General features: G+C 37.3%; 30 protein-coding genes and 1 non-coding gene across 54 annotated transcripts; 13 read left to right on the top strand and 18 right to left on the bottom strand.

Moving 5' to 3' along the window:
* Nucleotides 1-7363: 7363 nt before the first annotated feature.
* Nucleotides 7364-11318, top strand: LOC117930786 (retinitis pigmentosa 1-like 1 protein). The gene is made up of 2 exons (XM_034851515.1): nucleotides 7364-7621; nucleotides 8703-11318. Exons 1-2 carry the CDS (start codon nucleotides 7577-7579, stop codon nucleotides 10968-10970), a joined length of 2313 nt encoding a protein of 770 aa, XP_034707406.1. The 5' UTR covers nucleotides 7364-7576; the 3' UTR covers nucleotides 10971-11318.
* A 996-nt stretch (nucleotides 11319-12314) lies between these two features.
* On the bottom strand, nucleotides 12315-17778 carry LOC117930702 (transcription factor PIF3-like). 4 transcript variants are annotated; one of them, XM_034851350.1, is made up of 9 exons: nucleotides 16893-17778; nucleotides 16698-16753; nucleotides 15523-16448; nucleotides 15319-15423; nucleotides 15131-15196; nucleotides 14513-14578; nucleotides 13875-14384; nucleotides 12821-12933; nucleotides 12315-12716 (listed from the first exon to the last, which is right to left on the bottom strand). In XM_034851350.1, the coding sequence occupies exons 1-8, from the start codon at nucleotides 16970-16972 to the stop codon at nucleotides 12862-12864; spliced, it is 1881 nt and encodes a 626-aa protein (XP_034707241.1). In that variant the 5' UTR covers nucleotides 16973-17778; the 3' UTR covers nucleotides 12315-12716; nucleotides 12821-12861. The 4 variants fall into 4 exon arrangements, with proteins under 4 accessions (XP_034707241.1, XP_034707242.1, XP_034707239.1 ...); XM_034851351.1 differs by having other exon boundaries at nucleotides 17487-17777; XM_034851348.1 differs by having other exon boundaries at nucleotides 15523-16753.
* A 2386-nt stretch (nucleotides 17779-20164) lies between these two features.
* LOC117929497 (pentatricopeptide repeat-containing protein At2g22070-like) lies at nucleotides 20165-26354 on the bottom strand. Of its 2 annotated transcripts, XM_034849801.1 has the most exons (4): nucleotides 22619-26354; nucleotides 22171-22478; nucleotides 21682-22084; nucleotides 20165-21449 (listed from the first exon to the last, which is right to left on the bottom strand). In XM_034849801.1, exon 1 carries the CDS (start codon nucleotides 25534-25536, stop codon nucleotides 23422-23424), a length of 2115 nt encoding a protein of 704 aa, XP_034705692.1. In that variant the 5' UTR covers nucleotides 25537-26354; the 3' UTR covers nucleotides 20165-21449; nucleotides 21682-22084; nucleotides 22171-22478; nucleotides 22619-23421. The 2 variants fall into 2 exon arrangements, with proteins under 2 accessions (XP_034705692.1, XP_034705693.1); XM_034849802.1 differs by lacking the exons at nucleotides 20165-21449; nucleotides 21682-22084; nucleotides 22171-22478 and having other exon boundaries at nucleotides 22882-24706; nucleotides 24853-26352.
* A 307-nt stretch (nucleotides 26355-26661) lies between these two features.
* LOC117931138 (hydrophobic protein LTI6A) lies at nucleotides 26662-27801 on the top strand. The gene is made up of 3 exons (XM_034852043.1): nucleotides 26662-26849; nucleotides 27004-27101; nucleotides 27497-27801. The coding sequence occupies exons 1-2, from the start codon at nucleotides 26772-26774 to the stop codon at nucleotides 27085-27087; spliced, it is 162 nt and encodes a 53-aa protein (XP_034707934.1). The 5' UTR covers nucleotides 26662-26771; the 3' UTR covers nucleotides 27088-27101; nucleotides 27497-27801.
* Nucleotides 27802-28893: 1092 nt separating this feature from the next.
* Nucleotides 28894-30774, bottom strand: LOC117930649 (anaphase-promoting complex subunit 11). The gene is made up of 3 exons (XM_034851282.1): nucleotides 30605-30774; nucleotides 30338-30456; nucleotides 28894-29233 (listed from the first exon to the last, which is right to left on the bottom strand). Exons 1-3 carry the CDS (start codon nucleotides 30772-30774, stop codon nucleotides 29118-29120), a joined length of 405 nt encoding a protein of 134 aa, XP_034707173.1. The 3' UTR covers nucleotides 28894-29117.
* A 12432-nt stretch (nucleotides 30775-43206) lies between these two features.
* LOC117929474 (agamous-like MADS-box protein AGL80) lies at nucleotides 43207-43968 on the top strand. Its single transcript, XM_034849769.1, has one exon. It carries the CDS (start codon nucleotides 43207-43209, stop codon nucleotides 43915-43917), a length of 711 nt encoding a protein of 236 aa, XP_034705660.1. The 3' UTR covers nucleotides 43918-43968.
* An 8425-nt stretch (nucleotides 43969-52393) lies between these two features.
* Nucleotides 52394-58980, top strand: LOC117929639 (G patch domain-containing protein 8). Of its 2 annotated transcripts, none has more exons than XM_034849992.1 (8): nucleotides 52394-52497; nucleotides 53369-53450; nucleotides 54318-54513; nucleotides 56284-56438; nucleotides 56687-56830; nucleotides 56935-57038; nucleotides 57581-57731; nucleotides 58659-58980. In XM_034849992.1, exons 2-8 carry the CDS (start codon nucleotides 53379-53381, stop codon nucleotides 58734-58736), a joined length of 900 nt encoding a protein of 299 aa, XP_034705883.1. In that variant the 5' UTR covers nucleotides 52394-52497; nucleotides 53369-53378; the 3' UTR covers nucleotides 58737-58980. The 2 variants fall into 2 exon arrangements, with proteins under 2 accessions (XP_034705883.1, XP_034705882.1); XM_034849991.1 differs by having other exon boundaries at nucleotides 58650-58980.
* A 336-nt stretch (nucleotides 58981-59316) lies between these two features.
* On the bottom strand, nucleotides 59317-63751 carry LOC117929638 (aspartic proteinase oryzasin-1-like). Of its 2 annotated transcripts, none has more exons than XM_034849989.1 (14): nucleotides 63634-63751; nucleotides 62257-62624; nucleotides 62114-62174; nucleotides 61886-61980; nucleotides 61685-61797; nucleotides 61377-61545; nucleotides 61235-61274; nucleotides 60864-60928; nucleotides 60621-60734; nucleotides 60474-60520; nucleotides 60129-60288; nucleotides 59925-60044; nucleotides 59714-59802; nucleotides 59317-59636 (listed from the first exon to the last, which is right to left on the bottom strand). In XM_034849989.1, the coding sequence occupies exons 2-14, from the start codon at nucleotides 62605-62607 to the stop codon at nucleotides 59552-59554; spliced, it is 1509 nt and encodes a 502-aa protein (XP_034705880.1). In that variant the 5' UTR covers nucleotides 62608-62624; nucleotides 63634-63751; the 3' UTR covers nucleotides 59317-59551. The 2 variants fall into 2 exon arrangements, with proteins under 2 accessions (XP_034705880.1, XP_034705881.1); XM_034849990.1 differs by lacking the exon at nucleotides 63634-63751 and adding an exon at nucleotides 63496-63559.
* Nucleotides 63752-65043: 1292 nt separating this feature from the next.
* On the top strand, nucleotides 65044-67072 carry LOC117929641. The gene is made up of 3 exons (XM_034849993.1): nucleotides 65044-65263; nucleotides 65575-65765; nucleotides 66702-67072. The coding sequence occupies exons 2-3, from the start codon at nucleotides 65618-65620 to the stop codon at nucleotides 66842-66844; spliced, it is 291 nt and encodes a 96-aa protein (XP_034705884.1). The 5' UTR covers nucleotides 65044-65263; nucleotides 65575-65617; the 3' UTR covers nucleotides 66845-67072.
* A 2129-nt stretch (nucleotides 67073-69201) lies between these two features.
* LOC117929637 (cyprosin-like) lies at nucleotides 69202-72659 on the bottom strand. Of its 2 annotated transcripts, none has more exons than XM_034849988.1 (14): nucleotides 72589-72659; nucleotides 71945-72312; nucleotides 71796-71856; nucleotides 71600-71694; nucleotides 71399-71511; nucleotides 71140-71308; nucleotides 70991-71030; nucleotides 70728-70792; nucleotides 70543-70656; nucleotides 70377-70441; nucleotides 69951-70107; nucleotides 69739-69858; nucleotides 69560-69648; nucleotides 69202-69476 (listed from the first exon to the last, which is right to left on the bottom strand). In XM_034849988.1, the coding sequence occupies exons 2-14, from the start codon at nucleotides 72299-72301 to the stop codon at nucleotides 69389-69391; spliced, it is 1533 nt and encodes a 510-aa protein (XP_034705879.1). In that variant the 5' UTR covers nucleotides 72302-72312; nucleotides 72589-72659; the 3' UTR covers nucleotides 69202-69388. The 2 variants fall into 2 exon arrangements, with proteins under 2 accessions (XP_034705879.1, XP_034705878.1); XM_034849987.1 differs by lacking the exon at nucleotides 72589-72659 and adding an exon at nucleotides 72506-72533.
* Nucleotides 72660-80749: 8090 nt separating this feature from the next.
* On the top strand, nucleotides 80750-87448 carry LOC117930146 (probable L-cysteine desulfhydrase, chloroplastic). 5 transcript variants are annotated; one of them, XR_004653857.1, is made up of 3 exons: nucleotides 80750-82358; nucleotides 86527-86697; nucleotides 87189-87448. XR_004653857.1 is itself a non-coding variant. In XM_034850628.1 (2 exons), exon 1 carries the CDS (start codon nucleotides 80798-80800, stop codon nucleotides 82331-82333), a length of 1536 nt encoding a protein of 511 aa, XP_034706519.1. In that variant the 5' UTR covers nucleotides 80750-80797; the 3' UTR covers nucleotides 82334-82337; nucleotides 86527-86963. The 5 variants fall into 5 exon arrangements, 2 of the variants coding, with proteins under 2 accessions (XP_034706519.1, XP_034706518.1); XR_004653855.1 differs by having other exon boundaries at nucleotides 86857-87448; XR_004653856.1 differs by having other exon boundaries at nucleotides 86854-87448.
* A 940-nt stretch (nucleotides 87449-88388) lies between these two features.
* On the top strand, nucleotides 88389-93964 carry LOC117930390. Of its 3 annotated transcripts, none has more exons than XM_034851028.1 (4): nucleotides 88389-88521; nucleotides 89441-89790; nucleotides 89875-91847; nucleotides 93528-93964. In XM_034851028.1, the coding sequence occupies exons 2-3, from the start codon at nucleotides 89444-89446 to the stop codon at nucleotides 91832-91834; spliced, it is 2307 nt and encodes a 768-aa protein (XP_034706919.1). In that variant the 5' UTR covers nucleotides 88389-88521; nucleotides 89441-89443; the 3' UTR covers nucleotides 91835-91847; nucleotides 93528-93964. The 3 variants fall into 3 exon arrangements, with proteins under 3 accessions (XP_034706919.1, XP_034706918.1, XP_034706920.1); XM_034851027.1 differs by having other exon boundaries at nucleotides 88654-89790; XM_034851029.1 differs by lacking the exon at nucleotides 88389-88521 and having other exon boundaries at nucleotides 89501-89587; nucleotides 89727-89790.
* A 501-nt stretch (nucleotides 93965-94465) lies between these two features.
* On the top strand, nucleotides 94466-96168 carry LOC117930393. Its single transcript, XM_034851033.1, has 2 exons — nucleotides 94466-95709; nucleotides 95821-96168. The coding sequence occupies exon 1, from the start codon at nucleotides 94732-94734 to the stop codon at nucleotides 95674-95676; it is 945 nt and encodes a 314-aa protein (XP_034706924.1). The 5' UTR covers nucleotides 94466-94731; the 3' UTR covers nucleotides 95677-95709; nucleotides 95821-96168.
* A 777-nt stretch (nucleotides 96169-96945) lies between these two features.
* Nucleotides 96946-106653, bottom strand: LOC117930391 (putative pectinesterase/pectinesterase inhibitor 28). Of its 5 annotated transcripts, none has more exons than XM_034851030.1 (4): nucleotides 104036-104247; nucleotides 97859-102757; nucleotides 97454-97720; nucleotides 96946-97421 (listed from the first exon to the last, which is right to left on the bottom strand). In XM_034851030.1, the coding sequence occupies exons 2-3, from the start codon at nucleotides 98847-98849 to the stop codon at nucleotides 97455-97457; spliced, it is 1257 nt and encodes a 418-aa protein (XP_034706921.1). In that variant the 5' UTR covers nucleotides 98850-102757; nucleotides 104036-104247; the 3' UTR covers nucleotides 96946-97421; nucleotide 97454. The 5 variants fall into 5 exon arrangements, 3 of the variants coding, with proteins under 3 accessions (XP_034706921.1, XP_034706922.1, XP_034706923.1); XM_034851031.1 differs by having other exon boundaries at nucleotides 97859-98830; XM_034851032.1 differs by having other exon boundaries at nucleotides 97859-98800.
* Nucleotides 106654-107642: 989 nt separating this feature from the next.
* Nucleotides 107643-112345, bottom strand: LOC117929783. Of its 2 annotated transcripts, none has more exons than XM_034850189.1 (3): nucleotides 111933-112345; nucleotides 109508-110912; nucleotides 107643-109069 (listed from the first exon to the last, which is right to left on the bottom strand). In XM_034850189.1, exons 1-3 carry the CDS (start codon nucleotides 112255-112257, stop codon nucleotides 108883-108885), a joined length of 1917 nt encoding a protein of 638 aa, XP_034706080.1. In that variant the 5' UTR covers nucleotides 112258-112345; the 3' UTR covers nucleotides 107643-108882. The 2 variants fall into 2 exon arrangements, with proteins under 2 accessions (XP_034706080.1, XP_034706081.1); XM_034850190.1 differs by lacking the exon at nucleotides 111933-112345 and adding an exon at nucleotides 111733-111881.
* Nucleotides 112346-114079: 1734 nt separating this feature from the next.
* LOC117929784 (pyruvate dehydrogenase (acetyl-transferring) kinase, mitochondrial-like) lies at nucleotides 114080-118759 on the bottom strand. Its single transcript, XM_034850191.1, has 7 exons — nucleotides 118725-118759; nucleotides 118398-118648; nucleotides 116860-117112; nucleotides 116516-116696; nucleotides 115524-115671; nucleotides 114841-115054; nucleotides 114080-114222 (listed from the first exon to the last, which is right to left on the bottom strand). The coding sequence occupies exons 1-7, from the start codon at nucleotides 118726-118728 to the stop codon at nucleotides 114164-114166; spliced, it is 1110 nt and encodes a 369-aa protein (XP_034706082.1). The 5' UTR covers nucleotides 118729-118759; the 3' UTR covers nucleotides 114080-114163.
* An 18095-nt stretch (nucleotides 118760-136854) lies between these two features.
* LOC117930142 (nuclear envelope-associated protein 2-like) lies at nucleotides 136855-141535 on the top strand. 2 transcript variants are annotated; one of them, XM_034850615.1, is made up of 6 exons: nucleotides 136855-137029; nucleotides 137359-137681; nucleotides 138075-138182; nucleotides 139594-140055; nucleotides 140176-140277; nucleotides 141138-141535. In XM_034850615.1, the coding sequence occupies exons 2-6, from the start codon at nucleotides 137445-137447 to the stop codon at nucleotides 141303-141305; spliced, it is 1077 nt and encodes a 358-aa protein (XP_034706506.1). In that variant the 5' UTR covers nucleotides 136855-137029; nucleotides 137359-137444; the 3' UTR covers nucleotides 141306-141535. The 2 variants fall into 2 exon arrangements, with proteins under 2 accessions (XP_034706506.1, XP_034706507.1); XM_034850616.1 differs by lacking the exon at nucleotides 136855-137029 and having other exon boundaries at nucleotides 137343-137681.
* A 370-nt stretch (nucleotides 141536-141905) lies between these two features.
* Nucleotides 141906-144830, bottom strand: LOC117930141 (integumentary mucin C.1). The gene is made up of 5 exons (XM_034850614.1): nucleotides 144808-144830; nucleotides 144514-144656; nucleotides 142855-144315; nucleotides 142641-142764; nucleotides 141906-142533 (listed from the first exon to the last, which is right to left on the bottom strand). Exons 1-5 carry the CDS (start codon nucleotides 144813-144815, stop codon nucleotides 142344-142346), a joined length of 1926 nt encoding a protein of 641 aa, XP_034706505.1. The 5' UTR covers nucleotides 144816-144830; the 3' UTR covers nucleotides 141906-142343.
* Nucleotides 144831-147086: 2256 nt separating this feature from the next.
* On the bottom strand, nucleotides 147087-154731 carry LOC117929685 (serine/threonine-protein kinase haspin homolog). The gene is made up of 15 exons (XM_034850061.1): nucleotides 154658-154731; nucleotides 154427-154556; nucleotides 154238-154324; nucleotides 153924-154014; nucleotides 152760-153358; nucleotides 152004-152127; nucleotides 151212-151321; nucleotides 150128-150239; nucleotides 149754-149846; nucleotides 149613-149674; nucleotides 149400-149530; nucleotides 149236-149306; nucleotides 149075-149127; nucleotides 147720-147786; nucleotides 147087-147467 (listed from the first exon to the last, which is right to left on the bottom strand). The coding sequence occupies exons 1-15, from the start codon at nucleotides 154671-154673 to the stop codon at nucleotides 147342-147344; spliced, it is 1872 nt and encodes a 623-aa protein (XP_034705952.1). The 5' UTR covers nucleotides 154674-154731; the 3' UTR covers nucleotides 147087-147341.
* A 6507-nt stretch (nucleotides 154732-161238) lies between these two features.
* On the top strand, nucleotides 161239-166722 carry LOC117930978 (probable receptor-like protein kinase At2g42960). Its single transcript, XM_034851807.1, has 8 exons — nucleotides 161239-161826; nucleotides 162389-163076; nucleotides 163183-163287; nucleotides 163448-163570; nucleotides 163638-163808; nucleotides 163998-164127; nucleotides 164877-165089; nucleotides 166232-166722. The coding sequence occupies exons 2-8, from the start codon at nucleotides 162409-162411 to the stop codon at nucleotides 166355-166357; spliced, it is 1536 nt and encodes a 511-aa protein (XP_034707698.1). The 5' UTR covers nucleotides 161239-161826; nucleotides 162389-162408; the 3' UTR covers nucleotides 166358-166722.
* A 1602-nt stretch (nucleotides 166723-168324) lies between these two features.
* Nucleotides 168325-177466, top strand: LOC117930127 (pleiotropic drug resistance protein 3-like). The gene is made up of 23 exons (XM_034850599.1): nucleotides 168325-168701; nucleotides 169915-170038; nucleotides 170269-170354; nucleotides 170432-170516; nucleotides 170672-170831; nucleotides 170946-171022; nucleotides 171373-171426; nucleotides 171525-171917; nucleotides 171996-172277; nucleotides 172367-172680; nucleotides 172788-172948; nucleotides 173032-173135; nucleotides 173264-173417; nucleotides 173508-173645; nucleotides 173732-173805; nucleotides 173902-174234; nucleotides 174331-174621; nucleotides 174906-174989; nucleotides 175122-175255; nucleotides 175797-176024; nucleotides 176363-176534; nucleotides 176658-176912; nucleotides 177040-177466. The coding sequence occupies exons 1-23, from the start codon at nucleotides 168325-168327 to the stop codon at nucleotides 177304-177306; spliced, it is 4347 nt and encodes a 1448-aa protein (XP_034706490.1). The 3' UTR covers nucleotides 177307-177466.
* An 829-nt stretch (nucleotides 177467-178295) lies between these two features.
* Nucleotides 178296-181160, bottom strand: LOC117930128 (S-adenosylmethionine synthase 4). Its single transcript, XM_034850600.1, has 2 exons — nucleotides 181054-181160; nucleotides 178296-179849 (listed from the first exon to the last, which is right to left on the bottom strand). The coding sequence occupies exon 2, from the start codon at nucleotides 179838-179840 to the stop codon at nucleotides 178659-178661; it is 1182 nt and encodes a 393-aa protein (XP_034706491.1). The 5' UTR covers nucleotides 179841-179849; nucleotides 181054-181160; the 3' UTR covers nucleotides 178296-178658.
* A 3508-nt stretch (nucleotides 181161-184668) lies between these two features.
* Nucleotides 184669-184741, bottom strand: TRNAF-GAA. The gene has a single exon. It is a non-coding gene; the product is annotated as a tRNA-Phe (tRNA).
* Nucleotides 184742-185842: 1101 nt separating this feature from the next.
* On the bottom strand, nucleotides 185843-188292 carry LOC117930648 (glycine-rich protein DOT1-like). The gene is made up of 2 exons (XM_034851280.1): nucleotides 187668-188292; nucleotides 185843-186078 (listed from the first exon to the last, which is right to left on the bottom strand). The coding sequence occupies exons 1-2, from the start codon at nucleotides 188290-188292 to the stop codon at nucleotides 185843-185845; spliced, it is 861 nt and encodes a 286-aa protein (XP_034707171.1).
* Nucleotides 188293-190801: 2509 nt separating this feature from the next.
* LOC117931237 (peroxidase 5-like) lies at nucleotides 190802-192163 on the bottom strand. The gene is made up of 2 exons (XM_034852160.1): nucleotides 191861-192163; nucleotides 190802-191694 (listed from the first exon to the last, which is right to left on the bottom strand). The coding sequence occupies exons 1-2, from the start codon at nucleotides 192086-192088 to the stop codon at nucleotides 190924-190926; spliced, it is 999 nt and encodes a 332-aa protein (XP_034708051.1). The 5' UTR covers nucleotides 192089-192163; the 3' UTR covers nucleotides 190802-190923.
* Nucleotides 192164-193499: 1336 nt separating this feature from the next.
* LOC117931110 (peroxidase 5-like) lies at nucleotides 193500-194883 on the bottom strand. The gene is made up of 2 exons (XM_034851984.1): nucleotides 194584-194883; nucleotides 193500-194464 (listed from the first exon to the last, which is right to left on the bottom strand). Exons 1-2 carry the CDS (start codon nucleotides 194812-194814, stop codon nucleotides 193694-193696), a joined length of 1002 nt encoding a protein of 333 aa, XP_034707875.1. The 5' UTR covers nucleotides 194815-194883; the 3' UTR covers nucleotides 193500-193693.
* Nucleotides 194884-197320: 2437 nt separating this feature from the next.
* LOC117930822 (peroxidase 5-like) lies at nucleotides 197321-198757 on the bottom strand. The gene is made up of 2 exons (XM_034851572.1): nucleotides 198352-198757; nucleotides 197321-198232 (listed from the first exon to the last, which is right to left on the bottom strand). The coding sequence occupies exons 1-2, from the start codon at nucleotides 198577-198579 to the stop codon at nucleotides 197462-197464; spliced, it is 999 nt and encodes a 332-aa protein (XP_034707463.1). The 5' UTR covers nucleotides 198580-198757; the 3' UTR covers nucleotides 197321-197461.
* Nucleotides 198758-201022: 2265 nt separating this feature from the next.
* LOC117930821 (ATP-citrate synthase alpha chain protein 2) lies at nucleotides 201023-205981 on the bottom strand. The gene is made up of 13 exons (XM_034851571.1): nucleotides 205967-205981; nucleotides 205762-205883; nucleotides 205097-205273; nucleotides 204852-205013; nucleotides 204681-204761; nucleotides 204215-204266; nucleotides 203781-203895; nucleotides 203604-203685; nucleotides 202622-202717; nucleotides 202367-202468; nucleotides 202145-202261; nucleotides 201920-202036; nucleotides 201023-201329 (listed from the first exon to the last, which is right to left on the bottom strand). The coding sequence occupies exons 2-13, from the start codon at nucleotides 205858-205860 to the stop codon at nucleotides 201258-201260; spliced, it is 1272 nt and encodes a 423-aa protein (XP_034707462.1). The 5' UTR covers nucleotides 205861-205883; nucleotides 205967-205981; the 3' UTR covers nucleotides 201023-201257.
* A 7917-nt stretch (nucleotides 205982-213898) lies between these two features.
* Nucleotides 213899-219031, top strand: LOC117931022 (FACT complex subunit SPT16-like). 4 transcript variants are annotated; one of them, XM_034851866.1, is made up of 3 exons: nucleotides 213899-214239; nucleotides 214721-214793; nucleotides 215423-219031. In XM_034851866.1, exon 3 carries the CDS (start codon nucleotides 215450-215452, stop codon nucleotides 218699-218701), a length of 3252 nt encoding a protein of 1083 aa, XP_034707757.1. In that variant the 5' UTR covers nucleotides 213899-214239; nucleotides 214721-214793; nucleotides 215423-215449; the 3' UTR covers nucleotides 218702-219031. The 4 variants fall into 4 exon arrangements, with proteins under 4 accessions (XP_034707757.1, XP_034707756.1, XP_034707755.1 ...); XM_034851865.1 differs by having other exon boundaries at nucleotides 215420-219031; XM_034851864.1 differs by lacking the exon at nucleotides 214721-214793.
* Nucleotides 219032-227589: 8558 nt separating this feature from the next.
* On the bottom strand, nucleotides 227590-232459 carry LOC117930020 (FACT complex subunit SPT16-like). The gene is given in 4 exon segments (XM_034850467.1): nucleotides 227590-230366; nucleotides 230369-231117; nucleotides 231968-232044; nucleotides 232147-232459. Coding segments are annotated over 2 exon segments (3213 nt in total). The 5' UTR covers nucleotides 231063-231117; nucleotides 231968-232044; nucleotides 232147-232459; the 3' UTR covers nucleotides 227590-227847.
* Nucleotides 232460-232642: 183 nt separating this feature from the next.
* Nucleotides 232643-238017, top strand: LOC117930868 (putative RNA polymerase II subunit B1 CTD phosphatase RPAP2 homolog). Of its 2 annotated transcripts, XM_034851629.1 has the most exons (7): nucleotides 232643-232745; nucleotides 233270-233868; nucleotides 234282-234947; nucleotides 235060-235253; nucleotides 235343-235606; nucleotides 236173-236331; nucleotides 237545-238017. In XM_034851629.1, the coding sequence occupies exons 2-7, from the start codon at nucleotides 233280-233282 to the stop codon at nucleotides 237647-237649; spliced, it is 1977 nt and encodes a 658-aa protein (XP_034707520.1). In that variant the 5' UTR covers nucleotides 232643-232745; nucleotides 233270-233279; the 3' UTR covers nucleotides 237650-238017. The 2 variants fall into 2 exon arrangements, with proteins under 2 accessions (XP_034707520.1, XP_034707519.1); XM_034851628.1 differs by lacking the exon at nucleotides 232643-232745 and having other exon boundaries at nucleotides 233179-233868.
* Nucleotides 238018-254353: the final 16336 nt, after the last annotated feature.

Raw genomic sequence — 254353 nt, 5'->3', positions numbered from 1 at the left:
CTTATTTTCAGACATCTCATTGTATAAAGAACATTAAATTAGACCCCATGAAAAGATACTTGTAATCACCATACCTCATCATGCACTCGTGAGCTTATCTTATAGGGCATATGAGCTGTTCTTCAAGTCAACCATCGTTACATGTTTATTCCCCTTGTTCTTTTCCTACCCATGTTAATAATATTCAGACTTTTCTGTTATTGAGCATCTCATCAAACTGAAATTACTCTGCTGTATAACCTTTAGCTTTTGCAATTTGTTCTGTTCTCAGACACAGCCTCTGCTAAATGTTTAGTTGTTGATATGGAGTCCTGGACTCCTAGGCAAGGCGAGAGTCACAGACTCACAGCAGTGTCCAACTCTGACTTGTGTCAATCTGGGCTTCTGGAGCATATAGAAGGGGGTGCTTAGTATTGTTACAGTGGTAAGTTCACCTGACACTATGTCGGTGACGGTCACCAAGGCCAACAGGTACAGTGAGGGGTCTAAGACACATTATGGTTACAGGCAGACCATGGCTGGGGCGATCTAATCCAGAATCAATAGTAGGTTTTGGTTTGTATTTGTCGAGGAAGCTGCTGAGCTGGGATTCTTTTACATGGCTTGAATATTATTACCCCAAGACCTAACAGCATTAGAATTGGCGGGTCCCTGAGTTCATCTGTAGCAGGAAAGGAAAAAACATTAAATAGGAAAGAAAAGGTTTGTGGGGCTTTACTGATAAGAAAATGTCATCACTCTACATAAGTCCTTGCCCTTAAATCACATTAGCTACTATTTAGATCCAAAGAGCAATGACAGAAAGAAGAACCATTTGAGTAGAGAAGCACCCTTTTCAGAATGTGCTGAATTAGTATTAGTGATTGCTCTGATGCCACAAAGTTGTCTTACTCTTTGAAGCATTGCTGCTCAGACTGGCCGGATATTCTTTGGCAAGTAGTAGTGATGCCATTCAAATTAGAAAGCTAGTAGGCAATTAATAAATTACAAATCTTTTAGGGATAACAACCGTCTGCCTGCAGTAGCTTTATCTAATTGATTAGGCCCTGGTCTTCCAATTCCTATGGCAAAAGCTGTAGCTTCGAGGAATAGATTCAACAAGGGACACTGAGGCAAGCCAAAGTCCTACATATTGGAACAGTTTTAATGAAGACATGACATGATTAAATACCTTATGAATGATCATAGGTAAAACACACAGGCTGTTCTTTGGCTCCCAGATGGACATGGTGGCTCCAAGACAGTACATTTTCACCTGCAGTCTACTCAATTAGCAACTGGATAGCCCTACACTAGTGCTGATCCAGCTCTCAATTACGAATGTCCAAAAGGGTGGTCAGTAAAAGGCTCCTTTTAGTACTGCAACTCACCATGAGAGACTATAAACCCCATATCATTATGAAAGGTGGAATGAATGTAGAAGGCCCTTCTAATTATTTACCTGCAGCTGAAAGATCTGGTGGCCTCTTTCCACCGTCTAATTCAGCATGTAAACTGAGAAGCATGCCACGAGGAGAGCTCATAGCAGTGCAGCCTTAGCCTCTCTGTTCCATAGATGCAAGCTTTCATTTCATTCCCTGTGTACTCAAACCATGTTGAATTAACTTTTTCAAAAATTCCTTTACTTTAGTACCCCCTTAAAGGCCTTGCCTGAGTATTGCAGTGGTGGGAGATTGAGGACTAGTAGAATTCATGAAGATTGAGTTTTGGGGCACTATAATGAAATTGTCATTTGAAATGGAGGGAGACATAATCCATGTGTCCTTGAACGAGTGGAAGTGCCTCTTTTCATTATTCTCAAAGCCATCTTTTCCTAAGTTCTCTTTTAAATTCCCAACAAGGAAAACTAAGTGACAAGAAAGAGCAACTATCACTCCAGCTATTGGCACTATACTTTATGCTTAATCATTTTCCATCTCAATTATATTTTAGAGGTGGGCTTAAAACACTTGTGCTACCACATTAATGTAAATCGGGATGTAGAGAAACAGTTGCAGCCACCATGGAAATCAAACCAAACATTTAGCAAAATAGACCTTTCCCTCAATCTGATACCTAAGTTACTGTCTTATTTTTGGCTTAGAGGATTGCAGTGTCCACTTTTTGCCTAAAAGTCTTTGCATCATCAGTTCTTTTAGAAATTATTCAAACTTTTATCAGTGAGGAGGAACTGTGATTCATAAACTTTGTTGGAAACATGCCACGTTACCTTGCTTGGATTACTGAAATTGATAGCTCAAGTTCAAGAAGGGTCCATTATAGATGACCCTTAATGTATCCTACTTAATAGGCCCATTAGCACTAGTAGGAGACATTATCACATGGATATATCATAATTGTTAGTTAAATCACAACTAAATTCATTCATCTTTTGTCTTGTCAAGTAATAAGCTATGATGATGGAAACATGAGCCTCACCACTTAATTACATCGCTTACCATATATAGAAACTTAAATATCTAAATAACAATCATTAGCATTTAAATGCTACAGTTCATTCACCATTAATCTCCTTGATTAGTTAGTGTAATAGTGGGTTTGTCAACATGCATTAGCATTAGCATCTGATTCATTGAAGCTGAAAAGAAACCAAGGCCCCAAATTATACTGGGAATTGACTTTAGCAAGAAGGCAACATTATAAGAAAGTTTTAATGCCTTTTAACCCCATCAATTATCGACAAGCTTTTGAGGCCTTTAACCCATCAGTTTAGCAAAAGCTGTCAGGTTGAAATGTTCTCTTTGTCCCCCGACCTTGAATAATTACGTTCATGCTTTTGCATTATAGTGGGAAATGAGGATAGACTTTCTTCTCACATTTACATCATTACCTTCAGTTTTTGGGAGAGAGCTTATGCCCCTAAGTGAACTACTTGAGATTCTAGTAGGGTTCTTGAGTTGAGTCTTTTCAGTCACTGTGCTTCTAGAATTCCAAGCTCTCATTGGAGCAGACTTAACAGTTTGTTTATTAAAGGTGTCTGATCAAGTTCGTAACCGAAAATTCATGGAAACTTGCACACAAACCTCAATTTGAGTCACTTCTACAATTCTAACCAAAACACCCTAAAATGTTTTGATTGCTGGAGTGCCCCACATGTGCTATTGTTCCTTCATGGCATCATCTCCTAATTTGAACTGGAGACTGGCTTGTTGACTTGACTTCAATTAGAAGGCCTACAAGGTCACTGGATTTACAAGGCATTTAGCCAATTTGGAGCTAGCAACTTCCAGAGTTATCAATGAAATTAGAAAAGAGAAGATAGAAATTATGACATGGTATTGACCCTTGTGCCTGACTATAAGAGGATAAACTCAATTAGTAATTATGATGTCAAACTGGAGCTGATCATTGCCCCAGTGAACCAAACCCATTTCAATCTCACTGAATAATCCCAAAGGGAGAGTACAGTTCAGCTGAGTTGTAGACCAAAAATTAAACCGAAAATTGGGACTTCCATCCAAACCCCACCTCTCAATCACCATGGTGAAATTCAAAATTTATGGGTACAGAGATATAATCAGAATACTCACCTTATGCACACACCAGACTCATCTTACACCTGACATGCACCCTAGCACTTCCCAGGGACTCTCACAGTCTCACATGAGTACCAAACCCCCTAATGGGGGGGGGGCCCAAGACCATGAAACGACAAAGGCTCTCATCTGAGCTCTGTGCATTCTTAGTTAGAACAGAGAGATTCTCCACATTGAATGCATCTGAGAATGAGTAAAGCAAACATCTGTTGTAGTAAAGAAAACAAGAGCCAGATTTTATTCTCAACACTATTTCTGCCCAACTACTCAATCAACTTGGCATGCTCAAGGCTGGATCTCCCTACTCCTTGCTGAATCCTTGTTCATGGATAAAAGTGGAACTATTAACACACTGTTGACATATCTTAAATGCCTTATTCTTGGGTAAAAAAAAGAAAAAAAATCAGCTTTTCAGCTAAGCATATATGATTGGTTGGTAGAGCAGAGTGGCTCCATATAGTCAACTGATGGTGCTAATTTGTTCATACATCATCCATTGTGTTTTCTCGAGTTTCTCAGAGTTTCCTTTGTGGATTCAAACTATGCCCCTCAGTTTCTTGTGTTGCATCATGAGATTGTCCTTGGGTTATCATTGAGCACATGCCCCCTAGTTGACTGGGTGTTATTTGATCACAGGCACATCCAGCAAATTGATAGGGAATATTCTTCATAAATTGTATCAGACTACTTTTAAGTTCTGCTTTTGTGGCTTTTACATGAACCAGCTGACTGGTCCAGTTTCATAATTGATGTAAAGTTGTGTCATTGTTTTGTAGATTATACTTCCCAGTAACTTCACCTACATGGTTGAATCAAGCATGCACAAACATTTGTATTGGTCTCGACTGGTCTAGAAATACCATGCTGTATTTCAACAGGAAATTTAATGCATACTTAATTCTAATATGGCTCCAAATTCCACTTCTCATCCCACCTAATATAAGAGATGGAAAAGCCTCTACGGAGCTCACCAACTAGTAGCAATCTACCTAGGTTAAGTAGGTTTGCTTTCGCAGTGGGAAACACAATCTAATTCTTTGATTGTGAATATGTCCAGACATGGGACTTGTTAATACAGGCAATGATCACAAGCGATGGCTAAAATTTGACATTGGTGACTCTGAACACAAATTTTCGTGCATTCTTATAGTGCAAATAGAAGATTTGGAGTTTCAATAGGAGACATGCTCCGGGTGAATAAAGGAGGTTCTAGAACTGGATTGTTTAGCAAATACCATAGCACATAGTACTCGGAGCCTTGAAAGCAAGCCAATCTTCCATAGATAGTATTCCTTTCAATTTCAGGTTAGTACCTGCCTCAGACAGGAGCCAAACATTTGTCTTCTTTTCCAATGAAGTAACATAATCTTTTTAAGTTGACATTTCTGTTTGGCCATGGAAGTAACAATGAAAAACCTCCTTTTGTCTGACAGTGCCTTAGGAGATCCATTCACACATGCCTTGCCTGCATTAATCTCCTTTGCTTGATCATGTTCAATACAATCATGGATTCTATACGAGGAGAAATATGAGATACATTCTTTTAATGTGGATTTCTACAACCCAATATAGAGCTCATGAAGAAAGCCAAGGCGAGAAAGAGTGAAGAGCTGTCTCCAAGTTATCTTTGCCCCCAAACTTAACTAACAAGACCCATAAATATTTATTATTAATTTTTCATGTCATATGATTGCAGAAAACCAGAGATCTTAATCCTAATAGAAAAATCTCCCTGAAAAAAGCAACCCATTGGAGGAATTGGAAAATCCATTTGCTTGGGAGGACAGAACTTTGCACAAAATTTCTTAATCTCATTTTTGTCTTCTTACACATATCCCTCAGTCAGCCAAAAAGGAATAGTTCCCTATGTTGGTCCAGCAAATCCTGCTGGAAGATAAAGGCATTGCTAGCTAAGTGCATTCAGAAAAATACAGGATTGAGTTTTAGGCCTTCCATTGCCTGCACTACTTCAGCAGACGAAGCTGCATCCTGCTGGCAGTCTGCCAAGGATGTCAATTACAATGATCATCCGAAATAAGTATGCATGGCCTATTTGGATTAATGGGCCTGTTAGCTGTTTAGAAGCAAGGGAGGATCATTATGACTACAACAGAACTACATAACTTACTGTTAGTTCAATAAATCTGACTAGCTCCAGTGCATTACATGTGAACCAAGCCCATCCAACAAAAAGTTATGGCATAAGAGAAATCTGATCCACCCTCTTGAACCAAAAATCAACACTTACCTTCACCACATAGCTGAAATATAAGTTGAATGAAAGAGTCACTAAAGTATTAACATGTTCTTGAAAAAGAAACTTCAACAAGGCCACCGCCATAGCTCTTGACTATGTACTTCATATTCACAACATCCTACCAGAATTCTCTCTTGTTGAGGCATCTGGTTCAAATCAAATCCCCATGCTCTTGACTAGACCAATCTGTGCAGATTATTGAAATCTATCTCAGGAATGCAATTTCTCCTCTAGTTTGTGGAGCTTGTTTGCCAACTTCTTCAGATCAGGTTTGTGGAATACAGATATCAAGTAGCGAGACACTCCCACATTGCTGTTTTTTCCAAAACTACCAAGCTTATTCAGCATTGACATCTGAGACACTTGCATTTTTCCTTTCTTTTCCTGTTTGTCCATCTTAGCACAGTCATGTTGTAGAAACTACTCATTGAAGATAATAGAGAGGAGAGAATGCAAATCTTCCCCATTTTGTTAATGATATATAAAGATTCTAAGCATATTGTCAATGAGACTCCTCAATATGCTAGATGGGTTGCCAAGGATGAACAACCCTTATCCCTGTCCTGGCTCACATACCTACCCCAATTTGAGGCATCATTCAATTTCTGACCCAAACAAGGTGTAGGACTTGGCATCCAGTCGGTGTAATCCCATCCATGACCCAAAATATAGAACTGGATATCAAATTCCTTCACTATCCCAAAATTCATTTTCTCGAAAATAGTCATCCCATTTGCTACAGATGTTACAGTACCAAACTGGCCTGTGTGCACACTGATTTACCTATATTGTAGCCTGCTTTTATGTGCATAGTTTGTCCATAGTTTGTCCATAAAATCTAAAATATCACCATGTCAAAAATAATACATCCACCTCATCTGGCTTCTTCAAGACTTTTCTGTAGAAATATTAGTATATCACACTAACGTAGTTAGCAAATAGGGGTCTAAGAAGAAGGAGAAGCAGGAATGCATCAATGGAAATTCAGGTAGTCTTCTTTCTAGGATGTCAAGAGGAATCCATTCAAAAAGCAGGATTGATACATCCATGGAAAAACCAATCAATCTAGTTCAAGAAATGCAGAAAAACATAACAGGGCACTACAAAAGAGACCAGACGTAGTCAGCAATAGCACTTTCAGGAAAGGAGCCAGAAGTGTTATATTCACTGGTTGTGGAATATCTTAAGATTTGAATGAATCAACTAGAATTAGTTAGTCACAACATTCCAGAATGTCATCATCATCCATAATTTGATATTCAAATAAAATCAAATATAGAAGTCATCAATTGTTCCATTAAGGAGCCTAGCAAGGTGAATGTGAGTGTAACAGTGGCAATGGGAACCCAGTCCACACCAACTAATGTGATGGGCCAGATGAGTAGTGCCTAAAAAAATGAGAAATAGGTAATGTCCAATACCGGATACCAACTCAAAAATAAGTGGGTCCAAAATAAAACTCGACCGTTGCTGTAAGGTGAAAACGATGGTCCCCATTTGGAAGTTGTCTTTTTGCCATGCCAATTTGGTGTCTGTGATGTATATCCTTTTTTCTTTCTTTCTTTTTTTCATTTTAATTCTAAAGAATCCAATTCATTCAAACCAGATCATGTGATAGTGTGTTACCTTTTTTGCTTTTTCTTGGGGTTCTTCTTCTTCTTCCTTTAATCGTTTGGGCTTTTAGATTGTTATCAACTATATCATTCCTTTCTTTCCCTCTTTCTTTCTTTCTTTTAATCCAATCTTTAGCAACTGAGAAGGATCACACTGTTCTTGAGTCCCCATGGCTACTGAGACTGTTATATCAGATCATACTGCTATTAATGAGGTAAGCTCTTGGTTTTTTATCCTCTTTTTTCATATTCAATTAACCATAAATTCAGATGTGAAGTAGTTCTTGGGTTATGGAATTCAAAATGATTAGAACTTTGTGGGTTTCTTCTTCCTTTTTTTTTAAAATCCTTTTTGAGCAAAGACCCAGTTGTGACTTAGGTTTGTATTGTTGGAATTAGATGATCGAAGTCATAATTATGCCCATATTTAAAGTTGTTTATATTGTGAAATCTACTTGAGTATCTGGTTTGAAGGCATCTTAAAAGCCATCTGGCTGTGTGGAATTGGCAAACCTTTGAGCTTTTATGAGAAGTCGATAGTTTCCCTTCACAGTTTTTCATAGTTCTGGGTTTAGTCCTATATCAAGTTGAAGTTTGATCTTTGAAGTCCTGGTACCAAATGTTATGCAAATATACTTTTTAGGGGAAAATTCAGGATTTGCAGTGTGAAATAGTAAGTAGTATGTCTACTATTAGATGGTGATTTCTATGTTGTGAACTGAAGGGAGTTTCAAAGTATATCAGATAGTCAGTAAAATGACATCTATCTAATCTCATTCTTTGGGAGAAGCAAATAGTGGTTATAATATGGATTTTCCTGTAAATCCATCAGGTGTTTATGAATTGAACTCTAAAGGAAACACGCATTCTTCACATGAAAGTTTCCCTTAAGTATCTAGTCAATTCATCTTGTTTTCTTATTCTTTTAAGCTGTCCCATGAAGTATCGGAACCTACCACTCCTTTCTGAGATTTCAATCAGAGAATTGATGATTGATGAAGTTAAGAGGCTTAAGAGTTAAAATTAATTATGGTTACACTTTCTTGCAGTCAGTGGCACCCCTTTATCGCTATGTTCAATATTCTCAATTTTCATTTTTGGATCATCATAGTTCTTATATTTGTTCATCTAGTCTTTTCTCTCTGACTTTCCATATTTAACTTCAATGGGAAGACCGAACAATTTTCTCTTCCACCCACTGTTTCTTTCTGTTGTTCTTATTGTATTTTTTGAAGTGTCATTCTTGTTCTTGAATCCTTTTAGTTGAAGCTGATCATTTTTCATTTACCGCATCAGGTAGAGAAGAAGGTGAATGAGGAAGTAAAAACAGTTCCACCAGAGCTAGTTTCTCCATCCAATGAAACTGAAGAAGAAAAACCCAAAGCTGAGGCATCTCCGAGTCCAGAAGCTCCATCTAAATCAGAAGAAAAGGAGGAGGTTGAGCCTTCTTCTATAATCAGAGAGATTGAGAAGACTGGTGAAAGTCCTGTTGTGGATGAAGAAGTAAAACCGGTTGAACAAGAGACACTTTCTTCAGTGAAGGAAATTGAAGAAGAAAAATCTATGGTTGAGGAAGAAAAGGCACTTGAACAGGAGACAATTTCTCCATCCAAGGAAACTGAAGAAGAAAAACCAAAGGCTGCAGAATCACAAAGTCTAGAAGTTACTTTGCCTGAAGCAGAAGAAAAGATGGAGGATAAGCGGATTGAGCCTTCTCCAGTAATCAAAGAGGTTGAGAAGTCTGGTGATGCTCAGGTTTCAGATGAAGAAGTAAAACCAGTTGAACAAGAGACAATTTATCCATCCAAAGAACCAAAGGCTGGGGAATTGAGAAGTCCTGAAGCTCCTTCATCTAAATCGGAAGAAAAAATGGTGGATGAGCAGACTGAGCCTTCTCTAGAAATCAAAGAAGTTGAGAAGATCGGTGATGCTCTTTCAGGAGAAGACATAAAAACTGTAGAACAAGAGACACTTTCTCCATCCAAGGAAACTGAAGAAGAAAAATTGAAGGCTGAGGAAGTAAAAAAAGTTGAACAGGAGAAAATTTCACCATCCCAGGAAACTGAAGAAGAAAAACCAAAGGATGCAGAATCGCAAAGTCCAGAAGCTCCTTCATCTAAACCAGAAGAAAAGATGGTGGATGTGCAGACTGAGACTTCTTCCATAATCAAAGAGGTTGAGAAGACTGATGACACTCCTGTTTTGGATGTTCCAGTTGAAGATAATTCCACAGAAGCAAAAGAATCCTTTCCTGATGCTCCAGAGCCAGTAGTCCAACCAGCAGTTGAGTCAGTTGAAGAACAACCACCAGAGAAACCAGCAGTGGAATCTATTGAGAAACAGCCAGATGAGAAAAGAAAGATTGTTGACAGTGCTGAATCATCAATTGAAGCCATTAAGGAAACAGAGGAGCCAGTGGAAGTTTTTCCTGTCAAAGAATCAGAAGCAGTAGTCAAAGAAAGAGAGGATTCAGAGAGTGGGTCCATAAAAGTAGAAAAACAAGAACCGGCAGTTCCTGAAGTGGAGGAAAAGCCACAAGAAGAACCTGAAGCTACTGAAAAAGTCAACACAGAATCTGATATTGAGCATAAAGAAAGCGCTGAAATTGAAATAGTCAAAGATAAAGAGACTTTGGCTGATAAGGTTGAGGATACCATAGTCTTGAAAGAGGAGGAAACCAAGAAAGATCAGGAGCCTTTTCCATCTGCAACTGCAGACCAACTTGTTCTAATTAATCAGGAAGCTCAAGCTGATCCAAAAGGAGATGGATGGGAAACCTCTCTTCCTCGTGTTTCAGAAAAGGAAGTCAAGGAGTTGGAAAAGATTAAAGAGGATGAAGCAAACTATGTGAAAACTGAAAATGAGAATGAAGAGCATGTGAGTACCAAGGAGTTGACCCAGCCAGAAATACTGAAAGTTGAGGAAGTGAGCAATTCCATTTCTAACGCTGAGGTTACTGAAAAATTGTTGGAAGGGAAGAACGCGAACACTGAAGAAGATAACAAAGATAATGTGATTATATCAACCCAGCCAGAATCAAAGACAATCGAGGATGCTAGTAGTTCCCTTGCTGCTACTGAGGTTACTGAAAAATTGTTTGAGGGAGAGAATACTAGCAGAGATGTTGAGCTGTTTTCTGAAAACAAGAAAGAAGAGCTGACATCAGTGGAAACTGACAAAGATGGGGAGTTGGAAGGAAAACTGGATGAAGTCACTACTGCTGATATTGTTAAGCCAACTACAGAGCCCCCAGAGACTGAATTGGAAGTGAAAGGAGAGTCCCGGGAGACTGAATTAGAACTGAAAGAAGAGGAAACTGCAAAAGCCAGTAAAGAAGTTAATGAGGCTGCAAAATCCGATGTTCCACTGGAGTCTGCCAAGGATGGGGTCGATGAAAAAACTACCCAGGACCTGCCAAAGCAAGAAGTTTCAGCCAAGCGAGCTCAAAAGCAATCAAATAACATAATATCAAAGGTGAAACAGTCTCTTGTGAAGGCGAAGAAAGCTATAACTGGAAAATCTTCAAGATCAACCCAGCGTGATATCAAAATCAGTAGCGTTTGAAGTCATAAACTTTGCAGAGATTTATATGGACGCATTGTTCCTTCCATCATTTTCATGAAAAATATAGCATAATAGTGGTTTGCATCAGGGTTGCTGTTTTCTGTTAGTCTTTGGCTTGTCGGTGTGATGATAGCAAAGGTGTGTACATAGTTGAACAACACGCTCTGCTCCATCTTGTAAAAACTACATACTTCTTCGCTTTCACTTTATTCTTTTTAGTTGTATGCATTGTTTGCTTGTTGGTGATTGATTGCTGTCAATAATGGTCGTTGGATCAAACGTTTCAATTTTTAAGATGATGTATAGATTTGTGTTCTGGTTGTGATTAATGTTTATCAGCACTGTCAATACTATTCTTCTGCATTTCACTTGATAAGATAATTTTGATTCTTCCAATTAGATTTTGCTTCAAGGCAAATCAAGTGTACTGTACTAAATTTGCTAGTGCTTAACTCAACAAGCCTTATTTCAACTACATAGAATCAGCTAGATGAATCCATTTTCTCAAAATTTGTCCTTTTTCTTAAATCAGCTAGATCATCATGTCTCTTCTCAGAGATCGAACTTCATTGTTTTTTAACCTTTCATTTCTCTTTGTAGTCCCTTCAACTTGAACCAATTACTTTCATACCAGTATAATCATTAAATTTGGGCAACATATTGATTGTTAGGAAAAAAAAATGAAGTCAGTGACTGAAGCAGAGTTCATTTCCTAATTATTCCAAATATGAAAATTTTATGTTATAGAACTCAATGGTTTGTAGAATATGATTACTGTTAACATCAATCTGGGTTTTGCAGGAAAAAAAAAATCCTATACAATACTAACAAGCTTCATACCCCACTAAAACGACACAATGGGTCAAGAAATCCATGATTAAGCAAGTAGAAAGCAGCCTTAAAGTTGTATTTTTCTTTTGAAAAGGTGTGGGTACAGGGTACCTCAATGATGGAAGGGAGGCCAGTGATTCATGGGTGGAGGAGGATTAGGACGTTTAAAACCATTATTGCCCACACGTGGACTCATGGAAGAGGAGTCATGATGGATTGATTGGATACCCAGAAGGAATTAAGATGAAATTTCATGGCTGTAATGCTGTCACCAGGAGCTAAACAGAGAATACAACCTAAATCAAGCACTTGATGTGAACGGTACTTCACCAAATCCTATATCTAACTTCAGAGCAAACTATTCTTACCTAGTTTGTCCATATCATAAACACATCCACAAATATTAAGAACCACTAAACACCATCAAATGCATAAGTTATAGGAATAGATGAAGCTGTTCTAATACCCACAACATGGAGAGAGAGAGAGAGAGAGAGAGAGAGAGAGAGATGATTTGCTTGCCAAAACTATGATTTCATTAATTTAAAGAATTATTAACACAGGTCTTAAACACATTTGAATACATGTTCTAAGAAGTTCAACTCTTTTGACATTGGAATAACTGGGTGGGCACGGAAGTGAATGTACAAATGCAAGAGAAAGGTTCAACTCTGAAACTCTTCATCGTACCAAAATCTGTGCAGTTTTTAGTCTTTAGTGTCCTGAAACTAATATTCTGATCGTCATTGTCAGGGTTCCACCTCACTCTGCAACTCCAAGGAACGTTTTTCTCAATAATTGAATGAGATGTGCCCAGATCTCTGACAAACAATTATAAGATTCAATCTCCATAGGCTGCAAAACTGATTCCTCTCTTCTCCATTCAGGTCGTCTATCATGTCTGTTAATGACAACGTGCATATACAAGTGGGTGTTAATATTTTCTTCATTGAATCAGCATTTAATGCTAATCACATGAATGGAAAATCAAGAATATGGACTCGCTAAAATCAACTCACAGGCTGCTCCACTAGGTACAATGTCATTTGTGCTGGCAGAGTCAAACACCTTCACCGTGACTAACATCTGGGGCTTGATCATTTTTTTGCACCAAAGCAGACTGCTCCTGACACTGACATTACAAACAACACAAGTTTATTGGATTGAGATTACGTAAGGCTAGACTGCAACTCATTTTAAAGGAACAATAGAAAGTTACAGACAATGTAGGGGAAAAGTTCTGGATGGTTGGTAGAATCTAGTAATCTGCCTTTATATACAAGGAACAAGTACAAATTTGTTATTATCTCTACTTCATTCCATTTCATTCCTGATGGGGGAGATTTCTGCATCCATAAACTAGGAAAAGAAGCTCTCTGCAAAGGCATTCCTGAAACTTTTACTAGGTACAAAACATAACAAGTAGTTATAGGAGTAGTAGTGATGGTCATACTATAAGAAACTGAGCATACAGTACCGAAGTATTTTTTGTCCAAATTCATTTTCCTCTTATAAATGAATTAGCATCTTAGTTGGCACTCCTATGGTTATGACACTTCAGTTAAGGCAATCTATGAAATGGCAAACACGGAGAAAGAACCTTCCTCCCACAAAGAAACTAGTGTTTTTGTCAGCATTCCTCCAGCTATGAGAGTTTAATTGAGGCAATAATGAGAGAGAGAGAGAGAGAGAGAGAGAGAGAGAGAGAGAGAGAGAGAGAGAGCAGAAAGAAAGAATCCTATATGCATGTGTGTGGATGAGACAGAGAGTAAAAATCCTATATCTAGCACATTTATGTTCCCCAACCCACACCCTAACCTGAATAAAAAAAATGAAGGTTAAAACACATTTTCATTTTATGTGAGGAAAGTTTTTGTATTAAACTAATTAAATTGATCATGTTTCTCCTGGAGTCTTCTTTTATAGCAGTTGTCAAAATTTTCCTAAATACCAAGTTCATCCATAAAAATATATGTTGCATCTACATTTTATGTAAAATGTACCCCACTTAGCTGACAGCAGTGATTTCAATTTTTTCTTTCAGAAATGCAACTCCATAGAGAATGGACAAACCTGACTTGATGCCATTGAGCTATTGGCATCATTGTTTTGCATCACTTGTGAGTTCACATTTTGTATCAGATCTTTTGAACTTGAGGCTGGAGCAGAATCAGGAACTTCCATAGAGCCTGCTGCCCCAGAGTCATTCAGTGCCATGGAAGACTTCATAAGGGGACTCCCAGACATAGGAATTAATGGTGCATGAGGCATCGACAAGGGAATTCCTTGACCAGGAAGCCCAAATACTTGAAGATTGGATCCCACCATCCCATGCAAATTAGGAGGGACCGAAATAGGTCGACCAGGGAAATGTGTTCCTTGCATTGGAGGTGCCTGAATAAAGGGGCAACTGGGAGAACCACCATTCATATCAAGCATGCCCATCCCATAACCCATCCCCATTCCCATGCCCATTCCAACACCCATGGGTGGAAAGTGACCCATATGAGCTGCATGTATGTGCTGCATTCCAGTCGGTAACATCATGGGAGGCATGCACAATCCGGTTCCCATTGACATAATCTGCGCAGCAATATGCCATGACACCAATGCAGTTACTTTGATCATCAAAATCCAGAAAAGAAAATAGAAAAATAAGTGAAAAAAAAAAGGAAAAAAAAAAAGAGAAAAGGTAAGAAAAGAAAGTTCACCTGTACTTGAAGTTGAAGGGTTTTCAAGTACTCAATGGCTTCATCAAGCATTGATGCTTTGTCCACCTTATCATACAAAATGCATGGTTAGGAGAATCAAACTATCAAGTATTAATTGGTTGTTTAATTCATTGTTTTAACCACATCTGCATGTTTCCATAGAATTTCAGAAATTAGTTACTTTCTGAAGCAACAAAAATCAGCTCAAAGTGGTCAAAACATTTTCTTTATGCAGTATCACAAGTAAAGTGCTGAGGGAAGTTGAACCCTAGGCATGTGAACTATACAAGGAGCTCCAGGAGAGAAAAGCGAAGAAAAAAAAAATATTAGGGCCAAAAGCTAAAGGCCAAAAACCAAAGACCTTAGACCATCCCCCAATGTATCAATGAAATCAAGAAAGAACAAGCATACCAGACTAAAAGTTTAAAACCTTGTCTGGGGTCAGCTTTTACTTTCAAATTTCCATGATTCTTGAAAAACTACCACAAATTAATTCTACATCCTCAAGACCAAAGTAAAACTGAATGTTAGAATCTAAACGCACAGTGAGATAACAGTCATTACAAAACTTATAGATGTCGTCAAGCCATTAGTTTGAATTGTAGATAACATATCAACCTTATTGCAGTTGGGTATGAGTTCTTGTAATGCACGCATCTTCTCGTTGATCCTGTCCCTTCTCCTCTGTTCCAAAAGGGCCAAAATAAGCACCAGAAAGGATCTTAAATTCCAGAACCAACACAGATGAAATAAAATCAAAGTTAAAATAAATAAAACAAGGCAGACAATGTCTTTTTATTACTAACCCTTTCGGATAAATTATGCACTTCTGCTGCTCGACTTCTCTTAGAACCTGTACCTCCCTTAGCAGGAGCTGATTTTCTCACACCCACTGATTCTTCTTCAACATCCTGCAAATAATTGATTTGTTGGTAACAGTGAAGAATGAGGCAAAGAAAGGAAAGATCTAGAAACAAGGAAAACAATGTAAATTGAACATCTTCACTCACTTCACTCGGGCATTCAGACTCCTCTGTGTCACGGCATTTTCTCTTTAAATTATGTTTTGGGTCATTTGAAGCTCTCTCCACGCTATTGCCTGAGCAAACAGAAGAACAAGCAACTGCTGGCTCTATACTCTTTTCACCATCTGGAATCCCTTTAGCAGTTCTTGCACCAAGAACTTGGTTGGAGGATTTTTCATTCTTGCAGGCACCTTCTTGGCAAATGACTGGGGATTGCTCAGCAGGAAGTGGTTCCTCCATAGTTTTAGCCACCACCGGTTTTAAATCAACACTTGCAGGCACCATAACAGGTTCACTATGAGAATCCACATCCTTCTGTAAACCACAACTGGAATCAACATGTCTGGATTCAGCAGGATTTCTACTGCTGGCAGCAGGCTGCTTATCCTTACTTCCAATCCTATCTTTGCTTGATGAACTAGGACCAGCAATAGCACCAATGTTCTGAAGATTAGCTTTGACAAGAGCCGCAGGTCGTGAGAAATGGGAGAAGTTCATCAACCCAGAGTTATTTCTAGTCTGTCCTGGATCTTGCTTCTGGGTCTTTGTGCTCGAAAAACCACTTGTGGAAGCTGGAAACCGAATGGAGTTGCCAGAAACTGTATGGTGCATAGCATTGCTTGTGTTATTACTAATGGGATCTGAAACTTTTGATCTCATAGATGGAAATAGCGTTTGACACTGCTGGGATGATGGGGGATATAACTGGCTACTTCTCGGCCTACTAGGCTCAACACCTGCTGCAGAAGCTTTAGATGCATTCCCTTGTTCTAGACTCACACCATTATGTGCAGAAATGGTATTGGAATCTTTAATTGTCTGATTATTACTATTCCTCTTCTCCCCGGATGCAAAATTGCAATGAGTGGATAACTCGTTTACAGTGACACCGGATAATTCTTGCAAGAAATCTGAACAATAATCATGTTGTAAAGATTCATCGATGGGATAATTCAACCAAGGTACCATATCATCGTCTTGACTCAACCCCATTTCAGCAGATGGCACGGACAATGGAAAATCATTCAAGATAAAATCCATTGACCCGAACTTTCCCATCTTTGAATTGGTGCCATGTCCAGTATCTTTATCACGAGGCTTAGGGGTGTGAGATGGAAAACTGTTAGATAAGGGACTCTTTCTAGCTCTACTGGACTGACCTTGCATCATAATCTGACCACCTTCCCATACTAGCTCAACAAAATCGTTTTCAGGTCTGCATTTAAAGCCCAGAATATGAAGCAAATAAATCAAAAGGGAAAGCCAGGAAATATCGGGAGTACTCAGTCATGCAATCAAGGACTAAGCTTGTAAATATGGTAAAATAAGTCAAATGAAAGAAATTGAACACTTACCCAAAAGAGAGATCATTTGTTTTCTGTTGCACTGATTCGGGTTTCCCCTTAGCCATTCGATAAAGCTCAGAGAAAGGCATGATGAGGATTTGAATTACTATTTTCTAATTGCTATCACAATTACTTTGCCATTGGTGCACTCTTATGATTCTATAAATCAACTCTCCCTCTCAACAACCCAAAAACTAGCATGGCCATCAGCGGAAGCCTAGTTAAAGACAATCCCGGTTGAAGTAACAGGAGCAAAAAGGAAAAGCCTTCTACTCCTTTTACAGTTACATAATTTCCAGAACAAAATCTTGCTTTTAATACCAATGTCCTAATCACTAAATTACATATAAATTAAAAATGATTTTATCAGTCAAACCAATTCTTTAATGACTCAGAAAGATCCGAAAACCCTCTAAATTAAGCTGCTTTGAGTTAAAAAACTCCATCCTTTCCGCTTTTTCAATCTTCAAATAATAAATTAAAAAAACCCCGGATAAACCCACAACAGATTTGCTAAATTATTCAATAAAATCTCAATAATCTCCACTAAAAACCAAGTACATAAAGAAACCCAAATCTCAGAACCAAGTAAGTAAGCTTCACCTCCAATTATATCACTCCAAGTCACAACCCAGTGAGCAAATTGCCATGGAACTCAATGAAAAGGAAACAAAAAACTTTTGGAAAATTGAAGCCTCCTCGAACCAAACAAAAAAAGACGCCAATCCAGATGCATGAAGATGTGGAAAAAACTGAAACTTGAGACTCAGAAGCTGAAGTTATCGAGAGAGGTGAGATGGGTGGTAGTAGAAGACGGCGAAAGGTTTGGGAACAATGGGAAGTCTTTGATTTGTTGCAGTGGCAGGGGGCTAACCCAACAACTGCCCTCTCACCTTTAACCACAGTCAAGTTCCTTTTTAACCAATCATACTTCATTTTCAAGTTTGCACTGCTTTTCTAGTTTTTTGAGTTTTTAAAATTTTTTTCGTCCATTTGTATGTGTAAGTGTGGGCCCATTGTCTCTATTCTCATCCAACGGTTCTTGTGAATTGTGTCACTCTCTCATTATTGAAATTGCACTATATTTAATTATTTTATATACACCCTGTGCCCCACACCACACACCACACAGTGCACACACCACCACACTCACCCTTTGGCCTCTTGGCCTCTTTGTTGTGAAGAGTAAATGATAGGGTGGTTCTAATCAGATAAGGGAGGTGCAGTGTCTCTGTTCCATGTATTCGAATTCAACAATATTATTCTATTCCATTCTATATGTTTTTAAATGTTATCCCAAAATGTAGTTATACTTGTGGGGTTTATATGTATTCATTCCCCTTTCCCTAATATAAAAAAACAACTCAAGATTGGGTGCCTTGCCCTTTTTCCTACTTCTAGCATTATCCATGGGTTTGAAAGTTTTGGGTTCTCAAGGATTCATAAAGTAATTGCCTTGTCCATCATGGGTTTCTCATTTATTCTACTCTGCTTTCATTGTCACCTAGACTTAGACTCTACATTTGTTATTATTTGTAAATGTAAAATCAAATTCTTTTATTTTACTTGAAGAATTTAAAGTATTTTGATTCTCAGTTAAAAAGCTGAAAATGTGAGATCAGATTACCACCTCCCCAATAGTTTATAATAGAAGGAATTGTTTGTCGCCCTCACAAGTGCCCTTTGTTGAAAAGAGCATGATAGGGTTCATTAGGGGACACCCAAATCACTGCCTTTATCCAGTAAGATAGAGAGGAAGGACCCACTGGATTAAAATATGAATTTGATTAGATTTTGGGTTGATGAGATTAGGGGATGTCTCTGTCTTCTATGCACAAGATCAATAGTTGTTTATTTGCTTTCTACTCAGTAAACGTCTATTAAATTCGGTTAGTTTTGATTGAGAGAGAGGTGGGCAATGCCCATAGACGGAACCAAACAGTGGGGGAAAAAGGAAAATAGATTTTCCAGGTGGACCCTTTTGTGATCCAGTAAGGGATTTGGCACTATCCAATGTGGACCCCCTCTCCTCATTTCTAGCATCTTTCCCCTTTCTTTTACCTTCCCCTTTGGTGCATGCATGTTCCTTCTTCAGTGATTTTGATTGTGACCCAGAAAATTTTTTTGAGCTTGTGGAAGCTGGGTGTCGAATGGGATGGTGTGCAATTCACGTGACACTGTGCTCATCCTTTTGTGGCCATGGACATGGACTTGATATTGGCAGCTCCTGACCGAGACACAGTGTTTCCCCCCCTCCTGCAATTGACCCAACCCCAACCACGTGTCCCCTATGCAAGACAATGGCTTTGCCACTGCCCAGTGCCCACTATTCTGTAAAGTTTTTTGAGTTTGGTTTGTCTTTGATGAAAAGGACATGACTGAATCATCTTCAAGTCTAGGGGAATTCAATCAATCAACTTCGTTACAGCAGGCACACTAGGGGTCTTCCCTATTGGTAAACTGCAGCAATTTCCCCCCCAAATTCTAATTTTGCTCTTATAAAAAGTTTTGTTCCACCTTGTTCTGAGGCAGCTTCTTTCCAGCACCCCTGCATTAAAATATACAACCACTTTTAAAAGGAAACCTAACCCTGACGTGATCACAGGAGAAAAGCATGGACTCACCTAACAATAACGTGTACTTTCTTTTCTTAAAGCAAAATACAAATACCAGTTGCAAAAGTGAAAAGACTTAACCCACATCGGTTTTTCAAACAAAAGTATCTTCCTTCGCAAAAATAACAATGGTATAGGCAAATCAGATCACATATGAATCATCTTCCTAGAAATTACAGCAATTCTTCAAAGTCCATATGAATAGACTGACAGATAAGGTGACCCAGAAGCCAGAAAAGGCAGCATTAGACAAACACCAACTCAGCAGACGTGTTAGTTGCATTTGGGGCTACCCCACACAGCATATTTGCAGCCAAACCATGTCAAACATTCCAATACTAATGATAGGACTAACTTCTTCCATTTTAGGACTAAGTATCATGTGTCTTATTTTTAAACTGCAATCTTCTAGGTTATCCACCGCACTAAATTCCTGAACCGACTATGATTCAATAGATGAGCATATTTTGTCTGATCTTGTAACCCGAGGTCCTGCAACAGCAACCAAAATCTTCTTGTTTGCCTCTGATGACTTCATTTTTTTAGTTCTAAATTGTCCACAAAGCCTAAACAGAACAACAACCTTAAAACAATACAGAATGGAGCCTATTATTAATCCAAAACAGCATGTAAGGCAAATATAGATAAACAATGTACTACTGTGCCTAAAAGAAACAAAAGAAATAATTTTCCTGAGAAAGTTGGCATTGACCTGATGATCCCATGTAAAATATATCAGACACAGAAGGGATACTAGATTAAAAAAGGGAAATATACAGTGTCTCATACAGAGATGTGGGAAGAAGAGAGGATATTGTAAATTAATGGAGGTGAGCCCCTATGGGATAATGGAGGTAGGACTCACCTCACTTAAATTAGTGCTCGTCTTGGCCGCGGAGCCTTTTTATTGGACCAAGCATGAATCATGCTTTCTCAGTACTAACAATTTCTGCAGACCATTGTCTCTGCTCCCCTGCAATCTGCACATGACTGATAGACCCATCTAACATGGACAGACATTTTTTAGGCTAGAAAACTTAAATTGCTCTGTAAGTGGAGCAGAAGCACAGGGGCCAGGGTGCTGTTATCTACCACCAACCTGTCTTCATCTTTTCTCTTGTCTTTAGGTGCTACCAACAATATCTAGTATTCAATACAATTTCTTGTGTCCCTGAAAATCATGTTCAATCTGTAATAATTCAAATAATAGCACTGTTTTTTAATAACATAATGATTGGTACGCCCTTGCTCCAAACCATGTACATATGTTCAGCTACCTCCACTCCTTTTATGTTTACATCCCACAGGACTTGAACAGGAGTGCAAACATCAAAACATGGAGCACTGATAGGAAAAAAATAATTTCCATTTTGCAAGTTCATTAATGGGCCTCAAATGATTCAATTGATTATAATATTACTTCTGCCCATGATTTTATGAAATTCAGGTTTAAAGATTTTACTAAACTCAGAATGACAGAGATCAGGGCAGCATAACTTTTGAAATAAACATGCGTGTGGCAGGTAATAGAGTCACATGGGCGTTATTTCAACAGTAGAGAGGACTCATGTTCTTCAAATGGATATTTTCATAAATTTGTGATATGGGAACTCAAGGGGTGTTAGTGGTGGTGGTTCTGGGGAGGTTTGCCCATACAAAGTCTACACGACACATTAAAGTAAAGCCTGAGACCTGCCCAAGCTTGTGATGAGATAGCTCAACTGTGTTGCATCAACCTTAGAGAAATCTGGCTTTAATGAGACCATGTCGGCATCATTATTGCAATGTCATCGAATGAAAAAAAGAGTAATTACTTTTCTCACCAGAGAGGTTTATGAGTTGCACTTCTGTGGACAGGCAATAAATAGGTTGTTTCCTTTATGAAAGCAACTTAAGAAGGAACAGCTGCCATATTGTAACAGTGATTCCCCTTGATAAAATTCACCAATTACTGTACAAAAAAACCACTTTGGTTCACTATAATAGGACTCCTAAGAGATTATTGTTTGAAGAGTTAAAAAATAAAAAATAAAATAAAATAAAATAAAAATAAAAAGAGGAAGAAAGAAACTAGTCTTGTGGTGCAACTGCAAGATATGACCACATCATGTTATATATCATGCAAGAAACAGATCAAAGAGCATCAAATTAGGAAGTAGTCTCAATTTTCTAATGCAACTTACTTTCAGAACAGAATCCTCTTACGCATTGAGCACTACATGCATGCATGCAATCTATGTTTCTGAAAGGATATACAGGGATAGAAAGTTTCTGCAGAGACAGCTTCACCAGTTCACCCTCATCAGATAATAATAGCAACCGTCCTTCCAAGGCAGCATACTCTCATCAGATAGTAGTAGCAATGTCCAAGTTCATGCACCTTTGTCTTCAATAATAGGCCATGGTTATCAGATGGATGACTCCACAGCCCCTAGCTACACCCAGGAGAATCAAAAGGGACAGACAAAAGGCAAAAAGGAAATTCCAAAAGACAGCTTTGCAGAGATTCCAAAACAATCATTACTGGGCACTGCAACTTAATTAAGGATATAGAGAATTCTGCTTGCACGTCCCATCCACAAGAACCTGGGTTTAAAATAACACAGTTATGTTATAGACCTAAACTAAACCTTATCTTTTTAAGTTTTAACAGGTCAGGAAAGGAAGCATACTGTTCTATTGGGTTTTTTAAAACTGTTTCCTCCTTTTGGTTATGATGAGCTCGGGGATGACCTAATGATCACTTCATTCCACATACAGGAACTTGGGACCCATTTTGTGATAGAAAGATGCTGCTTGGAGAAAAATCTCCTCAGTGGCCTGCGGTAAGAACATTAAACTTCTGAAATCTCTTTGCTCATAGTCAATTTTTGTTACTTCTAACCTTCTGTCCTAATTCTATTTGAAGTACTGTTGCACAGCATCCACAGTTTTCCTGGTTCTGGGGTTTCTTAGCAACTAGCTGCCAATAAGTTAGGATCTGCAGAATTAAAAATCAACTATAAAAATCTCAAATCAACGTAATATTTGATCATAAAATTTCATAATTATGATGATAATACATAAAGTTTTAGCTCCAAACAAAAATCAACAAGGAGAGACCAAAACCATCAAAAGTACCTGATGGAAGCAATTTGAGGAGATGCATTCTTAATTTATTGCAGAATGCTTTCATAGGCTTCAACATTTATCAAGTAATCTCTTGTGCATGCCTTTGGAACTCCACTGGATTAGCAAAGTAATTATCATGAATATGCACTCAAATCTTTGATGAGAATTCCTCATATCCTCCTGGCTTTAGTATAGAGTTCATCAAACAGTTCATAACAATTTTATCACAATTTCACAGCTCAGATACTAATGGTCAATGATAGAATATCTCATAGACCAATTAGCATATGATGCATTTTGGATCCCCTTATTAAAAATTCAAAAACAAAGAACAGTGATCAGAGGACATAAAACTTCTTGGTCAAGCCAAAAAGACTGTCAACAGGATGCTCCTACCCCACCATGCCTGGCCCTTTATCTTACTTACCTTAAGAAGAAAGAGTGGGGTTATGAAGAGTGGGAAACAGTGCAAGAGGTATAATAAATATACAAATAAGATGCCTATTGGCAACAATGACAATGTAAAAGACAAGTAAATTCAAAGGTTTGCAAACAGGAAAATTGGATGTGCTAGTCTAAGTGTGCTAGTCTAAGCCAGAACTCTAGCTTCCTTTAAAGAAGATTTCTCAAGATTTGATAATAATGTTACAGAAGAAATTCGGTTAGGCAGCTCAAAAAATACAAAACTGCTAAGGGTGACATTATTTTGACATTTTTTTTTAAAATAATGTTAACTTCGATTAAAAAGGAAAATGAAAAAAGAGAGGCTTCCAAAATGGTGTTTGGGACTCATCAAATTATGCTGAGTCTAGTCACCAGTAATCTCCACAGGAACAAAAACCATCTGCAAACCGGTGGAACCGATTGATATCCCTGACAATAATCTCTCTGTCAAAAATCTTTGAAGCAAGTTTCATAACTGTATGACAATGACCACAAGTCCTCAGGTTCTTCTTTATTCTAATTGGAGAATCGATAGGAAGGGTTAGTAGTCCAAATGCAAGGGCTAGTTTCTCACTGTGATACCACAAGCCCTGCTCCTCCTCGTTCTCTTCCAGATGGTTAGTGACAAATTCAGTTTCAGCCACATACCCTTTCTTCTTCACCAATTTCTCCAATTTCTCCAACTTCTCTAGCATCTTATAGATCTCATCCGAACTTGAATGTGATCTATCATGTGCAGTGAACACAAATGTCATGTTCTTAACATCAATCCAGCTACAGCCAGGTTCCTTTCTTACCCCATTGACACCCATCAATCTCCTCACCTCATTAGCTTCTTCCAGCCTTCCACTGCGTGTGCACATGTTAGCAAGCAGCACGTAGTTTCCCGGATTATATGGCTCCATCTCAAAAAGTCTCTCTGCAGCTTCTCTTCCCATTTTCAGATTGCCGTATTTCCTGCAAGCCCCAAGCAGAGCTCCCCAGACGGATGGGGTGGGCTTCATTGGCATTGATTCTATAAACCTCTTAGCTTCATCCAACCAACCAGCACGACCAAGCAAGTCAACCATGCAGGCGTAGTGTTCGGGCCCAGGGTTCATATCATGAATTTTCTTCATGGAATTGAAGTGAGCAAGTCCCTCTTCAACACGCCCAGTATGGCTACAAGCTGATAGAACACAGACAAAAGTAACATGACTCGGTTCAATCCCCTCACTTAGCATATGCTCAAACAATTCAATCACTTGGTTTGCACAGCCATGCAGCTGGTAAGCTGAGATCATGGCTGTCCAACTGATCACATTGTGATCCTCAATCCCTTCAAAGACTTGATAAGCATCAACCAGGCTCCCACATTTTGCATACATTGTAATTAAAGATCCCAAAACGCACATATTCTTCACATACCCTAATTTTATTATCTGATCATGGATTGCAGTGCCTTGATGTAATGCAGCCAGACTAGCGGAAGAATGAAGAACAGTAGAGAATGAGGCCTCATCAGGTAAAATCCCTTCCCTCCTCATGACCCAAAAATAATTGCACGCTTCTTCAAATTTTTCATTTTGGACAAACCCCATAACCAGTACATTCCATGTTACAACATCTCTATCCCCCACACACTGAAACAGCTTGACACCTTCATCAAAGAACCTACATTTAAAGTACATATCCATCAGCGAATTCATCACATAAGTTAAAGGAACCAAACCATACTTAACGACAACCCCGTGAACCTGTCTCCCAAAATTCAAGCCCCCCATGTTGGCACAAGCACTCAACACACTAGAAACACTTACTTCATTGGGAATGACCGTTTTCTCCCTAAGAACGTCCTTGAAAAGCCCAACTGCCCTATCATACAAGTTGTTATGAAAGAACCCGACAATCATAGAATTCCAGGAAACAAGGTTTCTCTCAGGCATTTGATCAAACACTCTCACTGCGGAGTGCATGTCAGCACACTTGGCATACATGTCAACCAAAGCGGTGCCAACAAAGATATTCGCGTCAAACCCATGTTTATGGATCAAAGAATGCAGCTGTTGACCATGCAGAACCATCATGGTGGCGGCAGAAGCGGATAGAATTGAAGAGAAGGTGAATTGATTGGGGTAGGGACCAGAGCACCTCATTTGGTTGAAAAGGGATAAGGCTTGGAGGTGCATGTTGAAATGAGATAAGTGGGTGATAAGAGATGTCCAAGTGACAATAGTCTTGAAATGGTGATGGGTGATTGAGAAGAGAAGGAGGGCTTGATTGAGACACCCACATTTCGCATATAAGTTGATGAGGTTGTTGAAAAGAAAAGGCAGGGATGTATAGTTGTTTATGATGATTTGAGTATGAATTTGGGTAGCATGCTTGAGGCTTCTGGTTTGAATGGCTGTGTTCAGTAGATAGTTGAGATGAGTAGGACTGGAACTGGGAGGAGTTGGAGATAACCCTTTGTGGAAGAATTTTAATGGGGATGGACCTCTCATCGCATCGCATCTCTATCAAATAAAAAAATTCCCAGTTATAAGCAAAATCTTCAGTATCTTTCCCAGTATTTTATTGAGGAGTATCGCAAGTGGGGTCAAGCTCTCCCATCGACTCTATATATACCATTTGTCACCATTTATATACAACTTCTCCTTGATTCCAACCATGTGGGATATCATAAAAACAAACCAAGGAAGAAGCTGTACAAACCCACTTTCAGCGCATGAATTTAGGGTTGGATCATAACTTCAATGTTTGCAGGAGAAACAAAAGACCCGAAAATGAAGGGAAGCCCACAAATGGTGGAGAGAGAACTAAGAAAAGGGCACATGGCAGTTTGTGATACGGTGGTAGAGGGTGGCGGCAGGGGTGTCGGTAATGGATACTGTTCACGCGAATACAATCTCAAAACATCTTGTCCTTATCCTCTGTCTTTGTGCTAAAGTCTTCTGAAACTCACAAACGGGAAGCTTCCTCAAATCCTCACAGATACATATCAGAAGCCAATACCCATCACCCACAGAATTGGAATGATTGGCCGGAGGTGCCACGCTGCTCCAAACTACATTGTCAAACCTTTAATTTAGAAACACACAAACGAATCTCTTAATTACCCATCGACATATATGTGTCTGCAAGGAAGTTCAAAGAACCAGCTCTTTTTTTCCCCCCCTTTTCATGCTTATCTCTAAAGTGTAGGACACTGAAAAATGCACAGATGCTTTACACATGGACGATGGTGATGTGGGGTTTGGACTTTTGGACCAAGCTTACACCACATGCACGGTGGAACCCATATCACAACTTCCATGATCGCCACCGTCCTTGCAACCCACCAGCCTCTAGATTATCATACCAACCCGTCTCTTGCAACTGCAAGTCTCCCACAATGAGAGTTACTCGCAAACTTAAGAGTTAAGACTTTGGGGGTGGGCCTTCCACATGTGAAGCTACCACGTGCCACGTTCCTCAATTCATTGGCCGATGCTGTGTGAGCTGTATCTTTATTTTATGTGTCTGTAAAGCCATATCCCAAATGCCTTTAGAAAACGGGCACACAATATCTAAACCCAATGGGACAACCCCACGTATTAGTTAGGTCTATAAATGGGCAACCACCTACTGATGCAGTTACTCACCTTTAGAAACTACTCCTCTCCCAACTTCTCCATCATCTCTCCCTCTCAACCCTTTAATATTCTGTGTCTTTCTGTGACCAAAACCCGTGAAGAAAATGGCAGCCACCTGCATAGACATTCTCTTGGCCATCATCTTGCCCCCCCTTGGTGTCTTCCTCAAGTTTGGATGCCAGGTACTCGATTTCCAGCTCTCTAAACTAATCATGGTTTGTGTTAACTGAATGATTGAATTCAGAATCACTTTCTGGATTCAAATTGACTTCATTTACAGTTTTCATCTTTGTAATACCCCTTGTCCAATTGCTGAATGGTGACATGATGATGCAGGCGGAGTTCTGGATCTGTTTGGTGCTGACTTTTTTCGGCTACCTTCCTGGAATTGTCTATGCTGTCTATGTCATCACCAAGTGATAATCCACTCTCTGGTAAATATCATCTCTCTTGCATATTTTTGCATATTACACCCACAATTCAATTTTTGTACATGTGCCACGTACATCCTGCCGACTAACTCGTTGAATTATTTACAGAAACGTGTACAATTGTTTTACTTTGAACTTTTTTTTTTTAATACAAAAAATGATATACAAAAGAAGAGTCCTACTTGATTTGACCTTCACCATCCAATGCTTATATTCAAATTTTTGAATCAGATCTAATAATTGAGGGGTTCGGACCATTACAAACAGTGGCATCTGATGGCCATATATAAAGATAGAAGATTGAATAATTTTATTTTAAAATGGGTTATGGCTCTTTTCTTTGTCTGTCACATTTTATTAAGATATGGCGATGATTACCGGTATTAACTTTGTGGCAGGTGGTGGGGGAATGTGGAGGGCCCATGGAGTTAGCTTGATTGTTACTTCTGGATGGACAGTACTGATTTGGAGTATTACCTAATGGATGATTCCACATTCATCGTGTGCCAGCGGTTTTTGTTCTTTTCCTTCATTTTGTTTCAATTAGGAGAAAAACTTGTTGGTGGGTGATTACAATGGTGGTGGTCATTTTAGTGTTTTGCTAGAATATCAAATTTGTTTCCATGTTTCCATGTCTTTGTACTATTGTATTGTCACAATTATTATTATCTATTAAAAGTATGAAGTGATATTTTCTTGTACCTATTTTTCCTTCTATGTTGTATAACGGTTGGTGGTGGCCCTTGTGGGGTTATATTCCCATCCAGAGATAGGAGGATGGTGGTGGGGTATTTGATGGAGTATATCACCACCATAAAAAGCAGACAGACCATAAAAAAAGAGATTCAGATTATTTTCTAGGCCACCTTTTTTCTTCCTTATAATTCTTAGGATGCTGTTCTTTGAAAAAAGCATTTTATCCACCTTTTTTCCCACCCAAAATGTTAATGGGATTCGATTCTCATCCAACAAAAAGGCCCCCCAAGTTTTGGACTTACCTAACCACGTAATAGCTACAATTAATATTCCTTTTTCCTTATAATTTAAGCAATCAAATAGTAGAGGGAAGTTCAATAAGCAGTTAACCACCATGCAAAAGGAAGCATTCCTGTGTAAAACAAAACACTTGTGCATCACATGAAGAGTTTGGCTTTATACAAGAAACAAGATGACCATGTACCCATCAAGCATGAAAACTTCTGTATCGACTACAGAATATGGATAAAAACTAAAATATGATACATGGAAGCGCATTTTTTTACACTACGATTGAAATGAACACCATCAGGCCAGATTGTAGAACCATTCATTTACCTAAAGAAAAGAGGGCAGCCAAAGGTGAGCCATGGAACCCAGAACTCGTCAACTTGGAGCAAAATTCCATAGCAAGCATATGTTCCAGCACACTAGCATATTTGCAAGCAGGAGCATTGGACTTTTCTTCTTTTTTTTTTTTATTTACCTAGATATGAAAATGAAGTTGAGCCTAACACACATGCCACGCATTAGCATATCCACTTCATAAGACATGCATCAGTGAAGTTAGAAAATTCTTTATGTCGTTTCACTTTCTTTAGAACTGTGCTTATGCATTTGCCTATCCCACTGACAGTGGTGGGTGCTCTAAATGAAATAGCTGTTTTGAGTGTTATAAAGGAAACAGCTGTTATCATCTCATATTAGGTTTCTTTTTGTACAGGAACCCCACATTTCCTTTTAACTTCTTTAAGGGCCTAATCTTTTCTCCACACTAGTGTTTTCCTTTTTCAAAAGATGGTTCAAAAAAGCAAGTACATAAAATGCCAATGTATGATCACCAAACATCATTATTATCTGGTAAAGGATTATAATAGTTAACGGGTTTCAAATTAGTAAAGGGGGTTTTTGTGCCATAAACAAAGCTAAATATATGACTGAAACCTTTAACTTTCCAGGTAAAGTGTTGCCCATCTAATATCAACTAATACCCTTCTGAGACATATAGAGATATAGACAAAGAATTCATACAACTTGCATATTTCATCCTTTGAACTGCCATTCCCTACGGCACATGGGGCAATGCGCTTGAGGAGTCTGCGAATTCACCCATTTCAAGATGCAATGGAGATGGAATGCATGGTTGCAAGCACCCCAAACTGCAGGACAAAACAATGGTTAATAGAATCATTAGTTGGATTGATACCAATTCCTAAAAAAAACTTAAAAGTTTCTTTAATCTTTTTTTTATATATATATAAATATTTGTCAATCAAAAGAACCCCATAAAATGAAATATTCCATCCAAACAACCCACTTCCCAGATCCCCATGAACTTCTCTTTAAGGAAGATTAACTCATGCAGATCTTAGGATCATAATCATGCTGGCCAAACAACAAACATGCCACATGCATACTTTTTTTAATGATTAATTTCCACATATGCCCAAGCAAGAACAAAACGTTAGGCTGGGACGCTTGGGGCAGGAATGTTCCCAATCCATGTCCAGAAACCATCATAGAGAAAAAAAAAAAAATGAGATGATAAATGATGCATGCACAATGGTGAAGAGGCCACAAGAAACTTAATGATCCATCCATAATGGAGAAAAAGCAATAGAGAAGATAAATGACACACAGGAGATTTCATGTCCGACAAGAAACTATATTATATTACATGCCAATATTCACAAGCCACTAGGAAAATTCTAGATTTAAAAATATAATTTCAAGATATATCCAGGAGAATGAAATACGAGGCCAAAAAATTAAAAGTGAAAATGAAAGATGTAAGCTTTTCAAGAAACAACACTTTCAATTTCTAAAATTGAACCTGAAAGCTTTCTTTTCTATGCCTCATAAACCATCCAAAAAAATGCCATTCATGATGCACTCTTAACAGTCAACACATAGAAATGCAGGGAGGGAAGGTTAGGAGAGGGCATGATGTAATTGTAGCCTACGGCAAGAACTATTTTAAATCCACCATTGGTCAAAGACCAACACATAGGAACTTAATGGAGAAGCTGCTAAAATCTGTACATTGAACTAAAAATATGGGAAAGTAGTTCAGAGAAGGTGGCAAAGTTGATAGGAGAAGTTATTTTAAATCCACCAATTTTCAGTGGCTAATATATGGAAACTTATGCAGGAGCTCCTACAATAAGCATATTTCAACTACAAAAATAAGAAATTATTCAGAATCTGGGCAAACTTGAATACACAACAGCAAGACAATAAAGTAACCAAAGTCAGCCACTTACTTAGTGGGCAATCATCTCCAGGGAGTTTACAATCAGGACAACAACCATCAAATGCCATCCTACAAATCCCACAGGTTTCATCTTGGGCATCCCATGTCCATGATGCGACAGCATGCCACCTACAATTTTTACAGAGTACAACAATTATGGCTTCTTACTATATAAAAAATGAAACATCTAAATATGCAGGTCAACAACCAAGAAGGTTGTGAGTATTTTTCTTCATAGAAAAAAGGAAATCTAGTTAAAGATATAATTATTGAGTACCAGATATAAAAATCTGTACCAAATATTCTGTATTTGGAGTTCAAATAAGATCTAATATATAAGGGATTAAGAGAACATACTCTGTTTGAAAGCCAGGCAGCATTCACAAGTGAATAGGTTAAGGGAAAACAGTTTCTACAAAAAGCACAAAATAAGTCATGTTGTACCATCCTTACGATCAACATGCAATTCTACGATTACTGCTCAATGCATTCATTGAAGTGCAATTCATGTTCAGATTAAAATGATACATGCAGAAACCAGAGAATGAAACTGAGATTATTTGAACCTTGGAATAAATTATTGAAGGATGAATCTCATGCAAGTCAACTAATAATTCTAAAGGGCATAGGCTCTCCTACAACCTATCATAAATTAGGAGATTCAAAATTTTAGCATAACTCGTATACCACTAGTTATGGTCCAAAATTCATTGCATTTACCTATAAAAAAAAATGGTCCAAAATTCAGTCTAAATAACAAAGAGATCAAGATTCCAAGCATTTTAAAAAAGTATCCAACAAAAACTAAACCAATTATATAAAATTTTAAAATAAAGTAAAAAAAATAAAAAATAAAAGTAAAAAAATGAAAAAGAAATAAAATAGATGAAGAGCTAAAGCTAGGGAGTCATTGTGTCATAGGCCTAGGCGCCCTTTAAAAAACTATGGTCCCATAAGAGGAGTAATAAAAAGTATCAGAATATGGATCAAAGTTCATTATAAAAACTTTATTTAACAGTCTCATGATATAAAGATGGTAAAAGAATTCAAGTGGTGCATCTTTTGTCCAAAATTACCTTAAGTTGAGCAATTCAAAACATTATGATTTCAAATTCTGAATAAACAACTAAAATTTGTAACTAGTTTGCACGCTACAAAATGACTTTTCTAATAGGCTAATTATAAATCTTATAAATAGATAGCCTAGAAAAAAAAAGGGGTGTATATCCCCAGTACAGAGGTATAAAAGGAGTATGAATGCTTATGTGAGCCAAATTTATGCATAAACATCTCTCTAAAATAGAGAACCTTGGTTCAGTAAATTCTTTTATCTTTTGAGACATGAGATGACACATATAAGAGTGTAATGACATGACTTATGAAGTTTTAAGAGTTTGATGGTTTAAAATATTGAAAGAACATGAAGGAGCATATCCAAGCAAAAAACAAAAACATAATTAAAAAGGATACGCAAGATCTTGACTTTCATCCTCTTTGAGCTGCAACGAAAAAAAAAACAGCACAAAAACCAACATAGTTAGTCAGATGATCCATATGCTGAGAGTTTTGAATTCTCTTCAAATTTTGTTTCTGAAATTTTTCTTCTTTGGTTGGGGTTGAATACTGACTAATATCAATGCATCCAACTGCCCAGGAGTTTTTGCTATGCAATTTTTATGCGTAACAATTGACAATAGTAACATTGATATTGACCTTACCAAAATTAATCTATTTGATAGTAAAATCAACTTTTGGATAATTAATCAATTAGAATCTTCTGATTCAATAACTTATAGAAAAGGGTAACATTTTTCATTCAATGATCATTTGGGTAACATGTTTAGAAAAAATAAAAAATAAAAATCATTGTCAATTGTTACAAATCAAACTTGTATTGAAGTTGTTTGAACCTATTATGACATTAAGGTACCAAAGCAAACTTTCTTTACATCAAATAAATTGGTTCATTATGCTAAAAGTTGCCACTGTGGGTTAAAAAAAGGCCTGCTTCTCATGAAAGTTTCTCAATGGTAAACCTTTTTTATGTGATTATAAGCAACTGAATCCAAATCCCACAAAACATGAGAATTATGAATAACAAAGAACAAACAAAACCAATGTACACATTCCTCAATATGACAGAAAGCCTCATGTTCCTCAGAATGATAGAAAAGGCACACACTGTCTCACACATGACTAAGGGAAGGTATACTGCAAGAAGATCCAAATACAACATGGTCATACCCACCAAAACCATGACTCCGGGTCCCAAGCTTCAAGTTACATCACCAACACATGAAACTGGTGAGGCTAATAATACACATGAAGAAACCAGAAAAAAATCCAACTCAAATAACCAAATCTGACATCTTATATAGATTATCTTCCACATTAACAAAGATGGAAATCCTGCTGCATGAATGCTACGAATGGAGTTGAAAAAATCAAAGCAGAACATGGATGGTTGGCTACATGAATGCCATCAGTAGAAAAGAAAAAGATGAAAATAGAACATGTATCGTTTCTCATTTTACAAGAAGGCGATAGCAACCAACAACATTGCAATCAGAAAAAATAACAAAAACTTAAAGAGATTATAAAACACTATTTAGTTAAGAAGACCCAAATTAATCCTGTACCAAATATATATATATCCCTCCTTGATCAATGTCAATCCTGCCAATAGAATTTCCCGTAATTCCTAAAGAGAGTCAATACAAATAACATATTCCCATATTAATACCACAAATTTTTTTTCTCTTCCAAAGATGAATTTTGCATTTTGTGTGAGATTGAAAAGACGATTGTGTGAAAAAACCTATTGACTGTATTCAAACCCCTCAATGACCATTAGAAATTTCTGTTACATTAACACTCTGGGGAAAACAAGTTAGCAGACATGAAAACTGTCTGGGTTCACTCAGGTTTGCTGTTCTTTCATTTTATTTGAAACCAGCAGAATCCTCCTTTATTTTCCTTTTTTTTTTCTTGAACAATACCCCAAATCCCATAGAGAAAACCATCCAACTTCCGTCCAGATTTCCTACCCTTTTCAAGCAAAAACTGCTTGAAGAACCCACAAATCCACATCAGAGTGGCCAAAAGCTAAAAGTTTAGAAAACCCAAAAAAATAAAAAAGATAAAAACTTAACCAAATAATGGAGATGAAATGTAACAAAGAATTCAATAGAAAATGAAAACCCAAAATTTTCATCATTTTCTGGGTGAAAAATTAACAAAATAAGCCCTAAAATTTGCCTAAAAAATAATCTAAAATTAGCATTACGGGAGGCGAATCAGAAGCTTACATAAGGGGATCAGAGAAAGAAAGAACTCGCAGCAGCAGGTGTTGAGAGTGGGAGTGGATTTGCTCATATGAGAGAGAGCGCTCTGAATCTAGGCTTCGTTCTTCAAAGATTCAAGCAAATTCAAATCTTAGTGGAGGGTAACGTTAGTAATGTTACAATATTTATTTAATTTGAAATTTTAATAAAATATTTAAAATATATATATTCAGGATCTAGAGAATTTTAAAAATCGTCCGTTATTAGTAAAATATAATTATTTTTAAAATTGATGAGTTTCATATAAAAGAAATTGACAAATCCACATTCATGCACAATTTGATAATAAATTTTCTAATCTTTTAATTACATAATATCAATGCTTGTTTGATATAAGAGAGATTAATAAATTAATAATAAGTTTATATTTATAAATATATATGTTTGATAATGAATAAATTTATATTCCTTATATGATATTAATACTGATTAATGGAAAATATAAGGATGTTTTAGGTATATAATATTTTATTAAGATTGTGTTTGTTTTCAGTTAAAAAGTAATATGTTGACATCATCCGATATAATTAAAATGAACTTATTATCAATAGGTTCAATTTAGTTATGTATGATATCAACAAATTACTTTGTTGAATAGAAAAATCAGATATTTTGATTTTTTCTATTCAACCAAAAAACAAACATCACCTAAATGCTTTCGCTTTTTAATTATTTTTTTTATAGTTAATATCATTTACAAGCATATTATATTATAGGTCATATATTTATTTTTTTTAAGCATCTAAACTTTTTGTTTTTCACAAATCTAAAAAGTTAGAATTTCAGTTTTTTTTTAGTTTAGAAATTCATTATGGAAGCTCTAGAAATCAAATATGTCGAATATTAATAATTTAATATTTTAAAATTAATTTTAATTTTTTAATTAGTAATGTATATTCATTTTGATATTTGATTTTTATTTGTTATTAATAACAATTGCATTGAGGGATGGAGCTCACTGAGTTGGAGGAGAAAATGTTTTGAAAATAAATGCACAAAAGTTGTGTGAATTTTTTTTGCTTGGTAATATAATTTAAATTAAATTTCATAGTTTATATATATATACTTATTTTAAAAAGGTTTTTATGCAATTCTTTTATTTTATTTTATTTTGTTAAAATCAATGTGAGCATTGGTGGTAGTCAAGGATTGAAATGTCGAATCCGAAATATCGCTTATCGGCCGGCTCCGATACGATATTCGTCACCGATTATCGGTCGACGGAAATTTCGGTAATATTTCAAAAATATCTCCAATATTTCGGTATTTATCGGTATTTTTACCCATTTTTTGGGAAATTTCCCGATATTTCTTACCAGTCCAGCCCGCGCACAGGATACAAAATCTGTCCAATTTTTTTTTAAAAAAAAACAGAAGATGTTATTTGGTAATCTGATCATGATTTGCAGGCCAAGGTTGTGTTTTTCAGCCTGGCGCAAAAATCGTGGATTTAGGGTTCGTGAAATTTAAATCCAATGGCACAAAAGCAAAGCGACCCTTAGAACAGATCCAGAAAACACAGGGAGAAAAAAAAACAATTTTTTGGTTTTCTTTGGGGGTTTTGCATGGATTTTCTCGGAAATCAAACGAGGATGAATTTTCCCGGAAATCGAATGGGGGATGGATTTTCTTGGGAATCAAACGGGGGTTGAAAAAAAAAATAACATGATTAGATTAGTACCTGCGAGGATTGAAAGTGGCAGAGGAAAATAGGGCCTTTTTAGGGATTCTGTCGTCTGGAGGGCAACTTCAGAAAAGGGCTTCTTGATGCCCGAGGCCCCGAGTGAGAGAGAGAAGTGGTGGCGGCCCTTTTTATTTTTTTTAGATTTGGTAGAGATAAAATAAGTAAAAAATAAAAAGGAAAGTAGGAAACAAATCATAGAACAATTTTCTCTCTCTATATATAAATAATTATTAATTATCCATATTTATGGACGATATTTTATGAATTAAAATTAATATGATAAGATAAATTATTAATAATTTTAATTATTTAAATAAATTAATGTTAATAGAAAAAGTTGTTACCATATATTTTTAATAAAATTTTAGAAATTAAATCTCAAATAAAATATTTTATATAAATTAATTTAATTTTTCATTTAAAATATAATAAAACATGTTTTAATAAAAGTATTTTAAACATTTTAAAATAAATATTATCTTCAACAAGATGAACTTTCTTTATCTAAAAATATGATGGAATCACATCGATCTCCATTTTGATATAAAAAACTATTGTAATGTCATATGTACTATATTTATGTATAAATTGTTTTTATTCAATAAATCAAATATTTTTTAATTCAATTTTAACTTTATATACTTCCAAAATTCAGATATTGAATCTACCAATATATCTCTATCTGTCAATGTTTTTCTTCCTGATCACATCTATATCAATTACACTTGCGAAATAACTTTAAAATGTGTATTCTTGTTTATTTTATTGTTTTTTGGAATTTTTCCAAGCATTCTTATGAATTTTAAATAATTTTTGTTCCACCGATTATTCGATATATTTGTAAAATCGAAATATATGTAATTATCGATATTTAATTGTAATAATATCATAGGCAAACATTCAATGATTGGAAATAAATAAAGCAATAACAATAGAAATTGAATGAGAGCATCGACAGAAGGAATGAAAGAGGCTATATTCACGAGGTAAGTCTTCATGCATGTAATCATGATATGGATAGGCACCACACTTCTTAACAACCACTCAATTCTCATGTAGACCTACATCATGCTACTACAAGGCTTCACTCCCCCTTAACTTACTCCACCACCACATTTCTATTCTAAATATTTCAAGCAATGGGAAATCATGGTCCCAATAAGAAAGAATTACTCTTCATGGCTCACTCCATCATGGTGTCAATTCAAGCAAAACAAAGTTAATCCTTAGCTTAGGAAGACTAGAGTCAACTAGATAAGAAAAATAAAAAAATAGAGTCCTAAACTCACATCAACCATGAACATGGAACTGTAAATTCTCATCTTCAGCTAAGTAATTGATTGAAATTTAAATAAAAATGATGCAACATGAATTGAAACTAAGCATTAAACTAAAAGTTAAGAATTTTGAACCTAGAAGTAGAACAAACTCAAAAGATAAAAATGACTTGGAAAGCCTAGGACAATGGACTAACAAATGCTACCATAACTAAAATCCACAAGCCATCAAAGCTTTTTGAACTGTTTAAAGACTTGATTGTTGTTGCTGAAACTTGAAAGATATAGGTATTTATGAGTGAAGAGGCTCCTCTGGCTTGCTTACTCCTGTCTTTTTATAAAAGCCAACCTCTATTATCATTGGTTGCATTACTTGTATGAGGTACAACTTGGTTGGTAGATCTTGATCTTGGTCTTGCTCATCATGAGTTGCAAAATGTCAAGCTTCCGATAAAGATGAGACATCCTCTCCCCCTGCTCAGTCATGGAAGGAAGAGTTGCAAATGGAAAATTTAGTGAGATGAAAAAGATAAGTTGTGAAGTTTGAATTTTCTCATGTTTATTGTTTAGTTTTTCATTATTGAAACAGAAGGCAATAGGTTATAATGGTTCCAAATTTATAATATTTATATATATATATATATATGGATGATACTCATTTGTGAAACATGAATGAGAATCCAAGTATTAATTAAAAGGCAAGTTACACAAACTGACATGAAATATGAGATGAAAAATAATAAGTTCTATATTTTAGATTGACTATACACACAGTTTATATAAGAGATTACACGATAAGAAATATGAAACAAGAGACATAATAGGAAACTAATTTATTCCTAAATCAGAAAACTATCTAACTGAATCCCTCAATTTAAGGGGTTTTAAAATAATTCTCCTATTCTATTTACAACTCAATTACAACCTATTTACAACTCGACACTCTCCCTCAAGCTGAGGAATAGATGTTTTCCATTCCTAACCTGAATACAAGATCATGAAACATTGAAGTGTTTAACCTTTTTGTTAGGATATCAGCTAATTGACAGCAATGGGAAGGTCTAGGTCTAGGTTGTTTGTTGAGTCAGTGGAAGTTCACCAGGTTGTGTATGTAAAGGTGAGTATGATCTTACCGTGATTTCATTCTCAGTGTCTGAGTTGGATTCTTGGACCTGCTTTTGTTCTAGAATGACCTTTTCCCTTGAATACACCTTAGGAAACTGTGGAAAATTGCAAGTGACACTAGATGGAACATGGGATGACACGGGTTCAGTGGTAAAATTGGGTGACTCAGGTGTGATTGGCTCGGATGACTCAGATTTTTCATCACCATGGGTTAAGACATGAGGAATGTCAAGAGGTTCAAAAGACTCACAAAGACTATCTTCCATCATTGAAATCTCTCCCTGAAGAGAGGACTTGGGGAAAAAATGTTTATTTTCTATGAAGGTGACATCTATAGAGATGTAAAATTTTCTACATAAGGGATTGTAACACTTGTATCCTTTTTGAGTGGATGAGTGACCAAGGAAGACACATTTTATGGCTCGGGGGTCTAGCTTGTCTCTATGTTGGCTATAGACATGAACAAATGCAGTGCACCCAAATACTCCAAGAGTGAACCCATTTGAGGTTCTGAAGTGTGAATAGAAACTCTTAAGTATCTCTACGGGGCTTTTGTTGTCTAACACTCGTGAGGGAATTCTATTTGTCATGTATGTGGCAGTAAGAACAGTTTCCTCCCAATAGGACTTAGGAACATTCCCTTGAAAGAGTAAGACTCAGGTTGTGTTGAGTAAATGCCTATTTTTCATCTCGACTACCCCATTTTGTTGGGGTGTGTTAACACATGATGAGTCATGGAAAATGCCCCGTGATTGAAAATAGGGTGACAAAATCTGGTTGAAGTAATCTCTAACATTGTTTGTCCTAAAGCTTTTTATTTTAACCCCAAATTAGTTTTGAACCATTAAGTGGAAATTAGGTATAACAATGCTAACATCAGAATTTTTTTTAAGAAGAAAGATCCATGTAACCCGAGTGCAATCATTAATTAAGGATACAAACCAACGAGGCCCAAAAACACTAGGTATAGTCGAAGGACCCCATATGTCACTATGAATCAAATGAAAAAGAATGAGAACTTCTTATATTGTTGATAGGAAAAGATACACGAGTATGTTTTGCCAATTCACAAGTTTTGTAATGAAACTCAGAAATATCTAATCCTTGGAACAAATAAGGAAACATGACCTTTAAAACCCTAAAAGATGGATCACCTAGATGTAGGTGATACAACCAAATGGTCTCTTTATTTGAGGAACTAAGATAAGACAACGACAAATTATTACTAGTTTTCTGAGATGATTCAAGGTGGTTAAAACCACCCATTTCCTTAGTAAGTCCAATCTTCTTCCCCGAGCCTTGTTCTGGAAAAACACAATAAGAAGGGAAAAAATAGCATAACATTTAAGATCATGGGTAAGTTTTTGAATGGAAACAAGGTTGGCCGACAATTTTGGTACATGGAGGACATTTTTAATAATAAGGGTAGGTGTGATGTATATGTCTCCGAAACCTGCAACGGTAGCTAAAGAGCCATTGGCCACTGCAATTTTCTTGTTACTTGGGCTTGGGGTATAGGTATGGAAAAGTTGAGATTTGGAGGTCATATGGTCTATGACACCGGAGTCTATTATCCAAGAGTCATCATAAACCCTGTGTGAGGCATTTATGCAAAAAGAGAATGAAGGTGTACCTGAAAGAGCCAAAGAACAAGTTCCAGTAGGTTTGTCAAGGGATCCCAACAAGTTTCTTAGCTTCTCTATTTCTTCACTATTGAACCCGCCTGTTGCTGAATTTTCCTCAGTTTTGGGCTGCTTTGCCATGTGTGCTTGAGGCCTTTACTGTCTTCCACGGTTTCCCCATTCACGACTTGGTGGCTTACCATTCCGCTTCCAACACTTCTCTTTTGTGTGCCTTGGTTTCTTACCATAGGTGCAATCTTGTTCTCCTTCCACTGATTGTCTCTACCTAAGTGTTTAGGCAGATCATTCTTTCCTTGCTTTGAATATTCTGTTTTTGCAACTAGGGTTGATTCATCCAAGGTTTGTGGTTCAAGCATAACACTCATTCGGCTTTCTTCGCCTCGAATCAGTTCTACCACCTCATTAAAGCACAGAACCTCCTGTTTGCCAAGAATTTGGATTCTCACTTGATCAAATTTTGGGTTAAGCCCAACAAGAAAATCATAGACTCTATCTTGTTGAATGAAATCCTTTAGAACAACGACATCGTCAGGACATTTGGTTTTTATCACCTTATAATGATCATCTTGCCACAAAGCTTTCAATTGATTGGCATATTCAGTAACTGTTTTACTTCCCTATTTTGCAACAATCGTCTTCACCTTAACCTCATATACTTGAACCGCATCTCTAGCTTTTGAATATGTCTGTTAGATTATGTCCCAAATATCCTTAGTTGTAGCTAAGAACATACATGTGTCACTAATCTCAAGAGTCATAGAATTCCACAGTCACGTCATAATCATATAATCTTCTTCATCCCATGCTTCAAAACGGGGATCTCTTGGTTTCGGCCCTGTACCCATAAGATGGTTGATCTTCTCTTTCCCTTTCAGCGTAGTGCGAACAAGTTGAGACCATTTAAGGTAATTTTTTCCATCTAGCCTATACGCAGCCTGAATGTTTTGCAAATCCCCAAGTTGTTGAAATCGAACAATCTCATCTGATTGTGTTGTAGTAGTTGTCTCTGCAACCTCTGACGTCTTCCACGAAAAACCTGATCTCTTGGGAATTAAGGCAGATTGCGAAACAAAAAACCAATAGCAATGAAGGCTGGTAAAAGAACACGTGAAATACTATGTTTTGCCTTCAGAAAGTAAAACAAAGCAGAGAAAGAAAACGTGAATAAAATAATATAAAAAAAAATCCAACTATAAAGGCCAGAAAAAATGGCGATGAAGGCCAAAATGATGTCCAAATTTTAAAAACCTACTGCTCTGATACCATGACACGAAATATGGGATGAAAAATAATAAGTTCTATATTTTATATTGACTATACACACAGTTTAAATAGGAGATTACAAGAGAAGAAATAGGAAACAAAAGACATAATAGGAAACTAACTTATTCCTAAATTAAAAAACTATCTAACTCAATCCCTAAATTTAAAGGATTTTAAAATAATTTTCCTATTCTATTTACAACTCAATTACAATCTATTTACGGCTCGACACAAACAACTAATTAAGCAAACATGAATGAGACTCGTTTTTTTTTGTTTTTTTTATTTAAAAATAGTAACTTTTATATAATGTACAAAAAAATAATAATAATTTTATGTAAAAGAGAAATAATAGAATGCATGTATTTTTCTATTATTTTTAAAAATTGATGAAACAACTTTTACTTATTTTTTAAAAGTTGTTTTCTATTTCACTATGTTTTTAAAAACGAAAAACAAAAAATAATAATCAAACAATGTTATGAATTTTTAAAAAGAGGAAACTGTTTTTAAAAACTCCGTCAAACAAACTCTTAGTTTTCATTTAGATACACTTCGCTTTTTCTATTTTTAAAATAAAAAAAAATAATAGTAACTTTTATATAAGATACAAGAAAGAAATTAAAAAATAACATTAACTTTAAATGTTTTTAGAAAGTTTAGTTTTCATTTGGATATATTTTGTCTTTTCTATTTTTAAAATCAGAAAATAATAGTGACTTTTATATAAAATATAAAAACTTCTCTATTAAATGTATGGGTCTAGTTTTCGTTATTTTTCTAATAAAATTTTATTTCAAAAACTCAATTATGGAAATTAGTTTTTGGGTTTTATTCTATAGATAGATATAGGATAAAAGTTGTCAAAATATTCTTTACATTTTTAATTATTTTTAGAAAGTTATCTAATAAGCTACAAATGTATGATAAGGACTGTAACGGCTACCAATTTTGAAAATTCCTAATCTGAAATGACTATAATAACCATTAGTTTGTCTTCTAATAAAAATGTCCAACACCCTATAATTAATTTTTATACTTACCATAAAGGATTATAACATGATAGAAAAATACTCAAATATTTTTTCTCATAACTTGTAAGAGCTTAATTTTTTATTTTTTATTTTTCATTTTTTACAATATTAATAATAAATTTTTAAAAGCTACATCTTGAATAAAAATGTTACACAATTTGATTATTTATTTAAAATTAAATCAAAAGCAATCTTATTGAAATTATTTTACATTTAATTAATACAAAAGTTACAACCTTTATGAGTTTTCAAAATTTTAAAATTGACACACTAAAATATAAAAAATATTTAAAATAATAATAAATATAACTAAATGTAATCTATGTTTTGTAAAAAAAATATTAACAATTTTTCAATGCAATTAGGCTTTTTATAAGAGAACTATGTGATACAAATATGTTAAAAGGATGAGGCAAATAGATTAAAAATATGATACTATATGAATTAGCATTCTTAAAGCATAAGGGTTTTTTTTTGTAAAAATCATATGTGACATTCAATATTAGTATTTAATAATAATAATAATCCTAAAATGGCAAAATTAAGGGGGGCAATAGGGTAAAGTGATGAAAAGAAGAAAAAAAGAAAAAAGAAAAGGACATGATTGAAATTGTAGTGTGGTCAATTTTTCAAAATTCCTTCTAAGGATTTTGGATATGGAATCTGAAGGAATTAGCAAACTTAATGACCCTTTTACCACAACTAATTAACCTTTTGGATAATTTTTCTAAACAATATTTGAGAGCACCTCAAAATTATTCTTACAAAATGACATTTCAAAACAAAATTTATTAAATATGTTTTTGAAGTTAAAAAAACAAGAAACCGATCTCAAAAACAGTTTCCAAATTTGCTGATTCATCCTACAAAGAGCAACTCATAACAAAACAGAATATGTAAGATGATGACATGTACTTAGAGAGAAATTATTTCTTAGGGTAGAGAATTGGAAGCATTTGCTTCATTATTTCCCCCCTGTAATCCTCAGGTTAAAAAAACCCCTTAAATATGCATTAAACCTCTTACCAAAAAATTGAAAATAATATTTTGATTGGAAAAATATTATGTTGAAATCACAATGGGATGTCAAAAATGGAAGAAAATCTCAACCAACTCACCCTATTAAATTGATTGAACATTCTAAAAATCTCCTGCCCAAGATTTGACCTGACAAATATGCACAGATAAAAGATGCCATTCATTTGGCCATTCCATTTTCTTCTTGAAAGCTTTATGTCCAAAGTTTCAAAGATGGTAAACCTTGTTAGCCCACAATTGGAAGGAAAAAAAAAAGGGAAGAAACGAAACATAAGGTGCCCAAAATTTAATGACCTTATAATCCAAATCTTATAAGCCATCAATATTCCAACTAGGATATGCAAATTCATAATCTTCTGATATCAAGATTGGAATCTCTTCAACTCTATATATAACAATGGTTTTTTGAGGCAAGAGAAGCCAACTTCATTCCATATTCTTTTCTCCTCTCTAACTCTTTTTGCCTGCATCATGACTAGAAAGAAGGTGAAGCTTGCATACATCACTAATGATTCTGCAAGAAAAGCAACATTCAAGAAAAGGAAGAAGGGTCTGATGAAGAAGGTGAGTGAGTTGAGCACTCTCTGTGGGATTGATGCCTGTGCCATCCTTTATAGCCCATATGACTCTCAGCCTGAAGTCTGGCCTTCCCCTTTGGGAGTCCAACGTGTGCTTGCCCATTTCAAGAAGATGCCTGAGATGGAGCAAAGCAAGAAGATGGTCAACCAGGAGAGCTTCCTCAGGCAAAGGATAGCAAAAGGCAATGAGCAGCTCAAGAAACAGCGCAAGGACAACCGCGAAAAGGAGATTACTCAAGTCATGTACCAGAGCTTGACTGGTAAGGGCCTGCAGAATCTCAATATAGTTGATTTGAATGATCTTGGGTGGATGATTGACCAGAACTTGAAGGAAATTCACAAGAGGATTGAGTCTCTCAACAAAGAGGCTCAGTCCCAGGCAGCAGCAGCTGCCGCAGCAGCAGCAGGACAACTGATAAAGACTGGAGGGAAAGCACAGGAGGAGAAACCAGCCTTTGACAGCATGGATGCCATTCAGAGGCAGCAGTGGTTCGTTGACTTGGTGAACCCCAATGAGCAGATGGGCTTTGCTGGAGATGACATGATGCTGCCATTTGGGGACAACAACCACAATGCTCTCTGGCCTAATGGCTTTTTCCCTTGATTGCAGCAGCAATGGGGTTCTTGATCATTTCTAGCACATGTTTTTAGTGTTTTAGCCTAAGATGATCAGGGTTGTTTTCAGTTTCTGTTTTCTGTCCATGGTAGCAGGATTATCTCCACAGTCTTTAGCTATCTATGATTAGTTTTCTGATCTCTCACGTGTTTATCTCTTTATGACCCCAAATTCTGTATCATCATGGCATCAAAGACAGCACGATGGCAATCACAGGCAGGCAAATAATGTCTAAGAACTAAGGTCTTAATTTGAATGTCTCTATATTAATGGTCACAATGACAAATTTCTTAAGAATTGAGTTTCCATTTATTGAAATTTCCCTTCTCCATCTCTTTTAAATGATAAAGACCATTGTTGTTGAAATGCTTAAGCATTAAGGAAGACAAGTCAGGTCCATTATGTTTTTTATGCCATTTGACAGAGAATCCAACCCCTCACCAAAATGACAACACTTGAATGGTAGAAAATTGAACACTTTGTCATAAAAACCGACGCGTCCAAATGCCCCATTAATGAATTATCATCGACGTATTTGTATTTACTTCGCACCATGAGTTGTACCTTGGCATGCCAAACTATGTACTTGATCATCATATATATGATGTTGGCTGTCAATGTGGCCATGAAAATTTCATCCTTTCTGTCATATGCAGAAGGAGAGGCCTTTTCTGCATTCACAAGGACTCAATTCCTCTGTGTTGTTTCTCATTCAGAACACATGATGAACGTGGAAAACTCAATACAGAATGCCCTTGTGGTTGGAAGTTTAAGCATGTTTTAAGAAAAGGTGAAAAATCTTATCAAGTACAGCATAATGGATATTCCCCACCATCAGATTTTGTTGTTTATTCGACATATCCGCAGGATTTCATTTCAAAAAATTCCCATAAATAAGATGTCTGACCAAATAGTCACCTTATCATGGAGCAAATCAATTAATTAATTCCTGCATGTGATACGCATGGTAGTTACCATATGTTCTTGAACCCAACAAAATGACCATGTTTGCTGTCATCCATCTCATTGCAATCATAGAGATATTTCCCATGAATGGCTGTGGGCTTGATGATGATCTAGTGAGATAGAATTCAAACAATAAATTGCAAAAAATCTGGGGTTTTCCATAAAAGCAATGTACAAATCAAACACCATTTAAGACCATTTTTACGATATGGAGTTTCTCCCTTTGTTACACATAGAAGGCATCTAAATTAATAGCAAAGAAAAAGGACAGACACTGACCTTGACCATAGGGTTTGGTACTTCCAAGTTCCAACTACTTCGAAGGACTAATGCTCATCTTTTGCTCTCTGATAGCCGCTGCAAGTTTCTTTGTACATATCGATCAAAATTCTATAGGTGAGTTATCGTCCAACTTCTATAGCGGATCCTCCTTTGCTTCTCCTAAAAGGCTGGATATAGAGTGTACTGTAGATTCGATACCAAGAATCATTTGGTAGTGATTTTAAATAGCGCTTGTAATCTTTCTTATACTTGAAAATTTTTATTTTTCAAGTATTAGAAATATTAGAAACAATTTTTAAAAATATTTATTAGAATCACAGACACTTTGAATTTAAGATGGTAAGAAAAGAAAAATCTTCAAGTGTAATTTTACAAGCTGTACACCAATTTTCTCTTGCTAACTCTTCTAGAAGGCTAATTCTTTTTTACTTGACCATTGGATTTCCACATGTATAGGATAAGGGCATTCACCATATTTGGTTTTATTTATAACAAGTCTTTATAACCATCATTGGATGATAATAAAGGGGGAAAGCTTGATTAAATGTTTAAAAAAATTATAAATTAATTATTAATATTATTATTGTAGTAAAACATATTTCACCATAAATTTTATTTCATGGGAAAAGATTGATCTTTCATAATTTTCTTTTATGGTAAAAAAGTTACATATTGCTAAATACTTATTTTATGGTGAAGAAAAACATGTTGTCGCAAATTTCATTTTGCCAACTTATAACAACAAACTCAGCCACAAATAATTTTTTTGTGACAAAAATTCTTCTATCACAAAATACTCTCTTTTAATCACAAATTAATTTATGGTAAAACCCTATATTTGATGTATTGTTTGCAGGCTCCTCAATATTGATTGTGTTTAGAGGCTAAGTTAATTCTTCTTTTCCCCCTCAAAATTGACAACTTTCTGAGTCCCAACTCCAACACAATCAAAGTCATCTTCACAGCCATATGCGCAAAAATCAACACGCCGAGTGATATACTGTTCATGGAACTAGGACCATGGAAATATCACGGTACTGTTCTAGTTGCTACTAACATAACTGTCTATCACAAATAAGGATGCATGTTTGGTCTCATTTGAAATGCCCATATTTGAATTCATACAAGAATCTCCCCTTTATAATTGTGCATTGACCCGATTCTCCTTGATCACGGTAGACCCGTAAAAGGTGGGGAATCCAATTTTAGCGCATGCCCATCACTAGCTTTGCTTGCATTACTTCAATGGTAAACAATGAATCTTTTACTTGGACAACAAGGATGCACATATGAATGGACCAAGAATCACAAAATATAGAGAAAGCTTGGAGAAATTTCGATCTAGTTGGGGCCATTCAAAATTTTGCTTTCAAGGAGGCTTAGTCTAAGTCCATTGATCAATAGTTGCTAGGGAATTTCAATTCCTTAAGTTTGAAGATTCTAAAATAAGGTCAAGGCTTCGCGGGTAGGCTACATAGTTATTTTATTGACTGGTCTAGAAAGGTGTAACATTTCTTAGAATTGTATTAGGTAAAAGATTGACTAGATTCGTTCAGCTGAAGAACAAGAAAACTGTAACATATCGCCTTAGCTTCCAAAAAAGTGTCTGATAATGTTTGCATAATAAACTAGTAGAAACTGGAGGATCTTGAAGATTTTAAGTCTCTTAAGCGACAAGCAAGTGAGATATCATATCTTTTTCTAATGAAAGAAGTCATTACAAATTCAGGTGCAAGAATCCGATCTTCCTGTACTGTTTGCTAAAGGAGTTCTGGTGGGACCAATGTTTTGGGAAAGAACATATTTGAATATGACACGTATCTTAATTTATATGCAAATGTTGTCGAAGTCATTGGACCTATCTTCATGCATTGCTACTAAATTCCAAAAACTTCAAAGGTGAAGGCAAGAGAACATTGTAAAACTGAAGAAAAGCTAAGGGAGGCTTTAGTCATTAGTGGAGTAGAAAGGAGAATTTAGGAGGCTTAAAACCATCAGTTGTGCAAATCCAATCACATGGTAGAGCCACCCAAAAAGGAACTTAGAAAAGGGATCTAAGGAAAAGGGAACTTCATGCATGAACTTACTCAGATGGCTCTCCTTCCATTCATCTAAATGAAAAAGCCTACATAAGCCAGTGTACTTTAGCCTGGCACGGCTAGTAACTTCCTCAACACTTTGTTTCATTACTGTTCGAAAGAGAAGGAACCAGTTAGAGATGAGAATCCTCCAACCATGGCTAAAACTAGGGTATAGGGTGTGTACTGTCTTCTAATAATTCAGCTTTCACCTTCTTAGGATTGACACTTACAGTGTTTGATTAACATGGTCTAGTTGAAACTAGCAAAAAAGGCCAAATCCACAAGAAAATTAGACTTGAATGGCAGGACAGGAGTCGCAAAAGCTACTCCATTTGTTATGCTTAAAACACAACAAATGAGACTCAAGCTAAGGACTCTGTATGTTATCCACTAAAAATTAAATACAATCCATCACATTATAGAGAGAATATTGACAATAATAGCATGATTCATTTTGAGCTCAAACACAAGGATAGGGACTGATTGATAAGTTCAAGCTTTTTAGATTCAAAGATCAATCACATGCCTAGAAGTCTAGGATGCCGAATGCCAAATATTTCTAATTTGTCAACATTATTCTTGATTCACTGCTACCACGGCCTACTTTTCTTGGGGTTGTTCTAATGTTTATTGTCAGTGTCTTAAAGCCAACTTTTCAAAAATAATTGGGGTTTTTAACGAGTCTAGAACAGGGTTCTAGTTTTTTCACATGCTCTTGTTGATTCTTCACTGCTACCACGGTCTACTTTTCTTGGGGTTGTTCATAATGTTTATTGTCAGTGTCTCAAAGCCAACTTTTCAAAATAATTGGGGTTTTTAACGAGTCTGGAACTGGGTTCTAGTTTTTTCACATGCTCTTGTTGATTCTTCACTGCTACCACGGCCTACTTTTCTTGGGGTTGTCCTAATGTTTATTGTCAGTGTCTCAATGCCAACTTTTCAAAATAATTGGGGTTTTTAACGAGTCTAGAACAGGGTTCTAGTTTTTTCACATTCTCTTGTTGATTCTTCACTGCTACCACGGCCTACTTTTCTTGGGGTTGTTCGTAATGTTTATTGTCAGTGTCTCAAAGCCAACTTTTCAAAATAATTGGGGTTTTTAACGAGTCTAGAACAGGGTTCTAGTTTTTTCACATGCTCTTGTCTGTAGGCTCATTAGTTTTGTTCTCCTATTTTTCATTCCTTTTTCTATTGGCACCGTTTGTTATTGAAACTCTTCACTCATCTTTGAAAAATGATTATACTTGTGAAGCATGGATTAGCAAAGAACTGAACGAAAATAAGTACCGTGTATAGAAGGAATATAAGCTAAAAGAAAGGAGAAAAAGGGGGTGGGTTGTTACAGACTCTAGCCCAGAAAAAGTTAAAAGGCTGAGAAGAAAGATATGTGGAATGTCCAATAATTTCTCTGGGAGAAACCACAACCCCTCTTCTTGGGAATGTCCTAGATTCCAAAAATCAGAGGCACTGTAAGGTTCTTTAGCCAGTATCTTACTCTGGGAAACAAAAAACTTAAGAAGTAACTTGGTAAAATATACCCAACACTGGAGTACCATAGTTGTAAGTAACTTGATCCCATGACAGTTCTTGTACTCCTCTCAAAAATGCATTCAAGAACCTTTCTTACTGCCCAAAACCTGTGATAATAGCATAAACTTAAAAACTCTGTTCTTTGTGGTCCTAAGTTTTATTGGTGGATGTTGATCACCCCATTGTAGACTCTGTTGATAGTTTAGGGTTGTGATGAGCCTTCTGGTTTGTTGAAGCTAATAAGAAGAATGAGGCCATTGGAACTGTCCCAAGTTGTTAGAATCCTTGTTAACATTGACGCAATAAAAAACCACAGTAAGGATGAACCCCAAAGAGACCATATAAACACACTCTTATCTCTGCAAAGAAGCAAAAAGCTTGCAACAAATCTTTGTATTATGGTTCACAAATTAGAAATACTGCTTAATTTCAAGTAGTTTCATTGCAATATGAGGGATAGTAGCACAACGACCAGACTGCTATGCCTTAAATCCAGTTATTTTCAGTCATTAATGTTTTAAGAGCAGTAGCTTGGGCCTGTATATTAAGAAGTTTCTTGATATCTGCAGGCTTTCCTGGATTATGCCTTCAACAGAATTATGCACTTGAGCTATAGCACCATCACCCTTGCAAGGATAGAGCCATGCCCATAACAAGAATGCCAAGTCATTTAGAAATCCTATTACAAAGCTAAAAACTATTGGCAGAAACCGAAACGGCAATAAAGATAAACTCAATTTGATATATAACAGTACTGATTTGATATATACAGAGGAGGAGGGGAGGAGAGCTTGAATATAAAACAACACCTCTTACATATTATTGTCCACAAACTAGAAACAACAAACTCAATTTGAATAATAAGTAAGACAAAACAAATGAAGACGCAGAGGCTCCTGGCATTCAGTTTGCAGCTGCAACACGACTACGTTTCTCGTGGAACCTGTCGATGAAAGCCGAAGCTTCCTTGTCAATAGAAGGCTCAGTTATCCAGCGTACCCCGCCACTAGGCCATACCTTTTGCATGTTTGGTGATTCATCATTGGTGTACTTCACTTTCTGAGACCCCTTGGATTTGAAGAGGCTGAAAACAGAGAAAGAAGAAGAAGACTTCTTCTGCCTGTTGTTGCCTCCCATGCTTCTTCCCCTCTTCCTTTTTTGCTGAAATGCAAACTCAAGTAAGAAGGAAGTTGCAGTGCTGTGTCTTGGTTTTCCAATGCCAAGAAGCTCACCTGTATTTATAGGTGGTGATCACAGGGTGGAGAATCTGGGGAGTTCAAGTCCAGAACGATAGATATCGATGGTCCAAATTGAATGAAATGACAAGCCAAGAAAGCAAAGAAATGAAACAATGTTGGTAAAACTTGGGCAAAGCACGTGTGCTACGGTCCTCCACTTTCATATTTATGGCAAGCAGCCTGCTGGGATGTTGAATTACTACGTCTGTGGTCCCTCCTTTCACCGTGAAAGAAAAAAATTAATCGGCGCTACTTTTCCTTTTGTACCTCTTTCGTTCTTTCTTTCTTGCTTTTTCTTTTTTGTTTTGTTTTTTCCGTCTTCCCCTGTGAATGCTAATGAAGGGAACATCCGGATCGCCAGACTGTAAGGCATAACCAACAGTAAGTTGATGTAACAAGATATTTTGTCCCATCAGTTTTAAGAAAATCAATGGGTTTCTACTTTCTATTCATTTCTATACGTAGATACCCAACTTTATTTCTCTTCTTGTTCACTCTTTTATTTAAGGTAACCACTAGCCCATGTCATCATGATATGACCAAGTTGCTTACAGTGCTCGGTAGGAAAGTTGAATAGTCGATGGCTCAAAAGGACTGCTTGAATTGAATAGTTAGGCGTCGCCATTCGCATTTTGTCGTTGGTGGTCTTTCTCCGAGTCGTGTCCAAGTTGAGACATTCCACTAAATGGGCCAAATAAATTAAAAATATAAATTTAAATACTATTTAATTATTAATACATGTAAATTATTTTAACATATTATATAAATTTAAATACTATCTAATTATTAATTGGATATTATATTGTACTTATAACTTATTTTAACTCATTTAAATCAGATCATTTTATTTAATAATCAAATTAAATTAAGTTTTGTGTAAGTTATATGATTAATGTCTTAATCAAACGTGTTTATGACTCAATTAACTTAATTATATATTAAGAAAGTTTTTAAATAAGTTAACAATGAGTAAAAAATTGTAAAAATTATAATTAAATTAATTAATATAATTATTAAATAAGTCTATTTGAATTCAATCTATATCATACAAATTGACAAAAAACTATTTATTTATTGAACGGGTTATTCTGATGGACATGAATATACAAATTCATGAAAAACATATTAGATTTGAGTGTTGATGAATTGTATCAAACTTTAGTACCTTTACAATTGAATGTAGGCTAAGAAGAAGCAAGCACCCCCAACACGGTACTCATGGTATATGGGTTTACCCTTTTCTGGAGGCATCTAACTCTCTAGATATGATAACACTGACAGCAACACACGTTTAAGTAAAACTAAGCATGCCATCCACCATCCTTTAAAAAATGAAGGCAAAGATGAACATCAAAGTCTAAGGAACCCTAGAGTGCTCTTATTTTAATGCTTGGGTGAAAGCATGGGCTGGCAAGGATCAAGACCTGTTGAACAAAGGCTGGGACCACTTCCCCCTTCCCCCCTTCTAGTTAGGCTGCTCTCTAGCCATGGAGTCTGCAATTGCCAACCATTGGCCAGGCATGGTATCCAAATCCAAGCTATCTAGCTTTTTCAACATCCCCTTTTTATTTTTGAATAGTCTTTTGGCATTTTTTTACACCCAAATCAGAACCAGAAATTGGCATGCTCACCTTGTACTTGAAGGCACGGATCATTATTCCATCTTGCACTAATTTAACTTTCTTAAACCATTAAAAAAAATGGTTCCTTGCTCTAATCACTTTGATGATCAAATTGTCATTATTGGAGAAGAATCTGAACCATTTACAGTTCAAAATCATTAAAATATTGAACCAAGCCTAGATATTTTACAGGCATTTGTTCACTGCCCCTTGTGGATTAGTATTAAAATGGAAAAAAAAAAATATTCCAACTCCTCAACGTATTTGGGCAATTCAATGGTGTCTTAAGGGTTGAATGCATATGAAGTGGGTGCAGAGTTGAATGATCAAATTTTTTTGACCAGGATATGGAAAAAATGGTCCTGATCCAGCCTTAAATGTATGTTACATAGGAGAATTATTCTCATCGTAGTCAATTCGTAATTCATTGGCTTTGGCTTGACTGAACCTACAAGTGAAGACCACCCATATTAAGATTGCAATTTAAATCAATTTCTTTCTATTTACATATATATAAGGGGTGATAAAAAGGGAAAGCCTGAATTTACTTTAATAAAACAAAATTAACACTTATAGCCTTGGGATCAATGTGTGGTGCGGGTACCAACATAACCGTAATTTAATTTCTTAAATATCATAGTAATTTAGGGTTTATGTAAAATTTTGGGCCCTAATATTGATTAGGAAAGAATAGTGGGGAATTTTTTGTTATTTTAGAAATAGTAGGGGAGGCATTCGTAATTTTTCATTTCTTTTTCTATCTTATGCTTATGGGTGTAGATCTGCGCGAGCGAGACAGTGAGCGGAAGCAAATTGGTTGGTTTTCTCAGAAGCCAAACACTCTTTCTGGTAATCTTTATTTCCTGAATTTCTACTTAACTATTTCCTTTTCTCTCATAGACTTGGTGTCAATTTAGTAATAGTCCTTCTAGGGTTTCTGATTTGATTCTATATCTCTTTCATTGATCTACATATTGATTCTTTGATTAGCATATTGTTAGGATTGGATTTTTTTTATTTTTTTTATTTTCTGAGTATTTGCTGCATATGCTTGATCACTATCAAAAAGTCTTTTTTGCCCGGGCGCTGAAAAATCGTGCCTGATTGCTGCGTTTGGTTACCTAAAAAACTGAGGGAAACGGAATAAAAGTTGGAAGCTTGTTTGCGTTTTGGTTTTAGGGGGACAAAAATTGAAAAGCGCAGCAGCTCAGTTGAGGTTTTTTTTTTTTTCGTCTATGGTCCAAAACAAGGAAAAACTTCGATTTGTTTTTATTTTAATTGGGCATATATGCAATTTCTTGAAATGAAAGGACTGCTTTTCAATGATTCTCCTTTTTGCCGATTTTGCTAAGTATTTGTAAAGCAACAGTTTGTTTTAGATTCAAGTTTGTTATCTATCTTGTAGCCGTAACAGTTTATCGCATGAGTTTAAACTTCAGAAAACCTTGTAAAATTGTGTTTCATGCTACAAGATTTTAATCTATTTGTTTTTGAATCTAAGTGTAATGTTTTGTTCTATTTGTTGCTAAGTTTTGGTAAAAAGGTTTCTTTTTAGATTCATATTTGTTCTAGCATGTTGAATTGATAATGGTTTTCCACATATGTTTAAGCTAGAAAAGATTTCTCAAAATTGTGTTTCATTCTACAAAATTTGAAACTACTTTGTTAGTATATCTAAGTGAAGCTTTTTCTTCTATTTGTTGTTTTATTTATTGTTCAGGGGTTAGAAAATGGATAGAAGATGGTACAGTGGTAGACAGGAAACAAGCTCTCGTGATAATAGGCAACGTGAAAGGGAGGAGGTAAGAAATATGTTGCTAAAATCCTAATACATACATACATACATACATATATATATTCATATATTCATAATGGATTTGTTGCATCACCTATTTAATGAGTTCCTCTGTACACATGGTTTTCATTTGAAAAATTGCCCATTTGGGAAGCTATCAAACTATAAATTTTACCTATCAAATTAATTTTTGCCAAAGTTTGTTTTTTTTTTTTTTTTTTTGATAGGCAAACACACAAAAAGCATATATTAGAAAAGGGCACCTTGAGGCTGACCCAAAAGCATACAGGGAGTATACAAGAGGCGCCAAAGGGCACAAAAAGAAGAGGAAATACAAAACCACCCCTCAACTAGTTTTGCCAAAGTTTGTTGTGAGGAACCACTGTTGTGTTTCAGTGTCCTAGGCTCTTGGCCTTGCCATCTGTGTTTCCCTTTTATCCACACTTCCCCTTTTGGATACTGTTATTTGTAATTACCTTTATGTCCTCAATGATCTGCTTCAGTTATTAAATTATTTCTACCAGATCTATTGTTTCAATTTTCTAACTGACTCATTAAAATATGCTTTCAGTTTTAAATTACTAATATTTCTGAAATGATATGACTAAAGTTGGGGAAATCATGTCCAGGGGCCTTCAAATAGAAAACCATCAAGGTCTTACTAGTAAAATAGAGCCTCAATTTATCTTTTCAATGTGTACTCTGTTATTTATTTTTTCAATTAAAAACCACTCTTCATAGCACACTAAAATGCTCCAGTCTCATTGCATTAATATTCCTGTTTAACTCTTCACTAAAACATCATGGATGTATATAGAATTATGTTATGTCAAATAAGTTGAGATGTTTCTCTTTTACCTGTTTTTTGGCGTAGGCATATAAGGATTCACTTGTTGAGGATTTGGCGGAGGATTTTCGTTTGCCTATCAATCATAAGCCAACAGAAAATGTTGATCTGGATAATGTGGAGCAAGCATCATTGGACACACAATTGACATCATCTAATATTGGGTTTAGGCTTCTTCAAAAAATGGGTTGGAAAGGAAAGGGTCTTGGGAAGGATGAGCAAGGTATGATGTTTATTTATAGAATACTATTATTTTAATAACATTTACATTCTGTATAATGTAGCTATTTTCTTAATATGGAGTTCTTTTCATTTCTACTGACCAAATAGATTCATCAGCTTTGTACTTGTGATATGGCAATTATGATTATTAAGTTTTACTTTCATTTTGACTCTTAAGTCTTATAAAATCTCTGTTTTGCCTTAATAAATGGCTTTCAAACTACTCTATCAAAAAAGAGAAAGCGAAATGAAAATAAGCTTTCAAGGCACAGTCTTTTTACTCTGTTTAGACTTGGTGGTATTGTTACTGATAGGCTGCAACTTGGGTTCCTTATTGTTGATTTAAGGGAGGAAAAAGCCTAGGATTACTCTTTTTTCCTTTTTTTCTTGAGTTGAAGGGGACAGTTTCAAGGTATGGATTGGATTAAGAATAGGAGGGGGAGGTATGTGTAGCTATTCCAAGTTGTTGGTATAGACAGTTGATCACTCCAAAGCTTGATTGGTCCCTTTCTTAGATCCTTACATAAGTCAACTTAGTGCAGATTCCCTTGCAAAAGGGCTGCCCCAACTTGGTAATAGTTTGCAGCATGCAATCTGTAAATTTTTTGTAGTATTTCTGGGTATGGTGTGTGTTTTGCCTATTGGGCTTTCTAGGCCTATTTCTGGACTGCATGCCTAATCTTTGATTGTCCTTTTCCTTTTCTTTTCTGCTCTTTTTTCTCTCTCCTCCATGTATATCATCTTTTTATTTATTTATTTATTTATTTTTTTAAGCTTGGCCTGGTGTACTTTCCCTGAATTATTTTCTTGAAGTTATGAAAATATCTTTTTGACTTTTTTTTTAATATCTTTAGTGTCTCAAATGGTTACATAGAACTATATTATAGTTCTATAATATGTCTGCTAGTGACTCTATGCTGGCTGTAAAGTAGAAAGTTTTGCTCTTACAATGAATTGTGTTGCATGTTTTGAAAAAACCTTTTCCTTTGACAGTGTTTGAACATTTTCCTTTTTTGATCTTAAAATATTGATTCTTCTTTTGATAGATAAATAAAAATGGTATTGAAAAGCCCCAAAAAGGGGTGCACCAATGCACACGTGATTTATACAACGACCACCAAAAAGCACCAAAAAAAGGAGGGAAAACAAAAAACTACTCCCTCCCTCAAACCAAAGCCAACCAATCAATGAAATCAAATAAGGACATCGAGCTTTCTCCTATAAACAGTTTGGTCTAGGAAAACAAGTTACACAAAAACTAGGCTTTCAGTCTTTGATCAGAGAGCTCTGCATTCTCAAACAATTTTCTATTTCTCTTATTCCAAATTATCCACAAAAGGCATAAAGGAGCTGCTCCCCAAACCTTTTTCTACTTCCTATTGATAAAAGAACCATGCCAACCTTTTAGAGTCTGTCTAATTGAGGAGGGAACCACCCATGAAACACCAAAAAGAGAGAACAGAAGCTGCCACAGCACCCTTGCATTGCTACAATGCAAAAGGATGCCGTCAGTTGACTCCTCATGAGTGGTCTTGGTTTCTTTTCTGGTATCTGGTTCAGGCTACTGATAGTAACTTAAAAGTGATTTTGGTATCTCATGTTTTTCCGTTAGAGATGCTTATATCTTGGATATGTTCTTTCTCCAGCTTGTTTGGTTCAAAATAGCCTTACATTGACTACATTTATTTCCAATGAGTTTTGGAATGTCCTCCTACACTCTGTTTATTTTTGCTGGGTTGTTCATGCACTATCTTTCTGGGTTTATATGCAGGAATTATTGAGCCAATAAAGTCTGGAATTAGAGATCCAAGATTAGGGGTTGGAAAACAAGAGGAAGATGATTTTTTCACTGCAGAGGAAAATATTCAGCGAAAAAAGCTTGATGTCGAGCTAGAGGAGACAGAGGAACATGCAAAGAAGCGGGAGGTATGCCTTCAAAGTTGTAGTTTTTAGTTGTAAAAAATTCCATTACTGGATAATTTGAGGTTGATGCTTTACTTTTTCTGAAACGCACATCTAATAGCAGAAGGCAGCATATAGCATATATGTATGTCTTTTGACGGGAATGGTATTTCATAAGGGAACATCAACTTTGGAAGGTGTTGAGAATTTCGTGCAGTTTTTATTACCTGGTGGCTTCTACTGCCTGCTTCGTGCACATTATGACAATCCAGGTGGTAGCAGAACGTGAGCAGAAAATTCAGACAGAGGTGAAAGAAATACGAAAGGTGTTCTATTGTGAGCTCTGCAACAAGCAATACAAACTGGCTATGGAATTTGAAGTTCACTTGAGCTCATATGATCACAACCACAGAAAGGTGAATGCTTTTTGTACTCTGAAAAATTTTGTTGGTCAGGAAAATTATTTTTGAAGTTCAGGCTTTCTCTAAATCTAAAGTTTGCTTGGTATGGGCCTTTGCAGAGGTTTAAGGAAATGAGAGAAATGCACGGTACTAGCAGTCGTGATGATCGGCAAAAACGAGAACAACAACGTCAAGAGCGGGAGATGGCTAAGTTTGCTCTGATGTATCCTTCATTTTTTTCACTTGGCTAATTTTGGTCATCTTCTTGGAAAATTAGATGCTAGAAATGATATTTAATACAAGAAAAGAAAAGAAAAGAAAACCTCATATTTTCTTTTTGTACGCCAATCTTGTGTCTTGTTGTTGTTGATGATAATGTTAATGATGATGGTGATGATTTTTTATTCCTTGAATATATGGTAAGGAGCTCCCTTTTTTGTTCAGATGCCATTTTCTTTTTCTTTTTGGTGGCTTTTTTTTTTTGAATGTGTTTACCTCAAATTAAACCTGGATGTAGCAGCTTCATTAAGCTCATATCATCTACCTTTTTTTAAACATCACATGGTAATTTGACAATGTCATTGACCAACACCCTCTTTCATCTGCATTAAAACATTGCTTTTCCTCATTTCTTCTACTACAGCAGTTGAGCCTTATACCATGACCCTATTTTCCTTGGCACTTTGTTTTCTTCCAAAGTTTAGAGGTCTACAGTGATGTCTACAGTATCACTTTGTTTCTGGTTTTCTACTTAATGCCAATTAGGGCGGATGCTCGAAAGCAGCAGCAGCAGCAGGAAGAGGAATCTGGAAACACTGCAGTTTCCACCACACTGAGAAGTGCTACCCCACTTGCTGATCAAGAGCAGCGGAAAGCATTAAAGTTTGGGTTTTCCTCCAAAGGTGGCATGTCCAAGGTATATATCCAAGTGGCATCTAGGGTACATAATAAACTTTTTACGATCAATCTTTAACTTAAATAGTCCTTTTGTCTTTGTAGCTTTTCCAATATGGTTAGGATAAGATGCTTGCCATCAAGAATGTTCTTTTTATATGCAAAAGCATCAAATAGTATCCTGGGAATAATTTTTTATTTCTTTTACAAGAAATAATAATGTCTTATTTGGTATGACTCATGGACGAGTACTCCTTTAAATTAAAAAGCATGAAATTACTGTTATTGAAAGCAAGAGACTACTTATGAAAGAAAAATTCTTTAATTTTTTTTTAAAGCAGAAAAATTCTTGCTAGTATGGGTAAGACATTACTTGTTTAAGCAAATAATTTCCCCCTTGTTCTACTACTACTACTGCATTATGAAACACTTCTATTATCATAATTACAGGTTCTACAAATTAATGCAAAAACCATCCTCTCCCTCACCAGCTTTAATACAGCCTCTTACACCATGACCATTGCCACCACTTGTAGTGTGATCTCATCTGCCACTCAATCATCATCAGTGTGGCCTGTCATCCTACAACCTTTCCCATCATTTCCACAACTTTTATCACTGCCATTCCCACTGTATGCTTAGTCATGCTTTCGTCTTCAATTAAATATTATACTACTTTTCTATAGCATTTTATATAAAAAAAAATGCTATCATGTATTTGGAACTTTGCCCCTGATTCTGGACATTAATTTGCACGTTGCAATTGATAGGGATGAAGGAAATTGACACATATACAAGTCTGTTAATAGCTCTACCCGTCTGAAAACCCAGGTCTAGGGAAAAGTAACTGAAACAGCATGTCATTTGATTTACTGTTATTGATGAATGCTATGTGAAAATTATGGCTTCCTACTAATTTATCATTCTCCTTTTTCCTCGTGCCAAACAGAATTCATCAGGCAGTGCAGCAAAGAAGCCAAAAGTTTCTGTTGCTTCAGTTTTCAGCAACGATAGTGATGAAGAATAGTGATATATGACTGGACATCAGTGCTTAAATTATGGTTGAGAACTATCATATCTTTATCGACTCAGACACTGGATTCAGGTCCATCTTGTGTAATTTATAAAATATATCACCTGTGCCCTTAGTGTTCACTCATTTGTTTTGGTTGTGACCATATGGATCCTCCGTGGTATCATAAACTTGTACCAGAAACAAATTTTATGAGTTAAAGTTAGTGAGAATAAATTATTGCTTAATTTTCCTTTCAGAAAATTGCATTTCCTATATTGAATCAAGAATTCAGATGCCCAGGCTTAGGCCTGCAAATGCATTAATAGCAAGTATACCACACATCTGTCTAGTGTCCTTGAAAATAAGTCCTTATAATTTGGATACGCACTGGGTGTTTGTCCTCAGCTTGATGCAGTCACAGGTTTAAATTTTCTGGGTTCGTCATTTGTGCCCCGTACTGCATTACAACTCGGCTTCTGATCTTTCTTGAAACTTAGCTGTAGTGTATTTGGCTGTCTATGGCATTCGCATCATAGCTGTAACTGTGGCTAACCGATCTTTATTTGGACCTTTTCTGAGAACGAGGAACATCTAAAATTAAAGCAGTGGACTATATGTATTTCAAATTCAAAACCCAGGAGGCGCGCATGCGCTTGCACACATATACATTCATTTTTATGAACTTCCAAATATCAATACTCGCTATTATGCATAACCCATCACCAATCACCAACAAGCTCGTTCCATCATTCGATTGCTTCACAACTACATTAGAAAAAAAAAATACAAAAAAAAAAAAGAAGCAAGCGGTTGCAGATTCTAAGTTGCTAAGCAGCTTCAGCAAAACCAATTCTTAGATCCCCAAAATCAAATACAGTGTGATAAACCCCCATGAATATCTCTCCAAGTATCCTGCATGCATGTAATCTCAGCGTAAGGCATCATCGTTACTGAGTTAATGAGTAGTAATCGAGTCAGAGATAACTCACCAGAGAGGACCCTTGGGAGGAGGCACATCCAAAGCAGTAAATCCACTGAGACAGACGGTGGCCGAGCCATCTCCAGTTCTTAGAATATACTGAAAGTTAATCAAGCAATGTCAGAAGGAGGAAGATCAGAGATTTCCAAACTATACTTCTGTTGAATAGTTGAACAGTAAGAGACTGAGACTGGAGGAGACATGTTAGAATAAAATTAGACCTGGTCTGGAGTGAGGTCGAAAGCTTTATCGCCAATGATGAATGTAATATTTGGCATGTTTGCAACTGAAGTACAGTCAATCACCGATTCTCCCATTGGACTTGGTAGACTCCCACACAGCTGGAAAAACATGAAAGTTTCAGTACTTCAACACGACAACCAAACAGAATTACCAACTGAGGAGATCTTTTAAGAGCAAATCACCTCAGTCACATAGCGGAGCACTTTATCCTTTGTTTTCATTTGTTTCAGCTGGCTCTGGATCCAGACAGCAATCATCTCACAAGCATTGCAGAAAACAACATCCCCAACTTCCTCAACAGACTCCATCTTCTCTTTTTCAACCACTGTCCTGATACCAGGGCTGCACCAGAGAACACTCAGTTTCAAGTTATGGTAGTTTTTGGACTATGCCACCCTTTTATCACCCAAGAAATAATCAGAAGGGCATTGGAGAAAAAGCCATCCCAAAAGATGTGGCTACAAACACATTGAGTTTATGAAAACATTGAGAATGAAATGACCATGAAACAGTGTGAACTTTCTTACCTGGCCATGCATAAACCAATCTGCGAACATACTTTGCTGGGTAGTACCTGCTTAAATGAAAATTAAACATAAAAATGAGCTTTGAAGCTAAAAATAAAGTATGTGTATGGTAGATGGGAAGTGGTGAAAAAGAATAAACAAACCCACCCCTGATACTAAAAGATCCCACATCATGTTTCCATACTGAGAAACGACTTCTTTGCATTCCATGCTCACAATCCCTTCTGCTCCAATGGCATGGTTGATTTGAGTCACAACAAGCTGTGATCGATCAGCTAATTAGAAAAACTTGAGCTAGAAACTATTGTAAGGAAAACAAGGGAAAAATGATCGGCAAAGCCGGAGATCCTTCTAGTAATACCAGTTGCCAAAAAGAAAGGAAGGAAATACCGTTGGACCAGCAATTAAGGATGTTCCTGAATCTACAATTGCTGAACAACCTCCCTCACAAACACCTGAAAAGGACCAAAAAAAAAAAAAATTCCATGAAAGTGAAAATTTGGTAGGTTTATTAGGGTTCTCACAGTGGTTTTCTTGAATTTTGATAATATATAATGTATTTGGATGCAGTCTTATTTTTCTAAACAAGATGGATATTGGGAAAACTCACTGGTGTGTAAAACTTCAAGGTCAAACTAAACAAGAACTTGAGCATGCAATATATTACATGTCAGTTGCCCGCATTTTCCCAGAGAAATGAATAATGATCAAACAAAGATAAATAAGAGATCCCAGCTATGTTTCAGATTCTATAAGATCACCTGTTGTTTGGTTTGAAATAAGGAAATCGCCCATTCGGAACTGTCAAAATGAAAAGATATGAAATATATCAATTACTTTTAATCAATAAATAGAAATATGATTGATTTGGCCTTGAATTTTCAACTAATTAAATTCACTCACCTGCCAGTAACCCGCTTGAGTGACTGGAACAAAAGTATGCTTCCCCCTAAAGTGTCTTTTATCAACACCACCAAAAACAATCTCACCTCCCTCATTGGCATTTGGATTCCGATTGAGCCAGAAAGAGAAGAGCTCTTCATGCAAAAGGCCTTGCTGAAGCATAGTGGACCTGTAGTCTTACCATGAGTCATTGCATTCAAAACACCAGAAGCAAAGAAATAGAAGAGAATAAAATGCATCTCCTTTTTATTCCAGTGAAACAGGAATGCAAATCGCAGTTCAAAAACTGAATTCAGACAAATCTATACCAAACTGGGGTAGCATTCCCAACAGAAATTCCCTGAAAACCGAGCCCCATAATCCCATCGAACTTTGCCAGTGCAAATGTGAGACTTCCCTCTCGTGTTGCCTCAATGAAAACCTGGAAACCGGTACATTCATAACCATCAATGCAGCTAAAATCCAGAAAATCACCTCAAAGTAAAACCAAAATCTAAACAAGAACCCACTTGATCTTTAACAACAAGGCTCCCAACTTCAACATTATCTTGACTGAAGAAACCAGAAATTGATCCAGATCCATAATGTATTTCACCAGGTCTTCCTGAATCACAAATTGGAAAGAAAGAATTGAGTGCAGGTCCCATGAACAGAAAACCCACAAACAGTCCTATATTCAAGATAAAGCACCTATCAACAGCAGGAAACTCTAAAAGACACAGGACTGACAGCATTACCAATCTTAGTATATGTACTCGACAGCCTTGCCTTGTATTTGTTATGGAAAAAGCAAGCAATCTGCACGTGTGTGATGAATGGGTTAATTCTGTATTTAAGGAAGTATAAAGAGGTTATAGAACTGAAATAAAGCAGAACTTACAGAAAAATAACATTTGGACGAGGGGACCCAGAGGTTGGAGCTGCCAGTATCAAATACAACAGTGAAGTTCTGGGGTGGTGTTCCAATACCAATCTCCCCAAAGTATTGAGCATCCAAATAGTTCTTCAGTGACACAAACTCTCCATCTGGATCATCAAAACCATGATACTTGCTCATTACACCACCACCAATTTTTCCTTGCATTTGTGCTATTCTGGCAGTTCTCATATTATTGAAGTCCAGGGGCCGCTTCTTCAGACCAATTCTCACCAAGCCATGGGAGTAAACAGGAAGAAGAGGACATATCAAAGCCCACAAACAAAAAGCTGCCCAAACAACTCCTTGCCTCATGTTTAGAGCCAGAAATGCTGTTGCAGAGAATGAAAAAAAGGAAAAAAGGTAAGCAGGTCTGGTATTTAAATTGTAGTCACCAAAAGCTGAGTGTTTGGGAAATCAGGAAGAAACAATATGCCTATTATGTATGTGGTAAACCCACATGAAAAACAAGATGCTCACTGAGAATGACTTTGACAAAACTTGAATACAAGATCTTAGATATAAAGTACAGATGTATTTCAAAAAGAATTTATTTAGTTTATCCACATGAAAAACAAGATGCTCACTGACGATCACTTTGACAAAGTTTGAATACAAGATCTTCGATATAAAGTACAGATCTATTGCAAAAAGAATTTATTTTTATACTGTTTTTAAGAAACCTAATATTGTCTTTGAAATGGCCTAAAGCAGAGAAAAGTTTACCATGACAGCTTATATCACTACTACATTCATTTCCATTACTTTCGGGTATGATTTTAAGGAGAAAAATAGGGAAGGTGTCATATTTAGAGACAAAGTTAGTTGTAGAGATGAAGGCCAACAATGAAATGAACCCAAAATCTAGCAATTAGGAGCCATAGGAAAAGGCTGAACAACCCCATCCAGAAAATCTTTTTCTTTTTTAAATACTGAGAGCACATCAACATGGTGGAACAAGAGAAGATGGTCACAACCTGGTGTATTGTTCTTATATTACAGAGAAACTGAGAACTCAAATCTTTTTTTTTTTTTTTTTAATGATCACACCAGAAAGTAAGAAACCCACGAGAAAAAAGTGCTAATTAACTCATAGAAAATGATCTAACAAAGTATACTCAAAAGTTCACACACACAAAAGAAGAAAACTATCAAGTCCACATCTTAGAATGAAACCATACAGCATTAAGTTAGAAGGAGAACCTGGATACTTGGGTACATATACAAACAACTGGTGATATATCCCACTAAACCCCTCAAATGCATGAAATCAAAAATGAAAGAACACTAAAACACCCACGCATGCATTAACAACAAAGAGTAGCAAGTCTTAGCACTGACCTTAATTGGAGCTGAGTTAAAAGAAAATGCAGTTCAGGCTGAGATATTTAAGTGAGGAGAAGTGGGTGTGAATCCAGTTTGTCTGTAACCAAAGAAATGTTATGTGACCCCACTTCTACCTGGTGGAGAGAAAGGAAAGCCATACGCACCATTGCTGCAGTACAGATGGGGGACTCCATTGAGGGTTACTGGAAACTGCTGAGAAATTTCCATTACAAACAAGGGAATAAAAAGGACACAGTAAGGAAAGCACCTGTATTTTAGATGATCAAAACTGCCTATAAAAAGCTATCATTTTGAAGAGCAAACCTTTTATGAAAACGCTATATGGGGGCCCCATTTGGCCTAGAATTTTTCATTTTTCATTTTTTTTCCTTGAAAACCTTTTTTGATTATTAGAAACTTTGCTGGAAATATATCCAATATATTTCTTAGATGTTTTCACCAGGCCCAAATTTGGAGCGGCACCCAAATATGCATTCTCCCGCAAATGCTTTTGAGTGTGATGAATTCTCTCTCCCATTTAATTTAAACAAATGAAGACATTATTTGGATCATTGAGTCTATCAAATTATACAGGGGTAATGAATAACAATATTATGTAATGCTAGTTGTACCATCAATTATGCTAACCATTTGTTGTAAAAATCTTTATTTTCAATTTTATTCCTAAATGAATTTTCTTGTCTATTCTTAGTACATTTTTCTTTAATAAACAAACATGCAGGACTAATTTTATTTTATTTTTTTAAAAAAAGGACACCACAATACACATATATATACAAAATACTTATAGCCAATAAAAACAGGAAAGAACCTTCCCACCCTTTATTTAATATATGATTATCAATCACTGTATGATAAATATTGATACCAAACCTTTTATTTCAAAGGAAAAGGATACACAAAAATCAACAGCTCTATGGAACTCTTCTAGATAACCTTTTTTTCTTAACTCAAAAATAGGTTTGAAAAAAAAAATTAATTGAAAGATTTTTTTTTAAATTTATTCTGTTTTTTTTCAAATAATAATAATAATAAATATAAGTTATATTTTGTAGAGTATTTTAAGAAATAATTAAAAATATAAAGAATATTTTGAAAACTTTTGCATTATAGGAAGTGATTAGTAGGTTCATAGAAAATAAATTGAAAAAATCATTATTTACATTTTTATTTTCAACGAAATTTTATTATTGTTAAAATAATAAAAGAATTATTCTCAAAAACTATTTTTAAAAATCATTATCTAAAATGTTACCAAACAAAACCTAAACCTAATTTCTTGATACCTTGACTGGTTACACATTTTTCACATAAATGCCAAAAAAAGTTATTAGCATTCCCTCTTACAAGTTACAATCACTCGTCAAGACTCAAAATTTAAGAAAAAAACATGAAGCCAATGGGCTGGCTCAAAGGCGGTCACAAAGAAGTGATTGATTGAGCCATTGATAGATGACCGCCGGGTTTTATCAGACTGGGCTCACAAATGGGCTGGCTTATTGGGGCAGAACCGGTCGAGCTTTAAAGCAAACCGTCAAATTCATAGTGACAGTCACAGACAACAAACAGGAAAACCCTAAGGGACATTGAAGAGTGGAAACCCATTTGCCCAAAGACCTACCAGGTAAAAACGCCTCTGTATCGTATTAGCCCTTCAAATGTTCGAGAAAATGACGGAGTCAGAAATTGTTTCATAGAAACCAGAACTTGATTTTGTTTTGTCTTTTGTAGCATTAAAATTGTTGTTAATATGTTCAGAAATTGAAGATGGATAATGGGTCATCGCTAATTATCTGCTTTGATTGTTACTTTTGATTGCATGGACTTGCCTGTGTTGCGTTTCTTCGATTTGGATTGGGTTCATTTTGCTCCATTTCTTGTTGGGAAGCTCATTTTTTATGTAAGCACTATCTAAAGTGTGAAGCCATGGTGCAGGGTTTTCTACAGAAAGCTTTGAATTATATCATTGAGGGGTCAAATGGCTTTGAGGCGTCTCTTTGGGTTTTCTGATGGGGAGCTTATGAGGTCAGATGCAAAACCTTGTTCTAGATTAATGAAACAGACCGCTGGACTTTTTACTGTTGGTGGGGGATTCGCATTCTGGATTCTTTGTCGATTGCATTACGGTATGGTCCTCGTTGTTATTTTATCTTCAATGCTCTGTATGATTGGATTTTTATTAGAGCCCCAACTTTGGTAGCATGCTGGTTTGATTAAGGTGATGAAAGACTGGAGCCATGCTCTTGATTTATCCTCAATCTTTACTCAAGTGATTGTTAGTGTAGATTCACTTTTGGTTTCTCTTGTTATGGCTTTCTGATAGTTGTCAGAACCTTCTTAGTTAGAAAAGTCAGCTGTAGTGTTTTTATAGTTTTGATATCCAAAAAAACTATTCTGCCTGCAATGCATTTTCTTGCTATCATAAATGTTTATATGTTTTACAGAAGGGCCTATCCATGATCTGATGCTTTGAGATTGGAATATTGTGTCACAAAAGTTGTTTATGCATTGTCCAGATGTTGGGGATGTTTGTTTTCTTCTTCAAAAGATTATTCATTACTAAATCTTCAAAATAAAGCTAACGAAATTTGAACTGATGTTCTGCTGTTTAAGTTACATTGATTGACATCTTACACTAGTTATTTAAAATGTTCCAAAAGGACTTTCATGATTGAAGGCATGCAAAACCTTATTTTGTTGAAATACATCCATGTGATGAAAGGCAACCCACCAACCTACCATACTCGAAAACCACTTTTTCCAACACCATGGAGAGTTAAAATAAACATTGTCAGGATTACACAACTTGGCTCCTTGGTGAGTGAAAATGGAAAAGAGAAGAGGAAGTCAGAAAAACTCTACCCATATAGGACAAAATTTAGACCTTAAACTTCTTTTGGGTGGGTGGAGTGGACTGTGTTTAATCTTTAAACTGAATTACTTTTACTTTAGCTCTTTATATTTTGACATCTTCACTAGTAATTATACCAAAATTCCACTCACCCAATTCTATTTTGCTAGAATCACATTATATATATATATACTTTTTAATGCTTATGCAGGTCCTAGAATTACAGTGCCCAGAAGTCTTCGGTGGGCAGCTTGTGGAGCAGTATCTGTGAGCTCGAGCAGTGCTTTGCTAGTCCGCCTCTTTAGTCCTGCATGTGAGCCGCAGAATATAGCAGCTTATGACAACAAAAAATAATGCTAGATTACTAAGAGGTATTCAAACTGGAACGTGAATGAGTACTCTTTTATTTGTCTCGTGTGGGAAAATGATTTTATTTTGTATTTCCTCCACGGAATACCAGGACTAATTTCATGTAACTACTACTGGTGCTCAGTGTGCGGGCTAGTATCTGTTAACTGAAAATAAATTTCCTGTTAGTTTACATTGTGATTATGCTAATGGAAATGTAGTGTTTGAGATGTTTTTGCTTTTTTCTTTTAGGGGAATGAAGGATTCGGCATTTAGGATAATTTTATCTGTTCAGTTTTAGGAAAATTCTGGTGGACATTTCATGAAGAGATCATTTTCAGGAGTACTGTTTGGTTGAAAACAAGCGTAACCCTTGATTTTTAGTGGGACTCGTGTGAGTTTTCACCTGGATGCATCCTAACAGATCTTTACTGAAAGGGAAACATGTTAGATAAAACGAAAAAGAAAATTCTTAGGAAAAGAATCGAGATCACGATGCACACTATAGAATTGCTGTTTTATCCAGTAGCAGTGCATAAGATCTTGGGGAGCCAGTGGCATGGAAGTTGTTTTCTTTTTTGACCTAACATTTCATGCAGCTCATACCAAACCAAAATAGCAAATAGTTATCATGTTTTCTGAATATGATCACTATGTGGCAGTGGCTAATCACTACCTATTCCAAATGTTCTCCAACTGTTTCACTCCTAAGATGAGGAGCACTGATGTTTCCATGGCCAGCTTGAAAGAAACCTCTGTTCCAAATGGGTTATTACCTTTTTTCTTTTGTCATATTGAATATTTGGATGTGGCTGATCCTGTGATTCCCATGGAACCAATTTCATTTCCTCCATTGAATAGAAAGTTTATAAATCTGTCTTGTAGCCTCTAGACACCCCTGTAAAGGTCCTAACAGCATCAGTGCAGAGGATTACCACTTTGTGTCAAATTCTACTAGTTTAAGCCTTTATGACGCCCTTTGGTGAGAGGTCATATATTTAAGCCTCATCACATATTTATTTCCCTAATTTATTAAGGAGCTTGATTGTTGTTTTGAATAGGTTCTAACTTTTAACTAAACACTTGACTGATTGCTCAGAGATGCCCCCCTTCGTGATGTTCCAAAGACCAAAAAGCGGGGAAAAGGATACCCAACTGTTTTTGTATACTACTCACAAGTGGGTTTTCTATGATTTTTCATTGTCACAAATTATAATTGCAATAAACACCAAAATGAGCTCTTTTACTTCAAAGGAGAAAAATTACTGAAGTGTGTTTTTATATGACTGCTCATTGAAGATCTGATTGAAAATGTAACTGGAAGTAGCAGCACTCATAATTAGATGGTTTAGTTGTAGTAGATGGATATTCCAATCATATACAACCCTCCATGCTACAATTGCCTATATTGACTAGACATGAAAAAAAAGCACTAACTAAATATAGAGATGTGGGGAACTGAGTGGAGAGTGAGCAAGTCCCAAATTAAGCTAGGATTTAGTGGTTCAAAAAGATCAGAATTGGCATTGACGTATCTGCTGCAATCGAGCCTTTTGTGACAAAACCCAGCATACTGCATAACGTCCCATATCAATATATGATTATTTTAAAGAACAGGAGCAGTAAAGCTGAGAAGGAGGTCACTTGACATAATGTACTCTGGCATTCAAATGAATGAGGCGGCTCTCTAGTAGTATATATTTTTAATATGGACTAGTTTTCATTTCTACAAGGAGTGGATATGCCTGCCTTGTGTAAACTAGCCATTTCGACTACTAAATTTTACTTCTACTTTAACCATCTTTTTAGCCTTTTCAGACTTCCCCATCAAAAGAAAAAGATGGTTTCAAAGCATAATCCCTTTATTCTGAGATTTTGGTGTTGGTTTCCTTCTCCTTGTTTTGAGGCAGAAAAGATTAGGATTACCTTTGTCTTTTGGGGTTGAAAGGGACAATCATGAGGTAATTGATTGGTTTAAACGTGGCAGGGGAGGCATGTGGAGCCATCCCAATTTCTTGACACAGACAACTGATCTCTCCAAATCTTGATTCATCATTTTCTTAGATCCTTACATCACTTAACTTGCTGCAGATTCCCTTTCAAAAGGGCTGCTCAACTTTGGAGCAGTTGGTAATATATGAATCTCCCAGAATTTTGTGAAAGATTCCAAAGCCTGCAGAACTTAAGCCGAAAATTGAAACAGATTTTTTTTCTTTTTTCTGGTCCTGTTTTGACATGCCTGGTCGATTTTGAATGTGATATCAGAATATCTATTTAGAATCGACCTTGTTTAAGGCCAGCTTCGACCTGCAATGTAGTTTATATGTATTGAGTTGGATTAAGAAGAGGAATGGTTCCCTATGTGAAGTTAAAACATTGAATGACCTGTATTTTCTCGCAAATATATGAACATTACATTTATGCACACACATTATTAATAACCTATGACAACTGGGATCACAATCTGCATAATAAATGCCCTATAAGCTTTACTCAGAAGCAACAGATGATCAGTAAATAAATGTAAGGAGACTGTTGGAGATTGGAGAGTCACTGCATAGCTTCAGCAAAACCCACTTGGAGATTACCATAGTCAAATACAGTGTGATAAACCCCCATGAATATATCTCCAAGAATCCTGCAAAATACAGCATACACATTGGGTAAAGAAAAAAAGGCTCATAACTCCTAATCTTGGATGCTGACTGTACTATGACTTACCACAGAGGACCCCTAGGAGGAGGCACATCCAAAGCAATAAATCCACTGAGGCAGACGGTTGTAATGCCTTCACCAGTTTTTAGAACATACTGAAAAGTAAATTGGTTTTTATGAAGTAATGGCAGTATGAATACAGAGACATTGAGACTGGAAGAGACAACCTGAGAATGAAATCTAACCTCTTTTGGGGTCAGGGTGAAATGCTTATCTGCAATGGTGAATGTAACATCTGGCATGTAGGGAACTCTACCGCAGTCAACTACTGATTCTCCCATTGGACTTGGCAGACTCTGGCAGAGCTGAAAAACATACAAATTTCAATACTTGACACTCAAATGAAAACTGCTAGGGAAGGCTTCCCAACTGAGGATATCTTTTCACAGTAAATCACCTCAGTTACATAGCTGAATATTATCTCCTTTGTTTTTCTTTGTTTTAGCTGGTTCTGGATCCAAATCACTGTCATCTCGCAAGCAGTGCACCAAACTTCATTCCCAACTTTTGTTCCTCTCGCGTCTTCTTCCTCAACCACTGTCTTGATTCGTGGGCTGCAAGAGATTCCGTTTAGCTTTCAAGTTAAGGTATTGTTTTTTGGAAAATATGTAACTGCATCAGAAGTGAACTGGGGGGAAGCCCTTCAACAAAATCTATTAGCTGAAGCATGGGGGAACTGTTTTGAATAAAATCTGCAGGAAGTTCTAACAGAAAACAACCATTTCCTGAAAAGTGCTCCTGTGAGAGCCCTCTGAGAACAGATGGATTTTATAATGTGAACTTTGAGAATGAACTGACCATGAGACAGTATGAACTTCCTGACCTCTCAATCTGAGACCCATTGAAGTTACATAAACCAATCTGTGAACATACTGCATCAGGTTGTACCTGTTTACATGAAAGTTAAGTTTTAACATTTTCCCTTGGAAGCTAAATATTACAGTAATGTATGGTGAATGGGAAGTGGCAAAGATGATAAACTCATTCACCCTTGATATTAGAAGATCCCATATCATGTTTCCGTATTGGGAAACTACTTCTTTACATTCCTGGCTCACGATTCCTTCTGCTCCAATTGCATGGTTGATTTCAGTCACGATCGCCTGAAATGGATAGGCCAATCAGAAAAACTGAAGCTAAAAAACCATTGTCTGAAAAAGAACAAAGGACATACCGTTGGGCCAGCAATTAAGGATGTTCCTGAATCTACAATAGCTGCACAACCTGCCTCACAAAAGCCTGAAATGGAAAAAAAATTCACAAAATTGAAAGATTCCCAGATTTGTTAGATTGTCAGAGTACTAATGGAAATGTAGTGAACTGGTTTTCTTCAGCTTCAATAATGTAATATGGAAAAAAGATCGGTATCTGGGAAATTAAACAAAAACTTGGGCCTGCAGCATATTAACAAGATGAATTCAGATTCTATAGGGTCACCTGTTGATTGGTATCCAATAAGAAACTCTCCCATTTCAAACTGCGAGAACAAAAAAAAAAAAAAAAGAAATGAAATCAGTTGGTTTTAGGGAATGAATGAAAATGGGACCAATTTGGCCTGGAACTTTTACTAAATTAAGTTCACTCACCTGCCAGTAACCCTTTTGAGTGATTGACGCATAAGTGTGCTGCCCCTTGAAGTGTCTCTTGTCGACACCACCAAAAACAATCTCACCTCCATCGGTGGCTTGTGGATCCCGGTTTAGCCAGAAAGAGAAGATGTCTTCTTGCACAAGACCTTGCCGAAGCAAATTGTACCTGTTCTCTTAACATGAATCATTGCATTCAAAAAAACCCCACAACAATTGAAATCACAGTTCCAAAGCTCAATTTCAGAGAAAACTATACCAAACTGGTGTGGCATTCCCAACAACAATTTCCTCGAAACCGAGCCCAAGAATCCCATCAAACTTTCCCAATACGAATACAAGGCTTGCCTCTCGTGTAGCCTCAATAAAAACCTGAAAAATAGTACATTATGACCATCAATGCAGCCAACAGGCAGAGTATCAGTTCAAAATGAAACCCAAACACAGAATAAGAACCCACTTGATTTTTGATAGCCATACTCCCAACTTGAACGTTATCTTGACTGAAGACACCAGAAATTGATCCAGACCCATAATGTATTTCACCTTCTTTTCCTGGATCACAAATTGGAATGAAAGACTTGAGCATAAGTCTTCTACAGACCAAGCACCTATACAGCAGGAAAAACTGAAGGACACTGGACTGATAAAATTACCCAGATCAATGTATGTTGTGGACAGCCTTGAGTTGTACTTGGAATGGAAAAGGCAGGCAATCTGTACAAAGTTGAATGAATTAATCAATTCTGTATTAAGGAAAGTATAAACAGGTAACATTTAGAATTGAAATTTCAGCAGAACTCACTGAGAAATGGCATTTGGTAGAGGGGACCCAAAGATTGGCACTGCCAGTATCAAATACAACGGTGAAGTTCTGGGGTGGTGTTCCAATGCCAATCTCTCCATAGTATTGGGCATCCATGTAGTTCCTTAGGAGCACTGACTCTCCATCTGAATCACCTAAACCTTGATACATGCTCTTTACAACACCCCCAATTGATTTTGCCCTTCTTGCCATTCTGGCAGCTCTAATCCTATTATAATCTAAGCGCCACTTCTTCAATCCAATTCTCACCAAGCCATCGGAGGAAGCTTGAAGAAGAGGAAATGTCAAAGCCCACAAACAGAAAGCCGCCCAAAGATACCCTTGCCTCATTTTCATAGCTAGAAATGCTGTTGCAAAGAATGAACAAATGGTAAAGATGATCAGATGGGAATTCATTCTGTTTCATCCATGACCCAGAAGACTATCAAACCCATATCTCAAAATGAAGCCATACAGAATATAGAACACAACCAAGTCAGAAGGAGAAGCTAGATTCTGAATTATACAAACAACACAGGTGATAAATCCCACTGAACCCACCAAATATATGCATTCAAAAGAGGGAAAAGAACACCAGAAGAAAAGACTCATGCATGCGTTAATATAAAGTGGCAAGTGCTGACCTTGATTGGAGCAGGAGTTAAAAAAAAATAGAGTTGAGGGTGAGATATTTAAGTAAAGGAGAGGCCGTGAGCTTAATGAATAGAATAGGAACACAGCTGGGACTTTGTAGGCTTACATACTAGTGATAATGGTGGAAGTTCTTCAGGTTGGTAGTGGAAACTGCCTAGAAATTTCCATGAGAAAAATTGGATTATAGACAAGCAAGGAAAGGAAAGTACGTGTGATGTTGAGATTTGAGTCCGCACCAACACTCCCATCTTGAAAGAGACGTTTTCAATCTCTCATCATTACAAATCTAGAATGACAAAGAAAGTAGAAAGTTAAAAGCTGAAGTTATCATTCTACAGGCTGATCAGGACAACAGTAAAAGACATCACCTTGAAGTGTTTTTCCGTTCGCTCTCTTCTTCATTTTCTGGACCCTTTTGGCCTAACATTTTGATTCTTCCTAGAACTCCTGTTTGACTATTATCAGGGAGGAATGGGCCAAGAAAAGTTTGGTCATCGAGGATAATTCCCACAGGGACAACCCCTCTATATATCTTCTCTCACCAATGATTGCACCCCTGCATTCACAGAGAGAAATCACAATCACAATCACAAAAGCCCTGTTAAATAATTGGAAACCCTTTTGCCCAAACGCCTGCCAGGTATGTCTGAACGATGAATCCCCCTCTGCATCTTTGTATTTAGTGTCTGTCCCAGGGTTCGCCTTCTAAACGGTCGAGAAAATGTTGGAGTCAGAAAGATGTTTCATAAAAATCGAAACTTAGATTTTGTTTTCAGCATTAGCATTGTTATTAAAATACTTAGATATTGAAGATAAATGGGTCATCTCTTATTATCTGCCGTGAGTGTGATTATTTTTTATATTAAATAGAATAATGCGTTATTAAATGCATAGTCAAAGAAGTTAGATGTATTTTAATTGCATTGATCAATTGCTAGCGTAGTGTTCTTCAATTTGGCTCGTATGCATTTTTCCCCATTGGCAACCTGCTACTTTGTAAGTACTAACTGGCTAAAAGATGAAGCCATGGTCGATGGGTTTTGCAAAGAAAGCTTTGAGTTGTATCAGTGAGGTGTTAAATGGCTTTGAGGATGAAAAGCTTCTGAATTCAGATGCAAAATCCTGTTCTAGATTAACAGGAGGATTGAGATTCTGGCTTCTTTGCAGATTGCAGTATGGAATGTTCTACTTCATTGTTTTTCTAGAAATCAAAATCAAATGAGCTTTTACTCCTTTGTTCCATACGAAATTTCTATTCTCGTCGAACTCATCTTAGGACACCTTTGTTATCATTCAACAGATGTGCTATACCCCAACCAAACTCCCCAGCTAATAATGTCTTTCGCCCGATCAGCATGCAAGGGCATACCTTGGGTCTAAAAGGACAGGATCCTCTCCGCGTCCGAATCTTGAATCTTTATAACACTCACAACTATGGTAGCCATATTGGGTCGTCTAAGGTGATGAAATACTAAAGCCATGTTCTTGAAAAAGTTTCAGACGAAGGATTGTTAAGTCATTGGATTGTTCATGTAGATTTGCTTTGTGTTTGGTCATGCATAACCTTTTGTGAACCCACATTTTATTTTATTTTTACGTATGTCTCGACTTAATAATGAGACTTACTTTTTATTGTGAAAAATTAATTTTAAAAAAAGTTGGAATCATCCTTTATTTTTATTTATTTTTAATGAGAAAATTAAAAAATAAAACCTTAAAAATGACTTATTATTTGGAAAAGCATGTTCTTAAAAACTCAAGTCTAAGTCTAGAGTTTATGTTAATTTTCGGGAAGGTATCATAACAGAGCACTAGGTTTTTACTAATTAAATTCAGGTAATTATAACAATTTATTGGTATACTAGTGGATACCAAGAACATATGAGGTTTGTTCCGATCTAATCCGATGAAATGAGTTTGTTCAAGGCTAGACCACCAACTAACTGCCTAAACCGGCGAGTCGGATAAATCGACCAGTTTCATAAGAGTCGATCAACCCATATTTGACCCAAAACTTTAGTGGGTCATTCAAGTTACAAGCCCAACCTTTTTCTATTCCAGGCCCATCATCTTAATTTCACTATATGGAGATGTACAAGATATTTACTCTGAACTTTTGATTTGTGGTTTTCCGATGTGAGATGCATTTCGCTTGTAATAAAAGGGAAATTTGCAATTTGCATGATGGAAACTTGAACATGGGCTTATGGAAACAAGTTTAGAGCCAACTAAGCTACACAACCATTTTAACATTTAATTTGCTAAATCTATTATACTTCTTATAAATATTTATCATATCAAACATTTAAATAAATATAAATATTTATATCAATGTTTATTTTTGTAATAATTATCAATAATAAGTATGAAGTTGATATAATAATTTTTAAAATAACAAAATACATAAATATGTAATTAAATTAAATGTTGTAATTTTTTTTATCTTAAATATATCTTCGTATTTAAATATTATACATATTCTATTTTATAAAGTTTAATATATTAACATATTTATATTTATCTTTATCATTTAGTTTTACATATTAAATATAAAAAATGAAATATTATTAAATTTTTTAATTATATATATTTAAAATTCTTATACTTATTTTTAATTTTAATAAAATATAAATTATATATTTATAACATCATTAATTCAACCATTGGTCTGACCAGTGAATCATGAACCGATAACTTTTCTGGTTCAATATTCGTTCCAATTTTGAAAACATCGATAACAAATAAGAACATAATAATAGAATACTCACGCATATCAAATGAAATAAAATAAAATAAGAAATAAAAGTATGTACCTTAAAAACAAGTCTAGTGTTTTCATAAAATAATAAAAGTTAATTCAACAATTAACAACAATATAAACAATCTAGTTAAAAATCCCACATCATACATAACATGAATTAACTCTAATAAAAAATCAAAACTAATAACAATACATAGGCCATAATGAATTTAGCATACATAAATTCACAAAGCATACTTAATAAGACATATAAAGAATGATAATGATGTAAAGAGATATATACCTGAAATGTGCGACATGCCCTCAATATAGATCAAAATTAAAAGAAATCACTATTATGCATAAGAAAAAAATAATTATTTAAAATGAACAAAATACTCAATAGGGCAAAAATGAAATATTCATTAAAAAAAAATATGAATAAAATATTCAGAGATGGTATCTAATCAAAATAAACATTAGACATCATCCTTCAGAATATTCAACAACATAATAGAATAGGGGAGCATACAAGATCAATCTGAAAAAAAAAAATATGTAAATATAGAATTTCATCATGAAAAATAAAAAATGAACACTATCTCCTATGTGTCTAGATTACAACCCAAATGCCAAAACATTAAACTATGTATCAATCAATACTAGATTAATTCATATTAGGAACACTTTACAGAATAATCAATATTGGTCAAAACAGATACGTTTGCAAAATAAATCCTAAAAGAATATCTAAAGATAGGAATTGCATCATGAAAAAAAATGGACAACATCTACCATGTGTCTAGGATATAACCCAAAAGGTCAATCATTAAATTATGTACAAGTTAATAACAAATTTAATCACAAATACATTAGTAAAACATGGCAGATCAAAACAAATTTATTTGACTAATTTAAAAGTATAATAAAATAAAATAAAAAATTTACAACACCTATGTCTACTTTATAGGAAAAATAACAACTTAATTTAATCACATAAGGAGAATTTTTAAATAAAACCAAACAACTCCTAACTACAAAACGGGTCGATGTAGCAAGTGTAGGAAAAGAGATTTTTTTTTTTCCCACTCGGGAAATCTAGTTTCAACAAAGCATGATCCTAAAATTAATTTAAATTAATTTCAAGAAGTTTATATTAAAGGAAAAATATCAAATAAAATTAAGAAAATTAAAATTTTATTTATTTTTTCAAAATTAGTCCAGGTGTCCAAAACAAGAATGGGACCTATGCAAAAACCAATTTAGATCTTTCAATTTAAAAAACATTTTAAGCTCAATTAAAAGAAAATCCTAAGCTCAAATAAAATTTGATTGATAAGTTTAAAAGGTTAGAAATATCATATAAACATCAAAATATTTTTTAAAAAACCCCTAAGCCACTCAATTCTAGTTTTTCAATTCAATGGTCAGTAATGCAACAAATAGTGACAGTAGGAATGAAACACAAACATCAATTTACCTAAAGAGAGAAGCCAAGATAAGAATGGACCTAACTAAAATTAGATTCATGCAAAACTGATTATCATGATTTTTCCAATGGCTTGAATTAAATGATAATGATTTCTAAAAGAAAATAATCATAACCTCAATTCTAATAAATACCGATCAACATAAGATCAATCAACCATTCATCAATAATATCCAATTAACAACAATCAAGGTGGCCTTCATTTTCCACCCCAAAGCATATATAATTTCAATATTCAAGCATGAGAGAAAGAGAATGGAAAAATGGAAAGATGATCATGATTAAGATATCAAATTTAATTAAAGAAAGCATGCCTTTCTCCTAAAAAGGATGGAACTTGCTTCTCTTCTCATTTCTCTACATCGAGTCTCACATTTTTTATCTTTAAGACTTTGACTTCTCTTTTCTTTAAAATTAATTGGTGATAGTCCTAAGTCCCTATCTGGCCAAGTCATGGATGTCTCTTTCTCAAAACTCCCCCTTTTCTCCTATGTGTGTGAGTCTCCAAAAATATGATATAAAACCCCTTTACGGTGTGATCCCTCTTCCCCAAGTCTCCAATGACAATCCACCTCTCCAAAAAATCTCTCTCAATGGTTACTCATTTCATAATGATTGATTTAGGAAAAATCTCTCTAATAACTTCAAGAATCAACTTCTGAAAATTATGTTGAGAATATTGAAGCCTATTCAGCATATGATAATTACAAAATTTGCTTTTTCTTGGTAACGAATAAATTATAACTCATTCTATTATCTTTCTGTTTCAAAATTAATCCGTGAATCAAAGGAGTCCTACTCCCCTAAATCTCTTTCCTGTCTAAAATTCCTCAAGGTTGTGGACTCCCCTCAATCTGAAATTCCAGTCGTGTCTCCTCTCCTCGTCCCCCTCAAAAGCTATCCAAAGTCGTCTTAAACTCCTATGGCAAGTGACCTCTCAAAATCTTCTTATTCCTCCTAAAAAACCAAAGGCAGTGGTGTACATCCCAAATTTCCTTCTCAAAAGTTTTCCATATTAAAAAATTTCCATGTATGTGTATTTCAAGTGATAGCCATGTGTGCCTCCCTAAGAGTCCTCCTCCTGTCTTTCTTAGAATCCTAGTGGCAGTCACACCCTTTTCCTAAAACCCCTCTCAAAAGCCTCCTCATGTCGTCAATAAATGCAAAGAGAGTCTAACTCTCTTCCAAAAATCCCCATGCGTGAACCTAAAAATCCTACCTTTGCCCAAAACTCCATATGGCGGCGGCGTGAAAAAGAATAATAATCAAAATCGCGTGTACCAAGGAATCCTCTTTAATTTAAAACTCCCCATCTCAATAATATGGTGGGAGTGTCAAAGGGTATCCTCACCTTTCCAAAAAAAACAATCTCCACTCTCCACGCCATGTACACCTTAGAAAATTCTCCTCATTCCCCAATTTCGATTTCCCAAACAACTCCATGTCATGCAACGTAATATGAAATACTATATTAAAATACAATTAAAATAATAAAAAAAATCCTAAAATGCATCTAAATAAACTATCCTAAAATGCACTTAGATAAACTAATTTAAAGTGTACAACAAAAACACATATAGAGGAACTCTCTCAAAATGCACCTAAGATGGAATGAACTAAAGTGTTGTTAAATTAATTATCCTGCAATTATGAAATTTCTTAAAATGCAATCAAATGAGCTAAATCTAAAATGTAACTAAGTGGATTAAATTAAAATATATCTAAATAAATTAAATGAAAGTGCATCTAAGTGAGTTAAATTGAAGTGTTAAGTGAGCTAAGTTAAGGTGCTACTAAGTGAGCTAAGTTAAAGTACATTTAAGTAAATTAAACTAAATTACAATTAAATAAGTTAAACTAAAGTGCCACTAAGGTCACATTTGGGATCCATAAAAATTCATCAACAATGAATCTCCAAATGTAGCTCAAAAATAGTACAAAATGAGTGACAACTGACCATTGTGAGACGGTTATAAGGCAACAAGAAAAGAAAAAGAACACAGAATAACATGTGCTTGTAAGATAAAATGGAGGATTTACACCTTCCTATGTAGAAATGTTACATAAATCATAAGAGGTTTTGATCTCTAAACAAAATTGTGTGCCATGAAATGCATTACCTTGCTAACACAAATCTTATCCATGACCCGATGCTTTGAAATTGGAAATTAATTTTGAGTAATTGATGATGTTAATGCATGATTTTTATTTTTTATTTTTGTTGTAGATGTTTGTTTATTAATCAAGGGAAATTCATGATCAAATCATCAAAGTAGTACTGCTGTTGAGTTTGAAATTAATGGTTCATTGATTGCTATTTTACGAGACAAATTTAATTCGTTTCAAGAGGATTTGCATGATCAAAGGCATGTAAGTCCTAGAATTACAGTTCCTAGGAGTCTTCAGTGGGCAGCTTATGGGGCTGTATCTATGATTGAGCTCAACCATCTGTGTAAGTTGGCTGCACCCCTTTATTAATGTTAGGGGCTTCTATACACGCTTTCCTTTATCTTTTCTGTCAGCTACTGCTTTGCCTTGCTGGTTCACATCTTTAGTCCCAAATGTGAGCCCAATATATAGTTGCCTAAGACAGAGATAAATAACTTAGGTTAATAATGGGGGATAGAAGATAATTTGGAAAGGCAAAAAAATTAATCTTGGTCTGTTTGTCTCTCAAGGAAAAATGGAGTCATTTTGCAGCTCCTAGATGGACCATGAAGACAAATTGGATTTGTAATGAAAACAAGTGCTTAATGTATTGGGCAGGGTTCTTTTGTCTGGGAATAAGTTTACTGCTAGTTTACACTATGATTCCCCACATTGGAGTGTGGAATTTGAATTATTTTTTATCATCCTATAGGAGAATGACGGATGGACCATTTTGTCATGAAATCCTGCTATCTTCTGGAGTACTGTTTGGTTGAGAAGAAGCATATTCTGAGTCCAGTTTGTCTGTCAGTAATCCTTGACTTTGCTGACCTGCAGGTCCACTAGATGCTCATGCTGAAAGAGGTGGACCATGGAGGGTATGCTGTGATGCCTGGCTTCATAGGAATAGTGTCTGTAGGGAGGCTTGGCCCTTGAGTCTGTAAAAGAAGATAAAAACAGGGGCCCAATTAGCCGATTAGGCTATCATCTGGGAATTGAGGGAGGGAAGGGAGGAAAGGGGAAAGGAAGCCAACAAGGAAACATGTTGGGTAAAAAACAAAGCACTACTAAGACTGATTACATTCTAGTTCTTGTCCAAGACACAGTTCTTCAATGCCACGGCTCAAAACCCAAAAGCCTGCAATTTGGCATATTTACACTTGCCTTCTCATGGACATGCAAGTTGAGTGGAAGTTATCTGTTTGATTGTTTGATTTTCAAGAGACCCAGTAGATGGTTGAATGTGTCTGCCATCACCCACAACTGAGCTAGGTCCACCCAATAGTTTATAAGTGCCCAGTGACTGTAATCCAATGGGTTGATTGCTGAGTGAGAGAGAGAGGGACTTTCTACCATAAATAATCAAGATCTTCAGTTGAAGGAGCCCATCATTGAATGCCCCCCTCCTTGATGTTTCCAAGACCAAACTGATCCCTAGTATAAATTATTGGCATTGATATCATGGCACAAAGCCTAGCATTCTGTCTTTTCTGCCTCGAGAATAATTAATAGCTCCCAAGTGGGCTTTAAATAATTTTGCATTGTCACAGACAGCGACTGAAATAAACATAAAACAATACATATGAGACACCCAATAAGTGAGAACCCTAATGGTGCTTCTTTTTTTCCTTTAATGATTCAGATTATATGTTAAAATAGAACGGGTGATACTACCACAAGGCTACAATTGCCTATACATGAAACAGTGAGTGAATTGATGAAAACCAAGCCTTTCTGCATAGTGGGCAACGCCTCGTGGCCAATTTAAAGAAGCAGGGTCAGAAGAGAAGATCAAGTGAGACTGAGAGGAAATGGGGAGAGGATGTCACGTGCCATGTGTATGACATGGCGCCATTCCAGCCGTTTATTCAGTTGTTGCCCACTTCCCTTCACATCTCCATTACTCTTGGCTCCTTCTCACTTTCACTATATCATTTCCGACATCATTGTAAGTCACCATCATTCTCATCTTCTCTCTTCTTTCACCCAAAACCCTAGCTCTCAATCCTCAATCATGGAGTCTTCACCTCCCCATCATCAGCAAAATGAAAGCAACGGCACCCATAACATCTCCAAGAAATCAAAGCCCATGTTGATATCTGAGTCAGATCTTCGATTTGAATTCTCTCACCACGACCCCAGTATCGCCAGAATCAATAACGGGTCTTTCGGCAGCTGCCCGGCCTCCGTTACTGCCGCTCAACACCATTGGCAGCTCCTATTTCTCCGCCAGCCCGACCACTTCTACTTCAACCGTCTCCAGCCAGCCATTCTCCGTTCAAGAACCCTGATCAAGGACCTCGTCAACGCCGACCACGTCGATGAAATCTCCCTTGTCGACAACGCCACCACCGCCGCCGCAATCGTCCTCCAGCAAATCGCTTGGGCCTTCACAGAAGGCCGATTCCAGAGGGGCGACGCCGTCGTCATGCTCCACTACGCCTACGGCGCCGTCAAGAAGTCCATCCACGCCTACGTCTGTCGCGCCGGCGGCCAAGTCATCGAAGTTCCGTTGCCGTTTCCGGTGAATTCGAACGAAGAGATTGTGGATGAGTTTAGGCGGGCTTTGATGAGAGGGAAGGCCAACAGTGGAAGGGTGAGGTTGGCTGTGATCGATCACATTACGTCGATGCCGTCGGTGCTGATTCCGGTAAAAGAGTTGGTCAAGATTTGCAGGGAAGAGGGGGTTGACCAAGTTTTCGTGGATGCAGCTCATGGTATTGGGTGTACTGATGTTGATATGAAAGAAATTGGTGCTGATTTTTACACCAGTAATTTGCATAAATGGTTCTTTTGCCCGCCATCCGTTGCATTTTTGTACTGCCGGAAAACACCTGAGACTTGTCCGGAGTTGCACCATCCGGTGGTGTCTCATGAATACGGTAATGGGTTAGCCATAGAAAGTGGTTGGATAGGGACTAGAGATTACAGTGCCCAATTGGTGGTCTCGGATGCAATTGAATTCACGAACCGGTTTGAAGGTGGTATAGAGGGAATCAAGAAAAGAAATCATGATGGTGTTGTTGAGATGGGGAAGATGTTGGCCAGTGCATGGGGGACAAATCTTGGGACTCCACAAGAAATGTGTGCAAGCTTGATAATGGTTGGGTTGCCCGTTTCTTTGGGGATTTCTAGTGATTCAGATGCTATGAAGTTAAGAAAGCATTTGAGGGAAAATTTTGGTGTTGAAGTGCCAATATACTATCGGCACCCAAAAGATGGGGAGGTTAATCCAATAACAGGGTATGCTCGAATTTCTTATCAAGTTTACAACACAATCGATGATTATTACAAGTTCAGAGATGCGGTTAATCAACTTGTTAGTGATGGTTTTACTTGTGCTCTTTTCCCTAAGTGAAAAGGTATGCTCTCTAAGTGAAAAGGTATGCCCTGGTCTCTTCTATATTAATGATTCATGAGCTATTTATGCCACATGGTAAAGTTTCCTTGCTTGTTAGATTGCAACTTTGAAATTGTAGTATACTGTGAACTGGTGCACAATGTTAGCACAGGAACTTATGATTCTGGTGCATCATCTTACCGACACTGTAGTTTGTAAATGTACTCTTGAGCCTCAAGAGATTTTCTATTTCTCAAATGAACCATATTTGCACAATGCATCAAATGAACCTTATTTGTGCAATTTATTCTTTTTTTTTTCTTTCTAAAATCTATATATATAGGCAAATAAAAGATAATATTAAAAATTAAAAGAGCTCAAAAAAGCACTAAACAAAAGAATCTGCGCATCCTATCTAAATCCTAAGCCCTCTATGAAGTCTACCAAGGAGAAATCAAACCAACAGACCTTAACCCATTCAAAATTTAATTTCAAGAATAAATCCTTCAACATATGATTTGTGTGTTCCTCATCCTTGAGGTTCTGCTATTTCTTTTCTTTCAAATGCTTCAAAATACACAAAAGCCAGCACAATGTCACACCAAAATACACAAAAGTGAGCATAATGTCACAGACTTGGGTGTTTCTAAAGCACCTCAAAAACTTGAGATAAATAAACAAAGGAAGTAAGACTTAGAGAGTTTGGAAGAAAGGAGAATTTGATTACTCACATTTTACAATGCTAGGAATGCTAGTTTTTGGTGCCTTAGCGACCACCACCTATTTATAGGCACCAAGAAAACTCTTTGAAACCTCAAAGTTCTCCACTGCTTTAAAATTCTCTAGAAAATACTATAAGTTATTTACATGAGTTTTCAAGAGTTCTCAACTAGAATTCTCCACACTATTCTCTTGTCTTCTATTCACTTGTGAAGATGTGTGGATGTTACCAGGCTTTTCTAAAAGCTTTTTGCTTACTTATTAAAAGCTTAAGTGAGGGATTATTTTGGGATGTGACAACAAGGTCCCAAAGTATACGGGCTTTGACACAATGACAACATCTATCAGCCAACTGCCAGTGACTAATTAATAGGGAAAAAAAAGGTAAAATAAAACAAATATAAAAGAAATAAAAAGAAAAAGGTACAGGAGGAATGAGTGATATAGGCAAATAGAAAGGGATTCAGATTTTAAAAAATCTGGAATGAATCAGGATTGAGGATAATAGTGTACGTTACTTTTGTAAAATGCCCTTTTAAAATACTTTTTGAGAGTGTCAAAATAAGAAGAGGTGAGGAGTGAGGTGGATGTTATGGGTGGTGAATGGTGAATGGTGATGGTGGGGTTGGTGGTACCATGAGAAAATCTGCTGCTTACCTGCTTCTTCTTGAATCTCTCTATCTCACTCTCACACTCCCACAGAGAGATAGAGAGAGGGAGAAAATGACTGAAAATGAGAGAAAAGTGAGGAAAAGTAGAGAGTGAATGTAAGATAATGTGGAATAGTTCTTGCAGCTGCTGATCTTGAGATGACACCCCTGAGAGGAACCAGATTGCTGCTCCCATTTTTAAATTTGAGGTCATTTTTCCTCTTCTGGGTGGCTCTCTATTCTCAACATCATGTCCTTTCTCTTACAAGTTTAGAATCAGTGGCTTCTGATTTCAGAATTCAATTTTTTAGGGGGGATTTGTTTCATTTGTTGTTTTATTATTATTATTATTGGTTTGTTTGGGTAAATTATGGTTCCAACTTTGTAATTTGATGTGGGTCTTGGCATCTTTGTGTTGTGGTGGTCTCAAGTTTGTTTCTTTTTTCAATAGTTCTGATTTAGTGAGTGTTGGTTGGTTTGTTGAATTGGTTTGATTTGGGCTGAATCAGGCTTGATTTTGTAGTTGATATTGATTTTCGGTAATTTTAAGCTGACCCATTACGAGGGTTGAGGATTTTGACTGCTCTCCTTGTGATTCATTCAATCTCCTTGTGTTGTGATCTTTATTCTGGGTTTCTCTTGTCCTATTGGGAGTTTCTCTTTTGGATCTTGAGAAAATACCAAGAATTAATTAAGAATTCTGTTTTCAAAATAACTTTCAGTATTTTCTTTTCTCTCTCAATTATTTTCAAGATCCAAACAGGGCCTTATTTGATTCAGTTGAATTTTTTTATGGAGAGATTGATGGTATTTTTGTGTCGATTTTTGTTTCAAATTTTTGGATGACAAGCTCATTACATTGTGAATTACTGTTTCTGTCATGGATCTCCAATTTGGTTCCCGTAGTTTAGAGTTGCATTTTTGTGTCATTTTCAAGTCTTAAGACACGTCCTTATCTAACCCTTGTTCCTGTATTTTTGGAGGTATAAGTTTGTCACATAGGCCAGCTACACAAGGTTTTGAAAAATAGCATTTTGAAATACTAGATATGTCTGGGAAGTGTGTGATTGTTCTGCATTTTTAGAAGCGATTGGTCTATGCAACGTATGATTTAGTAGTTCATTGTGTATATGAAAATAGAGGTAGTTTCCTCTAACATAGGATAATGAATTACTCTTATTAGTAAGAAAATACGAGGGCCAATAACTATGATTTTCCTTGGAGCAATATGTTGCTCTCTCCATGGATGGACATTTCGTGTCATGCAATGAGGAAGCTTTTATTGGTTCTGAATTTGACTTTCCAAGTTAATTCTTTAGCCTGTGACTATAGAAAAGTATTTCTAGCACATGGTTTTCTGTTTATTTCTCGTAGGATGACAAATTGAATGTATCTTTTTGGGTGGATTATTGCTATATTCTTGGCCTGATGTTTTGGGACCATGGTAGTCCACAGACCAACTGCATGACTGTATCGGCAGAAAAAGATGTCTTCTTAGCTTTGATAATCTATAAAACATCTGAAAAACAATATATTTAAATCCATTAATGCAGACAAGAGGCAGAAAATCACTTCAAAAATAAGCCCAAAACAAAACAAGAACGCAATTCATCTGAATTACAAGATCCCAACTTCAATATTGTTTTGATTGAAGAATCAGCCAGAAGGATTAGAGCGTTAATTCCCATAGACAGAAAACACCATAAGTTCAAGAATTTACATCTTGCTACAATCCCAGACTGGGCAAGCACCTATCAACACCAGGAAAATCTTAAGATGCTAGACTGACAGCGTTTCTGATCTTGCTATTTGTACTGGATTGGCTTGCCTTGTATTTAAAATGGAGATAACAGGCAATCTGTATGTAATAATGAGGAATTAGTTAACTCTGTATGTGAGAAAGCATAAATGGTTACAGAACTGAATTAAGCAGAACTGGCAGAAAAACAACATCTGGACAAGGGAACCTGAAGATTGGAACTGCCAGTATCAAATATAAAAGTGGAGTTCTGGGTTGGGTATCGAGCATCCTAATTATTCTTTGGAGGTACTATAGCTCCATCTGAATCACCAAAACCATGATGCTTGCCATTTACACCATCTGCACCTCTTCCCTTCATCATGCAATTCTAGCAGCCTAGTACAATTTTTATCTTGGTGCTGCTTCTTTAAACCAACTCTCACCAAGCTTTCAGAGGAAGCAGGAAGAAGGCATGTCAAAGCTAAAAAACAAAGAGATAGCCAAGAATATCCTTGCCTCATTTATAGTGCTAGATAACTGCATTTCATATATGCAACCTTGAGCATCCAAAGATAAGTCATCTTCTCAAGTGAACAATCTTGGGGCCTTTTATATGAATTCAGTCTCTTTTCATTCAATATTATTGGTAAGTTTTAACAGATCATTTGCACTTCCTAAAACCTTTACCTGTCCTCAAAAAGCTTGATCATGTGGATTGGAAATGCAGGGTTTCCACTCCAATCATTGTCCTTATTCACTGTATGCGTGTGTGAAAATAGACTAGTTCTCTAACATTTTATTTCTTTAACATAAAAGCATATCAAACTCTCATCAGTGATAGAAAATAAGGGCCAGTAACTAGAACTTGCCTTGGAGGGGTATGTTCCTTGTTCTGTGGATGTTCATTTGTGTCATGCAATGAGGAAGCCTTCTTTATTATTGTTATTTACTGAGCAGAATAATAGAACTATTTTTGGATTTGCTTCGACAGTTTGTAGATTTTTATAACTGGTGGAAGTTTATGTACTAATTTCCTGATTTGACTTGCTACTCACAACTGCAAGTCATTTTTTAACCTATGGTTTTCTGTTTGCTTGCAGTTCAATGGCACGTTGAACACATTGTAGAAATCTTCTGGAGTGGTGAATAACATCCATTTTCTTGGCTTTGATTGTCATGTCTTTGAGACCATAGCACTTTGCAATGGTAGTCGATAAACCAAATGCATGCATGTATCAGCAGAAAAAGGGTCTTCTCTTAGTGTCTATGATGTATGTACCACTGGGAGATATCAACTCGTCTGTGGTGTTCCTTTCTTTCTTTTCTTCAATGTCCTTTCTGGGAATAAGTAACAGATTTTTTTATAGTTTCTACCTGAACTCTTGTAAATTTTGCGCACTTAACACTAGTATGCTTTTACACTTTAGCAGCTTTCAGGTAATGCAAGGCTGGCACGCAATAAGGCATTATTAACCATGATTTTGTTCATCCCCTCTGTAGAGGTTCCATCTGGTTTGAAGTATTTGTTGTTTTTTAATGGACTATGATTGCATGATGATTTTGATGGATGGTTTGAGTCAATTGATGGGGTATTTCGCAGCAACGTGTTTGGATTCTTGGATCTACAGAGTCGGGCCATTGACTCACGTAAAGGGTTAACAAATTTTGTCAAATCCATATTTTGAACAGCCTCTCCCTCTGTTGTGACGTGGAACTGCAACATAGTATGTTGTCATCTCATCTTTCTCATTTTCCTGTACAGTGAAACGAAACTGTGAGAAATAGCAGCCTTCAAGGACCCGGCAACCTTGCTAGGACACCGTCTCAAACACCTCCTGGAGGAGGAAGAAGATTGAAGCTCAATTGGCTGGCTAAATTCCTGCTTCATTTTCCGAAGCTGGTTTTCCATTTGTACACAAATGTAAAGCCAAAAGAATGTAATGCTTCTTTCTTCTAGAACAGCTACTCCCACCCTTTGTATCTTGGCTAATGTTTGTGGAATTGCTGTTAAAACTTTGTTGAGACAATATACAGGTGATTGTGGGCTCTGGGGTTGCCAGATATTTGACAAACTTTGATCCAAAGAATGTATAAAGAGCTTTATACCAAACTCAAAAAGTGATGAAGAACTTTATGTGGCTGCCAAACAAAAGAAATATGTACAAAGAGATGATTGATTCTCTGGTTCTCCCTTGTGTGTGACAGATGAGACCCTCATTTTGAGAGAAACCAATATGCCAAGACCGTGCATTATTCTTCCCAATTATGAGATGGAATTATTGAGGTGGATGCTATTGGGGTAGGGGTTCCAATCATTACAAAAAGGTAGCAGTAGCACAGAAATCACATCCAACAATGGGTGGTGGTGGCGGCGGTGGCGATGGTGGTGGTGGAGAGGTTTATTTTATTTTGAGAGGTGGGTCATGGGAGTATCATGTATGAGATGGAGAAGTTTCCAAATCCAAATCATAATTCCTTTCTTGCACGCACTCTTCTAAGTTTTTATATACATTTAGAGAGAGAGAGAGAGAGAGAGAGAGTCCTCATCATTCACATTAAAGATAAACACTCGTTCAATCATTAAACTCTTTCATTTCAAACCCTTTTTCAATTTACCACATTGGAGAACATTTTTTTTTATTATTTATAAAAAATAATAATAATTTAAGATATTGAAAAGCTATTTTGAATTTCCCAAGTATGCCTCCAAGCTTTATGTTGAAAAGACAAATTTAAAAATAATATTTTTAAATAAATTAAATTTCTTTCAAAATACCTTAAACACAATACTTAACAAAATTGATGAACAAAAATATAAAGAAATAGGCTAATACACAAAGAATAAAACATAAGTAGAGACCGAAACAACTGAGGTTCTTTTATTTGTCTTTTTTTCTTTTTTCTGGCTTAAAATTAGAATTAAAAATAAAATTTAAAATAAAAACATATATATTTTTTTTAGTGTGGTCTGTCTCGAGCGAAGAACGTGTAAGCATTCATCAATCCAACCCAAGCTCCATGAACTTTTCATTCCCATTTCCTCGGCGCCATCTCAACTATCCCTTTTCAATTCTTCTCTGATTTCCTCTTCCCAGGTAACGCTTTCTTTCCTCTCCTTTTTTTTAAAAAAAATCTTCACGTTAGGGTTTCATTTTTTGTTTTGTCTTCAATTATCACCTCTGCTCTCTCATTCATTGGTTTTTATTTGTTTTCATCTTAATCCCTAGGGTTGCTGCACCGGTATTTGTGTAATTCTTGCTTGATTGTGGCTTGGTTTGCTGTCTATCAATTCGTTAGATTCGGCCTCTATGCAGATTTTTGGCGTTTGTTATTTTTATGTTTTTGATAATTCTTTTTGGGGTTTCGAATGGAGATCAATTCACTCCGTTTGGTTGCTGGGAAACAGGGGGGGAAAGGGAAGAAAAAGGAGTTAGAATTTTTTCCAAGTTGTTTTGGATTCTGGGAATGGAAGATTTGCCCCCGCTCAGCAATGTGCTTGGTTTAGGGTTAATTTAATGAAGTTTTTGTTTTCTCCTTGCCGAACCATGATAAATGTGTGATTCAAAATTTTAGATTTTCTCAAACCACATAAGAGTCTTATCTGTTGATTGGTTGCGGAGGAAACTGAGGCGAAGCGTCCAGACTCGAGGAAGAATATTTTTTAATCTTACCCTTCACTTGGTTCCTGGAAATAATGGGAGGAAAGAAAAGAAAAGAAAAGGAAAATTCTTGTCAGATGAAGCCATATTTGAGCGTTATCCTTTCCTACCCTTCCCTCCTTTTTTGTGATCTAAATAAGGCCTTATGCTGCTTTAGTTTCTTAAAGGAAATAAAATTCATAAAACTACCTAGAGTACTGAACCAAAATGTTGATGAATAGGCATTGTAAAGTTTATACCTTTCTGTTGCAGAATACCTGCAATCAGAAGTGTATAGAATCTGAAACTATTGGTTAATCTGCATTTTCCTATTGTATGATTTTGAAGCAAATTTATATTTTCCTCATTGAGATAGGTTATGGCGGGGAAGAAAATTATTGCCATATGCCAGTCAGGTGGCGAATTTGAGGCTGATAAAGATGGTTCGTTGTCATACCGAGGGGGAGATGCTCATGCCATAGATATTGATGATCAAATGAAGTTCAATGAATTCAAGGTGGAGGTAGCTGAAATGTTTAATTGTAGCATTAGTACCATGTCTATCAAATACTTCCTTCCCAAAAACAAGAAGACTCTCATTACAATCTCTAATGACAAGGACCTTAAACGTATGATAAAGTTCCACGTGGATTCTGTCACAGTTGATATATATGTTATGACTGAAGAAGTTGTTGCCCTCGATGTCTCGAACATGCCTGCCAGTAGGTAGTTTTCTTTCTGTGCAACCTATGAACTATTTGTTAATCTTGGCTTGTAAGGGTGAAAGTTTGGGAATTCTTCATTTTGTAGGTCAAGCAGAACAACTTTGTCAGAAGCAGTGGTTCCAGTTGATGCCCCTCTTGATATGAAGGATGATATGGTGGATGACACAACATATCCTGATGTCTCCCTTGGTTTACCACTTGATGTTGTAGATGATACTACCCACGTTGATGTTGATGCCCAAATTACTATGCCAAATGAAATTTCTCCTGTTCTTCCTCTTTCTATTTCCAATGAGGAGAAGCATGTGAAAGCTGCACAGCAATGGCAAAACACTATTACAGGTGTTGGCCAAAGATTCAGTGGTGTTCATGAATTCCGTGAAGCATTGCGTAAATATGCCATTGCGCATCAGTTTGCTTTTAGGTACAAGAAAAATGATAGTCATCGTGTAACTGTTAAGTGCAAAGCAGAAGGTTGTCCGTGGAGAATCCATGCATCAAGGTTGTCAACAACTCAATTAATTTGTATTAAGAAAATGAATGCAACACATACATGTGAAGGGGCTGTTGTAACAACAGGATATCAGGCAACAAGGAGTTGGGTGGCAAGTATAATCATGGATAAGTTGAAAGTTTTCCCAAATTACAAGCCCAAAGATATCGTCAATGATATCAAACAGGAATATGGGATTCAACTTAATTACTTTCAGGCATGGCGGGGAAAGGAGATAGCCAAGGAGCAGCTCCAAGGATCCTATAAAGAGGCATACAGTCAATTGCCCTTTTTCTGTGAGAAGATAATGGAGACAAATCCAGGTAGTTTTGCTACTTTCACCACTAAGGAAGACTCAAGCTTTCATCGTCTCTTTGTCTCATTTCACGCATCACTGTATGGTTTCCAACAAGGTTGCCGACCTCTCCTTTTCCTTGATAGCATATCCTTAAAGTCAAAGTACCAGGGCACATTGTTGGCTGCAACAGCTGCAGATGGGGATGATGGTGTTTTTCCTGTTGCTTTTTCTGTAGTAGATGCAGAAACTGATGATAACTGGCATTGGTTTTTACTACAACTGAAATCTGCATTGCCAACATCTCGACCTATTACATTTGTGGCAGATAGAGAGAAGGGGTTAAGGGAGTCAATTGCTGAGATATTTCAGGGTTCATTCCATGGCTACTGCTTACGCTACCTTACTGAACAACTTTTGAAGGACTTGAAGGGGCAGTTTTCTCATGAGGTGAAGCGTCTCATGGTTGAGGATTTTTATGCTGCTGCTTATGCGGCCAGGCCTGAAAGCTTCCAAAGGAGCCTTGAAACCATCAAAAGTATTTCACTGGAAGCTCACAATTGGCTCATACAAAGTGAGCCCATGAACTGGGCAAATGCATTCTTTCAGGGTGCAAGATATAAGCATATGGCATCAAACTTCGGAGAGCTGTTCTACAGTTGGGCTTCAGAGGCACATGAATTACCAATAACACAGATGGTTGATGTGATACGGGGTAAGATTATGGAGTTGTTTTTTACCCGGCGAACAGATTCCAACCAATGGATGACAAGGCTAACTCCATCTATGGAGGAAAAGTTAGAAAAAGAAACCGTGAAAGTTCGTCCCCTGCAAGTGTTACTCTCAGGGGGTAACACTTTTGAGGTTCGTGGTGACACCATTGAAGTTGTTGATATTGACCACTGGGATTGTAGTTGCAAAGGGTGGCAACTTACTGGTTTACCATGCTGCCATGCAATCGCTGTTATTAGTTGCATTGGCCAGAGCCCATATGAGTATTGTTCCAGATACTTTACTACTGAGAGCTACAGATTAACATATTCAGAGTCAGTACATCCTATTCCAAATGTAGACAGGCCTATGGAGAAAGATTCTTCTCTGGTTGCTGTAACTGTAACCCCACCTCCCACCCGTCGTCCTCCTGGTCGGCCCACTACTAAGCGTTTTGGGTCACAGGAGGTAGTCAAACGTCAACTCCAGTGCAGTAGATGCAAGGGTGTAGGACACAACAAATCGACTTGCAAAGAATTACTGTAGATTATTAAACACTGTGAGTATACACATTCACTATTCTATGATGTTATTCCTGCTATATTGGCCTGCATCATGTTATTGGATGATGGTGAGTTAACTTGCAATGTACATCATGGCTGTATATTTTGTGCATGATCCCATTAGTCTTGTGAGAGAACTCTTTTCTCCATAGTAAATAAGCATGGAGAAAAGATTACTTGAGTGGCTTCTTCTCTGGAATTTGCAGTGGTTTAGGGTCTAATTGAAGTTGTGAGGGTATCCAGGAGAGTGATAAAATGATAGGTATTTTTCAGGTCCTGACTCTGCCTCCTGCTGCCTGCTGACCACAGGCACCTCCAAAGTGTGTTTAGTGTGCTCCAATTGTCAAGTGTGGGAGTCGTTTCCTATAAAAAAAAAAAAAAAAATTGTCAAGTGTGGGATGATTTATTACCATTTATTAAATAAGCATGGTGGTTGTATATTATCTTGTCAGCCTAATTTTCTGTGTCTACTCATCACCCATTCTATTAATTTCTTTCTGGTTAAAAGAGTTTAAAGAACAAAAACAAATTTGTATGGGATTTACTCCAACAGGGAATGTTGGAATAGGAAATTTATACCATTTCCTGTTCATTATTGTATTTGAATTACTTTTTAGAATTGGAATAGGAATAAGAAATTCATTCTCATAGAAACCAAAATTCACTCTTGTTGGGATTTTGATTTTTTTTTTCCCACATGGGATTGTGATTCACTTTCATTGTCATTTCTATTCTTATTCCTATTTTGCATACCAAGCACATCCTCAATTGATCCTCTGTGTTATGCCAAAATGACCCATAGGTTTGATTAAACATATGATATGCGACCTTATAGCTTTATAACTTATTTTCATGCCAAACACCCACCAATCTTTTCTTATAAAAAAAAATTCATAATGGATGCCTTAGAGCATCTTAAAGAACCAACTGGTATTGATACCTAAAGGAGTGCCAAGTCCTCCATTTTCCGTAACTCAACTTGCAATTATATGTTAGTTCTGCAAAGACCATGGATCAAGCAGAGAGAATGAGGACATGACAATGTTTCGCCGCAAAAGTTGTTTATTAAAATAGTGACAGCAAGAGCTAATCAGGTTGTTAGCTTCAGATTTGACAAAAGGAGACAGTAGCTTATTAGCTTGAACCACAGTGGAGATAATTTAAGTGATGCCTAGGTGGTTTCGGTGGAGATAGAGACTCTAGCTTGTGTTTTCTTTTGTTGGGGTTTAAGTGTTTGTTATGATTTGATCACTGAGGCAAATACGAGCTCTCTCAGGTCAGGTATCATATATAACCCGTCAGAATCTTAATTCTTGCATCTTCATGAGCTTCTATTAAACATGCTGTAGTGCATTTCTGTTGGTTTCTATATTCAGTGTCAAACACATAGGATTATTCTTTTGGTTTCTATGTTCTTTTGTTTAATTATCTTTCACACGTTTGAAAGTGGGAATGTGGATTTTTCTCCCTTCTAAACCATTTCTTGAGCTGCTAATGGGAGTTGCAGATGGTTTACACATGGTTTAAATGTTCAAACATGCTGTTGCTTCATATTAAACCCAATATTTTGTTGGGAAGACTGCTTCCTCCCTGGTGTTGTTGCTTGCTTGAGCTTTGTTTTGTATCACTTCCCATTCTAAGTAATACCCTTTTTTTTTTTCCTATTCTGTCAACAGGATAAGGAGAATCAGCTTTTGTACATCTAACAAATCGGAAGGAAGGAAGTGAGTGACACTAGTAAAACTGCATTTCAGTGTTAAAATAATCAAAAAGCCATGGGTACCCCCTGCTGCCGCATGTAGTGGAAGTTCTTTTTGCTGTATTTATGATTCTTTTTTTCTTCCTAACTTGGAATTCTTGGTAGCTACGACTATGGACAATAATTATAAGAAAGGTTTGTGTTAGGTTTCTCATGACACACAGCTTCTTTTAAGCCTGAGGGCTGAGAGAGAGGCGGAGTGGGGCTTCCAGATGATGTAAACATCCAAGTTTTTTGTTCGTGTAAAGCTCATGAAGATGTATCCAAGGAAGACGCCTTTCTCCCAGATGGGCCCAAGGGTGTATCTCTATTCTCTTAAATATAAAATTAATATCTATCCCAGATGGGTTTATGGTATATTCTAGAAAGGAAATATATAAATAAACTTTTAAATATGATTAATATTAATTAAAATTAAGATTAAGTAATTAAAATCTTTTTTATTTATTTTTCTTTATCATAAACTTTATGTCCTTTCCTACAACCATAAAAACATTTATTTTTATCTCTTTATCATCTTATATTATTTAAATATAAAACTAATATCTTTATCATATATTATTTAAATGCAAAATTAGTTAAATATAAAATTATATTCTATAATATATAGGAGTCTCATTTATTTATTTATATGAAATCGAGTTTTAATTTATTTTTATTTTTTTCCCTTTTTTGTTTCCATTGTAAAGCTTTTGAGGGTGTATGGAAGTCTATGAAAATAATAGGTAGCAAAAATTTGTTATGGTATATTAAATTTACTAAAACGATTGCTATTAAAAAAATATATATAGAGAGAGATAGAGAGAGAGAGAAAAAAAATGATGAAATGATTCAAATACCAATGATGATGGTGGCATGAGAAAAAACGATGCCGTTTAATTGAAAATTGAAACGGTGCGTTTGGTTGAAAAGGACAAAGTGTCTTCTTCCCCTTCTTTCTCCTCCTCTCTCCTCTATGGGTGCGTTTCCTTCTGCAACTCCAACCGAAACCCTAGCCCTGCTATTTTCAGTTCTTCACGGAAATTTTTGAATTTCTGCAATCCCCAACTCCTCTTCTCCTTTAGTGTTGGCTTCTTCCCTCACATTCAAACTCAAATTCATCCAAATCAGATGCAAATCCGATGAAGCTATCCATCACAACCCCCGAGTGCGGCGGCTGCAGTCTCACGGACCGCTGGTTACTCCACCACGTCCGCCACCGCGGCATCTACAGGCGCCTCTGCACCTCCTGCGTCCTCAAACTCCATCCGGGCTTATTCTGCCCCATCTGCTTCGAATTCTACGACCCTCCTCCCTCTCCCCACCTCCGCTCCCTTTGCCAGAAATGCCCTTCCATCTCTCACCAGCATTGCGTCGCCTCCCATTCTGATTCCATCGTCTGTCCTCCATGCCTAAACCCTACTTTCTCCTTCTTCGATCCCGCCCGCACACCCAAAGATGCCCAAAACCCCCAATCCGATCGCCGCTACATCGATCTAAACTCCGCCAAGGTCGTTGCTTGCGCTGCTAGGATTTCGTTTCTGACCATGAGGAAGGCGGCGGTTGCCTCCAGGGGTGAATCGGAGAGGAGAGTGAAAGAAGCGGCCTTCGCCAAGAAGAGAGCGAGGGAGTCTCTGCAACACGTTGAGTCTAATGCAGCCAAGGAGAAGGCGAGGTCCGTTGTTGTAGACGCCAAGGACAAGATTGGTAAAGGAAATTGCATTGTGGGTGGCGTGGGAGTGATCTTGGCTGAGCGTGATCGTTATCCCAATGACGATAGAGACGATGGGCTGGATAATTCTTGTGAGGTTTCTGCTAATTTGGAAGACAAAGAGAGAATGACAGGATTTAGGGCACAAAGCATATCGAATGGTGTTTCTATGAGCACTGACGACAAGGAGAGGGGAAGAGTGATTGCTGGCTCGGGCATGGGACGGCCATCTCTGCAAAACAGTGCTAGTGTGAATGAGAAAGAGAGATCAGGGGCTTTAGCTCATTACAACGGATTGGAGGATAAGGCAAACAAGACAGTTCCTTTTGTGGAAGGGCATTTCCACCATTTGCAAGGCAGAAATAGTTCACAATGATCAATCATTTCTTCCACAGATTATGCCACCATGGTGAGAAATTAAATTGTGCCAGTGTCTTTTAATGTGTTGTCTATGATCTTAGTTTGTCTGAGAGAACAAATTTATGACCCCGACCTTTACTTGTGAATGATTGAATTGCAGATGGGATGATATTCCAGGATTACATTCTGGAGATTGTGAGCAAATGCCAGATATCTTGTGAGAAAAATGCCAGATATTTTGTGTGCATTGTTCCTTCCGGATCAAGGGAAATTTTCCTAATATATATCATTTTCCAATTCAGCTTGGTGCCTGGTCTCATGTGGGGTTCAGTAACATCATATGAATGTGTATTCTAATTGTCTCAAGCTTAGTCAAATTGGATGATCTGTGCTCAGTTGTACCTTTAACTTTACTATAAGAATTTCTTTCTTCTTTTCTCCTTTTTTGTTGCTTATGAACACTGATATCATTCTTTCTTAAATGAAGAAGCATTGGCACTTATTCAAACCCAGTAGTCTGCATGCTACTTGACGTGGGCATTTGCTGCAAAAATCTCAGTGGATGAGTTTGGGTATGTTATTGTCTTCTATTCCTTCTTGTTACATGGTGTGAGTATGTTTAAACTCTGAAATAGTTAGAGCCTGTTTGGGAGAGATTTTGAGATGGTTAAAAATGGTTTATAATATTTGGGGACGGCTCCCTGTAAAATCACTAGAACCAAGGGGGGTAATTCTTTCAAGAATCACTTTTGAAAAGTGCTACAAATTGGAACGTTTTAATCTAAATCGCCCTCAAACAAGCTGAAGATGAATGTCGGATACAATGGTCGGTCGAAGAGAGAAGGATTTGGCCCAAGAGGGCTTCAATTGTTAGACGTTTCTTCCTTCCATTAAGAACTCTGATTATTAAAGCATGTAGGGATATATTGCTGAAATATTCTAAATGGTTTGTGGGGTATCAGGTATGCTCGTAAAGATATTAAATGGATTTTTTTTCTAAAGGGGGCATTGACTTAAACCCCTTTGACGAGGGACTTCAATTGTTTTGTCATTGAAGTTGTGTGGGTGTAACGCAGAAGTTGCTTGATTAGAAAGGAGGTAAGTACGGACTACTCGAAGCTATGATTTATGTCGATTAATCCTGTTGGGTCATGTAAGAGGAATGGTTTGATCAAGATTTGGTCTTCTTGTTGCCGTTTTTATTACTATTTACTATTGTTATTATTATATCTACTGCTACTAGTACCGTTGTCATCATTCCCCATTTACTATTTCTTCATGCAAGTAGATGAAATGAAGATCATGAATTTTAATTCAATGTGGATCTTTCTCACCAAAACTGCAAAGGTGGTTGAAACATGTTTCAAAGTTTGAGGCCAAGGAGGAAGGGGCATCCCACTCCTTTTCAACCACTGGTCTCCTTGAATAAAAGGAGCAACTGTATAGGCTAGTGCTTCTGTTCTGTTGGTGATGACCTCGTGACCCTTCCAGTCGACTCTCCCGCTGGTATCAGCTCCAGGCCCCTTGTTGGCATACTCAGCATAGAGTAGTGTGTCAACTGCAAATGTGCCATTCCTTGCCAACCATCCTTTAGGATGGATCAAATCGCCCAGTGTTGATTCCATAACAACTGTTCTTGAATATCGCTTCCATGGTCTGCCTAAGTACGTTGCTGTACTGAACTTCACAGGGAAGAGTTCCTGTCCTCGAACTATTCGACAGTTCTGGATCACAAAACCAGTGGTTTGCCGATCATCAGCTCTACCACTGGCTGTTATGATGTTCTGCTGGTTGTCAAGTGGCTTCTTGACCATGATCACGGAGTTTTGGATTACTGTGCTGGAATCGCCAAAGATGAAGTCTACCGTGCCTGAAATAACAGTCTCTATAGAATTGGCGACGGGCTAGTGCATGCAGAGTGCCCTCGTACCCATCTATCCTGCAGTTAAAGAAGGCTGACATATCAGCCTGAACTTGGAGAGCCACGGCTTGGCCACCTTCTGGCCCAGCTGTGTTCCGGAATGCCATTGACCTGGCAATGAATCCTTTTCCACGAACAGCTGCAGTTTGACAAGGAAATGCCATTTAAGATGTCATTGTTTAAGTGGAATTAGTACTCATTCCAATAGAAAGCGGTTTTCAGTTCAGCAAGAAGGAACAAAAGAAATGGAGAGACTGAAATAATTGCATGAACTCACAGAAGGTGGCTGTCCGCAGGGCCGTAAATTGGTCATGGCAATTCTTTCGGCCAGTGATGATCGTCTTTCTAGGTCCATCACCATACATGGATACTGTACCCCAGCGGAGTTTGAGGGTGATGTTCTCCTCATACATTCCAGACTTCACATAGATGACATATGTCCCCCTGTGGTTCCTGTTTTCAGAGTATGCAACAACAGCTTCAGATATTGTTCTGTACTGCCCACTGCCATCTTTAGCTACAACTACATTGGGCTTCAGAGGCCCCTTGCCATGTAACTCCGAGAGCCCACGGTCAGTTGCTGAGAACCAAGTAGGGTATCCACCATCTCTAGCCTCCGCCAGTCCAAGAAGTTTTCGAGGATTACCAGCATCTGGGGCACCCAAGATATTGTTGATGTCCGGAATCTGAGTGATCAATGCTAAAGCATCGCTTGTGAGCTCAGTGACAGTCTGAAGCCTGAGCCTAATTGCTGCTCTGATTGATGGGCGTTTAATTCCATCCTTGCATGTTTGTTGATATGAGATAACTGCACTCAACTGGCTCTTGAGACTGTCTTCATGATCAATCAAAGACTGCAATCCAGCAGACACCATACGAAGAGAGGAAGCAAGATTGTCATCGGCAGATTTTAACAAGTCTTGACAGTCTTGAAGGGCTGCTATTTGGCTTGGGACCAAAACAACCTTAGCAAAAGTGTCTTTGATGGCAGCCACACTTTGCACCTCTTGTCTTAATCGAGAAATGATGATTTTGATGTAGTCAATTGGGGTAGCCTTGCTATATTCAGCTTCCTGGCTAAGAGTATCGACGCAAGTCTTCTTGTGATCGGTCACAGCACACAAGGAATCAATCATTTCTGAGAATCTCAAAACTGAATTTGTAACATCACCTGACTTTTCTCCACTGGTTACTCCAACCACCACAGCCACAGTAACAGCTGCAACAATTAATAAGGAGACCCCAATTACTGTAAAATTTGTTTTCATTTTGGTCCCCTTGTCACAATCAGCTCAAGGAAGAAGATGAGAGGGAGAGGGAGAGGGAGAGGGAGAGGCAGCTCTTTCTACACCAGAAGCTAAAGATGAATTGAAGAGTCTCTAATAAAAAGCATATGCATGAATCCTAAATTAGGGTGACTAGCCCTATGGTAAGTTGGTAAAAATGGTTATAAAAACACTCTCCAGGACAAGTTTAGACCTTACAAGGTAGTTACAAACAATATGTAGTTCAGTAATTATCTAATATTGTAATAAGTTCTACAAACTAGTCATCTTAACTGCTCTGACTGACTTGTTTCACAGAAAATACTTGTAATCACCTAAAGAACTTGATTCATCCATTGCCCTTCTTGTTGGATCATCAACCTATCCAATATTTGGTGCTTAGTGACTCAAAAATCTGACAAGCAATATACCCATTGAGGTTTGGGGAACATATCAATGAAAACCTTCTGAATTGGGACACTCCTGTGTCAAGGAAGAAGGAACAACTTTCATAAGATGGCATGGTATGGGCCACAGATAATACCCTTTGTGGCAGCAAAGGGGCAAGCACCAAGAAGGATCAATTATGTTACAAATCCATAAGGCTAGTCACTATATTACTTGCTCTGAAAGAGGGGGATAGAAACACAAGGTTTTTTCATTAGATGGCTAATGCTCATAGAAGAAGGAATCAGATGAATAGAGTCAAAGTGAATGAGAGATGGTACAATGAGGAAAAGGAGATCAAAGACGAGGTTTGCAGGGTGTATCAGGGGTTGCTGGCAGATCCGGGGGGATGGAAGCCCAAGATAGATGCCATGATTTTTGAGAGGCTGGAAGAGGGGGATGTGGAGGGGCTGGAGAAGCCATTCTCGGATGAGGAGGCTTTTGGGGCACTGACACAGGTTGTTGCAGCGAGAAAGCGTCAGGCCCTGACGGTTTTTCAATGGCTTTTTGGCAATTTTCGTGGGAATTTGTTAAAGAGGAGGTAATGAACTTTTCAGGCAGTTCCATGAGACTGGGAGCTTTGTAAGAAGTTTGAATGCAACTTTTCTAGTGATGATTCCTAAGAAAGGGGAGGCAGAGGATTTGAAGGATTTTAGGCCAATTAGCTTGGTGGGAGGGTTGTATAAGTGGTTAGCTAAGGTATTGGCTAATAGAATGAAGGGCGTGTTAGCTAAGGTCATCTCAACGTCCCAAAATGCTTTTGTGAAGGGGCGGCAAATCATGGACGCAGTGTTGGTTGCTAATGAAGCAATTGACTCCATTGTGAAAAGCAATAGAGGGGCGATTCTCTGCAAATTAGACACTGAGAAAGCCTATGATCATGTGGATTGGGCGTTTCTTTTAGCGGTGTTGGAGAAGATGGGGTTTGGGGAAAGATGGTGCAGGTGGATAAAGAGGTGCTTATTCACTGTTAGGTATTCAGTTATGGTGAATGGAAGCCCTACGGGTTTTTTCCAAAGCTCAAGAGGGTTAAGGCAAGGTAACCTCCTGTCGCCTTACTTATTTGTAGTTGTGATGGAGGCCTTTAGTTGTTTGCTAAAGAGAGTAGTGGCTGGGGGTTTTTTGTTGCCTTATTTGATTCGGGGAAGAAAAGGCAAAGGGATCCAGATATCACATTTGTTGTTTGCTAATGATACGTTGATATTTTGTGAAGCAAAGGAGGATCAGTTGTTGTACTTGTGTTCGCTGTTAATGTGGTTTGAGGCAATTTCAGGGTTAAGAGCAAATCTGGAGAAAAGTGAGTTGATTCCGGTTGGTAGAGTCGAGAATGTGGATGAGTTGGCTGATGAGTTCAATTACAAGGTGGGAAAATTGCCTTCCACTTACCTAGGAATGCCGTTGGGTGCTTCGTTTAAATGTGTTGTAGCGTGGGATGGAATAGAAGAAAGATTCAGAAAGAAATTGGCTATGTGGAAACGTCAGTACATTTCAAAAGGGGGGAGGATTACTTTAGTGCGAAGTACCTTGTCCAATCTGGCGATTTATTTTGTGTCTATTTTCCAGATGCCTATGATGGTTAGAATCAGATTGGAGAAGATCCAAAAGGACTTTTCGTGGGGTGGTGGGCCTCTTGAGCAAAAACCGCACTTAGTAAGATGGCCAATTGTGTGTTTAGACAAAAGAAGCGGAGGGTTGGGGGTTAAGAGTCTTGGGGCTTTCAATAGGGCTCTCCTTGGCAAATGGGTTTGGCGCTTTGCAAATGAAAGAAAGGCACTTTAGAACCAAGTGATTAGAGGAAAATACAGGGAGGAAAGAGGAGGGTGGAGATCTTGTGAGACTAGGGAGGCCTATGGAGTTGGGTTGTGGAAGCCAATAAGTAAAATGGGACATCTAGTAACCCCTTCTTTTGGCTTTGTGGTGGGTGATGGTGAGAAGGTGAGGTTTTGGAAAGACAAGTGATGTGAAACCATCCCTTAGTGCAAGGCTTTTCCTTCTTTATATGCTTTAACTTTGAACAAAGAGGCTTGGGTAAATGAAGTATGGACAGCCGAGGGGGAAGGGGGGGAAGTTGGAACCCTTGTTTCAATAGACCTTTCAACAATTGGAAGTTGGAAGAAGTGGAAAGGTTGTTTTGTTGCTTGGAGAGGAAGAAGGTTAAGGTGGATGAGGAGGATAGGGTGAAGTGGATGAAATCAAAGGATGGGGTTTTCTCGGTAAAATCTTTGTATAGGACTATGCAGTCGGGGTCTCTTGCTTCTTTCCCTTCGAAGATTATTTGGAACTCTTGTGTGCAGCCCAAACTGAGCTTTTTTGCGTGGGAGGCTTCTTGGGGGAGAGTTCTAACCTTGGATCGTCTGCAAAAGAGAGGTTGGGTTATGAAAAATATATGTTTTTTATGACATACGTGCGAAGAGTCAATTGACCACCTTCTCATTCATTGTGAAAAAACAAGGGAAGTGTGGATGTTGTTCCTTTCTTTTTTTGGAGTTTCGTGGGTTTTTCCTCTTTCGGTCAAAGAAACCCTTTTAGGATGTAGGGGCTATTTTGTGGGAAAGAAGATGAAGGTGGTGTGGCAATTGGGACCGTTATGCTTGTTTTGGGTTATATGGAAGGCTAGAAATTCAATTGCTTTTGAGGATTGCGGGCTGTCCATTCAAAGGTTGAAAGTATCTTTTGTGTATTTATTGTGGTCGGAAACCAAATTGTGGATAAAAGATGGTCCTTCCACCTTAATAGATTTTATAGAGTGGGTGTGTATGCGTTAAGGGAGAGGATTTTTTTGTTTTTTCCCTTGTTGTATGGGCCCTTTTGTAAGGGGGTAAGTTCCTTTATACTGTAATTCGGTGGGTTACTATTTTAGCGCCTCTTTGCAATACAATCATATACTTATTGATCAAAAAAAAAATATTACTTGCTCTGAGATCAACTGAACCAGCAGATATTGGCATCCCTACCAGTTCTGATTAGAAGCAGTAGCAACATTTCCAGACTCTTTGCCTTTTAGAACTCTATTCAAGACCCTCATATGCTTTAAAAAGGAAAAAGGAAAAACATGAAGAAAAGAGAAAATAGAACATGTTATTCTAGAAAAACAGGGTAAACTTATGGTCAGTGTTTGTCTACTTTGAAAAATTTAAGGAGTTCAAATTCAAAAAGCACTCAAACATTAATTTAAGCCCATGGCACCAAACATGACTATATCTCATGTAAGCTATGAAGTCTACTGTGTCAAAAAAATTTCTATATGTAACTAGGCACACACCTACTATTGAGCTTCTTAATACCTTTTGCATATGTGTGATTATAATCACATTCAATTCAGTACACAAAATTTGGCATCAGAGCCTTTGCAAGTACCTTAACATCATCCTGCTGATTCATGATTGGTTTACCTATTTAACCTTTAGATAGTCATTTTTTTTTTTTTTTTGGAGGATCATGGCGCAAGACATCTCTCCATATACCTATCAACAAAAAAAAAAAAAAAAACCAACATCTCCCCATATAGTCATCAAGTAGGATGATAGACAAACAAAAACTTCCATGAAAACAATGGAATTAGGATATTAAAAAAGAGCATTAACAGCTGGGAAGATAAAACAAATGCAATTTCAATGACAGCAGGATTGGTGGATTAGAGCAGGAAACAAGAGGGCAATGAGGCTTTAGAGTGTTGTTTAATATGCAATTCTTTGATATTATGTTTGGTTAGATAGATAGGATAGGATACGTTTATCCTAAGATATCATACCCACTAGATAGGATATGTATATCACTTCCACCGGATATTATATCCAAGAGAATATGTTATATCATGCTCATATTTGGTTTGTAAAATAACAAAAAATAGAATGTTCACTAACAAGAAAAAAGGAATGGAAAACATATTGTATTTCAATGTTTATTGAAAATAAAAATTACATTGCATCCCAATATTTGCCATTAAAAAAAAATATATTAAATCTCTTATATGTTTTAGTATTATTTGGAAATCATTCTATAATATATAATTAGTAAATAATTGTTTACATCTTTATTAATAATATTCATGATTAAAATATTTAAAAGTTCATAAATAAAAAAAATATTATATTATGTTGTTAAATATACAAAAACAATTTGTATATATTAAATATTGCATTAAATAATACACATATTAGTATTATTTCATGACATATTTTATACATATTTGTTAGGTTTTTTAAAACTATTAATTTAATTTTTTTAATCACAAACTTTTGTTTTGCAAGATATGTAATATAAAAAAAAAAATTAAAATGAAGGAATAAGATGAGCAAATTAGATTTATCCATGGGATACATATCTCATATCCCAACTTGGAATCATAATTCATGTAGAAGGAATAGAAAAAAGACATTTGATAACATATCTCATCACTTATTGTATCTCATGTTTGGTCAAATATGAGATATGATAAATGATGGAATAATTTAACATATCCTATTGTCAACCAAACCTGGGATAAGATACATTACCTCATCTCTCATCCTATCACATGCTATATCCATCTAACCAAACATGCCTAGAAAGTTTTAAAAAGATGATGAAATAACATAAACCTTGAGTATATGAAGTTCCATATGTGGAAATGGCACTATACTAAGAGATTTATTCTTGCAGGGAATTGTTTTGGGAAGCAACATTGTGTGTCTCTGTGCATGTGTGTTCACGCTTGAGTGTGTATTTTACAAACTATAAGATAGCAGAAAAGATTAACTAACCTGCCATGTCAACAATTGCCTGCTGTCAACTAATTGACTTTTCATCGGATGCCTACTGCAGCCTCCAAAATTAGGTTCTGGAGCAGGTTCAATCCCTTATTGGACTGATGAATAAAGACAATAATTTCAATCTTAAAGTCATGACAAAGGGCAGTGTCCAACAAGAGAATCAAACGGCTTTCTGATCATCATGCTACCATTGGAAAGCAGGTTTGTCATGTTTCTCTCAAGCCCTCAGCAAGTATGTTGCCAATTTTATCTTGCATGCAAGAATTTTCATATTCCACTGCTTCCTTATGGGGTACCTCACTAACAACTGACCCAATCAACAACCCATGAGTTGAAGCATCTGGCACCCAACCTTTTTCCAACATTAAATCCAGCAATCGACATGCTTCGCTTTTATAGCCCTCTTTCAATAAGCCAATAATAAGTAGGTTGTACATGGATGAATTAAGAATTTCACCATCAGAAGCAAGTTTACCAATAGCAGTCAAAATTGTATGAAGCTGAGAATGCTTGGTTAAACACGACAGCAGATTAGCTACTGTTTCTGAGTCAGGTACTAAACCCTCACTAACCATCAAATTGAAGAACCGGGCAATATCTTCTGTTCGACTCAGTGCACACATGCTTTGTACGAGGATGCAATATGCTTCCACATCAAGGGTGCAACCTTCTACCAGCATCTTTGAGAGCACTACTAAGATATCACTATCCTTGCCTAATTTAGATAGTCCAAGCATAATAGCTTTGTAACTGGCATTAGTACATGAAGTACCAGAATAATATGCAAGCACAAGCAGCCTGATTGCTTCATCAACCTTTCCTGTTACACAAATACCCTTCATCAACATATCAAAAGAAGAAGATTTAAGTGCGCATCTGTTACTCGACATGTAGCAAAACACTTCTGCAGCCTCTTGAATCCTTTCCATCTGGCAAAGGGTTTCAACTAGCTCAGCATAAGAGGCAGAATCCAAGACCCAATTTTTAGAACAAACCTGATGAAATAGCTCTAAACCATCCTTACACTTGCTCAATTTACAGTTTCCAATAACGAGAGCAGAGTAAGTAGCAGAGTCGGGGGTAAATGAAGAAACAATCATTCTACTGAGAAGTTCAAAAGCTTTGCTGGTCCAAGCATTCTCACAAAGCCATCTGACTAGGATATTCCAAGAAAAGTTGTCAATTATATTCCAATCAAATATTTTCTCAAGAAAAACTTTTGCACCATGGAAGTCACCAGCAGTACAATAACCTTCTAGCAATGCATTATGAGGATCAGTCCCAAAAACACATTTATCTTTCAAAAAGAATTCAGCTTCGTTAAATTTTCCTAATTTACAAAACCCCTTAACAATATACACAAACACATCATCTTCTGGTGTTAAACCGCATCCTATCATTTCTTCAAGAAGATTTATCGCATCATCCAACCAAAGGCTCTCAGACAAACACTGAATCAAGACCCTATAAATTAAGAAATCTGGCACAAGTTTAGAAGCTCTCATCCTCCAAAACAACATCATCCCCTCCTCTACCTGATGCACACTACAAAATAGAGGTATTACACTAGTATAAAAACTCAAATCCGCTTCACACTCAAGTTCAATCATCTCACCCAAAACAACAACCGATTTTTCCACTAGGTTTCTTGCAATAAGGCCACTAATGAGTATATCAAAGGTCTTACTATTAGGACTACACCCTTTCTTGCTCATTCTCCTATATTGATCCAAAGCCAAGTCAATCCAATTTAACTCAAATAAAGCCTCTATCAGATAATTCAAAGTATCAACATTAGGTACAGTTCCTGCTTTCACAATTTCCTTATAAACCAGAAGAATTTCTCGAAAATCTCTCCTCTCCCTCACCAGAGCACCCAACAAACCATTAAATTCAATTATTGAGAACTTATAACCATTTGAAGTCATGATCACCAGAACCCTAATAGCTTCACTAAGCCTACGATGCTTAACAAACGAACTGATCAATGCAATAAGAGTTTCCTCTCCACCCGGGCATTTCTCTCTCACCATTTCAGAACAAAAGGCCTCCATATCCTCAATCTTACCGCCCATACCCAGCTTCAAAATAACCCTAAAATACGTATCCGCCGTGTGGCGAAATCGTTTTTGTCGGGAAGCCCATTTGAATACCTTGATTGCAGAATTCAAATCATGGGTTGTATCCAAAACCCGGATTAAGTCATCCGGCATCAGCCTGTTCCTCAAAAACTGGAACTTTGGTTCAAATTCGTTGTCGTTCGGTGGGGTTTTGGTTTGATCAATTTCCGGGACAGCCTGGATACGATTCGCGCATGAAATCGAAGACATGGAAGCAATTAAAGGGACCCATTTGGGGATTCTGCTGGAAAGCGTTAACGATGAGAGCTTCACAGCCATTAGAGGAGTTCATGAGCAGTAACAGCTATTTTCTCGAGAAAAGAAAATGGAGGAAAAGGGAAAATTAGAGAGAGACTCATTCCTGACCTGAGGTTGGAGACTCATGCAGCAAGAAACCCTAGATTGTAGGAATGAAGATCTCCTCTGCACTTGTTCTGTGTGCAGTGTGTACTGGCAACGGAATCGCCCATGAAGCGGCTGGTGTTGGATTTGATTGGTTAAATATCTCAATTTAACTGGCAACTCATTTTCATTTTTTACTAAATTATTTTGAAAATTTAATACCCATTTATATAAATATATATATTTAATGAATTAATTAGAATTAATTTTTAGGAATGGTACATGAAGTACTTTCATTTTAATTTTTAAAAATTAAATGAATACAAATTTACTTTTCGTGATATTTTCAAAATGTCGTATGGAAAGTGTGAAAATATTAGTTTTGTCGTCTTGATTTAATACTTTTAAAAGTTATATTTAACCTTTAAGGTTATGTTTGACTCCGAAAAATACAAAGGAAAAAAAATATTAAGAAAAAGGATTTTCTTATATTTGATTGTCTTATTAAATATTTCAAAAAAAATTAAATATAATTAAAATTAATTAAAAACTTATACATTTTAAAATTATTTAATTTTTATATTGATAAGTTAAAATAAATTTGAAATAAAAATAATTTATCATCTTTAACTCAATCTTTTATTTTCCTTCACTTTTTCTTTTCTTTTACTTTTCCTTTTTATTTTCTTTTCTTTACATTTTCCCTCAAATTTTCCGATAACCAAACATTGCCTAAATACTTTAATTTCATCATTTGGAAAAATATTTAACCTTTAAACATAGCATTGTGAAAACATTCTCTTTAAATTTCAAAATGCTGTTCCTTACACCAATTTGATGGAAGAGTCCCAGAAAAGCAAGGAAAATAGTGAAATACTCCTCATGGCCATTTTGGGGCTTCAAACCAAAGACTGAAAGACCAAACGCAGGCTCCAAATGCAAACTCTGCCACAGCAAGCAATACATTACGGAAAGTTCAACCAGAAAAGACCCATCCAATGGTAAGCCAACATAAGGATTCAACATCTAATCAAATTAAGACCAGACCATGCATGTTTTCTATGCTGAAGCCAAGCAAGTGTAACCATCACAGACGAGAGATACAGACATCCCATCAGGTTCAAGAGACAATAATATTGCAGCCTGAAAACCTTCTAGTTTCTTACATTATGCAACCACTTACACAGAATAAGCACACAGATACAAGGTTCATTTTAACAGCATTATGCTCTTTATGAGAAATACATATATATATGGATATATAGTCTTTCCACAAGAAATATATACATGCATGTACACTGAAGATTGAACAGAAGGTGCAACAAGAGATAACAGTCTTCCAAGATAAAATTAAACCGTACTTTGAAATCAATTCTTCGAGCATCCAACCACCATATCGTCTTCATGGCTTTTCGTAGTGTCAGCAATCACCATATCTTCGTAGTTTTGTAGATGGCAAGCACCATACCATAGTAGCAAAAATATGATGGCATACATTGTCATTTAGTGTCTCATTCTCAACTAATACAACAGTATGCTGGCTTATAGGAGATTGGTCAGATCCCACCAAAAACCCTTTTAAGGATGAGTTAATCCCATACAACTGCATTTTCTTCTCTCTCTGACATGCCGGTATTTCCCTTCATCTTCAGTATAATTGGGGTCCTAAATTTCTGTGTCTCGGTAAGTGAACTTCCAGCCCCATCTTGAAGAAATGCCAACATCAGAAACTAATACTCCAGAAATTTGTACCCCAGTTGCTAATTCCATGAACTATTTGAGATGACCGATGGATACAAACCAATCCTTGCAATAAGATAAACAGACTTGTCCCGTTTCCCTTAAGATAACTTGCTTCAATGGTTATATGCTGAAACAAAAGAATGCAGGATCTCCCCTTACAATATTTCTCCAAAAGCATTCAAGGCACCAACGGTTCATTCATGCAACTAATGGAAAGGCCTAAAAGATTGAGTGAAAATGGACAAAAGTCCAACTCCTACAAGCAGTACCTAACCCTAATGAAGAGGTGAACATATACTGCAAAAGCAGGCCATTGCAGCAACTAGCACCTCTGCAACTTAGAGAATAGTATCTCATTATATATGATCTAACCCTGTCCAGTAACTGCTTTCGTTTCCAGAAAACTAAACTTAAGAACTTCACAAGAAATAAAAAATAAAATAAAATGATGAGAAATCCCAATATGCTTATTCCACCACCTTAAGTCAAATTTCGCCATCTCCACCAACTCTGGTTCTTGAGAAAGAGAACCTCCTTTTCCTTGTCCTCTGAGTAACAAACACCCACCATTATATTATGTACCTCTTAACTGTTTAAAGGCCCCTTTCCCCTACCATAACTAGTATTCGGACCTTATGTGGCAGCTATGGCCCCTGAATCAGTGTTAGACTCAGGAAGAGAAATGTTAACCGGTTGCCATCCTGATTGAAGATGTGTGATCCATTTCTTTGCACTGATAATCATGTTCAAAATCTGAAGTGCATCTCCCAAAGCAAGGTCTTTCAAGCACATATTCTTTAAAATAATAGCTGCTTCATACCTACCCAGCAGACAGGAAGGAAAATAAGAAAACTTTATAAAGTCAGAGGAAAATTTTAGGTGCTGCAGGATTACATGCACTCCCAAAAGCTAAAGCTAATGGGAGGTAGAGGTAACCCCACATATAAGGCCCAACCAACGGTAGTAATCAGCCAATGTGGGATATTGGACTTTCGTCCATCCGTCCTACGTCAGGCACCCCCACTCAACTGCTGAGGGACATGTCAACAAGCATGGGGTGAGCTAGGCCAAACCTTGCTCTAATACCAAATAATGCAGGACCTCATACGCTCCCAAAAGCTTAAGTTAATGGGGGATAAAGGTAGTCCCACATATAAGGCCCAACCAACATTAATAATCAGCCAATGTGAGACATTGGATTTTCATCCGTCCTATGTTATTAGGGCAAAAAATAAGTTTAGGCAAAGAAAGGACTTACTTGCATTGAGAAGCCATTATCGCAGATCGTCCAGCAGGGGATATTAGAAAATTCTGGATTCCATCCCAAGTTGCTTTAGAGTACTGTTTAGGATTACCACCCATAAGGTTCACGCACTTCCATAGTCTGTCATTTTTTCCAACATATAACTGAACAGCACCTAATTTTTGCTTAATTACCATCTGCTGCTCAATAGCACTTTCCAGGGCCTTCTTAACATCAGTATTTTGGTGCTTGGGGTCTCCATATCGAATACAATCAGCTATATTTGCTTCAGTAGGCAAAATCTTTTCATTTTTTAGGGTGTTCAGGGCAAGTAAGATAACCCCTATGAGGCCTTGGACATACTCAGAAGGTTTTTGGCATCCATGAGATCCCCATATACCATTACTGGGAACATTCGTGGTACCCATAGCTGAGGATGATGAGGGTGGAAGTTCTGGTCCACGAGAGTACCTATTGTTCTGAGGATCATGGTAAAATGAAGGTGTATCATGCAAAATATGTCCTTTCTGCTGTCCGCTTAAGCTTCCAGGGTTTGGAGACTCAATATTCGAATTTCTTTTCAGCTCTCCATCTCGTTGTTGAAAACTTGGAGGATTGTGAACATTGCTGGGGTACTCGGAAATGTTTAACACACCAACATCAGGCACATTTGGGGGACCATTGGTGAAACCAGGTCCATCAGGCCTGGGAGGCATTATGTGAGAAGCAGGGGTATGAGGATTTGGTGGAAACGAATTAGACGGTCCAAATGTGGGTTGCAAAGGGAAGTTTGGCCTTAATGGTTGTGAATAATGATTTTGGTAATTGCTCTGGAGGTTATGGCCATTGCTTCGTGAAGGAACAGGACTTCCAGAAAAGAAATTTGGAGCATGTCCATTAAGGGAGGCATTGGGATTATATGCACCAGACAACTGTTGTGGTGCACTTGCTGTTCTTGGTATATTTGGTTGATTCAAGTTTCGGCGATTTTGTTTCCCTTTATACTTAATATCAGCACTTCTCCCCATATTTGGGAGCTTCTGATTTCCTAAGTAGGAATTTTCAGAAAAGGAATCCACCGATTGATTTGTCTGAATGGGATCAGAAACTGGAATCGGTAATGTGTCAGAACTGGAATAGCTATTATTACCAAGTTGTTGTGATTCACCATTTGTTAGTGGCTGTCCTCCTGCCAGAAGACTCGTCCAGAGCCACACGCTCTTTGCTGCTGCAATGAGCGGTGCAGAAGCCTTTTGGGGTTGTGCAAGAAGAATGTTGTATCTTCTCATGCGCAACTGATGGAGTGCATTCGAGAAGTCTCGATCACCAGAAATGAGCAAATAATTAGCAGGTGCAGGATTGTCCACAGCCCAGAACAGCATGTCAACAAGAATCTTTTTGTCGCTTGCATCTTTAACGCCTGTTTACAATCAAAACGTCAATACAGAGCAACCCATAATTGAACTACTTAACACTCCAATTTAGACAAATGAATATTAAACTGTACAAATCAAAAAGGGTATACTTACAGAAAGTTGGAGATTCCATGTGGCAAGACATGAGGAATTTTTTCTTTCCCCTTTTTTTTTATTTTATTTTATTTTTTGAAAATCGATATTACACATCATTTTGGAAATGCTTCCTTCAGGCAAAACTAAATCACATCTACATTTACTGGTGGTTGGATACAACTAAAATGAATTAACAGCATCTCTTGCAAATAATACCTCCTTTTTGCTTGAGAGAAAGAGAAGCCTATTTGGCAGTGAACTCTAAATTCCACTAGTATTATGTTAATCATGAAAGAAAATAATAATATATATTTAAGAAAACTGGCAAGAAATTGTAGCAGTCCGACATCGTATGAAAAAAATCATAAATGTCCATTAATTTTCATGAGAAGGTTTCTCAGGTATGCACTCCACCATAAGTGTAAGCAGAGGTTCAACTGCAACAAAACTAGTATTATAAACCAAAGCCCCTAGTCTAAATGAAGGAGAGCTCTTATCTTCGGATCAAACACAATTCTACCAGCCAAAAGTCAAGATCTGAACTTCTAATTCAGCAGAAAATATAATAATCTCGGCAGATCCACTCACGGCAGATCCACTCACCAACACAGAAAAGGAGTAAGAAAGATTCGACTACGACTCAGTAAAACAAAGTCCGTTGAATTGAAGACTGATCGTAGCAAAACGTCATAATTAAACAAGTCAAGTCAGCGATCAGAGAAAAAAAACCTTAGGAAAGCACCATGAATTAGAAGAGGCACAAGAAATGGAGGTCATGAAACCACAACAAAGACACTCGAATCGAACATCGATCGAAACAAAACCACCATAATCAAACAATTCAGCAATGATTCCAAGAATCGCGGTCGGAGATCAGAGCGAATTACGAAATAGGAAAAGAAGAATCGGAGAAATGAAAGCGTACGGACCAGCGGGGACGTGGTTGAGGGCGATGCCGGTGCTGGAGAGGGCTTGCTGAACGGGAGGAGGAATCCGATGGGTGTCGCCGTAGGCGGAGATGGAGACGGGACCTTTGTAGTTCATCTTGAACAGAGCTGAGCTTATGTTCTGGGCGATGGAGTGGGGTTCGCAGCCCTTGGGGACCTGGCAATTCTCTATGTCCCACCATACAGACGTCTTCGCCCCCGCGTACTGAGCCTCTGCAACACCCGATCCGCCGCCACCGGAGCCATCGCCTGCAGCCATAAAGGACATCGTTTGACCGCTGCCTCCGCCACCTCCCATATTCACCATTCCAATAATTTTAGCCTTCTGGCGAAGATGTAGAGGCCGCTATAATTTATAAATCTAATCTAATGTCAATCTAAAAGAAAAAGAAAAAGAAAAAGAAAAAGAAAAAGAAAAAGAAGATGGAGAGAGTTGCGATGGGAAGGTGAGATTACGGTGGAGCCCCTGGACTGGCAGTCGCTAGACTTGGGGCCCTTTATGCCCTCATCCACTTCTTTACGCCAGCATTATATTCAAATACTCGTATTTCTCCTACTATCTCATTTATAAAATGGAAATATAATTAATTAAAGTTTAACAAAAGTTTAAGCTTTAATAAGATTCCTCTAGCACTCATTTTAGAAAATATTTTTAATCTTAAAAAACGTTTTTAAAAATCACTGTTATCATTGATGATTTTCCTAAAAACACTTTTTAATACTTTAAATATAAATATTTATCAACCCTGGTTGGTAAATGTAAATAATTATTTTAAAAAATTAATAATTTACAAGTAAGAATAAAAAATTATTCTCAAAAATAATTATATCTTAATAAATATTTATTTGGTATCTATATAATAATATTATCAATTAAATGTTGTCATGTCTGACGATTAATCATCCAATCTCGTTTATTTGTATTGTTATACTTATACATTGATCTTATTCTTTTATTCGATATCAAGTCACGAGGAATGAAGAAGTCGAAGGAAAGAGAATGATGACTGATGGTGGGTGGAGGGTTATTGAATTGACGGTAAAAACACCCGAGTGGCGTGGGGAGAGGAGCGGAGACTGCAGATGAGAGTCAAAATCAAAGTCACCCAAGGTCCCACACTTGTAGCCTCCAGAGAAGAGACTCAGTCTCACCGCCCCCCTCTCTCTCCTTTATTTAATCTTTTATAGTTGGAAAGAGGAGCAGATGAAGTGTGGAGAGAGGTCAGTGTCATCCTCCGCCCATGTGTTGCTTCTCCAACGTGTAAGACTTTCTTTTTAGCCAAACAAAAAGACAAAGAGGAAAGGAGAAAGAAGGGAATAAAGGCCCCCTTTCTATATTCAAATCCCTAATCTATCCTTGTATCCATAATCTAATGTCATCAAGTTGCTTAAGAAATAAGAACGGTGGCTTCCTCCCTACCCACCCTTCCCATGTCCTCATCCCCAACCCATTTTTTATGTTTCTTTTCACTTTCATTCTTCATCATCCTAAAAACATAATTACATCCTATTACAATTATCGAACCCTAATTTGTTTATGCCTAGACGTCCAAATTCTATCATATCCTAATTAAGATTTCAATAAATTCCACATTATAGATTTTTCCAAATCAATTTGTATCATTCCACAAATTCGTTCCTAAGAATTAATAATCAATGACCCCATCCTTCGAAGTTAAGAATCTAAGAGCAATATTGTTGTACCAAGACATACCAAATAGATTTAGTAAAGCAACGAGCCAGTCTATATTATTTTCAACCTCAAATTTAATAAACACTACCACCACCGCCACCAAAACAAACAAAAGAAGCAAACAAACAAATAAGGTTACAGGTCCGGATATGCATGAGCTAGGCTTTTGGGTGAAGAATATTCAATCTTGGTTCTCTTGGAGACCATGAAATAGCCTGGATTGTTCATGTCATGACCTCAGCCCTTAGGCCCTTACTATATACTGAAAGAAACTGAACATGTAAAGTGACTAGAAGGAAATATTACTTCAAAACTGTGCTCTTTGCACAAATGGGCAAGGTTTGATATCATTTACCCGTCACCATATGACAAAGAAAATTGATGAGAAAGACTGTCAAAGTGAAGGGTTATGAGAATTTGAGTGTCATACATTTTCTCTATTCAGAATGTACAAGTCTTGGCATCATATTTCTTGACTCCTAGTATATGCTGTCTGAGGAACAGACTTGGGGCACCCCAACTATGGCAGGGGCTCCTCTGAGTCTCCCAGGCGTGACAAATGAAGGTAAGCATCAGTCCCTGTATATGCAGATCATGAGTTCAGATGTTAGGCACAAATTTGGTTGGTAAAGCTCAGTCAGATGGAGTTGGGAGTTGTCACTAGGAACCGTGTATATCAGCAAAACTTGAAATGATGCGGTTTCTTGAAAGCATAAAAGTATCCTCTATCCAACACAAAAACAAAATAAACTTTCTGAAAATGCTATTTAAAATAAAATAAACCCAGAATCAGGTGTTTCACAAGTGTTCTTGTTGGGACACATGCTTTAATCCTTGCAACAAACAACTCTGACCCATGAACCACCCGATTTCCTCCTTGCCCTTTTTTCAATAAACCAGCAAAGAACTTTAAGTGAAGCAAGAAGGTTTAGTTACAAGTGTTAACAGCTCAAATAGTTGAACGATTGAGAGAATAAATGATAAGTTGACTTGGTAATGTGGTTGAAACAATAGGGAAGAAAAAATGATTCAGGTAGCAAGTAAATGTATTAACCAGTGCATTTGTTCAGAAATTCAGGTTATAGGAGGAGAATGAGTTTAATTTTAATCCAGAAATGAATCTAGAAGTTTTTTTATTTTATCAGCAGGGAGAAAGTTTGTTGGATTTACTCTTAACAGATAAGATGTTGAACTCACCATATCCTTCCATGGAAATAATTTGCAGATCTCCTCCAAAATACCGAGCATATAGACGGCTTATTGGAAGCCCACATCCATATCCAGCCATTGTCACTCTATCAGCTGATGCAAGGTCTAAGTTCTCATCTAATGGATTTCTTGCAGTACTGTAAAGATACGTAAAAATTTTGGGAAGGCCACTTCTTGGGATGCCACCCCCTTCATCTGAGATCTAGAGTTTCGAAAACACACACACACACAATCGATTGGTTAACCAAGCGGCAAACGCATTTACCAGATGTAGTAGACGAATCAAGAAGAAGTTCAGCAACCACATGAGACAGAATCATCCTAATTTTTTTTCCTTAACACTTACTTAAATAGGGCCACTTCAGGATTCCAAGAAATTACTTCCATTTCATTTGTAATGTACACTGATCATTCACTTTTACATTTTCCAATATAGAACATATGCTATGAAATCAAAATTGTCCAATCTCAATTCCAAGCACTTGGGTAAAGAAGATAGCTAGCATTTATAATATGCACATGGGTGTCGGGATACTTAGGTTGATAGCCAACATCAAACCATTGGTCAGATGATGACGAAGAATGATCATACACAACACACCACTCAAGAACATTATGAATGCTTCACAAGACTAAAGAATTTGTCCACTCGATGACAGTGAAGCACATACCTTAATTGTAACATCCTCTAGTCCATCTGCAACAATGATTCGAACTGGAGGTGCAATGTCGTCTGAGTCCATGAACCGCTCTTGGACAGCACGCAAGGAATTCTTAACCAGCTCAAATACCATCTGGTGCAAGTGTGTTGGAACATAACTGTAATAAAGTAAAACAAGAGACCATGAAACAAAAACTGAAAATGTTACTTCCCTTGTGAAATCAAACAAAATCATGACTTCGATGAAGATTAAATGGATGTTCACAATCAAACACAAAGAGAAAACTATATTTACATAGTCCATCATCCTGCAAGATTGAACAGCCAGGATCCAACAAACCCAATCCACAACAAAGGGTGGTATAAAGACTGAGGGCTTTGCTCTAGACTATAATGTGATGTCATGGGAGTTGGGTCAGATTTTGGCAGAAGTTAGAGATGATTTCTGGTTAAATTCTAAGCTAGGCTTTTTTTAGCTTTATGTCTTGACTGCTACAGGTTCAAACACTGTTCAAGGCAGCCCGATCACTGCATCAAGAAGCAGACACAAGTTGGTCCAAATCAAAGTACCAAAAATGGGGAGACAGACTGATAACGAACTGGATGAAATTAATAAGAGAAGATGCCATCAAGCTCAGTGGGAAAGTCTGGTTTTGGTAGTACTTTACACCAGAATGTTCTAACATGCTGCTGCTTTAGCCAAACATCAATAATAACGGATGAATTTATTTTCTCAATTCTTTGTTGACAAGATCTCATTTGGTAAAAGCTACTCAACTTTCTATATCAATGGATGTTTTCCTACGTTAAGCAGTGAAGGCACAATGATTAGAAAGCTCCTACGTTTCCAGTAGCAGAGCTTTAGCAATGGATAGATTGAATCTAGAACTAGTAAACTTGGGAGGTAAGCCATGAGATTGATCTGAAGAACTGGAATAAGAAGATGAATTGGAGAGGTAAAAAGGTTGCCCATGAAATGAAAATGAAAGACATAGAGCTTACGGGAAAGTAAAACATTGGTCCCCATATATGTTAACATCAGGAGCACTCCCATACTCTCGTAAACAAATAGCACGGGCATCCTCACTGGCATTCCGTGCAACATCCATAGGGGACACCTTAGTATGTATACAGCCTACACAATCAGGTTGTGGATTGTGATCATGCAGCGCCACATGCTGCCCTGAGTTCCACCCAAGAATGAAACATTGGATCAATGCAGGTGGAACAAAAATTTTCCCAAAACTTTACCAGTAGCATAAAGAGAAGGGAATAAGTATAGACTTGCATATTGAAACTGGATTAAGGGGAGAAAATAAGATGGTGAAAGTAAATGAAAAACTAACCAATAAGCATACGAATTCCAATTCTTGACATGTAAAACCTATCCAGAAACTGATGGATCTCATCAAGCTTTCGGGCTTTTGGATTAATATCGCTCTTCAGCTGTTGAACACCCAAAGCCATCATAGGGACCACATTGTTATGCCTCACTTTAATCATCTTGATCATGTTCGTAAAACCCAACTCATCACTAGTATCCTTGACCTCAGGAAAGGATCGGATGTCATGGAATGACTCCAAATACCAGTCTCGAACCTAACAATCGAGAAAAAGAATGGCACACTTGTATTTACAACCTCAAACTTTGCAGCAAACTCACAGCATAAAAAAATAGTGATCAAATTGACCAAGTTACAACAAATTTAGCAGCAAAACAACTCTTTGGTTAACGTCAACAAAACATTTCTGAGAAAATATCAGGTGCCTTAGAACAGGAAAATGCAATATGGCCTTATTTGTATATGTAGAATGTGATGTCCCACATCGGATAGGGGAGGAAGTTCCTGGCGCTATATATGTAGAGGCTCCTCTTAACCAAGTAGACGCGTTTTAAAGCCGTGAGGGCCCCCTTGGGCCCAAAGCGGACAATATCTACATGGTTGGGTGCGGGTCGTTACAAATGGTATCAGAGCCGATCCCTGACCCCGGTGTGGGGGTTTGTTTGGCTTTGTCTGTTTGGCCCCGCAATCCCATGGGACACAACGAGGACGTTGTGTCTGCATACATCGGATAGGGAGGAAGTTCCTGGCGCTATATATGTAGAGGCTCCTCTTAACCAAGTAGACGCGTTTTAAAGCCGTGAGGGCCCCCTTGGGCCCAAAGCGGACAATATCTACATGGTTGGGTGCGGGTCGTTACATAGAATCTTTAAGAGTATGCAGTAACAGTTGAGAATAACGATGATTGAACCAGCTATAAGCAAAGATCAACACTACGGCTCCAAACAAGTCAGACTGATCATTCTCAATCTATATATATCTGCCGATTAAACCGCCTATAAAGGAAATGGATTGCTTCTATAAACGAAATCGGTACAGATTCTAGATAAGGTTTTCACATAAATAAAAATAAAAAGGACAATGCACCCAAATCAAACAAATAAAATAGCATTTTAGTCAAATCCCACAAGCATGAAACAAGGTAAATGTTGAATTCCGAACGCAAAAATCCCAAGGCCAAGACGGCACGACTCTAATGAATCAAAACCCAAATAAAACTCTACAAAATAATTCCACATCTGTATCTGCTATAACAATCCAATGAAAGTAATTAAACACTGTATAACCAAATTCGGTAGTTGTTTGATGTTTCTGGTTGTTTTGATGAATTTTATAGACTGCAGAAATTAAAACAAACCCACCCCAAAAATCAGACAGGAAACTAAACCCATTTGCCAAATCACCAAGAAACCACAAGAACTCCAGGACCCCATTTCAGGAACCCAGAATAGACAAAAAAAAAAAACCCCCACGAAATTTGATTAACGATTACCCATTAAGAGACGGTTGAAGAAAATGAGATCAACAAAAGTGGGGAGTACCTTGAGGACAGCAGGCTTCTGGGACAAGCCAAAGGGCAAGCTCTGGAGCTCAAGGGTTCTCCTGGCAATCCTAATTGGAAGTTCCTTGTGGAGGAATTGAGCAGAAAAGACCAAGTTTCTGCTTGTAGGTTGAGACCCAAACTTGGTCATGTACCTCAAGCTCACACCAGTCTGCTTCCTCCCACCCCATTTCTCCACTTCATCAAGCAAAACTTTGGGGAATGACGCCAACGCTTTCTTAGCTGCCATGGCTACAGAATAGAAATAGAATGAGATCAGTACAGCGAAAAACGTGCAATTATATCGGGATTAGGGAGACGCACTGACACATAAAGCTTGGAGCTTGGGCCACCCTGTTGCTAAACGAGGAAATACTGAGATGATGTGTATATGCCACATCGGCAATTTCAATTTCTTAATGAGAAAATGTACTGCTTAGTTTTTCTTTCTTATTTTATACTCTTTTAAATTTATTTTTCTATTCTATTTTTTGTTCCATCTATTTATTTATTTTTATTTTTTTTAACTTTTTATTCTATCACCTGTTTTTTTATTCTGTTATTTTCAAAATAAAAAATCTGTATATTCATTATTCACAGACAGTGACTTTTTTTAAAATATGCAAAAAATTATAATAATAACATGGAAAAGGTGAGAAAATTAAGAATATAAAGGTGGTTTGGAAGATAAAAATATTAAATTCTATAAAATTCTTTGTAAATAACCAAAATTTGTCTACCCTCCCCGCTCTTTTCCTTCGCATTAATTTCTTACCACTGTAGTATCAAACGTTCACTATGCCCACATCGTTTCTTTCTCTCCCTCTTCCAGCGTCACTCTCTCTCTCTCTTTCTCCCTGTGACATGACACCCTCTGCTCTCTCGTCCTTTCTCTTTCTCCCATTCCTTCTTTGTTTTTATTTTCCTCTTTTTTCAGTTAGTGCTTTATCATCCGTCTCTCTCTTTATTTTCCCTTTCTGTACCCTTTTCTCTTTTTCTTCCAAAAACACACCCAGACGGATTATATCATACCCACAACCAGAACCAGAGCGTCTCTCTCCTTTGCTCTGAAACCCCAATAACCACTCCCTCCCTTCTTCTATCTGCAACCCCACGCAAGGAACCAAGACAATGCCGCCTCCCCCCTCTCTCTTCCTTCTCGTCTTCTTCTTCCTTGGCTATTTTTTCCCTCTCCCCCAAACCCACAACAGTCACCACCTGGTCTCCCATAAGCAGCTTCTTCTTCATAGACACCGCACAGTGAAGTTCACTGCTTTTTAATTAAAAAAATTTAAAATAAATTATTGTGAAAAATAATCAATATCTTCATGGAGGGAAATTTTTTAATAAATTGATAATATTTAATTATCAAAAATCAATTTCGGTTTTAATGAATCTATTGATTGAATTTCCGATTGGTAGAGTCACCTAATATTTTATTTTCAGAACTTTGATAGTTATTAATCATATTATTTTATATTTATTTATATATTTTAATCTCATTTGTTTTCATATTAATTTCATATATTTATATTATGTGGTAGTGAGGTTGACAATTTTGAACAAAATTTTTAAGTGTCTCTGTAGACCCCTTTCCGGGCTACTCAGGAGTTGGCTGAACATTTCATTTAGAGTGGGGGATGGCTTCCAGAGAGGCTGCATGGGACGTGTGGAAAAAAGGGCACCACCACCTTGCCATGGTGATGTTAGGATTGAGTTTTATGGGCTTACCATGGTTGGTGCTTAACATCTCCGAAAGGAAGGCTAGAGACTCAGAACCGTAGCCCCTCAATCACACTAATTATTTATTTATCCCTTTAAAGGTACCATGATTAACATTTAGGTGAACCTTAATGGTTAAGGGTTTCGTCTTAAGTTCACTTCTTGGGAACGCCTTTTTTATGGGAACAAATAAACAATTGATGGATTGAGGGGCTACGGTCTTGAGCCTCTGGCCTTCCCTTTGGAAGTGTTAAGTGCTGTCACACCCTCGATTTTAGCCAAAATTTTTCACCTTGGATGTGCGGTGCTAAGGACCTTCCTTAGCCAACCTTCCTTCCCAGCACACTTTGAAAGCCAAAGCAAGCAAATAAGGAACCAGGCAACATGTAAAGAAACCAAAACCAGGAACAACAGATATACGGGAACCTTCCCAACTTGTATTAATTCTCAACTACAAGAATACAAAATTGTTCTCCCTGAGTCAGAGAGCAAGCTTACACCCCTAAGCTTTCAGAGAACCCAACTCACAATTCTCTCCTTCCCTCTCTCTCTGCTCGTCTCAAGGATGCAGATGCCCTTTTAAAAGAGACACTGCTGCAGTTACAATTCGAATTTCAAAAATTCAAGCATGGAGCCAATTTGGGTGGTTATGCAACTGGCTGGAACCGCCCTGAACCGCCTTGCACAACCACCCACCCTCCAGGTCGTGGCCTGCTCGTGGACCACCTCCATGCATCAAGCCTTCAGCACCTCAGCCAACTGCTGCTAGTTGACCTGGTCCCCTGCTGCTCCAGCTAGCTGCCACTGACTAGCTGACCAGCTACCTTGTCTTGAGCCCATCTCCTCAGCTGCTGGTGTGTCCTCCTAACAAGCTGCTGCCTTCCCCCAAAGGTGCCGCTTGTGACCGAGTGCTTCACCAACGTGCCTTGATCAAGGCTCTTTGAACTAGGCAGCATGCACGGACCAGCTTGACCAGGTCTGGTGCTTCAATGCAACGAGCCATGGCATTGCGCCCATGGCTGATCCCTTCTTGGTGCACAGGGCATTGCGCCCCTGTGCTGTGAGTTGGCATGTCGTGATGCGAGTCAGCTGCTGCCCCCACTAGACCATGGCGTTGCGCCCATGGCTTGCTCAGCTGGCTCACCGCACAAGGATTAGGCGCCCTCGTGCCTGCGCGGGGAGGAGGTAGGCTGCACTTGGCCCCGTGCCGTTGCGGCCACGGGGTGCACCCTCACATGTCGTTGAGCCCATGTGGGTGTGCGCTCGAGTGCCTTCCGTGTGTCCTAGGCACGCCCAAGGCCGTGCCATGGTGCCCCCTTGGTGCGCTCAAGATCCCCCTCGGCGCCCCTTGAGTCACCTACCCCCCCCTTAAAGAGCAATACGGGCCGTTTTCAAAGTTTCTCCAGGAGACATCAAAATGTCTGAGGAGACATAATGGAATTATTTAATAAATAAAATAATTTCCAATATTAACCCTCGACCCCCATCTGCACCCACTTCGTAGCCCACAAGTGTCTGGTGCGCGCCTGGTTTGCCCTTGGCGCGCGCGCGGTGCGCGTCTGGCTCGCCATTGGTGCGCGCGCGGTGCGTGTCTGGCTCGCCCGCGGTGCGCGCGCGGTGCGTGTTTGGCTCGCCCGTGGTGCGCGCGCGGTGCTTGTCAGACTTGACTTCTGCCTTCTCACTTATCATCTAGGGTTTGAACCACCAACCCTCTAGACCCTCCTTGCTTCACTGTCTAGGTCCTCATGGGTGCAAGGCCTACCCATGATCCTTTTCCTCCCTATTCGGGTCAAGTGGCTAAGGGGCTGACAAACCCACCCCCGCCTGCTGAAGTCGACGCCCTCGTCGACTTAGACTGCCAATAGGTCTGGACCTCCTTCTCAAACTGCCATAAAGTAACGTCTCTTTCCCATGTAGCATCTGCTTCTGAAGTGCCCTTCCACTGAACCAAGAAATCGGTTCGCCGATTCTTTCTGCTATGTCCCATGGTTCTATGATCCAGGATTGTCTCTATCTCACGATCAAATTGCTTCATGACCAAGGGAGGTGCCCGTCTGGTCTGCACTCTCTCAGCATCCAAGTCTTCATGGTAAGGCTTCAGAAAACTCACATGGAATGTTGGGTGAAGCTTTAGCCTCTCAGGTAGCTGCAACATGTAGGCCACCTGCCCAACTCGTTTGATCACTTCGAATGGTCCATCATACTTAGGAATCAAACCCCTCTGTCTTGTCTTGCTACTGATCTTCTTCCAGATCTGAGGAGTCAATTTCAGGAGGACCTTGTCCCCAACCTGAAATTCTAAGGGTCTCCGATTCCGATCTGCATACTTCTTCATGCGTCTAGCTGCCTTCTCTAGACTGTCCCGGGCTTCATCAAACATCTCCTGCCGGGATTGAGCCATCTTGTAAGCTGCAGGATTATTACCTCCAGTCCTCTGCTTAGCCACCTCCAAAGGCATCCGTGGCTATACCCCAATAGCCAGCTCAAAGGGACTCATCCCTGTTGCTGAGCTCCTCTGCAAGTTGTAGCACAACTGGGCAGTGTCCATCAAATCCACCCAATTCTTTTGAGTCGCTGTCACATAATGCCTTAGGTACTCTTCCAGCAAAGCATTGATCCTCTCAGTCTGCCCATCAGTCTGAGGGTGGTTGGCTATGGAAAACTTCAACTCCGAACCCAAGAGTCTGAACAGCTCAACCCAAAATCTACCTGTGAATCTTGCGTCTCGATCATTGACTATGTCTTTAGGTAGTCCAAAATGTTTGACAACGTTGCTGAAGAACAACTTAGCCGCCTCCTCCGCAGGGCAAGCATCAGGAGCAGGTATAAAAACAGCATACTTGGAAAATCTATCTACAACAACAAAGATAGATTTAAAATCACGAACCTTTGGAAATCCAGTGATGAAGTCCATAGAAATATTCTCCCAAGGTTTCTCTAGAACAGGGAGGGGCTGCAGCAACCCAGCAGCCTTTCTTCTTTCAGTCTTGTCCATCTGACAGACTAAGCAAGACTTCACATATGCTTCCACATCTTCACCCATCTTAGGCCAATAGTAGGATCTAGCTAGCAATGCTAGAGTCCTCTCTTCACCGGGATGGCCTGCCCACCTTGCATCATGGGTTTCCCGAAGTAGTTCCTTCCTTAAGTGGCCCACAGGAACATACCATCTTCCTCCTTTAGCCACAAGGAGGTCTCCCTCTAGCCAATACCTTCTGATCACGCCTTCCTTGACTTGCTGTTTCAGCTTATCATAAGCAGGATCATGCTCTGCAGCCTGCTTGATTTTCTCATTGAAGTCAGAGATGACTTCTGAGAGGGCAGTGATGTAGGCTATTACCTCCTTCCTACTCAAGGCATCAGCCACTGTGTTATGCCTTCCTGGTTGATGCAGCCACTCAAACTTGAAGTCGGCCAGGAACTCTTGCCATCGTGCTTGTCTGGGGCTTAACTTCTTCTGGGTCTTGAAGAAGGTGTTGGCCACATTGTCAGTGACCACTGTGAAGATGCTTCCCAACAAATAATGTCTCCACTGCTGCAGGCAGTGAACCACAGCCGTCATCTCCTTCTCATGGGTGGAGTACCTCTGCTCGACATTGTTCAGCTTCCGGCTTTCAAATGCAACAGGGTGCCCTTCCTGCACCAAGACTCCTCCCAAAGCCCTATCCGAGGCATCTGTCTGGACTTCAAAAGGTAAGTCCAAGTCAGGCAAACGCAGCACAGGCTCAGTGGAGATGGCCTTCTTCAAGCCTTCAAAGGCTGTTTGACACTGAAGGCTCCAATTCCACTGGTTGTCCTTCTTCAGCAGGTCAGTAAGGGGAGACACCACCTTTGAATACCCCTTGATGAACCTTCTGTAATAGTTGGCCAAGCCAAGGAAGGACCGCAGCTCAGTCACTTTGGTAGGGGCTGACCACTCCATTATAGCCTGCACCTTGCCCTTGTCCATCTTGATCAGGCCTGCACTGATCTTGTGCCCAAGAAAGGTAATCTCCTCCTGAGCGAACTCGCACTTTTCTGGCTTTACATAAAGCCTGTTCTCCCTCAATCTCTGAAACACCAATCTCAAGTGCTTCTCATGTTCTATTAGAGACTTACTGTAAACCACTATGTCATCTAGATACACTACCACAAATGCATCTAAGTAGTCAAATAGAACATCATTCATTAGGTTACAGAATGTAGCAGGGGCATTAGTTAATCCAAAGGGCATTACCAAAAACTCGTATGATCCATACCGAGTTACACAAGTGGTCTTTGCCTCGTCTCCTGCTGCAATTCGAACCTGCCAGTAGCCCGATCTCAGATCCAGCTTGGTGAAGTAGGAGGCTTTTGACAGTCTGTCAAACAGCTCAGCAGCCAAGGGGATCGGGTACTTGTTCTTGATGGTCACCTTATTGAGGGCTCTGTAGTCCACACACATGCGGAGTGAGCCATCGTGCTTCTTATGGAACAGCACAGGTGCACCATAGGGAGCCCTTGAAGGTTGGATCAGACCTGCATCCAACAACTCCTTCAACTGTTTTCGCAACTCCAGCAACTCTGCAGGAGGCATCCGATAAGGGGCTTGAGCAGGGGCCTTTGTTCCAGGCAGCAACTCGATCTTGTGGTCAATAGGTCGCCGGGGAGGCAACTCCTTGGGGAGTTCTGCAGGCATCACGTCTTTGAACTCCTTGAGGATTTTGACCACTGAGTCAGGGACTTCCACTGACTGTCCCTCCTTGATCTCAATCAGGGTTGCAACATAGGTCTCTTGGCCCCTCTTTAGTCCCTTTTTCAACTGGATGGCAGACAGCATCTCGGGTTGGCTCTTGCCACCATCTTTTGCCTTCAAAGCCTGCACAAAGCAGGGCTGTCTCTCTTCCAACACCATCAGTCCCCCAAGATGAGGAATCAGGGCCACCTTAGCCCTCAAAAGAAAGTCCACACCAAGGATCAAATCAAAGTCATCCAAGGGTACACAAAGTAGGCTGCACATACCTTTCCAGTCACCAATTTGCATTGGGACATTCCTTGCTACCCCTTGGATCTTCTGAGCTTTGCTATTTACTGCTTTGATCCGACCGGTGTCTTCCTCCAGCTTCAGTCCCAACCTTACCGCTTCTTTGGTAGCCACAAAATTGTGAGTGGCACCACTGTCCACTAAGGCTTTCACCTGCACCCCATTCACAATTGCATGAATATGCATAAGGGACTTCTGGACTGGGGTCTCACCATGAATCACGTTCAGGAGCTGCAACGGATTGACTCTAGGAGGTGTCTCTGGGTCAGTATCTCCCTTGTCGTCTGCAGTCACAAGAGCAGAGAGTTTTTCTCTCTTGGGACAATCCTTGGCTCGGTGAGGGCCATTGCAGATGAAGCATCCCATCATTCGGGTGGTCTGCTGCACAACCTTGGTGGTCTTCTCCACTGGTTTTCCCCATGCAGCAGGTTTCTTGCCTTGTTTCTTCCAATCAGACTTCTTAGAAGTCTTGCCCTCAGCCTTAGCCTTCTTGCTTCCCTCAGACTTGGGTCTTTGCATGGTGGGGATGGTGCCACTCATCTTGTAGTCCACCAGGCAATCTGCTGCAGCCATGGCAGCAGGGAGATCACGAACACCTTGCCTCCTTAGTTCCGTCTGCGCCCATCCTTGCAAGCCTGACATGAAATTAAAGAGCTTGTCCTCCTCTGACATGTTCTTTATGTCCAGCATCAAGGAACTGAACTCCTTGACGTACTCCCTCACAGATCCGGTGTGTCTAAGCCGTTTTAAGGCTTCTCGGGCCACCCAAGCAGTGTTGGTGGGGAGGAACTGATCTTTCAGTTCCTTCTTCAGAGTCTCCCAAGTGGTGATTTGGGGCCTTCCAAACTCTGCATCATCCTCCATCCTGGTCCGCCACCATAACTTGGCATCACCAGCCAAATACATGCTGGTGATGGACACCTTCTCGCCATCAGGAACACGAGCAGCTTTGAAGAACTGCTCCATGTCCCACAGGAAGTTCTCCAACTCCTTTGCGTTTCTGTTGCCGTTGAAGCCCTTAGGCTCTGGAACACGAACCTTGGAAGAAGGGGCTTCAGGGCTTGAAGAGGATCCCTGCAACACAGCCTTTTTAAGGACGACCATGTCTTCTCCGTATGACTGCAGGGTTTCCTTGAAACCATCCATTAGGGACTGCATCTCGGCCTTCAACCCACCAAGTTTCTCTTCAAAGAAACCATCATGGGATTCCAGCATATTCCTCTGCACATGAATTTCCCCCATGGCGTTTTCTGCCCACGAAGCCACAGAGCCTTCCTCACCTGGCCATTCTCCCAAAATTTCTTCAATCCGAGCCATTCTTTCCCGCAGGGCCTCCATTGCACTACCACCAGCCATCTCTGGTGCGGGCTCTGATACCAATTGTCACACCCTCGACTTTAGCCAAAAATTTTCACCTTGGATGTGCGGTGCTAAGGACCTTCCTTAGCCAACCTTCCTTCCCAGCACACTTCGAAAGCCAAAGCAAGCAAATAAGGAACCAGGCAACATGTAAAGAAACCAAAACCAGGAACAACAGATATACGGGAACCTTCCCAACTTGTATTAATTCTCAACTACAAGAATACAAAATTGTTCTCCCTGAGTCAGAGAGCAAACTTACACCCCTAAGCTTTCAGAGAACCCAACTCACAATTCTCTCCTTCCCTCTCTCTCTGCTCGTCTCAAGGATGCAGATGCCCTTTTAAAAGAGACACTGCTGCAGTTACAATTCGAATTTCAAAAATTCAAGCATGGAGCCAATTTGGGTGGTTATGCAACTGGCTGGAACCGCCCTGAACCGCCTTGCACAACCACCCACCCTCCAGGTCGTGGCCTGCTCGTGGACCACCTCCATGCATCAAGCCTTCAGCACCTCAGCCAACTGCTGCTAGTTGACCTGGTCCCCTGCTGCTCCAGCTAGCTGCCACTGACTAGCTGACCAGCTACCTTGTCTTGAGCCCATCTCCTCAGCTGCTGGTGTGTCCTCCTAACAAGCTGCTGCCTTCCCCCAAAGGTGCCGCTTGTGACCGAGTGCTTCACCAACGTGCCTTGATCAAGGCTCTTTGAACTAGGCAGCATGCACGGACCAGCTTGACCAGGTCTGGTGCTTCAATGCAACGAGCCATGGCATTGCGCCCATGGCTGATCCCTTCTTGGTGCACAGGACATTGCGCCCCTGTGCTGTGAGTTGGCATGTCGTGATGCGAGTCAGCTGCTGCCCCCACTAGACCATGGCGTTGCGCCCATGGCTTGCTCAACTGGCTCACCGCACAAGGATTAGGCGCCCTCGTGCCTGCGCGGGGAGGAGGTAGGCTGCACTTGGCCCCGTGCCGTTGCGGCCACGGGGTGCACCCTCACATGTCGTTGAGCCCATGTGGGTGTGCGCTCGAGTGCCTTCCGTGTGTCCTAGGCACGCCCAAGGCCGTGCCATGGTGCCCTCTTGGTGCGCTCAAGATCCCCCTCGGCGCCCCCTTGAGTCACCTACCCCCCCTTAAAGAGCAATACGGGCCGTTTTCAAAGTTTCTCCAGGAGACATCAAAATGTCTGAGGAGACATAATGGAATTATTTAATAAATAAAATAATTTCCAATATTAACCCTCGACCCCCATCTGCACCCACTTCGTAGCCCACAAGTGTCTGGTGCGCGCCTGGCTTGCCCTTGGTGCGCGTCTGGCTCACCATTGGTGCGCGCGCGGTGCGCGTCTGGCTCGCCCGCGGTGCGCGTCTGGCTCGCCCGCGGTGCGCGTCTGGCTCGCCCGTGGTGCGCGCGCGGTGCGTGTCTGGCTCGCCCGCGGTGCGCGCGCGGTGCGTGTTTGGCTCGCCCGTGGTGCGCGCGCGGTGCTTGTCAGACTTGACTTCTGCCTTCTCACTTATCATCTAGGGTTTGAACCACCAACCCTCTAGACCCTCCTTGCTTCACTGTCTAGGTCCTCATGGGTGCAAGGCCTACCCATGATCCTTTTCCTCCCTATTCGGGTCAAGTGGCTAAGGGGCTGACAGTGGGCCTATAAGGCTCAATTCCAATGGTGGTTGAGATGGTGACTTTTTTGCTGAACCAGGAGCAGTGGAGTTGGTAGCAGCTTGTGAGAGAAGAAAGGTTGGACGGAAAAGACATGGGTGAGTTTTCCGGAGAGGAGGAGCTGTAAGAAACAAAGACGGTTTGGGAGAGAAAGGAAAAACAAACAGAGATGGGAGATTTTTTTTAGAGAAAAATCTGGAAAGTTGGGTTTAGAAGAAAGAAACCAGCAGGGGGGTGAGGGGAGGAATAGAAGGAAGAAAAACAAAGCGCGAGGACCTTTATGTACGTTTGTTGTTTTTTTCCTTGCTTGTTTGCACTTCTTGCTTCGTTTTTCATCTTCTCATGTGGTTCCTGAACATTGTTGGTTTGTTTGGTGGTGAATGTGTGTTAATGCTTTGTTTTTCTCATATTTTCTTTTGATTCCCATACAAAGAAAATACCCATCCGGGTATTGCAGATTTTGATTTCTCTGGGAAAATTGGGGATTGGGTATTCGAGGTTTTTGGCTTCTCAAGGAAAACACGGAAGTGGGTTGTCAAGATTTGATTCCTGCCGGAAGTTTTTGAGTCTGTGATGTCGCCATTTCATCTGGGTATTGCATATTTTTGTTTTTGATGCAAAATTTAGTATTCGATTTTACAAATATAGATGGTGAATGAGACTTTGTTTTTTCTCTTTTGTTTCGTTTTCCCTGTTTGTTTGGGTGTCTCAAAGTTAATAATAACTAATAGACCAACAGTCACATCCAGATTGGATTTTCTATAGGTAGTTCCACAGTTGGCTATTGCCAGCCCCTTAGCCACTTGACCCGAATAGGGAGGAAAAGGCTCATGGGTAGGCCTTGCACCCATGAGAACCTAGACAAGGGAAGCAAGGAGGGTCTGGAGGTTTGGTGGTTCAAACCCCAGAAGATAAGTGAGAAGGCAGAAGTCAAGTCTGACAAGCACCGCGCGCGCACCACGGGCGAGCCAGACGCGCACCGCGGGCGAGCCAGACGCGCACCAAGGGCGAGCCAAGCGCGCACCGCGAGCGAGCCAGGCGCGCACCAGACACTTGTGGGCTACGAAGTGGGTGCAGATGGGGCCGAGGGTTAATATTGGAAATTATTTTATTTATTAAATAATTCCATTATGTCTCCTCAGACATTTTGATGTCTCCTGGAGAAACTTTGGAAACGGCCCGTATTGCTCTTTAAGGGGGGGGTAGGTGACTCAAGGGGGCGCCGAGGGGGATCTTGAGCGCACCAAGGGGGCACCATGGCATGGCCTTGGGCGTGCCTAGGACACACGGAAGGCACTCGAGCGCACACCCACATGGGCTCAACGACATGTGAGGGTGCACCCCGTGGCCGCAACGGCACGGGGCCAGGTGCAGCCTACCTCCTCCCCGCGCAGGCACGAGGGCGCCTAATCCTTGTGCGGTGAGCCAGCTGAGCAAGCCATGGGCGCAACGCCATGGTCTAGTGGGGCAGCAGCTGACTCGCATCATGATGACATGCCTACTCACAGCACAGGGGCGCAATGCCCTGTGCACCAAGAAGGGATCAGCCATGGGCGCAATGCCATGGTTCGTTGCTATGGAGCTAGCCAGACAGTGGGCTCAGCCATCAGTGTGGGAAAGGCACACTGAAGCACCAGACCTGGTCAAGCTGGTTCGCGCATGCTGCCTAGTCCAAAGAGCCTTGATCAAGGCACGTTGGTGAAGCACTCGGTCACAAGCGGCACCTTTGGGGAAAGGCAGCAGCTTGTTAGGAGGACTCACCAGCAGCTGAGGAGATGGGCTCGAGACAAGGTAGATGGTCAGCTAGTCAGTGGCAGCTAGCTGGAGCAGCAGGGGACCAGGTCAACAAGCAGCAGTTGGCTGAGGTGCTGAAGGCTTGATGCATGGAGGTGGTCCACGAGCAGGCCACGACCTGGAGGGTGGGTGGTTGTGCAAGGCGGTTCAGGGCGGTTCCAGCCAGTTGCATAACCACCCAAAATGGCTCCAAGCTTGAATTTTTGAAATTCGAATTGTAACTGCAGCAGTGTCTCTTTTAAAAGGGCACCTGCATCCTTGAGACGGGCAGAGAGGGGGAGATAATTGTGAGTTAGGATTCTCTGAAAGCTTAGGGGTGTAAGCTTGCTCTCTGACTCAGGGAGAACAATTTTGTAATCTTGTAGTTGAGAGTTAATACAAGTTGGGAAGGTTCCCGTATCTCTGTTGTCCCTGTTTTGGTTTCTTTGCTGTTGCCTAGTTCCTTATTTGTTTGCTTGGGGTTGCTTTGGTTTTCAAAGTGTGCTGGGAAGGAAGGTTGGCTAAGGAACGGTCCTTAGCATCGCACATCCAAGGTGAAAAATTTAGGCCAAAATCGAGGGTGTGACAATCCTTCATAAGGGTTTTTTTGGTGCAAATCCTTGAAGCATCCTGTTTATTTTAGGGCAGTGCCAGAATTCATTATGGGGTGTTATTAGTTTGGAAGAAAAATAAGGAATTTTGTGTACAGAGAACCATTACTTATTTCTTTCTTCCAATTTCTTTATATGATTTCTTCAAATCCTTTAAGAATCAAGGATTATAAGTCCTTTAATACATGAGTATATTGTATTGCATTCTTGGTAAAGATTAAGCGTTGTGAAGCAAGGAAACAATACAATTTTTTGTTTTATTTGGGGGTGTAAATTTGGAGGACCCACTTGCTGAAGATTTCACTTATGGGTTTTTCTCAAAACTTTAAATTTTAAATAATTTTCGAAACTCTAATTTTCAAAACTTTAATCTTCAAATAATTTTTTAAAATTCCAATTTCTAAATTTAATTTTTTAAAAACTTTCATTTTCAAATAATTCTTTAAAATTCCGTTTTTTTCAAATTTAATTTTCAAAACTCCGATTTCTTTCAAAATTAATTTTCAAAACTTCAATTCTTAAAAATAACTTTTCAAAATCCCAATTTTTTAAATTTAATTTTCAAAGTTTAATTTTCCAAAATTCCAATTTTTAAATCTAATTTCCAAAGTTCCCATTCTCGAATTATTTTCCAAAATTCCAATTTTCAATTTAATTTCCAAAACTCCAATTCTTAAATTTAATTTTCAAAACCCCAATTTTCAAATAATTTTAGAAAATAAATTTCCAAAATCCAATTTTTAATTTAATTTTTCAAAACTCTAGTTTTTAAGTTTAATTTTCAAAACTCCAATTTTTAAGTTTAATTTTCAAAACTTTAACTTTCCGAACTTTAATTATTTTCAAATTTAATTCTCAGAATTCCCATTTCCAAATATTTTTCTTAAAATTCCAATTTTTTAAATTTAATTTTCGAGACTTCAATTTTCAAATAAATTTCAAAACTCCAATTTTCTTTCAAATAGTTTTAATTCCACTCAATTTTTCAAATATTTTCAATTCACAAATTTTCTTTGACTTTCAAATAATCTTTTGTTTTCCTTGATTTTATTTAATAAGCATGAAGACAATTTTCATAATTTCAAAACAGTGGAATTTGTGAGATTAATTCATGCAAAATCAATTGGACTTTGGTGAGAGCTTTACATATAAGTTTTTTCTTCTGATTGTCAACTACTATAATTAATGAATATTGTTTGATCTTTGTCATGATATTTGACATGCATGCAATAATTTTATACTTAAGCTAACCTTGTTTTCATGATAGCGCACTATTATTTGCTGTTAAGGTACAATCTCATTCTCACTTTGCTTATTTTTATGCATGATTCGCTTTATTATTTTATTATTTCATTGGTATCCATTGATTTCATTATCAATTGTCACATTTATCTCGCCTTATTTAGTAGAGACTTTATTATAGGGCTTAGAGGGGTGTTACGGCTCACCACCGTACCTTCCTAATAGGTAACCTGACCCCCAGACCTGATTTTGGTTTTCCACAAACTGTTTTTTTCAAATAAGGAGTCACACTTAAGGTTTTTTTTTTTTTTTCCCTTTAAAAATAAAACAAAAATAAGTGCGCGACTCCAAGTCTTTTTCTAAAAAAATCATTTTTTCACAAATAAATAAAATAGAGAGTCACACCATCGAGTGAGAACGCATCATGCGAAAATGCAAGGTCCACGGTCTCCTAATTTGGTTTTTCAAATCCTTCTTCGAATTACTTACCTAATGAAAATCAAGTAGTTGAATTTGTCAATAGATCAACATTCGTAGTTGAGATTGGAGTTTGATTGAATTGAATTAACTAGATTATGTAAATATTGTTTTTCTTGAATTTTTTTTTAAAGAAGTTATGAAGACTTGGAAAGCATTTTTTACTAAGCATTCAAATGTTATGTTCCAAGATCAATCCAAATTTAAGTTGGACCAATCCAAGTTGCATTTTGCTGATGATATTTCATCGGTTGGATCAAGGGCTTTTTTCATTTAAAAACCCTAAAATTGCTTCCTGTTTTGTAAAGAGAATATCAAAGTCGCAATAGTCATCATTTTTTAGTTCTTTTTCCTTTCCTAAATTTGAGGTGTTTGGTTATAAAGAAAATCAAACTTTCTTATTGTTTTCCAAACCATTTTTAATAGAATTTTTTAGAAAAAAAATGTGTTGATTCCTTTCTTCATTCATCTCTTAATTTTGAAACTATTGGGTTTGGATAAAAATTCAATTTCTTCTTGTGTAAATTCAAGAAGTCGAGATCGAGTTTGGTGTAAACTCCAAGTGTACTTCAGAAGAAAAAGTTGTATAGTTGAAAGTGAAAGGTACTAGTCAAGTGGTACAAGAGAATTGGCAGGTTTGAGTAAGGTAAAATCTTGTATTCAATGTTTATTCTTTATAATGCACATTTTCAATCTATTGTAGGCCTTTAGTTTTATTTATTTAATGCTCATGATTTTAAGTTAAATAAAAGAACAATGGGATGATATATATATATATATATATATATATATATATATATATATATATATATGTTTTTTTGTTAAGTTATTTTAGAATTTTTTTGTACTTATTATTGGTAGAGATATTTTGTAGAAATGGAAATTTGAGTTTATTGAAAAAAATACCTGCACCCGCTTTGGGCCAAAGGGGGACATACGGCTTTAAATTACGTCTACTTGGTGAAGAGGAACCTCTACATATATAGTGTCAGAAACATTCTTCCCTATCCGATGTGGGACATCACAAAAAAGAAGAGAAAATTGTGAACAAGTCTAAAATTAGATAAGTATGCATTGGAATTGTTTTTAAAATTGTTCAAACAACACCAATTTACCTTCTCTGGGTGTAGAGATTCACCTTTCGCAATCCTTTAACAGCTTAAATTTCATCATCATATATTTTAAATAGCCTAAATTAAAAGTTGGATAGGCACCGAATGGAGCCTATCAGTTGGATTTGTGGTTGTTTGAGTGATTGATGCCTTTTGACGAAGGTGAAATTTGGACTGAGGAAATACATGTGATTGATTCATCTGTCATCCTTCTCCTAGAAGTCAAATGTTACAACCTAATCTCTTAAGTCTTATCCTCTCTATTCAGTGGTTGCTTAAGTCGCCTTCTTTTCTTCCCAGCAAATTAATAAAATATTAGAAAAATGAAAAAAAAACCATCATTCTAAGTGAGTTATCTTCTTGTCTTCTTGTGGAGGTTCTCTCTTTTGCCAGGTGACAGCTGTTGTTTCATTATTACTAAATTAAATAATATTTTTTATATAACTTGATGGCTTAACAACGTATAAAAATGTTATTCCATCTTTTGCTTCATCATTTATTTATATTCATTATTCTCAATTTATTGAAGGAAAATTAGAAAAATGTGTTCTAACTATATTTTCTTATTTATTGACCTCCTACCCAATGTTTAAAGAGGATTATCAATCAAATAAGTATTTGTTATTTAAGGTTACATACATTTTATCCCTTCAACATTTGGCATGTTTTATACTTTATCAACTCATATTCAAAATTCAATGTTTTGATTCTTAAATTTATTAAAATGTAATATTTTACCTTCTAAATTTATTAAAAAGCTAATAAATAGTTTATTAAGTAAATAAAATATTAAAATACAAAGGAAAACATATATTACCTAAGTTCGAAGTTGTTACACTTCGTAGCTGCATACAAAAATAACAAATAATCATGCAAACAATTTTTTAAAATAAAAAATTGAAACAGATAATTACTATATTTTAAAGGTATTTAAAAAAAATTTATTTCAAAACTGTTAATTGAAAGTTGGTATTTTTCAATTTCATATTTAGTGTTCAAACCAAAATACTAAAAAGATTAATCTCTTTTATAATTTTATAAAGGAATTATAATTGAGGACAAAATGTTGATATTGATAAGTTTAAGGGGTAAAATATCGGGCTTTGAATGTGATGGAGCAAAGTGTAAACCCCGTCAAAAATTGAGGGGGTTTTTACTTTTTTTTTTTTTTTAAAAAAAAAAAAGCTTGAGTAAGAACGTGATACCATACCCAAAATGTTTGAAATATAATTGAACCATGGTAGCATAAAAAATAGTATTATGGTGCAAAAATAAAAAATAAGAAAATAAAATTGAAGATATAAATAAATAAAATTTAAGTAGAAACAAATAGTACTCATATCAATATACACATAAATAATATCATTTTTATGCATATGATACATAGAGTTCATGGTTGCGGGGATCAATTTTTTTGAAAATGTTACGAAAACTTTAATTCTAAAGATTATATCGAATCATGTTTTAATAGATTATTCTTTAACAGAGTATTTAGATACATGTATGATATTTAAAAATAAAATAAAAATGGTGAGTAAGACTACGTACATTATACATACGAGAGCTGGAAATATTTTGGTCAAATATGATGAGTCATGGCCTTCCCTCTCCACCTCTCTGAGGCTGTTTCTCTTCTTTCACTATCATGGACATTTTGTGGTGGTAATCGTGCCAGTGGATATGGAATCATATAATACAGAGATGGAAGGTCCACTGGGTGATGAAAATGAAGTTGATGGAGATGGCCGTGGTGGTGGAGGGAAAAACGGTTGATAGAGGATGCAAGGATTCTTTTTCTTATAATCTGACATCATAAAAAAATAATATCCTTGTTGTATTTCATGATATTGATGAATCAAACATACAAATATCCTTTACAAGATTAAACAAACTTTTTCTTACCACCTGATGCGGCAATTACCCTCAAACTATAACTTTATCGTAAGGGAGGAGCATGACTCTTTTTAATTCCATAAAAAACGTTTTTAGTTTGTTCTTCTTTTGAATGACAAGTTTTGAAGAGTTTGATAATTTAAGAATAAAAATGTTTGAATTATGTAAAAAAGGAATAATGAATATATTATTTCTTAAAATTAAGAAATAAAATATTATTAATATTTGAATCTTCTTAATTTATGGAAATATTAATTTTAGCAATTTCCTCTCCATTATGGGCATGAACACACACATCCTTGATTATTTTCATCATTTGGATTAGCATTTTATAAAAAATTAATTAGTATTCCTTGACTAAGCATTTTTGGTGATATGATAAGATTTTTGAATATCCAAAAATCATTAAATGTGCATTTGAATACACTAATTCTTTTGTGTGCCTGGAAACAAATAATAATAGTAATAATTATAATAATAATAATATAAAAACAAGTAAAAAGTTTAAAATAAGGAAATAAGTTTAAAGTAATATATAAAAATAATTTATTGATCATAAATCTTTTTTTTTTTTTTTCCATTTCATCTGTCTTCCTCTCCATTTTCTTTTATTTATATTTTCTCTCAAATTCTTTGAACCAAACATAGCTTTATTAAATTTTAAAAAAGTTTGAACCTCCCAATAGCAAGCATAAAGAATAACTTAATATAGAAATAATGACAAAATTGAATTTTGTAAAAAATTGGTGAATCATAGTAAGATTTTAAAATGATAATTTTTGCTTTAAATTCAACCATCAATTGAAGTGAAAAACAAGAAACTATTTAGGTTGATGTCTAATTTTACATATTTCAAAAAAATCTTCAATATCGATGTTGGTAACATTTGAAATGACATAATAAAAGCTAAATAAAAATAAAAGATGAATTATAATATCATATACAAATTAAATCAAAATCCTCATAAGAATAAGAGTAAATGAATTCAGTTGTTATAGAAAGTAATTCAAATATAGTAATAAATGAAAAATATAATGAATTACTTGACATTATTGCTTAAAAAGCTTCTTATCAAAGTATTATAGAAATATTAAGTATTTTTAATATAAGAAAAATAAGTGAATTATGGTGGACGTACCAAATATATGAGTTTAATATAAACTTGAAAAACATTATTGATGTATTGATTGAGAACCATATTATAAGAACCTAGCATTCCCACTTCATGTCAACGTCTTTAATTATTCTAAATATTTAATGTACCAAACCATATCATATGACGATATAATTTTTCATGTGAACGTACCAATACTTTAATTTTTATCTATAAGCACGAGCCTCGAGGCCGATCCAGACCACACATCACGTTGGTGGACCCCAGTCCCTATCAACGGTCGGAACATGCGTCCACGTGGGTGATTCTGAGCGCAGCCAGATGAAAATTTTGGATTTGGCGCGCTCAGGTTAAGGTCAAACCAAACTGTAGGTTCGGGATTTGGCATTTATTGAACCCGAGGCTCGGAGACCCCGAACCTCAATTCCATTTAGGCTTCAGACATGTCGCTTGATTACCGGAAAAATCCCAATAAATTAAAAAGAAAAGAAAATGGAAAAATTAATCCTCTGAATCGGCTGCGGGCGAGCCCAGGGTAGGAATCTGGCTTCAGGAGTTGAGCCGTTTAAGAGGCTGAAATAGCCACGTGACGAGAGCCACGAGCTCGTTTCTTCTGAATGCGAATCGACTGTGACTCCCAGAGTTTTTTCTCTCTGAAGAGACGGTGGTAATCTTCTTCTTGAACTCTCTCTCGCTCTATTTCTGTTGGTTCTGATTAATTAATTAATTTATTTTTATGAGATTTTTTGAGGCGTGTGGGGTTGGAGTGTTGTTTGCCAGAAAAAATAGGGGGATTTTCTTGGGAAATTATTATTTTTTTCCATAGAAAATACGATGGGGAGTCACTTAACTTGGATTTACATCAACTTCAAGTTTGAAGTTTCCGATTTTGAAAATTGTCAAACCTTTACAGTAGAAAAAAAGTTACCGTTTTTTGCTTTTTTCGTGCATCTAGATGATTCAAATTAAATGCGCAGCTACCGTTTTCACATGCAGGCGTGCCGACCTCTGAGGCTCTGGGCTTGATTCAGTGTATTCGCATAGTTGTTAAGATTTTTTATGACTATATTCTCGTGAGTGAGATGTCGGTTTCGGAGAAATCATCAGCGGCGTCGTCGTCGTCGTCGTCTTCGGCGTTAACGTCGTTGTCGTCGTCGTCGTCTTCGGTTCGGGATATCGATCCGTTGTTGAAGGATCTGAATGAGAAGAAGCAGAGCTTTAGGAAAAACGTGGTGTCGTTGGCGGCGGAGTTGAAGGAGGTGCGAGGCCGTCTCGCTTCGCAAGAACAGTCCTTTGCTAAAGAAACCCTAAATAGAAAGGCATGTGATTTTGTAATTCGGTGCCTTTTGTTTTGTTTTGTTTTGTTTTGAAACGTTTGTGTTCAGTTGAATCTTGGAACCATTCATTGTTCTTTTTGGTCTTGTTCGATAATTGAGTCCTTTTTTGTGTGGGACCTCCTCAGGTGCTTGGTAGCTGAGAAAACATAAGAAAAGTAAAGAATTTGAAATTTTTATTTTTTGTTTTTCATTTTTGTCTAATTTCTTAGGACCTCAAGGAATCGACAAGGATAACCATTTTGCACAGTGGAAGGGAGATTTTCGTTTCCTGAAAAGCATGAGATCGAAAAATTAATTATTTTCCTCTACTTTCTGCAGTTTTCTTACGACCTTCGGGTTGATTATTAGAATTTAATCAATTTTGGGTTCCCACAGGTAGCGGAGACGAAGGCCAAGAGCATGGAAGAGGAAATAGGCAGATTGCAGAAAAGCTTAGAAGAAAGAAATGGACAATTGCAGGCATCTGCTATGACTACTGAGAAGGTCCCACGAATCCCAACTCCTTGATCCTATGGTTTCTTGATCTTCTATATTACTTCTGGTAGATAGCTTGAAGTTAATTGAATGTGATTTGAATGGGCGCTAACATTTAATTCAATAACTAGGGTTGGTAACAATTTTGCTTGAGTTCATCTAGTTCTTTAATGGGTTTTTAAACCCACTATTTACTGATTTGATAGTCATTCTTTTGGCTACTTTTGTCCCTTTCTTTTGTATTTCTTCAATGTGGGGAGTTGAAAAATATCCAAGTGTTTTGGTGTGTTGTTTGAATGTTTCAACAAGCATTTTGTCTGTATGCATGAAACATAGTTGAAGTCCTTGAGGAAGTGATTAAAATGCCATATATTCATAGATCAAACCATTTGGATCTGTATGTAGAGTTTTTAACCCAGTCAAACTATTGTTGTTTCATTTGTTTTCTTAAAATAATTTTTTTGCCCTTCTTTGTTGCACAATAAATTATTCCATAGAAAGAAAAAGGTAAAAAAAAATGGGGGTTGTGGAAATGGTTTCAACCCATATCCTTAGGAATAATTTACTAGATTAACAGAGGGAATAACTTCAATTCATGTTGTATATATGTCATGCTTAATAAAAGAAAGCTTTGTGGCTTGTACAAGTGGGCTTTTATAAGGCAAAAGATTGAATGAAAATTAATTGGTATAAAAAGTTTTTAGGTATGTGTGCATATAAACACACATTATGTTTGTTTGTTTATTGTATTTGTTTATGTGCAGTGCATTCTAAATCTAACAATACAGATTTGATTTTAGAATATTGCTAGTGAGTAAATATTTGAGAATGTTGACTATGCAATCAAGTTTCTTCTAGAAAAGTAGTGGATGATAGGAGTTGAAATCTGTATTATTTATCAATACTTAGCAGGCCATATCATTCAAGGGATGATTATTTGCAACAAGGACTCCCTATATATACCATCAAGCTTTCATCGTCCAAGCCGTTGTGTTATTTTTTATCCCTAGGTGGAATATGCAGTAGCTTCAAGAGAAAGTACCACATGATTTGGCATTTTATTGTGGAATGAAAAAACATGTTGATTTGTGGATAACCCATGTTCTTTTATCATAATCAAAATCAGAAAATCGCTTCCTATAAAAAAAAGTGGCAACAACTTGAAGAAAGGTACACCAGTTAAACAGCTTGTACTTACAAGTCTTAGCTATAGCTGCCAATTGGATGGTTTAGTTTCAGAGGATGGATCTGAAGTATTTCAATTATTTATGATTTACTTTTATATTTGCTATTGCTTTGCTAGATAACCATCTTTAGATTATAGTTGTTCCCCACATAAATCTAGCTGGATCAAGCTGTGTCCTTTCTCATTGTGTTGCCACTTCTGTTATTCTGATTCTTAGTTTTTAATGGGACACAGTACCTCCAGGAGTTGGATGGTCTTAGATCACAGCTTTCATTCACTCAAGCTACTGCTGATGCAAGTGCTGCATCAGCTCAATCAGCACAGCTTCACTGTTTGGCACTGATAAAGGAACTAGATGAGAAGAATATTTCATTAAAAGAGCACGGGGATCGTGTAAATAGGCTGGGAGAGCAATTAGATCACCTGCAGAAGGATCTTCAAGCTAGGGAATATTCTCAAAAACAATTGAAAGATGAAGTTTTGAGAATTGAGCATGACATTATGCAAGCTGTTGCCAAAGCTGGAGCAAACAGGGATTGTGAACTGAGGAAAGTATTAGATGAGGTTTCTCCAAAGAATTTTGAGAAGATTAATAAGCTTTTAATTGCTAAAGATGACGAAATAGCCAAACTGAAAGATGAAATCAGGATTATGTCTGCTCAATGGAAGCTCAAAACTAAGGAAATGGAATCACAGGTACATTTGTCATCAGTTGCTTCCATATTTTACTTTTATTCACCTTCCAGTGCTGCATTTCTTCAATTAAGGTGTGCCATTATTCGTGTATTTATGAACTGTAATCTGTCTGTGGAACAGTTAGAGAAGCATCGTAGAGCTGATCAGGAACTAAAAAAGAGAGTACTAAAATTGGAGTTCTGTCTCCAGGAAGCTCGTGCTCAAACACGAAAGCTCCAGAGGGTAATGTTATATTTCTTTACTCCTTTATATATACTAGCTTGTGACTAATTTCTGCAAGGAGAATTTTCACTTCTGTGCAGGTTCATTCTTCTCATTTTGTATTAGAATTGTAATCTTTTGTATGGAAATTGGTTAGATGCCTGTCTGTGCAACATTTAATTTCCATCAAGTAGATGGTCCACACCCATATTGTAAAGAAATGGTCCCATTGTGTTCTATACTTCTATTCATCCAAAATCGTCATGGCTGAAAACTAGTTCAGGTCCTGATCAGCTTAATGGTCCACACCGCTATTGCATGCAAGTAGCTCCTGATCATGAAAACTGCAATATTTCTCTCTTGAAATAATTGCAACCATAAATGCTATTAATTAGGTCTATTTAGTGCAACACTTTCCCTTGAAATAATTGCAACCACAAATATTCTTAGTTAGATCTATTTAATTACTTTTTAGTTTGAAGAACTTAAACTTCACACTTTCAGAAACTTGACTGTTAAAGCTAAAAGCTTAAACTGTTAGGATCTGTCACTTGTAGCCCCATATCCTCACCTGGAGAGATAACTCGACAGTAGTTATAGATTACAGATAGGTAGATGGGGGAATAATCAGTAGGAGAGACTTGAATTCAAGACTTCTAGTCAACTATAACTTTGATACCAGGTTAAACTACTAATTTACTTGAAAGCTTAAACTATTAGGATACAAGTGCACCATGTACAACAGGCTAATATTTACAAATTATTTCCAAATTAAAATATAGATCAAATTCTTTACTTCTGTCATTCCACCATCATTCTTTACTTGATTTAACTCTATTCACCTGCTTTATACTTAGCTTCATTTAATTTATTGTGAATAGATGGGAGAGCGAAGGGATAAAGCCCTGAAAGAACTCAGAGATCAATTCGTAACAAAGCAACAGGGTGAAGCAGCAGGTATCGAGAAGCAGAATTTCTGGGAGAGCTCAGGTTTCAAGATTGTAGTTTCTATGTCCATGTTGATCTTGGTGGTATTCTCTAAGCGGTAAAATTATTAGGTTATTTAGTTGTTATTGTATAAAAGGAACTGGACATCTTAAATTTTTATCCGAGCAATACAGGCCATTTTGTAAAGATGTTAGCTCAAGAGGTTCTCTTCTTTTCTGTAGCATCAGAGAGGGGAAGCACTTTGTTCCCATAATCACAATTGCATTTCTGAGAGATGTCATGAACCTAAAATACAGAGCGAAACAATTAAAGAACGCAATTTGTTACATCATGTTTGTTCATTCTTCATACACTTCTCTGTTTGTGTTAGGTGTTTTAACACTTTGACTATCCACAGGAAGGGCATATTATTACTAGTGGAATCCCTTAATATCGGATCATAAACTTTGCAGATGTTCCGAATGATAGCCTGTCTCCCCTTCTAACGTCAATAGGCTACTGATGCAATTAGCATCCAATGCACAAGGGTCTACCTTTTGGTTGGTATTTGTCATATCCTAGGGTAGACCTTTTTGACTATTTAGAATATTAATCATGTGCGGTAGACTTACACTATCTCTCGATTATTTAGCTTATCTGAAAATCAAATTATTAGCATTTTGACAAACAAATGCAAACTGGAGTCATTGAAGTGATCAGCATTAGAAAATTAGTCTTTCAATGATGACTTGAATTATGATTTATGAAACTACTACCCTATATGCTGATTGTTCGATTAGGGGAAGATATTGCACCCAGAACTACAAATTGGTACAACCTCTAAAAGAGATGGAATCAGAAAATCCTCTTGTATCTGTCTGAAGTTGTAGTTTTCTAAGGTAGCTCATCGTGAAATGCAGAAAACGAATTCATGTAGATATTGTACTAGAAATTATCTTTACATCTCGGGCAAGTGCAGGACAGTGAATATTTGAGCAGGATATTGGTGTTATAATCAAGCCTTGAGGAACTCACCACTAGCTGCTCCTTTTCCTGCAAAGGTGGACTATCTGTACACAGCTCAAAAAGCTGGAACTCTCCCCTCAGTAGCCGAAACCTGAGCGTATGACCCGTTCATGTGCCTGGGTTTAGTTATTGACCTATATGTCCAGGGTGATTTTTGCGGTGATGAAGGATGTCACCAGAATGATGTTGCCAATGAAGGGTTGCAAGTGAGCAGCTGATGCAGATACTGAAGAGCTAGCACCTTGAGGGCTTCCAGATCCATAACCGGTTGTGGTAGCTGAAGCAGGGTTGCTTGTGTTTAGCACTGTTGGTGGAGTACCAGAGCTGCAAACAAAGGCAGCAAAAACGAAAGAAGGAAAACAGACAAATATGAGGGTCATTTTCTCCGAAGTTATCTGGGTATAAGAAAGTGAGAACAGGCATTTATTTACCCTGATATTGGTGGCCATGATGATGATGATGTTGTTGTTGGTGATGTTATTGTTGGCAATGAAGGTGTTGGTGATGATGATGATGAGGATGATGATGATGATAGGAAAACGCAAGATCCTGTACCTGTTGAAAACTTAGTTCAGGAAGGTCTGCTCATATTACTAGTCACATGCAAAACAAAGAAGAAACAATAGATGCATCCTCTGTTCTTACTTGGATTGATGTTAACTATCATGGCAGTTCCACCAAAGTCACAGCTGGATGCTGTTGGATTCTTCTGATAGTAGCTGTTGAATGCATATGAGGCATGGCTTTGAAGGGTATTTGGATTGTAACAGCTTGCACCCTGCTGAATCGTCGAGCAGTCTGCGCCTCCAATCCCACACGCATAATCCAATGCTGCCTGGAGTGCAGACTCCATTGCTCCAGTCTTTGCCACACACCAGCTCTGTCCCACAGCTGCAGGAGAGTTTGGCGTTGCTGGAGGCATCACAGGGCTTGTGAAGGGTGTTGTGGTAGGAATATTTCCTGATGGGGCTGGATAAGTAGTTACTGGGTTGGTTATTGGTTGAGCCCCAGGCACTGTGATGGGTGTTGTAACTGGACTGGTGACTGGTACTGGCGAATTCAACGGATTTGTGGGGGGAATGGTGATAGGCGTGGTGGAGGGAACAGTAACAGGAGTGGCATCAGGACTAGCTGGTGTTATTGTAACAGGGCTAGTGGATGGGACGGTGACGATCGTCGGTGTGGGATTATCAAGCGGAATGGTGACTGGGTTTGTGGGAAAGGTTGTTGGGGGGTCGAACGCATCATGTAAAGTTGTTTTCAGGTGGAAGTTGTTCAGCAGTTCTCTTCTGGAGGAAGGAAACAGTTGCTCTTCTTCCCTTTTCAGCTCTTTCTGATTGAATTCTTCCATATCAGACACTTCTGCGTATAACCCGGATATCTTACCTATAATCTCTGTGTTGTTCTCTAAAGATTTTGAGATCTTATCGGTGAATGCAGCTACTTCAATCCCGCTAGGAGCAGCAGGGCTCTTGACTGTCAACATCATGGGCACATCATTGCAAGGAAGAACAGCATTGGCATGGGTGGCTCTCTTGATCATTGCCTGAACAAACCGATCTCCCATGCTCAATTCTCCATCAACACTGGCTTCTACAATGACAAAAGACCTAGTTTTCTTGATAAAATGAAAAATCCTGCGCAGGTCTCTTTCATGTTTTCCATCAAGGTTCTCCAAGAATTTCAGGGAGAATGCTACTGATACCTTCACTTCACTGCTGAGGTGAAAACTACTGAGGATTGAATGGGTTGATATCAAGGTGGATAGAACTCTGGGCAACTCATTTTTTCCTGGTAATTCACTCCTAACACTACTTGCTATGACACTCTGGATGTTTACGTGCGGGAGAAAGGTCAGTAGATGGGTTTTGAGCCATGAAATAGATGAAGGTGTGGAATCTCTCAGACTCTCAACTCTTGTTTCATTTAAGTAAAGATCAACAGATACACCTGTGTTGAAAAGACTATTTAAAACCTTGTGATCTGCAACAAAAACCCGAATCTGAGATGCTAAGACCTTGTTTTGCTTCAGGAATGACACTGTTTTAGTAGCTGATGAAGCTCCCCTACTTCTCCTTGCATCATAGGAGAAACCCACCAGAGTTGCTGCATGGAACAAAATGAAAATAATGATTTAAGCTCTTCAATGTCCATAAAATTCAATCCATCAATAGGGAAAACATCAGAAGAAAACTAAATGTATATGCAGCGTTACTCAAAATCCCAGTTAGATCAAGCTATTTTCAGATGAAAACAAACCAAACCATAAAACAGAACATTAAAACATTAGTGTCAGTTACTTACCTGAAGAGTAGAAGGCAAGAACAGAGAGCAGTAGCAAGAAGAGGAGACACTTCGAAGCTTCTCCTGCCATTAAAACGAGAAGGTTTTGTGGGTTTAGGAAGAGACCCAACTGGATTTTTAATGTGATACATCCAAGGGAGGTCCTTAAAAGGCATTGCACACACAGAATTAGAATAAAACATCTTAAGAGAGATGGGGGGAGAGGGAAAAGTGTTGAAGATAAAGTGAGAAGAGATAAAGGGGAAAAAGTAAAAGACAGATAAATATGTTCTAATGATAAAGAAAAGAGGTTACTTTGTCATGAAGGATGGGGCTGGATCATGGGTGTTGTGTCTCTCAACAGTTGGAAAGAATCAACCATGCTTTTCTGCTTCTTTCTCTTTTCAAAATAAATAAGCTAGTGGGTTGTCCACCTCACATGTATTAATACTGACCATAAATTGGCAGACATAAACAGAATACGAATATCATGATAAACTGCAGATTTTCAGGGCCATTTACTTGGGGAGTGTACAACATCTAGTGAGGTGAGCAAGAATAAAACTCTGCATGCTCCTTCACATCTGCATTAATTTTTTGGCATGTTTGTCTCGAGTCAATCAATAATACCCCATTGGACTAAGAAAAGTAATTCTTCTTTAGTTGGTAGGGGCTGTTTGTTTTTATTTGAGTGATGATTCAGAAAGTTTTAAGCCAGCACCCATTTCATTCAGCTGGGCACCCACCTGAGGCAAGGATCCAAGGCTACATGAATCATAGGTACCATAAAGCAGCAAACCCTCATGAGTCATGATGCACCCGATTTGCCTCGAAGCACATACCTAAGTATCATCAAATTCATTTCCCAAAACACCCTAAATTATAAATTGGAATTGAGAGGACCCCAAACAGATTGTCTGGGAATCACCAAGCCCATTTACCAAGACACCTCAAATTCTGAGTTAGGCTAATCTGTTTGAATTAGGGTTGAAATTTATAGAGTTTTCTGGTTTTTTCTCTCTAGGCCTAGTCAATAAACAAAGAGTACATGCACTCATACTCAAACAGCACAGAACTCGATGCCATAACACAATGTCACAAGGCAGGAGGCATCTTCTGCTTTAGTTCAGCTGGTCTGCAAGTGTTCACATACAAGCTTTGACAGATTGTCTTGCAGATAGGGGGAATACATACTGAGTATATATATATATATATATACAGAGAGAGAGAGAGAGCAATTGTAGAAGTGGACATATCATGTGCAGTTGCATTTGTACGTGTAAAACAGTAACAAGGAAAGGCTTTATCACCATTTCTGATGGCTTTTGTTTAAACCTTTTTCAACTGATATCATCAGCACCGCCTTCTTTCTCTGTACAAGTTGATAAAATATACAAATGGAGGACCCATCCCATGTGGCGCAATCAAAAGCACATTGTCTGACTGGGCCTCAGCCGAAAGCAAGGGAGGGAGAGATAGGGAGAAGGGGTATAACAAAATCTAAAAAGGGGTCTTGGTAGATGACACTGAAAAAACAATAAAAAGGATAAAAAAGCAGTAATGAAAATATAGGCACATTCAACCTATCGTTCTAATGTCCTCCTAATGCTGAATCTTAAATTAAAGGTTTCATTCGTAGAGTTGGAAATTCTCCAGAAAAGTGAAAACAACATCAGAGTGAGGTGTGAATCCACCTCTTTAGGAACACATCATGCATACTTCTGGCTAGAGGATAGAAAGTAGTGGAGCTGATTCTTACTGGATTCTGGCGAATTAAGGCCCGTTCATAACTTTGGGTGGCAAGTGGTTCATGCATTTTAGGTGCTAAAGGAAAAAATGTGGTGTAGTGCCATATCATGTCAAGAGTAGCAAATTTGGACTCTCCCTGAGAAAATTTGGCAAAAAGCATGACAAAAGTATACAAAAAAGGAATGGATTCTATAACTACCATCGAAAAATCTTGGCAGCTAAAAGATACTTTGTATGTCTGATTGAATCAGGTTTTGGATGAAGATAAAATTTGTTAGTGGCATCCATGAGAGCCTAGTCATCATGTCGCGCCATACTTTAAGTTCTATTCATCATCCAAACTCTGAGCATGACCTTCTTTTTTGCTCATCTCTAGCTTTTGCGTCAGATAAGATTTCCGACTGGCTCATGAAGGCCAACTTAGCAAACGTCAAGTACTTTTGAGTTATGCAATTGTGGCATTAATTACTCAAGAAACACTCAAGTTCATGACACTAGACAGAAAATCAGGTGATCCATGAACAATCAAATTTATTCTCCCCTAAGACCTTGTCAGGCATGCATACCAGACTGTATGCCAAAAGGCTATTGTGGAGAGCTCATAATTGCCTTCTCTGGCAGCCTTTATTCAACACTTGGTTGATTTACACAATGCCAACTTGCAAACTCTTAACAAATTTTAGCAACCAAAGTATGAAATAAATGTCATTGCTTAGTTACACATTGCGGTTCACTAATCTACAAAGCCAAAGCAACTTTATACCTGGCATTGTTGTAGATCTGTTTCAACAACTGAGAAAAATACTTGGATTACAGAAGTCTGAAAATTAAAGTATCACTCAATCTCACAATGCAAAGGCACAATTAGTTAAAATTCACTGTACACTTAATTTAAACCATTTCCACCATATCCACTTTTCGTTACATTGAAAATCTAGACAAAATTCAAAAAAGGAGAGTCATCTACTCAGAACAGGATTTTCTGCCTCCAGTGCAATAAACAATAAACACTGCAGAAACTGAGTTTGTTTCTAGAAAACTAAAGGTCATTACAAATACTACCACCTATTTTCCTTGCCTGCCCTTATATCGGGTTTCTCTCAAATGGCATGATCAACAAACATATCAGTGAAGAAAGGATCAGAGGTTGCTTCTTTTGCTGAGCCATAGTTGTCCATACGCTTCTTCAGTGAACGTAACTCTCTCTCATCCTTTGAGGTTCGTTTCTGCAACAAAATTAATTAGTTGAAAATAAAATGATATGTTCACCTATCAGCTAGAAAGAAAGAGACTGAAATATCAAAATTTCCAAAATGTAAAGCAGTTCCATATTGTGACTTATCAGTGAAACATTCTTAGGGACAATGGTGAGTTTGCAAGCAAAAAGAGGCATGAATGGTGATAGACTACTAAAATTCACAGAATAAAAAACTGAACAAACAGCACTGGTTTGATCAATTTACAAGGGAAATACTTACAAAAGATTTCTTCAATAGCAAAATGTCCACCAAATACTGCAACCACAGCACGTTTGTTTTGGGGAAACTGTATAATTATCAAAAGCAACAGAAAATGAGCAACTGTAAAATCTTAATAATAAAAAGAGAAGTTGAGTCCATGTTTAGAAAAACAAGGATCATATATGCTCTTTCCCTCTCATAAATCAAAATAATGCAAACCTTAAAGAACTAACAGCCCCCCGGCCCGCCCACCCAAAGTAGTAACAAACCCTGAAGTTGAAAAAAGCATCAAATGCTCTTTGTCCAGCTGCATTATTAATCCTTTCCTATAGTATGAAACAGAAAGTTCAAAAGTGGTCCTTCATGTAGTGGCCTAGTAGGCACAACATTGCTACGTAGACATCTCAGTGGCAGCATTTAGATTTGATGCAGGCTTTAGGTCATCCTTGTCATTTACTGTTTGTTTCACATATTAGTGTCTAGTAGGTTCTGCTTTCCTTTTGGAGGTAATCCTTGTCATTCAAGGCTTTGTTGTATTTGTATAAATTGATGAGAAAGTTGTGAAGCACATAAAAGGAAGGGTGATATAATGAGGAAACATTTGGACTATTTTCCTTTGAATGATGGATTAGGATTTACTCCCATCATTTTTCTTCTCTTTTTTTCCCCCTAATTAAACCCATTTGTGCAGTTCCTATGGTTATTTCCACCTCTCACTAGTGCATGATTTGCTTCCTAATGAAAGTCAAACCTAATTATGTAATCTGTTGTTTCAAGCATACGGCAACTCCAATAATTGAGCCATTTTATTTTAGAAAAATGCACTTGAAACCGAAGAAAGAACTAGAAGGACAACATGTGAGACGAGAGAATGTGGGTTGAGATTATGAGAAGAAAAAATGTCAGAGTATGATTTAACAGAATTTGCAACCTATAAATAACAAGGAACTAAAAAGGCCAAAATAAAAAAATAAAAGAGGAAGAAGAAGAAGAAGCAAGCAAGAAAATATTTCTGCAGTCATCCCCAAAATGTTGGGGTTGCTTAGTTGGGTTTCAGTGGAGTTGAGCTAAAAAATTTGACTCTTGCCTCAACATACTTATCCTGTTTTCTTTTCTTTCTTCCCACAAAGGTTTTCATGAGACAACCTTTTCAAGTGAAAAATTGAAGTTTGTTCTTTCAAACAGAAATCCAGAACTCAATACAGAATTTATAGCCATATTACTAGTGTAGAAGAAAAGTAATTTAACATAGAAAAATAAAGGTTAATTGATTCCTAGCCAAATTTGGAAATCCCAATAGATACCAAACATGCCACAAATCTTTTCCTGATATGCATTTTATAACAAAGATATGGAGAGATCAACTGTTATACCTTCCCTCCCAGAAATCTTCAGTTATCTCCTTCATCTTCCTGTATGTATTTGACTGCACATGATATTTAAGGTCAGTTGGGGGCAAGTATGAAACAAGAAACAATTTAAAATTAGGCAGGAAATAGAAACTACTTAAAAAACTTCTCTTCATTTCTCTTACCTGTTTGTCTCCTTTTGGACCCTTAAAGAGTTCTGGGTCTGAAGATAGGTCTAGAAAAAGTATAGCTTCGCCTGTGCATAAATAATGCTAGTTTACTATGCTGAATCAGCAATTGATTTGACCTCAAATGTGCCAAAAGACAGTGATAAGAGTGTAGATTTCACCAGTATTGATTCTGGAAAGAGTAAAATCAATTATGGATATGGACAATCCAAATGTTCTGACAAACATATTCTTTCCCTCAAGAGTGAACTGCAACATTTCAGAATCTTTCCGACTTAGAAGTATGTTACCCCTGTGACACATGATCAATATTTCTAAATCAGCAGTCGAGCAAAGGGAACACCAAAACAGCCATAGAATGAATGATACAAAACCAGTGTAGATCACGATGTTCAAATTCATATGCAGCTTCTGCCACAGCCAAGGCAAATGTAACCTGCAAAATGGAACAACAGTTACATAAACGATCAGGGCTTCAGAAACTGGTCAGACATATATAAAACCCAGCAACTTACCTGAACCAATAAACTCCGTACTTCATCAAAGTTCAAAAGCACAAAGCTTTCAAGATCCTTACCACCATGTTCTAGAACAAACACAACATAGCACTGCAGGCATTATTATAAGATTATTAAGTGCAACAATTTAAGGAAATAGAGCACAAAGTACTAACTCAACTCATAAAATGTGTTATACTGAGAACCATAAAATTTGATGTCTAAAATGCATATGGAAGTTTTCTTTATTAACAACAACTGTAATATGAAACAAGACACTAATTTCTGTAAGATCAGAGCAGTTATGGAAAAAAAATATGGCAATTTTGCATGATTAGGTAATGGAGTTCGCGCATATGCAAAAACAGTAACTACAAAAAAGAACAGATAACCTGTTTTTCTGGAAATTCTCTAGGATGATCATTTTCTGAACCATGCTTTTCATCCCAATCTTCCCATGCTCGTATCAGGGCTGCATCATAAGGGCCTTGGCATACCCTTAAACTGCAAGATTAGGAAATGATGTTGTATAGGTCATATTCAAATTAGTAGAGATTTGACTTTCTTTTTTTGATAGACAACAAGAACATGCATTAATAAGCTCCAAAAAAGGAGGGGGCTCAAAAAAGGTTTTTGAGACTTAAAAACCTTAACCTTGCCTCAAGGCAAAGCGGAAGGAGTGGTCCTGGGACATAAGTTACTCCCTTAAGACACCTAAGAATGACACCTCAAAATGGGAGGTACTCAGGAGCGCTTGAAAAACCAGAGATGAACACACAACCTGCACAAATAAATAAGTTTTGTTGACCCATTAAGTCAAACTTCAACTCAATTGTGAACAGGTTGACCTTTAGTTACTACACAATCAGACCAAAGCACAACATTTATAAATATTTTGATTTGAACACTGTTTTTCAAAATAATTTGAACTTTATTCAACATAAAATTGAGTTGGCACGTGGATTTTATGTAGTCCACATAATGGAAATTTTGCATTCTTATTAAAGTTTTCAGCCACCTCATGCATGTTACATTAAAGGGATGGTGATGGAACTTTTCCACCACAACTCTATTGATGAGTAGGGTTGCACATTGACCTAGATATGACAAGTTAAAACTTGAATCTTGCCCTGCCTAGCAGTTGATGCATCTTAACATAACAAAAAGAAGAAAAAAAGAAAAAGAAAACCTGGGCTTGATGGTTATGACATCCACAATTAAACAAGTAGTATGGATTCTCCTGTTTTATCAATAAAACAAGAATAGCAACCATAAACCTGGAGATTTTCCAAAGGTTAAAGCTCTCTGAATACTAATATTTTGCCCAATCAGCAGCCAGCTAAGCCTGGCTGAAAGCTATTGGTCCTGTTGGCCACACAAGCATAAGTACAGAACAGGCTGGTCCACCATCAAAGATCCTAAACTGACTCTAGGCAGTTATAAATTGATAGAAACCAAATCACAAGGGAAACATACTCTAGCGTTTCTATGAAGCTGGTACAGGAATTGTTAACATGACCCCCATCCCCTCGTAAATGATTAAGAGTTCGGGAAAGTATGGCCTCCTCAAGCAATTCACCTGATCTCTGCAGTAAAGAAAATCACATGCTTAGAAACTAAACAAGGTTTGCCAGATAACAAAACCAACCCCATAATCCATAACACCCATCCCCCTCTCCAACCAAACCCTGAAATAAATAAATAAAAGGGTAGCTCTGCAAAAAGTATCTTCCAAAATACAAAATACACACAAGAAGAAAAGAAATTCAAAGTCAATTTCGATTCCCATTTTGCTTATCAACTTTACATTCTGTAATGAAACATATTGCATAAACACAAAGGATGTGAACTGAAAAAGATCCACTCTTTTAGTATACATCTCATATTTTTCTTTGTAGAACCAGTTATCATCCAATATACTATACAAAGTAACTAACAAGCCAAAGCTGATCAAGGCAGGTGCCTGGGAGATAGGAGTTTCTTCAAAACTAGGCACCAAGGTACCCAAAGCATGATTGACTGTCCATGTGTTAACACTCCTGAATGGAAGTTAACATGTACCATGCAACCCAATAAGTGTCCTGATGAATGGAAGCTAGTTCAACATCACTTAACTGCTTAGGCACACATAAAACTACAAACTATATTGAGAAAACAATTGTGGCAGAGAAACTTTACGAGCCTTCCTCCCCCAGATCTAAATAACTTCTCACACTAGAAAACAACAGGAAAAAAAAAAGATGCAACTAAGGTAAAATAATTAAATACCTTTTGTACTTCTCCATTCACTAGTAAGTCTCCATCAATTGGAACTATTTTGCAGACAGTTTTACCAGCCCTGAAAGCTTCACCATACGTACCTTCACCGATTTTGACAATGCTTTCTGGATCACTGCATTCAAGAGAGATTCATTTTCCATTATGTCAATGATGCAAGGTCCATGTATAGATGAAATCAGTGCATGAAAAGAAAGATTAAAAAAAATAAAAAAATCAAAGCAAGATAAAAAAATATGGCAACTATAGGCATGATGATTTGTACTCCTGAAAATCCTGAAGTAGCCAGTTGTCCAAAAGCCAAAAGGCCTGGAACAAGAATAACTATGCATGTCATGTTTACTGACAAATAGAAATGATAGGAAATCAAAGCAGACAGAAATAACTTTTAATGACCAGGTTTTCCACCACACAATTTTCAAACATGCATCTACACACAGGGAAGAAATCCAAGTGATGAAAAAGAATGGATCCTTTTCCTTGCTTAAGAAAGTTAATAGTTCACTAATATAATAGAAGAAATGGTCATAAAACAGAATATTGGGGCCAATTGTGATATATGACAGAAGCAGAAAGATAAAGATGAACAGAAACAGGGCAGAGATGCACAGAAGGACCTCGAGAAGGTGCACATGCAAGTATAGTTTTCACTGATGTTTCTTTTGCTAAAAAATAAACAATGATGTATACATTTTTTTTATGTAAATAAAAGAAAATACCACAAGTGAAAGAAAATCAGTAACGAACCAATACTTCGAGAATACATCTAACAAAGTCGATGGAGCAGACTGTTCACAAACTGTTAGCAGTGCTGAAAATGAATCCCAGTGGTCCCCACCCAATGATGCAGACCTTGATGTCAATGAGAGTTTCTTAATCGCCACATCTATATCTTCACACCCCTCGTCACCTGTGGTCAAGGACACTTCATTGCTCTTTTGTGATCCTGTTTGCCTTTCAACAACATCTTTATTCATGAAATTTGAATTAAATCTGTCCTGAACAGAATGCAAACCCAAACAGACTTGGGGAGAAGCTTTCTCAGGGGTTTTCACAGTTGAAGCATCAAAACCATCACCACAAATAGGTTCCATAGGCATTGCTGGAGTTTCTAGTATCTTAGATAGGGAGCCAGATGGTCCATAACTGTAATTTAGCTTCTTGGCAATTAACCATTTGTTTAATACTGAGGACAAATGTGGTAAAACAATGTCATCATTTTGGACACCCATGGCCCATGTACCAAACCTCTTGGGAGAGGGGCTTTCCTCCAACAATTCATATGCATCAACCTCTTGAAAGTATGCCCGCTCCTGTTCAAAGCTTTGAGGCTGTACAAATTTTCCCTGCCAACAGCAAAGAGTGACATTAAGATGGTAGAAACACATAGATGTCAAAATGTAGGACCTCATTTCAAAATTTCAAATAACATGGCATCAGTATCAATAAAAATCATTGTCTCCCATGTTATCATTTGGGTGCAGTTTTTTTTCCCTTTTGTAGGTTTTCCAGAGAGACTGTAAGGTATTACTTCATTAAGTTTTCCCCTTTTCAGGTTAGCGCTTTACATTGTCTTTTCCAAGTTTAGAGGTAAGGCTGTTGCATCCCTTTCTGTCATGTATTGCAGGTTTTTCTATCTAATTAGGCAGTTGGGATCCTTGCTGAAATCCCTTGCCATTTCAAGGTAGTTTAAAACACACACAACATAATAAAAAAAAAATAAGTTGACCATTCTTGGGCTCATGTTTATCCTTCTTGAATTTAGAGAGACCAACATGCCTAGTGTACTGAATCTACTGATCACTACACCACTCAAGGTAGAGAATGCGTGAATGTAATCACCGAGAAGCAGTACGTATATTAATAAAATCATGAAATTTGAGCAACAGGAGTAACAACAAAGAGCCATACTCTGGGAAGAGGTGGTTTTGCTTTCCTTCTGGGCTTCCTTTGTTGAGGTTGGTACTCCACACATGCAAATACCGCAATGCTCGTCCTCCCTCTGTCAACCCACAAAGTCAGATCTCAAATAACCAATTCATGATCCTATTTCACCATTTCATCTCCTCAGACTACAACATCCCAAATCAGAGCAAACCTAATCTATTCTCGAAGTCACAAAACATCTCAATTCAAATTTTATTTTCCTTTCCCACATTTTCTCACCAACCAAACAGATAACGAAATCCATCCACAGTTGGGGAAAAATCGCAATTAGAGCAAACCTGATGGAAAGAGAACGATTCCAACTAACTCTCTTAACTGGAGCAGCCAAACTCAGCCGATTCCCATTATTCAAACTGGGCTGGTTTCTGAAAAAGGGAAAACAAAATCAAATATATTTTTCCAAAAAAAAAAAAAGATTGAATTTAAAATAATAATAATAATAATAATAATAATAATCGTAATCGTACGTGTCTACATCTTTGAGAGTGTTCTCGGTCCTTCTTCTTCTTCTGTAAATAACAGCAATCTGTTGTTCCCTGTTTCCCTCCCCTTCCTCTGTGGCTGCGATTTCAGACCAGAGATCAACACTATCTTGACCTGGAACATAATGAATAAAATCCCTTAGAAATGTGAAGAAGAAGAAGAAGAAGAAGAAGAAGAAGAAGAAGAAAAGAGTCTAGGGTTTTTCTCTCTCTTGCCTGCTTTGGAACTCATACTACAGTAGAGAGAGAAGGAAAGGGGGGGTTTGAATGCGATGAGTTTAGGCGGGACGTTGAAGCGAACCGTACGGATCAGTCATCGGAGAGAGACGACGTAGCGTGCCATAAAACGGCATCGTTTCATAATGGGCCAAGCGGTTCAATGTATTGGCCCAAGTGAAGCCCGGTCCAATGGACCTGGCCCATTTCCAATGCAAATGTCCACAGCCCATGTCATCAGTATTGTCCAAATATATTTTTCCAAGTTTTGGAAATATGAGCTGAAAATTAAGAAAATTAGGGTCTCTTGAGATTATTTGGATTTTAGAGAAATTATTCTAAAAATAAATTATTCTTTCAAACAATTCGAGGTATTTTGAATTATTATTTTAAATTTGTTTCAGAAATAATTAAAAACATGAAGATTACTTTATGAAATTTTATATCATATGAAATGACACAATATCATAGAAAATAACTTACAAAATTTTATTTTTGAAAATTAATTTTTAACAAAAAAAAAATCTAAAAATATTTATTTATTTATGAATATAAAGTATATATACAATAGGATAAATGTTCATCTTGTGATGTCACAACATGGATGCATGACCCAAAAAAGGGTCATTGGATTGAAAATTTAGGTAGATAAAAATGAAATGAAATGACCCAATGTGAGCATAATCAAAACCCTAATAACTAACATGCATGATGAATCATGAAAATCTAATAATTAAAGAAAGAGAGAGGTGATAAATTGTTTCAAAGAGATGCCAGTGTCTGCTTCAATCAACATCTAATCCTTCTTTATTGCATAATTTTAGGGACCAAATTATAATAATTTGAATAGGGAATCCAGACATGGAGATGTAACCACCCACCCTATGGGATATGTGGAAATGGGATAATGTATTTTTAACCACTAATGCATTTGGTTAGGGGCACATCCCATGCCCCATGGATGTTGACATCTTTCATGGAGTTTTCCCCAGAAACTTCATCCATCTCAGTCGACATCAAATTTGGGCTTTTTTAACGATTTAGTGGAATCTGAGTTTGAGTTTGTGGATGACTACATCACTACCATTTAGTGGATGAAGAGTTTGATGTATGATTTATCCAAAGAATTTGTTCGCTCTTTTATTTTCCCTTTTTATCATTTTTTTTTTATCTCTTCTGTGATCATTGTTCTTCTACTATAAAAAGTTTTTCAGATATGATATAATTTTTCTTAAAAGGGAGGATTTAAGATTTTAAATTTATTTATTTATTTATTTGGCTTTTAGGAGCTTGAAGGGATAAAAGCGCGTGCCCTAACTTGACATGGCTTTGCTATTCATTGCATCATGTTCGATTATATAGGATTTATGTTTGAAAATTTTATTCGAATAGATTTTGTGGGGTCAATGTTGAAAATTTAACTAGTACTTTCTATAAATCTTTCAAATAAAGATTGATAGACACAATTCCATTTTTTTATTATTAATTTTGTCAAATATATGTTCAAGAATTTTATTCAAATATCTTAGAATACCTTGTGAATACGATAAAAATACGATGTATTTCAAATTCTCTAATAATTTTGTCAATAACTTAAACTTTACACTAACAAATACCGACAAAACCACACCATGAATGAATATTTGCATTTTGTTAGGTCAAAAAGTGACCCTAAATATCCTCCGATAAATTGAGATAAATCACATAAAATATTAGATAAAGAAGATCATCCTTGTTAATTTCATACTAGCAAACAAAGTTTCATAATGTTATGGTGACCATGTAAAAAGTTCCCAACATTTTAATATCAAAGTTAATTGGGGTTTTGACCATTTGGCGGCTACATTTCTCTAGGAACAAAGAACAAAACAATGTGGGGCATGTTTTAAAAAGTGTCACGAATTTTTTCAGATAACAATAATAACATTCATCCTTCATCTAGAAAAAAAAGTATGTTTTCACATACTAATAAGAAAAAAAAAAATCATAAAATAAGAACTTATTAAAAAGAATTTTAATTTCATGTACTTATTGATAAAAAATAGTATTTGAGATGATAAAAAATAATAGTAGTACTTCAATAGTAAAAAATCGTACATTTGGTCGAAAAATATACAAAATCTTATATATATATATATATATATATATATATATATATAAAGTTTGAGTTTTATAAACTTAGATTTTCCTGACATTAACACGAGAAGTTTAACTTAATCATGAACTAAACATCTCATATTTTTACGAAACAGCAGGAAAACAAGGTTACTATTCAACATCTTGGTCACGAGCCGCCGAAAACCGAAAAGAGTTGAGAAGCATGTGAATGACTTTGCATGCTCGTGAAGGATTTTTGTTACCATTTTCTTTATTGTTAGTTAAAGTAGGTGAAAAGGAAGGCATAGAATATGGCATAGAAATCATAGATGCCTAAACAACTGTGGAACAAGTTGGGAGTCATACATATATAAATGTCATTCATGGGACTAGACGAGTAGTGAGGTCAACAACAATAATGCCGTTCCTGTTCAGGTGTCCCAAGTTAGATGTATCATTTGCCTATTTGATTTAGAGTCATGGAATCTAGGGAATTATATATGGCCCTAAGTGAAGACTTGAGGCATTACCCCTGGACGAGGTGGTCGATGATGATAATACAGTGTTTGTTTTTTAACTGAATAAAAAAAATTAATTCAATTAAAAGTATATTATTGATATTAATCAATATAATTAAAACGAACCTGTTATCAATAAGTTTAGTTTAATTATGTTAGTTGATGTCAATGAATTATTTTTAATTGAATAGAAAAAGCTAAATATTTTACGTTGGCTTATGTTAATTTTTTCTATTCAATAAAAAAACAAACACCACCTAAGTTATATAACAAAAATAATAAAGCTAGATACGTAGGTCACCATACTCCTGCTAGAAGTTGCAATAATGATGCCCATTTTCTCACATGTTCCTTATTTTTCCCAAACCATAGACCCCTTTCTTAATTAAATTGTACTCCACATTTATCACGGGTGGCTGCAAGGAAGAAGCTATCTAGCTTTCAAATTTGTGAAAGAAAATGTTTGTTTTACACCCATTTGCTTGCAGGGACGATAGGTGTTTTTTGTTTTTAAACCTTTACGAGCAAAGTTGATGCCAGACTTGCCAATTAGGTTCCTGTCAAAACTTCACGTGTAGAAGCAATCCATGCCAGCAGGAGGTGCTGCCCAACTTTTTTTTTTTTTGGTAATTGTCCCTATCTTGTTGGAACAATTGCCATTGTTGATCTTTGAAGTTTGCTTCCATGTGCTTCATTTCCGATCCGTGGGTACAATGTTGAATACCATAGAAAATTTAGATTTTATTTGAAAAACGTTTTTAAAATTGAAAATTATTTTATAATATTTTAGAGAACAAAAAAATCTGTTTGAAAATATGAAATATTCTTAACATATTTTATATATTTTTAACTTTTACATATAATACTTTATTTTTAATCGGTCTTCATATTTGTAAAATTATTTTTTAAAAATATTTTTCATAAAATAATTGAAAATAACTTAATAATATTATTTAAAAATATTATATTTGTTATTTTTTGGTTATCAAATGTTTTTTTTTTTTGTTTTTTGTTTTAAAAATCAGAAAATCATTTTTAAAAATAGTTATCAAATAAAGTCTTAAATTTTGTCTAATAATGTTTTTTAAAACAATTTTAAGTGTTGAATTACTTTTAAAAATAAAATGAGGTTTAGAACTTAAGTATGAAAAATAAGTTTTTGATTTATTCTTCACAAAAGCACTCTGAAATTTATGAAATATGTTTTAAATTTACAAAAAGTTTTCTATTTTAAAGAAAAGAAAATTCTTTAAAGAATAATTTTAGATAAGATGGTCAAACCAAAATCATGGTAATGATTCTATAATATAAAATGGGAAGAAGAAAAAAAAAAAAAAAAAAAAAGGAAGGGAGAGAATGGAAAACATAGAAGAAGGGGGTGTTGATGGGTCAGCTCCTAGGTAGGTGGAAGAGGATTAAATTATCCACCATTTTTCAACCACAAACAACACTGTTTAATAAATTTAGGGCACAACCAAGACCACATTTTCTATGGGACACATAGATGGCCACCAACCCATAACTTGGACTCACTGCACTTCCTTGTAACCCTTTAATGTCCTTAGGTTAGGGACACAAAGTAATGAATGACAAAGGACCCCAAATATTTCTGCTTCTGATCACAACCCTAGCTTCCAACATTAAGATCTCAATGATTGGACTTATCAAGATTTTGTTACTAACTTTACTCAAAAAATAATACTAAATCAACCACAATGGCCCATTACAAAGAATGATATGTAAATTGTGGATTCAAATTTTAACAGCTTAATTTTTTTTAAAAAAATTAATTGTCCAATACAACTTATAAATTTAAAAAAAATATTTCCCGATATTTTGGTCCTAATTTTCTTGGAATACAAGGGGATTACTTGGGTTCAGTAGGGTTTCTTTGCCTAGTAACACAAGCTACATGGACTAGCCAACAATTTGATGATCACAAACATTTGTTTTGTAAGTAATTGACAAAGAAGTCTGAGAACTAAGTGTCAACAAATGCTGCCCCGATTCTCCTGCAGTGAGTTCTATGTTCTAATCCCAACGGCAATAAAGAAACAAACTTCAAACACCAACAATCTCTTTTGCCTTTTCACTTAAAAAAAACAAAGGCTTCTTGAAGGAAATGAAGGATAAAATTGATGTCCAACAAGCAACATCCATGCAGTTGCTGAAGAATTTCCACCGTTGTGTATTTTGGATGGTAGCCCACATTAGTACACGCTAGTCTTAAGAATCTAGACCTTGGGACGCAAGTAGATGTGGGGACTTTTTTTTTTCCCATCATGCTGGTCCCAATGGCCTTCCCATTCTTCATTTCCAAGATCAGCATTGTGGACAGTCAAGGGTGTAATTTGTATTTTTGTGAGTTTATCCCCCCTGATCCCTCGTCATGCCTGTAATTTAGGGTTCAAATTGAGATTAACCCGGGCAGATAAAACCCGAAAACTGGATTGATGATCAAAGTTTTGAATTATTGCTCCATACATGGTTAAGTGTTTCAACATTGTTCTTTCCAAAATGTGGTAAAGATCAGTAATGAACAATAGTGACAATAACGACATTGTTAGTAACCATAATGTTGATATATTAATCAGATAACCAGGTTAGATGCAGCTAAGTCTATGATGCTAACATAATAGAAGGCTATAGACATAGGCCACTATGAATTAGCAGCTATGATTAATAAATTAAACTGTTGCTTTACCAAAAAACCAGCATATTGATTCTGATATCCATTCACTAGCCCACAGTTAGAAAAGTTGATTAGGGAAGTGGGGCATTAGGAACAGTTCATCCCTGCTCACATGGGATAGCCTGCAGCAGTGAATCGAGTTCATTCTTATCTCTCATGGGTTCATCATTCTGGCCATCTTAAGCAAATCCCAAGTGATAAAGGTCGGTAATTCGATCCCACCATTTATATATAGATAAAATTTGAGCTTGAGACTTGATTCATTGTTAGAAGTCACTACTTCTGATCTGTATTTGAATGGCAAGTAGTAATCACAAAACATAGTGACCATCCCATATTGAATGTAGATCTCTCTAAATAATAAATCAGTACATAACTTAACAGATCTCAAGAGGCCCCATCCCATCAAGCCTCATCTCTTATAAAATGCATCTGCCCAAACATTTCATTTCACCCATTAAGGGGAGGAACAAATGACACTCCAAAAGAATACTTTGAAAACATCCCATTTCACTTCCAAAAAAAAAAAATAATAAAAAATAAAACAATTAATATATTTTTGATTTAGTGTCATGTCAAAATTTATTTTTGAATCTTAATCTGTAGTATTAATAAAAGTATAAAGAAATACAGATAAAAGAGATGGGTCTGAAAGAGATGAAATCATTGTAAAGTATAAAGTGTAAAGAAATGCAACTTTTGTTTTTGGTAGAAATAGAATGGAAAAACCCCAACTTGCAACACACCCATTTTTTTTTGGAAGAAATTTGTAATAATAAGTTTTTGATAAAAAGGTGAGAAAGTTTTTTCAATCTTTTAACTGTAGAGTCCAAGATGCTCCCTCTATTTTTATTTTTAATTTTTTTAATTTTTATTTTTTTACCCATGATAAAAACAGATTTTCAGAAGATTACTTTTTTATTACAGTAGTGCACTGTGTAGCTGTTGTAAATTGTGATGATTCCGCAAAAGACGTTAAAAGGTTGGGGAATCCTGGTAAAGCATTGAGATTTGAGAGTTGAGTTGATTTGACCAGTGCTGAGCAACAGTTTATAAGCAGATTTATATCCATTACTGCTGAATCACATTAATTGCTTAGTTGTTTGGCCCTTCACCTTCACCATCATAATCATCTTCTTGGGGTTCTTCACTGAGATGTTTGACCATCATTATTAATATTAAAAATTTACAGTTACAAACAAAGATCAAAACAAAACTGAAAACCCAACAAAAGTTACAGAATTTTTAATGGGTTTTTGGTTTTTGATTTGATTCCACTTAACCCCACAAAAGGGAAAAATAGATAAACAAATAGATAAATGGGAAAGACGATTTAATTGTCTGATAATCAGTCTCAGTCACCTTCGTTAGAAATCAAGAAAATCCCAAGAAATACCTTACAAATTCATGCTTCTAATTTACTGTATTGTAAGGGCATCTCTCTCCTCATCACCTACCACTGATAACTCCATCCCTTCTTATTATCCCAACCACTCAGAATTCCATGTCCTTGCACTTCTCTCTGCAAACACAGGAGTTCTGTTGTCCATTTTGGGTTGAGTTTTTGAAGAAGAAGGTTCAAGTGTGGTGTCAGAAAGCTCCTTCACAGCTTAGATTTAGACTCGCATTTGCTCCACGAACAAGGAAATCTCTGCAAATTGGCTATATAATTGGTGTTCTTGAGTATTGGGTTGATTTGCCATTCTTTTGATTGGGTCCTTATAACATGTGTTTTTGGGTTTCTTTGGTCAGAGATCTAGGGTTGGTGTTTTGTTCTTTGTCCAACAGGAGGCTATGGTGAAGGGGTTTCAGAGATCTGGTCTCTAGAGCTTTACTTTTGTAAATCCTACCATTATTCAAAGGTAAGAAAATCAAAAGCTTCTAAATTTATGAAAATTTTCTTTGCTTTCATGTTTTCAGTATTTTATTTATTTATTTACTTATCATTACAATGTTTCCCATGAAAACTTTATGTTGATGATGATGTAATGGCCATAATAAAATAGAAAATTGGTACTTTTTGTTTCTGGGATCTTCTGTTTCCATCCTGTTTCTGATCTGTGCATTGGATGATTGGCATGCAGTATTCTGGGGTTCTTATTTTGATATTTATGCTTCTTGCAACCTTTGGTGTGTGTAGATTTTACATGTGTGTTTATGCTCATTCTCTTGGATCTTGTTAGCTTTGTGTAGAAGTGGGGAGTTCTTTTATTCACTTATCAATGACATAATTGAAATTCCGGGCTTGTGTCATTTGTATTTGGGACAATTGAAATTCCGGGCTTGTGTCTTTTGTATTTGGGACCTTAGGAGGAGTTAAGGATGAGAAGTTTGTTGCATGGAACAATATTAACATTAATTGTATATACTTGATTTTGCATAAGCAAATTTGTGATTTTGATGTTTCTTGTACCAACTTTGTAGGTATATCAACACTAGAAAGCATGACAACTGATCTTAATGCTGAACTATCCAAGAAAACTGATGTCTTGGGTCTCAAGGTTTGGGAATTGATTGGGATTGTTGTCGCATTATTCATCGTAATTATCCTGTGTGTGTTATCATTGTGTCTCACTTCAAGGAAGAAATCAAGAAGTTCTAGAGATAGGCTTCCTGTTAATCAAATCCCAACTGTTTCAAAGGAAATCAAGGAAGTAAGGGTGGAGCAAGTATCGACAAATGAATTTGTTCCACGTGATGGGATTCTTCTTACCATTCATGACAAATCCAGTGACAAAGAATCAGATAAGGTTCTGGTCCATTTGGGTATGGGGAAGACAAAGAATGGAGATAATAGCAGTCAATCTGGTTCATTTCATCATTTAGAGAAAGATGGATGTGGGTCTCAATCAGGGGAAGAAGGGAGCTCTGGCACAGTTACCATGTACAAGCCTTCTTCATCATATCCAATAACTGCTCCTTCTCCTCTTGTTGGTTTGCCTGAATTCTCTCATTTGGGTTGGGGTCACTGGTTCACATTAAGGGATCTTGAACTTGCGACAAATCGGTTTTCAAAGGAAAATGTGCTTGGTGAAGGTGGATATGGAGTGGTTTACAGAGGACAGTTGATCAATGGGACGCCAGTGGCAGTTAAAAAGATCCTCAACAACCTGTGAGTTTAAACATCGCTCCGTTGTGTTTCCGACTTTGTTATGATTTCTTATTTATTCCTCTGGTGAGTTCTTCTAGAGTTTAACTTCTAAACTTATTTTCTTTAGGGGTCAAGCAGAGAAAGAATTTAGAGTTGAAGTTGAAGCTATTGGGCATGTGCGCCACAAGAATTTGGTTCGGCTTCTTGGATATTGCATTGAAGGGACCCATAGGTACTCTTTTTGTTTTACAGTAATCCAGTTAAATAGTTTTTCTTTTTTTCTCCCTTGTTTACCTTAAATATTGTACAGGTAGCATCAGCACCCAAATTCTAGGATCTAGTTTACTGATATGAGAAAAAAAGCCCTGGTCTGATTTTTATTAAAATTTCAGGATGTTGGTCTATGAATATGTCAGCAATGGGAATTTGGAGCAATGGCTTCATGGAGCTATGCGCCAGCATGGATTTCTTACTTGGGATGCCCGCATGAAGATTCTTCTCGGGACAGCTAAGGCGTAAGTCAATTACTTTATGTCCTTGCCAGCATTTCTTTCCTCATTTAATGTGATATACTGGTTGCAGTCTTGCCTACTTGCATGAGGCCATTGAACCAAAAGTGGTGCACCGGGACATTAAATCAAGTAACATTTTGATTGATGATGATTTCAATGCCAAGGTTTCTGATTTCGGTCTGGCCAAGTTGTTGGGTGCTGGGAAAAGTCATATCACAACTCGAGTTATGGGAACCTTTGGGTAAGTATTATTTCTAGTGCATGATATTACCTAGATGTCTCAATGTTTTGTTTTCTTATTCTAGATATTAGTTTATTAAGTTATTATTTTTTACACTGATTGTGGAGGGTTACGTAATCATATCTGATTTCTCATATTCACTTCTCTTAAGCTCCTCAACCTCCTCCCTATCTCTTCTAAATGTTACAGATATGTGGCTCCTGAATATGCAAATACTGGCCTTTTGAATGAAAAAAGTGATGTTTATAGCTTTGGGGTTGTGCTTTTGGAAGCAATTACTGGAAGAGATCCTGTGGACTATGGTCGCCCTGCCCAAGAGGTATGCAATAGTTATACTCTAGTAAAAGTTTATCAAACTGCCAAAAGACCGTGCTGAATAATTATCTAGGCAATGCAATTTTGCTTCACTGTTGTAGTTACTGAATACTAAGTAATTATCAGTTGGCCATTTGTGATTTGAATTCTCTCATTAGTATCCACTAGTGATGCAATTTGTTCTGGGTTGGCTTAGAGTGGAATTAATCTGATCCCCTAGGCTGCTTTTATTGTTCTGAGTAATATGAGAAATGACAAAGATCAGTTTGGTTTGTCAGTTGATAGGTTGGGTAAGATCTATTCACTGATTCAATCAATATCCCCACTTATCAAAGTTTAATTTTGAAACTTTTTGTGCTTAGCAAAAGGTACCATCATGATTTAATGGAATCATGTAGGAAATGCAGTTTTGCATTATTATTTTTCCCGAACAGAAATTAAAAAAAAAAAAAAAAAGAAGAGAAAAGAAAAAAAATGCTTGACACTCAGCAGCTTCATTTCTTTCATTATACAGTATCCTTGCAAACCCTCTTTTTCAGCTTAGTCAAAGTTTTGTTCTGAAGCTTTTTGAGGTCTAGTGAAATGTACATTTACTATTTCATGGAATCATGTAGGAAAATGCAGTTTTGCATTTACTATGCCTCCTAACAAATTAAGAAGAAAAAAGATGTTTCTTCATCACCACATGATCTGGATCTTTCTCAGTCACAATGTTGGAGTTATAATTGGACATGAATTTGTAATGTTTTGCAGGTTAATCTGGTTGATTGGCTTAAAATGATGGTTGGAAGCAGGAGGTCAGAAGAAGTTGTAGACCCAAACATTGAGGTCAGACCATCTACAAGAGCCTTAAAACGAGCTCTTTTGACTGCTCTGAGATGTGTTGATCCAGATTCTGAGAAGAGACCCAAAATGGGCCAAGTTGTACGTATGCTCGAGTCTGAGGAATATCCCATACCAAGAGAGGTTAGTTTCTGATTTTATATCTGCAACACAAACTTTTGCAATTTTAGAAATATCCGATTTAACTGCTTCCTGAATTACACTATTGAAATCATCCCCAATCCCACCACTCCTCAATGGTGCAACTTTTTCCTTTTTGTCGTAGTTGCACATTACCAAGATCTCATTCTCAAGATTTTTTTCTCTACTTGTGTATTATTTTATTTTTTTGATATTGCCATTTATCCATATATCATCCATATTTTTAGGTATTTTATGCAAATGGTGTCAATTGCATGTCTACCATCTAGAGCATGGTTGCTCTTATACTTGTCTTATAAAGTGTTACTTCAAAATTTACTAGGTATATGCCAATCAAACTCTCTAGTAGCCTTTTCCATTATATCCATCTCACTTGAATTATACCGGTGGCTGCCTTTTCCATCTCTCTTCCTGCCCTCCTCCCCCATATCAAAGCCAATAATAGAAATGGTTGCTATTAGGTATCTGTTTATTTTCGTTCTCCTTTTGCTTTTGGCCTTTCACCAGGGGTAGGGAGTGCCATTGTCCAGACAATACATTATGAAACACAAAAGTGGGTGAAGAAGCTTCCGTTGACTGTTCTCTAATGTAGTTTTTCTTCTTGGAGATGCAGATTGGCATAGAAGCACAATTATGGTTGTTTTTTCCAATAGTGTTCCTTCTTGTCATGTATTTTAGTTTCCCAGCTCCCTTCCCTAAATTCTTTTCACTCATCACACATTTAATATTCCATAGCTCACATTTGTTGCACTGACTGCAATATTGGTTTGAGGGTAGGCCACAGGACGAGCTCCCTTATGAATTTTGTATTTGGATTGTGTCATTGAATAAAGACTGCAGCCTTTTTGTCTTTTAGCTATTCAGGTCTCATTGGGACAGTCCAAGATTCTCCTTGTTTACATGGGTTATGCACCCTATGGAGGTTCTTAATTTTGTTTGTCAGGAAAAAAAAGACTGAAACTTATGAACTAGGAAGGTTTTGCTTGACTGGCCAGCAGTCAGCCCTTTCAATTGAAAGGGATTCGAAAAAGGGTGAATTCCTAGTTTTGAATCCTTGTGAAGTATAAGAATTAATGTAGCTTTTAAGTTCTGAGTGTCAACTAAAACTTCTTTGAAATTTTCAGGATCGAAGGCACCGAAGAACTCAAGCAGGTAGCATGGAGATTGAGTCTCAGAAGGAGAATTCTGACACTGATCAGAGTGAAAATATGGGTTCAAGGTCAGAGAGTAGAGGCTACCACAGGACATAACCAAACAAGAGATTCATTTAGAGGATCTGAGGGGTATACAAACTGGGGAATTTCTTACAATTTTTTCAGCCTTTCAAATTCTTGGGTTTGCCTATCTAAGCTGATATCTAGGTCATGAAGGATGGGTTAATTCAGGAGGGAGAGTATCTTTTTCCTTTTTCCTTTTCCTTCTTGTTTTTATTTGTAGATGGAGAGATGATTGTTTGTGTAAGAAAGTGGTGGGTATTGTGAAGAACCCAAGATATTGGGGGTGTGTACAGCTCTGGTAGCTCTTTGGAATTGTTTGATTAATTGCTCGTCTTTCTGTTAAAGAAAAAACCACTGTTCTTATGATTGCATCAAGAAGACTACTTTCATTTCATCTGGGCTCTGCTTCTGCCTTTGGATAATGAATTTGACCTTTCCTTCTCTTTTCTTCTCTTAAAAATTAAACTGCAAAAAGGGGTCTCCCGTTATGGCTGGTTTAGTGCTATTAGGTTCATAAACAGTTGATACAGGCATCAAATCAATAGTAGTGCAACACCCACTTGGGGTTTGATTTTTTTTTTTTTAAATGACATTTGACATCACACCCATTCCAGATTATTTCCGGAGTCATTGTTTAGGTAGAGCGACATTGTATGACCCAACGAATTTCATTAGTCATTGTTGATGAATTTTAAAGCCTGAGAGAGACAGTTCAATGGACAACATATAAAAATCAATAATGAGATACTGAGTTAAACTCGGGTGGTTTGCTCTATGATTGTATTTCTAATTGTTATTTTTCCATTTCCAAATACAAAATGATTTTTCTCAAGATATCCAATCTAAAAAAAAGGGAAAAGAAAAATTGTTACATAAGATGTGACATTCACTTGACTGATAGATGCCAACTGTAGAGGAGTTGATCCCTCCTGGATCAGGTGCCTGTTCACCTGCTGGAGTCACTTTCAGCCCCTAGAACACTGCTAGCTAAATGAGAACTATGATTATTATAAATTTATAATTACCCTGCCAACCAAGAACAAGCTAAGTTATCAGAATGGGTCCCATATCTTAGAGATTGATTAAGCTGATTATGTTGATGGTGGGTCCAAATCTGCTGAAGTTTTTGTATTATAGAGTCTGCCTGCTGATCAATATTCTAATACTATATGCCTTGAGATACTTCCCTAATTAGAATGAATTTGATGATTTCTATAACCACAATGATGAATAGCCACCCCACATGCTCTATGGCTGCTATACTGCCTCACATGTTTTCCTTCCATGCCTTATTTTCTGTCATTTATACATGGTGGAACTCACATTCTTTCTGCTCTGATGATCTGAAGCATGCCCAAATATTGAATTGTTTGATTCTTTGTTCTATTTGCAGATATGTTGAGTCTTCTTTTGTGGTGCTGCATGATAGCAGAAAACATGCTTGTTAACATGTTGTACAGGGAGATGATGTCAGCAATTAGAAAATTTAGGTTAAGGAAAAGTATAAAAAGAAAACTTGGGTCATGCTACAAGCCTTCATCAATGATATATTATAAGGATAACTGGATATTGAAGAAAGGCCTTGAACCATGATCCATGCCTCAAAAGTTTGAGTGACTACAATCAGCTGTTTCTTCTGATGGGAGGATAGAGCCTTCGTAGAAAAGTCAAAAGCATCTTTCGTGCAATGAAAGAAGCTTGAATTAACAACATAATATGATAATAAGACTAAGTTAATAACAATCTGAATGGGATCTTTCACATAATATGATAATAAGACTAAGTTAATAACAATCTGAATGGGATCTTTCCGTTCTCTCTGGTTATTTTTGTGTTGCCAAAGTCATAGTCATCTCAAATCTGACAATAAGAACAAGATGATGCATTGCCTTACTACATCAATTTTTATGGAGAAAATTGTGTGCCTATATATAGACCAGTCTCCCAAGTCTTTCTTCTCCTTACAAATTTGGACCTTGAACCTATCCTGGTTATCAACCATGGCTCAGTTGGTTGGAACAGATGAAATAGAGTCATTTAGGATTGAGTTAACAGAGATAGGAAGAAGCCTAAGATCATCATTTAGGCGTCACACCTCTAGTTTCAGAAGCAGTTCAGCATCTTTAAAGGATGATGCAGTTGAAGAGGATGATTTACAGTGGACTGAAATTGAGAGGCTACCAACATTTGAACGGTTGCGGTCATCTTTGTTTGATGAGTACGATGATGGAAGTAGAGTTGATGGTGAAGGAAAACGGGTGGTTGATGTTACCAAGATTGGAGCTCCAGAAAGGCGGATGTTCATAGAGAAGCTCATCAAACATATAGAGAATGATAACCTTCGGTTGTTGCAGAAAATCAGAAAGAGAACAGACAAGTAAGGCTTTGTCCATTATATGCATGCATAGAACACCAACACCTATACACACCCCTGCCCCACAAAGACACATCCTACTTATGAAACCTCTGATACCACTTCTTGTGTAGGCGGAAGTTTTAATATGTATAAGAACACAAAAGGTGTACGGGATTTTGACGTGGTTCAACTAATTATTGCCTATATCTGCGAATGAAGGAAAATCATTTCACGGTTGAGTCATAAAACTTCCCATGTTTCCCCAATTTTGCATCTATACCTTGAACCATAGGCCCTCGCTCCGCCAAGTATCTCCTATTCTTCTTCACATTTATACCTACTAAGTAAACATCTCTATCTTCAACTTTTTGAATTTTAGACACTTTCCAACAATTTTACCTTAAATCAAATTCCATCAAGTCAATCATCTCTCTCTATGATACACACTTTTTGCATCTCATTTTGACGAGAGAACAATTGACTTCACCTTCAATTGGAATTCCTTTTGTAATCCTCTTGTGTGTTTTGTTCTCTTTGATTTTTTCAGAAATCTCAACTTGGTCTCTAATACTAGTCGTGCTTGCAGAGCTTTGATCCCACTTGTTATACAAGTGGAAGCTTTGATTCTAACATATTAGTACAAAAACACAAAGATAAAACAATCTATACACGAAGATGCATAAGGTTTTAATGCAGTTGGACTCACCATGCCTATATCCATGGATGGGAGAAAATCATTCTACTAATCAACCCTAAAACTTTCCATGTTTCTCTACTCCTTATATCTACACCATGAATCACAAGTCCTCGCTCCACCGGATGTCTCATACTCTTCCTCACGATGCTACCTACCTGGTATAGACTTTAGATCTCTATCTACTCAATATAGAATTCACCTCTCCATCTCTGTTTCATGAACCAATTTAAAATTTGAGACACTTTAGAATGATATACATATCATACTTATATATCATTTTAATTGGTATTGTGCTTCAAGGGTCTATCCAAAGCCAAAACATCAATTTCCCTGTACTGAGTTTTAAATCTTTATGATATCATTTTGCTGTTAATTGCTACTAGTACCACTTAATGTTGCAATCTTCAGCTCTGCTGATGTTCTTTTGAGTTTTCATACACAATCGAAGGTACACTGTATGCATACTTGAATCACTTTGTATATTCATGCATGTCTCTGAAAATTGGTAGTAGGCTAAACCTGAACTGGTGTTTGCAGAGTTGGAGTAAAACTGCCCACTGTGGAGGTGAGATATAAGAATCTGCGTGTGGAAGCAGAGTGCGAGGTAGTTCATGGAAAGCCCCTTCCAACTCTATGGAATTCTCTTAAAAGCATCCCTTCTGTAAGTATCTGCATTATCCCAAAGTGGATTCAGAGCTTAGCCATTGACAATGTATTGAACTTTTGAGGCTTCCAAGACTTTTCTTCTTACAAAAATTTCCTTTTAAGTTCATTCAACTTGTTCTGAATATCATGTTGTGATATAAAACTATGTTCTAATAACTAGGAAGTATTTGATTGGAAGACTCAGAAGTTTTCTAAATTTGGCTGATTGGAAATTTCTGCTTGTAGGATTTTACTAAGTTGCTAGGTTTGGGGTCCCATGAAGCCCATATAAGCATCATTAATGGTGTCAGTGGTGTTATAAAGCCTGGAAGGTAATATCGATAAAAGCTTGATAGATGTAAACATAGTTCAAGTTTGCTTCACCCCAGTTGGTTTATCCATGCTGCAGGATGACTCTGCTGCTTGGGCCCCCAGGATGTGGGAAGACTTCCTTGTTATTAGCACTCTCAGGGAATCTAGACAAGTCTCTCAAGGTTCTCTACATTCTTTACAAAAAGAATTTCAAATTTACAAGAGAAGAAAACTCAATGAACTTTTGAGTTCATCCTTGGCTTGAAACTGCTTTGTCATGTACACCTGCATTCCTACTAGCTGTAGTTTTCATCTGTGCTTTTCTTTTCTCCAATAGGTTACAGGGGAAGTCTCTTACAATGGGTACAAAATGGAAGAGTTTGTGCCCCAAAAAACTTCTGCCTATATTAGCCAATATGATCTGCACATTCCTGAGATGACTGTGAGAGAAACAATTGATTTTTCGGCCCGTTGTCAAGGTGTTGGAAGCAGAGCAGGTAGCTTTTTTTTTTTTTTTTTTTAACACACTGTGCATGTGAACAAAGATTTAGTTCTGGACAACCCACCAATGTGTAGAAATGATTAAAGTTGTTTGTTTTCTGCTTGTCAAGAGACTATGTTGGAGGTAAGCAGAAGGGAGAAGCAAGCAGGAATAGTTCCAGATCCAGATATAGATACTTATATGAAGGTAACTTTAGCATCTCCTATCTGCTTTCCTTGTTTATTGGAGTTCTCTATATTTTTTCAGACGTGAGGGATTATGATGAGTCCAAAATATTGAGAAATCATGACTACTTTTGCATAAAATCCACTGGTTTTATAGTAAAGATGGCTCACATAATTACTTTATATCTTGGACAGTATAGCCCAAGGGTGATTCTCTGCTAAGAAACAATACCTTGGTACCAATGGAGCCATAGACAAAAACTTTAAATTGCTAATGCTGTTGATAACGTAATGGTTTTTGTTAAATATTCAATGAGAAGAACCACATGAGCTTGTGCTCACAGAGTTGGTAACCATGGTTTGTTTGAACAGGCAATTTCTGTTGAAGGACTAAAGAGAACCCTTCAGACAGACTACATTCTAAAGGTAATTCCCTTTAACAGAGATGAATCTTGCTTTGTTTAATTTGTATGCATACAAAATACATACTAATTCTTTCCTTCCTCATTCTTATGGCTTCTCAGATTCTTGGACTGGATATCTGTGCTGACACAATGGTTGGAGATGCCATGAGAAGAGGCATCTCTGGTGGTCAAAAGAAAAGAGTGACTACAGGGGAGATGATTGTAGGGCCTACAAGAGCTCTCTTTATGGATGAAATATCAAATGGTCTGGACAGTTCCACAACATTTCAGATAGTTGCTTATCTTCGGCAGCTGGTGCATATCATAGATGCTACCATACTGGTTTCACTTCTTCAGCCAGCTCCCGAAACCTTTGATCTCTTTGATGACATAATATTGATGGCAGAAGGGATAATTGTGTATCATGGACCCTGTAGTCATATTCTAGAATTTTTCGAGGACTGTGGGTTCAGGTGTCCTGAGAGGAAAGGGGTGGCTGACTTCCTCCAGGAGGTGAGTGCATCATTGTCTACTCTTATTTCTTCAAGGAGATAGAAATTTAATAAATTAAATTTTTTTTTGCCAATGCAGGTCATCTCTAGAAGAGATCAAGCACAGTACTGGTACCACACTGAACAAGCTCACGGTTATGTCTCTGTGCATACATTCTCAAGGAAATTCAAGGAGTCTCCTTTTGGGAAGAAGCTAGAAGAGAAGCTCTCTAAGCCATTTGACAAGTCCCACAGCCATAAGAATGCTCTATCTTTTAGCAAGTATTCTCTTTCCAAATGGGAACTCTTCAGAGCCTGCATGTCAAGGGAATTTCTTCTTATGAAGAGAAATTCTTTTATATATGTATTCAAATCAACTCAGGTAATGCTCTGTCAATTTTAGCTGATTAATCCACTATGCTTAAAGCCACTAAGGAATTCAACCTATTATTGTATCCTTTTTCTTGGCAGCTTGTCATCATCGCTGCCATCACCATGACAGTTTTCTTGCGTACTCGGATGGATGTTGATATCATTCATGCAAACTACTATCTTGGCTCCTTGTTCTATGCGCTTGTTATACTTCTAGTTGATGGGTTCCCTGAGTTGTCCATGACTGTTTCAAGACTTCCAGTCTTCTACAAACAGAGGGACTTGTGCTTTTATCCAGCTTGGGCTTACACAATCCCAGCTACTATTCTAAAAATTCCTCTTTCCTTTGTGGAATCTCTGGTTTGGACATCTCTTACTTACTATGTCATTGGGTACAGTCCTGAGTTCGGGCGGTGAGTTCCACATAAAATGGCTTACTTTTCTTCATGCATTCATTCATTCCTGTGAGAGGCACATAGGATATGTGTTCTTTAACTCTTACATTTGCCGTCTTTCACAGGTTCCTCCGTCAGTTTATTCTATTTTTTGCTGTGCACTTGTCATCAGTATCCATGTTCCGTTTCTTCGCTTCAGTCTCCAGGACTATGGTTGCTTCTGCAACAGCTGGTAGTTTTGCAATATTATTAGTCCTATTATTTGGTGGCTTCATTATCCCACAGCGTAAGGCTACTCCATAGCTCTTCTCCTATATAAATTTAGGATTATCATCTGAAGTATGAACTTTGCCATTTTTTTGGTTGCAGCCTCTATGCCAGATTGGTTGAAGTGGGCATTTTGGATATCCCCAATGACATATGGAGAGATAGGCCTTGCAGTAAACGAATTTCTAGCTCCGCGATGGCAAAAGGTAAGAGTACCTAACCAGCTTGAGTTGTTATTTTTCCATTCATTTACACAAGCTTTGCTTAAACACCCAAAATAAGATAGATATAATACGCTGCTCAGTCATTCTCTGGCTTTTAATCTTACTTGTAGACACTGTCCACAAACACAACACTAGGGCGTGAGACACTTGAAAATCGGGGGCTGAACTTTGATGGATACCTTTTCTGGATATCACTTGCTGCATTATTTGGAGTTACAATAATTTTCAACATCGGATTCACCTTGGCCTTGAGTTTTTTACAGGGTAGGTATATCTTCTTCCTATAGCATATGTCATCTTATGAGAAAGAAGAATGATGTATGCTTAATTTCCTACCTTTTGTCATGCATCCAGCTCCTGGAAAGTCTCGTGCTATTATATCACATGAAAAGCTATCCCAACTTCAAGGAAGGGATCAATCCACCAATGGTGCATATGAGGAAGAAGAGTCAAAAAATCCTCCTCCTAAAACTACCAAGGAGGCTGATATAGGTTGGATTAACTTTCTTGCTTTTTTTGTCATTGCTTAGACCTCAAATTCTCTCTTTATATCATTGCCCTTTTGCCTTATCTTACAGGAAGGATGGTTTTGCCTTTTCAACCCCTGACAGTATCATTCCAGGATGTGCAATACTATGTAGACACACCTGTGGTAATCATATATATATCGTTGTCTTGTATATCCATAGCCACCAGGATTTTTAGTTTAGATTAGATGCTTAGATGTCTCTTTGTTGTTGTGCCTCAGGAAATGAGACAAAAGGGTTTCGCTCAGAAAAAACTCCATCTTCTTCATGATGTTACTGGGTCATTGAGGCCTGGTGTCCTCACAGCATTGATGGGAGTTAGTGGAGCTGGAAAAACAACTCTTATGGATGTTCTTGCTGGAAGAAAAACTAGTGGCACCATTGAAGGAGAGATTAGAATTGGAGGGTATCCTAAGGTTCAAGAAACATTTGCTAGGATTTCAGGCTACTGTGAGCAAACTGACATACATTCTCCACAAATTACTATAGAAGAATCAGTGATTTTTTCTGCTTGGCTTCGTCTGTCTCCTCAGATTGATTCAAAAACTAAAGCTGTATGCCTGATATCTACCGCATTCTGAATTTACTATTTGTTTTGCATTTATTCTTGAGATGATTTTGAATTAAAGCTGCTGTGGATGTCTTCACAGGAATTTGTGAATGAAGTGCTTGAGACCATTGAGCTTGATGGAATCAAAGATGCTTTAGTAGGTCTGCCTGGTGTTGGTGGTTTATCAACTGAGCAACGAAAGCGTCTGACAATAGCAGTGGAGCTTGTGTCCAACCCCTCCATTATCTTCATGGATGAACCTACATCAGGTTTGGATGCAAGAGCAGCTGCAGTAGTCATGCGAGCGGTGAAGAATGTGGTTGATACTGGCAGAACAATTGTTTGCACTATCCACCAACCGAGTATCGATATATTTGAAGCATTTGATGAGGTAGAAAGACAATTTATTCATGCGTTTTAACAGAAAAGTTCAAAAAGGCTCCATATATGATGCTCCAAAGATGGGGGTCTCCTCTTGTTTCAATTTTGGAGCTGACTTACCATCAAGATTTTTCTGATCAATCCCCATCTTGGGCAAATAACAGCAAGATATTCTGAATTTTAGATAAGAATTTAGCTTCTAGAGAACGTGGATTCTAAGAAAATTTCTTTTGTCCAATTCAGAAACTGTGACATGAAGATCTTCTGCTAATGTACCTTTCACTATCACTGCAGTTGATTCTATTGAAAACTGGTGGACATCTGATCTACTGTGGACCACTGGGTCAGCATTCAAGTAGGGTTATCGAGTATTTTGAGGTTAGAATGCTATAACTATTCTTGCAGATGTCAGATGTTTTTCCTCCCCTTTATTCCTTTTTTTTAAAGTACTAGAATGATTGCATCTAGCAAACCAATGTTTGATAATCTTCATTCACTGTTTGTTAACAGGGTATTCCTGGGGTTCCAAAGATCAGAAATAACTACAATCCAGCAACATGGATGCTAGAGGTGACCTCTACATCTGCAGAAGCTGAACTTGGCGTAGATTTTGCTCAAATTTACAAGGATTCTGCTCTATATGAGTGAGTTACACTATGATGCTGTTGTCTATTACCATTCTAAATCTAACTGCATCACAGAACTTACTCATGCTTACTTTGAATCAGCATCAGTGGAAGGCGTGAACCATCCTCTTTGTCCCATCCACCCATAATATGCCTTCCAAATTTTCGGATCATCCTTTGGTGCTAAAGGGTCTGCATATCTGCAAGAGAACCATACCAAATTAATCATAGTACCAATAGCCCATTGATCTAAATATTGCTCCCTTTTGATAAGCAGAAAACTTTTGAATTAAGGGACTTGCAGGGTCTAAGAAGCACAATGATGTCTTAATCAGCAGTACCCTGTACAAGAAATTTTTTTTTTTTTTTTCTTTTGTTCATTAGTAGTTAAGCAAAGCTTAGATTGTAAGTGAAAATGAACCAAATCTAGCTGAAATTTTTGTGGAAGGTGTAGAAAAAAATTCAAGAGTTTATTATTTGGCTAACTGCATATGCCAATGATTGGGCATCTTTCGAGGCGACTTCGCTGATGACTCCTTTTCTGTTGCTGGTTTTTCAGGAACAACAAAGAGCTTGTAAAGCAATTGAGCATTCCACCTCATGGTTCAGAAGACCTGCATTTCCCAACCCGCTTTGCACGAAATGGTTGGAGTCAATTCAAATCTTGCTTATGGAAGCAGCACTTGTCTTATTGGAGAAGTCCCTCATACAATATAACACGTACCATGCATATGCTTGTCGCATCTTTGCTCTTTGGGATACTGTTTTGGAAGCAAGGAAAAGAACTGTAAGTCAATTGACTTGAAACAAAACCAGACTGCATGATAAGCCCAAACAGAGTATAGTTTAAGTATACATGTGTCAGATATTATAACAGCAATCCCATTTGGCTGAATGAATCTGCTACAATTGATGTTGCTCCAACAAAGACAGAGCATTCTAAAACTACTTTCAAGTAGCCTGCCTCTTCCCATCTCCTTCACACGACCCCTCAAGCACACAATTCAGATACCATAGCATCATCACTTTCCTTGAAATATTAGGATGAATCTGACCAAAAAGCTGTAAATTACTTTTGCAGATATTTAATGTAAGTCTATATATTTTTTTCTCTTAATTTGGCAGGAATAACCAGCAGGGTGTGTTCAATGTACTTGGTTCAATGTACGTTGCTGTGATCTTCTTGGGCATAAATAACTGTTCGACGGTATTACCACATGTCACAAACGAGCGAACTGTTCTTTACCGTGAAAAATTTGCAGGGATGTACTCTTCATGGGCTTACTCACTTGCTCAGGTGAATGCTAAAAATTAAAATAGTCCTTTGTAGAGAACTTATCCAGAAAAGATCTTCTAGGGGCATTTAGTTTAGTAGCTGTCCCACCAATTATTCAAGTATGTGTACTGATTTGATTTGCAGGTGACAATTGAAATTCCCTACCTATTTATCCAGACACTTATATATGTGATCATCACATATCCAATGATAGGATACTACTCGTCGGTTTATAAGATTTTCTGGTACTTCTATGCCATGTTCTGCACATTGCTGTACTTCAATTATCTGGGAATGCTGCTTGTGGCAATGACACCAAGCTTTCCTGTAGCTTCAATCCTATCCTCTGCCTTCTACACAATTTTCAATCTGTTTGCGGGGTTTCTGATTCCTCAACCGGTAAGCTACTAATCTCCACTTGGAAAGCCTGCAAAAATGAAAAACCCTTTAAGTCTGTTCTTTCTAATTTCATTTAGTAATGTGAATCTGCAACTGACCTGGCCATGCTGTTCTTTCCTTCTTGCAGCAAGTTCCTAAATGGTGGCTTTGGTTGTTTTATCTGACTCCTACATCTTGGTCAATAACCGGTATGCTTACTTCACAGTATGGAGACATCCACAAGGACATTCTGGTATTTGGAGAGACTAAAACAGTGGCTACCTTCTTGGAAGACTACTACGGATTTCACCATGATCGCTTGGCTGTTGTGGCTGTTATTCTTATCGCCTTTCCCCTCGCTTTTGCTTTTCTTTTTACATACTGTATACAAAGACTGAACTTCCAGAGGAGGTAATCATTGGCAATGCTGGAAAGCCAATGCGGGTATTTGAAAAACAACAATGATTGTATTAATGGATTCATATAGGCGACGATATATTATTGAATGTAAATCATTGTACAAGATAACCAAATCAAGTCTAATGGCACAACATTGATGATATCAGCCTTTCTAATTCTATGCTCTTGATATTTCACAAGCTTACCTTGATGTTTTGATCCAAACACATTGGACGATCATGCATCTGTAGCCATCTATCCTTGCTACAAGGCACATGGAGCCACCAGGCCATGGCGCCCTTCCAATATTGGGGCGCTCAGAGTCATTGATCCCTGTAAGCTTTCATTACTACTCTTTCATTCATCTTCCCCTTTTCTCTCTGACTTATGTTGATTGGGTTAAGGGACCATTCTTGTGGCAGCCACTGGCAGCTGCATCTACCTATGAAGGCTGGTTCACTGGAGGGGATGCAACGTATTTACGTGTTAACAATGAATAAGCGCTCAAAGGTTGGCATTCCTAGTGCAAATCGATGCAATTAAAAACGATTTAATAGCTGATTTAACTTTTAAAATAAAATAAAATAAACTAATTTATAATTTATACAAATTTGAAGTCTTGAATGAATTAAATAAGTGAACGTGATATTAAGGAAATCATAGTCACATTCAAAGAATATAAATCATGTTAGTTTTTGTGTTAATTGATCATGTAATAAATGGGTCATGGCATAGTGAAATTGGCATAGGTCATAAATCCAGAAGACTTGTGGTTGTGTCTACTATTCCTAAGAAGGGGGTTTTCAGAGCTCCCCTGTGGCTCAGCCACGATACTTGATGGTATCTTTTAGCAAATGCTTTAAAACAAACCACTATAAAATCGCTCCTTCACATGTCACTTGGAAGTTGTTGAAATGCTTGGCATCATCATCCTCACTTTTTGTGGACTGAATAGCATATTTTTCCCATCATCAATTACCAAGGCATGCCAAAAGAAAGGTAGGATGAAGAAGAATAAAGAAATTGAAATAATCGTATAGTTTCATAGAAATCAAACAACTGCATTGGTACAATACTGCTGCTCTGCAGCTGGCTCCTCTATTGCATGGTTCTCCTCTCTCTCACTCCAGCAATCTGTGTGTGTAATATATATATATATATATATATCGAGGCAGCCACTTTGTATGCGTTGTCATCTGCTAAGACAACACTCCCATATATCTTCTTATATGGCCAAGACAAACAAAAGAAAAATAAAGATAACACAATACCAGGCAAAACAAATGGGCAGGTTCTTCTGTTAACAAGCAGATGCAGAGGCAAAGACTGTGCGAATTAATTATTAATCCACCTGCGATTGCAAACTTTTTACTCTTGGGCCTTCTCTGCCTTGAGAGGCTTCACAACTTCCCATGTGAAGTCGGGGTCATCTCTTCCAAAGTGTCCGTATGCAGCTGTCTTCAAGAACCTGCCATGGCCACCCCTCTTGAGATCCAGGTTAATGGCAATCATTCCAGGTCTGAAGTCAAAGCTCTCTTTCACAATCTTGAGAATCTCCTTGTCTGGAATCTTTCCAGTGGCATACGTGTCAACAAATACGGATAATGGTTCAGGCACACCAATGGCATATGAGACCTGCACAATGCACCTGCGGGCAAGCCCACTGGCGACAATACTCTTGGCAGCCTGCCTAACAATGTATGCTCCACTCCTGTCCACCTTGGTGGGGTCCTTCCCAGAGAAGGCACCACCACCATGGGCTCCCCAACCTCCATAAGTATCAATGATGATTTTGCGACCGGTAAGGCCTGCATCACCATGAGGTCCACCAATAACAAAACGGCCAGATGGGTTGAGGTGGAAGATGGTTTTCTCATCCAGGAACTTCTCAGGGATGATGGGTTTGATGACATGCTCCTTGAGATCAGCAGCAATCTCATCATTAGTAACAGTTTCATCATGCTGGGTGGAAATGAGAACAGTGTGGACACGGATTGGAACCATTGCACCATGGTCGTTGAAATATTCTACAGTCACTTGGGTCTTGCCATCGGGTCTCAACCAGGGGCAGGTACCATTCTTGCGAACTTCAGTCAAGCGGGCACCAAGCTTGGTTGCAAGAACATGGCTAAGGGGCATTAGCTCAGGGGTTTCATCAGTAGCATAGCCAAACATATGACCCTGGTCACCAGCACCAATCTCTTCAGGGCGCTTGGTGAGGTGGCCATGAACACCTTGGGCAATGTCAGGGCTCTGCTGTTCTATGTTGACCAGAACTTTGCAGTTGTCGGCATCAAGGCCCACATCTTCAGAAACAAAGCCAACTGCACGACATGTGTCACGCACAATCTTCTCATAGTCTAGAATGGCTTTGGTGGTGATTTCTCCAAAGATCATGACCAAGTTGGTCTTGGTGCAAGTTTCACAGGCAACTTTGCTGTCAGGATCTTGTTCAAGGCAAGCATCAAGCACTGCATCAGATATCTGATCACAGAGCTTGTCTGGGTGGCCTTCGTTCACAGACTCGGAGGTGAATAGGAAAGTATCCATTTTCCAAAGCTGCAAAACACAAAATTACCTTTGAATATTGTTGTAGGTACACGAAACACTAAACATAAACAAATCAGATGATATAAAATTCAAATAGTCCATCTGTTGCTACACAATAAAGCATCATACAGATGCTTTAGATTGAGATAGTTTGTCAAGTCATGAAAACATTGTTCAGGAAGAATCTCATTGCGGTGTGGCAATTACCAAAAGCTCCATATTCCCAAAAGTAAAAACGAATAAAGAGGTAACCACAGAGATTTAGTTATACAACCAACATGGGTTAAAGCTGTTGTGAACTGTTGTTGATGCTTTTTTAACACATGAAAACCGTGTTGAAAAGGAGTATTTTGGTATAGCATCTTAAGATTCCTGACTCTCCAATATTCTTAAAGGTTATTACAGACCAGTACAGAGGCTTTATAATTTTTGAACGAATCAAGTAGACACTTATTGAGGAGGGAGAAAATATTTTCTGATTTAAGTGAGCGAATATACTTGCGTGAAGCTGGAGGGTTGTTGTACCTAGATGATAACAAGCTTCGGCATCAAGCAATCTAATACTAACAGTGCATGCGTAAGATCTGTCAGGGGTTGTTGTCACTTAAGACGATTTGAGTGAGTAAAGCTAGCGCGTGGAATGACCAATTGGATATATACCAAACACGCCAAAAATAAAATATAAAAATGAAAATTTCAAACTAGATCCAGTTTGAAAACAAAGAAACAAACAATTAGGCATGATTTATATGTAAAAGAGAGAACTCCGAAAAGGAAAAGAAAAATCTAGAGAGACTTGAGCTCAATTTGGATCTGGGGAGTGAAGGAAAATTCTCAAAACTACATGAAATCAGCATTTTCCTCCCCCTTCCCTTGTTCCTCCCAATTTTCTCAGGTGTCCGAAATCCGAGGCTCCCAAGTAAAATTATACACTGGGGACAAGCACCAACACCAAGAATGATGGTGGATTCTAGTAACGGCAACAGTAAAGCATAAAATCCGCCATTTCAATTCCATTGAACAAACTGAAAATCACTTGAATCAAACATATAATCTAGATCTACAGCCTCTGAGCAACAAAAGCAAGACAGAAAAGACAAAGAAATAAAAATACAAACTTCATCCATAAAATATCTAATGATTGAAAATTTAGAAGAGAACATATATTCCTGGGAAACAAACAGATGGAAGAAGGAAATGCAGAGAAAGCTACCTGAGAGATTAACCCTCGAGCAAGCGTCGAAGCAGAGGACGGAAGATAGAGAGAAGGAGGAGAAAGGAAGAGACTGGTTCGAGTCTTCGTGGAAACTAAGGGGTAGTATTTATAGACGGTGGAAATCTAATTTCCTGAATTGTGGGTCCGGAATAAAATGAGAGTGAATCACGGACGTCGGACGGATTCCAATCGTGCGGCTAGTATTGGTTGGAGTCGGTGGCGGAAAATTACAGAGCTACCGAATGATGCGGTGTCACGCGTATGAAGGGTTACCGGTAGAGTCGGTTACCACGGACGTCACCAAACCCGATGCCGTCGTCGGCCTGGTGGCTTCACGATGACACACTCCCAGATGGGCCATTTAAATATATAGGAAATTGGAATATCTGGAATTTTTCATTTTCCAAAATAAATTAATTTTCCCTGAATAAAATTTATATACATATTTTAATATTATTTCCGGATTTCTCCTGGATTAAAATTAGATTAATTTTTTAATTTCTCTACATTAATTAATTAATTTTTTTTTATAAAAAGGGGCTAGCCATGATGATTGTAAGGGTCCAGTGAGGACTGACCCCTAGCCCTTTAACACAACTCCAGGTTCAAATTCAATACAAGTTTGACCAGATGACTGGACCATGCCCAAAAACAGCCCCAAAAAAAGGTCCATCATGGCCTAATCATGACTCTTTTTTTTTTTTTTGTTTTGACTTTATTAAAGTATTAGAGATTGAACCGCCCATTTCCATTTTCTCTTGATTCCATAATTATAGGAAATTGTTAAATTAATTACTTTTTTTATTTAATAAATGGTTTTTCTTATTTCGTGGCACCCTATTTTAAGGGGTATTTGACAATTCTCAATGTATTGATATTTGACCATTCTCGATACATTGACATTTGACCATCCTCCGTACATCTATATTTGACTATCCTCTTTCAAAAATGTCCAATAATATAAAAACATATAAATAATTTTAATTCATAATTAATAAAATTTAAAAAAGATAATTATATTTGACCATACGAACTTAATTTTAATCACATCAATTTTTTATTTTTTCTTCTTTTAATACAAGGTTACAAAATCTCATACCAACAATACTAAAGATTTTTTTATCTTAAAATATACATATATTCGATTCTAATGTTATAGAATGGGGAATTTGACAACCCCTATCAACCTAATGATTCAAACAGAAAGTATAGATCCCACCACCACTGAAAAGGAGAAATGGGTCCAAATCTTTGTGGAGGAAAGATCAACTATTTGTTTAGCCCTGCCGACACTGGAAGGTCGAATCATGTGCCTTTCAGGGAGCACAAGATTTGAGCATTTTGAGATGTTTTTGCACATGAAATTGTTCATTCTTTGCCTTCTTCAGTCCAACCAGTGGTGGCCCATGTCTTAAATTTTGCCACTTGATTTTGTACATATGTCAATTTTTATTTTTTTTTGGAAAAATACACTTCAACATTAATAACCCATTAATGGTTGCCCCACACCAGGCCCATGCCTCCCAAGCCTCTAATGATTTGACTTGATTTCCACATGGCAACTCTACCAAAGTCGATCAGGATTTTTTTTTAAAAGGTTTTTGTTTTTTATTTTTAAATGGGGATTAATCCAAGTTTTTCATTTTTTTTAATAATCATATCTTGATTCCATATATGAAAAGAAGTATAAATATCCCTACCTATTTCCTAATGAATATTCATTTTCTAAAATTATGAATTTCTTGTAATTAATTTTTTTTCTAGAAAGTGAATTTTTTATTATCCGCATAATCTTCTAAAATTTTTGGTAAAAAAAGTATTATGAAATTTTAAGCTAATAAAAATTAGGCATATTTATCCCAAATTTTGAGTAGATAAAATGATTTTTTTAGCTTCGATTATTATTTTTTAAATCAGATTCATACTTTTTAAATAAATTTTGTATATTTTAAATTTATAAACATTATCTACTTTTATTCTCTAGTTTAAACTTTTCTTATGTAGAGAATAAGAATTAGGAATTTTAATAGCTAAACGTCATGTATTCATTTATAATTATAAAAAGATTGATGATGAAAAGATATTAAAGGATACTCCAAATTGCAAAAGATACTAAAAGATAGGAGTCCACGTAGTTTACACATCAAGATTGGTCCATAAACCCTTAAAAAGATAATTAATATAAATTAATTAACAACCCAATAAAGAATGGGGGATTTATCATTGAATCTAAGCATTATGTCTCCAAATAATTGTCCTAATGCGAATGGCATCTTAGCACATCCAAGCACCTTGGACACCTTTTCCATTGTGCCCTCTTTTCTATTCTTTTGCTTTCATGATTTGGGTCATTTTCCATGCCCTTGGGAAGGAGTGGAGCTTACTTTTTGGTGTTTTGGGCAATTAAATAATATAATATGCATTATCTTATGAAATGACAAGGTATCGGGTGGAAATTAGGTACAACCATACCATTGATGTATGATCAATAGTTTGTATTGGTTTAATATTACTTTGATTTGATTTTTGATTGTCTTTTTTAGCTTTATTTGACTCTTTTAAGTGTGGTATGCTCTAAAAAAATCTTCTATTATTTAACTCAAAAAATTATGTACACTTTCTAGAAAATGAATTCATACTTGTTTTTTACTTACTTTATGGTGTTATAGTTTAGTAATCTTTCTTCTTCCCACTTTTTTTTTTATATCTTCGGTTGAAATTAAAGTTGGTAACTTCGAAAAACATCAAAATGAAGATTTAAAAAAATGATAGAAGAAAAATGAATTGTTGTTATCTCTTAACTTTATTCGATTTCATCAAGAATCAAACTTTTATAAACTTTTACATAAAAATTTATGTCTTGGATACTTCGGCAGTAGAAGCTTCCAAATGAAATTAAAATTAACAACTCTTTTAAGTGATTTAAAAGGAATAGAAAAAAACATATTCTATTTGATTTCATGTAGCACTTCTTCCAAAACTTTTGGTAAAGCCAAAGAAAATGGCGATTAAAAAATGATTCAACACCTTATGGAGATCAAGCTTTTCTCTCCCATTGATGTTCGGGTTTAACCCATTACAGAACATGCTCAAATAGAGGTGTTGAGGCAATGAAATCTTTTTTTATGTGTCGTAAACTATTTCAAATAAGTTAGTACAAAAGTAATATATACAAATAAGGGAATGATAGACTAAACATATTATAAAGTCATTACCCATGCAAATAATCGACACAAAGGTACATACATTTAAATTATAAATTTATGTCGTGGTAGAAACTTTGAAATAAAACTAAAATTGATAATTAACTCAAACTTTTAGCAAGTTTGAAGAAAGGGGAGGTTAAAAAACATTTCAAAACCTCATGGACATAAAGCCTTCGTCTCCTATTATTGTTCCAACTTGACCCATTAAAAGATGTACACAATTAGAGCTATTTAGACAACAAGATCCTTTCTTATTTCTCATGAAAAACCGCACACCCATTGAAGGATTTACCAAAATAAATCTATGTAGACAATAAAATCCTTTCTTATGTGTCATAAACTGCACTAAATAAATTAGTAGAAAAAAGAATGTATATAAATAAGGAAAAAATAGACTAAATAAAAATGCGGTGAGCGTGGATCGAACACGCGACCTTCAGATCTTCAGTCTGACGCTCTCCCAACTGAGCTATCCCCGCAATGTTCTCTGTTGCCCAATATGTAACACTTTTTCATTGACAGAGGTCAGGTGTTGCAGCCAGACAAGAGTGAGAGACAGTGGGTGTGAGAGGTTGCAACATTTTATTTATGTGTAGCTCACAGTTGCTCCTTCACGATTCAACATGCCCAACAACACCCCACCACCATCCACAACAACATTCACATGACAAGCAGCATTTTTGGACCCCAATATGAGCCAATCCGTACACCACTGCCCACAATATTCTCTGATAAATTAATTTTGGGCCCTCTCTTGGTCTTCAGTCCTACGAGTTTCTCCTACAACCCAAAACCCCTTTTGCTTTTAATTTCCTCCTCTAGTCCATCCCCACATTTTTTTTTCTTAAAAAAAGCTTTGGAAATTAAGATGTTTTAGGACCCAGCCTCCTTGCATGCATGCTAGTATTTTCCTGCATGCGGAGAGCACACAAAACTTTAGCAGAGGATATCTTAATTAAGCTACCTACTAACAATTTTACAATTTATTTATTTAAGAAAGTTCAAATTGTTAAGGGAGTGTATCATGTCAAACTTATTAAAAAACAATTTTTTGAATATTCGATAAATATACGGTGAAGTTTGAATTCATGACCTCTTTTAAACAAAGGTTTTAATATCACGCTAAACTATTAATTAATCTAAAAGTTAGGAATTTGTCCGGTAATTGTTCTTAAAAACCATGTTTATCAAACTTCACGGAGTTGGGAAACTTTAGCTTGATGAATAGTTGGAAAACCTTTTGTATTGTACATAAATGTAGAATGTAGAATAGCTCTAAGGAGAATATTATGAATGTCATCATCATATCTAACAAGTAACAACAAAGGGTAAAGAATCTCCAATGCAAAAAACTACTGTTCAACCAAGAAACAAGAAGCACAAACAGAATAGATCATTTCTCAAGAAGACAGAGTTACATAAAATCATGGCAAACAACGACAGTTACCATTTCCCCACAAACATCCAAGAGCCTAAAACCTCATAAGGAGACAAAACACACAAACTGGATAGAATCTAAGCAAGCAAAACCACAAAACAGATGCCTGCTAATCTTAGAAGCCTTGAAACCCCTCAAACTATCATGGAATGGGTAAGCCACCACCAACAGATCCACCAGGGTTGGTGGGTTGGACGCGGACACATCCGATCCCTGGGAAGGAGCAGAACCCTGATGGGCCAAACCCAACGCCTGCAGCCAAGCCTGGAGTTGGGAAGGTGCCAAACCCTGCAAAGAAGTTTTGAGGGTGGGCAACCTGATCATCACCCTTGCTCTTGAGAATCCTCCCTCCTTCAACTTTAACTTCCAATGCAAAAACTACAAGGAAGATGGTGAAGATCAGCAACAACCTAGTAACTCTCTCCATGTTAGCTCCTCTCTCTGTCTCTATATCTGTGTGTGTGTGTCCCCTTTCTTTCTCTTGTTACAGTGAAGTGAAGAAGCCTTTGCATGACTACCTTCTTATATTAAGAACCTTTCCAGTTTGGGAGGGTTGCTATAATTAATGTCCCTCTAAGTAGCATAGAGTTCCCATATTTGTTAGAAAAATGTTCTCAATGGTTGCACAACACAAGCCATACCCTATATGGCTCCTTTCAAATTTCAAATTACTTTGCTAGGGTTGTTTTATTTATGAAGAAAATGATAGTTGGGCCATATATATATGCACAAGACTTAGTTTAACTCTTAACAAGATCACATCATTTTCACAAGCAACAATAGTTACCTAGGTTGCTAAGTATTTTATGTACAGCTCCATTTCTCAAAATTAACAATGGTGCATATATAGATCACCACCAAAGGAGTATGGGGGGTTTAAGATGGTTTTATGGCATTGGTTTTGAATTTATGATAAATCTACCTACCAAGAGGGATGGGATGTGGAATGCCATTAAAACTCTGAACATTTCCATAATGTGTTCTTTCAAGACACTTCCATTTTCTTGTACTGTTTCTTACTAATTCATATCTACCCACTGATACCATCCTATAAAAGGATCTGGCTGGAAGAAGTGTACGATCAAGCTAGAATTAAATTCATTTTGATGTTGCAGATTTTTCAATTTGAGTGAACAACTAACAAATATGAATTAGGGTTTTCATGCTGTAGTTTTTATCATACTTATTCTGCAACTAAGCTCCATAACATGAACTATCCAGCTATGACACTTTTCTGGGTAAGCCTTTTATGTAGAGGGAAGTGCAAATATGAGATCATATTATAGCACAAACATGATCATATTACAATTTTTTTTTTCTTGTTAAACCCTAGATGGTGATGGATGTATATAGATTGTGCTCTAATTTTGTTTCAGCACTCACTTCAAATGGTACAAAGCAGCAAGGCAGTTCAAAGGGGAAAGGTCTTAGCTAGTCCCATTCATTTGGACTGCAGATATAGGGCTTATTTTAGATTTTGTGAATGACCTCAACAAATGAAAGGATGTGACACAACTGGTCAGTATGGAGTTATATGAACATTATGTTTGATATTTATGATCAGTTCCGTCCTCATTATTGCTTTTGCAGCATACATAATGGATAGGTTGTGCCCTAATTTTTTTATTGAAGGGTTCCTACTTTTGTGAACTTGTTTTTTCACTTGGCTAGCTGGGTCCTGTTTGATTCCCAAGAAAAAGTACATATTTTGAGCCAAAGTCATAACCAAACCATGGAAAGATCAAAAGAAATCATAGTTGATTCTTCTGAGAATATTATACAATGGAGCTCATATAGACACCTAAACATAGAAACCCAAGAGCATACGATATTTATATAGAGACAACTACACCCATAAAAGCTAAAATCTCATAGAAACAGCTAAATGGGTAGTAGCTTGCAGAACCCAGAATGTCCTTAAACCAAGAAGGAAATGACTCAAGGTGGAACATATCCACCCCCATTACCTCTGCCATGTGAGTTCCCTCTCCCTCCATAACCCGGCCCATACCCGCCTCCATCGTAACCCGGGTCATCTCCACCGTTAAACCCATCACCAGGCCCACCATAGCCCGGCGAACCATAGCCGGGTTCATAATCTGATCCGCCAGGGCTACCATAATCAGGATCATAGTCATATCCACCTGGCCCTCCACCCCCGTACCCGGATCCAGGCCCAGTACCAGGACGGCCACCGCCCGGTCCAGACCCAATTCCACCGCCATACCTAGGCCCATTTCCCCCACCATACCGGCGCCCAAATCTGCCAAGTCCAGGCCCTGTTACACCACCATTCCCGGGTCTAGTTCTACCCCCAAGTCCTGCCCCGGTTCCACCACCATAGCCAGGCCCAATTCCACCTCCACCGGGTGGTCTCCTGCTAAAGGGTGGTAGGCTTCCACCACCAATGCCTGGCTGTATAACAACACCCATGCCTGGCCCTGTGCTGCCTCCACCTGGAAAAAGAGACCCAATTGTTTGCACTTGCTTTACATCTTCTGTTTTCTTTTCATTGAGCCCATGGTCAGCTCCATCTGTCATGGCACCTCCCTCATTTTCACCATGCACCACTGCAGCCATCACTAGCACCATGGTCACCCAACACCTAAGCTTTAAACAACCCATCTTCTAGGTGTTCAATACCAATCTAGACGAGCATTTTCCCATTATTTATAGGCCTTTATTCAAGGGCAATACTGAAAATTTTCCTTCTTTATATATATATACTTTGCATGGCGTTACTTGTTATCAAATAGCACATATTTGAGAGTGAAACTCAAGGGTAACTAATATTCAAGCAAGCTCAAAGAAATAAGTGGTAGATGGCTAAGATCTGCCAGCATTTTCCTCAAAATAAATGTGTGAATTTATTTCACCCTCTGTTTCCCAATTAACTGCCGCTGAGACACTTTTAAATTCCATTTACTTCATCACCATAACTCCCTCTGTCCTTCATGGCAGAGAGTCATGCTAGGAAGGATAACTCTATGGCCATATTTCACGACACGTGGCCCTGCTGCGATTTCAAGTTTGTTTCATAGCATGCTTTTCCTTGTGACATTAAAAAATGGCATGTGTGGATTTGTTTGTTGAATTTGAAAAAGTTTTTCTAACCCTTCCGGATTGAGTTTACATTAATTAACTCTCCACACCTTAGTTGATACTTGATCACATTGATGATCAGAACCAAGATACATACTTGCAGTTCACTACTCATAAGGATTGCAAAAACTTTCAGTTCATCTTACCTCATCTTAGACATTAGACTTGGAGCTAAGTTCAGAAACGAAAACTATAGTAAATAACCCATTTGATCCATGTTCCCTTTCTGCACGGTATAATGTTGGATGTTTTGATCATGGTCTTGAATCCAAATTTTGATTCTGCTAGAGCTTATTGACCGCACTCATCAAGTTCAAGCTTAGGTAGCTTCAACGTTAACATAAGTATGGAAAAGTTTTTTGATAGGATGATGAATTTTTTTTGTGAATGTTTATGCAGAATGGTATTTCTTAAGTGCTAACTCTGTTCCCAGCCTGCTCCTCTTTCACCCTAAGATCAGTCTGCGGTTGGGAGTTGGCTTGGGAGTAAGGTAGATGAGTGCCTGTATAGGTAGCAACCCTCCCAACAAGGGCCCATGTCATTTCTTCTTCTCTTAATTGTGAATAATTTGTTGTTAACAAAACATGAATGATCACAAGCAATTTCATCGGTAAGTTGTAATAAAGAGTGGCATATCCATCTGAATCACTCAACATTTGTGATTTATGTAGCACCGAAGAACGACGAGAGGGTCAGACAACACCAATTAAGACAGCGTCAAACTGCATTCCTGCAGATGAAGCAAAAGAAAAACATAACTCTTCTGTCCCCCCTTTGTGCCTTCTGCATTTTGAGATACTTCCCTGATCAGCAAAACTCCATAACCTAGAGGTTCTTAAGAATCTATTTGCTTATACATCTGTGTGAAAATCCCATCAACCTCCCATGAAAATCATGACTGGTTGCACTTTTTCCAAAACCTGCAAACACACGAACCTCCACATTCTGTTATTATTGCAGTGATTAGAATTTTGAACTGAATCCACTGTTCCATCAGTTCTCCACTTCATGATGGTCCTTGCGAAATACTTACAACAGGACTTTGTGGAGGGGCAGGAAACTTCAAGCTTCGACCTGATTGAGATGGCTGGGTTTAGCATATTTACATTAGGGAGAAGAGGCTGACTTGGCATTGAAATCTCACAATCTTTAAGAAATATTACAGAAAAAGCATGTAATATTTTGGTGCCCGGAAGGTCTGAGAGCCAGCAATTTGGCTCTGTAACCAGATAAGGAAAAAGAACAGGTGCAAAGAGAAGGTGGGAATCAACACAAATGTGCTGATGGCTCAGCTTCTCAGGGCATTTAGAACTTACAGAATTGTTCTATCATATCATATTATGCACCTCTGCATTGAATCTTGAAGCTGATCCAGTTCTTCTCTGCTTCTTCAGGGCTCAAACAACAGTATATAAGCCTACTTCAGTGGCCTCTTCCACTGTTGTATTTCTGATAATTTAACATCATATCTGTACGCTATTAAACTATGCTGGTAAAGATAATTTGGTTATGGAAAAATTCCCATTTTTTTGGTAGATATTTGGTCATGGGCTTGCTTGGGTAACCTGATCAAGTTATCAATTTTGGTCTGCTTTTCACATTCATGTAAACCTTCTTTGTCAGTTTCATCTCATCAAAGCAGAACTTACCAACTTGTTTCAATACAATGAAGCGAATTTATGCAGCTGAGGTTCTACCTCTAGCAGTCCTAATTCAAAATTTTCTTATTGAGGTTGCGAAAGAACTAGTGTCTTGTTCACGAAATTTTGTATCCTTTTTCTGTTTTGCCTCTCAGATTTTGCTAAAAAAATGTGTAGGTACTAAATTCTGTTTTTCTGTTCTTCCTTTTTTCTTATTGGATATCTTCTTGATTATTTGCTGCAATATTCAAATGTTAAGAGTGAAACAACCTGTAAAAGACGAAGTCCAAAATGATCAGCATAGTGATGCTGTAGAACATGAAATCCTTCTACTGGTTTTCCAAATTTATTTCCTCTAGACATGATCAAACACATATGAATGGGAATAGGAGATTTACAATTGAATCAACAGTGAAATAATGTAAGAAATCAAAGAATACAAACAATTCCAACTTCTCCATGTTTATGAACTTTGTGTTATCTAGTTCACAACTCTACAATTCTTCCTGATCTCACCTTGGGTCCCTGTGAGAACATCAATGGCGCCCATTCGAACCATTGCTGCTGCAAACTTATTACCCCAGTTTGCACCATACCTTGCATTATTCTTCACCATCCTCACCGTTGAAGGGCTATCAAAAAGAGTCTGATCTGATGTCAATAAGCCCCTGCGGCTCTTCAAATCTTTATAGTACTTGTTGTCCAGCCTATTGGGTGTCTGAACCTCAAGCGGCACTGTTGGATCACTGCCAGTATTTGATGGTGGGGGACACTTGGTTTTTAGGTGCCTAGCAAATTCAGGCTCTATAGAAGGATCTTGAGGGTGAGTGGCATTGAAAGAGTAGAGGCGGTTTGAGAAGGAAGAACAATGTGACACTCCAATAGAATGTGCCCCAGAGAGTGTCACCATTTCATCAAGAGTAAGGCCTTTTCGGGCAAAATTTTCCTCAAGCTGTTTGGCATTGAAGAAAGGAGGAGGCAGGTGTAGGGAAGGCTCATCTTTCAGTGATATTCTTCCATCACGGCGTCCTGATGGCACAGCATAGTTGATTCCTCCAACCTTGTAGGCGCTGTCTCGGGCAGCAAATGCAAGGACATCTGCACAAGACACAGTTTGTGGGCATTGAGCTTCAATTTCAGCCTTTGCCTCATCAATCACCTCAAAACCCCGCAAGCTTGGATCATTTACTGGACTTTCTTTTTCTGATGGATTGCCAGGCGTTGAATCAAGTAGGACCGAGCCATCACAACCCTGAAACATTGTGACATATACATGTAATAACAACATTAGTACCACCACCAAATTTATAGTATATATCATCTGGGATATTGACAAATTCATTCTAAAAAGCTAGGAAACATAAATTGTATATACCAAACACACTTGTCTCAAGTGTTGAAGGATGAAAGCAACATACCCTAACAAAGCAGTCATGGAAATGCATTCTAATGAGGCCAGCAGCCATGCCGGGATTCTTTGACACAGCTTTGTTTACTGCTTTTCTCACAATTGTCTCAGCAGAAGGGCAACTAGATTTGTAGAACCCCACTTCAAGGGATGCTGATGAGACTGATGCAGTGAGAAACAACATGATGCAAAAGAAAAAGGTTGGCATTTTCTCACTACCACCCAGAGAACCCATCATTGTATATGAGTGTGAGAGAGAAGAGATTACTAATGAGAATGAGTTGGGTATTAGTTGTCGAGGGAAGAGATAGAGAAGTAGTGTGTTATAGTTGGAGATGGAGAGAATAAGTGGTATGAACAAAGTTTATATAGATGGAGGAAGTTGAAGATGGTGTGATGTTTGGTTTTACTTCTAAAACTCAAAAACGTGTATAGCTGAATTCAGCTGCAGCTTGAAGCTGTCTTAGTTGAAAATTTCTAAGGTAATAGTCTCCTCTTTCCTCCTCCTTCACTGGAGTACTCAATCTCATTCGTTTGTCTGTATATAATATCCGAACCTTCTGTGGGCTTTCTCAAATAAAGATGACAACATTAATTATATATAAAAGATAAAGTGTCAAAGCACCCAATTTAGCTGAAACCTCAGCAGCTTGAATCTGTCCTGGTTTGAATTGTTCTACAGTCTGCTTCAATGGACTCAAATCTTTTTCAAATTTTTTTTGGCCTGTATAATATCCCAACTCTCTGTGGGCTTTCTCGACTGGAGTTGAAGATGATAAAATTCAATATATAAATCAAATATAGAATGTCAAAACACCCACTAGAATTAATGGAATCATATAATATTTTTCAGAAATTAACCCCTTTGACCAAGTCTCATATCAATATGTCAAACCAGTGAACGATGGAAACTAAAGAAGATCATGGCTTTTATGAGTAGTTCCAAAAATGGGTTTTGTAAGGGTACCTTCCTAAGTAGGGCATTCATAATATTTCTTCAAATAGTTCAAATAAAATAGAACTAGCTAGTATCAGATAAGCTAATAAGAAGAGGTATATCATATGCATGTGCTGAACTTCGCTTAAAATGCAGCTGGAAAGCAATCTTTCAAGTGTAGATTTTTCGTGTCCATGACTCCATCTTAATAAAACGACGTTTCAAGTACCAATAACATTAATATAGAAAATATTCTATACAATTTTCTTTGCGTTTATCTGAATATTTCTTAGGAATGACCTGTCAACCGAGTGAACCATATGTGAAATGAAGTTGAAAAAAAATAATGCGAGTGTGACAAATCACAGCTATATCAATCATTTGGCCCAGTTAGAAACTATTGCATGTATGATTTCTAATGTTGGTGAACCATCCAGAAAAGCAAGTGTGACCAGTCACAGCTCATGGTAAGCAGCTTCTTGGATAAGTGGCATTTCTATGTGGGACAACTGGGAACACTGATACCTAATGATAAAAGTCATATCTTTGTTTTTATGCCTATAGCTATCTCCATTGTCAACTCGTGCCAGAAACTGTAAAGTGGCTAATTGACAAAAGAATGTCACACACTTTATGAGTTAGCATGCATCCAGACCATTTACAGCAAGAAAACATTCACTGGTAAAAAATTAAGAAGAGATACTAAGCAAGCTGTCTCAACAAATATGTAATTATTCCACTTTTTGTTTTCCAAATATATTCCATCAAAAGATGATCAAATACAAGAGCTTATACTTAAAAGGAGATTTACACTCGAGTCATGAGCAAAAAAAATAATGTCTGCAATTAAAGAACACAAACAAATTCCAATTTTTCCACGAATGCTAATGAACTTCGTATTAATATCTAGTTCACAACCCTGCAGTTCTTCCTGATCTCGCCTTGGGTCCCTGTGAGAACATCAATGGCGCCCATTCGAACCATTGCTGCTGCAAACTTATTACCCCAATTTGCACCATACCTTGCATTATTCTTCACCATCCTCGCTGTTGAAGGGCTGTCAAAAAGAGTCTGATCTGATGCCAATAAGCCCCTGTGGTTCTTCAAATCTTTATAGTACTTATTGTCCAGCTTATTTGGTGTCTGAATCTCAAGTGGCACTGTTGGATCACTGCCTGTGTTTGATGGTGGGGGACACTTGGTTTTCAAGTGTCTAGCAAACTCGGGGTCCATTGAAGGATCTTGAGGGTGAGTGGCATTGAAAGAATAGAGGCGGTTTGAGAAGGAAGAACAATGGGACACCCCTATAGAATGTGCCCCAGAGAGTGTCACCATTTCATCAAGAGTGAGGCCCTTCCGTGCAAAATTATCCTCAAGCTGTTTGGCATTGAAGAAAGGAGGGGGCAGGTGTAGGGAAGGCTCATCTTTCAGTGATACTCTTCCATCGCGACGTCCTGATGGCACGGCATAGTTGATTCCTCCAACCTTGTAGGCACTGTCACGTGCGGCAAATGCAAGGACATCTGCACAAGACACAGTTTGTGGGCATTGAGCTTCAATTTCAGCCTTTGCAGCATCAATCACCTCAAAACCTCTCAAGCTTGGATTATTTGCTGGATTTTCCTTTTCCGATGGATTTCCAGGCGTTGAATCAAGTAGGACCGAGCCATCACAACCCTGAAAATTTGTGACATATACATGTAACAATGTAAGTACCAGCACCAACTTTATATTAAATATCATATAGGATACCAAACACACTTGTCTCAAGTATTAAAGGGAAGAAAGTAACATACCCTAACAAAGCAGTCATGGAAATGCATCCTAATGACGCCAGCAGCCATGCCAGGATTCCGCGACACAGCCTTGTTCACTACTTTCCTCACAATTGTCTCAGCAGAAGGGCAAGTATATTTGTAGAAGCCTACTTTAAGAGATGCAGATGAGACTGATACAGTGAGAAAGAACATGATGCAAAAGAGCAAGGTTGGCATTTTGGCTCTACCGGTACCCCAAGAACTCACCATTGTCTTTTGAGTGAGAGAGAACAAATGAATGAGGTTGTGAGTTGGGCACTAGTTGTAATCTAAAGAAGAGATGGAGATGGAGAGACTGGGTGATATGAGGAAAGTATATATAGATGGAGAAAATGTGAAGATGGAGTGATGCTTGGTTTTACTTGTAAAACTTGAAAACCGTGTAGCTCAAAACTCAGCATCTTGAAGCTGTCATAGTTTGAATACTTCCTTGGTCTTCTTCAATGGACTCCATCTTATATTTTCCTTTTGCCCATATAATATCCCAATGTTTTGTGGGTTTTCTCAACTTGGAATGAAGATCATCAGATTTTATATCTGAAATATAAAATGTCCAAACACCCATTATAAACATAATCATATATGTCAGAAGCCCCCTTAATTTGGCCAAGTCTCTTTCATATATATAAATAGCTCTAAGAAGGTCAAAATTTGACATTTGAGTCGGATTCACGCTGTCGTATTACAATATAAAGAGCTAGTGGACTAGTAAATAAGAAGATTGAGCCATTGAGGTACATTATGCGTGTGAACTCCACGTGAGATGCGGGTGGAGAGCAATCCCCACAAGTACAGATTTCATATGTCCATGATCTTAATCTCATGTGACTTTTCCCCTCAATTAGATGTATGACAGTATTCAGTCTTTTATATTAATGTAAATATGAGTTAGCAGCCAGACCTATATATAATTTGGAACAGAAAAATTCTCATTGAAAAAAATTAAGAGGATATTAAGAAAGTCTTAATTAGCAAATATGTAAGTTGTTCTTTCCAAATGTATGTCCTCAAAATATGATCAAAGAGAATAACTTATAGTTAAAGATCAGGGATTTTCACTTGAATGAGAAATGAAATAATGTAAGAAATCATGATGGGAGTTGCTGTCTCCAGTCTGCAAATCGACAAACTGGATTTTAAAGGATCTACCAAGAAGCGTGTGATACTAGAAGAAGCGTGTTTAGGATTAAGGATACAATCTGGTAGACATTAACTCAGTTAAATACTGCTTAAGTTTCCAGCTTCTTGAGGTGGACCCAAATCTTCAACTCTCCTATATCTGGAGGATGAAGGAGAGGATAACTAACTGAGAGGTCCTCATCGAGAGCAAAAGGGTCCCTGAAGAATATGTCTGCACCAGCGCCTCAAACTTGAATCCAGTTCTGAGAGTACTTGAAAGAATAACCATCAAAAGTATCTATGTATTCCCGGAACCCAGCAGAAGGTAGAGCAAACTCAATGTCATGAAAACCATCTAGTGACAAGATGTAGCTTGAAAAGATCAAGGACATGCATTGCATTTCTCCTCGAAACTGCAAAACCTTTAGTCTGATTATATATGATAGAAAATGTATTGTGAGAAGGCATTTCAGATTAGTAAATGTCATAAAACAAACAGAACTAAGCAAACACATGAAGAATTAATACTAGTTTATGGACCACGTCAGTCAGATGAATGCAGCCTAAGGCTCCGTTTGGCTCTGAAAAACTACGAAGGAAAGGGAAAGAAAAGAGAAAATTAGGAAAGGAAGAGTAATATATAAGTTTTAATCCAATGAAAATTTCCTCCAACTTTCCTCACTTCTTTAGACAGAAAACTAGTCCCAAAATGTACAAATTTCTCCTAATACCATTATTTTTTCTTCTTCTTACAGCTTTTACCATAATCAGAGAATAGAAACTCATATAACCTTCAACAGATCTTCCCTTTCCTCATTCTTTGGAACTCAGAAACTGCAAAGAAACGAAGGGAAAAGGGAAACGAATGCAAAAAACAAGATTCAACCCAACAAATTTTCTTCACCCTTACTCCCTAATAACCATTACATTACCTTTTTCCTTCCTATGTTCTATCACAACAAACAACAAAAACTTCCCAATAAATGCAGCTGGAGGGCAAGCCCTAAAGTGTAGATTTTTCGTGTCTATCTTAATCAAACATTCGAGTACTACTAAATATTAATATCAAAAATATTCTTTGCATCCATCTAAATATTTCTGAAGAATGAACTGTCAACCGAGTAAACCATATGTGAAATGAAGTTGAAAAACAATCATGCAAGTGTGAATATATCAGAGCTATATCAATCATTGGGCCCAGTTAGAAATTATTTGGTGAACAACCCAGAAAAGCAAGCATGACCAAGTCACAGCTCATGGTAAGCAGCCTCTTGGATAAGTGGCATTTCTATGTGGGACAACTGGGAACACAATTACCCAATGATAAGAGTCATATCTTAGTTTTTAATATGAAATGCCTACAGCTAGCTCCATTGGCAACTCATGCCAGAAACTGTAAATTAGTAGGTTGAAGGTTGAAGATTTCAAGTCACTGGCTAGAGGAAGAGAATAGTACTGCTCCTAATAGCTGCTTTGAAGTAGCATTCACACACTTTATGAGTTAGCATCCAGACCATTTACAGCAAGAAAACATTCACTGGTAAAATTAAGAAGAGATATATAATGATTCCACTTTTTGTTTTCCAAATTCATTTCATGAAAAGATGATCAAATTAATACAAAAACTTGTACTTAAAAGGATATTTACACTTGAGTCATGAGCAAAGAAATAATGTATCAAATTAAAGAGCACAAACAAATATTCCATGAATGCTAATGAATTCCTCATATATATTATCTAGTTCACAACTCTGCAGTTCTTCCTGATCTCGCCTTGGGTCCCTGTGAGAACATCAATGGCACCCATTCTAACCATTGCTGCTGCAAACTTATTACCCCAATTTGCACCATACCTTGCATTATTCTTCACCATCCTCGCTGTTGAAGGGCTGTCAAAAAGAGTCTGATCTGATGTCAATAAGCCCCTGTGGTTCTTCAAATCTTTATAGTACTTATTGTCCAACCTATTGGGTGTCAGAACCTCAAGTGCCACTGTTGGATCACTGCCTGTGTTTGATGGTTGAGGACACTTGGTTTTCAAGTATCTAGCAAACTCAGGGTCCATTGAAGGATCTTGAGGGTTAGTGGCATTGAAAGAGTAGAGGCGGTTTGAGAAGGAAGAACAATGAGACACCCCTATAGAATGTGCCCCAGAGAGTGTCACCATTTCATCAAGAGTGAGGCCCTTTCGTGCAAAATTATCCTCAAGCTGTTTGGCGTTGAAGAAAGGAGGGGGCAGGTGTAGGGAAGGCTCGTCTTTCAGTGATACTCTTCCATCGCGACGTCCTGATGGCACGGCATAGTTGATTCCTCCAACCTTGTAGGCACTGTCACGTGCGGCAAATGCAAGGACATCTGCACAAGACACAGTTTGTGGGCATTGAGCTTCAATTTCAGCCTTTGCAGCATCAATCACCTCAAAACCTCTCAAGCTTGGATTATTTGCTGGATTTTCCTTTTCCGATGGATTTCCAGGCGTTGAATCAAGTAGGACCGAGCCATCACAACCCTGAAAATTTGTGACATATACATGTAACAATATAAGTACCAGCACCAACTTTATATTAAATATCATATAAAATACCTAACACACTTGTCTCAAGTATTAAAGGGAAGAAAGTAACATACCCTAACAAAGCAGTCATGGAAATGCATCCTAATGACGCCAGCAGCCATGCCAGGATTCCGCGACACAGCCTTATTCACAACTTTCCTCACAATTGTCTCAGCCGAAGGGCAAGTATACTTGTAGAAGCCGACTTTAAGGGATGCTGACGAGACTGACACAGTGAGAAAGAACATGATGCAAAAGAGCAAGGTTGGCATTTTCACTCTACCACCCCAAGAACTCACCATTGTCTTTGAGTGAGAGAGAACAAATGATCAGGTTGTGAGTTGGGTAAACTAGTTGTAATCAAGAGAAAAGATGGAGATGGAGATGGAGACAATGGGTTGTATGGGCAAGGTATATATAGATGGAGAAAATGTGAAGATGGAGTGATGCTTGGTTTTACTTGTAAAACTCAGAAACCGTGTTGCAGCTCGAAACTGATCTGCAGCTTGAAGCTGTCATAGTTTGAATACTTCCATGGTCTTCTCCAATGGACTCCATCTTATTCCTTTTGCCAATATGTGTATATAATATAAAATATCCCAACGTTTTGTGGGCTTTCTCTACTTGGAATGGAGATCATCACGTTTTATACAAACATAAACTATAAAATGTCCAAACACCCATTATAAATAGATTAATCATATATGTCAGAAGACCCTTGATTTGGTCAAGTCTCATTCATATATAAATGTATATGTAACCAAGGAAGGTGGCTCTTATGAATAGCTCTAAGGTGGTGGTGGTCAAAATTTGACATTTGAGTGGGTGAAACACATTACTGAATAATTTTGTTAATGAGTGTTCATACTCTTTTTCTAATTCATACTGTACTATTACAGTATATAGGGGGACAAGTAAGCAAGAAGATTGAGGTATATTATGTGTGCGAACTCGACGCGGCTTAATATGGTTGTAACTTGGACGGATTGGTCAGGTTGATTTAACTTGAACTCAACCTAAATTAAGAAAATCAATCATAACCCAATTCAATCTAACTTCTAAACCAAAGTACTCAACTCAACTTCATTTCTCTAAGTTTGAGTTTGGATTGGTTAAGTTTATTGGATAATTCAAAATTTATTTATAATATTTTTTCAAAAACTTATTTTCTATATATTTATATGAATTATAGAAAATATAAAATTCAAGAAAGTAAAAAAAAAATTAAAAACAAAATTATTATCTTTCTAAAAAATGAAAAATTTATGATATAATATAATTTGATATATTTTTTTAATTAAAATCTAAAAACAACAAATAACCATCAAACAAAAGAAAATAGATATGAACTGAAGAAAACGAATATGAAATCAAATGCTAGGATCAAATAGGAAAAGAACGATTTGATCACTCATTATGATATTCCACAATCAAACACAAAAAAAAATTAAAAAAAATTAAAAAAACCACGATCAAATAGATACAAAAAATAGCGTATGCAATTAAACTCTCTTCCATGAGATCACAAATCAAAAATCTCATTAAAGATCAATTTTTTTTTATACTACATTGAAATCCAAAAAAGATTCAAATTTAAAAAAAAAAAAAAAAATCTAGGATTTCTTATTACAAATTCTTTTGAAAATAGATACAACACCATTAGAATTTAAATAGGCATAATAAAAGAAAATAAATACTAATTTACCCTTATAAAAAGAAAGAAAACAATTCTAATACAATGACTAGATAAATAAAAGATATAATAATTAAATCAATATATAATAATTAAATATATAATTCTAATATAGTAACTAAATATATTAATAACTTTCAAGAATCCAATTAAAGGTGCAAAAAGTTTTCTTTCTCTTCTAAAAGGGTTGTGATCTCAAACAAGGAAAACATTTTCCTAGTCGAGACAAATCCTTTTTTTGGTCAAGGTTTGGATGAACCCTAAAACAGGCAAGCAGTCACCTACTAAGCATTAATTGCCTAATGGTAAGTTAATTCGCTGAATCGAATCTTGACTTGAAAATGTTAGTTGGTGCATGTTTGGGTGTTCAAGGTTACAAACTTATAAATAGAGGACTACTATTCATTTATTACCAAGAGAAAAATTAAACTTTCTACCAACCTATTTCTCACATTCAAAACTCTCTTTTTCTCTTTGATGCTTTAACTTCTCACTTACAAATTTATCTTAGTGCACCTTTGTATCCATCTTAACTTTTTTGTACTTATTCACATATTAAGCTAGGTTAAGTGTGCTTAAACTCTCATCTATTTGAGTAAGGTTGAGTGTTAAAGTTTCGAGTTAGGATTGAACTTGAAAAAAGATTTATAAAGTCCATTGAAGCATGTGAATTCAATTGCAGAGAAAGTCTGGGTTGAAAGTTTTGCATTAGTAGAACCCTTACTCGAACATGAATTGTCAAACCACTTTAAAATCGAGCTTGCAATCTCTCTTCCATATTCTCTTTACTTGCTCTATTATTTGTTTAATTAAAAATGTTTTTGAAAAAGGTTTTAAAACCCATCCTCTTGAGTGTTTTGCACAAGTTTATTAGCCTTGTTTCACATATACCATAGTTTATTCCCTTACAAGGATTCAATCCACAAACATCAATTCGACCCGGTTCACCTGAAAAAGCCATTAGGGTTTCCCTTTTCCTATGCTGTTTAGAAAGACCCTTCACTGTACTGCAAAAGTTTCAACAGCCTAGTAGAATATAATTAAACACAGAATTGAAACCACTGATCTTTGCTAGTCTAACGAATTAGAAGTTGACACAAAAACTAACAGATTGAGCTACAAATATGGGGTGATTATTGCAGAAAATTGTTTCAGTTTTACTTTAACAAGAATTCAGCAACCTCATAGTTCACAACAATCCAATCTAGCTTATGCCTTGATGGGAGCCTCACACTAAATTATTGTCTGAGTAAATGTCCAGGAAGGAGAATCGAGAATGGTGGGATATTAGGCAGTAGACATGATGCAATCAATTGCCTGCTTGCAAATCCCGGTCATTGTTGCCTCAGGCCCATAAACCTGCAACAGAATGAGAAACAAACATGATCAAGCTACAGTTATGAAACTAGAAAGTCGTATTACATTGCAAACCTTCTAGGAAATAAGAAGCATCTTTCAAGAAAAATCATGTGTTAGTGAAGGTTTTAGGCATCTTAAAATCTTGTTTGGGAGCTGTCCTCGAAAATAGTTTTCTGTTTTTTAAAACAAAAAACAGTTTGCTAACTTATAAAACATCTTTATCAATTTTTTTATAAAAAAAGGAGTTTTTTGAGAATTTGTTCTAAAAACAGGTAGTGTTTTATAATGAATTTGAGGTGTTTTCATTTGTTTTTTTTTTAGGATGTTTCAACAACAATAAAAAATATAAAGAATATAATTTAGAAACTTTTGTATTGTACAACTTTTATGAAGAACAAGTAGAGAAAACTGTTTTTCATATTTGAGTGAGAATTACTTTTAAGAAGTATTTTCAAAAACTGTTTTTTTTTCTTTTTTCCAAAAACATTGCCAAACAAACCCTAAAAATTTCCCATACTTCAAAAAATGTTTTTGTGCCTGGAGCTGACTAATGTGGTTTTCACATCCAGTGTATAGAAGTTATATCATACCTCAAGAGGGATTCCCAGTTCCTCTCCCAAGGCACGCATCCTTGCCAAGCCAGTCTGATAGTTAGGACCACCTCTTCGAACATAGATGTGCATTCTGGAGGCTTTTAATTTGGATTCCTGTCAGAAAAAAAGAAAAAAAGAAAAAAAAAAGTTGAAGCAAACTTGAATTTAGGATGAGAATTGAAACAACCAAGATCCAGAGAGAATAATTCAACTTGATCACACCTTCTCCTTCAGAGCCCGGATTATCCCATTGAAAGTGGCAGCAACATCAGTGAAGTTAGCAATACCCCCTCCAATGAGAAGGGCTCTCTTACGGCCATCAGGGTCAGCAGTAGCACACTGTAAAGAGTATATTGTTCCACAACAAATGAAAATTATTTTAAGCAGCAAATTTTAACAAAGAGCTGAAGCCCAAAAGGTATGCCAAAGTTCATAATTTCTTACATCAAGAACAACTCTGGCATATTGCAACACCTCTTCCTCATTCGGAGCTCCACTATACTCTGCATAGTTACCAAGCTCTGACGCATAACCCAAATCTCCAACCTGGTTAAATGGAAACAAAATCATCAAGGTTTAGAATTAAACAGGTAAAATCCTTCCAAGTTCCGACAATAAATGTAGAAATGCTTCATTTTTCAACCACGGCTGAAATAAATGTCAATAATGGGTGGATGTGAGATATGGAGGTGCACTTACAGTATCGGCATATATAACACTTGCACCACCTCCAGCTACCATAGTCCAGATGCGTCCTTTGGGGTTCAAAACAGTGAACTTCAAAGATGCACTTGTCTGCACCAGTGTAAGATTAGTGGATCACTTTCTGCTGTACATAGGTAAACTCCAATTTCTATGATTGAACAGACTAATTTTAGATTGAGAAAACCAGAAATAATAAAAAATAAATAAATAAAATTCAAGAGAACAGCTGAGTTGGGAAAAAAAGCTCGAATCTTTTTCATCTTGTGAATAGGTTGGATTTTATCATGGAATCATATGAAAGGAAGACAGTATATTTCATTTAAACCACCAGAACCAAGTGCACATGTCCATATAAGTAGCCTTTCCCATTTAAGAAATCTCAATAATCCAATAACCAAAAGACCAAAGTTTATCTTGCTCCCATCTCTAGCTGACCTTCAGTACTTTAAGAATCATGTCACTTTAACTAAAGGGAAAGTATAGGAGAAGGGGCAAGGATTTCCATTTACACATACAGTCAGGCATACCAACACAGAAGATAAACACAAAAGTACTTGTGTGCTTCAGCAGGTTAATGGTTAACTAGGAAAACAGAATAACAAATCTAACTTTGATGCATTCTGTAACTCCCAGAGTTTATTTGAGCATAAATCCATATTGGTAAACATATTTCAACAAATAATAGCTCTTTAATGCATCCATGTAAGCTAGATAACATTTATGGCCATCAAGCATCATCTCAAAAGGTGCATGCTAAATTGTGTGCAGAAGAAAAGAAATTCATTTCTCAAGCTGGTAGAACTCTTGAGATCTCCTATGACTCTATTCAATAAAAAGAGATAACTCATGCATTTTGCTGTTTATCTTAACATGCAAGGTTGGTGCACTAATAATTCCTACCATAGGAATGATAATTACCCAAGACAGGAAATTTTACTGTCAAACGTAAATATGAGTAGAACAGATATGCAATTACCTTTTCATCCAACAAGTGAATGTAGCCCTCTGTGGGGCTTAGTACTCTTCCAAAAGGCAGCGGAAACTCAATATTGCCCCACCTGTTAGCATAACAATATAATAGATAAGACACTCTGAAAGTATGTAGTAACTGAAAATTTCTGACTTAAGTATTTTCAGAATAACAAAGGTATACGTCTTGAAGTTTTTAAAAGCAGCAGTATCATCCAATTCTCCCCTCATATCCAGTGGGTATGGTTCCCCATTCACCAGGGTAAATGGGTTCATCTCTAGGAAACTGAAGTCAAGATCTGTGGAGAGAATGGTACAACAATTAGAAGTGAACAATGACAATGTTCTCAACAAAATGTTAAACAAAAAATAGAAGAATGAAAACAAAAATTATACACATAAATATAAAGATAATTTGACATTCCTCTATTAAAAAAGAACTAGAAAAATAAACTATTTTTCCCATTAAATTCAAAAAAATTGTATCACTACATTGTCAAGCATATTTAAAAAGCAAAGCACTAAAACATAGGCCTGTGAAGATCTGTTTTTTTTTTTTTTTTTTGCATAAATGCCAAAGTGGCAGAAGGCAATTTTTTATTCCAAAAGATTGCATACCTTGAAATACAGCAAACACACCCTTTATGAAGTCACCAATTTTCCCTCGAACCTAAGTAACAAAGCAAAGTGCACTTAGTACATGGTAGCCAAACTACACAGCAAGACCGAAAAAACAAACAAATATTAATGGAGTTTCATCACCTTGGACTAAGACTTGGACAATAACTTATAGTATGAGATATGCTGAAAGTAAAACCATTTCTAGACTTAGATTCTTCATCATCCCATGAAAGTCCCTATCTTCTTCCAGAGTGATGGTGAAAATTATAAAACATGGATTAATTCATTTGCATTGTCATAGAAGAGAGACACAAATGATGTGTAAAGTTATATCTCTCAAGAACACAAGGCCCACCGTTGATTTTGTAAAGGAAATTCTAATACAAACTCTTGTCTCAGATATCAATCCAAGTAAAAACAGAGAAAAGAACCTATAAGTTAGAAAACAAATATCAAAACTCACCTCCAGGGGAAGAGTGGCAATCAATGGAGCACATGTCTTAGGTGTCATAGGCTTTTCAGTTGGAAGATTAATAGTCTTCACCTGTAAAGATCACAAATCACATAAAGCGGGTGTTACTCAGAGCTAAGAAGCCAACCCTCAGATATAACACATATAACTGTATTAACACACCTTATCCCAGTTCTCTTCAATTTCAATACCACCACATTCTGAAAAGCTAATAGTGCAGCCAAGCCTATCAGATACAATCGAAAGGTAATACTCTTGGTCATGGGGAACAAACGGTTCGACAATAAAAGTGGTAATTGGTGCCTTGCAACCACCCATCTCAACCTAAAGAGAACCCAATTCACATGTTAACAGAAATGAATTAGTGCCAAAATTCTGGTAAATTTGATGCATTCACCCATCTCAACCTCAACACCAAGTCGTGCTTTCACAAATTCAGCAACTTGAGCCAGATCCAAATTCAATGCAACCAAGCCACTCTTCCCACGCTTTCCAAACAACATGTCAGGTTTCACAACCAATCTAGTGGATGAAAGCCATGGTTCTTTGTTTGTTAGCTCAGCAAAGTCCGTTGCCTCAGTAACCTAAGCAGTACAACCAATTTCCCAGAAAGGCCATCATTTTCATTTTCTATATAACACACAAAATTCAACGCCATAATTTCAATGTAACTATTGCAACAAAAACTAACAACTTGTACTAAGCAACAAAAAATTGACATTCCATTCACCCTCCATTTGATTCCCAAGGAAATCACAGAAAAGGCCAACAAAAAAATGAAGTTTCGAATCTTTTCCGGCAAACTGAAAATTTTTGCAAATTACTCATAAATTTCACGAATTCATCAATCAATCAGGCTAAGTCTATTTGACTAAATTCCCAAATGAACAATTTCTCAACAAATAATCATCCATTCATCCTCGATTCAAAAATCTAATTTCTGTCATTGTTCTCAGCAACCAAACACAAATCCGATAAAAGGAATCGTAGAATTTCGATGATATCATGCTGACATCAGAGAAAAAGACAAAAAAAAACGGATCAAAGAGTGGAAGAAGAAGAGAGCGGAAACCTGAGCTGAGCAGATCTGGAGATCGATGCCAGCGAGCCTCTTGAGGTGCTCCTTGAGAAGCCTCTTGGAGTCGTACTCTCTGATCTTCTTCCTGGCCATGTTTAATTCAGAAATCGGAGCCCCTACAAGAGAGGAAGAAACAGAGGAGCTCTGTGATTTATAATGGAGAAAGATCTCACAGAAACAGAGGATTAGGCTCACCAACCGCAGAGAGAGAACTGTAGAGGAAGATGAAATCGATGATGAAAGTTGCGGGCGGGGTTGGTGAGAGGGACGTTGGCGCCACCTACTTTCGAAACACCTTCCTACCCCATCCCTTTTGTCATAATTCCTCATCTATCCCCTCTCTCTCCTCTTAGATCATATGTTATGCATTATGCTAAAGTGAAAGGCAAGTGTCCAAAAGAAATCATTCAACCAAGGATGTGTAAAATAAGAAATCATTCATAAATGCATTGTATTTTAATTTTTTATAGCAAATGTTTTTTTTTTTTTAATTTTTAAATTTTTAATCTTTGGGGGAGGGGATATGGTGGGTATTATGAAAAATGAAATGGGCATTTTAGCATGTGAAGTTAGGTGACTAAAAAATTTCAGGTAGCATATGCGTTGCGTGTGATGCATGGACATGGACCGTATGGTTAGTGGCGGAGCCACCCACATGATGACTCTCAATAATAAAAAATTTAAAGCCACCATCTTTGAGTCTTGTGGTATAGGTTTAGACCATTTTTTTTTTCAAATGTCATTTTTTTTATTTATTCTATGTGTTCATTCTAGATATATATCCATAATTTTTAAAAATTAAGTATATGAATTGATGGGTAGGTGAACCAATTAATATAACATTGAGTTAAAGAATTTTGGTTATTTTACTTATAATAACATATACCGTCCGCTATATGATATTTGAAGATCTTGATCGAAAATGATTCATAACGTAACTCAAGCTCACATTATAAGTATTACATTTTATGCATCTAAATTAATTTTTTAGAAAACTATTTTTGCGTAAAGTTTTGTTTATAATTGGTGTCATAGCCAACAAAGTTTGGATCATAGAACATAGTTTTCGAATTTTGATTATTAATTGATCTTATGGATAATTATAATTATAATTATATATATATAATGTGATGTATATGAATGATATACATTTTCAATATTTTATAATTTTAATTATATTTATTGTATGATTTTATGAAAGTCGAAAATTTATAATTGGTAGTTTAACTTATGATTATAGAAATCCTAAGAGAAAGATTTGCTTGTTTGTTTGTGATTAACCATATTATTTGATTATATGACAAGAACTTAACAATAAAAAGTTGACGTAGTTTTTACCCAAAGGTGTTGAACTTGCTTACGTTTCAATATTTTAATTTTAATAATTATGTCATGTTTATATAATTTATAAATTATTATAATTCAATCAAATGATACGATTATAATATTTTTCATATTATGTGATTGTAAGGCAACATCGGAAGATACAAGGTCAAGTTAGTTGCAAAATGATACACTTAAAAAGAATGAATCGATTATAATGAAACATTTTCTCCTATTTCTAAAAAAAATTATCGTAGAATAGTCATGACCTTAGTACCTCATTTTAATTGAACTTACATCAATGGACATTAAAATTGTCTTTTTGAATGGTGACTTGCATGAAGAGGTTCATATGAATCAATCCAAGAGTTTTCGGGATAAAAAGATGATGAACATATAGTACATAAACTTAATAAGTTAATATATGGTCTAAAGCAAACTTCTAGGCGATGGTATCTCAAGTTACATGAAAGTCTCATTACTTTTGGTTTTAAAGAAAATCTAGTAGATCAATGTATATGCTTTAAAATCAATGGGAGTTAGATTTGTATTATTGTATTATATGTTAATGTTATATTGCTCATTGCAACAATATGGGAATGATTTATGAGACCAAACAATTTTGATTTAAGAACTTTGATACGAAAGATCTTTATGAAACATCCTATGCAATAGGCATTGAGATTCATCAAGATAGGTTACATGGATTATTAGGATTATTCCAAAAAGAATTATATTGAAAATTATTTTAAAAGGTCCAACATACAAAACTGTTTCGACAATGTTGGCCATGTTGTGAAAGGACTTTGTGACCTTCAATGTCTCAAAAATAATATTAAAAAAAAAACAAGTGGAATAAATTTCTTGTGCTTCTATAATAGGAAGTATCATGTATGCTCAAGTTTGCACATGACTAAACATAGCTTATGTAGTGGGTATGTTTGGTTAATACCAAAGTAATCCAAGTATTAAACATTAGAAAACAGCTAAGAAAGTGTTGCATTATTTGCAAGGGATTAAGGATTGCATGCTTACGTATAAAAGAACGAATAATCTAGAGATTATTAGTTATTTTGATTCTAATTATGTTAGCTATAAAGATACCAAGAAGGTTTACTTATGGCTATATTTTTATGTTATCTGATGTAATATTTAATAGAAGAATCATAAGTAATTATTGATAACTTTTTCTACAATAGAGATTAAATATGTAGCATATTATGAAGCCATATGTCACGCAATATGGTTAAGAAATTTTGTGTCAAGGGTTACACATTATTGATTCGATAATAAGACAATTGAGAATATATTGTGATGATAATGTTATTGTGCAATTCTTCAAAAATAATAAAACTAGAGGAGAATCAAAGCACATTGATATTAAGTATTTGGTTATAAAGGAGAGATTTCAAAATAGAGTTGTCTCTATTGAACATATTAATAATACATTAATGTTGACAAATTCTTAAGGTCTTCCACCTAAGCTTTTTAAGAATTATGTTCCGTGCATAAACCTAATGACAAGTCTATCAATTTTAGATTGATTAAGAGTTTAATGTATGTGATCACATTATAATGTAAATAAAATTATTGATTATGATGTATTAATAATTATAATTATATTACTTTTATACATCAATTTTGTGCAAAATATAATTGTTTAAAAGTTAATGGGACCATTATATAGGTGAATTAATATTATCATTTATTGATTTATGTTAATGAAGGTGCTAACACTTTAATCTTTGAAGAATATCGGATTGTTGTGTAGTATAATAATTCCAATGATTTGGTATTATTGGTTTCATAAAACATAATCTTAATGTAATTGATGACAAATTTTTTAGAATTTATTATGCTCATATTATGTTGTAATTTATTACAAATATAATTATATAAACCAAATGGGAAATTGCCAACCTTTCTTTTTATTTATTTTATAATGTGTGACCATTCATATTTTAAAGGGTATATCAATTGATAGGTATGTGAAGTGATTGATAGGACATCCAAGAGTCTTGCTCGTACAAGATTAAAATTATAAACAAAAAGTTGTCATTTGCATAAATATGATATTATAACTTTCGTAGCCTATCATTATAAAATTTATTCTGTACATAAAGTGTATGAGTAATAGAGGAAAATAAAAAATTATAACTCATACAATTACATAAATCAATTAAAGTTGGTAACCATCATTATTCATTAATTTGCATGTAATATTGGTAAATGAAAATTATAACTATCATGTAGTTTTTTAGGAGAAAACTAAAAATTATAAATCTTTTTTATAAGATTAAAGTCCCAAGTCACACTCTCATTTTCATGTTTTGATCATATTATTTATAACAACGTATACAATACAAGTAACCTCTCCACGATACGAGAGTGGTGAGTTTTTAAAAGATCTTGACAACAAATAATTTACAAAGTGACTTAGGGTTATATTAAAAATGTTATAGATATTTATTTTTTATTTTTCATAAAAAAAATAGAAAATCATTTTTCTCCGAAATATAGTATTAAATTCCCTTCTAAACTATTTTTAAATTAATCTTTATTCACGTGACCAAGACCCTTTTTTTTTTCATTTGCTTTCTTCTTTCTCCCCTCATCGTTCAAAGCCGTGACCGAATTTTATTTATTTTTTCACCATTTTCTTCCTTTCTTGTTTTTCTTTCCTTATTGATCAATTTCTATGCTTGTTTTCAAGTTTAAAATATTATTACCTTATAAATTCTACCTCACTTTGATTTTTAACTTTTCTCTATTTATCATTAAATCATTTATTTAATTTAACATTTTTCTCTTTGTATACATTAACCATATTGTGGACTCCACATTTCGGCTCATGCGTTTTCCACTCGATGGCGAAACTCGATTTTTGTTTTCGAAAAATGATCTTTATTGATTAGGAAAAATGACTTGGAGTTACCACTTATTTTTGTTTTATTTTTAAAAGGGTAAACAAAATAAGAAAGAAAAACCCTAAGTGTGACTCCTTATTTTGGAAAAGGTGGTCTGTGAAAAACCGGATCGGGTTTGGGGGTCAAGTTATTTATCGGGAAGGTATGGTAAAAACCGTAGCACCCCTCTAAGCCCTTAAAGTCGGGTCTCTACTAATAAAATGAAGCAATCATGGCAATGGACGAGTAAATCAATGAGTACCCAGAATAAATCATGCACACGTGAGAATCAAAATATGCTTAGACAATTACCAGAGTGAAAGTAGGTGCGTACCTGGGCAACGAGCCACCGTGCGCTATCAAGAAAGAGGGTTAGTGCACAGTTAATGAATAATAACATGCGTGTCATAGAGCAGAATAAGATCAATCATGCATGACAACTAAATCAATCAATCAATCAATCAATTATAAAGTCACAGATGTCGGGCTCCCACCAAAACCCATTTATTTTTGCATGAATTAATTCCATAAACTCCATTATTCGGAATTACGGGATTGAATCTATGCTTATTTCAAAACATTTAAAAAAAAAACAGAAGAATTGTGAAAATTGCTTGCCAGAAAGAAAGATGATAGCAAAATTTTATTGGAAATGAGACTCTTGGGTGATCTTAAAAACTCTATGGATGAAAGATAGGATGCTTTGAAATGGTTTAAAAAAAAAAGTTATAAAACGAGGATCCGAACATGTCTGACGAGGGAAGTTAAATCGCCCCCTTCTCCCATCCGGCGTCAGGCGTCGGATGTGAGACGTCCGGAGAAGGTGGGATGTCGACAAACAGAATTCCGGATGTGAGACATCCGGAGAAGGTGGAACGTCGGCGGGACGGAATTCCGGATGTGAGACATCCGGAATAGGTGGGACGTTGGCCGGATAGGATTCCGGATGCGAGACATCCGGAGAAGGTGGGGATGGCGGCGGACAGATTCCGGATGAGATACATCCGGAGAAGGTGGGATGGCGCCGGACAGATCCCGGATGTGAGGCATCCGGATAAGGCGGAATGACGGTGGACAGATTCCGGATGAGAGACATCCGGAGAAAGGTAGGAATGACGGCGAACAGATTCCGGATGAGAGACATCCGGATAAGGTGGAATGGCAGCGGACAGATTCCGGATAAGATACATCAGGAGAAGCTGGGATGGTGTCGGACAGATCCCGGATGAGAGACATCCGGAGAAAGGTAGGACGTGGTCGGACAGAATTCCGGACGCGAGGCATCCGGAGAAAGGTGGGATGTGCTATGCCGCACGTCGCAAAGGGGACCGTCTGCGTGACATTTTTTTTTAGGGAGGATCCCACAGGTAGGTGAAGGTTTAGAGAGAGAAACGGGTTGGGTGGAGGATGCTTGATTCCTGCAAGCTTGAGTGAGGAAATAGGTATGCCGACCTAGAGAGAGAGAAGTGGATAGATGAACGATGGGTATGGTGGATAAAGGAAAAAAACATGGGGGTGAGATGACGACACGCTTTGATGAGAATAGAGATAGGGGTCATGTAGAGTGAAGACATGTGCATGGACATAAACACAATGGGCAGGCCACCAGCAGATGTGCCTCCACGTTTAGCCGACAAGTATGCCTGGTAGCATGCAACCTCAAGTGTTTGCTGATTGTGAAAGCTTGGAGAAAACTGAAAAGACTTGTTCTCATCATCACTGAAAACCCAGATTCTAGCCACAAGGTTAAGAGCCTTGAAGCTTCACGGAAAGCAGCTGAGACTTTGGAGCCTTGAGTATGCATTCAGGGAGGAAAAGAAAACAAGGGGATAACAGGATAGCAACAAGAAGAAGAACATGAAGACTTTAACCAGCATATCGGACCCATTTCATCATTTCATCCATGGGTCCAACATCCAATGAGTTAAGATGGAAAAAAACTCGTCAGAATAGGGCATAATACACAGCAAAATCTTCCAATATTTAATCAATAATTGCCAAAACAGAACAACCCAACAAGCAGAAATGAAAAATCACTGAGAATCAGACCTGGACAATATAAAAAATGGAAAATATACAAAAAAAAACGAATGGTCATACCTGGAAATCTTCTTTCTCAGCTCTGTATCCTAGACCCCCAGCAATTCCACGCTCCTTTGTTCTTAGCTTCTTCTTCAAGTTCAACCAATACTCCTTTCCTCTCTAGAACTCTCAGAAAAAAACTCCTCTGTTTTCCTTGACTTCTGAGCTACTTCCCCTCCTTTTTCCTTTCTTTCTAACTTCCCTGCAAGCCACCCTTCTGCCTCCTACAATGCTGTCACCTCCAACCATCTCTCTGTCGTAGCCACCTTTCTACACCACTACAATGCTGTCACCTCCAACGATCTCTGCAGCCACCTTTCCTTCTCTCTCATCCGCGCCTCCTGACGGCCTGCGGGACCCTCTTCCAGAAAGCTCCTCTACGTGTCAAAGTCCTACTGCAGCTTCAAAAAGCGAGGTTGATTCCTTATGGCCACTAAGGATGTGATACGTGGCCCGCTGGGATAGTGACACCTGGCTAAAAATGAGCTGCTGAAAAACGAGTCCCAAATGGGGGTCTACACACACACACACACACACATATATATATATATATATATCTAGAAATATCTAAAATAATTTTTTTATTCTATTTCCTGTAACTCTTTTTTTTTAATATCTTAACTAAACAAATGAATAACAATAGGAAAAAGAAACGCACTATTTCCCAATATGTTTTTTTTTTCAATATCATCTTTCTTAACTAAAAAAATGAATAACATTTAGGGAAAAAACATGCAACAGGAATAAAGATATTATTTTTATGTTTAATTTACAATTATTTTTCTATTCTTGTTTTATTTTCATATTTTAGTAATAACGAATTATGAATTTTGAAGAGGAACTAACATTTCCTATCATTTAATGTATTTTTGTTAGTTTTATTTTTATGTAACGAACTACTTTTAACCATATAAAATCTCCTTAATTTTAAAATACGTTTACAAAGTTAAGAAAAATCCATATAAAAATAATATCTCATATTCGATGCATGATATCATATATCTTATAAAGACCTTCTTACGTAATTGTTGAATTGAAAAAACCATTTATTCCAATTCTAACAATTGCAAAGTTTCTTGATAAAATGAGGATTAACAATCAACGAGAAAAGAAAACATGCGCATTTAACAAAAAGAAAACATCATTTAATATTAATATAATATTATTAAGATATATTCCATGACATCTGATATTATCCAAAGAGTTCGTAAAAATCGTGTTTCCAAGGTGGATAATATTCATTATTTCATCTATCTTTATTAGAAACTAGTAAAATTAAAATAATAAATTTTATTGAGTTATACACTATACAGCATCCGCAAATGAAATTTTTCTTAAGATATTCCATGGTATCTTTCCCGCCATTGCTAAACCAACCGAAAACAGAATCTTCTTTCCCGCCATTTTTAATGTTAAATGCTTCACATCTAGGGGTAGGAGAGGACATTCACGTTCTACAGTGGAGGCGTTTTCTTCTTCGTGGGCTAAATGATGCCCAAAACGACGTCGTCTTCACACTCAAACTGCAACTTACTAAAACGACGCCGTTTCATATATGACCCCTTTCCCTGCAAATGGGCTCCGAAAATGGTCCGTTTCAAATCGAGTTACTCAATTTACACGATTACCCCTCAAGGTGTTTGAATTTCCCGCCAATAATTGCCGTTTTGGTCCCAAAGGTTGTCTATTTCCGTCAATTCAATGAGAAAATGGATGGCATAATCCGTAATTTTTATGAAATGCCAGCCTTGTTTTGGACCAAACCGACGTATATAATTGGCCTTTCCCAGAGACTCGAAACTCAAATTCAGTCCCGACTCGATCCCGCTTCGGCTGTCTCGTTTCTCTCTCTCCCCCTCTGGCTTCGATCTCTTTCAGATTTCTCTCTTAAATTCCGCAGTTTTCTTCTACTTTCCTTCGTTTTCTCTCTGATTTTCATTTCAATCTTCAATCGTTTTCTGTTTCTGGACCGCCTTATCTTCGAATCATAACTTCATTTTTCGGAGTTTGTTTGAAGTTTTCGAAACCCTAACCCTAGGTTGTTACACTTTTCGAGAGGGTTTTGAGGTCTCAGAACTCAAACCCTAACCCTACCTGAACCCAGACATTCTCCTTTTCCATTCGAAGGCTGTAGAGAGCTTCTTTGAGAAGAGCAAGCAATGTAAGTTCCTAGCTTCGTTTTGTATGGATTTCGCTCTTTGTTTTTGCTGTCCGGAAGTTTTCGAAACCCTGTTTCCTTTTGTACGCGTGAGGTTTTGAGATAAAATATGGAATACTTGAGTTTTACGTTTGGGATAAAGCGGTTGTTTTTTAAAACCCTAACTTTCATCTCTGCTTGTCGAGGAACTCTTGACGCTCTAGTTTTCGAACCCTAACCCTTTCTAAAGTAAAATATTTTGCTTTTTTGCAATTGAAGATCCTTCAAAGCTACTTTGAAACACTCAGTAATGCAGAGGTTTTGCTTGTATATAGATGTTTTTTGTACTTAGTTTTTGATTCTCGAACTTTGAAAAGGCCTGATAGAAATTAATAAGCGAATTTTTCCTTGATCAAGTATGAAATATTTGTAGATGCTTTTCGGGGAAATAAAGGAATTGATTGTGTTTTGTTTTCTGTGGTTTGGTTTGAATTGGAAATAGCAGATACCTGAACGAAAAGTAAACCTGGGTTCTGAATTCGCATCAGTGGTTCTAGGATTTGCTTCATACTTTACAAGTAATAGCAAGTTAGCCCTTTTCCTTTTGGTTCCCATTTGATTTCAACAAGTGGTTTCATGCATCCTTGATTTTGTAGGAGATGCAAAATTAAATTGAGACTAAGAGTAAAATAAATAGATAATAGATAATTAATATCCTAAATTTTAAGGTTGAATCATCATCATCATCATTTCTTTGAATCTTGTGTACTATTGTTTTTTTAATCAAGTTACCTGCAGAAATAAAATAAAACAAGATTATAGTAGTAAATATTGTTGTTGTTGTTGTTGTTGTTGTTATTATCACTAATTATTGTTAAATTTCAACCCTGCTTGCCTATCAAGGGAATTATGGTTTAGTTTTATCAAACAATGAGGTCATATTTTGTTTTTGAATCTTAATATTTTCATTGTTTGCAACCTGAGGAAAATGAGAACTCCAGTCAACCAAACCTAATTCAATTATTTGGGTAAGTAGGGTTAAGCTAGCCAATTTTTTTTTAAAAAAAACAGTATAATATGCTACCCAAAGTGGTTTTTTTTTTTCCTCCATTTTGCTCAGGAATCAAAAAGGTGGTTAAAAAACTACTATAAATCAATATTCATGGTTTGGTCATTGATCATGTACCTAATTTTTTTTGTGCAGCAGTCTAGTTCTGTACCCAGGAATTTTTCAATGGCAGAACGGCGGAGTGGAAATGTCCAAGCATCAAATGGGAAGGCCACTGGAGCAGGAACTGCTTATACCATTGACTTGAACAGCTTCAGTAAGCGGTTGAACAAGCTTTACTCACATTGGAATGAACACAAATCTGATCTATGGGGCTCTGTTGATGTCATTGCAATAGCAACACCTCCGGCTTCAGAGGATCTGCGGTATCTGAAGTCCTCAGCACTCAGCACTTGGTTGCTTGGTTATGAGTTCCCAGAGACTATAATGGTTTTCATGAAGAAGCAGCTTCATTTCTTGTGTAGCCAGAAGAAGGCCTCTCTGCTTGGAGTCCTGAAAACCTCTGCTAAGGAGGCTGTGGGTGTAGATGTTGTGATACATGTGAAGGCAAAGACTGATGATGGAAGTACCCAGATGGATGCAATATTCCATGCCATTCAAGCTCAATCAATCCCCACTATTGGATACTTAGCAAAAGAGGCTCCTGAAGGGAAACTTCTGGATACATGGTCTGAGAAGCTAAAAAACTCAAGCATTGGGCTGAGTGATATGACCAATTGGTTGTCAGATCTCTTTTCCATCAAAGACAGTATTGAGCTTACAAATGTTAAGAAAGCTGCCTTTTTAACTGCTTCTGTTATGAAGAACGTTGTGGTTCCAAATCTTGAAAATGTTATTGATGAGGAAAAGAAAGTCACCCATTCTTCATTGATGGATGACACGGAAAAGGCCATAGTTGATCCCACTAAGGCAAAGGTCAGACTGAGGGCTGAGAATGTTGACATATGTTACCCTCCTATATTTCAAAGTGGAGGAAAATTTGATCTCAGACCCAGTGCTGCAAGCAATGATGACTATTTGCACTATGATCCTCCCAGTGTGATCATATGTGCTATCGGATCCCGATATAACAGCTACTGCTCAAACCTGGCCAGGACTTTTCTGATTGATGCCAATGCACTGCAGAGCAATGCTTATGGGGTTTTATTGAAGGCCCATGAAGCTGCAATCAGTGCATTGAGGGCAGGGAATAAGATCAGTGATGTGTATCAAGCTGCCCTTTCAGTGGTTGAAAAGGATGCTCCAGAATTGGTCACAAAGCTAACAAAATCTGCTGGAACAGGAATTGGTCTTGAGTTCCGTGAATCAGGGTTGAGTATTAATGCCAAAAATGATCGGGTACTGAAACAAGGCATGGTTTTTAATGTGTCATTGGGTTTTCAGAACTTGCAGTCATCAGAGAACAACCCAAAAAACCAGGATTTTTCTCTATTGCTTGCAGATACAATTATTATCGGTGAAAAGCCAGAGGTGGTGACTTCACTGAGCTCTAAAGCTGTGAAGGACATAGCATACTCATTCAATGAGGAAGGCGATGACAATGAAGGAGAAGAGAGGCCAAAAGCCAAAGCGGAGTCTCATGGCCCAGAGACCTTGTCTAAGACAACACTTAGGTCGGACAACCAGGAAATTTCAAAGGAGGAGCTTCGGAGGCAGCACCAGGCAGAACTTGCCCGCCAAAAGAATGAAGAAACTGCTCGGAGACTTGCCGGTGGTGGTTCTGCAGCAGGAGACAATCATGGTGCTTCCAAGACCTCAAGTGATCTGATTGCTTATAAGAATGTCAATGATGTTCCCCCTCCAAGAGACTGCATGATTCAGATTGATCAGAAGAATGAGGCCATCCTCTTGCCTATCTATGGAAGCTTGGTCCCTTTTCATGTTGGTACTGTGAGGACAGTGACCAGTCAGCAGGACACTAACCGAACATGCTATATCCGAATAATATTCAATGTCCCAGGGACTGCCTTTAATCCTCATGATGCAAACTCCTTGAAATTCCAGGGATCTATATATTTGAAGGAAGTATCCTTTCGCTCCAAGGACCCTAGGCACATAAGTGAAGTCGTACAGGGGATTAAGACCCTCCGGAGGCAAGTTGTTGCAAGGGAGTCTGAGAGAGCTGAGAGGGCAACCTTGGTTACCCAGGAGAAGCTTCAACTTGCAGGGAATAAATTCAAGCCAATAAAGTTGTTTGGCCTTTGGATTCGTCCTCCTTTTGGTGGCCGTGGAAGAAAGCTGTCTGGTACACTAGAAGCTCATGTAAATGGGTTTCGTTACTCTACCTCTAGGCCAGATGAGCGTGTAGACATCATGTATGGGAACATCAAGCATGCATTTTTCCAGCCAGTTGAGAATGAAATGATCACTCTCATTCATTTTCATCTTCATAACCACATAATGGTGGGAACCAAGAAAACCAAAGATGTGCAGTTCTATGTTGAGGTGATGGATGTGGTACAGACCTTGGGAAGTGGGAAGAGGTCTGCCTATGACCCTGATGAGATTGAAGAAGAGCAGCGAGAGAGGGATCGAAAGAATAAAGTGAACATGGACTTCCAGAGCTTTGTTAATCGGGTGAATGATCTTTGGGGGCAGCCCCAATTCAGTGGCCTTGACCTTGAGTTTGATCAGCCTCTGAGGGAGCTTGGTTTCCATGGGGTACCTTACAAATCCTCAGCTTTCATCGTCCCAACCTCAAGTTGCCTGGTTGAACTGATAGAGACTCCTTTCCTTGTGATCACCCTAGCTGAGATTGAGATTGTGAACCTTGAGAGAGTTGGTCTTGGACAAAAGAACTTTGACATGACCATTGTCTTCAAGGACTTCAAGAGGGATGTACTTCGGATTGATTCTATCCCTTCCACGTCAATTGATGGCATTAAGGAATGGCTTGACACAACAGACATCAAGTATTACGAGAGCAGGCTGAATTTGAACTGGAGGCAAATTTTGAAAACAATCACTGATGATCCCCAAAGCTTCATAGATGATGGGGGATGGGAATTTTTGAATATGGAAGCCAGTGATTCAGATAGTGAGCACTCAGAGGAGTCTGACCAAGGTTATGAGCCATCAGATGTGCAATCTGATTCTGAATCATCTTCAGATTCTGACATTGAATCATTGGTGGAGTCTGAGGATGATGAAGAGGATGATTCAGAGGAAGAATCTGCGGAAGAGGAGGGCAAGACTTGGGAAGAGTTGGAGCGGGAAGCAAGCAATGCAGACAGGGAGAAAGGTGATGAATCTGATAGTGAGGAGGAGAGAAAGAGAAGAAAGACGAAAGCTTTTGGAAAGGGTCGAGCACCTCCCCCTGGCAGCAGAGCTTCTGGTGGCAGTGCTGCCAAGCGACCTCTCCCTAGAAGCAGACCATTTTCTGGTAGCAGTTCCATCAAGAGGCCCAAGAACAAGTGAACAACTAGGTAGATAGATATCTAGTTTTAGTTTCTCTTACCCTTTGTTTTAGCAGTTTATCAACACACATAGCCGCAGCTGACACAGTAGTGGTTTTTAAATTAGCTAAGAACGGCCCTCCATTCTTGTCCTCTTTTCAGGGCAAGGGCTGAACAGGATAATGCCTAGACATTAAGATTTGCTTGTAAAAATGATGGCATTAGTTTGATCGGATATTAACCAACCTCCTCCTTTCAAGATTCTCCCATTTGCTTTTGGTCCCTTATCTATTTGCTGGCATGATTCTCTCCCTTCTCCCCAATCTAATTCTAAAAGCTAGCTCAATTGGTAGTTGGTACTGTGATGATAGAGGGCCATCATTCAAGAGGTTGGAGTGGAGCTTGGCCATACCTGAAAGTGCTTCTATCAATGCTTGGAGACTGATAACAGAGAGCTGATATATTAAAGTAATGGCCTTGGTCCTTGCTTACTTGAATGTGTGAGCTCCTTAGTTATTTCTGAAGTCATTTCTGGACTGAACAGCATGCTATTTCCAGGTTGTGATCAGATGATGTTCCAAGGTAAGAACATGTCCAATGCCTTCATTTTTGTCTCCTTCCCTTCTCAGCTGCAAAATGAAAAGATAGTGATATTTTTTTTATTGATGATCATGCTATAAATCAATTCCTAAGCTTGGATTCTCATACTGTGCCCTCTTAAATACAAAAACTTGAGGGGGAAAAAATCTTACTAGTAAGTCTAGTGGCCTACTTTGATGCGTTGAAGCATATTTCTTGAACCATTCAAGGCCAATTAGGTAGTGTTAACTTCATTCAACCTCATCTAGTGGTGTTATATGTTATATGCCCTTGAGCATTTTAGTAGAAGTGTTTTTTAAATGCTTTTATCATAAATATTAGTCTAAGAAGAAAAACAGAAGAAAAACATCAATCAAGTATTAGTCTAAGTGTGCGTTTGGTAGCGATTTTTTGAAGTGTTTTTAACTTTTTTAATACATGATAGATAAAAAATTTTAAATGTAAAAAAAATCTAAAAACATTTTCTAAAATCATTACCAAATGCACTCTAAGAATCATTTCAAGTTATTTTTTTTTAGATTTTTGAAAGTAATAATTTTTTGTCAGAGAAGGAGCCGCTTTAAGAGTTTTAATGGGAAGCTATACCTATTGAAACCAATAAGACTGGGAATCCAATAGAAGATTTATTAATTAATTACTTGATTCTTCAATGAAAAACTCAAAAGGCTCTATTTCTTATTTAATATGCCACAGGATGATTTGTATGTAGCCTCATGAATACAAATATATAGAAATGCATACGATATTAAAGCATGCTAGAATAAAAATCTACCTTAAAAGAAAGGGAAATGTTAGATGGCATAAGCATGGAAAAATATGCGATTGAGAGATCGATAAATTTCCTCAATAATAATAATAATACTAATAAGCATAATTGATTTAGATTAAATCAAAAGATTAGTTCGAGGTTATCTCTTTTCATTTTGTCTTGTAGACATTGATCATTGGAAGCAAATGGTCCTTCATCATCTTAGAGTATTATAAGAGTTCACAAATAATAAGGTATTTTCACTATCCATACCCTGAAAATGTAGTATTTAAGACAATTTTCTCATACATTGTGAGATCGATGAAAGTGTATCCTATGATTTATATAACAAAGCCGTAAAATCATGAGATCTATAAGAGCAATGCCCTCAAATTGTGAGATTAGTAAGGGTAATGCCTTGATAGCAAGAGATCTATAAGAGAGTAATGTCATAATATTGTGAAAGATTGTGAGGGCAAATTCTAAATGCTATCGAGTTAAACATTAAAGGTGTATCTTATACCTTGTAAGATAATGTATAATAAATTAGTCAATCATGATAAAAGAGTATAATATCGTGAACATAACTTAGATTAAATAAAAAAAAGCAATCAAGGGTTGCTTCTTTCCAATAAATCTTGTAGGAATAAATCTTCCGAAACAATTGAGTCTCCATGATCCACAAACATTACTAGAATGCACAAATTTTAGGTTTTCAAAAACCTAAACGTCCTTTACTTTTTTCCAGCACCTTGGGAACATTACAACTAAAGACATTATGCCATAAAATCATGGGATATGTGAAGTTATGTCCTCTAACAATGAAACATGTAAGGGTATTGCCCTAAAATTGAAAGATCTATGAGGGCAATGCCTTAAAACTATAAGATTTGTAAGTGTAGTGCTTTGATGTCAAGAGATTTGAACAAATTACAAATGTGATCAAGTTAACCATTAGAATGATGTCTCTTATACATTTTAAGATGATGATGATGAGGATTAAAATAATAATAATAATAATAATACTAAATCAATCAATCATGATACAAATTATAGTATCCTGAATTAATTGCTTTAGATTAAATCAAAAGATTAGTTCGAGGTTATCTTTTTTCCATTAGATCTCAAAGACATAGATCCTTTAAAGCAAATGAGCCTTCATTATCCATGGGCATTATGAGAATGCACCATAAAATTGTAGGATCTGTATATTAGGAATGTGACATATAAGACATTATATCATAAAATCATGAGATCTATGAAATCATACGCTAGAATTTAAGAATTTTAAGGGGCGTACCCTAAAAACTATAGGATTCATAAGGACAATGCCTTAAGATCATGAGTTAGATAAAGGTAATACCTTACTACCAAGAAATCTTCAAGGATAATGTCCTAAAACCTTCAAATCTACAAAGGCAATGCCTTAATATTGCGAGATCTATAAGGAATCTAGATTCGTAAGGGCAATCTTTTAATATCATGAGATCTAGAAGATGAACGCCTTAACACCATGAGTTTTGTAAGGGTAATGCTTTAATATCATGAGATCTAAAAGGTCAACACCTTAACACCATGAGTTTTGTAAGGTAATGCCCTAGGACAATGAGATCAATATATGCAATCCACACACACACACACACACACACACACACACACATATATATATATATGAAAAATGCCTTAAAATAGTCTTGGTACCATGAGATACGTGAGGTTCATCCCCTAATACCATGAAATTTGAAAAGACATCGTCCTAAACCATGAGATATGTAAAGACATCGCCTTGAAACCATGAGATCTGTAAAGGCAATGCCCTAAAACAATGAGTTGTATGAATAATGTCTAATAATGTAAATCTATGAAGGCAATGCCTTGGAAGAATGAGATCTATGAGCGCGATGCCCTAATACTATGATAGTTGTAAAGACGATGCCTTAAAACCATGAGATCTATAAAGGTAGTGTCCCAAATCAGTAAGAGAAATACCTTAATACCGTAAGGCCTGTAGAGATATACCCCATAATCATGAGATCTGTGAAGGCATAAACCTTCGAATTATCAAATCTATGAGGATGAGCTTGGATAATGTTTCTCGTTTCTCCTCCATTGGGTTTGATGCTCACTTTCACCTTAATATTGTGAGATTTGTAAAGATATACCAGAGTCTATGCCCTAGAATCATAAGATCTCGAAAGATGAAACTTGATAGATTTTCTCATGTCTCCTTATTAAGTTCAGCATTCTTCCTCACAAATTTCAGCTTTCTTGTTCCCTTAGAGTATGAGAGTTGTAAGGGCAAGACCTCATAGTGTTCAATGTGCACACATGTGCTTGCCCTAAAATGGTGAGGTTTGTGAGGGAGGGCAAGCCCTCGCAGAACTCCACAAGGGAAAGGGGAGACTCGAACATCTTATTTATAATTAAGATTTCCTTTGTTTTAGTCGATAAAAATTTCCTTTATTTGGATGCCAGTATACTACAAGTCCAAATACCCACTCTACTACAAGTATACATACAAAAACACAAACACAACCATTTTCTATTAAGGTATGCCATAAATCTCATATGCAATAATTATTGGTTGCAAGATTATTGATATGTAAATTCTAATTAAAGATTGCCTAAACCCAATTTTTCTCAAACACAATCATAATAAGTCCATAAGATGTAATTGATAAAAATACCATGTGCATAATAACATAAAGTGATAAATAGAAATAAATTTGTTCATCTTGGAAGAAAAAACAATATCTTTAAACAAAACATTTTGTTAATCTCGTTTCCATATAGGAGTAGGAAATTTTATAAATCTTATCACATGACATTTCTTATGAGATCCCATGAATTCTTAGATTGGCAAAAAACAAACAAATGTCTTACATTTATCTTAGAAGCAAGAAAAACAAAATTTGAAGAGCATCTTTGACTGTTTGATGGTAGTTTTAGGAGTTCTTAGAAAAGTTTTTACAATAGAAGTGATCTCGATAAAAATGATATAAGCTAAAATTGCTTTTATAAAAATCACTCTTGAATCCAAGCCATTGTAAGGATCTTATAAGCATGCCCTGTGGTGAAAAGTTGTTAATTCTTTTAGCAAAAGTCAATTGCCCATTCCTTAATTTCTCATATACCATTTGCTTTATTTTCATGTGTTAGATTACTTATTTGATTGAAAAACTTAAACTATTAGGTAATGTTGAATGAACAATGTACATATCAAGTTGACTAAGACTACCCTAATATTATGTTCTCACAATCATATGTTTCCAATTAGAAGTGTGGACGAAAATGATTGGGGAGAAACTAAAAAGACTTCCATTGTCATGGTAAAACTACAAACTTGTTGCTTACAAATGTAAATACAAATGGTTGATGAAACCCAAAAAAGGATTAAAAAAATAACCAACTCAATATTTGTTTCTCTTTTTTGTTGCCAAACATAGCAATCTTTTCTATCCTTTTGAAGTAAGAAAGGACAATGTAAGTTAGTCATTGATCATTAATGGAGGAAAAATCAATTGTTTGTCCTTATCATCTTCTTTCTTAGGGGGGTATGCTCACCTTCAAAAACCAATTGCTCTTGCTAGGAAAAAAGAAGGGAGCCTCAGTGTATTATGGGAGTTCGGTATCATTAGAAAGAGGATAATGGTTGAATTATTCTTCTAGTATCATCCATGCCACACTAGCTCCTTGTTCCAGATAGTCTTTAGGTTATGTTTGGTTCTCGAAAATTTTGAGGGAAAATGTGAGAGAAAAAAAGTAGAGAGAAAAAGTGAAAGGAAAGAAAAAATGAAGGAAAATAAAGACTAGATTTAAAATCAATAAATTATTTTTATATGTTTCTTTAAACTCATTTCACTTATTTTTTTCCCTATTATATAAAGATGAAATAATTTTAAAATGTATAAATTTTTAATTAATTTTAATTATATTTGATTTTTTTTTTATGTGATTTCTATGGTGAAATCAAACATGATAAAATCATTTTCCTAAACATTTTTTTTTATTTCCCTTGTATTTTCTAGGATCCAAACATAGCCTTAGTTTCCAACATCAATGGGAGGGTGGAAGTGTTGTCCCATTCAGCACTAAAGCTTTCATGGGATCAATGCAACTGTGAGATAATGACTCGTATGAACTACCAATGAAAGAACCAACAGATGGGGTTGTTGGTCTAGCATCCAACATGATATTTTTTTTAGTGTCCCAACACTTCCATGGCTTCATCAATGGAGCAAGTAACTTTTGTTTCAGTATTTCATTGATTAGGAGGTCTGTTGCTTAAGTCATTGTTGTCATTGTTTTAGTATCTAGCAAGCCATCCATAAGGCATTATTCTAAGTTCTTTAGCGACTTTGTGAATTGATAAATAGAGCAAGTGTTTTGCGTCTTGGTGTTATGGTAAAGGTTAGATTACAACATTATTCCGAAACTATAACATCATTGTTCTAGAATTTTATCACCCTAGAGCCACAATATTCTAATGCTCTAGAAAATTGTTCTAAGACAATGTTCCAAAACAAGATTTTGTCAGCTTAATCAGTATTCAGAGCAATAATACTATTGCCTCAGAGTAGTGAGCCAATGTTGTTGAGCAATAAAAGAAATGGAAGTGAAACTACATTCATGCAATAGATATTTATGCTATTGCTTATGAATTTGGAAATTATATTTTAAATAAGCTTTTATGAAAAATAAGGGTAATTTTGATATTTTCAAAAAATTTATTAAAAATTTTATATTTACAATCATTTCTTCTAAGGCATTTTTTTTCCCTCAAACTTCTTTCTCACACATAATAATAATAATAAAAAAAGTTTGAGGTAAGAATAATTTTTATTGGAAATCATGCTTAACTTGTGGCAAACTATTGTCACTCGTGCATAAGGCATAAGCTCTAACTCGGTATCCATAATTATCATCAACTTCCACACCTTTGACATACATGATATAAGACTACAAACATCCTGAAAATGTAGAAATGTAGCCACTAAATCCACATGATCATCTTATGACCTTTTTTTTTTTTTTCTTATAATGATCTAGTTGCAATAATCATTTCCATTACAACGATGTAATTGCAATAATCATTTTCTCATCCCATACTATCAATGCATAGTCGAAAAAAGATGGATCCTTACAAGTAGATGGATTATTCTTCTTAAAAGACATCAACCTTTCTTTTGGCTTCACCTTCTATTGGAGGGAATGAAATGTAACATTTAGAGTAACTAATTCCATCACCTAGAGGACTTCCCCTACCCTACCTGTAGACCACTTTGTTCAAGCTTCGTGATCTCCCTCATTGGTTTGACCAACAAACAGAGAGTGGGCAAATGTTCCTAAGAACTTGTGGTTGGCAGTTAGCACGTCTAAGAGCAAGCACCGACCCTATGTTAAACTCTTTTTGGTACCTTAACTCAAAATTAATCGTGTACTTCTTGTGTTTACAGTTAGATGTCTATTTAAGTGTTGACATCAAATTCCTTATGGCAGAGCCCGCTCTTGATGTAGAGGAATTATTGGACAGTTTTCTCAACTAATTCAGAAGTCCTTCTTTCAATTGATTCAATTACTGATACAAATGTTGTCTACTCACAAACATTCTCATATCATACAAAATTTACTGGAAAGCTAGACGTTGGATGTGCAGATTTTTCTCATTTACCTATCAAAGATTTTGCTAACATTGCAATTGACATTGTCTTACCACCTATTCCATACCATGGGTCTATGTCTTCATCTCATATTCTTCATGATAAATTCTATTTTTCTTCGCTAAGGACAAACTCGCTTTCTATCAATCACCTTGCAACTAACCATTTTCGTGTCATCTTTTCTTCTTCTCAGTGTCTTATCCAAGATCAACGCATGGGAAAGATCGTTGGCTGGTTGGGAAAGCTATAATAGCCTCATTAGACCATACATTTTTATTGGTATAAATAGGTAGGAGCATAAACTAAAACATTCAGGAACTACAAAGATAGTTATTAAATCGTTAGCACCGCATAAAAACATTCCTCATAGAGTAGCTATTAATACAAATAAAAGAAACTCTGTTATAGTCATTTTTGTATATTCAATGTGTTCTACGATTGGGGAATACAATACGTATAGTTAAACATATTAAAAATTAGATAGAAGTTACAATTAACTTCAAGCCTTATTTAACAAAAAAAAAGTTAGGATAAGTTGGAAGTGATGAATCCGCAATCAAGGCAGTAGCATGGTATTATGTCAATTGTTGCCTACTAACTAGCTTAGTGCTTAGGGACCTCTTGTGGAAGTGTTCCATAATGCTTTCATTACCCATTTTCCCTTAATCTTGATTCTGAAGAGGGACTTAATAGAGTTTTCTCCAATGAGGGTCTTTAAAGGGATTGTGCAACCTTCAATCTTACACAAAGAGATCTCATATGCACAAGGCAGTCTATGAATCTATCAACACTCGCATCCACAAGTAGAGACATCTATTCCAAAATTTCTATAAAAAAATTTCCTTTATCAATCAGAATACTTATGCAACTTTGTCTTTATTTCAATGTGTTGTATCAATAACATGTCATGGATTTTGAGCTCGGAACCCTTAAAATAACTTTGAGATGTGTCCTATTGTTATTATACAAAATAAGAAATCATCTTTTCACATTTTAATCCATATCATGTGATTAAAAATATTTATTATTTTATGTACTTTTAGACCAAAGGTAGTATCCAAAGACTTCATTTTAATGATATAAATATTATTTTTAATTTGATTGTTTGTCATTTCAAGTCGAAAGTATATAAAATTTAAATTATTCTTAGAAGGTTCTTTTCTTTCTTTTTTTCAGACTTCCGGACCAAATTATATTTTTCCCATGATCTTTGAGATCTACAAAGAATCCTAAATGGACAAAAATATCCCTTCAGTTTTTTCTCAAAAATTTATTTGACGTGAGATAAGCATATAAAAGTTTATAAATTATCATGTTCCCCGTTATCAAGAAATGAACTTCATTTCTTCAGAATTAGGGATTGTTTCGACCCCTTTCGATTAGCCCTATAAAAAAAACTTCAAAGACTCAAAGAAAAAATAGAAGCCTTCTACATATTAAAAGTAACGCAACACCGTATGCTTGCAGGTCGCCCCTTCAATATCTTCATAAATTAGGAGTTGAAATAATACCCATTTCTAATGCCAGAGACTAACCACATGAACAATGCCATTGAATTGAGGGGTGTCATCCATTTGTTTCCATTCATTTTGAATAACCCACACCTTCCATCAAAACCCATGGAGGAGATGAGATCCACTGGAGGCAAATGAAGTGAGTTTCTAGGGTTTTGGCCCAAAATGCAGCTGGAAATCTACCACCTGTAAGGTGAAAATTGATTAATATGTGGCACCTACTCCTTACTAGCTCTCAGCATCAACCAGAAAGTAACCATGTCAACCGGCTGAAGTTAGGGTCTAATGACTCGAGTATATATATGGTTGGCATCAAGGAAAAACCTACATCCAAGTTCTTGTCAAAAAGAAGCTGCAAAACCTACGTTTTCTCATCTCAGTATCGGGGTTCTGAAAGATATGGATAGGAACCTTTAAATAAAACTTAATTTCCAGCAATTTACAAACAAAGAGGTTTTAACTTACCCAGACTTCTTAGCACACAAGGAAAAATTGAAAACAAGGAAACAGAAGTACAATGAGCCTTTTTGATATACCTTTGGGGCGAAGAGGCATGTACCATACTATGTTATACTACATCTGAGCTGCTGCTACTGCTGCTGTGCTTGGTTAAGACTTGAGGGAAGTAGGCAAAATGCCCTGCAATTTACCTCAATTTGGGTCTCTTGGGAAGACTGCCCCTGGTGCTTCTCTTTTCTGGTACCCGAGCCTTCCCAAAGGCTTTCATCTTCCTCCTCTTTCTCTCCTCTTCACTGTCAGATTCGTCCCCTTTCTCTCGATCAGCATTGCTTGCTTCCCTCTCCAACTCTTCCCATGTCTTTCCCTGCTCCTCCTCTGAGTCTCCGTCTGAGTCCTCCTCATCATCATCCTCGGATTCCACCAATGACTCACTGTCATCAGCCTCCTCTTCTGATCCTGTGTCTGACTGCACATCTGAAGGCTCATACCCTTGGTCGGACTCCTGTGAGTTCTCGGAATCTGAATCACTAACTTCCAAGTTCAAAAATTCCCATCCGCCATCCTCAATGAACTTTTCTGGATCTTCAGTTATAGTCTTCAGTATAGGTCGCCAGTTCAGATTCAACCTGCTCTCGTAATATTTGAGATCAGTTGTGTCGAGCCACTCCTTGATGCCATCTAGTGATGTGGAAGGGATTGAGTCAATCCTAAGTACATCCCTCTTGAAGTCCTTGAAAACAATTGTCATATCAAAATTCTTTTGCCCGAGACCAACTCTCTCCAGGTTAACTATCTCAATCTCGCTTAGGGTGATTACAAGGAAGGGTGTCTCAATCAGCTCAACCAGACAGCTAGAAGTTGGGACAATAAAAGCCGAGGCTTTGTGAGGTACCCCATGGAAGCCAAGCTCTCTAAGAGGCTGATCAAACTCAAGGTCAAGCCCTTTAAATTGTGGTTGCCCCCATAGATCGTTAACCCGGTTCACAAAGTTTTGGAAGTCCATGTTAATTTTATTTTTTCGATCCCTCTCCCGCTGCTCTTCCTCAATCTCATCCGGGTCATAGGCTGATCTCTTTCCACCTCCCAGTGTCTGGACCACATCCATCACCTCAACAAAGAATTGCACATCTTTGGTTTTCTTGTTTCCCACCATGATGTGATTGTGGAGATGGAAGTGCAGGAGAGTGATCATTTCCTTCTCTGCTGGCTGGAAGAATGCATGTTTGATGTTACCGTACATAATGTCCACACGTTCATCAGGCCTTGAGGTAGAATATCGGAACCCATTTGTGTGGGATTCTAGTGAACCAGTTAGCTTCCTTCCACGACCACCAAAAGAGGGGCGGATCCAAAGATCAGACAATCTTATTGGCTTGAATCTGGTCCCTGCAAGTTGCAGCTTCTCTTGGGTAACTAACGTTGCTCTCTCAGCCCTTTCAGATTCCCTGGAGGCAACCTGCCGGCGGAGGGTTTTAATCTGCTGAACCACTTCACTTATGTGCCTAGGGTCCTTGGAGCGAAATGAAACCTCCTTGAGATAAATTGACCCTTGAAACTTCATGGAGTTGGAGTCATGAGGACTGAAAGGGGTGCCAGGTACATTGAAGATTATTCGGATATAACATGTTCGATTAGTGTCCTGCTGGCTGGAGACACTCTTCACAGTTGCAACATGGAAAGGCACCATGCTTCCATAAATTGGCAAGAGGATGGCTTCGTTCTTCTGGTCAACCTGAATCATCAATTCTTTTGGAGGGGGTAGATCATTGACATTCTTATATGCAATCAAATCTCCAGTGGCCTTCACTGCACCTCGATTATCCCCTGCCCCAGAACCTCCACCTGCAAGCCTCCTAGCAGTTTCTTCATTCTTCTGGCGGGCAAGTTCAGCCTGGTGCTGCCTCCGCAGCTCCTCCTTTGACATCTCCTGGTTATCAGACCTAAGTGTTGCCTTAGATGATACGGCCTCACCACCATTAGCCTCAGGTTTGACTTTTGGCCTCTCTTCTTCTTCTTCATCATCATCCTCATTGAATGAGTATGCTACATCCTTCACTGCTTTGGAACTTATAGAAGTCACAACTTCTGGGCCTTTTTCACCAACAATAACAGAATCTGCAAGCAGCACAGAAAATTTCTGGGTCTTTGGATTGTTGGTGTCTGTCTGCAAGTTCTGAAATCCCAGAGACACGTTGAAAACCATGCCTGGTTTTAATACCCGGTCATTCTTGGCATTAAGATTCAATCCTGATTCACGGAACTCAAGGCCAATTCCAGTTCCTGCAGATTTTGTCAAGTTGGAAACCAATTCAGGAGCATCCTTCTCAACCACTGCAAGTGCTGCTTGGTATGCAGCACTGACTTTGTTCCCAGGTTTCAAGGCACCAATTGCTGCTTCATGGGCTTTAAGGAGGACCTCATATGCCTTGCTCTGCATAGCATTTGCATCAATCAAGAAGGTCCGAGCAACATTAGAGCAATAGCTATTGTAGCGGGAACCAATGGCACAAATGATCACACTAGTTGAGTCATAGTAAAGATTCTCATCATTGCTTGAAGCACTTGGCCTGAGATCAAACTCCCCACCACTCTGAAAAATTGGAGGGTAACAAATATCAACATTCTCAGCTTTCAGCTTCACCTTAACTCTTGCAGGTTCCAATATAGCCTTCTCCGTGTCATCCATTAATGAAGAATGGGAAACCTTTTTTCCTCATCAATGACCTTTTCAAGCTTTGGGACCACAAAATGCTTCATGACTGATGAAGTCAAGAATGCAGCTTTCTTCACATTTGTTAGCTCAGTGCTGTCCTTCATAGCAAACAGATCTGAAAACCCATTTGTTATATCACTGAGCTGGAAATCTGCATTTTTTAATTTCTCAGTCCACATCTCCAAAAGTTTCCCTTCTGGAGCCTCCCTTCCTATGTGTCCAACCACAGGAGTATCATGAGAACTGGAATTTGTGCGAACAGCACGGAATATAGCATCCATTAGTCCAGTTCCATCATCACTTTTGGCCTTCACATGCATGACAACTTCCACACCAACAGCCTCCTTGGCAGATTTTCTCACAACTTCAAGCAGAGAGGCCTTTTTCTGGCTACACAAGAAATGAATTTGTTTCTTCATGAAAACCATTATTGTCTCTGGGAACTCATAACCAAGCAACCAAATGTTCAGTGCCGAGGATTTTAGGTACCGAAGATCATCCGAAGCTGGAGGTGTTGCTATTGCAAGAGCATCAGAAGAACCCCAAAGATCACTACTGTGTTCTTTCCAATGTGAATACAAAGTTTTCAACCGTTTAGTGAAGTTATCCAGATTGATAGCATAAGGACTGGCGGCTCCCGATGCCTTGCCATCTGAAGGTTTGGCATTACCATTTCGATGTTCAGCCATTGACAACGGTTCAAACACAGGGCTTCAACACTTTGTGTACTTGGATCAGCATAAACTGCGGAAATTAATAAATAATAATCAGTTCCCCTCCTCTCTCTCCATGAGAACTTCAGATTATAAGGAACAAACTAAACAAAAACTAATAGTAAAACTCCTAGCAATATTTACATTTAAAGGGCATCAAAATAACTTAAATCCACAACATAGCTTATTCATATGCCAATGAATCTGGAATCAAATCTAAATATATTTAAATTCCAGACCCCTCACACCCTCAAGTCCACAGAACAGTTAAAGCAAAGGTTTTGAATCCTGCAGCAATGGATTCCAAATCAATCCAAACCAGTGCATCCAAATGCAGCTTCACAGACAGTTGGGTTGTTGAAAAATGTTACAAAGAAAAATAATGAAAACTTGGAATCTAATAATATGTAGCGGCTGAAATGGGTATCATAGGATCCCAAATTTTTATTTATTTATTTATTTATTCAAATTTTCGTTCATTTCTAAGTAACCACTCAGACCATTAGATCAAAATTTTAAACTTTTATGCCAGCCCCAAGCAACACCTCTGTGTTCGCACTTATGCACAAATATCATGCAGAATAGAATAACTTGGAATCTTCCGAAAGTCCATAATCCAATTGGTGAAATGCCACTTAAGATTACGAAAATAGAAAAATTTGAGAAATAATAAAATAAAATAAAATAAAATTTCACCCTTTAAAAAGGCAAAAGCCTCGCCTTCTCAGGTCGCAAAAAAGAAAAACCTAAAAATTCAAAATTTTTAACGCTTTTCCTTTCACCACTTTTTCTACGAAAATTTGCACATTTCCTCAGCATCCAAACAATGAAACAAAACATAATCAAAAGTGATGTCAAACAACCCAATACAAATAGATTACCATAAACGAATCCACAAAACGATTCCCAATCAATTCTTCATCTTTGCTCTTGATCCACCATTTCTGCCACCAAAACACTGAAATTTGAAGTCAAATTTCAGTTTGCAAGCTTCTGAATCTGAAAATAATAACAATAACAGCAAAAAAAAAAAAAAAACCAAAAATGAAGATAACAATACCGCTCACATTCCCACTAAAAAGCCCCAAGATTGTGGAATTAGTTACCGCTTTTCTCGAGCCTTTGGGACTCTAAAACTGATCGAAAAATAAAAACTTAGGGTTAGGGTTTGGCGAACTTCACAAATGGGAGAAGGTGAAGGGAGAAAAACTGGATAAAAAAAGTGACTCTAAAGACAACGAAAGAGAAAACATTTGATAAATGAAAGAGGGAAATCGAAGAAACACGAAGAGAAAATCGAAGATTTTGAGAGAAACTGAGAGAACTGTTGAGAATTGGAGGAGTAGACAATGGCGAAGATCGAACGAAGCTAAAGAGCGGATTGGAGTCGAGCCCTTGGAAAACGATTTATATAGGAGTGGATAATTACCATAGATACCCCTCACTTTCCATGAATTTACTGAAAATGCCACCCTAGGTGCGAAATTACGAAAACACCCCTTTCCGCCTATAAATATGCCCAAATCGAATAGCCCCAAGTTCCAGGTAGGGGGATATGGAGCTTCCTTCGCCTCCAAGCTCGGTTTTTTAGAGAGAGAAAGTGAACCTTCGATATCGGTTTCTTGATTTTTTTATTTTTTTTTTCATTCACTATTACCGGTGAGAAAATTTGCATCTTATAAGTATAGTATTTGTTTGTTTGCTGGGAATTCCTAAAACCCTAATCCTAATATGACTGTACCTCAAAAAACCTAAGCTTCCCAATCAAATTTCTTCGTCATTCGTACTTTTCCTTTTGTTTTTACTGTTCTAGCATGAGCTTTTTTGCCTTAGATTTTTTTACTTGTGCTATCACTCTCATTGTTCAGTCAGGCATTCAATTTTTGTAATGGGTGTATCACACTATTTTCAAATTGTTCATTTCAATACACGCCTGTGGTGTGGAATTTTACAAATTAAGGTTGAGACTCAATCATAGGTCTTGGGTACACCCATTTTAGTGATTGTTCTATATGATTCATAATTGGGGTGTATTTAGCTTCTTTGAGTTTTGCTTCCATTTTATTGGATGACATCGATGGTTGTAAGATTTATTATGTCTTTTTAAATTTCATGTTATCTATTCACAAAAACAGCTTAGATTGTGAATTATATTGATACTTGTTGGTGCTTTTCTTTTGAAGTTTTTTGTGAATGGCGGGGGATCAGCCTATTGCTGTGAAAGATGCAGTACACAAGCTGCAACTGTTCCTTCTTGAAGGAATTCAAAATGAAAACCAACTATTTGCAGCTGGGTCTTTGATGTCCCGGAGTGACTATGAAGATGTTGTGACTGAGCGTACGATTGCAAATTTGTGTGGTTATCCTCTCTGCAGCAATTCTCTGCCATCAGAGAGGCTGCGGAAAGGCCATTACCGCATTTCGCTGAAGGAGCACAAGGTTTATGACCTCCATGAGACGTACATGTACTGCTCATCTGGTTGTGTGGTTAACAGCAGATCATTTGCAGGGAGTTTGCAGGAAGAGAGGTGCTCAGTTTTAAACTCAGAGAGAATTAATGGAATTCTGAGGTTGTTTGGGGAATCAAGCTTGGAATCCAATAAGATTTTGGGAAAACATGGGGATTTAGGGTTGTCGGAATTGAAGATACGTGAGAATGTTGAAAAGAAAGCTGGGGAAGTGTCTATGGAAGACTGGATTGGTCCATCAAATGCAATTGAAGGTTATGTTCCACAGAGGGATCGCAATTTGAAGCCCAAAAATATTAAAAATCGTAAAGAAGGTAAAGAAAGATGGAAAATGCATTTTATTAACATGGTGATCTGTTATCTCAATTTTCTGATACATGTGCAATCATCAGAATTATATATTCAAAAACCCACCCTTTTATTTGGTTGTAGGGTAAATGATTGGAAAAAAGAGGCATGGTTTTCAGTTCTATGCTTTTGATTGCTTTATAAAGAACTGCAGTCAACTAATCCAAATAGTTGTAATACATTTGGTCAAGGACTTTTGGTTTCTAATATTCATCATTATGGTTTCTTCCCCACCTCGTCCCATTTCTCAGAAATCATAAATAGTATAAATGGCTTGCTAATGTTTGATTGTTATCTTGGAGTTGCATTGTTTTAGTTTGTTCGAGGCATTTATTTTTTCTTCATTCACCAAAAAATGAGCTTGAATTGTATATTTCAGGGTCTAAATCTAGCAACTCCAAGATGGACAGTGGAAAAAAATTTGTGATTGATGAGATGGACTTTGTCAGTACCATAATCACCGAGGATGAGTACAGCATTTCAAAAAGCTCTAAAGGTTTGAAAGACACTACTTCCCATGCAAAATCAAAAGAACCAAAAGAAAAGGCAAGCATAGGGGATCAGCTTTCCATGTTAGAAAAGTCAGCTCCTCCTATACAGAATGATTCTGAAAGTAAATTAAGAGAATCAAAAGGGAGGAGTAGGGTTATTTTCAAAGATGAGTTCAGCACTGCGGAAGTTCCTTCAGTTCCCAGCCAAAGTGGTTCTGAGTTAAATGGTGTGAAAGGGAAGGAGGAATATCATACTGAAAATGCAGCACAATTGGGTCCCACCAAGCCAAAATCCTCTCTGAAACCTTCAGGTGGAAAAAAAGTAACTCGCTCTGTTACTTGGGCTGATGAGAAAATGGATGGTGCAGACAGTAGAGATTTTTGTAAAGTGAGGGAATTGGAGATCAAGAAAGAAGATCCTAATGGGTTAGGGGATATAGATGTGGGAGATGATGATAATGCTTTAAGATTTACATCAGCAGAAGCATGTGCAATAGCATTGAGCCAGGCAGCAGAAGCTGTTGCATCTGGAGAAACTGATATGACTGATGCTGGTACTCCATTACACTCTTTTTTTAGATTTCTACGCTTACCTTTTTGGTTTTAAGTGGCTAACTACATGAAGGTTTTTGGCTATTTGCACATTCTCTTTGTTTTGATTTCCAGTGTCTGAAGCTGGAATTATCATATTGCCACATCCACGTGATATGGATGAAGGGGAATCTCTAAAGGATGCTGATTTGCTTGAACCTGAACCAGTTCCTTTGAAGTGGCCAATAAAACCTGGAATTTCACATTCAGATATATTTGATTCTGATGATTCTTGGTATGATACGCCACCAGAAGGGTTCAGTTTGACTGTAAGTTCCTTGTTCAACTTATTGCAATTTCTATTGTTTCTAACCATTTTAAGTTATGCTTGAGTTCACATCCTTTTGGTATCTTTCAGTTGTCACCATTTGCAACAATGTGGATGGCACTCTTTGCATGGATAACATCATCTTCTATTGCTTATATATATGGACGGGATGAAAGTTTCCATGAGGAGTATTTATCAGTTAACGGAAGGGAGTATCCCAAAAAAATTATTTTGACTGATGGCCGTTCTTCTGAAATTAAGCAAACTCTAGCGGGTTGTCTGGCTCGGGCTTTGCCTGGACTTGTTGCAGATCTCAGATTGCCAATACCAGTGTCAAATCTGGAGCAGGGAGTGGTATTAATTCTGAACTCGTCATTGTGTTTAACACTTTTGTGTTATATGATGAAGGAACTTGCACCAGGTCATCCTCATAATTGGATTAAGAAAGATGAATGTTGATTCAGATCTTTGGGAAATATTTTTGTTTTTTACATTTTAACTCTGCAAGTTAAGTCTGAATTTTTTGGATGAGCTAAATTGCTGCATTTCTTAGTTTAACTCTGCAAGGATAAAGTCTAACTAAAAATGGTGTATGCTAGTGTTGGTTTCTTGTTGCTGAGATCCATGCTCGCATGGCTACCTTGAACAAAATCTACATTCAAGTTAGTTCTTTATTAATATCATCCATATTGTAGCCATTTGTGAATTCTCAGCCTTCATAACTCAAAACCATAAGATGACAGAAAAAGTAATTATTATGTTAGATTCTCTCACGTGCTTATAAAAAAAAAAGTTAAATTCTCTCACAAAAGAAAATAAAATAAAATAAAACATATTTTTCTTATGCCACAGCACATAGATTTGTGTTTCTTTTCCATTGGTTTTGTAGGCGAAACCAGCACTAATAATTTTATATGCAGGGGCGCTTGTTGGATACGATGTCTTTTGTTGATGCACTTCCATCATTCAGAATGAAACAGTGGCAAGTGATTGTTCTTTTGTTTATCGATGCCCTCTCTGTTTGTCGGATTCCTGCACTTACTCCACACATGACAAGTAGGAGGATGTTGTTTCCAAAGGTGAGAGCAACACTACAAAGTTTTTCTGTTATCTTCATTTATAATGGAAATAAATGAGAGATGCGTTAAGCATAACTCCTTGTAAGCTTTTGCTACCTTCATGAATCCTCAAATCTACATCTTGGAAATTGAGATCTGCATATCAACTAATTCTATGGATCCATTGAGCTAAACCACCAAGTCACTTTGGGTGATGATCTGCCTCCAGTGGATCAATTTACCCATTTCCCTTTTAACTGGAAGTTATAGACTCATTTGATTCTGGTGTTTGTGTTTAAGGATATGCACAAAGAATCATCAATTCTTGTATTGAAGACATTGACACAACTTTACACTTGAACACAGATTCATGATGTTGGACCCAATTCCAAACAACGCTACCTTCAACTCCCTAAAAAAATGAATAAATAAAACAAAAATCTAGATACGTGGACACTGGGTTTTGCATGTGAAAGGGCCATGGTCACTTACCTTTGCTAGATGGGTTCAAATGTCCATAATATCGACACCGCAATATCCTATTGTCCCCAAGCACCACTGCTTTCATAAATTTGTCAGTCAATGAAGAAAGTAACAAACATTTACTGGGTCCCAATAAAAAAATGCACCATAACCACATTCTTTAGCAAGTTCCAGAAACAAACAAAAGCGATCAGGCTTACAGCATCCGATCTGGTATCAAACCTTGTATTTTTGTGGTCATGCATGGTGTACTCAATGCAGGAATGCTAATTATTCATCTGCAGAAGTGTCCCACGCATCACTGTCTATTACATATGCACAAGATGTATCATGGCCTTGCAGTAGGGACTCTGAAGCTTCTTAAACCTTCTAGGGATTGTATTACCCAACCATTAAAGATGATTTCTAGCCACTCAACTTCTCCATAAGGATGTGAATATTTTAAGGTGACCGGTGGAGTAGGGGTATATGAGAGTGTCATATTTAGATTCATGGTACTTACAATGATGAAATTAGGATAAGGAACTTGCCTTTGTTGAATCCAAACTCAAGCATGCCTAGTTTTCTTTGCCTTCTTTTTCAGGAAAGAGAAAAATATAATGTTTGAACTGAAGAATAAAATACCTAGTTTTCTTTGCCTTCAGTTATCAATTGTTCTCAAAACAGATTTCTGAGAATTGTTCTAAAAACATAATGTTTTCTGGAAGCATATGTTAACATTACTTCACCCTTTTTTCTTGTGGCTAAACAGGTGTTCGATGCTGCTCAAGTAAGCGCAGAAGAATATGAAGTTATGAAGGATCTCATCATCCCTCTTGGCCGAGTACCTCAGTTCTCTGCACAAAGTGGGGGTTAAACAAAAATGTCAAGACTCCATCACTACAAGTACGCAGCTACTGCTACATAAATCGCTTTGCTCTCCTATCTGATTGATCTATATGCTTTTGAACATCATCTTTTCTGTAGCTGGGGGCTTGTTTTATTTTTCAACCACCCCCCCAACTAAAGATTGATGTGGGATTATTGGTTCAGCATGGACATTAAGCTAGTTAACCAGTGAATTTAAAACTCTGGTTAGGTTTTTCGGATAGGAGAAGAGAAAAAATGCATTTGGTGCTGCCTCTTGTACTATGCAGTAGGAATGGCAAGAGTTTAGATTTTGCCCAGAGTTTTTGTACATATACTGGAGCAGAATGAGTAATCTACTAGCTTTTGTTTCCAAAAGATAGCTCATGTTTCTAAACACAAACTCTTGATACTCAACTTCAAGGCAGTGTGTGAACAAGAATAAATCATTTTACTTTGTATTTTCAACTTATTTAATTTTTATATATCAAAGTTAAAATAAGAAAAATAAATTTGAAGTTGTATATAACAATAGTTTATTAATTTTATATTTATTTTTTTATATATTCTTCTTTTCTATTTTCTTTCTTTCGCCCTTTCCCTCAAATCTTTCCTAAACCAAATATAGTCTTTAATAAATTTGGATGGAAAACTATTTTTCTGAATTTTTTATGAAAAAAATGTGATTTTGTGAATAAATTTGAGATAGTTTTTGTAGTATTATGAAGGACAATTGGAAATATAAGTGCACAATGTTTTCATGGTGTCCTTTGGATACATTATTGTCTTTTGCTTTTAAAAATATAAAAATAAATTTCTTTAAAATTTTGAAAGCGATTTTTAAGATAAAAGATAAGTTCAATCCACGATAATCTAAATTTATCAGGAGACACCTGAAAAAAGTAAAATTAAAATAAAAGTTAAAGTTTTTTATTTTAAAAATAATAAATAAGAAGTGAATTTCAAAGTATTGACTTTTTTATTTTATTTTATTTTTTAAAAAAAAACTATTAATATTATTTTATAACATATAATAATCCTTAAAAGCTTAGCTTAAAAGGATAATGGTTTTTTAAAACTTGACATATTAAAAAAAAATATTTTTTAAATCTGTGAAAAATAATTTTTTTTATAAATATAAAGTAAGTTTATATTTTTCTATAAATTTTTTATATTTTATATAAGGTTACTATTATTTTTTATTTTAAAAAGGATGAAAAATTAGAAAGTGTATGATTGTGTTTTCACCTTTTTTTATTTGTACTTTTTAAAAATAAAAATGAATTTATATTTGGTTGTCGTAGAGGGAAAGCGAAATGTGGTTAAACAGATGGGGCCTTGGCAATGAAATTGCAAGGGAATCTTTTTTTGTTTTTTTATGGGTGGATGAGTAGAAGACTAGGAACCCAATTTTGTATTCTTTGTATTTTTCTAATCAAAGAGCTGTATCAGTCCACCCTCGCCTAGAAATTGAACGACCTAAGAAGAAGAAAGGGAGGAGTCATTGTTGAATTGAACAAAAATGGGGTAGACTTGAATCTTGTTCCTACATAATTCAATCAATTTGATGATTTGAGCTTTTTCTATTTAACCAAAAAACAAATATTGTCTTAATCATATATTTTCATTGTTCAATTCTTTTAAAACATGAAAAAACCAAGATATGTCCATTCTCCATCCAATAACAAAATAAAGTGGTTTTTCAAAGATTACTATAATTGTGGATTCATAATCTTAACCTCCCCATTGTTCTATCATTATATATAACTCATGAGCACTATGTATAACTCATACATTCATATATAAATCATTCTAAACTAAGTAACATAAATATCTCTAGAAGTTAGTCTATTTCTATTAACCAACTGGTGGAAGTAAGAAATTTGAGATATGTTTGGTGTTTCTTTTACCAATCATCTGAGTCTATGTTATATATTAATAGATTACCATCTCGAGGGTCATCCACTATGAAAAGACCTTGCATTGAAGGGTGATACGAAATCCTTGGTCGAACTCCTATTTACTTGCAGATCACAGTTACATAGGCAACACCTCAAGTCCAATTCCTATTTACTTGCAGATTACAATTACGTGGGCAACACCTCAACACCTGGCTTGCATGAAGTGAATAAAACATTGCAGAATTCAAAACTTCTATTTACTATCTCTCATGTCCTTTCTCAAATTAAACTCATCATTTGGTATCAAAGTCGTGTTTATTCATAGACACACGAGGGAAAACCAATGCTGAGTTTCGCAACGAGGTCAATGAAGCCTTGGCTTGACATGAGTTAAGTTTTGATCAGGTGAATGCCACTTTGCAGGCGGTTTTGATGGAGCTCCAAGCTTTGCGAGTAACTCGAAGTGTCAACCACCCTGACCAGAAATCAACCCCTTTGCACCAGATGGATCAGCCCACCACTCGCACACTGCTACCGCAACCACCAATACTGACCCACATTTCCAACAACACCTCAAGCTAAATTTTCCTAGATTCAATGGGAAAGACCTAGTCAGCTGGATCTACAAGGCTAAACAATATTTTGAGTTTCAGAACATTGCAGTTGAAACCTAAGTTCAATTTGTCTCCTTCCGTCTTGAAGGCATCGCACTCTAGTGGCACCATTGGTTGACGAAGTTTCAAGGACCCCTTTCTTGGAATAATTTCACCAAGACCATTCTCCTCAGGTTCGGTCTTACCGAATATGAAGACCCTTCTGAAGCATTGTCCCGCCTAAAGCAGACAACTACAGTGGCTGCATACCAGGAGGCATTTGAGAGACTCTCTCATTAGGTTGACGGATTACCTGAGCCATTTCTCATCGATTGCTTTATTGCAGGGCTGCGTGATGACATTCGCCTAGACGTCAAGATTAAGCAACCACACACACTTGTAAGCGCCATTGGAGTGGCAAGACTGATTGAAAAGCGCAATCTCCTTCAAAAGAAAACAGCAACTCCTAGTCGCATCCTAATGACGACGACGCTGCAGAAGGAACCCAACCTTTCTGCGGGAATTCTTAGACCCAATCCAAACCAGCGGTCCAACAATAGCTCAAATCCTTTCTTAGTGTCGGTTCGCCAAATCACCAGTCAGGAGGCTCGTGAGCGGAAGGAGAAGGGATTATGTTACTATTGCGACGAGAAATACTTTCAGGGACACCGATGCGAACGACCCCAGCTTTTTATGATCACAGATACACCACCAGAGGAGGAAGAAGCTCTAGACGACAACTAGCAGGGAACATAGGGGATTAACACCTTACCCGAGATATCATTCCATGCCATTACCGAAGGTGAACACCCGTAGACCCTCCATGTTCTATGCCAATTGAAGAACAAAGACCTAACTGTCTTGATCGACGACGGCAACACTCATAATTTCATCAATCAAATGGTTGTCTCTAGATTCGGATTGCCAGTTGTAAGGGAGAAGAAACTCTAGGTGATCGTGGTGAATCGAGTGCATGAGGCAATGTCCAGGACTTACTCTCACCATCCAAGAAATTCCTATCACTGCAGACTACTACATCCTATCAGTGGCAGCTTGTTAAGTGGTCTTGGGGTCCAAAGTGGTTGGAAACTCTAGGTCCAATTGAATCAGACTATAAGGCTCTCACTATGTCATTCAAATTGGGAGGCGCCAGGCACACTCTCCATGGGTTAAGACCCACTGCTGGAATTTTTAAGATTGAGGCTTTGGATGACAGGGAATGTACAAATCTACGGGACATAGGATTTTTTTTCAAATTATTCCTGCCCATAACCAGTCCCCTTCACATCGGCGACCGCTAGAAATTGAAGAGTTGTTGAACCAATATGCTCGGGTTTTCAAGAACCCAAACAACCTACCTCCCAAACGCCCACATGATCACCGAATTCCACTATAGCCCAACACCGAACCAGTCAGTGTGAGACCATACCGATATTCCTACTACCAGAAGGCAGAAATAGAGCGCATGGTGGTTGAACTCCTTCGTTCGGGACTGATTAGACCAAGCACTAGCCCTTTCTCCTCACTGGTGCTGTTAGTCAAAAAGGCATATGGATCTTGGAGGTTCTGTGTCGACTACAGGGCTTTGAACAATATCACCATCAAGGACAAGTACCCTATTCCAGTAATTGACGAGTTACTAGATGAGCTCCATGGGGCCATGTTCTTCTCTAAACTGGATTTAAGATTAGGATACCACCAAATCCGGATGCAAGTAGAAGATATTTTGAAGACTGCCTTCAAGACCCACGAAGGACACTATGAATTCGTGGTCATGCCCTTTGGGCTAACCAATGCCCCAACAACTTTTCAAGTCCTCATGAACGATCTCTTTTGTTCCCACCTCCAGAAATTCATCCTCGTATTCTTCGACGACATACTGGTATACTCTAAGTCTTGGAATGATCATTTATTGTATCTATATATTGTTTTTGATATATTGTCCATTAACCAACTATTTGTCAAAGAATCAAAATGTCAATTTGGAGTTACACAGGTCACCTACTTGGGCTATATTATTACAAAAAAAGGAGTATCCATTAACCCCGAGAAATTACAGGCAGTAGTCACTTGGCCTAAACCCACTACAACTAGAGAAGTACGTGGGTTCTTGAGCTTAGCAGGGTATTATCGAAAATTCATAAGCCATTTTGGTGGCATGACATCATCCTTAACCAAGCTCCTGACCAAGGACTAATTCGAGTGGAACAGTAAAGCAAAAGACGCCTTCCATAAATTAAAAGAGGCATTGACCAATCCACCAACCTTACATCTACCAGACTTCACTTAATGGTTCGTGATCGAATATGATGCAAGTGGGATTGGGATAGGGGCAATTCTCACTCAGTACAACCACCCCGTGGCTTATTTCAGCGACGCTTTAAAGGGATCAACTTTGGCACTATCCACCTATGAGAAAGAAATGCTAGCAGTTGTCAAGACAATAAAAAAGTGGCACCCCTACCTGCTGGGTAAACCATTCACAGTTCGCACTGATCATCGGAGCCTTAAATATATGCTAGAGCAACGGACTACCACTCCCGTACAGACACGATGGCTACCTAAAATCCTTGGGTATGTGTAGACCCCATATTTCAGCTCATGTGCTTCCACTCGATGGTGAACTCGATTTTTATTTTGAAAAATGATTTTTTTTTTTTTAGAAAATGACTTGGAGTCGCCACTTATTTTTGTTTTATTTTTAAAGGGTAAACAAAATAAAAAAAAAAAAAAAAAAAAAAAACCTTAAATAGAACTCCTTATTTTGGAAAAGGTAGTCTGCGAAAAATCGGATCGGGCTCAAGGGTCAAGTTACTTATCGAAAAGGTACAGTAAAGACTGTAGCACCCCTCTAAGTCCCTAAAAACGGGTCTCTACTAATAAAATGAAGCAATCATGGCAATTGATAAGAAAATCAATGGATATCAACATGATCACACACTGAGAGCTAAAACATGCATGAGGAATGGTCAGAGTGAGAGCGGACGCATACCTTAGCAGCAAACGACAACCTGCTATCATGAAATGAGGTTAGTGCATAGTAATAAGCATAAAATATGTCACTCAACAGAATACAAAATCATCAATGGCGCATATGGCACTTCACTCAAGTTCATTTTTATTTCAAATAAGACTTATTTGATGTTGGGCCCCCACCAAAGCCCCATTTTATTTTGCATGAATTAATTCCATAAATTCCATCACTTGGAATTACGGAATTTAATTCACGCTTATTTTAAAATGTTTTAAAAACATAGGAGATGTAGAAATGGTTTGCCAAGGAGAAAGGTGGTAGCAAAATTTTATTGAAAAATGGATTTTTGGAACCTAAAAAAAATGCTAAGAATAAGAAAATGGAAGAGTTGAAATTTGAAAATTTATTTGAACAATGAGATTTAAAAAAAAAAAATCATTTTCAAAATTGAAGATGGTGAACTAGAAGGTGGCACGTGGCCTAGAGGTGGCACGCCAAAAGGTGGGCATGTAAGCCATGCAACAAGAATGGAGCTATTTTGGAGGAGTATTCATGTTATTGCCTCTCAATTTGAAAAGCTAGATCCACTTCGGAACTTGTAGCCTTCCAACTTCTGGACCACTCTTGACATTTTGGGATTATAGGCAGGCAGGTGTTGAGTACAAAGCCACTTGCAGCATTTTCTTCACGCCCAACAAAGTATATATAAAAAAAAAAAACAAATTATAGCCCAATCCCAAAATCACTTGACAACTGAATCATGCCACGCATCTGAAGGTATGGACTCTCCAATAACTTTTCTTAGTTTCACTGCTGAGCTCTAAAAATGAGATTTTGAAGCATTCATTGATATGTCTCAGGTTCTTCTGTCTTCATTCTCTTAAAAAGAAAGCTACTAGGAGTAAAAGAAGGCTCGTCCAAATATCTGATGTGACACTAGGTAGGTTTTCTCTTCCTTCGCTTCCAACAGCAACACCCATAGCAATATCATCAGTAGCTACACTAGCAAGTTGAGTTAACAACCAATAAGATAAAGGAGTGGGTACACATGCTGTTAGTTGCATTGGAACTACAACCTATCATCGCAAAAGCAATGCTACTATAGACGCTGTCTCACAGATCGGAGAAGCACTAATATGGTAGTCAAATCTACTATCAAACCCGTCTGTGAACCCATTTCAGCGGTAATTCACTTCTTGAGAGATATACACAATAGCATCAACCTTTTTATTCTCCCTTGAGTCTCAAAAAAGAAAATAAACCATGGTATTTAATATCTGAGAAAGAAGTTGTTGTTGCATATAAAAGGTTGCTCTAAGATATATTCACGTCAAGATTCAATTTAGCTTCCACTGCCTTCATGATAGCTGCAGCTGCAAAAGTGACTGAACATAAATAACTGATGCATTCACCCTAGTTTCAGCTTTTACGTCTGCGACAGTGTTGAAAGTAGGTATCCCCAAGTGCTCCATTTCACATTTCTTTGGTGTCACCCCACTAGATCGATCTTATCCATCCCAACGTTGAGACTTGACATAATCTTCGTCAAAGGCAATGCCTCGGTCATCTGGCGTCAGCATCGATGAAGGAGTTTCCTAACACGACTCAGATCTAATTTGAATGTTCCCTAAAAAAAAAATCGCCAATGCTTGAAAAGTCCCAGGAACAGAAGAGATTGAAACGTTGGTCCAGTTCTTGAAGCGTGGACTATACAACTTGAGGGTTTGCTTATACCATCGCGCACAATGCTTGAAACTAATGGTTGTTTCTGGGGAAATCGAGAGATCTTGATCCACTAGTAGCAGCACCGAGGAGCATATCCATTGGTTTCTTAAGCTATAGAGGAACGAGCCACCGAAACAATAACTTCTGCCGCTTCTTGAATCTCTAAATATAAATAATCCACAACTCACTTTGGATTGTTGTAAGCTGCTCGAAATGCACAGGTAACAATTTCCTTGTCCTAATTTCCTCCGCACATATCCATTATTTGTTGAATAGTTTGCTCAAGATTACTGGCAGAGACTATATTGGAAGCAACTAAACCATAAGCATCAGCAAACTCTCTATCTGTTACCATCTCAAACGTAGGAATACTCCTTAGGGCTTGTGCATTTACAGGAGCTTCAGCCACATTAATACTTTTCTAATCTTGGAAGTGAACAAATGATCTCTCCTTTATACCTTGAGTTGACCGCATGAACTATGGGTTGTGTGAAACTTCTAGGATATAAGCTCTTCTCACTGAAACCTTTAGAGGACTGTGATGATGGTCATGTTGATGTTTCGCTTTTGACCAATGTGCCAAAGAGGAAACAGAAACATAATAAAGACCCAAGAAGGCATCTATTAATGTTTAAGCCAAGAACAAACCAGAAAAATGTGCACAATCCAACACTTTCGAGAGAGGTGGGTACCAGAAACAAAATAAAGAGTGAAAAAAAAAACAAAAACAAAAAGAGAGCACGGATGGAGAAAAGAAAATGAAATGACAAATCCTCGAACTAAACCCTGTTTCACACTCCAATCAACATGCTTACACAAGTAAGGGAAGCCAAACACATTTTAAATAGAGATAAAAGCATGATTAGGCATCTCACCAGGAAACCAAAACAGAGTCGAAGAGCTAGAGCCAAAACCAGACCTGGACAAAACTGGCAAGCTCTCCATCTGCTTTTTTCCTCTATAAAACTCTCTAAGGCTTCTTTGTTTTCTCTCAGTTGCCCTTCTTCTCAAGCAACTAGCCACCGGAATACCTATCTCTCACTAGCCCTTTCAAAAGTTCACTCTCTTTGAAAAAAAATGCTATGTCCCCTCTCCCTAGAGTCCCCCCCCCCCCTAAAACTCCAGAAAACCTCCTCTATAGATGTTAAATACTTCTTCTTCCTTGCCCCTCAAGCTAACCTTTTCCTAAATATCTCTCTGTCAGTAACAAAAGCATCACCATTCGCTAACGGCCTGCAGCTTTTCTGAATATTCTCTTGACAGGTGTCCCATTGTGATCGCTTCCACCAGCTCCCTCTCAATGGCAAGATGCATTACCTGGTGATCAGTCTTCAAGTTCCACATGGCTCCCTGAAATCTGGACATTTGGCAAACAAAAATGCCTAAAATGCACTCCCAAAATGGGGGTCTACAGTATGATTATACCATCGAATACAGAAAAGGGCCAGAGAATCAAGTCGCAGACTCCTTATCTCGCAAGGAAGAAGTCTATTCCATCTCAATTTATGTTCCAAGTGCAGAATGGTGGCCAACACTTTAGAAAGAGGTCCTTCAGAACCCTTTTTACACCAACTTGGAGAACATATGTGCTTCACATAAACTTGTGCAGTGCGACAGGGTTTGGTTCTATGATGAGAAGATTTATCTGAGCCCGTCATCCACCCTACTCCCGTTGATATTGGAAGACAACCACTCCTCCCCAACGAGTGGTCACTTTGGGTTTCATTAGACACTACACCGAATTGGCAGGAGCTTTGTGTGGCTTAATATGTGGCAAACGGTGAAGGAGTTTCTACAAACTTGCGAGGTGTGCCAGCAGTACAAAACCGATTGTATGAAACTAGTAGGTCTCCTCCAACCATTGTCGATTCCAACTCAAATATGGTCAGATATTTCGATGGACTTCATTGAAGGGCTACCCATCTCTAATGGTCATCCTGTTATCATGGTCGTCGTGGATCGTCTATCAAAATATGCACACTTCATTCCTCTCAAGCATTCTTACACGGCGGTCACAGTTGCAAAGGCGTTTGTCTCTAATGTGGTCCGACTCCATGGCATTCCTACCTTCATCGTCAGTGACAGAGACAAGGTCTTCACAAGCGCCTTATGGCAGACCTTATTCCAGTTGCAAGAGACTAAATTGAATATAAGCTCCAACTACCACCCACAAACTGATAGCCAGACTGAAGTTGTCAACCGCACCTTGGAATAGTATATGCGGTGTTTTGCAGGACTACAACCAAAGAAATGGGTAGAATGGATTCCATGGGCAAACTCCCTCTAAGACGTCTTCAAAAGTGACACGAAGATCAATGTCAAAGATGAGTAACGGTCGAACCACCCTGAAGTACAAGAAAGAATGCGTCCAAATGAGACTCCCTATGTGAACTACATGAAAACACTAGGCGTAAGGTGTCCAACAACATGACCAAAATACGTGTTGTGAACTCAAAGGACTGTGTCATGTGTAGTGGAAGGGGAAGCCTGCAAGATCATGATGAACAAACAATAAGCACCAAGTAACCAGGTGAGGAAAATGACTATGAACACCCAAAATGAAGGAAAAATTGTGACTCAAAATGTCTGGATGAGTATGCACAACGACTCTAAACGCCAAAACTAAAGGTGTGACTCTGAATGTCATATTGAACAAAGACCCTGGATGTCGAATTGAACTGATAAGAAGATGGTCGATCGATATAGGTGCGGCCTTGACTCAAACTGAACACAGAAGAATGACCAATCGATATGGGTGTGGTCCCGACTCAAATTAAACACAAATTGACAATAAAATGGTCAATCGGTATAGGTGCAGTCCCAACTCAAACTAAACACAAACGAATAGGAATATGGCCGATCGATATGGGTACGACCCCCAAAACGCAAACTCAAACTGACAAGAGGATGACCGATCGATATAGGGGCGGTCCTAACTCAAACTGAACACAAACTGATAGGAATATGGTCGATCGATATGAGTGCGACCCCCAAAATGCAAACTCAAACTGACAAAGATGATGACCGATCGATATAGGTATGGTCCCAACTCAAACTGAACACAAATTGATAGGAATATGGTCGATTGATATGGGTACGACCCCCAAAACACAAACTCAAACTAACAAGATGATGACCAATCAATATAGGTGCAATCCCGACTCAAACTGAACACAAAAGGATAGGAATATGGCCGATCGATGTGGGTGCGGCCCCCAAAACGCAAACTCAAACTAACAAGATGATGACCAATCGATATAGGTGCAACCCCGACTCAAACTGACACGAAAAGTGATAGGAACATGGCCGATCAATATAGGTGTGGCCCCGAAAATGCAAACTCAAATTGAATTGACAAGATGATGAATGACCTAATCAAGTGGCCCAAAGCCAAAAGATAACTCAGATAATGATGCAAGCACACTCAACCGATGGGGATATGCCCCAGTATGACAACTCATGAGGATCGACAACTAAGTTAAAAGATAACGAAGCCTCTGAAAGGTCCAATGATCCCAAGGAAGGAGGGTATGCCCCAGTGTGCAACTCGCGGGGGTCAACAACTAGATCAAAAAGTGAATGAAACCTGTGGAAGGTCCGATGATCCCAAGGATGTAGGGTATGCCCTAGTATGACAACTCGAAGAGGTTAACAACTAGATCAAAAAATGAATGAAACCTGTGGAAGGTCTAGTGCTCTCGAGGAATGAGGATATGCCCTAGTATGACAACTCGGGGGGGGGGGGGGGGGGGGGGGGGGGGGGAGGGGGGGTCAACAACTAGATCGAAAAGGTGAATGAAACCTGTGGAAGGTACGATGATCCCAAGGAAGTAGGGTATGCCCCAATATGTGATGATGAACAGACATAGATGCAAAATGACTCTAAACCACTGTACTCTAAAATATGCTCATCCATCATGTAATGAAAATGTCCAACCTCAGACAGGTAATGCCAAACAGGACCATGTATTGTGACATCATGCTAACAAAACAAAACTAACTAGTGAATAACAACAATAATTATCAGTACTCAAAATGCAAAGAGAAAACAAATCAGCACTCAACATGCCAACTATCAAAATGAAAACATAATCACTAATAAATCGACAATTTGTCAAGCCCTGCCATCATGGAAGATGTTGAACCTAAAGTCCGAAAGGTGTATGAAAGTACAACCAAAGTGATCGAGGACTAATCTACATCTCCTCCTAATCGAGAGAGGGGTGAAGTCATGTGTCATGGTGAGATGTGTGGGATAAAATAAGGTAATGATTAGGCTTTGGTAAAATAGAAAACATGAAAGTATTAAGGGTGAAACGTCTTGAGTACGAAATGAAAAGGTATGTAGGTATCCGAGATCATCCAAGTAAGCCGAGAAAACTAAACCCAAGGTATCAATAGCTCCATAATCCATCGAAAACAACAGTCACAAACAGAAAGTCAAGTCTCAATAGCAAAACATTCGACTAAGTGGCTATGCCCTAGTATGCAATGAGGACAACATGAAACAAACCAATAATCTCTATATCACTCGGTAGATGCTCCAATGTAAAAAATCAATTTGATCTCCCTCCAAAAAATGGATATGCCCCAGTGTAAAGGATCCAATAGGGTGACTATGCTCCAATGAAACATGTTCTCCATCCCAGCTATGCCCTAGTATAAAGTAGTGTATCGGAGTCAACAACTACTGAAGGATCATGCCTAGTATACGTCAACAAATCAATCAATCTCAACTCTCGCTGCCAAAAATGAAAATATCTCAACATAATCCATATGAATCATAATCACCGAGCTCTATGAATGTGAATGAAGTGGCTATGCCCCAATATAAATCATCTAGAGTGACTATGCTCTAAGATAAATCGAAGTTCATCACCGATGAGAGGGCTATGTCTCAAAATAAATTGTCATCTCAAAAATCAACCATCAATGAGTAGAGTGTGTCCCAATGCAGAGTATCGAGTAAAGTGACTGTATCTCCAATAAAAGTGTTCTCTAAAATGGCCATGCCCCAGTGTAGGGTCATCCCACAACTCCTAATCCATCATAATCCAAGTGAAGAAGCGAACTGACTATGCCTCAGTGTAAAACGTCATCCCACTAAGAAACTGTCATCGGTGAACGGGGTATGCCCCAGTATAGATAACGTCATCTCTGAAAATCCATCATTGATAAGAGAGGTATGCCCCAGTGTAAATCATATCATAACTCCTTGTCCATCATGCTCTAAGAAATGATCTCTAACCAATCTCGAGTATTGCCCATGTGTGATCTGTCAAGTACAATGCGAAGTAATGGCCTTAGGGTGGTCTTAAGACACGGGACGTAACGTAGGCTGAGGTAATCGGGTGAAAGAAACAAAAGGAAACTAGGCTCAATAATCCCAACGATACAATCCCCATATCCCTCATGCATGGATGCAATGCATAGAAAACATCATGAGTCACAGACTTGAGAATCCCCTCACAAAAAGTGATGATAAAAGAATGAACATATCAAATAAGCAAGAATAAAGTGTGGATACTAAACCCAAGTCAAACATCAAGCAGAATGAGAAAATAAAGAAATCGGATGAGGTAGAATGAAATGAAGGAATAAAATGAATATAGAAGAAGACAAAGAGATGGGAAAATGAGTGATGGTCAGCCTGCATCAAAGCATGGAAAGTAGTCACATCTGAAACAGATGGGATAATGGATAGAGCAAAGATCCAGAGATACTAAAGAAAGGTCGCTCGTCTCTCTCACAAAAATCGAATAGGCGACTCATACTCTCACCCAAAACATATACCAAGATAGAATCTCATAAAGAAGCTCTCATGCGAACTCTCTCTAACACATGAACTCAATGAAGCAGACTAGCACGACCATACACATGCCCAATGGAAAATAATAAAATGAACGATGTGCTATTTTTTTTTTTTTTTTTTTTACACATACTCTGATCAAGAATGAATGACCTCCCATGAAAATACAGACCCAAATAATCAAACCCTCTCCACATACAAATGTAACACGAATCCTCACTAACAAGACAACCTCTCAAGCTGAGATCTCCGAACCATTACCCGTGAGGTGAACTGGGGGAAGGATGTGACTGCCCTCCATGTAGTGATGTGTGAAAAACCACCACTCAAGGTGAAACAAGGATAATGTCGAGTAAGTTATGATGAAAGAAAAGATAAAAAGCGAATATCACAAATGGTGATATGTGATGCCGAAAAAAAGTGATGAGATGATGTCAAAGTGGAAAAAAAACACAATGAAGAGTGAATGATAAGGCCTGAATATGTATGTCAAGTCTGGAATTCATGACGTATCTAAATCAAAGCATGCAAGCACTATAGGGTCCCCAACCTAATGAAATAGGTAAATAAGGTAATGAAAGAACATACTACGATGCTCGTGTGAAGCTTAAAGGGCTAGCAACGGGTAACTCTATATGCGAAGGTGATAAAGTAAATAGGCTCATAAAATGATGGTCACCCATCCTTTGACCATAACCTCGAACATCGTGCTTTCAAGATCTCACATGGTCAATACTAACGACCGGCGTCCGTCCAACAAAGTCATGTCAACTCCTTTGAAATCGTGTGAAAGCTCTGACTGATGTTCTATGATAATCGTCAATGCCATCTGAAAATCAACTCACTCTATCATCACAAACCACTCACCATCATCTAGTAAAATCACCATCTCTAATCATCCCGACTCTCTAAAGTCATGTGCAATGACTCAAATCTAGATGCCCCCAAAATAACCCATCAGCCCCAACAACATCATCAAGCAATCAAACCACTCTCTTATCATGATCCATCTATCATTGTGTAAAGCTCACCTCAGGTCAAACCATCTCGGACTCTACCTGGTCAGATCAAGGAAATGATGGAAAGAATAGAGAATGGTACTGTAATATGCCAAAGTGAATAAGAATGGTAAAGTCGTGTAATGGTACTAAGTGGTGGTGTCATGTTAAGCTCAAAATGGGTAGGTCATCAAGTCCACAGAGTTAGGGTGTAGATATGGATATGGTACTGCTCTTATCAGAAGGTGAAATAGGTCACAGTCTCGAACTCCTTAGGTCGATCTCCTGATCCTAGGTCAAAAGGCTCAATATCCTCCATGATAGGTCAAGCTAGAGTGATCATGATGTATGAGTGAAAAGGATGTCTCATATCAGAAGCATAACGCACATCAACACAAGATATGTAAAGCACACTCACGAGAAAAATGACATGCACTCAGAATAAAAGATCATATCACTAAATGAACTAATGAGTACATCATGTGCGAAACGAAAAAAAGACTACAAACGATCGGACTTTCAACATGAACTATAAACAATGACTCTGAACCAAAACCAGACTCAACAAAATAAAAACAACTCTGACAAACTGAAAACTGGACTCAACAAACGGAAACGACTCTGATAATGACCATAATCAGAATGAAAAGTGCTCTGAGCTGAACTGCTACCAAGTGATGTACCCATGTCGACTGATCCAAGCCCTTAACCCGGGATGTCCCAAAATACCATGCGATCATCAATACCATCAACATCCAAATCAATTTACTGAAGACTAGGAAGAGGAGGAATTGTATGTGTAGAATGCGTAGGCAGAGAATTGGTGGTCACACTTGGCCCAACCAAGTTGACCAACCCTGAATCGATCAAGTCCTGTATCGCATGATGGAGTGCCGAACAACGCTCTGTATCATGTCCCTAAATATGATGATATAAGTAGTGTTTATGTGAACGGAAATGAGGAGGAATAGGATGTGGCAAGGGGCGTGGCACCAAATGAACAATCAATCCAACATCTCTGAGTTTCTCAAAAGCTCTAGTCAAAGTCATCCAAATGGAGTGAACTGTCTCGCGGGCCTCTGTGCATATGGTATAGGTAGCAGGTGAGTAGCGGCTCTCGGATGTGATAGTCGTGGTTGTATGCTAATCTGAGCAATGTAAGGCTGTTGAACATAAACCGGTTGATACTGATACTGTGGATGAAAGAGATGAGCTCCGACTGTAGGAGGCCTGTAAGGTGAGTGATGTGCGGGCCGTTGATGCTGATAACTAATAGCGTCAACCTTTCCAGATCTACTAAATGATCCAATCGACTTTTTCCCCTTGCTGTCAGGGGAAGGAGTAGTATCTGTCCATAATCCTCGAGTGATGACCTCCTCAACACTGAAAGCTGCATGAACTAGACTCTTAAGATCCTGAAATGGAATGCCCACAAGGATCCTAGCGAACCTCGGTTGTAGGTTCCAAAGAACGATATCAATTTGATCTTGCTCCTTAGGCCGGTCTATCATACTAGCCACTTTTGCCCTCCAACAACTGACAAATGAAGAAATGGACTCATCTGACCTTTGTCTGGTGGCCTCCAACTCTCGTCTAGATATATCAATGTCGGCACTGAAAGCAAACTGAGTCAAAAACTCATGAGCCACATCCTCCCAAGTGCGGAGTCTCAAAGGCTCAACTGAAGCAAACCATCTCTGAGCTGCCCCGCTAAGTGACATAGGGAAAAGGGCCACCAACTATGCATCATCTATCCCATGTGCTCTCATGACTATGTTATATAGTCTCAAGTGGATCTTGGGACAACCAATCTCACTATAACGCTCAATATATGGCATGCAAAACTTGGCGGGCAAGCTAGCCGTCAATATGCCATCCCGATCATCAAGTCAAACCTTCATCCTACAATCTGATCTGTCTCATCCTGGACTCAAGCCTCTCAACCCTAGCCTCCTACTCGGCCAATCAAGCATCATCAGTAGTAGTAACAATAGGATGTGACACTATGACAGTAGGTGGTGGAATGGTCTCATAATGATCTGCCAGATGGAATGGAGTACCAAGTGAAGCCCTAGGTGGAAGAGCATGTGTTGTCTGAGATACATGAGGAACTGTCTCATTAGTGACCATGCCAACTGGATAAGGATCCTAGCGAGAACTCTCTATCTGATCCAAGCGTCTACTGATTCCTGCCATGAACTCCTGAATAGAAGGAAGTGTGGAAGCTAGCTCGTCCGACATCTCAACTGAACTGTCTGAACTTTGGTATGAATCTGTTCTGATCAATCGACCTCCAACTCTCCTCCAAGAATGTGACTCTAGACTCAACCAACTCCTAAACTAACTCCCTACAATGCAAACAAAATGGATGAAGAACACAAGATAGAACCCTAAAAGACAACAATACAACATGCAAGCACATGGTCCTAAGATGGCAATCCAAAATCTGGATATATGACGAGAACTCTGGAGTCACAAAGATGTCCACTTTAAGATGGCTACAAATGTGACTAGAGAATCCCTATCAACAATCCATGATGAAAGAGGTGTGAAAAACACATTATCACGAGATCAATACTCGATCTATAACCACATATCCTTAACTCAACTTTCAACTCGAGTTCCATAAAGAGAAAAATGATAAGGTGATCAAGGCGAATCTCTCGAAAGTGTGTGAATGTAAAAACGTGTCTTTCACATTTCTATAAAAATAT

The sequence above is a fragment of the Vitis riparia genome, chromosome 14, assembly GCF_004353265.1.
Source record: "Vitis riparia cultivar Riparia Gloire de Montpellier isolate 1030 chromosome 14, EGFV_Vit.rip_1.0, whole genome shotgun sequence".
In the NCBI taxonomy this organism is placed as follows: Eukaryota; Viridiplantae; Streptophyta; class Magnoliopsida; order Vitales; family Vitaceae; genus Vitis; species Vitis riparia.
This window is presented reverse-complemented; position numbering and strand designations above follow the sequence as displayed.

Bases quoted from the DNA above. Each gene is read 5' to 3' on its own strand.
- LOC117930786 (XM_034851515.1), top strand. From the start codon at position 7,577: ATGGCTACTGAGACTGTTATATCAGATCATACTGCTATTAATGAG. The intron at 7,622-8,702 runs GTAAGCTCTTGG...TTACCGCATCAG, and splicing joins ATCATACTGCTATTAATGAG to GTAGAGAAGAAGGTGAATGA.
- LOC117930702 (XM_034851348.1), bottom strand. From the start codon at position 16,972: ATGCCTTTCTCTGAGCTTTATCGAATGGCTAAGGGGAAACCCGAATCA. The intron at 16,754-16,892 runs GTAAGTGTTCAA...CTTTAAATGCAG, and splicing joins ACAAATGATCTCTCTTTTGG to ACCTGAAAACGATTTTGTTG. The intron at 14,385-14,512 runs GTGAACTTTCTT...ATTGCTGCGCAG, and splicing joins CCCTTCAACTTCAAGTACAG to ATTATGTCAATGGGAACCGG.
- LOC117929497 (XM_034849801.1), bottom strand. From the start codon at position 25,536: ATGAGAGGTCCATCCCCATTAAAATTCTTCCACAAAGGGTTATCTCCA.
- LOC117931138 (XM_034852043.1), top strand. From the start codon at position 26,772: ATGGCAGCCACCTGCATAGACATTCTCTTGGCCATCATCTTGCCCCCC. The intron at 26,850-27,003 runs GTACTCGATTTC...ATGATGATGCAG, and splicing joins TCCTCAAGTTTGGATGCCAG to GCGGAGTTCTGGATCTGTTT.
- LOC117930649 (XM_034851282.1), bottom strand. From the start codon at position 30,774: ATGGTACAACATGACTTATTTTGTGCTTTTTGTAGAAACTGTTTTCCC. The intron at 30,457-30,604 runs GTACTCAATAAT...TAAAAATTGTAG, and splicing joins GGTACAGATTTTTATATCTG to GTGGCATGCTGTCGCATCAT. The intron at 29,234-30,337 runs GTAAGTGGCTGA...TTTGTCCTGCAG, and splicing joins TGGAGATGATTGCCCACTAA to TTTGGGGTGCTTGCAACCAT.
- LOC117929474 (XM_034849769.1), top strand. From the start codon at position 43,207: ATGACTAGAAAGAAGGTGAAGCTTGCATACATCACTAATGATTCTGCA.
- LOC117929639 (XM_034849991.1), top strand. From the start codon at position 53,379: ATGGATAGAAGATGGTACAGTGGTAGACAGGAAACAAGCTCTCGTGAT. The intron at 56,439-56,686 runs GTATGCCTTCAA...ATGACAATCCAG, and splicing joins AACATGCAAAGAAGCGGGAG to GTGGTAGCAGAACGTGAGCA. The intron at 56,831-56,934 runs GTGAATGCTTTT...GGGCCTTTGCAG, and splicing joins ATGATCACAACCACAGAAAG to AGGTTTAAGGAAATGAGAGA.
- LOC117929638 (XM_034849989.1), bottom strand. From the start codon at position 62,607: ATGAGGCAAGGAGTTGTTTGGGCAGCTTTTTGTTTGTGGGCTTTGATA. The intron at 61,981-62,113 runs GTAATGCTGTCA...TTTGTGATTCAG, and splicing joins GAGTACATATACTAAGATTG to GAAGACCTGGTGAAATACAT. The intron at 61,275-61,376 runs GTGAGTGAATTT...TCATTTTGACAG, and splicing joins CTCAAGCGGGTTACTGGCAG to TTCCGAATGGGCGATTTCCT.
- LOC117929641 (XM_034849993.1), top strand. From the start codon at position 65,618: ATGGCTTTGAGGCGTCTCTTTGGGTTTTCTGATGGGGAGCTTATGAGG. The intron at 65,766-66,701 runs GTATGGTCCTCG...ATGCTTATGCAG, and splicing joins TCTTTGTCGATTGCATTACG to GTCCTAGAATTACAGTGCCC.
- LOC117929637 (XM_034849987.1), bottom strand. The intron at 71,031-71,139 runs GTGAGTGAACTT...TTGTTCTCGCAG, and splicing joins CTCAAAAGGGTTACTGGCAG to TTTGAAATGGGAGAGTTTCT. The intron at 69,649-69,738 runs GTTAGATTTCAT...TTTACTTTTCAG, and splicing joins TCACCCTGACCCCAAAAGAG to TATGTTCTAAAAACTGGTGA.
- LOC117930146 (XM_034850628.1), top strand. From the start codon at position 80,798: ATGTCACGTGCCATGTGTATGACATGGCGCCATTCCAGCCGTTTATTC.
- LOC117930390 (XM_034851028.1), top strand. From the start codon at position 89,444: ATGGCGGGGAAGAAAATTATTGCCATATGCCAGTCAGGTGGCGAATTT. The intron at 89,791-89,874 runs GTAGTTTTCTTT...TTCATTTTGTAG, and splicing joins TCGAACATGCCTGCCAGTAG to GTCAAGCAGAACAACTTTGT.
- LOC117930393 (XM_034851033.1), top strand. From the start codon at position 94,732: ATGAAGCTATCCATCACAACCCCCGAGTGCGGCGGCTGCAGTCTCACG.
- LOC117930391 (XM_034851030.1), bottom strand. From the start codon at position 98,849: ATGAAAACAAATTTTACAGTAATTGGGGTCTCCTTATTAATTGTTGCA. The intron at 97,721-97,858 runs GTGAGTTCATGC...GTCAAACTGCAG, and splicing joins CCTGCGGACAGCCACCTTCT to CTGTTCGTGGAAAAGGATTC.
- LOC117929783 (XM_034850189.1), bottom strand. From the start codon at position 112,257: ATGGTGAATATGGGAGGTGGCGGAGGCAGCGGTCAAACGATGTCCTTT. The intron at 110,913-111,932 runs GTCCGTACGCTT...GATTGTAAACAG, and splicing joins CCTCAACCACGTCCCCGCTG to GCGTTAAAGATGCAAGCGAC. The intron at 109,070-109,507 runs GTAAGTCCTTTC...TCTGCTGGGTAG, and splicing joins ATAATGGCTTCTCAATGCAA to GTATGAAGCAGCTATTATTT.
- LOC117929784 (XM_034850191.1), bottom strand. The intron at 116,697-116,859 runs GTTAGTTTTTCA...GGTGGAACTCAG, and splicing joins TGGAATTCGTATGCTTATTG to GGCAGCATGTGGCGCTGCAT. The intron at 115,672-116,515 runs GTAAGCTCTATG...ACTTTATTACAG, and splicing joins GACCAATGTTTTACTTTCCC to TTATGTTCCAACACACTTGC.
- LOC117930142 (XM_034850615.1), top strand. From the start codon at position 137,445: ATGTCGGTTTCGGAGAAATCATCAGCGGCGTCGTCGTCGTCGTCGTCT. The intron at 137,682-138,074 runs GCATGTGATTTT...GGGTTCCCACAG, and splicing joins AAGAAACCCTAAATAGAAAG to GTAGCGGAGACGAAGGCCAA. The intron at 138,183-139,593 runs GTCCCACGAATC...AATGGGACACAG, and splicing joins CTGCTATGACTACTGAGAAG to TACCTCCAGGAGTTGGATGG.
- LOC117930141 (XM_034850614.1), bottom strand. The intron at 142,765-142,854 runs GTAAGAACAGAG...AGTTTTCAACAG, and splicing joins GATAGTTAACATCAATCCAA to GTACAGGATCTTGCGTTTTC. The intron at 142,534-142,640 runs GTAAATAAATGC...CTTTGTTTGCAG, and splicing joins TCATGGCCACCAATATCAGG to CTCTGGTACTCCACCAACAG.
- LOC117929685 (XM_034850061.1), bottom strand. The intron at 152,128-152,759 runs GTTCGTTACTGA...TCTTGAATGCAG, and splicing joins GATGTATTCTCGAAGTATTG to TGATCCAGAAAGCATTGTCA. The intron at 147,468-147,719 runs GTAAGTATTTCC...ATTTTGTTGCAG, and splicing joins TGCTATTGAAGAAATCTTTT to AAACGAACCTCAAAGGATGA.
- LOC117930978 (XM_034851807.1), top strand. From the start codon at position 162,409: ATGACAACTGATCTTAATGCTGAACTATCCAAGAAAACTGATGTCTTG. The intron at 163,288-163,447 runs GTACTCTTTTTG...TTAAAATTTCAG, and splicing joins TGCATTGAAGGGACCCATAG to GATGTTGGTCTATGAATATG. The intron at 165,090-166,231 runs GTTAGTTTCTGA...TGAAATTTTCAG, and splicing joins AATATCCCATACCAAGAGAG to GATCGAAGGCACCGAAGAAC.
- LOC117930127 (XM_034850599.1), top strand. From the start codon at position 168,325: ATGGCTCAGTTGGTTGGAACAGATGAAATAGAGTCATTTAGGATTGAG. The intron at 172,949-173,031 runs GTAAGGCTACTC...TTTTGGTTGCAG, and splicing joins TGGCTTCATTATCCCACAGC to CCTCTATGCCAGATTGGTTG. The intron at 173,806-173,901 runs GTAATCATATAT...GTTGTGCCTCAG, and splicing joins ACTATGTAGACACACCTGTG to GAAATGAGACAAAAGGGTTT.
- LOC117930128 (XM_034850600.1), bottom strand. From the start codon at position 179,840: ATGGATACTTTCCTATTCACCTCCGAGTCTGTGAACGAAGGCCACCCA.
- LOC117930648 (XM_034851280.1), bottom strand. From the start codon at position 188,292: ATGGTGCTAGTGATGGCTGCAGTGGTGCATGGTGAAAATGAGGGAGGT. The intron at 186,079-187,667 runs GTAATGGGGGTG...TCTTCCTTGTAG, and splicing joins AGGGAACTCACATGGCAGAG to TTTTTGCATTGGAAGTTAAA.
- LOC117931237 (XM_034852160.1), bottom strand. From the start codon at position 192,088: ATGATGGGTTCTCTGGGTGGTAGTGAGAAAATGCCAACCTTTTTCTTT. The intron at 191,695-191,860 runs GTATGTTGCTTT...ACAATGTTTCAG, and splicing joins TCCATGACTGCTTTGTTAGG to GGTTGTGATGGCTCGGTCCT.
- LOC117931110 (XM_034851984.1), bottom strand. From the start codon at position 194,814: ATGGTGAGTTCTTGGGGTACCGGTAGAGCCAAAATGCCAACCTTGCTC. The intron at 194,465-194,583 runs GTATGTTACTTT...ACAAATTTTCAG, and splicing joins TCCATGACTGCTTTGTTAGG to GGTTGTGATGGCTCGGTCCT.
- LOC117930822 (XM_034851572.1), bottom strand. From the start codon at position 198,579: ATGGTGAGTTCTTGGGGTGGTAGAGTGAAAATGCCAACCTTGCTCTTT. The intron at 198,233-198,351 runs GTATGTTACTTT...ACAAATTTTCAG, and splicing joins TCCATGACTGCTTTGTTAGG to GGTTGTGATGGCTCGGTCCT.
- LOC117930821 (XM_034851571.1), bottom strand. From the start codon at position 205,860: ATGGCCAGGAAGAAGATCAGAGAGTACGACTCCAAGAGGCTTCTCAAG. The intron at 203,896-204,214 runs GTATGCAATCTT...TTCTCTCCACAG, and splicing joins TGTGTTTGCTGTATTTCAAG to ATCTTGACTTCAGTTTCCTA. The intron at 202,262-202,366 runs GTAAGAAATTAT...TACTCTTTACAG, and splicing joins ATGCCAGAGTTGTTCTTGAT to TGTGCTACTGCTGACCCTGA.
- LOC117931022 (XM_034851864.1), top strand. From the start codon at position 215,450: ATGGCAGAACGGCGGAGTGGAAATGTCCAAGCATCAAATGGGAAGGCC.
- LOC117930868 (XM_034851629.1), top strand. From the start codon at position 233,280: ATGGCGGGGGATCAGCCTATTGCTGTGAAAGATGCAGTACACAAGCTG. The intron at 234,948-235,059 runs GTACTCCATTAC...TTTGATTTCCAG, and splicing joins AACTGATATGACTGATGCTG to TGTCTGAAGCTGGAATTATC. The intron at 236,332-237,544 runs GTGAGAGCAACA...GTGGCTAAACAG, and splicing joins GGAGGATGTTGTTTCCAAAG to GTGTTCGATGCTGCTCAAGT.